The sequence below is a fragment of the Pristiophorus japonicus genome, chromosome 1, assembly GCF_044704955.1.
Source record: "Pristiophorus japonicus isolate sPriJap1 chromosome 1, sPriJap1.hap1, whole genome shotgun sequence".
In the NCBI taxonomy this organism is placed as follows: Eukaryota; Metazoa; Chordata; class Chondrichthyes; family Pristiophoridae; genus Pristiophorus; species Pristiophorus japonicus.
In genome coordinates, this window is record NC_091977.1 from 410,393,157 (window position 1) to 410,613,841 (window position 220,685).

At 46.0% G+C, this 220,685-nt stretch overlaps 2 protein-coding genes across 4 annotated transcripts; both read right to left on the reverse strand.

The window, feature by feature from the left end:
• Positions 1–13,265: 13,265 nt before the first annotated feature.
• Positions 13,266–46,244, reverse strand: sdcbp (syndecan binding protein (syntenin)). 3 transcript variants are annotated; one of them, XM_070891986.1, is made up of 10 exons: positions 46,122–46,244; positions 37,075–37,400; positions 34,352–34,422; positions 28,440–28,518; positions 26,183–26,283; positions 25,715–25,876; positions 23,441–23,616; positions 17,813–17,984; positions 16,369–16,460; positions 13,266–13,897 (listed from the first exon to the last, which is right to left on the reverse strand). In XM_070891986.1, exons 3-10 carry the CDS (start codon positions 34,400–34,402, stop codon positions 13,843–13,845), a joined length of 888 nt encoding a protein of 295 aa, XP_070748087.1. In that variant the 5' UTR covers positions 34,403–34,422; positions 37,075–37,400; positions 46,122–46,244; the 3' UTR covers positions 13,266–13,842. The 3 variants fall into 3 exon arrangements, with proteins under 3 accessions (XP_070748087.1, XP_070748078.1, XP_070748097.1); XM_070891977.1 differs by lacking the exon at positions 37,075–37,400; XM_070891996.1 differs by lacking the exons at positions 37,075–37,400; positions 46,122–46,244 and adding an exon at positions 45,546–46,016.
• An 11,100-nt stretch (positions 46,245–57,344) lies between these two features.
• LOC139267182 (cytochrome P450 7A1-like) lies at positions 57,345–142,224 on the reverse strand. The gene is made up of 6 exons (XM_070885148.1): positions 142,139–142,224; positions 141,215–141,455; positions 113,119–113,729; positions 64,613–64,743; positions 61,147–61,325; positions 57,345–57,638 (listed from the first exon to the last, which is right to left on the reverse strand). Exons 1-6 carry the CDS (start codon positions 142,222–142,224, stop codon positions 57,345–57,347), a joined length of 1,542 nt encoding a protein of 513 aa, XP_070741249.1.
• Between the last annotated feature and the right edge of the window lie 78,461 nt (positions 142,225–220,685).

Sequence of the window (220,685 nt, forward strand, 5' to 3'; positions counted from 1 at the left end):
TCAGCGTGCAACATCGAATTGAAGCACACTCATATTTGGACATCACCACTCCTCATATCGCCCTCTCCAAAGCATGCCTGTGAGTGCAGCTGTTAACGGTGTGTAGAGCTTGGAGAAAGCGGCAGAGATCTATAGATCTCTGCCAAAGTCTTCAATAACTGCAGAATATGTCCAGTCCAACCAGAGCAGGTCAGTGAGTTCTGGCATGTAATGTGTACAGAACAGCATATATTTACAAACAGTCTGGGGGATTTGTACTGCATCTAAAGGCCTGATTTATTGCTGTTGCTTCCAATTGTGTCAGTAAAATGGAAATGAAATGATATTTGGGCTTTGTAAATATTTACTGTTATTGTTCCAAACGTCCATATTGAATATGCATCCTGTTACTCTAAAGTAACAGGTGTGTGCTTACTACATTTTCAATTAAAGGAGACGTAAGGATTTTTTCCTGTTTCTGAAGAAATTTGTACATCTGCATTTACTCTTAATCGATATTCAGGTGTTCAAGGTATCCAGCAAACTTTTCACATCTCTTGATGTATTCAAGGATGAATCATGGATCACCTGTGCTGGCTCTGATATCTAGCATTGCAAACAAATCTCCCAGTTCTTGTACACCATTGGCCTTTTAAAATGTTTATCCAGAGCAGTGGATGGACAATTATTTGGGCTGGAGGGGCACTTAGCAAGTTTTGGTGAGCTGTTGAGGGCCGCACACCAATGTTCTCCCTAAGGTGCGCAGCTGCGCACCAATGGACCGGTCCCACGCAGGCTGCTTCTGCCGTGGGAAGAGAAACTGGGCATGCACGGTCCTGCAGCAACTTTAAAGGGAATGTGTACAAAAAAATTATAGGGGGTATTGCATAAACATAAACATTGCATAAACATAAATTCAGATAGTCATACTAAAATACACAATGTAGTGTAAAATAGTAAAATATTCTGTTATTAAATGAATGAAATGATAGATCGATCAATTGCATGTTGTACTGAAAGTCGTGGCTCGAGTCTGCGGGGCCTCCAACGTAAAGGGGTGTTCTCTTTTTAATATGCTGAACACAGGAGCCCGAGGCTTCACAAGGCCTGAACTACAATGGCATTACCTGGAACTCCAGGATCCACTCCAGTGTCTAAGAGAGTGATGAGAACTTCCCTGCCATCATACTCTGGGTACCGGGAGAGGAAAGCTATAGCGCCAGTCTTTTTTTTTTGTAAAACTGAGACGTCCAGCTTCAGTGTGGGGTGAGCTCGGAGTGAAGGGGTGAGCTTGGGCCTCGGAGTGAAGGGGTGAGCTCCCAGGGGGTGGGTTGAGCTTGGGGCTCGGAGGGTGGGGTGAGTTCCATTAGAGGAAAGGCGCAGCGCCAGTCTATGGTAAAACTAATAACCAACGAGATGAGCAGCCTTGACTCGACGGGGGAGGGACGTCCAGTGCACATGCACAGCAGTACTCCCGCCAGCCAGCGATGAGTGGCAGATTTAGACAAGTGGTTCATGGAGCCAGCGTGGGAGAGAGCCGCAAATAGATGTTGGGCCGACTCCAAGACACAAAAGGAAAGCAGATTGGCATCAGACATGCAGCAGCAGTCCTGGCAGCTTTTATTTTTAATTGTCCCAGTTCAGGGTCTGTGATATATTCACAGAGCACAAGACACACAGCTTCCTAACATGGCAGGCAGCTCTCTCGGAAGCCTCCAGAATCTGCCTGGTTCTGTTTATTATTAACTCTGCAGTTGCAGTACACAATATGTCCACATCCACAGTGTGGAGCTACAAACATTACAAGCTTACAGACATTACACTTCTCCCTCCTTAATGAAGAAGTTATAATAATAAACATCATACATAACTTTCATGTTTATACATAACACAAGATATAAACTTTATTTTTTTCCATATTTACAAATTTAACTTTACCACTTGTTTTCTGTTTCAAAAAGGATACCTTCGCTCTCGAACAGAACCTTCCAAACATGGTGTCGAATCTAAACTCATTCAAGGCCATCCTGAGGAACGTTTTCCTCCATGGAATTTCCTTGATTTTCATTTGAACTCACTCTAACTTCAGGCTCTTTGTTTTCCTGACTCGGACTCAGACTTTCATTCTGATTCTTTCCTGGATTTGTTTCCAGTACATTGGATTTAGGATTTGCTACTGGTGTATCAAAACTATCTGATGAGTCAGAAATAATTGAATCATTCCCACCTTCAACTCCTTCCATGGCTGTGGGTAAAATATGATCAATATTAACAAACCTAACCTGTCCATTATCAAACATCTTTAGCAAATATGTGCGAGGACCACATATCTTCATCATTCTTCCGAATAACCACTTTAACCATTTAGGGTGATGGTTCTTCACTCTCGCCTTCTGGTTTAACTTCACACTTCAGACTTCTCTCTTTTACTCTACCTCTATCATGATTCTCTTTCTGTCTTAATTGTGTCTCTTCTACGGATTGTGCCAAATTTGGCTTTAACAATGAGAATCTGGTTCGTGGCTGTCATTTGAGAAACAATTCTGCTGGTGTTCTACCAGTAGTTGTATGAGGAGTATTTCGATATGTAATCAAAAAATTAGCCAATTTGTGATCCAATGACAACTGTCGTTTCCTTGGATTTGGATCAAACATTTGTTTTATGAGGGCATGTTTTACAATTTGTACAGTGAGCTCTACTGCACCATTCGAAGCAGGATTGTATGGTGGAACCTTGGTATGTTTCACACCATTTTTGCTTGTGAATTGTGCAAATTCTTCTGAACGAAATTGTGGTGCATTATCCGAAACAATCTCTTCAGGGAGGCCAAATGAAGAAAATAATTTTCGTAAAATATCCAATGTTTTACTTGTTGTTTTCCGCATTGGAAACACCTCAACCCACTTCGAATGGCTACCAATCACAATCAACAATTGTTGTCCTTCTAACTCAGCAAAATCAATATGTAGCCTTTGCCACACCCTGGGAGGCCATTTCCATGGCTGTAATGGTACTGGTGGTGGTTGCTTGCTTACCGATTGACATGTCGTACACTGACTCACGATATACTCTATCTTTATCTTTATCTTTATCAAGACCTGGCCACCATAAATAACTGCGTGCAAAACTCTTGGTCAAGCACATTCCCAGGTGCTGGTCATGGAGGTCTCCTAATAATTTGGACCTGAATTTATTTGGTATAACCACTCTTGCACCCCACATGATACAATCTTTATCGACTGATAATTCATTCCTACGAATGAAGAATGGATGTGTATCTTTGTCTGTTACCTAGTTTGGCCATTCATTTGCAATATACTCATACACCTTTGACATCACTGGGTCACGTTTGGTTGTTCTACCAATCTCTTCAGCTGTGACTGGCAGTTCATCAATGTATGAAAAATAAAACACTTCTTCCCTATCGGGTGTAACTTGTGATGGGGAATGCAATCTAGAAATTCATCAGCATTACTGTGATCAGCTGATCGTCTGTATTCAATATCATATGTATATGCTGACAAAATCAAAGCCCATCTCTGCATTCGAGCTGCAGCTAATGTTGGAACTGGGGACTTTGGATGGAGGATTGCTGTTGGGGGCTTATGGTCCATAACGATGGTAAACTTACGATCATACAAGTATTTGTGAAACTTCTTGACCCCAAAAATTAATGCCAAAGTTTCCCTTTCAATTTGCGCATAATTACGCTCACTGGCACTGAGAGTGTGTGAAGCAAAAGCAATTGATCTCTCCTCCCCACTATGTGATACATGAGAGATCACTGTCCCAACTCCATACGGAGAGGCATCACATGCTAGCTTAATCTCCTTAGATATGTCAGAATGAACTAACATGGTGCTCTCTACCAATTTGCTTTTACATACCTTGAATGCTGAATCGCATTCTTTTGATCAGTTCCATGAGCCCTAATTTTGTTTAATAACCTCGTGTGGCACCTTATTAAATGCCTTCTGAAAATCCAAATACACTGGTTCCCCCTTATCTATTCTATTAGTTACAACCTCAAAAAACAGATTTATCAAACATGAATTCCCTTTCATAAATCCATGTTGACTCTGCCCAATCCTATCATTATTTTCTAAGTGCTATGTTACCACGTCCTTAACAATAGACTCTAGCATTTTCTCTACTGCTGATGTCAGGTTAAATGGCATGTAGTTCTAATCCGAGGGAACCGTTCTTGAATCTATGGAATTTTTGAAGATGGCAACCAATGTATCCACTATCTCTATATAGCCACCTCTTTCAAAACCCTAGGATGTAGGCCATCGGATCCAGGAGATTTATCAGCTTTCAGTCCCATTAATTTCCCCTGTATTATTTTTTTTACTAATACTAATTTCTTTCAGTTCCTGTCGCTAGACCCTTGGTTCCCCTCTATTTCCGGGAGGTTTTTTGCATCTTCATCCATGAAGACAGACACAGTATTTGTTTAATTTCTCTGTCATTTGCTTATTCCCCATTATAATTTATCCTGTCTCAGCCTGTAAGGGATCCACATTTACTTTTTCTTACCAATAGAAGCTTTTACAATTTGTTTTTATGTCTCACTAGTTTACTCTCAGATTCTATTTTTCCTTTCTTTATCGAATTCTAAAATCCTCCCAATCCTCAGGCTTACTGCTCTTTATAAGCCTGTTCCTTTGATCTAATACTATCTTTAACTTCTCTTGTTAGCCACGGTTGAACCACTTTTCCTGTGGGATTCTTGTGCCTTAAAGGAATGTATGTTTGTTGTTAATTATGTATTAATTCTTTAAATGTTAGCCATTGCTTGTCTACCTTTTTAATGTAGTTTCCCAAACTACCTTAGCCAACTCGCCCCTCATACCTACGTAGTTTGCTTTGTTTAGATTTAAGACCCTAGTTTTGGAATTAACTAAATAATTTTCAAACTCAATGTAAAATTCTTTCATATTATGGTCACTTTCCCTGAAGGCCCCTTTACTACAAGATTATTAATTAACCCTTTCTCATTGCACAATACTAGATCTAAAATAGTCTGTTCCCTAATTGGTTCCTCAACATACTGATCTAGAAAATCATTTTGTTATACATTCCATGAATTCGTCTTCCACACTATTACTGCAAATTTAGTTTGCACAGTCTATATGTAGATTAAAGTCCCCCATGATTATTGTATGACCCTTGTTACATGCATCTCTAATTTCCTGATTATACTGTGCCCTACTTTACAACTACTGTTTGGGGGCCTATAAAACAACTCCCACCAATGTTTTCTGCCCCTTGCTCCACCCAAACTGATTCTACTTCTTGATTTTCCAAGCTAAGATCCTTTCTCTCTACTGTCTTTATCCCATCCTTTATTGTCAGGGCTACCCTTCCTCCTTTTCCATTTTCCCTATCTCTTCTAAAAGTTAAGTATCCTGGAATATTTGGCATTAACATCGGTGATAGAGCCAATTGAGTTTCAAAGGATGACATTTCTAGACAAAGGAAATAGAAGTACCCAGCGCAAGATTTCAAAAGGGGCAATGGAGCTTGACAAACTTCATTGAATCATGTGAGGAGGTAACAGAAAATGGGGGAAACGCAAAGGATATAATGTATGCAGACTTGAAAGGATGTGGCGGACAATTGGTTTAGCCATTCAACGGCAGATCTGGCTGGAACACATAAAGAACTATTGGGTGCTGCTCTCATCTGCCAAAACTGCTGAGTATTCCAGAATCATCCTGGAATGCAAAGATAACCCCCGGCTTCTTTTCTCTACTGCAAACCATCTTCTTAAACCCCTCTCCCCTGTTTCCTCCACTCGCACCTCCAACAAGGGCGAGGAGCTCATGGACTTCTTTGGCATCAAGATTGAGATCATCCATTCAGCTACCTCTAAGACTTCCCTCACTTCCCTGAGCCCACCAGAACTACCTCTAAGTTCCCCCCCCCCCCCAGCACTGAACTCGCACCTTTCTCTAGTTTCTCTCCTATTTCGCCTCATACTCTCTCTCAGCTCATCTTGTCCATAAGACTCACAAACTGCTGCCTCATCCCTATTCCCATTAAATTGCTAACCACCAACCTTCCCTTGCTGGCTCCCATTCTTAGCTGATATTGTTAAATGTTCTCTCTCCACAGGTACTGTCCCCCTCCCTTTCAAATCTGTCATTCCTTAAAAAGCCAATCCTTGACTCCTCCGTCTTTACAAACTATTGCCCCATTTCAAACCTCCCTTCCTCTGCAAAGTCCTTGAACATGCTGTCGCCTCCCAAATTTGTGCCTATTGTTCTCAGAACTCCATGTTTTAATTACTTCAAACAGAGTTCTGCCTACCGAAACGGCTCTTATCAAAGTCACAAATTACACCTTATATGACTGTGACGGTAGTAAACTATTCCTCCTCATCCTTCTCGACCAGTCTGCAGCCCTTGACACTGTTGACCACATTATCCTCCTCCAACGCCTCTCCACCATTGTCCAGTTGGGTGGGACTGCACTTACCTGGTTGCATTCTTATCTATTAAGTCATAGCCAGAAAATCACCTGCAATGGCTTCTCTTCCTGCCCCCGCTTCGTTACCTCTGGTGTCGCCCAAGGATCTATCCTTGGCCCCCTCCTATTTCTCACTTACATGCTGCCCCTTGACGACATCATCTTAAAACACAATGTCAGTTTCCACATGTAAGCCAACGACACCTAGCTCTACATTACCACTACCACCCTTGAACGCTTCACTATCTATAAATTGACAGACTGCTTGTCCGATATCCAGTACTAGATGAGCAAAGATTTCCTCCAATTAAATATTGGGAAGAACGAAGCCAGTGTTTTCAGTCCCCAACGCATACTCCATTCCCTAACTACCGACTCCATCCCTCTCCTTGGCAGCAGTCTGAGGCTGAGCCAGACTGTTCACAATCTTGATGTCATACTTGACCCCAACCACATATCCACACCATCACTAAGACTGTCTACTTTCATCTCCGTAATATCGTCTGACTCCACCCTTGCCTCAGCTTATCTGCTGCTGAAATTCTCATCCATGCCTTTGTTACCTTTAGACTTAACTATTCCAATGCACTCCTGGCCAGCCTCCCACTTTATACCCTCCATAAACTTGAGGTAATCCAAAACTCGTGTCCTAACTTGCACCAAGTCCCGTTCACCCATCACCCCTGTGCTCGCTGGCCTACATTGGCTCCCGGTTAAGTAACGCCTCGATTTTAAAAATTCTCATCCTTGTTTTCAAATCTCTCCATGGCCTCGCCCCTCCCTAACTCTGTAATCTCCTCCAGCCTTACATCCCTCCGAGATCTCTACGCTGCTCCAAGTCTGGCCTATTGCGCATTCCCAATTTTAAACGCTCCAGTATTGGTGGCCGGGCCTTCAGCTGCCAAGGCTCTAACCTCTGGAATTCCCTCCCTTAACCTCTCCACCTCTCTTTCATCCTTTAAGAGGCTCCTTACAATCTATCTCTATGACCATCTGGCCTAATAGCACCTCATGTGGCTCGATGTCAAAATTTGTTTGATAATGCTCCTGTGAAGCGCCTGAGGATATTTTATAACGTTAAAGATGCTATATAAATACAGGTTGTTGTTGTTGTACATGGTCTTTAGGAAAGCTTTAGACACAGTACCACATCGGAAATTAATAGGGATTAAAATGTAATTAGAGAGAGGATAGCAAACTGGATTATAAATTTGTTAGAAGGGTAAAAACTGTCTGAGTTCAAGACATTTTTCCAGAGTGGTTGGATGTGGATAGTGGGGTCCCATAGCATTCTGGGGCCACTTCTGTTCACTGTGTATACCAATGATTCAAGTATAGGCCTACAGGGAGTGGTGTTGAAATTTGCAGATGATAAAATAGGAGGTATAGTTAATTCTTTGGAAGACCATAGTTCAACATTCTGGTGATCATTCACACTATTTGCTACTAGGACAACGCTTTCTGCGTTGAACTTAACAGTAGGGTTGCTAATTCTGGTTGAAGGCATTCCTGGAGGGTTACTCATGTGAGATCCTGACCATGCCATCTAACATATGAGATTTGATCACATGACATCTGTAAATGTTACTGCATTTACCTTAGAAGTTAGGTCCCCTGTAGTTGAGTATTTGTGCAATGCCTGGGAACGCTCCGCCCCCATAGGTCCTGCCGCATCCACTACCGCCTCCTCATTGGAGCAGAGTATAAAACATGAAATTAGAGATGATGTAACAAGGGTAATACAGTAATCATGGGGAACTCTAACTTTCATAGTCTGGGCAAACCAAATTTGCAGAAATACTGCAGAGGAAGAGTTCATGGAATGCATTCAAGTTAGTTTTCTAGCTCAGTATGTCAAGGAACCTACGAGGGAACTGGCTACTTTAGAACTAGTACTGTGCAATGAGAAAGGGTTAATTAATAGCCTTGTCGTAAAGGAGCCTCTGGGGAGCAGTGATCATAATATGATAGAATTTTATGTTGAGTTTGAGAGTGATTTAGTTAAATCTGAAACTAGGGTCCTAAAACTGAACAAAGCAAACTATGTATGTGTGAAGGCAAGATGGCTAAGGTAGGTTGATAAACTAGTTTAAAAGATATGACAGTAGCAAAGCAATGGCAAACATTTAAACAAATAATTCATAATTAACAACAAATATACATTCCCTTAAGCAATAAAAACACCAGGGGAAAAATAGTCCAAACGTGGCTAACGAGAAATTAAAGATGGTATTAGATTAAAAGAGGCGGTTGTTAATGTTGCCAAAAAGAGTAGTAAGCCTGAGGATTGGGAGGATTGAAGAATTCAGCAAAGGAGGACCAAGAAATTGATAAAGGGAAAATATGTGAGTAAACGTGTAAGAGACAACTAAACAGACTGTAAAAGCTTCTATAGATAAGTAAAAAGGAAAAGATTAGCGAAGGTTCACAAAGGAGAAATTATAATGGGGAACAAGGAAATGGTACAGAACGTAAACAAATACTTTGGCTGCAATTTCATCTGCTGAGGCGGATTCCGGTGCAGTTGCGGTCTGTAACAAGGTCCCAGCCAGCTGCCGGCTCCATCCCGCTCTGTTGAAGTGATCTTACCATGATTAGGCCTCCCCAGCAAGGTTCCTGGCCAATTAAAAGGAAGCAGGTCTGATGATGGCATTTGATGATGCGTCATCAACCGGTTTCCTTAAAGGGACCATGTCCAAATTTATTTTGACAGTTGTGCTGTCTGTTTTACAGCATTGAGGTGCTGCACACACTGACGAGCACTACACAAAGGTGTATGCCTGCACCCAGGCTCTCCTATGACTCCCACCATATGCTTCTGAAGAGAGTCATAGCACGTAGGGAGATCCTCTTCCCTTTCAATGGGCGGAAGAGACCTCCCCAGGAGACCAATGCAGCCTGGTTGCACATTGCACAGGAGGTCACATACGTCAGGAGGACCAGGCTGCAGTCACGCAAACCTTTCAGTGATCTCAGAAGATCACAATGTTACTGCAAAACTACATTCAACTTCATTCTCTATGCCACTCATCACTCTGCCATCCCTACTCTACGACTGCACATCCTTACTCATACCAACTTACCTTGCACCTCCCAGCCACCCCTCACACTCGCCTCTATCCTAGTGCAAGCATATCAACTAACAGCAGAAAAGGGTAGGCACTTGGGTGTTTTAGCCGACGTTCATGGAAAGTTTCTGTTAATGTGTTGTCAAACATTGAAACCTTTATTTTCAACACTGTCTTCTTGGACATATTGTGTATGCACCTTTGGAAGTGGCTTAGTGAGTTGCAGTGAATGGTGAGACATAATGGTATTCCCCTGCCCGGTGATGAATGTGAAAGGAATGGCTTGGGCATTGTACTTTATGGTGTTGGTGTGGGGTGGTGCGAACCTGGCACATCATGTGGCAGCCAGGGTGCACAGCACCAGGTGAAGTAAATCTGGCCATTAAGAGGCCAACTCTGGTCGGGTGCTGTGTAGCATCAGTTGATTGCGGAGAAGGTTCGTGTTGCTGATGTGCCTGGTGCTGCGATTCTGAGGACCAAGGTGAGATCTTTTTTCACGGGCAGCAAAGCTGATTGAATAGATGGCAGGTGAAGCTGTGATGACAAAATGATCTGTCAATGGTGAGAGAGGTTGTTCTAATGAGATGACACTGGAGTTTGCTCCAAACACATGCAAGGTGGATAAAGCTCAATCTGTCTTCCAAATGCAGTAAGCAACAGCTTCTAACCTTGGGAAGTGAACAACTATGGAATGAGAGCTTTCATAGACCATTTGCAGCTGTCAAATTAAGAAATCATCCCAGGCTGACAACACCCGACGCCCTTACCTGACGTGATCCTCGTTGCCATTGGTGAACTTTTAAAATCTAAAGGTGAGCTTTAAATAGTTTAAGTGCCTGTTAACAAACTCTTAATTATCTAAATTACCACTTGTTGTTGGGTCTGTTCAGCACTGTTCACTTGGGAGACTAGGGTGGAGGTGGGTTGACAGCAGGGTCCCAACCCGTTGTCAAACATGTCAAATTTCCACAGCTGACCCGCCTCCAATCCCATTTTCTCAGCGCCGGTAAAATTCCGGCCTTTGTTTTGGTCTTCATGGAAGATGCAAAAACCTCCTGAAAATAGTAGAGAACCAAGGGTCGAGCAAGAATGAGGAACTGAAAGAAATTAGTAGTAAAAGAAAATGTACTGCAGAAATTAATGAGACTGAAAGCCGATAAGTCCCCTGGACCTGATGGCCTACATCCCAGAGTTTTAAAAGAGGTTGCTATAGAGATAGTGGATGCATTGGTTATGATTTTCCAAAATTCCATAGATTCTAGGACAGTTCCTACAGATTGGAAGGTAGCAAATGTAACCCCACTATTTAAGAAAGGAGAGAAAACGCTGAACTACAGACCAGTTAACCTGACTGGTAGTAGGGAAAATGTCAGAATCTGTTATTAAGGACATGTTAACAGGCACCTAAAAATAATAGGATTGGGCAGAATCAACACTGATTTATAAAATGAAAATTATGTTTGACAAATCTGTTGGGAGTTTTATGAGGTTGTAACTAGCAGTGGATATGGTGTATTTGGATTTTCAGAAGGCATTCGATAAGGTGCCACACAAGAGGTTATTAAAGACAATTAGGGCTCATGGAATTAGAGATAAAATACTCGCATGGATTGAAGATTGGTTAACAAATAGAAAGCAGAGAGAGTAGGAATAAATGGGTAATTTTCAGGTCGGCAGGCTGTAACTAGCGGGGTACTGAAAGGATCAGTGCTTGGTCCTCAGCTATTAATCTATATCAATGATTTGGAGGAGGGGAGCAAATGTAATATATACAAGTTTGCTGATGATACAAAGCTCGGTGAGAATACAAGTTGTGGAAGATGTAAAGAGGCTATAGATGGGCTGAGTGGGCAAGAACATGGGAAATGGAATATAATGTGGAAAAATGTGAAGTTATCCACTTTGATAGGAAGAGTATTTTTTTTTTTAATGGTGAGATTAGAAAACGGTGTTTAAAGGGACCTAGGTGTCCTTGTACATGAATCACAACGTTAACATGCCTATACAGCAAGATTAGGAGAATAAATGGTATGTTGGCCTTATATACATCTTCTACTCAAATCCTAATGTAATAAAGAGCCCTGGTGAGACCACACCTGGAGTATTGTGTACAATTTTGGTTTTTTTACCCAAGGAAGGATATATTTGCCAGAGGTAGTGCAACAAGGGTTCACCAGACTAATTCCTGGGACAAGGGGATTATCCCACGAGGAGAGATTGAGAAGATTCGGCCTATATTGGAGTTTAGAAAAATGAGAGGTGATCTCATTGAAACATACAAAATTCTTACAGGGTAGATGCAGGGAGGATGTGTCCTCTGGCTGGGGAGTCTAGAATAAGGGGTTGGCCATTTAGGACAGATATGAGTAGGAATTGGCTTCACTCAGCAGGTGGTGAATCTTTTGGAATTCTATACCCCAGAGGGCTGAGGCTCAGTCCTTGAGTATATTCAAGACAGGGATTGATAGATTTTTGGATATTACGGGAATCAAGGGATATGGGGATAGTGCAGGAAAGTGTTGAGGTAGATCAGCATGATCTTGTTGAATGGTGGAGCAAGCTTGAGGGGCCGACTGGCCTACTCCTGCTCATATTTCTTTTTTGTATTACTGTTATACCTTTAAATTTAATTTCACAATCTACCTTAGCCCTTTTGCCCCTCATACCTATGTAATTGGCTTTAAGTTTAAAGACTAGTTTCAGACTTAAGTATTTCACTCTCAAACCCAATGTGAAATTCTGTATTATTTTCACTTTTCCCCAGAGGATACTTTACTAAGAGATTACTAACTAACCCTGTCTCATTACACAATACAAGATCTAAAATAGCCTGTTTCCTGGTTGGTTCTACGATGTCTTGTTCCAGGAAACTGTCGAATGCTTTCCATGAACTCATCCTCTAGACTACCTTTCGCCTCCAGTGCACCAATGCAGCCTTCGGCCGTCTGAGGAAAAGAGTGTTTGAAGACCAGGCCCTCAAATCTACCATCAAACTCATGGTCTACAGGGCTGTAGTAATACCCGCCCCCTCCTGTATGGATCTGAGGCATGGATGATTTATAGAAGACACCTCAAGTCACTGGAAATATATCACTAACGACGTCTCCGCAAGATCCTGCAAATCCCCTGGGAGGACAGGCGCACCAACATCAGTGTCCTCGACCAGGCTAACATCCTCAGTATTGAAGCACTGACCTCTCAATCAGCTTCGCTGGGCAGGCCACATAGTACGCATGCCAGATCGGAGACTCCCTAAGCAAATGCTTTATGCGGAGCTCCTTCATGGTAAATGAGCCAAGGGAGGACAGCGGAAACGTTATAAGGACACCCTCAAAGCCTCGCTGGTAAAGTGCGACATAATCACTGACACCTGGGAGACCCTGGCCGCAGACTGCCCGAGGTGGAGAAAGTCCATCCGGGAGGGCGTTGAGCAAGAAGAGGCCAAGCGCAGGCAGCAGAAGGAGCACACGGCAAACCAGCCCCACCGACCCCTTCCCTCGACGAATGGCTGTCCCATCTGTAACAGGGTCTGTGGCTCTCGTATCGGACTGTTCAGCCATCAAATAACTCACTTTGGGAGTGGAAGCAAGTCCTCCTCGATTCCGAGGGACTGCCGATGATGATGATGTATATCTTCAAATTTTGTGGTAACATTTTACCTTGCAGCGTAATGGAAGAAAATGGTGAGTGATGCCAAGGAGTGAAAGTGAAGCAAAACTTTTTAAAAAATGAATGAAAAACAATAAATGTTCAAGATTCTTTAATGTACGTAATCAAATTAACTGCATTCAGATGTCTTACACGACATTTTTACAGTGTACAAGGACAATGATAGTTTCAATACTTATTAGCAGGCTACACAGAATAAATGTACTAATATAATCAGAACCAAAAAAAACTACATGTCATCCTAGTCAAGAACATACATAGTTAATGATTAGCTAGAATATGGAAATCAAGATTCAAAATTTTACTGGAGTTAATGGCTGGGAATAGTGTCAAATCAAAATGCCACACCATGTGTAAATAATCAAAAGGATATAGAACAATGAAGTGTATAAAAGGAATGATCAGGGACAGAATACTAGTGCGCCATTTCTTTGCTTTGATAGCAGAGTAAATAAAACAGCCCATAATTTGTATATTATTTTAACAGTAAGTATGCAGTCAGGCAGCAACAGTTAATAGCCATATTACACTTAAAACTGCTTTGATGTGTAAGCCTGGTACTATACAAGCTGCTGTTTTAACTAGACTAAGGCCATTTGAAAGTCTAATAGGTTGAGTCACCATAAATCACTGCATTTATGGCGGGAGACTTTACACCTCAGGAATATTGTGATCCATAAGGGACTTAACGATGCTTGTAGCCATCCTAGAAAAAGACAAAAAGGGGGAAAAAAATTAACTTGCTTGGTTTACAATGACAAACAGAAGCTGAATAGCCATGAATGCTATTTGGCTTAAACGGTCAGCTATAAATCTTGTCACATTAGTCTTCCCAAATGGTGAGAGCTACATTCTAAATCCAAAACTTAAAACATGCATGAAAGTATAATCAATTTAGATAATTATCTACAGTTTTATACATTACCAGGCGTACAAGTCAGAAAGACGAGCACAACCTGTACCTGTTCAAAGTACAATGCTGAACTACTGTGGTCCGTCTCTAAAGCGGGCAGCCTTTACATCTGGATCAGATCATACAATTGACTGCTCCTGGTTGGTTTTATCATCACTGCTACGTTACTGTAATTTGCATTCCATCAGAACTCCACCAATACTCTCATGATTTTGATCACCTTCCACTCATTACCCAGTTACCCCTTGCATATAATTTTTTGGAGGATGCAAAATGTAAAAAAAAAATTACTGCAGGCCATCCCTATTCAGTAGGACAGAGAAAGTTAAATTCTGTTACATGATCAATAGTAAATTCCAAGATTGTGGTAGTTCAGTAAAACCAATAGACCATACCAGCTTCTGCATTACTTTAGAATCAGGTACAAGGACAAATACAATAGTGCTTTGTTATATACAACAGTAGAGTATTAAAAATTTAAGCTGGTTAAAACCTTAAGACACCAGCTTTCAAGCCCACTATTCTTAAGTGAACCTCCACTCAAGTTAATGGAATATCGGTTATATTTTTATATTGGAGCCATAATAAATATTTAATCTAGGAGAAAATTGCATCTAAAATTTGGCAATTGTCAGTGTGGATATGAAATGCCAAGTTTCCATAAGTAAATTTAACACTTTTCAAATCTACTTCCAGGGATATCCCAACTAATAATTTTACACATTAAAATTAATCACTCTTTCACCTAATTTTCCAGCATTAAGGAATCATTCTAGGGATACAGTTCCAGAATTGCCAGATACTGCACTGAAGTCTAGACAATAGTAGTAGATTATAGTTTTGATAAAGGGTACACCTGAAACATCCTAACCGGTCTTTTTAAAGAGATGATTGACATGCTGTGCATTTCTACCATCTATTTGTGAAATTTTCAGCATTTGACAATTTTCCTTTTCAATAATAGACTATTCAATTGTGGGGACCAGAGAAGAACAATCGCCTTCAAAAGTACAATTCCAACAGGGTTCATTGCTTATCATTGGCCAACAATCCCTTTCCTGGGGGCACTTTATACCCATGCTTCCATCTCAGCTGCCATTGGCAAACTCTCAGCATAAAAGCAGAACCTGCTTGGACTGTATCTCTCAATACTGTAAGTGATGCACTTGCCCACAAAGCTTCTGGGAGTGATTAAACATGGGACTTTTACAAACAATATTTTGCTCTATAATGTGCCACATTCCAGCCAAACCATCCACTGTGTAAAAGCCAAAGGGTACATTCCAGTTAAGATGTAAACAGTTTCCTGTGGATCAAGTAGGGTTACTAACCCTGGTTGGACATATTCCTGGAGGTTTCATCACATGACCTCCTGCCTCCAACCACCCCACTCCCACACTCTCGGCACTGGTCACCCAACATGTTCTTCTTCGTGGTCCACTGTCTTTCTACGCTAATCGGAAGGTAAATAGACTCATTATCCGCTTGGATCATTCTTGACTGTGTCAAACAGCCTCACTTTTCCCCCCCACCCCGTCCAATTCTTTTTATAACTAAGTGAACAAAAGTATTCAAAGAAAATTGCTTAAAACTCTTTTTTTTTTCAAATGCCCCTATGATCTTTTTCCAGAGTTGCTTGCAGCAGTGTTCTGGAAATTAGTTTTGAATACCTTGAGACTTCAGGGCAATCCTGGTGTGTTATCAATCCGAGGATCAAATCTTTCTAAGAGTATGGTATACTGTTAGGTTGGTGAAAAACTGAATTTAAAAAGGTTATAGGGACTAAAAAAAAAAATCATATCACGGGGGTTAGTGTCCAATGGTTAAAGAAAATATACTACCAACTAAAACAAATTGTATGTAATGTCTTATTTAAGGGCAACGGCTGCAGTTTTAAAAGTGAGATTTATTCATAGTGCAATATATAGTAATTGCAGCACAATATTAAAAGGGTTGTCAAAATATATTTAAAAAAGCTAATTGTTTTTGAACAGCAAAAATTAGATTTATAGAATTTCATGTTTATATTTTGATCCGTCAAAAGATTTTTTTAAATTTGTTCATAGGTGACACCTGCAAGGCCACATTTATTGCCAATCTCTAGTTGCCCTGCAGTAGTGATGTGTCTTGGCTTTGAACCATTGCAGTCCTTATGCTAAAAATTATTCACCTAGAAGTACACTATAACTGATTTTTTAAGGAGGTTCTATATGCAGTATTTGCTATAGACAAAAGGCTCCACTGAACATGCTTTAAACATTTACCTTTTCATCATATGTTCATGAATGTAAGAAGGCATGATGGTAATGGTTATTACATTCCCTGCTGTTGCCAGAATGTCAGCAATTTGTGTATCCTATTCAGACATCAAGAAAAAGCAAAATTACATTTGGTAAATTCATAATATATTACTTCAGTTATTTCATGTACTTCAAATAAAAACAGAATATGCTGAAAAAGGACCAAGGACCCTTGGTATTTCCAGCATTTGCAGTTTTAATTTCCCCCCTCAAGTACAGCTCTGTATACCCAATTGTGATTTGAAGACAGAGATGATAAAGCAACTGACCCCCACAGTAGGTTAACGCACCTACTGTGACAGTGGTAGGATAGATATGCCTCCATAATTTACCACAGAGCAAGTTTGGTCGAGTGGATGCCACTGAGTGTCCCAAGTAGAGGAAGAATCAAAAGGCCCAGTGAACTTAGTAGCTCATCAGAATGGCATTTGTAGAGAACCAGATTATTTGCATTAGGGAAAGTAGAGAAAAATTCTTTGGAAATCATTGCAGGGATATTTTGAGACAAAATAAACATTTTTAAAAGACTGCTCTTGGACTTGACTGCTAGAAAAATTGCTGAAATATGGAAAGTTAAAATAATTCTCCAAGCATTAAGATGCCAGCAGTGACTCAGTAGGTAGCACTCGCGCCTCAGAGAAGGTTTTGGGTTCAAGTCTCACTTCAGAGATTTGAGCACAAAAATCTAGGTCAACACTCCAGAGCAGTGCTATGGGAGTACTAAATGTCAGAGGTGCCGTCTTTCAGATGAGACATTAAACCGAGACCCCGTCTGCTCTCAGGTGGACGTTAAAGATCCCATGGCACTATTTTGAAGAAGAGCAGGAGATATCCCCGGTGTCCTGGTCAATATTTGTCCCTCAATCAACATAACAAACACAGGTTATCTGGTCATTATCACATTGCTGTTTGTACAAATTGGCTGCCGCATTTCCTAGATTACAACATTGACTACACTTCAAAAAAGATACTTCATTGGCTGTAAAGCGCTTTTGGGACAAATGCAAATCTTTCTTTATGTAAAGTGCAAAAATTCATTATTCAAACAAACCCCACTGAGCCGCACAATTCAATGTCAGTGGGTCTTGAAAATTGTTTAAGCACAGCATTATTGTAGATACATAGTAGGAGTTAATCCTAATTAAAAAAATAAGAGATACATGTGCACACGTAAAGAAATTTATCTTGCAACACAATGACTTTCTGACAAAAAAAGAGCTGGTCCCAAGCAGTGGTCCCCTAAGTAATGTGGCTGCGCACCAATTGGAAGGTCCCGCACGGGTCACTCACCAGCTGCTGCTATTGGAAGATACTGCGCACAAATAAAAATTAGTGGGAGCATTAGTCCCAAGTGCATTTCCTGCAAGGTTGCCCAATTTACAACAATTAAAATATCACCATTTCTCACCTTTAGTCCAATGACATTCTGCCCATTAACCTCACAGATATTATGTTCGGTTAAGAGTCCATTTCTGGCTGCTGAACTGTCTTTTACAATTGAGGTGATTTTTCCATTTTTGAAAATGAAGCCAACATGTCCTGTGCTGTCTTTGTGCATAGTGATGGTCCGTTCAAAAGGCCTGTGCAAAAAATGAAATCCTATGAGACAACTTGTACATACAATAAACTAATCAACTAACTCCAGTATGAAAGATCATTGCTGCTACAATTCCCAAATGAACATTTAATTTTCCTCTTATTCCTTCAATATTTCAAATATACTATCCTAAATGTCCCTGCTCCTCCTTACATTGCCATGTGGCTAAAATTGAGATTTCCTGCTTTTAAATTAAATGTTAAAATCAGAGGTCCCATCCACTTACTCAGGTCGATATTAAAAAATGCATGGCACTATTCGAAAAGCAGGAAGTTCTCCCAGTGTCCTGGATAACATTTCTCCTGCAACCAACACCACAAAAAGGAAATTCATTTGCTGTTTATGATCTTGCTGTGCATAATATGGCTGTCACACCTGAGTGCACAACAGTGGTAGTGCTTCAAAAGTAACCTTTGACTGTAAAGTACTTTAAGATGTGATATAAATACAAGCATGTCCTTTTCCTTTTTAAATTAATTCCTTTCCAGGGCCTCAAAACTGTGGAACTCATCTTCCTAATTCAATATTTAAGACTGTTAAAACCAAGCTTACTGTCACCCACCTCTCTTCATTTCAACTTTGGTGACTCTTCATATTGGATTCCTAAATGTTTAAGGATATTTTAAAGAGCTTCTATGCTCCTCAGCAATTTCTTTGGAGAAAATTCCACCCCAATATTCTTTAAATCCAGGCAAAGTTAGTTTGCATTTTCATTGCCTACAGAAGCTATCTTTACGTAGCTTCTCTGAACAGAAATTACTAAGTGGTGTAGTTCTGCTGTAGACATTGGGAACTAGAGTTCCGAAACAATTCACTTCAGCCTGTTTGGCTGATGAACCAAGCCTATCAAAACTGTATTTGAATAATATTAAAAGGCAAAAGGATGATATTTTAAACCATTTTAGCCCAATTTTCCCTAATTTGAAGTTACAATAAAAACATAAGCAGCTATAGTTCTCTTCTTTTGCCTCTTGCGGGGGGGAAAGAGAAAGAGAAAGAGGCCTTTCCTCATCTTGAGTAGCAGTTATACTCACCATCACTACCTCATCTGTATTAGATTATCAAAAATGTCAATATACACATTAAACTGAGAATGGAAATTCTCATTAGCTAAGGCCCTATATTTTTTGTGGGGATATGTCATCACATTTCATTTTAATCCCTAATCCCCTACAATTCATAGGAATATAGAACAGGAGTAGGCCATTTAGCTCCTCCCACCTGTTCCGTCATTTAATAAGATCATGGCTGATCTGTGACCCAACTCCATATACCCGCCTTTGCCCCATATCCCTTAATACCCCTGGATAACAGAAATTTATCAATCTCAGATTTACAAACAACAATTGACCCAGCATTAACTGCTGTTTACAGAGGAGAGTTCCAAACTTCTACCATCCTATGTGTAGAAGTGTTTCCTAACTTCACTCCTAAAAAGGACTGACTCTATTCTTTATTCTATGTCCTCAGTTGTAGTTTCCTCAACCAGTGGAATAGTTTCTCTCTATCTACATTATCAGTTCCCCATAATATCCTGAAAACTGCAATCAAATTACCCCTTAATCTTCTAAAATCCAGGTAATAAAACCTTAGTTTGGAAACTCCCTCCCCCTCCCCCTCCCCCTCCCCTTCCCTTCCTAGGTGCTGAAACTTGGGATGGGCCTTGTGTTGGCTATAATTTCGGCAATCAAAATGGAAACCTAGCCACCTGTATTTTGGGCTGAGTTTCCACTTTTTGCTCAAAATGGGCAATAGAGGTCTGTTTTGGGCCATATATGGGTGGTGAAGTCTAGCCCCTAGGTTCTCACAAGGATCCATGCTGGGACCAATGTTGTTCATAATTTATGTCAACGATTTAGACTATGGAATCAAAAACACAAGTTCTAAATTTGTGGAAGACACCAAATTGGTGGCTGGGGATAATCAATATTGATGAGGACTGCAGCAGATTACAAGACATTAATAAACTTGCAGAAAGGGCATATAATTAGCAAATAAATTTCAACAGTTAAATGTGAGGCATTATATTTTGGCAACTAAAATAAAGAGGTCACATATTTCTTGGAAAATAAGAATCTAAATGGGGTAGAAGAGCAAAGAGATCTCAGAGTACCAATACACAAATCACAAAGTAGCGACGCAGCTTAATAAAGTCATTAAAAAGAGCAAACCAAGCACTCTGGTTTACTTCTAGAGGAATAGAATTGAAAAGGAGAGAAGTTATGCTAAACTTGTATCGAACCTTGGTTAGACCACACTTGGAGTACTGTGTAAAATTCTGGTTGCCATATTATTAAAAAAAAAGGTGCACTGGAGAGGGTGCAAAAAACATTCACAAGGATGATACCAGAAATGCGAGGTTATACCCATCACGAAATGGGTCTCTTTTCTCTTGAAAAGACAAGGCTGAGGGGTAACCCAAAAATCTTTAAAATTATGAAAGATTTTGATAGAGTAAACACAGAGTGTTTCCTCTTGTGGGGAAGAACAAAACTAGAGGCCATCAATATAAAGTGGTCACCAAGAAATCAAATAGGGAATTCAGAAGAAACTTCTTTACCCAGAGAATGGTAAGCATGTGGAACTCGCTACCACAGGGAGTATAGTATAGATGCATTTAAGGGGAGGCTAGGTAAGCACAAGGGAGAAAGGAATAGAAGGTTATGCTGATAAGAGTTGGGTGAGGAGAGACAAGTGAGGCTCAAGTGGAGCATAAATGCCAGCATGCATTGTTTGAACAAAATGGACTGTTTCTGTGCTGTATATCCTATTTTATGTGCATGCCTTCTTAAATCAGGAACAGTGCTAGGAGAAGTAAACTTCTTTCGGTGGCGATCGGTATGCCGTTACAATATGTTGATGGTACGAAAACTCAGCCTGATTCGTGAAACTGTTCAGCAGTTTCACTGAACAAGAATCATTTAATTTCAAGCCTGCTCCTCTTTGGAATAGTTCTTGCAAATTATTCTCAACAACTGGGCCAGCCTCCTTAGAGGCCCATAGCTCTCACTCACTTTGCAACTAGCGCTCCCTGCTGGTTGAGCCGATTCCTCTCCCTGGCACAGAGACTCTGTGCCATCCTCCCAACATGTGGTCAGAGCACCTGCGGGGACCTTCAAACACATGCCTGAACGTGTTCACACAAACACGTACAATCCCACACTACAGCTGTTACAGAGCATGTCAGTGGGACAGTTATGTTGCCAGCAGCATCCCAGCATGCAGAAACCAAGTACAGACAGCGGAAGGAGCGTGCGGCAAACCAGACTCCCCACCCATCCTTTCCTTTAACGACTGTCTGTTCCACCTGTGACAGAGGCTGTAATTCCCATATTGGACTGTACAGTCACCTGAAAACTCAGAGTTGAAGCAAGTCTTCCTCGATTTCGAGGGACTGCCTATGATGATGATGATGATGATGATGACGACCCACTTAATATATTAATATCTCTTTGGAACTTTATGCTTCCATCTGCACTGCTTATAATGTCACCTATCTTTGTGACATTGGAAAATTTGGTTCTCTATCCAGTCATCCAAGTAAATCGTTAATAAATACAGTGAATAATTGAGACCACCATTACTGAACACAATATTCCAGGTGAGGCCTCACCAAGGCCCTGTACAACTGCAGTAAGACCTCCCTGCTCCTATACTCAAATCCCCTAGCTATGAAGGCCAACATGCCATTTGCTTTCTTCACCACCTGCTGTACCTGCATACCTACTTTCAATGACTGATGTACCATGACACCCAGGTCTCGTTGCACCTCCCCTTTTCCTAATCTGCCGCCATTCAAATAATATTCTGCCTTCGTGTTTTTGCCACCAAAGTGGATAACCTCACATTTATCCACATTATATTGCATCTGCCATGCATTTGCCCACTCACCTAACCTGTCCAAGTTACCCTGCAGCCTCTTAGCGTCCTCCTCACAGCTCACACCGCCAGCCAGCTTAGTGTTATCTGCAAACCTGGAGATATTACACTCAATTCCTTCATCTAAATCATTAATGTATATTGTAAATAGCTGGGGTCCCAGCACTGAGCCCTGCGGCACTCCACTAGTCACTGCCTGCCATTCTGAAAAGGACTAGTTTATCCTGACTCTCTGCTTCCTGTCTGCCAACCAGTTCTCTATGTCAGTACATTACCCCCAATACCATGTGCTTTAATTTTGCACACCGATCTCGTGTGGGACCTTGTCCAAAGCCTTTTGAAAATCCAAATACACCACATCCACTGGTTCTCCCTTGACAACACTACTAGTTACATCCTCAAATAATTCTAGAAGATTTGTCAAGCATAAATCCATGCTGACTTGGACCGATCCGGTCACTGCTTTCCAAATGCGCTGCTATTTCATCTTTAATAATTAATTCCAACATTTTCCCCACTACTGATATCAGGCTAACCAGTCTATAATTCAGTTTTCTCTCTCCCTCCTTTTTAAAAAAAAAAGTGTTACATTAGCTACCCTTCAGTCCATAAGAACTGATAGTGTCGATAGACTGTTGGAAAATGATCACCAATGCATCCACTATTCTAGGGCCACTTCCTTAAGTACTCTGGGATGCAGACTATTGGCCCTGGGGATTTATCGGCCTTCAATTTCCCCAACACAATTTCCCACCTAAAGGATTTCCTTCAGTTCCTCCTTCTCACTAGGCCCTCGGCCCACTAGTATTTCCGGAAGGTTATTTGTGTCTTCCTTCGTGAAGTATTTGTTCATCTGGTCTGCCATTTCTTTGTTCCCCATTATAAATTCATCTGAATCTGACTGCAAGGGACCTACATTTGTCTTCACTAATCTTTTTCTCTTCACTAATCTTTTTCTCTTCACATATTTAAAGAAGCTGTTGCAGTCAGTTTTTATGTTCCCAGCAAGCTTCCTCTTGTACTCTATTTTCCTCCTCTTAATTAAACCCTTTGTCCTCCTCTGCTGAATTCTAAATTTCTCCCAGTCCTCAGGTTTGCTGCTTTTTCTGGCCAATTTATAGGCCTCTTCCTTGGATTTAACACTATCCTTAATTTCCCTGTTAGCCACAGTTCAACTTTAGTTAACTGTCTCTTATGAGGGACTTTATTGTGTGTCATCTCTTCCAAAAATTTAATCAGATTTATCAGGCATGACGTACCTGTACAAATCCATGCTGGCTCGCTCTGATCAACTGAAATTTTTCAAGTATCACCCAACATTCCCCAGCCAGCTGGAGACCATTCTGGTTCTTTGCTTGCCCAAAATGGCCCTGCCAAGATACAAATCTCCCATATGGGATAACTAAATTCACACTCGTACTCAACAACCAACAAGTAGAAAAATGTTTACACTGTGGCAAAACACCAACCTTCTCCCAGCTTTGAGTTTGGAAACAAAATGAAAAGCAACTCCCATCAGAAATTAAAATAGTTACAGCAGAAAGAGGAACGCATTCTTACCTGTCACGAACTATGACACTAATCTTTTGATCAGAAGCTTGTTTTAGAACTTTATGACTCTTGTCACTGCTCCAGCCTGCACAATTCTCACCATTTATCTGTAGGACCTGGTCACCAAACCTTAAACCAGCTAGAGAAGCGGGAGAGTTTGCTTGTACGAGTTGAACAAAGATACCCTGCAAACAAAAAGTAAAGCAACATTATACAGAAAAATGTGTTTCTATGCTTTTTTTTTTCTTCCTCACTGCACCACTAAAAATGGAATGCGCTTGCACTATCACTGGCCATAGACCATACAACTTTTACTAATTTGTCTCTACATGTCCCCACTCAGTGCTTTGCTAATAAACAGTAATTAGTGCAAAAACACAACATAAATTAAATCTATGTAAGATTACAGTAATGAATGTGTGTGCAGCACAGCAGGTCTCCAGTCGTCCTGGTTAATCCTTGCCACTGGATAAAGGCCTAGCTCTGTCAAGAATGTCAAGTGGATAATGTGCAACGGTCACCACACGTTAAAAAAATCTATGCACAGGCATCTTCCATCCCTTCAATTGGAGTTCAGGACTGGAACAGCGGGTCCTTCATTGAAACATCTGTGAACTCATGTAGAAGCAAGTCATCCTCATTCAATGAACCGCCTATGATGATGATGCATCCAGAGTTATACACATTGATTAATGCTACCAACTTGTGTACACGGAATGCATGGGTCCCATGTTGGTTTAGTAGCACTCAGAGGTAGGATTTATGTTTTGGGAATTACAAGGTGGAAAAAAGTAAAAGAATAAAATGAAATATCGTTTACATTAAATGGGAAAATGTGACGTTATCCACTTTGGTAGGAAAAATAAAAAAGCAAAATTATTTAAATGGAGATTACAAAATGCTGCGGTAGAGGGATCTGGGGGTCCTTGTACATGAAACACAAAAGGTTAGCATGCAGGTACAGCAAGTAATTAGGAAGGCAAATGGAATGTTCGGCTTTATTGCAAGGTGGATGGAGTATAAAAGCAGGGAAGTTCTGCCACAACTGTACAGGGCATTGGTGAGACCAGACCTGGAGTACTGCATACAGTTTTGGTCTCCTTATTTAAGGAGGGATATACTTGCTTTGGAGGCAGCCCAGAGAAGGTTCACTAGGTTGATTCCTGATATGATGGGGTTGTCTTATTAAAGGTTGAGCAGGTTGGGCCTATACTCATTGGAGTTTAGAAAAATGAGGGGTGATCTTATTGACAGGGTAGATGCAGAGAGGATGTTTCCCTTCAGGGGGGGGGGGGGGGGGAAATAGTTTCAGAATAATCAGTCGCCCATTTAAAATGGAGATAAGGAGTAATTTCTTCTGAGATTTGTGAATCTGTGGAATTCTCTACCCAGACAGCTGTGGAGACTGGGTCATTGAATATATTTAAGGTGCAGATAGACAGATTTTTGAACGATAAGGGAGCGGGCAGGAAAGTGGAGTTGAGGACAAGATCAGATCAGCCATAATCTTATTGAATGGCGGAACAGGCTCAAGGGGCCAAATGGCCTACTCCTGCTCCTATTTCTTATGTTCTTATGTTCAACAAAGGCAGAGAAGAGAGAAAATTAGGTTTGCAGAGTCATGCATATGGATTGATTAGTTGGTCCAGCTACAAATTTTGGTATTGATAGAAACTAACAGTTTTTTCAGTGGATCGGTACTGATCCAGTTCATTTTCCAATTTGCACTGTTTACATCCAGGCAGTTTCCTCAGCTTGTTGGGTGGTAAGAAAAGAATCTAGGCTACAACCTTCTCCACGACCTCAGGTGAATAGTACACTGTGATTGGCTGATAAAGGACAAACTTGCAATAGTATGAGCGAACTACAAACATGCAGGTCAGCATTTCTTCAGCCTCATCGGTAGCAGCCCTTGAAATCAGCATTTTGTTATCTGAGGCAAGACAATGTATGCAAAGACTTTGCATTGGGTGGGTGATTAATAATAGCTGATTAAACTTTGTAGCATATAATTTCTGGAAAAAAAAAATCACACTTTTAAATTCCAAAAAGAAATTGTCTTGAAATAGTTGACCCAACTTTCCTAAAGTAAGAACATTCCCCCCCCCCCACCTTGTTATGCAATAACAAATATTGATAAAGCTACCTCTTTTTCAGTAATCACCTTAGTAACATTACTAATAAGAAGAAATATGAAGCATCTACTGGTACGTTTTGTTCACTATCATGGTCTCAACATTGTAAACCTTTCAACAGCTCAAAATTATAATAAATGACACTTACATTGTCAATCGATTTAAGGCGAATGCCAATCTTTCCATCCTGATCCTTGCAGAGAATTAATTCCCGGATACCTTGTTTGACTTCACCTCTCCGAAAACCCAAATCAGTTCCAGTTACTGGTGCCACCATATAGTTTATACTAGATGGTCTAGCAATCGCTTGCTGTTAGATATAAAAGTATATTGTATCAAAAAATGTTTAAATATATTTTAAAAACATTTTCCTGTTCTCATTATCATTTTGGATCTTTTCCATTGCCTAAATAGTTGTATGTATACACTAGAAGGGAAAAATACAGAGACGATTACTTTAATAGCACTTTTCTCTGTCATGATCTGGAGATTTCAACTTGGTCGGAGTATCCCAGTTGAGATTCAACTGCCACATCAGGTTAGCGGGGAACTGGAAAAATAAAATTTCACAACCATGCAGTATACTAAAAAGACTAAGAAATGTATCATCACATACCTCTGTTACTGCAACCACAGCCATGTTATTTTGTATCTCTTCATCATTCAGACTCAGCCCCATATACTGGGACAATTCAGGGTACAGGCGAGGATAAAGGCCTGTGAAAAATTGCAAAAAGGTTTTGAAAATAGTGCAGTTTATTCTATAAAAATGTAGTCCAGATTAAAACACACCAGCACTAAATCAAGAGATATAGGAAATAGTGTCAAATGACAAGATACCAAAATTAACCTCAAATCTAGCTTCACCAGAGCCTTCACTCCTATTACTAGCAGTTATGTAATGGACTAGAAATTATGATCGGAGGCATACCTCCAGAGTATGCCTCTAACCCACGAAACCTTTCCAAACCTACCTCCAGGCGCCCAGGCTCCGTAGACTTCCAGTCTTGGGCCTTCAGGCATACAGCAGTATAAAGGTCCAGGGATCCCAGGGACACAGGCGGTTTGGATGCGTCCTTGAGATCACGTGGGCCCGGGCCTCCAATGACAAAGGAGAATTCCATTGCATCATTTATGAAGGGAATCCCTTAATGATTTGCAATAGAATCCTCAAATAATTACACAATTTACATCATTCTAAAATATAACTGTCCTGAACTTCAATTTTATTCATGTCCCTTCATTGCACCAACCTGAATGAAAATTAAATGTTTTGATAAATAATTTTAAACATCTTAATCCCAGCCAATATTTGCATAAACTAATTTAAAGTATAGGTGCATCATTTTTGATTTTTAACTCTTTAATTAAGGCTACGCCTGCTTTTTACCAGCCGTAAGAGTTTAGTGGGCAACTGCTGGGCAGCTGTTGGACAAACAGCCCAACTCTGCGCTAGCAATACTGATTTTCCATACAGTTTGGATGATCTGTAAAGGCATACCTTGACAGTGTGCAAGTTCTGGATTTCGCGCATGCGCTTGTCCGGAAATTGTGAGACCTTTCAAATGGATTACGACAGCTTACTCAGAGAGTACGCCATCAGGGAGACTGCAATTTCAGGGCCAATAATTAACATAGAAAACGTCCCAAGGCACTTATTTCTGAAGAATGGGGAGAGGAAAAAGAAAGAAAAGACTTGGATTTATATAGTGCCTTTCACAACCACCAGACATCTCAAAGCTCTTTACAGCCAATGAAGTACTTTTGGAGTATAGTTACTGTTGTAATGTAGGACCAGAAAAAAAAAATGAAAATCGCTATCAATATATAGATATCTATCGATAGATATGGGATACATCTGACTATACACACACACACACAATTACTTATAATTATACACAACTATATTTCACTATATCTACAAATAAAACTAATCTATAACTCCCAAGTCCTGAATTAAATTCCTATATCATTTACTCTATTACCCATTAATTTCTTTATTTTAAAATCAACATTGCTTTTATATTTAAACACCAAAAGTATACCAGCATAATACATTCTCCATTACACCACCTAATCCTCTTAAATACATTACATACAAATACATACACAAACATGGAAATAGAGCCCGAAAAAAAATTCAATTTGACTTATTGAATCACCACAAAGCAGTGGCCCGTGTAAAATATTGTACATGACAAGGGATAAAACAGCACATCTTCGGATAACATGAGCTATGACCACCCCACACGCACACACACCCTGGAGATCCAGTGGCATTTCTTTCACGTCAAATATGCTGTTTTACAAGGACAGGAGTATTGTACCACATAGTACCTAATGTGCTCTTCTGCTGCTATGGTTCAACGGTCTCCAAAGCCACAAAGTCTAGTTAAGCAAATAAGAGTGTCAGATCAATCGAGTAGAAGACTCCGGTCTAAAACAGTCTATTTTCTGACTAATTATGATTAATGCCACAGGCTGGATAGTGGTGTCCCTATTACACAAATCCCGTCCATCACCATTAAAAGAAAAGAGCACAAAAAGGCAGTCATTTGGAATATAAAAAACCTCTTCAGGAACCAAAAAAATACTGGACTTCTGCAGCCTCTTAACCAACTTCACTTGAAAACTAGGGTTCTGACTACAGCATGAACAGCAATTAAACTATGAACTTCACAGCATTTGCTTAACAGCAATTAGACTTTGTGGCCTTAAAAGAATGTAGTTTTATTTTAGCAGCATACAACATTACACGTTATATGGCATAATGTTCTTGTTCTTATAAACAGTGCATCACCCGACTTATTATGAGCAGTGCCACATTACAAACCCTCTCTTCCTAACCCTCCCTCACAAAACCAGTAACTTACCACCATCTGACGGTGGAGAGGTTGCAGTTTCAGACAAGATTGCGGGAGTTCCAGAATTTGCCGCATATGAAGTTTGAGCCTGAAAAACATGAACATTTGACATACTGGCAATTAGCAATTAAAAATGTTTTTTTTAAATATTTTTGTTGGGTAGAAGAAAGAAAGGCAAAAAAAGGGGGGGGGGGGAAGAAATAGGGAAAAAAAATTGCATTTACACAGTGACATCCATGCCCTCCGTCCCAAAGTGTTTTACAGCCAATTAAATACTTTTGAAGTGCAGCGGCTGTTGTAATGTAAAGAAACCAGGGGAGGGGTGGGGTGATGTATGGTGGCCAGGACATCTTCAAGTAAATTCCAGTGACCTTTTACATCTGCTCAAACAGGTGTCAGAACCTCACTAACATCTTATCCAAAAGATGTGCACTGCACTGTGTGTCAACCTAAACTAGATTATATGCTGAAGTGAAGTTTGAACACACAACCTTCCACGGCAAGATGCTATCAACTGACATAGCACATTTGCATTCCCTGGTGAAATAGTGCGTGTGAACAGGATTTGAAATAGTTGCTCAATCACATTAAACCCACAAGATAGGAAGGCATGGCACAGCAAGCAAGATTTTGAGCAGGATTGAAAATTGGCAAACCCACAGAAAGAAAAATCATCATCATCATAGGCAGTCCCTCAGAATCGAGGAAGACTTGCTTCCACTCTTAGCATGAGTTCTTAGGTGGCTGTACAGTCCAATACAAGAACTACAGTCTCTGTCACAGGTGGAACAGATAGTCATTAAGGGAAAGGATAGGCAGGGAGCCTGGTTTGCCGCACGCTCCTTGCGCTTGATTTCTACATGCTCTCGGCGATGATACTCGAGGAGCTCAGCACCCTCCCGGATGCACTTCTTCCACTTACGGCGGTCTTTGGCCAGGGACTCCCAGGTGTCAGTGGGGATGTCGCACTTTATCAGGGAGGCTTTGAGGGTGTCCTTGTAACGTTTCCTCTGCCTACGGCTCGTTTGCCGTGGACGAGTTCTGAGTAGAGCGCTTGCTTTGGGAGTCTTGTGCCTGGCATGTGAACTATGAGGCCTGTCCAGCGGAGCTGATCAAGTGTGGTCAGTGCTTCAATGCTGGGGATGTTGGCCTGGACAAAGACGCTAATGTTTGTGCACCTGTCCTCCCAGGTGATTTGTAGGATCTTGGAGACATCATTGGTGGTATTTCTCCAGTGACTTGGTGTCTACTGTACATGGTCCACGTCTCAGCCATACAGGAGGGCGGGTATTACCACGGCCCTGCAGATCATGAGCTTGGTGACAGTTTTGAGGGCCTGGTCTTCAAACAGACCTCAGGCGGCCGAAGGCTGCACTGGCACACTGGAGGCGGTGTTGGATCTCATTGTCAATGCCTGCTCTTGTTGATAAGAGGCTCCCGAGATAAGGGAAGTGGTTCACGTTGTCCAGGGCCACCACCACCTCAGTGAGACCCTAACACTGCACACGGTAGAAAAAGTCATAAGACAGCTAAAAAACAAGGCTACGGGAGCGGATGGAATCCCTGCTGAGGCACTGAAGTATGGTGGAGAGGCACTGCTGGCGCAAATATACGATCTCATCTCTCTCATCTGAAGGGAGGAGAGCATGCCGGGAGATCTTAGAGATGCAGTGATCGTGACCATCTTTAAAAAATGGGACAAGTCCAACTGCAGCAACTACAGAGGAATCTCCCTCCTATCAACCACTGGGAAAGTCGTCGCTAGAGTCCTCCTCAACCGTCTTCTCCCCATGGTCGAGGAACTCCTCCCGGGGCACAACGGACATAATTTTTGCAGCGCACGACAGCTGCAGGAAAAATGCAGGGAACAGCGCCAGCCCTTATACATGGCCTTCTTCGACCTTACAAAGTCCTTTGAGAAAGAAAATAGTACAAAAGCAAAATACTGCGGGTGCTGGAATCTGAAATAAAAACAGAAAATGCTGGAAATCTTAGTGGGTCAGGCAGCATCTGTGGAGAGAAACAGAGTTAACGTTTCGGGTCTGTAACCCAACAGTCGTTGTGAATGGAAATTTGTTGATCTGGCCAGGGTTGGTTACACTCAAATTTTATGTATCCCAGCATGGTTTCATTTTCAGCAGCTACAGTTCCTTCCTCCTGCCCTACCCCCAACCCCGCCAAATGTTTTGTAAACACAAATGGATTTGGATAGGTTGGGCTCGTGAGTAGCAAATGGCATTTAACGTAAACAAGTACAAGGTCATGAGACTACAAAAGGAGTTAAAACTATGGGAATATAAACTATATGCCCCTAGGCTACAGACAATATCTGGGGATATTAATGGATAGCTCACTGAAATCAATAGTAGTGTGCAACAGCAGGAAAGAACATGAACCAAATGTTTCACTGGCAGGATAGAGCACAAATCTCAAAGAGATGAGTCTGTACAAGTTATTTGTGCGATTACACCTGGAGTATTGTGTACAATTCTAGTCATACTACGGTAAGGATATCCAGGCATTGAAGACGGGAGAAAAGGGCAACTAATCTGATATCTAACTAAAGACATCGGAGCTACAAGAAGAGATTGAACAGCCGGCATTGTTTACCGAGAAGAAAAAGCCCAGGAGATATATTATTCAATATTCTTAAGGGAGTAGATAATTTTAACTTCAATAATATGTTTGAACGCGCTACAAATTCTAGAGCCTGCGGATATGGGCCCGTGCTTAGAAAGGAAAGGTACAGACTTGATGAATTTATGCAGAGGATAGTGAATGTGTGAAACAAACTGCCCAGGGAGACATTGGAAACAGTCCAGAAACATTTAAAGGAAAAGACAATTGGAAGGACCAGATTGACTGCAGATTCTCCTCTGGGCCTGTACTTTACTATAGTTCTTGGGAAGGGAAACTGGGTGGCTCAGCACAGCAAATTAGCACCTTTGAGACCTGGGTTCAAATCCAGCACAGGTCGACAGAAAGAAGAGTCCTCTGCAAAATTAGTTTGAGCAGCCTCAATGCAACGCAGTGTTCTGCCGTGTGCATGAGTCCACAGCACACGAGCCTTAACTTACCACTGGCAACATCACTCAGGGAAGCCATAAGTATGCCTGCTGTAAGAAAGTGAATGTCACACTTATACAAGAGAGATTGGTGCTGAGTGCAGGACAGCATATAGGAAATTTACGATGCAACTGGCTGTGCTCCCCTTTCTTCCATTCATTCATTTACAAAAAATTTCACTTTTTACCTTCATAGTTCTACTATTTCCTTTTATTTCTCCACCTGCTTCTCAAGTTCCTCCCTTTCAGGTAATTTCCCCACTGTGCACTCTATCTTCCACGACCCAAGAAGTTAAAGATACGCGAAATAAAAACAAATCCTGGAATTGCATCTGCAAAGTTCTAATGGAGTGTACACATCCGAAATGTCAGTCTTTCATCCTTACAGATACTAACACGCCTGCTATATATTTCCAATATTCTGTTTTTCTTTGATTTCCAGCATTTCCAGTTTTATTCTTATTAGTAAAACAAGATGCAGACTTGCATAAACTGTGAACATTAGTTCACTTTGATTTCTGATCAAAAATAATTAAACTTGGCTTACTGACAATTTTCTATGAATGGAGTTGAATTAATGATGCAGTAGGAACCTAGACACAACTGAAAGCATTGGAACCAGTCATCGGTGTTCTTTTTAAAAAAAAATGCGTGTGTGTTGCTGGTCTCTGTAACCTCCTCCAGTGTATCATATCACTTCTATAGTTTCTCCATCCCTCAGATTCTGGCCTTGTGTGCACTACACCCAGTCTCCTAGGCCCCAAGCTTTGGAATGCCATCACTTTTTTTAAAAAGGGAGAGAGAAAACAGGGAATTATAGACAAGTTAGCCTGACATCGGTAGTGGGGAAAATGTTGGAATCAATTATTGAAAGGCTTTTGACAAGGTCCCACACAAGAGATTAGTGTGCAAAATTAAAGCACATGGTATTGGGGGTAATGTATTGACGTGGATAGAGAAATGGTTAGCAGACAAGAAGCAAAGAGTAGGAATAAACGGGTCCTTTTCAGAATGGCAGGCAATGACTAGTGGGGTACCGCAAGGTTCAGTGCTGGGACCCCAGTTATTTACAATATACATTCATGATTTAGACGAAGGAATTGAATGTAATATCTCCAAGTTTGCAGATGACACTAAGCTGGGTGGCAGTGTGAGCTGCGAGGAGGATGTTCGGAGGCTGCAGAGTGACTTGGACAGGTTAGGTGAGTGGGCAAATGCATGGCAGATGCAGTATAATGTAGATAAATGTGAGGTTATCCACTTTGGTGGCAAAAACAGGAAGGCAGGTTATCTGAATGGTGACAGATTAGGAAAAGGGGAGATGCAACGAGACCTGGGTGTCATGGTACATCAGTCATTGAAAGTTGGCATGCAGGTACAGCAGGCGGTGAAGGCAGCAAATGGCAGGTTGGCCTTCATAGGAGAGAGGAATCGAGTAGAGGAGCAGGGAAGTCTTACTGCAGTTGTACAGGGCCTTGGTGAGGCCACACCTTGAAAATGGTGTACAGTTTTGGTCTCCTAATCTGAGGAAGGACATTCTTGCTATTGAGAATGTGCAGCGAAGGTTCACCAGACCGATTTCCGGGATGGCAGGACTGACATTGGAAGACTGACTGGATCAACTAGGCTTATATTCACTGGAATTTAGAAGAATGAGAGGGGATCTCATAGAAACATATAAGATTCTGATGGAACTGGACAGGTTAGATGCAGGAAGAATGTTCCCGATGTTGGGGGTAGTCCAGAACCAGGGGTCACAGTCTGGAGATAAGGGGTAAGCCATTTAGGACCGAGATGAGGAGAAGCTTCTTCACTCAGAGTTGTGAGCCTGTGGAATTCTCTACCACAGAAAGTTGTTGAGGCCAGTCCGTTAGATATATTCAAAAGGGAGTTAGATGTGGCCCTTACGGCTAAAGGGATCAAGGGGTATGGAGAGAAAGCAGGAATGGGGTACTGAAGTTGCATGATCAGCCATGATCTTATTGAATGGTGGTGCAAGCTCGAATGGCCTACTCCTGCACCTATTTTCTATGTTTCTAAACCCCTCCGCTTCTTCACCTCCTTCAAGACCCTCCTTAAAATTCACCTATGATCAAGGTTTTGATCAACCCTCCTACAATATATTTTGGCTTGGTGTCCTTCTTTCCTTGACATCTCTAGGAGCCCAAACTTAGTGGAAGCCAAGATCCGCCCATGTGCTGCCCAAATGACAGCCGGTGGCCGTCGAGAGACCGGGCGGTACTTTGCCAGGAAGATCCCTCTAAAAGAGATGGCAGTACCGCCCAGCGGCTACATAACGGCTTATGCCATCAATTTGGGCAGCAGCGGATGAGCTCAGAATCTCGACGGCAAATGCGTTCCTCGCCAAAGTGCCGCCGAGGATTGAGTCGAGCCCAGGGAGGAGGGGGAAACACTGGAAAATAAAATTTTAAAAAACACCATAACACCTTCAGGGGATCCCCATACAGGTATAACCCTGAAAAGAAATAAAATTAAAAAATGTTCACTTTCCTTTTTTTGCAGGTCTTCTTACTTAACGTCAGGGTTAAACCTGCCTCCACACAGCGGTCCTTCCCCCTGCTGCCGTCCGACTCCCGCTTGCACCAGTATGGCAGCTCGACGGGCAGGTCACTTATGTGACTTGGTCGCCAGAGGCTGTCAGCGGGCAGTACTCCTCTCCCGCGCTTAAAAAAAAAACTCAGCGGCAGCCAGCGGTAAGGCAACCAATTTAGGGCCCTAGCTTTCTATTAAACTCTATGCGTTTCATATTTAGGCTCAAATCCAGCACTTATGTATTCCTATTTTCATTAACGGAACCTCAACTGACAAGTACCAAGTACTAACTTTTACACTTACCTGGATCACCTTGTCTACTTTAAGGTCTTCTAAGGATGGGTACAATGACATCTTTGGTCAAATATAAAAGCCTGGAGAGAAAAAAAAAATGTAGTATTTTATTCAGCGTACATTGTTATTTAAAATATTGCAAATCACCCCATTACACATGACGCACATAAATATATATTAAAATATTGCAGAAACAAATGCATGTCCTTTTCAATGGTGAAATGTTGTAGTGATGTCTATCCTTCACCTACTAACTTATCAGTCCTTATTCTCCAGATTCCTGTACATTAACGGGGAAATAAAAACACAATACAACCTTCCATACTTGAATTGGGTAATGAGGTTGAAATTGTCACAGACCTTTGTCCAGAACATCCTTATTTTCGGTTGATTTGCGCTCCATTTAACACCTCGGCAGAACGCAAAAATGATTTTTTTGGGCATGAAACAAGGCGCACAAGATTTTGTGCCCGGATGGAATGGTTTCGCTAAAACTTAGCGCCCCGCCGCTGTTTTGACCAGTTAGATGACGTAAATTGTCGTGCATCACTGCGCTAGTGCCCCAAGCGGAACTTTCGAGCATTTCACCCGATTTAGCGTCCGCCTGGGAACCCGCCAAGAGGCGCTAATGGGGCCATCTTGAAAATAGAGGATAAAGTCGCAGTTGAGAGTGAGTAATAGCATTGGGAGAAGAACGCTGCGTTACTGCATTCTTTTAATTATGACATTTATGTGAGTTTCTAGTTTGTTTTAAAGGACATTTAAAAAGATGGGGGCTCTGCTATGTCGGGAGCCAGTAATCCTGGCTGCTATATTCATACGGCGTCAAGCTGGAAGGCGGCTTATTGGTGATCATTTTCAACGTAATCGAAGAGGTCGCAGGCGTATGGGGAGGAGGCCTTACCACACCACACCCCCCCCCCCCAGAACTTACAGGGAACATCGCTCATACCTGCAGCTCTCTGACGCAGTGTGTTAGAAGGTTATGCGTCCGAAAAGAGGTGATCACTGAGATATGCAAGCTCATACAGGCAGACCAACAGCCTACCAGCAGCAACAGGACTGCACTGCCCATCGAGGTGAAGGTGACTGTGGCACTTGCCTTCTATGCCTCCCGTTCCTTTCAGGCATCAGCGGGGTACATATGCTCGATCTCGCAGCACGCTACACATTGCTGCATTCCAAAATGAGGGGGCTGTAAGTTTTGGATGATTTGCTGGCTTCCCCAAAGTTCAGGGTGCTCTTGACTGTACGCACATCGCCCTGCGAGCACCTTTACACAATCCAGGAGGTTTATCGAAACTGAAAGGGATTCCATTCCAAGAATGTACAGATCGTCTGCGACCATACTCAACGCATCATGGCAGTCAATAGCCAATATCCAGGGAGCATCCATGATGCTTTCATCTTGCGTGAGAGCAGTGTTTCACGCATGTTCCAGCGTCAACCACAAGGCCAGAGCTGGATGCTCTAGACAAAGGTTACGGCCTCGCCACCTGGCTCATAACCCCCCGCCCCGGAACCCTCAGACAGAAGCCGAGCATCGCTATAATGAGAGCCATGCAGTCACACGCAACATAGTCAAACAAACAGACAACTGGAGTACTCAAGCAGCACTTCCAATGCCTGGACCACTCTGGAGGCTGCCTGCAATACTCCCCTCATCAAGTCTCTGAGTTTATTGTGGTGTGGTGTGCTGCATGCTACACAACTTAGCCATCATGAGGGGACAGGAATTGCCAATGGGGAGTGCAGGACCACCTTGGAGGGGGCGGGGGGGGGGGGGGGGGGGGAGGAAGAGGAAAAGAAGCCTGGCGAGGAACCCATGCCACCACCCCCACCACAACCACAGGGGAGGCATCGTGGAAATTTAAGTCAGCACTTCATAATTGAAAGCATTGCTTGAAGAGTGAACGGCACATTTGAGCATTGCCTGGCCACTCTATCCCACCATGTTGACTATTCCTCCTCTTATTCTGCAAATGAGGCACTACACAGGAATGGTTATGGTGAACAAAATAATTTATTAAACATTGTAAACTTTATTGTGAAACTTTAACATAAATTAGCTGCATCCAGCAGTGTGATCATTCAACAACATAATCCAGATCATAATAATGCAGCATAAAACATAGGATGCATTCAGAATCAACACCATAATGCAGCAACCCCTGCCCCACTATTTTTTAACCACTGGCTTTTGACCCCCTTCCCTTGCTTGCTGCTCCTAACCCAAGTGGCATGCAGCAAGGTTGCCAGAGCGCTGCTGTGTTGAGGGCGGGGCAGGGCTGGGAGGAGGGGGGGGGTAGGGGGAAAGAGACAATGGAGACGTCACCTGGGGACACACTGGACCAGCTCGTGGCATGGAAGGCCCAGCTTCTGACTGGTGAGCCTCTTCATCAGCGTTGACAGTCACAGGTGGTTTTGGTTTGGGTGTGGGTGTGACAGTGGGGAATGCAGAGTATGGCAACAGGGTTCATGGACTGCATCACCTGCCCAAGCTGAATCAGAGTTTGTGCCTGTGATGCGCCATATTCCGCAAGGGTTTGCGCCACACTCTCCGGGACTCCAGTGTCACTGCTGGAGGCCACCAGCGTAGTGTGGGCACTGATGGCCTCGCTGGTATCACGGCTCGCACTGACAATCTGCAACCCTACCTCCATAATGGTTGCTATGAGACTCTCGATGCTCGTGGGAATCCTACCCAAGACATCAAGGAACTGACGACTGACCTGGATGCTCTACCTGAACATTTCCACCAAGTCCACTTCCATGTCTGCCTGTGTCAGCTGATCGACTTTGCTGACTCACCCATCGGCGAGATGGCATACGGGACTCGACCCCACCCCAGAACTGTGTTGCAGCACGCCACTCGTCCCAGGAACCTCGGAGTTGTCAAATCCCAAGAAAGTCACCTCGTCGTCCTCAGACGAGGCGATGCCGGTGGTAAGAACGGGGTGGATTGCAGCTGCGCCGGAGTCGGCATCCTCCTCCTCCACAAGACTATAGCCTGACGTGGAGTGTTGCCTTGAGGGATGCTGCGGCCGTGGCTGGTCACCTGGAAGTAGAAAGCAGCAGATGAATGATTAGCAGCAGGGGAGGGGCAAGGTGACATCAGGAAGTTTGCATAGCACAGACTCATTTGAAGGATTACCGCTACTCCATCATATCTAATCCAGAGACACTGCATGACATTGCCCCAACCTAGTCCAGAGGCACTGCATGACATTGCCCCAACCCAGCCCAGGGAGTGTGCAGGACTTAGCTCAATTTCCTAGCGGGGGTCAGTGCCCCCTAGTGGCAACTGCCCGACCCAAGACACCGATGAGGCCTGCCACGCGTTCTTCAATGTCGGCGAGTGGCAGGGTCTGAGGCGGACCGACACCTGTCCGCACTGCTCGCGCCGATTACGTGACTTCTTGGCCTGCAAAGATGAAAATGGGAATGGTTATAAGAGGGTCCATTTGCTCTTGCGGCACAGATAGTCACCAAAGCACTTATACCATACTGTCTGAAGGTAATACAGTCCTCTGTTTAATGGCCTTGGAAGTTGCACATGGTTCATCAGGACGACATTGAAGTGGGAGCCATTTTAATAATGTGTAAAGATCATTTATGGCAAATATAGAGTGCCAAACTAAGCCTAGCTATCTGTCATGCATTTGAGGAGGCAACCCAGAGAGTGCTGACAGGCACCAACAGCATGAGAACAAATAGTGTGTCAGATTTATAACTGAAATAATGAAAGTGCATGAATTAAAATTGTACTCACGAACGACGCTTGCAAGATCATTGAACTTCTTTCGGCACTGTGTGGCACTCCTGACCAGTGTCTGAGGCAGACACCTCCTCAGCGATTTCCCTCCAAATGCTCTTCAAAAATCAATGACAGTGGTCTAGATCCACCCCTACGATGCAACTCCTGCCATCTTCTCTCCACAGCCCCCACTAGAGCTTTGTTAGCCTCCTGGCTGAATCGTCTGCACGCTGTCTTGATTCCTCATCCTCAATCATGATAATTCAAATTTAAAAACGGCTGATTCAGCCCCAGGTGTACTGCGCATGCGCGCGGCCGCGCCCTGCATTAGCATTTACAATTGGACAGCAGACCAGAAGTGTGGGAAGAAAAAAATAAAATAAAATTTGCGCATGTGCAGAATGGCCGATTTTTTTTTAAGCTCCGGAACTTTCGGATCCGGTGCACAAATTGCGATGCAACACCGGAGTTAGCCCCAACTCTCCTCATGAACTTTCATTTGGCGAAAGTGCATGCTCTGGCGCTAACCCGGCGCTAAATTTTTGAATCCGCCACAAATTGCTCCCGGAAACAGGCAAAAACGCAAAAAGCCGAAAATCCAGCCCAGCATCGAAACAAATGAGCTAGAGTGAATTACAATGTTGCAGCAACTACCTTCTGTCACTGCAGAAGTGCTAATATTTAGTAAGGTCACCAGTCATGTCTAGTTCAGAAATAACTATCGCAGCACTGTGGTACTTGGCATATATGGATAGGTCAATGGTTCTGTTTTCCTACATATCATGGTACCTGAAGTTCATTGAAACATGTATTGTGATTACATATCTTCCTCCCGCCACCCCACTCTCCAACCCGAAGTGGAGGGAGGAGGATGAGAGAGGGAGAGAGAGGAAAGGTGGCACAAATACATTTTTCACCTTTACACTTTCAATCTGCTGAACATAGTGTTGTGAAAAATGCACAGGGTGAAAACCTGTTATATCTCTAACTTTTCCAGTTCTGACGAAAGGTCAGCGACCTGAAACATTGGCCCTGAAATCCCGGTTGGAGGCTCCCGCCTGAAAGCAAGAAGTATGATCTGCACCTACCTTCTGCTCCTGCGATTGTTTTTTTCTGGAAGGTTCCCGCGCATCGCAGCATGTCCCCGTTTCCAGGTACGCAAGTCTAAGATGGAGTCACGTGGGCTCGGACAACCAATCACGGAATAGTATTCTCATTGATAGTAATGGGAACTCCGTATCTCCGAGTTCCTATTGCTATCAATGATAATAACCCCCTAAAACACCCAAACAACATAATAAATTTTTTTAAAACCTCATTTAAAATGTAAAGTTAACGTTTTCGAAAAAAAAAATATTTTGGGGATTTTTTTTTTTTTTTTAAATGTTTTTTATTTTGGGTTTAAAATAAATTTACCTTAATGGACAGGTGTTTTACTCTAAAAATGTGTTTAAAACTTTAATTTGTGTGTGTTTTAAAACTCTTATGCTGGTAAAAGTAGGTTATGCGCCTGCTTTTACCAGGCGTAAAAGTTTCAAAGGACATTCGCTGGGCAAGAGATGGGCAAATAACCCAATCTCGCCCACGCAAATGACCTTGCTCCTGCAGGGACGTGGAAGATCTGTCAAGAGATATCTTGACAGATCGGAAGTGCCAGTTTTTGGCACATGAACATTGCGCGCCGAAAACCGGCTTTTGTGAGGCCTCTCTGGGTCCATACGTACAGACACGGCAAGGATGTCACGCCCATTAACTTTGTTTCTTTCTCCACAGATGTTGCCTGACCTGCTGCGTATTTCCAGCATTTTCTGATTTTATTTCAGATTTCCAGCATCCGCAGTATTTTGCATTTGTATTGCTAACTCAAGAGATGGATTTAAAACCTTATTGTAACCAATTAGAGAATGTGTGCTTACTTTAGAAAAAATTTTTTTTGGGAGGGTGGAGAAATAATATACAACTTTTATTGTAACTTGCATGGTACAAAATCAGAGATGTTTAAAGCCAAGTACTGAGACAGCTTTACCACCAGTAGTTGACCCAAGGTGGGGCTTGGAATTACTTGGAATTGTGTTACATGGGATAATAGGGCTCAGATTGAAAAAAGTGTATGCAAGGATACAGAAGATTTACAGATGAGGACAAGGATTTTGAATTAAATAGGTTGGGAAGAGTGTAGGTCAGTGAAAATGGCGAGCAGGACTTAGTTGGGGATAGGTTACCTGCTGCAGAGTGCTGGGAAAATTGTAGTTTATGAAGGGCTGAGGATGGTAGGCCAACAAGATAGCATTAAGAATAGTTGAGTCTGGAGTAGACAATGGCATATATAAGAGTTTCACTGAGAGACATGCAACACTACAGAAGTAGAAGTGGAAATAAGCCATCTTGGTGGTGGATTGAATATGGGTTTTAAAGTTGGGTCAAACAGGATGCCAAGATTACAACCAGCCTCATTCAATCTGACAGGGTAGCGGAGGAGGAGTGATAGATTCAGATCAGCCAAGATGATAGTTTTGGTTTCCCAATGATGAACTGGAGCAAGTTGCAACTCATCCAGAACCTGATATTTGACAAGCAGTCTGACAGCACAGGGACAGTCAATGGGATCAAAAGTGGCGGCAGAGAGGTAGAAACCCAAATGATCATACTACATGCGAAAGCTAACCTCATGCCTGCAGATGATGTTAATGAGGGGCAGCGCATAAATGAAGAGGATAGATCTTTGAGGGACAGCAATGGGGATAATGCAGGAAAGAGAGCAGGAGGCACTGCTAAAAAATAACTTGCATTTATACAATGCCAGTAATGTAGAAAAATGTCCCCAAAACCCTTCACAGAGGCATAATCATAAAATGGATGTCAAACCAAAGAAGGTGTGATCAGTAGCTTGGTCAGAGGTGGATTTTAAAAGGTGTGGGAAGTGGAGTGGTGTGAAGAGGGAATTTCAGTGAGTGGGGCCCAGGCATCTGAAGGCACAGTCACCAATGACAAGTGAGGCATGAGACCAGAGGAGCCAACAGTTCAGGTGGGAGGAGAGGACATGAGAGTTGTAGGGCTGGAGGAAGTTACAGAGATAGGGAGGGACAAGGCCACGAAGGAATTTAAACACAAGGATGAGAACTTTAAATTGAAATACTGAGAGACCGGAAACCAAAGTAGGTCAATGAAGACAGGGATAATGGGCAAGCAGAGCTTGACATGGCAAAAATACAGGCAGTAGCTGCCCTTGCAGCATTCAGATAGGTTGGAATAGAAGCATGCACTAATATTGCAATACTCCATATCTACATTATTAAAAAGGTAAATTAAGATTGAGCCTATGCATAACTAAATTCTCACAACACCTAGTATGTATACCCTGTAATGAACATTATTAGCCTCAGAACAGCTCATCTGCACCCTTACCCCCAGCTGATACATCACCCAGGTGCAAAAGAGTTTGCCAGACACAGCAAGAACTATTAAGGAACAGAAATAAAAATGACACCACACTATCAGGTTGTGCTATCAAATTTGCATTAAGCTTTTCTTGTGTGATGGTGGGAGGTAGAGTAGACATATTTACAGAATTATTTCATTTGAGGTTTTTGGGCAAGATCACTTCCTGAAAAAGCCACCTCAATAATTTGCCAAGTCACCATAACAACTTGCATATATGTAGCACCTTTAACAAAGAAAAACATCTCAAAACAGAGACCTATTCAAATAAAAGGAAAAACTTGCACCACACCAGACAATTTGCATCAAACTTTTACAATGATGTTTTCTAATTTTTATACAAATACCAGTAATATTACTTGTCATCAAATCTGAATTCAAACAAGCCCCAGATGTTTAGCATAACAATTATGTCCATTTAAGTCTACCTTACCTTCAAACCACCATGGTCTGTCATTTATTGCAAAATAACAGATTTAATACATTTCCTTAGCATCGCAGGATAGTACTATTAGTGCAATTCAAAAAGAACCTATGGTAAACGAACATGGAGGCGAGTCTCTTAATTTTTTTCCTTTTTTACCCGATACACTATATTAAATGAGGCTGCTTTTTTGAATACTTTGTACACAATTTTACAATATACATTTAGCAGCCCATGTTAGGGGACCGAGGGTCTAGTGAGAAGGAGAAACTGAAGGATATCCTTATAAAGCAGGAAATTGTGTTAGGGAAATTGATGGGATTGAAGGCCGATAAATCCCCGGGGCCTGAGATAGTCTGCATCCCAGAGTACTTAAGGAAGTGGCCCTAGAAATAGTGGATGCATTGGTGATCATTTTCCAACAGTCTATCGACTCTGGATCAGTTCCTATGGACTGGAGGGTAGCTAATGTAACACACTTTTTAAAAAAGGGAGAGAGAAAACTGGTAATTATAGACCAGTCAGCCCGACATCAGTAGTGGGGAAAATGCTGGAATCAATTATTAAAGATGAAATAGCAGTGCATTTGGAAAGCAGTGAGAGGATCGGTCCAAGTCAGCATGGATTTATGAAAGGGAAATCATGCTTGACAAATCTTCTGGAATTTTTTGAGGATGTAACTAGTAGAGTGGACAAGGGAAAACCAGTGGATATGATGTATTTGGACTTTCAAAAGGCTTTTGACAAGGTCCCACACAAGAGATCGGTGTGCAAAATCAAAGCACATGGTACTGGGGGTAATGTACTGACGTAGATAGAGAACTGGTTGGCAATCAGGAAGCAGAGAGTCGGAATAAACGGGTCCTTTTCAGAATGGCAGGCAGTGACTAGTGGAGTGCCGCAGGGCTCAGTGCTGGGATCCCAGCTCTTTACAATATACATTACACTCAATTTCTTCATCAAAATCATTGTCTCCAAGTTTGCAGACGACACTAAACTGGATGGCGATGTGAGCTGTGAGGAGGATGCTAAAAGGCTGCAGGGTGACTTGGACAGGTTAGGTGAGTGGGCAAATGCATGGCAGACACAGTATAATGTGAGGTTATCCAATTTGGTGGCAAAAACAGGAAGGCAGAATATTATCTGAATGGCAGCAGATTAGGAAAGGGGGAGGTGCAACGAGACCTGGGTCATTGAAAGTTGGCATGCAGGTACAGCAGGCGGTAAATGGTATGTTGGCCTTCATAGCTAGGGGATTTGAGTATAGCAGCAGGGAGGTCTTACTGCAGTTGTACAGGGCCTTGGTGAGGCCCCATCTGGAATATGGTGTTCAGTTTTGGTCTCCTAATCCGAGGAAGGACGTTCTTGCTATTGAAGGAGTGCAGCGAAGGTTCAACAGACTGATTCCCGGGATGGCAGGATGAGGAGACTGGATCAACTGGGCCTTTATACACTGGAGTTTAGAAGGATGAGAGGGGATCTCATAGAAACCTATAAGATTCTGACAGGACTGGACAGGTTAGATGCGGGAAGAATGTTCCCGATGATGGGGAAGTCCAGAACGAAGGGACGCAGTCTAAGGATAAGGGGTAGGACATTTAGAACTGAGATGAGGAGAAACTTCTTCACGCAGAGAGTTGTTAACCTGTGGAATTCTCTACTGCAGAGAGTTGTTGATGCCAGTTCATTGGATGTATTCAAGAGGGGGTTAGATATGGTCCTTACGGCTAAAGCGATCAAGGGATATGGAGAGAAAGCAGGAAAGGGGTACTGAGGGAATGATCAGCCATAATCTTATTGAATGGTGGTGCAGGCTCGAAGGGCCAAACGGCCTACTCCTGCACCTATTTTCTATGTTTCACCTCGAGCCTTAAACACAGATTTATTTTTCTTCTCCCTTCCCCCAACTGCTGTAGAGTTAAAAGAAAAATGTATCTAAATGGTCTGTGTGCGCCACACATTAGATCAATGTAATCATATACAGCAGGTCCCTTGTCCTGATCTCTTTCCATTACATAGATGACTGTGTTGGTTCTGTTTCTGGCTCTCACCCGGATCTAGAGAATGTAATTAATTTTGCTTCCTGGACTTCTCTTCTCTGACAATGAGCCTTCCACTGACATCAATTACAAGCCCACTGACTCTTACAACCACCTGGATTATACTACTCATCCAGTTTCATGCAAGGGCTCCAGTTTTTTCTCCCAGTTTCTCAGTCTCCATTGCATCTGTTCTGACAATGTCATCTTCCACACCAGCCCTTCCGAAAAGTCCTTTTTCTTCAGCTGAGGATTCCATGCCATCGTTATAGACCGGACTCTCAACCAAGTCTGTCCCAATTCCCGTGCTTCCACCCTCACTTTCTTTCCCTACGTCTCAGAATGGTGATAAGGACCCCACTTGTCCTCACCTTCCACACTACCAGCCTTTGCAGTCAACCGATCATCTTTCGCCATCTCCAATACAATCCCACCAAACGCATCTTCCCCTGCCAGCACGCCAAAGCGACCATTCCCTCTGTCACAACCTGGTTAACGATTCCATCACACCAACCATCTACTCTCCTTCCCTGCAAGCACAAAAGATGCAACACTTGCCCATTCACATTCTCCCACACCACTGCACCAAACAACTTTTCCAGGTAAGACAACAATTTAACCAAGTATGACATTGCTACTCACAGTGTAGTCTGCTCTATAATCGGGGAAACCAAACACAGATTAGTTAATCACTTTTCTGAACACATCCATTCTGTCTGCAAATGCGAGCTCGAGCTACCTGTCGCTTGCTACTTCAATTATTCATCCCTCTCCCACCTGTTGACTTTGGTCTTCTATACTGTTCGTGAAGCTCAAGGAACAGAACTTCGCTCTCCTCCTTAAGTTATTCACACGACTTTTTGATTTTTCTCATGCAAATATCACTACCATTTAACTATGTCTTGTAAATTTGTGGTAAGCAGCAAAGCAAAGCTGTCCCCGAAGAATGTTACCCACAAAGATCTTATGTTTTCTGTGGCAAAAAGTTTGCCTTTTTCAATGCACAACGCTGTGACGTCAACAATCGAAGCAGTCAATCACATCCAAAATTATTTTATCTCCACTTTTTAAAACGTTTGAGAACAAAACAAAGACTGGGACTCTCACATGGGGATAAAGTAAATCTGAAATAAATATGAACTTAAAAAATGTATATTTTTAACTTTGTTACAACTAATCCAACAAGGCCTAACATTTAATTCCATATTTAACAGCGATATTACCGCAGAAAAGCACAAGTTTATCAGTTTTACCAGCTATGAGGGGAGGGGCCAAGCACAGCCAATGTTGGTGCAATCAATGACTGACCAGAACTTCAGGATTTCTGTGTTTAGATGCACGTACGCTACATGCTGAAGTTGCGGTCAGTTTCAAAGAACATAAGAAATAGGAGCAGTAGGCTATACAGCCCCTCAAGCCTGCTCCGCCATTCAATTAGGATCATGGCTGATCTGATCTTGGCCTCAACTCCACTTTCCTGCCTGTTCCTCATAACCCTCGACTCCTTGGGTAAAAGCTGCGAACGGTTAGTTCACTATCACCCACCGCAAATTCCGAGCTAATTATGTTTCCCTTGTGTCTTGTCCTTTTTTTCTGCTTTCAGTGGCCCCGTTCCTTTGTAAATGTTACTCATCTGTAGTATCTTCCAGTTCGGAGGGAGTAGTTATGTTCCAAGCGTTTACTTTTGTTCTTTCAACAGACCGGAGGGTTGGAAGTGATTTTTGCTTTCGTTTCCGATTGCCAGCAGCTACAGTGCCTTGTTTTGTTGAAGACACGTACAGTGCCCGGTTCCATTACTCACCACTTGCGGTCAAGTCAATCACTCAATGACGTCAGCGCCAAGCGAGCGGGGGGTGGGGATTCGAGCTCGAGCTGCGCTCGGGACCTTCCCGTTTAATCAAAAATCACTAACCGCTGCTCCCCGACTGCCATACCCCGTTAGAGGGGGCCGCGAGTCGAGGGCCCGTAATTTAAACTAGCTAACTTCTTATCGAGGACGTCGCTATCTAATGTTCTCGATACGACTACAGACGGTTTCTTTAGATGGACGGACGGTACCTTCCGGGGACCGTAAAAATGTTAACAAAGAGGTGATGGTAGACTCAGAGCACCTCGCCTCACCTGAGCGGAGCGGGTCTGGCTGGCGGACGGACGTGCGTTGCTCTGACTTACTGAACAAACGCCGTGCCTTCCTGCTCTCACTTTGACTCTTGCACCGACTCGTGACGCGTCTCGAGACAGCGGAAGGAAGCGCGTCACGGAAACAGGCGGCAGCTGGCACGCTCACACCGCCCTTAGCAACGCCTGGGGGCGGGGGCCCCGAGCATCGGGAAGGCCAGGAGCTAGAGGGAGCCCGGCAGAGAGCGACTCGGGAGCTAAAACATGCAGAAGTTGCAGGGCCAGTAGCCAATATCTCAGTGAATGGCACGTCTTCATATCATAGAATCAGACATTTTACAGCACAGAAGGAGGCCATTCGGCCCATCGTGTCCGCGCTGGCTGATAAAGAGCTATCCAGCCTAGTCCCACTTTCCAGCTCATGGCCCCTAGCCTTGTAGGTTGCAGCACTTCAAATGTATATCCAAGTACTTTTTAAATGCTATGAGGGTTTCTGCCTCGACCACCCTTTCAGGCAGTGAGTTTCATACTTCCACCATCCTCTGGGTGAAGAAATGTTTCTTCATCTCCCCTCTAATCCTTCTACCAACTACTTTAAATCTATTCCCCCGGTTATTGACCCCTCCGCTAAGGGAAATAGGTCCTTCCTATCCACTCTATCTAGCCCCCTCATAATTTTATACCCTTCAATTAGGTCTCCCCTCAGTTCCAAATAAAACAACCCCAGCCTACTCCAATCTTTCCTCATAGCTCGTCAATTGTAAGGGGAATAGATAGGCGTTTCTGCGGCCGCAACCGAGACTCCAGGATGATATGTTGCCTCACTGGTGCAAGGGTCAAGGATGTCTCGGAGCGGGTGCAGGACATTCTAAAAAGGGAGGGAGAACAGCCAGTTGTCGTGGTGCACGTTGGTACCAACGACATAGGTAAAAAAAGGGATGAGGTCCTACGAAATGAATTTAAGGAGCTAGGAGCTAAATTAAAAAGTAGGACCTCAAAAGTAGTAATCTTGGGATTGCTACCAGTGCCACATGCTAGTCAGAGTAGGAATCGCTCAGATGAATACGTGGCTTAAGCAATGGTGCAGCAGGGAGGGATTCAAATTCCTGGGGCATTGGAACCGGTTCTGGGGGAGGTGGGACCAGTACAATCCGGACGGTCTGCACCTGTGCAGAATCAGAACCAATGTCCTCGGGGGAGTGTTTGCTAGTGCTGTTGGGGAGGAGTTAAACTAATATGGCAGGGGGATCTGAACCAATGCAGGGAGATAGAGGGAAACAAAAAGGAGGCAAAAGCAAAAGACAGAAAGGAGATGAGGAAAAGTGGAGGGCAGAGAAACCCAAGGCAAAGAACAAAAAGGGCCACTGTACAGCAAAATTCTAAAAGGACAGAGGGTGTTAAAAAAACAAGCCTAAAGGCTTTGTGTCTTAATGCAAGGAGTATCCGCAATAAGGTGGATGAATTAACTGTGCAAATAGATGTTAACAAATATGATGTGATTGGGATTACGGAGACGTGGCTCCAGGATGATCAGGGCTGGGAACTCAACATCCAGGGGTATTCAACATTCAGGAAGGATAGAATAAAAGGAAAAGGAGGTGGGGTAGCATTGCTGGTTAAGGAGGAGATTAAGGCAATAGTTAGGAAGGACATTAGCTTGGATGATGTGGAATCTATATGGGTAGAGCTACAGAACACCAAAGGGCAAAAAACGTTAGTGGGAGTTGTGTACAGACCTCCAAACAGTAGTAGTGATGTTCGGGAGGGCATCAAACAGGAAATTAGGGGTGCATGCAATAAAGGTGCAGCAGTTATAATGGGTGACTTTAATATGCACATAGATTGGGCTAACCAAACTGGAAGCAATACGGTGGAGGAGGATTTCCTGGAGTGCATAAGGGATGGTTTTTTAGACCAATATGTCGAGGAACCAACTAGGGGGGGAGGCCATCTTAGACTGGGTGTTATGTAATGAGAGAGGATTAATTAGCAATCTCGTTGTGCGAGGCCCCTTGGGGAAGAGTGACCATAATATGGTGGAATTCTGCATTAGGATGGAGAATGAAACAGTTAATTCAGAGACCATGGTCCAGAACTTAAAGAAGGCTAACTTTGAAGGTATGAGGCGTGAATTGGCTGGGATGGATTGGCGAATGATACTTAAGGGGTTGACTGTGGATGGGCAATGGCAGACATTTAGAGACCGCATGGATGAACTACAACAATTGTACATTCCTGTCTGGCATAAAAATAAAAAAGGGAAGGTGGCTCAACCGTGGCTATCAAGGGAAATCAGGGATAGTATTAAAGCCAAGGAAGTGGCATACAAATTGGCCAGAAATAGCAGCGAACCTGGGGACTGGGAGAAATTTAGAACTCAGCAGAGGAGGACAAAGGGTTTGATTAGGGCAGGGAAAATGGAGTATGAGAAGAAGCTTGCAGGGAACATTAAGACGGATTGCAAAACTTTCTAAGAGAAAAAGGTTAGTAAAGACAAACGTAGGTCCCCTGCAGTCAGAATCAGGGGAAGTCATAACGGGGAACAAAGAAATGGCGGACCAATTGAACAAGTACTTTGGTTCGGTATTCACGAAGGAGGACACAAACAACCTTCCGGTTATAAAAGGGGTCGGGGGGTCTAGTAAGGAGGAGGAACTGAGGGAAATCCTTATTAGCCGGGAAATTGTGTTGGGGAAATTGATGGGATTGAAGGCCGATAAATCCCCAGGGCCTGATGGATTGCATCCCAGAGTACTTAAGGAGGTGGCCTTGGAAATAGTGGATGCATTGACAGTCATTTTCCAACATTCCATTGACTCTGGATCAGTTCCTATAGAGTGGAGGGTAGCCAATGTAACCCCACTTTTTAAAAAAGGAGGGAGAGAGAAAACAGGGAATTATAGACCGATCAGCCTGACATCGGTAGTGGGTAAAATGATGGAATCAATTATTAAGGATGTCATAGCAGTGCATTTGGAAAGAGGTGACATGATAGGTCCAAGTCAGCATGGATTTGTGAAAGGGAAATCATGCTTGACAAATCTTCTGGAATTTTTTGAGGATGTTTCCAGTAGAGTGGACAAGGGAGAACCAGTTGATGTGGTATATTTGGACTTTCAGAAGGCGTTCGACAAGGTCCCACACAAGAGATTGATGTGCAAAGTTAGAGCACATGGGATTGGGGGTAGTGTGTTGACATGGATTGAGAACTGGTTGTCAGACAGGAAGCAAAGAGTAGGAGTAAATGGGTACTTTTCAGAATGGCAGGCAGTGACTAGTGGGGTACCGCAAGGTTCTGTGCTGGGGCCCCAGCTGTTTACACTGTACATTAATGATTTAGATGAGGGGATTAAATGTAGTATCTCCAAATTTGCGGATGACACTAAGTTGGGTGGCAGTGTGAGCTGCGAGGAGGATGCTGTGAGGCGGCAGAGCGACTTGGATAGGTTAGGTGAGTGGGCAAATGCATGGCAGATGAAGTATAATGTGGATAAATGTGAGGTTATCCACTTTGGTGGTAAAAACAGAGAGACAGACTATTATCTGAATGGTGACAGATTAGGAAAAGGGGAGGTGCAAAGAGACCTGGGTGTCGTGGTACATCAGTCATTGAAGGTTGGCATGCAGGTGCAGCAGGCGGTTAAGAAAGCAAATGGCATGTTAGCCTTCATAGCAAGGGGATTTGAGTACAGGGGCAGGGAGGTGTTGCTACAGTTGTACAGGGCATTGGTGAGGCCACACCTGGAGTATTGTGTACAGTTTTGGTCTCCTAACCTGAGGAAGGACATTCTTGCTATTGAGGGAGTGCAGCGAAGGTTCACCAGACTGATTCCCGGGATGGCGGGACTGACCTATCAAGAAAGACTGGATCAACTGGGCTTGTATTCACTGGAGTTCAGAAGAATGAGAGGGGACCTCATAGAAACATTTAAAATTCTGACGGGGTTAGACAGGTTAGATGCAGGAAGAATGTTCCCAATGTTGGGGAAGTCCAGAACCAGAGGTCACAGTCTAAGGATAAGGGGTAAGCCATTTAGGACCGAGATGCGGAGGAACTTCTTCACCCAGAGAGTGGTGAACCTGTGGAATTCTCTACCACAGAAAGTTGTTGAGGCCAATTCACTAAATATATTCAAAAAGGAGTTAGATGAGGTCCTCACTACTAGGGGGATCAAGGGGTATGGCGAGAAAGCAGGAATGGGGTACTGAAGTTGAATGTTCAGCCATGAACTCATTGAATGGCGGTGCAGGCTAGAAGGGCTGAATGGCCTACTCCTGCACCTATTTTCTATGTTTCTATGTTTCTATGTCCAGACAACATCCTGATAAATCTCCTCTACCCTCTCCAGTGCAATCACATTTTACCTGTAATGTGACCAGAACTGCATGCAGTCATCATCATCATAGGCAGTCCCTCGGAATCGAGGAAGACTTGCTTCCACTCTTAGCATGAGTTCTTAGGTGGCTGTGCAGTCCAATACGAGAACCACAGTCTGTCACAGGTCGGATAGGTAGTCTTTGAGGGAAAGGGTGGGCAGGGAGCCTGGTTTGCCGCACGGTCTTTCCGCTGCCTGCGCTTGATTTCTGCAAGCTCTCGGCGACGATACTCGAGCTCAGCGCCCTCCTGAATGCACTTCCTCCACTTAGGGCGGTCTATGGCCAAGGACTCCCAGGTGTCAGTGGGGATGTCACACTTTATCAGGGAGGCTTTGAGGGTGTCCTTGTAACGTTTCCTATGCCCGCCTTTGGCTCGTTTGCCGTGGACAAGTTCCGAGTAGAGCGCTTGCTTTGGGAGTCTTGTATCTGGCATGCGGACTATGTGGCCTGCCCAGCAGAGCTGATCAGTGTGGTCAGTGCTTCAATGCTGGGCCTGGATGAGGACGCTAATGTTTGCGCGTCTATCCTCCCAGGGGATTTGCAGGATCTTGCGGAGACATCGCTGGTGTTATTTCTCCAGCGACTTGAGGTGTCTACTATACATGGTCCACGTCTCTGAGCCATACAGGAGGGCGGGTATTACTACGGCCTTGTAAACCATGAGCTTGGTGACAGTTTTGAGGGCCTGATCTTCAAATACTCTTTTCCTCAGGCGGCCGAAGGCTGCACTGGCGCACTGGAGGCGGTGTTGGATCTCATCATCAATACCTGCTCTTGTTGATAGGAGGCTCCCGAGATAGGGGAAGTGGTCCACGTTGTCCAGGGCCACGCCGTGGATCTTGATGTACTCTAGCTGTAGCCTAACTAGTGTTTTATACAGTTCCAGCATAACCCTGCTTTTATATTCTATGCCTCAACTAATAAAGGCAAGTATCCCGTATGTCTTCTTAATCTCGTTTTCTACCCATCCTACCTTCAGGAACCTGTGGACACGCACTCCAAGGTCCCTCTGCTCCTTTACACTTCGCAGTGTCCCATCATTTATTGTGTATTCCCTTGCCTTGTTGGCTCTCCCCAAATGCAATTCTCCAGATTGAATTCCATTTGCCACTGTTCTTCATTATCAGCCACACGGCCAATTGTATCATCTGCAAACTTCTTAATCATACCACCATTATTCAGGTCTAAATCATTGATATATACCACAAAAAGCAAGAGACCTAGTACTGAGCCCAGTGGAAACACTTGCTGTCTTACTTTCTACATTCTCAGAAATGGCCTCACAAATAAGTAAAGGGGATTGTTTAATCCCGCTGCCTCAGAAGAATCCATTGCAGGGTCGTCACCTGGTTTTCTTGTGTAATGTTTTCAAGTCATCATTTGAGTCTCGAATTCACTTGTGAATAGGTCATCAGGCGCTTGTGAGTAATGTGCCCAACATCCACCAAAGTATGTGTATATATGTTACATAATGTGTATATATGTGCCCTTGCTACTCTCAGTGATTCTTCCAAGTGGTGTTTAACATGGAGGAGTACTGATTCATCAGCTGAGGGAGGGCAGTAGGTGGTAATCAGCAGGACGTTCCCTTGCCAATGCTTGACCTAAAGCCATGAGACCTCAATATTGAGGACTCCCAGGGCCACTCCCTTGTGACTGTATATTACTGTGCCGCCATCTTTGGTGGGTCTGTCCTGCTGGTGGGATGGTGATGGAGGGGTCTCACATGATTTCAACCTTAGCTGTCCCTACTTTATACAGCAGAACAATACTGCTGTCCAAGATTATTGTATGGAAATGAGAATTACATTTAAAGTCTACTTCACTGCATTGTTGGTAAGCTGCTAGCCTTGGATAATATTATCCTTTGGTTATTTATATATGACCTTGCCCTTCCGGGACTGGTTGTGATAAAGGTTGGGTGGTTCTGCCTCCTTCTCGTATTCACCTGCAGGAACACCTGGGGAGTTAATCTCAATCTATACACATGGTATTCCATCCCCCTTCAAAGATTATTTTCTTTTCCTGGGATAGTGAAACTTGCATGTATTATGCTATCTCACTGATTGGTTAATGGGTCACTTTATCCAAACAACTTTTTGGATTTTTCCCAACCTTTCTCAGAAGGACATCATTCTGGCTCCCACCACTGCCATTCCGCCTTTGCACCTGCTGCGATCTGCACCCCAGCCATCCAAGACTGGTGCCACCCATTCTCAGGTGGTGCTGTCAGCAGCCAGTCCTTCTAGGCCCACAGCTGGTCCAGGGCATCGTGCTAGGCCATCTGTCCTGTCTCCCTCAGATACATAGCAGCCCTCAAGCGGCCTTGATGAAGGAATTGAGGACCATTGACGAGGAGCAGTAGGCAAGGGAGGGGGGGTGAGGCAGAAGGGTGGGAAATGCCAGTGGAAGACTCACTGAGTAAATGTGTCCCCATGGGACCTATGTACATATGTTGGGAAGTTTCAGCACCTGTTGTGTTTTTTGAAGGGGCGGGTGCTCCATTTTGTTTTATTGGAGGGGCTGGGGTTTTGGAGGTTGTTTGAGGCATTTTTGCCAAATAAAATGTTAGTTGAACCGTTCCCTTCAGCCTCTGGTATCTGACTGTTCAGTTGTGATGGAAATGTGCACAATGTGCGGTCATTATTAACTGCTTCCCACAGCTACCTCCATTTAAGCAAAGCGCTTCCTTATGAGCCGCTGCCAAATAGCCGTGGTGCCGGCAACATTGGCTGGCTGCCTCGTCCATGGCTGCTGCTGGTCCTCGTTGTGTTGACATGGGCAACAGCCCTTTTCTGTTCATTGACGCCTTGCTAGAACATGTACAATGTGACGCTGGCGACATAGTAATGCACCCATCAAAGTTTAGCAAATTACTTTTCCTAACGCTGATCTGTTATGTGTGCCTGCCGCTGCAAACTCGAAGGCTCACGCACCGTGCTCTGTGTAAATGTTTCACTGTGACCACCGAGGGAAGCACTTCCTTTAACTAGCCACCATTTAATGCCTCTGGAAGGCTGTACCGTTGTTTTTTCAGACGTGAATATTGGCAGTCGCTAAATGAGGTGGCTGCACCTAATTTACCGAACTGGGCGCAGGCGTGCACGTTGCACCAGGATGACGTCATGATCGGAGTGATCATCAGCAGCCAGGCGCTAGCGGTTTGCGTCTCCGGTAAACCTACAACAAATTTTCTGTTGGGGAGCTAAAAGCTGCGCGCCCGGTCGCTGAGCTCTAATGCTTGCATTAACGCCCCCTCTGTCTGCTAACTGAGGTTATCGACAACCAAAAATCCAATAGACTTTCAGCAGGAGTTGTAGCAAAGCGATCAGGAGTAGAAACCTTGACCATTTTACCCCTTCTCTATTTCAGGGTCTCGGAGTTGAATTGTCATAGCCCCAGCTGAGGTCAGCAAACTCAGCAGAGCCAAGACTGAACCTGGAACTTTCAGGTCTAAACGGCTTGGGTACTTAGTGGATACATTTGCTGAGTATGATTTTCAATATGGTATTTCAATAAGCCCTTAAATCTTATACTTTGGTGCAGTTATCACATGTTTATGCCTAGTTTAGCCAACTTGCATTGTTATGTAATTATTTCTCTCTCATATTTAATTTTGAGAAAAGTTATATTTTCTTGATCTAAAGTGTTGATGGCAAAACCAAAATGATAAAAAAATATATTTTTTTAAAAAACTCTCTGAAATACTGGAAATAAATTGTTTAAAGTCCAGTGATTCATTCTAATATTGCATCTTATTACCATAATGCTAATTTTCAACTTTTCATGAGTTTGCTATGTCATTATTCATTAATGGAATTGAACATCACGAATTGGCTACACAATTCCAAGTTCTGCTTTTGAGCTGTCGGAAAGGGTTTTGCTGAGGCATCAAGCAATTCATGAAAGAAATGAAACGGAGACATTTTATATCTTAAGATGTACCTCATTTATTGATTACCATTTTGAATTACAATGACCTTATTGAACACAACATCCATAATAATTGATACATTTCAAAGTACAATGCACTTGCAATGTGACTGTACAGTAAAAATAATTAATATATATTACTGTAAATCAGAATACAAGTGCTTCAAAGCATTTTGAAGCTGGCAAAACAAATCTCACAATGCAACATTTTCATGCATTTCACATTTTAATCCCTATTGCCTTCCTACTTTTTCCACAACAGTTATGCATCACAATAGAACATCCTTCAGCCAGAAGAAAAGGATAGTCTGTGTTATGAAGTATTTTATGACTACCCTGGATGCCACCCTGCAGCTGGTTAACATTTCCATCATGGTGCGCTGACTATCGTTTCTTTCCCCAGATGGAGAAACTTGGCATTCTGGAATTCCATTAGCAACTACCAAGAACTGGTAAAACTCATTCCCAAAGAAGGTCAGCAACACCATTTACTTTAAAATCCAATGTACTAGTTTAATATCCTATATTTTGCAGTTGCCATTTCAATTAGGATCCAAAGTCGTACTAGTGTACAAGTCAATACCTTATTTTTAAGAGGACAGAAATCTAACTCTAACTCTTTTAGATATTTTTCTTTTTGTGTGAATTTTGTACTCGCCAAGTTGAGAAATGTTAGTGCTGGAGAATGAACCATTCTCCATTTCAGTCATCCAATATCACCATCACCAAGCATTCCCAGGTCAGCTATGAGATGCAATGTTTTCTTTGCTCTACCCCAGCAATATGTTTCATTGTCTACCTCAGAAAAGTGCATCTTTTATGTATTTTTTCCATTTCCCACACCAGCAATCTTGTGGACTCTGTGTGAGATAGCTAAGTGTGCCAATTAGTATTGAATTAGAGACAGTTTTGACCTCTGGACCATCCCCTCCGGGAATTGAAGAGATGAAGGAGGCAAGCTTGTAGCAGAGACTGAGGGAAGCATTTTGCCTCAGTTTTCAGAGGAGGTGGATGTTGGGATTGTAAAAGTACCAGGGATGGGTGCAGAACAGTTAGTGGAGGTTACTAAACAAAGGTAGGAAAAATGTTACTATAACTTAAAATAGACAAATCACCAGGATCTAATGATTTACCTATGCGGATTGTGAGGGAAGCTAGGGAAAAAATAGCAGACTGTGAGCATAATTTTCCAAAATTGTGCAAAGAAGAAAACTTGTGACTTTTCTCTAAAAGGAGAAGTGGATAAGCTGGAAATTACACAATAGTTAGTCTTACTTATGTTGTTGCTAAATTACTAGGGCGAGATTTTCCGGTCCTTTACGCTCCAGGTTTTGCCCCGGAGCGGCGTGAAAGGCGGCACTGAGGTCTTCTGCGCCCTGTCGCGATCCTCCGGTCGGGTTTTGTGGAAGAGCTGCGGCGGGTATGCAACGCTTCTGGTTGCGACACCGGCAGGAGTTTTGACTTTTGCCCGATCCGTCCGCCCAGAAGTGCACCTGCAATGACCGTTTGGGAAGTCAGAGTGGTGCAACATAGCCGGTGACGTGGAGGAAGGTAAAGTGCTACAGAAGTAAGTGCGAGTTTTCTTTTAATTCTTTTTGGCGATTTATGTTGTGGTGGCGTTGGCAATGTTTTGGGAATGTTTTTGTGGTTCTTTTGAAAGATTTTTTTCCCTCCCCGCCCCCAGGCCTCTCTCGGAGGGTACACGGCCCGACTTTTTAGTTTGCGAGTTTCCCATCCTTGCGTCATGAAAAGTGTACAACTTAGCACTGCGCCCCCTGACGCAGGGCCCAGATTCCCAAACGTACATACTAAAGTGCAAACTATTCCCGCCTGGTAACTTTCCCGCCCCGCCTCCGTTTTCACCCCGAAAACAGAAAAGCCTAAAATCCAACCCCGAGAGTCTATAATGTAGGATGAAATTATGAATCATTTGGAGAAATATGAAATAACAAGGGCTAATCAGCATGGCATTCTAAAATTCAGGTCATGCTTGACCAACCTTATAGAATTTAGTGCAGAAATAACAGAGAGGACAGATAACTGGAAATCAGTGGGTGTGATTCATATGTATTTTTGAACAGTATCTGATAACGTACCACTTAAGAGACTGGCAAAGGTAGAATTAAGACGTATAGTCACATGGATAAGGGAGATGGGTTAAAATAAATATCTTGTACAGGAAAGATGTTTTGAATGGTGTTCCACAGAGATCTGTTGGGGTTGTTTTTATTTACTAAACACATAAATTATTTAGATTTAAGAACTAAGCGGACAATATTCAAATTTACAGATGACAGCAAATTCAGGAGTATGGCAAACTGCGACGGGGCCTTTCTGTTGACATTACTGATTGACAGCATCCCAGAACAGCTCCGTATAAATGGTGGGGTCACAAATTCAGGCCAGTATCATAAGAATTGAATTTCAACTGGTAGTAGAAAAGTTTCCATGTAAAATGGAAATGAGGAGGAATTTCTTCTCTCATAGGGTCGTGAATCTTGGGAATTCTCTACCCCAGAGAGCTGTAGAGACTGGGTCATTGAATATATTTAAGGTGGAGATAGACAGATTTTTGAAAGATAAGGGTTATGGGGAGAGGGCGGGGAAGTGGAGTTGAGGCCAAGATCAGATCAGCCATGATCTTATTGAATGGCGGAGCAGGCTCAAGGGGCTAGATGGCCTAATCCTGCTCCTATTTATTATGTTCTTATGTGTTAAAAAGTATGATGGACCTAACTGCTAATTTTTAATTTTAATAGATTATTGCAATAAAAACTATTATATTCACATAAGTTTGTGTATGAATGCAAAACAGAAATTTATTCTTTTTGATTTTGACCTCGGTGGAGAAAAATTCAATTTCTATTCTTGATATTGTACCAAATTCCAGCTTTCTGTGAAGTCACTATGTCGTTATTATTTCAGCCGGTAGCGGAACTGAACATCATGAACTGGCTGCAGAATTCCTAATCCAGCTCTTGAGTTATCAAGAGGTGGAGTGGGTGCTGAGGCATCAATCAGTTCCATGTCATAATAACATAGTAATAAAGCCAGAAACTGTTTGATCTCATTGATTGCAAAATAGCGACCAGGACACATACTAACACCAGAACCAAAAGGCATGAGATAGTACTTAAGCTTTCTACCATTTTTGTAGAATGTGGTCTTCTCTTTTCCATTTTCATCCAAAAATCTGTCATACTTAAATTCCTGAAAGGACAGGGATTATACTTTGTTTTAGTACATTTAATAAACTATCAAATGAAAAATCAGCTATTTGCAATATACTAAAGGCACACACAATCCTTCTATATACCTACATTTTCTGTTGAACAAAATTTTTGACACTACTATACTAATGGAAAAAGTTTTATCATACTAAAGCAGGGTGGGATAAATGCATACGATTCTGTGGTTACATCACAGGTTTCCAGCACTCTCATTTTAAAAAATGGCAGCTGAAATGCAAGATAACATAAAATAATTATGTATTAGTTCTGATCATTTAATCTAAAAAATGGATGGTTTAAATTTAGGTCCCACATAATTTCATATTTAATTGTACATATTCTTCAGGAGAACAACTCTCTTTAGATCCAACCATAGAAGTGTAATCCTTACTACACCAGAGTGACATTTACATCCTTGCGCCTTCTTGAATGAAAACAGCAGGAATGCAGGAAGGAAGAGGGGTAGGAATGAGTTGGAGTAGAGATTGGTGGAGGGGGGCAATGTACCCAAGACAGGAGAAATAAAAGGCAGGAAAGGGAGGAGACAGGATGTTTGATGAACATCCTCAACCGTGGCGGAGCCTAACATGAGTGCAACAAACAATGCTGAGATGTTTGCAAAAGTCTTCAGCCAAAAGTACTAAGTGGACAAACCCACTCGGCCCACTCTTGAGGATCTTACAATCATCGATGCCAGTGTCTAAACAATTTAGTTCAGTCCACGTGACATTTAGAAGCATCAGTTTGCACTGGACACAGCAAAAGCTATGGGGCCTGCCAACATCCTAGCTATAGTACTTGCACACCAGAATTAACTGGTCCTCTAGCAAAGCTATTCTAGTGAAGGTATGACAATGGCATCTACCCAACAATGTGAAAAATTGCCCAGCTATGTCCTATCCACAAAAAGCAAGTCAAATATAACCCAGCCAAATGCCTCCCGTTTAGCCCCCTCCCAATCATTAGCATAGTGGGAAAGAGTCATCAACAGATGCCATCAAGCAACACCTACTCCTCAATAACCTGCTTTATGATGCTCAATTCATGTTCCATCAGAATCACTCAGCTCCAGACCTCACTGTCGTCTTGATCCAGGCACGGATGCAAGAGCAAGAGAAGAGGTCAAAGTAGCTGCCCTCTACATCAAGGTAACATTCAACCAAATATAGCACCAAGGAGCCATAGCAAAACTGAGATCAATGGGGGTCAAGGAGAAAACACTCTGGTAGCTGGATGCAAAGGAAGATGGTAGTGAGTGCTGGAGGCAATCCTCGCAACCCTAGGACATCCCTGCAGGTTTTGCTCAGAGAAGTATTCACGTCCCAACCATCTTTAGCTGCTTCATCAATGACCTTCGCTCTATCATAAGTTCTGGAGTGAGACTGTTTGCTGATGATTCTGTAGTATTCATCTGAGTTGAAACGACTCCAATAATGAAGCAGTCCATGCCAGTCTACAGCAGGACGTAGACAACATCTAAGCTTGGGTTCATAAGTGGCAGGTAACATTTGCACCGTGTAAGTGCCAGATAATGACCATCTCAAACAGCAAATAAAAAAGGCCAACCACCTCCCTATGATCTTCAATGGGATCACCATCAACAGTGTGGCTACAAGAGTAACTTAAAGGCTGGCCACTCTGCAGGATGCAGTGCAACAACTCACCAAGCTTTGTCAACAAAGCCCCAGGACCGCTACCACCAAAAAAAACGAACAGGAACATTATGGGAATACTATCATCTCAAAGTTCCCCTCCAAGTCACACACTAACTTGGACATATATTGCCATTCCTTCATCGTAGCTGGGTGAAAATCCTGACATTCCATACCTATCACTATCATGAGACCACCATCACAAGTGGTTCAAGGTGAATCCTTCTCCACATCAGGGTAACTAGATATGCAGAACTGTGAAGTGATAACTATCAGGAAAGATTGAACAGGCTGAGGCTATTTTCTTGAGAGAAGACTGAGAGGTGACCTGATAGAGGTCTTTCAAATTATGAAGGTTCAATAGGGTAGATCGTTCCACTTATGGGGAGTCCAAAACTAGGGGCCATAAATAAAAGATAGCCACCAATAAATCCAATAAGGAATTCAGGAGAAACTTTTTTATTCAGAGAGTGATTAAAATATGTAATCTACTACTACATGGAGTAGTTGAGCAGAATAGCAGAGATGCATTTAATGGGAATCTAGATAAGCATATGAAGGAGAAAGGAATATTAGGATATGTAGATAGGGCGAGATGAAGTAACGTGGGAGGAGGCTCATGTGGAGCATATAGACCTGTTGGGCCAAATGGCCTGTATCTGTGCTGTAAATTCTAAGAACATAAGAACATGAATTAAGGGCAAAAGTAGGCCATTCGGCCCCTCCAGCCTGCTCTGCCATTCAATAAGATCATGGCTGATCTTTGAACTCGGCTAAACTTTCCCTCCCTATCCCCACATCCCCTGATTCCCCTAGTGTCCAAAAATCTATTCATCTCAGCCTTGAGTGACTGAGCATCCACAGCCTTTTGGCATAGAGAATTCCAAAGATTAACAACCCTCTCAGTGAAGAAATTCCTCCTCATCTCAGTCTTAAATGGTCAACCCCTTATCCTGAGACTATGCCCCCTAGTTCTAGACTCTCCAGCAAGGGGAAACAATCCCTCAGCATCTACTGTGTCAATTCCCCACAGAATTTTACATATTTCAATGAGATCATCTCTCATTCTTCTAAACTCCAGAGTATAGGGCCAATCTACTCAATCACTCCTCATAGGACAACCCTCTCATTGTAGGAATCAATTTAGTGAACCTTCGTTGCACCGCTTCTAAGGCAAGTATATCCTTTCTTAGATAAGGAGACCTAAACTGTACACAGTAATCTAGGTGTGGTCTCACCAAAGCCATGTACAATTGTAGCAAGACTTCCTTACCTTTGAATTTCAACCCCCTTGCAATAAAGGCCAACGTGCCATTTGCCTTCCTAATTGCTTGCTGTACCTACTTGCTAACTCTCTGTGTTGCTTATACCTTCGAAAGTGTACAACCTCACATTTCCGCACATTATACTCCATCTGCCACCTTATTGCCCACTCAATTAACCTGTTTGTATCCCTTTGCAGGCTCTTTGTGTCCTCCTCACAGCTTACTTTCCCACCTAGCTTTGTATCGTCAGCATACTTGGATATATTGCTCGCAATCTTTTCATCTAAGTCATTATGTCATTATACAGTCTTAAATAGATTTTAGGTATTTTTCAACCTTTGCCAAGGTTGGAGGAGATGTCGAGAGGAAAAAAACATGCAAGACAAAAAGGATGCATAAGATAGAGAGGTTTGTAAAATCAGTCTAATATCTCCAATGCAGTTTTCAAAGACGAAATGAAGATCCTTAATAACATTTAAGTAAAGTGCTTTTTTGAAATATAATACTCCAGATTCCTAAAATTATTCACACTATAATTTAATGTGCACTATTTTGGTATTACTTTACCTACCAAAGGATCCTCATAAATCTCTGGATCAAAATGGAGTTGTTGAGGAAATAAACCAATTTGGTCTCCTTTTCGAACAGCCAGCTTTGCACCCAAATCTAGAGTTAGTACGAAGTTCTCAGTGGCAACACGCAGCATTATTGATGCACTGGATAAGCGTAGACCTTCATTTATTAGACTACCTGTTCAAATTTTTTCAAGAGATATTTTAGTAGAGATTCACAAAACATTGCATTAAACAAAGCCAGAAATTGTTTCTCTAAAGAACTATTTAGCCAGAAATTGCGGTGGTTTCGACAGCGTACACTCAGCATACATAAGAAATAGGAACAGGAGTCGGCCATACGGCCCCTCGAGTCTGCTCCGCCATTCAATAAGATCATGGCTGATCTGATCATGGACTCAGCTCCACTTCCCTGCCCGCTCCCCATAACCTCTTATCCGCTTATCGTTTAAGAAACTGTCTATTTCTGTCTTAAATTTATTCAATGTCCCAGCTTCCACAGCTCTCTGAGGCAGCAAATTCCACAGATTTACAACCCTCTGAGAGAAGAAATTTCTCCTCATCTCTGTTTTAAATGGGCGGCCCCTTATTCTAAGATCACGCCCTCTAGTTCTAGTCTCCCCCCCATCAGTGGAAACGTTCTCTCTGCATCCACCTTGTCAAGCCCCTTCATAATCTTATACATTTCGATAAGATCACCTCTCATTCTACTGAATTCCAATGAGTAGAGGCCCAACCTACTCAACCGTTCCTCATACGTCAACCCCTTCATCCCCAGAATCAACCTAGTGAACCTTCTCTGAACTGTCTCCAAAGCAAGTATATCCTTTCGTAAATATGGAAACCAAAACTACACGCAGTATTCCAGGTGTGGCCTCACCAATACCTTATATAGCTGTAGCAAAACTTCCCTGCTTTTATACTGCATCCCCTTTGCAATAAAGGCCAAGATACCATTGGCCTTCCTGATCACTTGCTGTACCTGCACACTATCAGAAGCTTTCTGAAAGGCCCTGCATGTTCTGGGTTTCCGCATGCGAAAACCCGGAATGTGCGACCTGTCAAAAAGACTTCCGCTGGTGCAGAATAGAGCTATTTGCCCAACTGCTACCCAGCAAATGCCCACAAAACCCTAACACCTTCTTTTACCAGTGTAAGGGTTAAAATAAAAATGATTAAAACAAACACATACATTTAAAATTAGTTTAGGTAAATTTTGGCCCATTTTAAAATGTTTAAATTTAATTTTAATTTTAAATGTTTAATTAAAGGGGGCTGGAAATTCCCCAACCTTGCGCCTGATTTTTCAGTGATATTTCGCCGTTTTTGGCGTGCAAGGCTCAAATAAGGGCTTTTGCCTAAAATTTGGCTCGCAGTGCACTCGTAGATAGGCGGAAAAAAAGCCTGGAAAAAACCTGCGTTGCAGCCCTTGGAACAGTATATGAAGACGTGCAAAAAAGGTAAGTTAAAGTTTTTATTTTTTAATTCTTTTGCAGCGATTCGATAGTTAAGTGTCTTGTGAATTTTTTGTGATTTTTTTTTATTTTGGGGAATTTTTTGGGGGTGTTTTCCCCCCTCCCTAGGCCCAACTCACAGCGGTATCGGCCTCGGAGAAAAGTTGCAGAAAATTTGCGGTTTGCGCCACGAATCATTGTGCAACACCGATTCGTACTGCTGGGCGCATTTCATCCCGAATGTTAGGCCTCGGAATCATAGCGGAGTCATAGTGGTATATTTGGTGGAAAAATTTAATTTCTAGCCCACAGTAACTGGGAACATTTATTTTTATTTATGTGGTGTGAATTCTTATTTATTTGGGGTTTTCTAATATGCTTAGGGGGTTTCGTACGTAAATGGAATCCCCATAAGTATCATAGGAATCCCACCTTTTTGATTGGTTGACTGGGTCCACGTGATCCCAGGGACGATTGCGAACCGCTTGCACCTCTGGGATCTGTGGGCCTTTACCTGCAGGCCGAGGATCCGAACTCTGCGTAGCTGTGCAGCCAGGAGGTAATTATGGAAATATTTTGCGAGTTAGAGGCATACTCCAGAGGTTCTGCCTCTGACCGCAAATTCAGGGCCATTATGTCCTGCGATACTAAAAAATGACAAAATAATGCCCAAGTTTATTTCTGTAAATAGCTACAATGACAAAGGATTGCAGATGGTGGGCAGTAAGATATAAAACAGCAATTTAACTGAATGGTTCTAATAACATTGTAAACCACAACAAAGTTTAGGCGTCTTATGAATGTCACTGGAACCACAAGATTAATTTGCTGCCTTAATCTTCTGGTTCTAATAACATTGTAAACCTCAACAAAGTATAGGCATCTTATGAATGTCACTGGAACCACAAGATTGATTTGCTGCCATAAACTTCTTGATTACTGATGACACTTTAAGTTAAGTGGCACAGTAAATAGTGTAGATGGGAGCAGGACGTTGCAACATGCGTTAATAGATTAAGTGAGTGGGCAAAACTGTAGCAGATGGCGTTCAATGTAGGAAAGTGTGAGGTCATCCGCTTTGGATCCAAGAAAGATAGATCAGAATATTTTCTAAACGGCGAGAAGCTAGGAACTATACAGGAGCAGAGATATAGGGGTTCAAGTACATAAATCACTAATAGCTTGTGTTCAGGTACACAAAATAATTAAGAAGGCTACTGAAATGTTGGCCTTTACCTCAAGAGAGCTGAATACAAAGGGATGGAAGTATGTTACAACTGTGCAGAGCTACATCTGGAGTACTACATTCAGTTCTGGGCACCGCACCTCAGGAAGGATACATTGGCCTTGGAGATGGCGCAATGCAGATTCACCGGAAAGAGACTGGGGCTAAAAGGGTTAAATTATGAGAACAGGTTGCATAGAGTAGACTTGTATTTCCTTGAATATAAAAGTTTAAGGGGGTGATTTAATTGAGGTGTTTAAGATGATCAAAGGAGTTGATAGGATAGATAGAAATAAACTATTTCCCCTGGTGGGGGAGTCCAGAACAAGGGGGCATAACCTTAAAATTAGAGCTATGCCAGTCACGGGTGCTGTCAGAAGAGCTTCTTCACACAAAGGGTAGTGGAAATCTTGAAGTCTCTCCTCAGAAAGCTGTTGAGGCTAGGTCAATTGAAAAGGTCAAAACTGAGATTGATAGATTTTTGTCAGGCAAGGTTATTAAGGATTGTGGAACCAAGGTGGATAGATGGAGTTAAGCCATGATTTAATTGGATGATGGAACAGGCTCAAGGGGCTGAATGGCCTACTCCTGTTCCTATGTTGTGAAAAGTTTGTTAAAGCTAATTCTTAGGTTGTCTTAGCAATAACATTGAGTTTTCATTAAAGAGAAATGAAAGAAACCTGCTATCCAACCCAGGTCATTTATATGATTTATAAAAGACTCAAGTCATGCAGATTACTATTGCAAAGATATATATTAGAATGACAGATTTGATTATGTTCTTACCCATAGCTGTCATGCTATCTAGTTGCTCTCTGGTGAAGATAATAGGATTATTAATGTCTCCAGCCTTCTGATTTGTCACATGAAGCATGTTTTCAATTTCACTTTTCACTGCTTTCAATGCTTCTGGAGACCTGCAGATTATGTAAAACCAAATAAATGATGGTGTGAATAATGTGTCATAGACAGCAAGTATGACAGTTTTCCATCTATATACCTGTATTAAAATACTTAGCTCTACGAGCATTTCTTCTCAACAAACCTCAGATTCTGTTAGTGGCCCAGAATTTGCTGAAAAAAATAATGACATGTGAACAATGCACACCGTTATTAATGTACAAATAGGCTAGCAACTTGTGGCGAGAAAGAGATACCCTGTGAGTTGCAAATCACCACAAGTGGCTGGATAAATTGTGCTACTCCATTGTTAGCATCGTGAAAATGCCATTTTGCCCTTAACCTCCTTGCAATTTTCATGAAGTTGCTGCATTTGCACATTAATTGACAATTAAACTCACCACAGAAAATTAAGTCTCGTAATTAATAGACTTTTATCGATGTGATAGTTGTTACTAAATGCCAATCAATCTCGCTGATCCAGAAAGTGAACAATTAAAAGTGTAGTCTAATTCCTTCAAGTAGTGAATTGTTGTTGGAGATTTAAAAATGTCATTCTAAATTTTAAATTGTTTTCTTACTTTTTCTTTCTGTCTTTTTTTTCTCTCTCTGTCAAATCTATTTCCCTCTCTCAATTTTTCGTTCTGTACCTGATTTGGCATTGTATTCACCCACTGTAATTCACCCTCCTTCTCAGTCCTCTCTTAATTTCTCAATTCTTAAATCTCATTGATTCATTGGTTCCATCGTTCATCAAGATCCCTGATTGTCTTCATTATCAGCTCACACTTCCAGCAACTTTGTGGGAATTTTTTTTTGAGATGGAGGGTGCAGGAAAAAGTTAAACTAACCAGGAATGCACCAGAAAATTTTGGCCCATCATCCTTTTTGGTCAATGCCAATCCATTGTACATTCCTATCTTCACTTTTTCCATTAAATTTTCCTGCGTCAACTTTCACCAATCAAATTAAATAATTCAAAATGTTTTTTCAAAAACGTTTTCAAAGTCTCTCTAAAAATTCAGATATTTCTGCACAGAGTGAGGGATAGGTCCTGCAATCTAATTTAAAAAAGGAGGCAGACAAAAAGCAGGAAACTAGAGACCAGTTAGCCTAACATCTGTCGTTGCGAAAATGCTGGAGTCCATTATTAAAGAAGCAGTAACGGGACATTTGGAAAAGCATGATTCAATCAAGCAGAGTCAGCATGGTTTTATGAAAGGAAAATCATGTTTGACAAATTTGCTGCAGTTCTTTGAGAATGTAACGAGCAGGGTGGATAAGGGGGAACCAGTGGATGTGGTGTTTTTGGATTTCCAGAAGGCATTCGATAAGGTGCACAAGATAAAAGCTCATGGGGTTGGGGGTAATATATTAGCATAGATAGAGGATTGGCTAACTAACAGAAAATAGAGAGTCAGGATAAATGGGTTATTTTCCGATTGGCAAACAGTAATTAGTGGGGTGCCGCAGGGATCGGTGCTGGGTCCTCAACTATTTACAATCTATATTAATGACTTGGATGAAGGGACCGAGTGTAATGTAGCCAAGTTTGCTGATGATACAAAGATGGTGGGAAAGCAAATTGTGAGGAGGACACAAAAACTCTGCAAAGGGATACAGAGAGGCTAAGTGAGTGGGCAAAAATTTGGCAGATGGATTATAATGTGGGAAAATGTGAGGTTATCCACTTTGGCAGAAATAATAGAAATTTAAATTATAATTTAAATGGAGAAAAACTGCAAAGTGCTGCAGTACAGAGAGATCTGGGGGTCCTTGTGCATGAAACACAAAAAGTTAGTATTCAGGTACAGCAAGTAATTTGGAAGGCAAATGGAATGTTGGCCTTTATTGCAAGGGGATGGAGTATAAAAGCAGAGAAGTCCTGCTACAACTGTACAGGGTATTGCTGAGGCCAAACCTGGAGTATTGCATGCAGTTTTGGTCTCCGTATTTAAGGAAGGATATACTTGCATTGGAGGCTGTTCAGAGAAGGTTCACTAGGTTGATTCCGGAGATGAGGAGGTTGACTTATGAGGATAGGTTGTGTAGATTGGGCCTATACACACTGGAATTCAGAAGAATGAGAGGTGATCTTATTGAAACTTATAAGATAATGAGGGGGCTCGACAAGGTGGATGCAGAGAGGATATTTTCATTCATAGGGGAAACTAAAACTAGGGGACATAGTCTTAGAATAAGGGATCGCCCATTTAAAACTGCTAGTCAGAGTAGAAATAGCAGGATAGTTAAGATGAATACGTGGCTTGAGGAATGGTGCAAGAGGGAGGGATTCAAATTCTTGGGACATTGGAACCAGTTCTGGGGGAGGTGGGACCAGTACAAACGGGACGGACTGCACCTGGGCAGGACTGGAACCAATGTAATGATGTAATTGGGTTTACGGAGACATGGCTCCAGGGTGACCAAGGCTGGGAACTGAACATCCCAGGGTATTCAATATTCAGGAAAGATAGACTGAAAGGAAAAGGAGATGGGGTAACGTTGCTGGTTAAAGAGGAGATTAACGCAATAGTAAGGAAGGACATTAGTGTGGATGAGATGGAATCTGTATAGGTAGAGCTGCGGGACACCAAAGGGCAGAAAACGCTAGTGGGAGTTGTGTATAGACCACCAAACAGTCATAGTGAGGTTGGGGATGGCATCAAACAGGAAATTAGGGATGCGTGCAATAAAGGTACAGCAGTCATCATGGGTGACTTTAATCTACATATAGATTGGGCTAAACCAACTGGTAGCAATATGGTGGAGGAGAATTTCCTGGAGTGTATAAGGGATGGTTTTCTAGACCAGTATGTCGAGGAACCAACTAGGGAGCTGGCCATCCTAGACTGGGTGTTGTGTAATGAGAGAGGATTAATTAACAATCTTGCTGTGCGAGGCCCCTTGGGGAAGAGTGACCATAATATGGTAGAATTCTTCATTAAGATGGAGAGTGACGCAGTTAATTCAGAGTTGAGAGTCCTGAACTTAAAAAAAAGTTAACTTCGATGGTATGAGACGTGATTTGGCTAGGATAGATTGGCGAATGATACTTAAAGGGTTGACGGCGGATAGGCAATGGCAAATATTTAAAGATCACATGGATGAACTTCAACAATTGTATATCCCTGTCTGAAGTAAAAAATAAAATGGGGAAGGTGGCTCAACCGTAGCTAAGAAGGGAAATTAAGGATAATGTTAAATCCAAGGAAGAGGCATATAAATTGGCCAGAAAAAGCAGCAAACCTGAGGACTGGGAGAAATTTAGAATTCAGCAGAGGAGGACAAAGGGTTTAATTCGGAGGGGGAAAAATAGAATATGAGAGTAAGCTTGCAGGGAACAAAAAATTGACAGCAAAAGCGTCTACAGATACGTGAAGAGAAAAAAAATATTGAAGACAAATGTAGGTCCCTTACAGTCAGAATCAGGTGAATTTATAATGGAGAACAAAAAAATGGCAGACCAATTGAACAAATACTTTGGTTCTGTCTTCACGGAGGAAGACACAAATAACCTTCTGGAAATACTAGGGGATCGAGCGTCTAGTGAGAAGGAGGAACTGAAGGAAATCCTTATTAGGCGGGAAAGTGTGTTAGGGAAATTGATGGGATTGAAGGCCGATAAATCCCTGGGGCCTGATAGTCTGCATCCCAGAGTACTTAAGGAAGTAGCCCTAGAAATAATGGATGCATTGGTGATCATTTTCCAACAGTCTATCAACTCTGGATCAGTTCCTATGGACTGGAGAGTAGCTAATGTAACCCCACTTTTTAAAAAAGGAGGGAGAGAAAACAGGAAATTATAGACTGGTCAACCTGACATTGGTGGTGGGGAAAATGTTGGAATCAATTATTAAAGAATGTAATAGCAGCGCATTTGGAAAGCAGTGACTGGATCGGTCCAAGTCAGCATGGATTTATGAAAGGGAAATCATGCTTGACAAATCTTCTAGAATTTTTTGAGGATGTAGAGTGGACAAGGGGGAGCCAGTAGATGTGTATTTAGACTTTCAAAAGGCTTTTGACAAGGTCCCACATAAGAGATTAGTGTGCAAAATCAAAGCACATGGTATTGGGGGTAATGTACTGACGTGGACAGAGAACTGGTTGGCAGACAGGAAGCAAAGAGTAGGAAAAACGGGTCCTTTTCAGAATGACAGGAAGTGACTAGTGGGGTACTGCAAAGTTCAGTGCTGGGACCCCAGCTATTTACAATATATATTAATGATTTAGAGGAAGGAATTGAATGTAATAGCTCCAACTTTGCAGATGACATTAAGCTAATTGGCAGTGTGAGCTGTGAGGAGGATGCTAAGAGGCTGCAGGGTGACTTGGACAGGTTAGGTGCGTGGACAAATACATTGCAGATGCAGTATAATGTAGATAAATGTGAGGTTATCCACTTTGGGGGCAAAATCAGGAAGGCAGAATATTATCTGAATGGTGACAGATTAGCAAAAGGGGAGGTGCAACGAGACCTGGGTGTCATGGTACGTCAGTCATTGAAAGTTGGTTTACAGGTCCAGCAGGCGGTGAAGAAGGCAAATGGCATGTTGGCCTTCATAGCGAGAGGATTTGCATTTAGGAGCAGGGAGGTCTTATTACAGTTGTACAGTGCCTTGGTGAGGTCACACCTGGAATATTGTGTTCAGTTTTGGTCTCCTAATCTGAGGAAGGACATTCTTGCTATTCAGGGAGTGCAGCGATGCCCGGGATGACAGGACTGACATATGAAGAAAGACTGGTTCAACTAGGCTTATATTCAATGGAATTTAGAAAAATGAGAGGGGATCTCATGGAAACATATAAAATTCTGACGGGATTGGACAGGTTAGATGCAGAAAGAATGTTCCTGATGTTGGGGAAGTCCAGAACCAGGGGTCACAGTCTAACGATAAGGTATAAGCCATTTAGGACCGAGATGAGGAGAAACTTCTTCACTCAGAGAGTTGTGAGCGTGTGGAATTCTCTACCACATAAAGTTGTTGAGGCCAGTTCGTTAGATATATTCAAAAGGGAGTTAGATGTGGCCCTTACGGCTAAAGGGATCAAGGGGTATGGAGAGAAAGCAGGAATGGGGTACTGAAGGGCATGATCAGCCATGATCATATCGAATGGTGGTGCAGGCTCAAAGGGCCGAATGACCTACGGCTGCACCTATTTTCTATGTTTCTATGAGGAGAAATTTCTTCTCTCAGAGGGTTGCAAATCTATGGAATTCTCTGCTCCAGAGAGCTGTGGCGGCTGGGTCATTGACTAGGTTTAAGGCGGAGATAGACAGATTTTTGAGCGATAGGGAGTAAAGAGTTATGGGGATCGGGCAGGGAAGTGGAGCTGAGTCCATGATCAGATCAGCCATGATCTTATTGAATGGTGGAGCAGGCTCAAGGGGCCAAATGGCCGACACCTGCTCCTATTTCTTATGTTCTTATCTGAGCCTGTGCAAGACATCCAATTTCCCACGTTGCATCAGTAGCATTTAGATAGCTGAACTGCTAAATATGCTTCTTTAATTCTAATAGCTTCTGATTGTTATTTTTCAAAATTATTTTAAAATCTAGAGGAAAATTTCAAAAGCTTATTCAGGTGCAATTAATTTCCGTGACTGTGTGTGTATCTTTACGTGTGTATGTGTGCACAATTGCGATGCGCAATTAACTGGCGCCCATTCCCTCCTACGTCGACAGCATGCAAACTTTGGGCTGTCTGCTAATTTATATAATAGTAGCGTGCAGCCTAGTGCTGAACACGCTACTGAGTGGCTGCACGCCTCAGCAGGGGTCCCAAGTTTGTGTGAGGCTAGCCACTTACAAGTAGCCTGGACTACTTAAAGACAGCCTGTACCTCTTAAAGGGAAGGTGCCTTCTGGCTGTAGCAGGTGCTGGAAGTGGCTGGGAAAGAGTGTGTGAGCAAGAAGACAACATACTGATGGTGCAACAGGGCAGAGTGCGGCCTCCAAGATTTTCTGATGCAGCACTGGGGGCCTTGGTGCAAGCGGTGGACAGGTGGAGAGAGGTCCTGTATTCACAGGAGGCCCAGGAAGTCCTTCAGACAAACTGTAAGAAGAAAATGGGAGCAGATAGCCATCGCGGTCAATGCCACCAGTGCAGCCCTGAGGACCTAGATGCAGTGCCACAAGAAGTTTAATGACTTCCCATGAGTGGTCAAGGTCAGTGAATTTATCTCCAAATTCCATATCCTTACAACTGAACCACTAGCCTCATACACTGCTCAATTCACCAATCCCCCTTCACTCACCTACCAACAATTGCTATCAAACATGACTCATACCTAACCATCAGAGCTTTACCTCACCCTCACACACTTAGCACTGCTGCAAACCTCACATCCACCTCAAACAACTTGCACACAGTGTGTTATGTATTTAACCCCTTGCAACCTGTATTACACTACCACCAGAGGGCCTACCTGTTGGAGTCCCAAGGGATCCCAGCATCCCTTGGGAGCATGGTATATAAAGAGGCCACCCACAAGGAGCTACGGTCACACTTACTCATTGTACACAGTACTCAGTTTCATCCTTTATTATGAATGCATCAATTGGCGACGAGGTAATGCGCGAAAATTCAAAGAACAGTTGGCATCCTGGAGAAGTTCTCAGAAGGGGACGATTGGGAGGCCTTCGTGAAGAGACTCGACCAATACTTCATGGCCAACGAGCTGGAAGGGGATGAGAACGCTGCCAAACGAAGGCCGATTTTCCTAACTGTCTGTGGGACAACAACCGCTGGCCTCATGAAGAACCTCCTAGCTCCGGTAAAAGCAACAGCTAAATCCTATGAAGAATTGTGTATGCTGGTCCGGGAGCACCTGAATCCTAAGGAAAGCGTTTTGATGGAGAAATATTGGTTCTACACGTGTCAACGGTCCGAGGGCCAGGAAGTGGTGAGCTATGTATCCAAACTAAGGCACCCACAGGACATTGCGAATTTGAGGGATTCCTAGAACAAATGCTTAGAGACTTTTTTGTACTGGGCATTGGCCATGAGGCAATCCTTCGCAAACTGTTGACTGTTGAAACTCCGAATCTAAGTAAAGCCATAATGATAGCCCAGGCATTTATGTCCACCAGCGACAACACCAAACAGATCTCGCAGAATAAAGAAGTTTCGGCCAGTACTATGCACAAAGTAAAGTCGTTTTCGAGCAGGAATATACATGGCAGAATGTACAGGCTGGCTGCTGGTGCTCGACCTCAGATGACCCAGAGTCCGCCATCAATTGTTAATGCGAGGCAGTTAACACCCTGTTGGCGTTGTGGAGATGATCATCGGCCCCATCAATGCCGCTTCAAGCACTATGCGTGCAACGGTTGCAGAACAATGGGACACCTCCAGCGAATGTGCAGGCGAGCTGCAAACCCTGCAAACCACCACGTTGCAGAGGAACATAGATCCACTGTGGATCAGGCTGAATTGGAGACTCGTACTAAGGAGGCAGAAGTGTACGGGGTACACATGTTCACCACGAAATGTCCACCAATAATGTTGAAAATTGAATTGAACAGAATTCCAGTATCTATGGAATTGGACACGGCTGTGAGTCAGTCCATAATGAGCAAAAAGGCCTTTGACAGGTTGTGGGGCAACAAGGCACACAGGCCCAAGCTCAGCCCCATTCATACCAAATCTAAGGATTTACACCAAGGAACTAATCCCTGTAATTGGCAGTGCAGAAGTCAAAGTCTCCTATGATGGAGCAGTACACGAACTCCTGCTGTGGATTGTGCCAGGGGATGGCCCCACATTGCTTGACAGAAGCTGGCTGGGAAAAATCTGCTGGAACTGGGACGACATCTGCGCGCTTTCGTCCGTCGGCGACGCCTCATGTGCCCAGGTTCTGAGCAGGTTTCCATTGTTGTTTGAGCCAGGCATTGGAAGCTTCTCGGGGGCGAAAGTGCAGATCCATTTGGTTCCCGGTACATGATCCATCCACCATAAGGCACGGGCGGTACCATACATGATGTGTGAGAAAGTGGAAATTGAGCTGGACAGGCTGCAGCTAGAAGGCATCATCGCACCGGTGGAATTCAATGAGTGGGCTAATCCGATTGTCCCGGTACTTAAAGAGGACGGCACGGTCAGAATTTGTGGGGACTATAAAGTAACGATTAACCATTTTTTGCTGCAGGACCAGTACCTGCTACCCAAGGCAGACGACGTATTTGCGACCCTGGCTGGAGGGAAGACGTTCACCAAGCTGGACCTGACCTCAGCCTACATGACTCAGGAGCTGGAGGAGTCTTCGAAAGACCTCACCTGCATCTATAACAGATGCCCGGTCGGGATTCGGTCGGCCGCGGCAATCTTCCAACGGAACATGGAGAGCCTGCTAAAATCAATGGTTTTCCAGGACGACATACTGCTTACAGGTCGGGACACCACTGAGCACTTGAAGAATCAGGAAGAGGTTCTGAGTCGGTTGGATCGCGTGGAACTCAGGTTGAAACGCTCGAAGTGTGTTTTCCTAGCAGAGGTCAAGTTCTTGGGAAGAAGAGTCGCAGCAGATGGCATCAGAACCACCGCTGCATGCGCCGAGACCACAGAACGTGACGGAACTGCGGTCGTTCCTGGGACTCCATAACTACTTCGGTAATTTCCTACCTGGGTTAAGCACCCTGCTAGAACCCCTGCAAGCGCTACTGCGCAAGGGAGATGACTGGGTATGGGGAAATTCACAAGAGGCTACCTTTAAGAAAGCCAGGAATCTATTGTGTTCTAACAAACTGCTTGTCCTGTGTAACCCATGTAAACGATTCGTGCTAGCTTGCAATGTGTCGTCATACGGGGTCGGGTGTGTATTACAACAGGCTAACAAATCGGGGATTTTGCAATCGCTTATGCATCCAGGAGTTTGTCTAAGGCCGAAAGGATCAACAGCATGATTGAAAAAGATGCTCTGGCATGCGTTTACGGGGTAAAGAAAATGCACCAGTACTTATTTGGCCTCAAGTTTGAGCTTGAAACTGACCTCAAGCCGCTCATATCGCTGTTCTCAGAGAGCAAAGGGATTAACACCAATGCCTCAGCCTGCATCCAAAGATGGGCGCTCACGCTGTCGGCATACAACTATATAATCCGCCACAGACCGGGCACAGAGAACTGCGCTGATGCTCTTAGTCGGCTGTCATTGCCCACCAACGGGGTGGAAATGGCACAGCCTGCAGACTTGCTCATGGTAATGGATGCATTCGCAAACGGAAAGTCCCCCATTATGGCCCGCCAGATCAGGACCTGGACCAGCCAGGATCCTTTACTATTCTTGGTAAAAAAACTGTGTCCTCCATGGGAGCTGGTCCAGCATCCCAGCGGATGCAGGGGGCAATTAAGCCGTTCCACAGGCGCAAAGACGAAATGTCCCTGCAGGCGGACTGTCTGTTGTGGGGCAATCGCGTGGTCTTGCCAAAGAAAGGCAGAGATACGTTCAATTGTGAACTGCACAGCACCCACCCAGGCATTGTAATGATGAAAGCCATAGCCAGGTCCCATGTGTGGTGGACCGGCATCGACTCAGATTTAGAGTCATGCGTGTGCCAGTGCAACACTTGCTCGCAGCTGAGCAATGCACCCAGAGAGGCACCACTAAGTTTGTGGTCGTGGCCCCTCCAAACTGTGGTCGAGGATTCACGTGGACTATGCGGGCCCATTTCTAGGCAAAATGTTCTTGATTGTCGTGGATGCTTACTCTAAATGGATTGAATGTGCAATAATGTCTGTAGCACGTCCATGGCCACTATTGAAAGCCTACGAGCCATGTTTGCCACGCATGGCCTGCCTGATGTCCTAGCCAGTGACAATGGGCCGTGTTTCACCGGTGCTGAATTCAAGGAATTCATGACCTGCAATGGTATCAAGCATGTCACATTTGCCCCGTTGAGGCCCGCATCCAATGGCCAGGCAGAACGGGCAGTTCAGACCATCAAGCAAAGCTTGAAACGCATATCGGAAGGCTCCCTGCAGACCCGACTACCCCGAGTGCTGCTCAGCTGCTGCACCAGACCCCACTCACTCACCGGGGTTCCCCCAGTTGAGCTGCTCATGAAAAGGGCGCTTAAAACAAAGCTCTCTCTTGTCCACCCTGATCTTCATGATCACGTGGAGGGCAGGCGACATCAACAAAGTGTGTACCATGACCGCGGAAATTTGTCAAGCGATCTTGAGGTCAAGGACCCTCTGTTTGTGATCAATTATGGACATGGTCCCAAATGGCTCACTGGCACGGTCATAGCCAAAGAGTTGTTTCAGGTCAAACTGGTCAATGGACAAATGTGCAGAAAACATTTAGACCAAATCAACTCGCTGTTCACCACCAGCCACAAACAACCTGAAGAAGACACCACCAACTTTGACCTTCCAACACACACACAAGTGGCAACTGATATCGTGGTTGACCACAAAGCCGAACTCACCATCCCCAGCAGCCCGGCAAGGTCGGCTGCCCAGCAGCTTAGTGAAGAACTAACCAACTCACCCACACCCACATGTGTACCGAGACGATCGACAAGGGAGCAAAAAGCCCCAGATCGTCTCACCTTGTAAATAAGTGTACTATTGACTTTACGGGGGAGTGATGTTATGTATTTAACCCCTTCCAACCTGTATTACACTACCACCAGAGGCCCTACCTTTTGGAGTCCCAAGGGATCCCAGCATCCCTTGAGAGCACGGTATATAAAGAGGCCACCCATGAGGTACCTGCACTCTGGAGTCTCATTAAAGGACCTAAGGTCACACTTGCTCATTGTACACAGTACTCAGTTTCATCCTTTATTATGAACGCATCACACTGCCAGCTAATCAATCATGACAGACCTATCACCCAAATACACTGCACCACACTCACTGACACACTTCCCTCCTTGCAGGACATCATTGTTATGTATGTATGTAGACCTTACCCAAATGTAAGACTTGCCACCAGGGGGCACACCTGTGGGAGACCTAAGAGTCACCTGTACATCCTAGGGCAAGCAGGTATAAAAGATGACTCACCATGCTGCTTCCTCACTCTAGAGTCTGAATAAAGAGACCAAGGTCACAACAGTTTGAGCTTGCGATATAGTCCTGTGGATTTATTCTGAACATAATAAATTGGCGACGAGTAACGGATCATGAACTTTCACGTGGTAATGGCTGCCATTGGTATTCTTGAGAAAAGTGTTGAGGGTGATGATTGGGAAGCCTTTGTTGAGCGCCTCGACCAGTAGTTTGTGGCCAATGAATTGGACAAGGCTGAGACGGAGGACAGCGCAGGGCGATTCTCCTCACTGCATGTGGGTCATCGGTATATGGCCTCCTAAAAAACTTGCTGGCACTGGTCAAAATAACTAACAAACCTTACGCAGAGCTGTGTACGCTGGCTAAGGAACATTTCAGGCCAAAGGAGAGAATCCTGATGGCCAGGTACCGTTTTTCCACGCACTGTCACTCCAAGGGCCAGAACATGGCGAGTTTTGTCGCCGACCTATGATGCCTTGCGGGGCAGTGCGACTTTGCAGGATCCTTGGGGGACATGTTGCGGAACATTTTCGTGCTTGGAATTGGCCACGAGGTCATCCTTCGCAAACTGCTGTCTGCCGAATCCCTAGATCTGAGCAAGGCCATCACGATAGCCTTCATATCCACGAGCGACAACACGAAACAGATATCTTCACAGAATCGAAACTCACCGGCGAGCACCATGCAAAAAATAATGTTTGCAGCAGGCAGAATTGCACAGGGCCGGGCCCACACGGTTGCAGAGGCCAGACCTAGGCCCAGAGTGACTCAGACTCCGCCGTGAGGCGTGAATGCATACCAATTAGCACCATGCTGGTACTGCGGGGGCAGCCATAGAGCTCATCATTGTCGATTCAAGCCCTATGTGTGAAAGGGCTGTGAAACAATGGGGCACCTCCAGCAAATGTGCAAATGATCTCTGACTCACCACGTGGCAGAGTCAGGAGAGGATGACCGATCCAGCGAGGATCACGATGAACGAGCAGAAGAGGTAATTGAACCCAAGGATGAAGAGGAAGTATATGGGATTCACACCTTCACCACCAAAAGCCCTCCGATAATGCTAAAAGTTGAACTTAACGGCACTCCAGCCTCCATGGAACTAGACACCGGGGCAAGCCAATCAGTCATGAGCCAGAAGGCTTGCGAGAGGCTGTGGAGCGACGAAGCCAAGCGACCCGAGCTGATCCCGATTCAGGCAAAGCTGCGCACCTACACCAAGGAACTGATACCAGTTATTGGTAGTGCGGACATAAGAGTATTCCATGAGGGAGCAGTGCACAAATTACTACTGTGGATTGTTTCAGGTGATGGGCCAACGCTGGTTGGCAGGAGGTGGATGGGGAAGATTCGATGGAACTGGGAAGACCTCTGCATACCTTCTCCGGCGAACGAGGCCTCCTTTTCCCAAATGCCGAGCAAACCCCCTCTTCCAGCTGAACCAGGCATCAAAGTACAGATCCCCGAGGCACAGGCCGCTCATCACAACCACAAGGAGGTAAAGTTCAACCGAGCAGAGGTACAGGCGCGGTACCCACCACCCGAAGCCGACAACCCCTTCGCGACGATGGAAGAGGCTCCAGGTTGACCATGCGGAGTGGGACTCCAGCCGAAACGATCTGAATGCGTCTTCCCGATGCCAGAGGCAAAATACCTGGGGTGGAAGATCACGGCGGTCGGCATCACAGACACGAATACGAGGACGTCCAGACCATGGGACGAGAAGGCATCTAGATCACGGGACGAAGGTGCGTCCAGACCATGGGACATAGAAACATAGAAAATAGGTGCAGGAACAGGCCATTCGGCTCTTCGAGCCTGCACCACCATTCAATAAGATCATGGCTGATCATTCACCTCAGTACCCGTTTCCTGCTTTCTCTCCATACCCCTTGATCCCTTTAGCTGTAAGGGCCATATCTAACTCCCTCTTGAACATATCCAACAAACTGAGATCAACAACTCTCTGCGTTAGGGAATTTCACAGGTTAACAACTCTCTGAGTGAAGAAGTTTCTCCTCATTCCAGTCCTAAATGGCTTACTCCTTATCCTTAGACTGTGTCCTCTGGTTCTGACTTCCCCAACATCGGGAACACTCTTCCTGCATCTAACCTGTCCAGTCCCGTCAGAATTTTATATGGTTCTATGAGATCCCCTCTCATCCTTCTAAACTCCAGTGAATACAGGCCCAGTTGATCCAATCTCTCCTCATATGTCAGTCCTGCCATCCCGGGAATCAGTCTGGTGAACCTTCGCTGCACTCCCTCAATAGCAAGAACGTCCTTCCTCAGATTAGGAGACCAAAACTGAACACAATATTCCAGGTGAGGCCTCACCAAGGCCCTGTACAACTGTAGTAAGACCTCCCTGCTCTTATACTCAAATCCCCTAGCTATGAAGGCCAACATACCATTTGCCTTCTTCACCGCCTGCTGTACCTGCATGAAAACTTTCAATGACTGATGCACCAGGACACCCAGGTCTCGTTGCACCTCCCCTTTTCCGAATCTGCCGCCATTCAGATAATATTCTGCCTTTGTGTTTTTGCCCCCAAAGTGGATAACCTCACATTTATCCACATTATACTGCATCTGCCATGCATTTGCCCACTCACCTAATCTGTCCAAGTCACCCTGCAGCTTCTTAGTGTCCTCCTCACAGCTCACACCGCCACCCAGCTTAGTGTCATCTGCAAACTTGGGAGATATTACTCTCAATTCCTTCATCTAAATCATTAATGTATATTGTAAATAGCTGGGATCCCAGCACTGAGCCCTGCGGCACTCCACTAGTCACTGCCTGCCATTCTGAAGAAGACCCGTATATCCCGACTCTCTGCTTCTTGTCTGCCAACCAGTTCTCTATCCACGTCAGTACATTACCCCCAATACCATGTGCTTTAATTTTGCACACTAATCTCTTGCGTGGGACCTTGTCAAAAGCCTTTTGAAAGTCCAAATACACCACATCCACTGGTTCTCCCTTGTCCACTCTACTAGTTATATCCTCAAAAAATTTTAGAAGATTTGTCAAGCATGATTTCCCTTTCATAAATCCATGCTGACTTGGACCGATCCTGTCACTGCTTTCCAAGTGCGCTGCTATTTCATCTTTAATAATTGATTCAAAAATTTTCCCCACTACTGATGTCAGGCTAACCGGTCTATAATTACCCGTTTTCTCTCCCTCCTTTTTTAAAAAGTGGTGTTACATTAGAACTGATCCAGAGTCGATAGACTGTTGGAAAATGATCAGCAATGCATCCATTATTTCTAGGGCTACTTCCTTAAGTACTCTGGGATGCAGACTATCAGGCCCCGGGGATTTATCGACCTTCAATCCCATCAATTTCCCTAACACAATTTCCCGCCTAATAAGGATTTCCTTCAGTTCCTCCTTCTCACTAGACCCTCAATCCCCTAGTATTTCCGGAAGGTTATTTGTGTCTTCCTCCGTGAAGACAGAACCAAAGTATTTGTTCAACTGGTCTGCCATTTCTTTGTTCCCCTTTATAAATTCACCTGAATCTGACTGCACGGGACCTGTTTGTCTTCACTAATCTTTTTCTCTTCACATATCTATAGAAGCTTTTGCAGTCAGTTTTTATGTTCCCAGCAAGCTTCCTCTCATACTCTATTTTCCCCCTCCTAATTAAACCCTTTGTCCTCCTCTGCTGAATTCTAACTTTCTCCCAGTCCTCAGGTTTGCTACTTTTTCTGGCCAATTTATATGCCTCTTCCTTGGATTTAACACTATCCTTAATTTCCCTTGTTAGCCACAGTTGAGCCACCTTCCCCGTTTTATTTTTTACTCCAGACAAGGATGTACAATTGTTGAAGTTCATCCATGTGATCTTTAAATATTTGCCATTGCCTATCCGCCGTCAACCCTTTAAGTATCATTCGCCAGTCTATACTAGTCACTACGAGAGTGCGTCCAGGCCACGGGACGAGAGAGTGTCTAGACTACGGGACAAGAGAGTGTGCAGACCACGGGACGAGAGAGCGTCTAGACCATGGAAGGTCGCCGCAACGGAACGGAGGAATGTGTCGCCCAGCAAGGAAGACGACTGGGTTTAGGGCAAAGGTAAAGGGGTGGCCGCGGTGAAGGCCAAGAATCCACCACACTCAAATAAATTTTGTGCACCATGTAACCTGTGCGAGCGGTCTTTCGCGGCCAATGATGTATCATTGTATGGGGTTGGGGGTACATTACAGCAAGCCAAAGTAGCGGGCGAACCCCAACCAGTTGTACATGTATCTAACAAAGCATTCGTAGCAAGTGAGATGTTACCGTACGGGGTCGGGAGTGTTGTGCAGCAAGCAAAAGTAGTGGGCGAGCCCCAAACGATTGAACATGTATCAAATAAGTTAAAGAGAGCAGCAGCCTATGTTCACAGGAGACGTACCAAAGAGTGTCCCAATATGTGTTCGAGTCAGACAAGCTGCTCATCCCACAAGCTTGGGAAAGCAGAGGCACCATTATCGATGCGTTGTTTCGAGAATGTCCAACACTATCTGTGCACTGTAACATGATCCGCCACGGGCCAGGCAGAGAGCGGCACCCATGCTCTCAGTTGGCCATCGTTGCCCATCCCCGGGATGGAAACAGCACAGCCTGCAGACCCACTCGCAGTTGTGGAAGTGCTAGAAAGCGAGGGGTCAACCGTAACGGCCCCGCAGCTTAGGACTTGGACCAGCCAGGATCCCATGTTACCTTCTGCTCAAGGTGAACTGCTAGATGGGACATGGCAACCTATCCGCCAAAAAGACGATAGACCCATCCCAACGTTGCAAAGCAAGACAGGACGGCTACACACAGTCGGTGGTCCGGGGCCCCCATACTACGGCCCAATGTCCACGGGGACCACTAGGTCTCCCGCTACTATCGGAAGTCTCAAGGCCATTGCCGCCATCCTGGGTTTGCCAGACCTCAGGGTCAGTGCCCAAATTACTAAACTTAGCACCACGCGTGCCACGGTAGGCTCCCTACAGACCCGGCCATCCTGAGTGTTACACAATCACCAGACAGAATCACTCAGAACCGAGTCTTCCGCATGCCATCAGCAGAGAATGCACCATAAGTGCACGGCCCCTCCACGCGACATCAGAATAAATGATGTAGACAATGTTCAGGGCCCCAGTCGGGCCACTAGCACTGCATTAGCCAAGGGGGTGGAATGGAATGTAGGTGATGAAAACGGAGTGTTTGATGTACCGGGCTAACGAGTAAAACAGTGGGACGAGACCAAACGGTGAACGACAGATAACCAGGAACCACACTGTAAGGACCTGGCCCCCTGCGACCCACCAACACGATCAACTTCGCCGTCAACCACAAGGACGAACTCACCATGTCAGGACTTCAACCCAGGCAATCGACCCGGGAGCGCGGGGCGCCAGATCACCTCAACTTGCAAATAACTTGCACAATAAGACTTTGGGGGGGAGTGATGTTATGTATGTATGTAGAGCTTACCCAAATATAAGACTTGCCACCAGGGGCGCACCTATTGGAGACCTAAGGGTCACCTGCGCACCCTGGGGCAATCAGGTATAAAAGGTGACTCACCATGCTGCTTCCTCACTCTAGAGTCTGAACTAAAGAGACCAAGGTCACAACAGTTTGAGCTTGCGATATAGTCCTGTGGATTTATTCTGAACATAACAATCATCATCATAGGCAGTCCCTCGGAATTAAGGAAGACTTGCTTCCACTCTAAAAGTGAGTTCTCAGGTGGCTGTACAGTCCAATGTAGGAATTACAGTCTCTGACACAGGTGGGGCAGACAGTGGTCGAAGGAAAGGGTGGGTGAGGAGTCTGGTTTGCCACACGCTCCTTCTGCTGTCTGCGCTTGATTTCTACAAGCTCTCGGCAATGAGACTCGAGGTGTTCTGCACCCTCCCGGATGCTCTTCCTCCATTTTAGGCGGTCTTAGGCCAGGGATTCCCAGGTGCCGGATGTGCACTTTTATCAAGGAGTCTTTGAGGGTGTCCTTGAAACATTTCCTCTGCCCACCTGGGGCTTGCTTGCCATGTAGGAGTTCCAAGTAGAGCGCTTGCTTAGGGAGTTTTGTGTCAGGCATGCGGACGATGTGGCCCGCCCAACAGAGCTGGTCGAGCATGGTCAGTGCTTCGATGCTGGGGATGTTGGCCTGAGCGAGAAGACTGATGTTGAAGCGTCTATCCTCCCTGTGGATTTGCAGGATCTTGTGGAGGCAGCGCTGGTGGTACTTCTCCAGCGCTTTGAGATGTCTGCTGTATATGATCCACATCACTGAGCCATTTGGAGGGCGAGTATCACTACTGCCCTGTAGACCATAAGCTTGATGCCAGATTTGAGGTCCTGGTCTTCAAACACTCTCTTCCTCAGGCGACTGAAGGCTGCACTGGCACACTGGAGGCGGTGTTGGACCACGTCATCGATGTCTGCCCTTGCTGATAGTAGTATCCCAAGGTATGGAAAATGGTCCATGTTGTCCAAGGCTTTTGATGATCGGGGGGCAGTGCTGTGAGGCAGGGTCAGGTTGGTGGAGGACCTTTGTCTAACGGATGTTTAGCGTAAGGCCTATGCTTTTGTAGGTGAAGGTGTTGATGATGGCTTAGAGTTCGACCTCTGAGTGTGCACAGACGCAAGCATCATCCGTGTACTGTAGTTCGATGACAGAGGAGGCGACGACCTTGGATCTAGCCTGGAGGTGGCAATGGTTGAACAGGTTCCCATTGGTTCTATAGTTTAGTTCCATTCTGCCATGTATCCTACATGGCTACTGTTGGTACTATCACAAGGTGTACCACCAGAGGCACAGCTGTGGGAGACTCGTAGGTTACCTGTACAGGTGTGCCTGGCATAGGAGAAAAGGCAGGTCACCGGGTGTGATCCTCATTCTGGAGTTAACGAATAAAGGACTAAGGTCACTGCAGTTCAAGTACAACACGCTGCCTCGTGGAGTCATTATTTGAGCATCTAAGGACACTACACACTCCAGCGGGGAGCTTGTTGAGAGTGAGATGGAACATTGCAGCGAGAAAGATCGAGAAAAGCGTTGGTGCGATGACACAGACCTGCTTGACCCTGGTCTGGATGTGAATTGGGTCTGTGGTAGATCCGTTGGTCAGGATCATGGCTTGCAAGTCATTGTGGAGGATGGTGACAAACCTTTGGGGGCAGCCGAAACAGAGGAGGACGCTCCATAGTCCCTTGCGGTTGACAGTGTCAAAGGTCTTTGTGAGGTCAAAGGCCATGTAGAAGGGTTGTTGCTGTTCCCTGCATTTCTCTTGTAGTTGATGCGCGGTGAAGATTATGGGCTAGAACCTCCACTTTTTTTGGCTGCTTAACGCCCACTTAACGCTCATTTTACTGCTGAAATGACGTCTCACGCCCGATATTGCCCATTTTGGCACAAAATGGAAACTGACGGGCTTTTTAGGAGACTTATCGCCGAGTGTTATTTTCCCAATGGGCTTAACGGCAAGAAAAAATATTACGGCCTGCCCTCTTTTTTTTGGCGGAATCAGCAGGATGCGCGAATTCAACGACCGTAATATCGCCCAGCGTTACTTTCCACGTGGAATTAACGACGAGATTCAATATTAGCGCCTGGCAACTGTTTTTTGTCGTAAAGAGCATTTTTACCAAACTAGCGGCCATGGAGATCGCCCATCGTCATTTTCACCACCTCACACACATATCGCCCACAATATCGCTCGCTCAAAAAACCACCCACAAAACGTGGAACTAACTGGGACGAATCACAGCATTACAGACGCCATGTTGTAGATCACATGTCGCATCCTTTAAAAGGCTGCTGTGCTTCAACCTCGGCGGAGTTCGGATGTACTCTGCAGGTTGTTGGAGTTAATGTGAACATTTCTGAAAGCATTTTGACCACATTGTGACCGATTGGAATTAAAGAGGTGTGCTCATCGGTACATTCCTTGTTTCTGTGCAATCGGTGGCAGAGAGCTACTGCAATGGGACCTGTCCTTTCTCACCCTCTCTTGGTGACCAAATACATGCAGCAGGGTCGACATCGCTGAAGGAACACTGCACTGCATTATGTGCCCAATGAACGAAGTGACAGACGAATGAGGAGGACCAGACGTTACACCCCCCGCAAGTACAAGGAGAAGCATTCTTACCTCGACTTGCCCGACCCCACCTGCCTTCGGAGAGTACACTTCCACAAAGAGGTTCTCACTGATAAGGGCAGACCTGCAGCCTGTCAGCACCATCAGAACTGCACTGTCCGTCAAGGTCAAAGTCACCACGGCACTGTCGTTCTATGCCTCGGGTTTTTTTCAGGCCACAGCTGGCGACATTTGCGAACTTTCTCAGCATGCCACACATCGTTGCATTAGACAGGTCATTGAAGCCCTGTATGCAGGCAGGAGGGACTTGATCAGCTTCCCTATGACCAGAAGGCACAGAATGAGAGGGCTCTAGGTTTATCCAGAATTGCAAACTTCTCCAAGGTGCAGGGAGCAATAGACTGTACTCACATCGCGATGCGGGCACCTTTTCAGGATGCTGAGGTTTTCAGGAACCATAACACTCCCTGAATATCCAGCTGGTTGTCGACCACCAGCAAATTATACTGGCGGTGAATGCTCAATTTCCGGGCAGCATCCATGATGCGCACATCCTGCGTGAGAGCACTGTATCTGACTTGTTTAACAATGAGCCACAAGGTCAATGCTGGATGCTTGGGGACAAAGGATATGGCCTTGCCACCTGGCTGATGACCCCCCTGCGTGACACCTCCACCGATGCCGAGAGGCAATACAACGAGAGCCACAGAGCAACTCGCAATATTGTGGAGAAAACCATTGGGAGTGCTGAAGCAGCGCTTCAGATGCCTGGACCACTCAGGAGGCGAGCTCCAATACCACCCTGAGCAGGTAGCTCAATTCGTGGTGGTGTGCTCCATGCTGCACAACTTGGCTATCAGGAGGGGACAAGAATTGCCTGATGAACCTGACAGTCCACCACACCAGAGAGGAAAAGGAGGACGAGGAGGCGGACGCTGACATCGGCCCAGACAATCAGGCTGATGCTGAAGCCATGCCCCCGCTCCCCTGCAGACCACATGAAAGGGCCCATGGTGGCATGATAGTGCAAGAGCCTTACATCAGGAGCTCATCAATGATCGTTTTGCCTGAAAGAACGTTGGTGTTATTTCCAAGGCTGACACACTGCTGGGTGTGCAGGTCATACATCAATGGTGGGCATCACCTTGGTGAGTTAAAGTTTAAGTTGATTGAAGTTAATTGTGATTATACTCTTTGATGTTAAGGAATTACCAGCATGTAATCTGAGCCAATGAGTTGCAAGGTTTTGTAAAATAAAAAACATTTAAACCGAACATTAGTCTGAAATCCAGTATTTTTGTACAAACCAGCCCTTCCCCCACCCTCCCCCTGCCCTTCTCCTCCCCACCTCTACCCCTTACCCTTACCCTCCTGACTCCAAGCTACCTGGACGAGGTGCTCCTCAGACGATGCTTCATTCAGGGGGTGGGGGGTGACGGCCAAAGCGCTGCTTGGATGGATACGGGAGAGGACAGTCCTGAGGTGGGAGCATGCTCCGAGCCATAAGCAAGATGTTGCTGCTGGCTCTCATATGTGGTTGGCAATGGGGGTACGTCACCCTTGGGGTGCATTACGGCGATCTGGGACCACTGGGAGCCCTCTGCCACCAGTGTTCCTGGCTACCAGCTCCAGGGTCTCCTCCATCCCTTCCATTTTATATGTTATTTGTTGGACAAAAACTCGGTGCCAACTATGTTCTTGGTGCTTAGTGACCTTTTTGCTGCTGGTGAATCTCCATCGTGCCGCCCACAACAGCCAAGCAAACACACACCACAGTCACACATGCTTTCAGTGCCTCTGAGCTCCCTCTCTCTCTGTCTCCTCTTCTGCGCATGTCATAATGACCCTTGACCTCCGCGGGAATTGAGCGTTGCCATGCCGTTGCTAAGGACGGCGACACTTTACGGCAGAAGGTCAGCAAAATTTAACGCTACTGCCCATTTGATATCGCTCGCGGTAACGGCCATTTTCGAAAATGTAAACTCGATGTTTTAAGAATGGGCGAGAAGCCAGCGATCTGAAAACCCTTTTTTACCGCCCACGCCGGAAATAACGCCCATTTTTGGCGATAACCACAGAAGTGGGGGTTCTAGCCCCATGTCTGTTGTACCCCTCAGTGGATGAAATCCCCACATGCGACTCTGGGAGGAGCATTTCTACCACGGGGAGAAGACAATTGAGGAGAATTCTTGCAATGACTTTCCCAGTGGCCAACAACAGGGAGATTCCACTGTCATTACCGCAGTCGGACTTGTCCCCTTTTTTGAAGCAGGACAAGAAAGCACAGCAGGACAAGGCGGCTCATAACCGGAGGCAGCAGGGAGACTGGCGTGCCTGCATGACCTAATCCCAATGGAGGAGACGGTGCTGGAGATTATTGGAGCGACTATCACTGAGCCCGTGACCAGCGGTGGGGCTGAATCAATACAAGATGACAGTATACTCATACCTAATCCTCCTTCTCATATCCCACTACCCCCTCATCCCAGAATTTCTTCTGATTTACAAGCATGCACCTCTTGCTTTCTGCCCCTTCCCTCATCACACCTTCCTCCAACAGTTCACTAGGATTATTGAGGTGCTGCTCCGGGGGTGTGGCAGTGGCTCCATGGAGCATGAATCTGCTATCCTCTTTCAGGATAACAGCATTCATCCTCCCACCGCTGCCTGTCAGCCAGCCAGCGCGGAAAGTTGCTGCCCATGCCAATGTATGCAGTCTGAAGCCGGGCCTTCTTGGTCAAGAGCTGCTCAAGGTCATCCTCCAAGTTCATTTGCAGTCTATAGGCACTGGGGTAGCGGTGCATAGGAGCACTAGGACAGGCAAAGGCACATGGAATACAGGCACTAAGGTAATGCATAAGGGTGATTAGTTGACTTTGGTATGTAAAATTGGATAGTTTGATTTATAAATTTGGTTTGGAATGTTTTTTTGTAGTGGCTTTTATTGTAGTATTGTGGACAAGAGGATGCTTGTGATGGTCAGTAACAGAGGGACGGTAAGGCGTGGGGACTGTTGGTGAATGGGAAATTGGACTTGCATTCACTATTACTGCAGTCAAATGTGTCAATCACGGACAACCTGGCCAGAAAGGGGGTATGTTGGTTGCCTCCTTCTTTTCTCCACCTCGGCTCTTTGCTGTGCCCTCATGTTGGCTAAGATAGTGAAGCACGCAGCTGAGTACGATGCATCTTGAAATGTGCTCTGGCACATACTGCAGGGCTCCTCCAGAGCAGTACAGGCAGCGGAAGCATTGTTTAAGCATGCCAATATTCTGCTCTGTTAGATTTTGTGTGGCAGCAAGGCTTTCGTTATATGCATACTGCCCTGGGTGCTTGGGCTGCGCACCAGAGTCATGAGCCAGGTGGTCAGTGGATAGCCCTTGTCACCCAGTAGCCACCCTCCGGTTTTTCATGGTGGTTCAAATGCAGATGATACAGCGGACTGCCACAGAAAGAAGGCATTATGACTGCTGCCGGCATACTGAGCATTGACCTGCATGATGTGCTGAGTATGACTGCACACCAGCTGGACATTGAGGGAGTACATCTCCTAATTCACATGTCGCACCCATAAAGCCATGTGTGTGCAATCAATGGCATCCTGTACCATGGGTAAGCCTGCTAGCCTGGCAAAGCCATGTGCCCGCTCCGCCTGCTTCTCTCTGAAAATTAAATGTATACACCTCTCTATACATAAAGCCTCAGTGATGTCTCTTATGCAAAAGTGCACGGCAAACTGGGAGATGTTGGTAATATTGCCTGCTTCAGCCTGGAAGGAGTCTGATGCATAAAAATTCAATGCCGTGTTCACCTTCATAGCCACTGGCACTGCTGTCCTCGCCCTGCTCTGAGGCTGCAGTTCTGACTGCAACAGGTGACAGGTTTCAGTGAGTACCTCCTTAAAGAAGCAGAGACATCTTATACACTGTTGTCACTGAGGTTGAGGATGGAGAATTGCTCCCTGAAGACCCTAGGTGGATACGACCTCCTACTGAGACCTCTTCACTCCCTCCCTCTTTGAGCAGTTTGTCCTCTTCTGTGTTGCCTCTGATCATTCTCTCTGTCATGCTGCAGGCCAAGTGGGATACAAACTACTGCACCTATGTCTGGGAGCAACTGGTCTAAGCAGAATCCTTGAAGTAACCTGCCACACCACTCCCTGGAGACTTCAGCAATTTCAAATAAGATAACAGACCACCAAATACTTCTACAAACTCACCAAAAGCCAGTAGGAATCAGTCAGCAACTTGCCTGAAAGCAGGTGATGATCTCTTTAAATAGGGGTGACAGGGGTCCATCTTGCTGCTGAACAATAGTTTGGGTATGGTTGTTAGCACAGGCGCTGGCAGCATGCGCCGTAAGTAAGGACACCCTCAAAGCCTCCTTGATAAAGTGTAATACCCCCACCGACACCTGGGAGTCCCTGATCAAAAACCACCCTAAGTAGAGGAGGAGCATCCGGGAAGGTGCTGAGCACCTCGTGTACTGCTGCCGGGATACTGAGCATTGACCTGCATGATGTGCTGAGTATGACTGCACACCAGCTGGACATTGAGGGAGCACATCTCCGAATTCACATGTCGCACCCATAAAGCCATGTGTGTGCAATCAATGGCATCCTGTACCATGGGTAAGCCTGCTAGCCTGGCAAAGCCATGTGCCCACTCCGCCTGCTTCTCTCTGAAAATGAAATGTATACACCTCTCTATACATAAAGCCTCAGTGATGTCTCTTATGCAAAAGTGATTGTACCATGATTTGCGTACTCTGCATATTTCATCATCATCATAGGCAGTCCCTCGAGATTGAGGAAGACTTGCTTCCACTCTAAAAGTGAGTTCTCACGTAGCTGTACAGTCCAATGCGGGAATTACAGTCTCTGTAACAAGTGTGGCAGACAGTGGTTGAAGGAAAGGGTGGGTGGGGAGCCTGGTTTGTCGCACGCTCCTTCCGCTGTCCGTGCTTAGTTTCTGCATGCTCTCAGCAACGATACGCGAGGTGCTCAGCACCTTCCCGGATGCTGCTCCTCTACTTAGGGTGGTTTTTGATCAGGGACTCCCAGGTGTCGGTGGGGGTATTACACTTTATCAAGGAGGCTTTGAGGGTGTCCTTACTTACGGTGCATGCTGCCAGCGCCTGTGCTAACAACCATACCCAAACTATTATGGCCCTCACCAGAAATATGTGCACGTGGCACAGACGCCATATTGGACTTAAAATGGCACCCACAATTCCAAAAAAACAAGCACTGCAGAGCTGAATTTAATGGTCTGTGTTTTTCCAAATCCTAATTTGAGTACGTTTTTCAAATTAAGCAAACATAAAGCAGTTAATTATTTTGTTGACAGTTCAAAATTTATAAATTCCAATTATTCACTCTCGTGTGACTGAGACAAATAGAAAGAAAGAGACCAAAACAGATGTGAGCAAGAAATATAGGCGCGGCCCTGGAAAACATGGACCACTTTCCATACCTCGGGAGCCTATTATCAGCAAGGGCAGACATCGACGACGAGGTTCAACACCACTTCCAGTGCACCAGCGCAGCTTTTGACTGCCTGAGGAAGAGATTTTTCAAAGATCAGGCCCTCAAATCTGGCACCAAGCTCGTGGTCTACAGGGCTCAGTGATACTCACCCTCCTGTATTGCTCTGACCATATACAGCTGACACCTCAAATCGCTGGAGAAATACCACCAACGATGTCTTCGCAAGATCCTGCAAATCCCCTGGGAGGACAGACGCACCAACGTCAGTGTTCTCGATCAGGCCAACATCCCCAGCATCGAAGCACTGACCACACTCGACCAGCTCCATTGGGTGGGCCACATTGTTCGCATGCCTGACACAAGACTCCCAAAGCAAGCGTTCTACTCGGAGCTCCTACACGGCAAGCGAGCCCCAGGTGGACAGAGGAAACGTTTCAAGGACACCCTCAAAGCCTCCTTGATAAAATGCAACATCCCCACCGACACCTGGGAGTCCCTGGTCAAAGATCGCCCTAAGTGGAGAAAGAGCATCCGGGAGGGCGCTGAGCACCTCGAGCCTTGTCGCCGAGAGCATGCAGAGAGCACCCTTTCCTTCAACGACTGTCAGTCCCACCTGTGGCAGAGACTGTAATTTCTGTATTGGACTGTTCAGTCAGCTAAGAACTCACTTTTAGAGTGGAAGCAAGTCTTCCTCGATTTCGAGGGACTGCCTATGATGATTACCACGTTGCCAGGGACATGCAAGCGCCAAATCTGCTGCAGCTTGCCTGTTCTGGGCCAGTGCAATATTGGGCTGACCGGAAGCTGAAACAGCCGGCAGCAAGGAAGATCTGGGGAAGTGAATCTGGTGAAACCTGGTAGCAAGCAGGAGTGGGGCCAGAAGAGACCCAGAAACTCTAGTAAAATTAATTTTTCTTCATTTCCTTGTGGGCCCACAAGGAAACCTGGAGGCTTCCCTGCCCTGGGTTCCATCCTGCCAGAAACTGTGATTGCCTCTGTACCTCCCCACACTACTTACCTTATGCCAGGGACCATTCCCTTGAGTCATTCTGCCACTTGAAATCCTGCTTCCAACCTGCCAAGTTCAGTTGGGAGACTCACGGACAACATTTAAACGAGTCCACGGAGTTAAAATCTCTTTAGGCCTCATATGGTGCCGTGATGCAAACTTGCTGTTCACCACAGATCCCGCACACTGCACTTACACCCCAAATTAAATTGGGCCTGACAAGTGAGATGAGGTGAAATTGGAAATTGGCACACAGGACTATAGATCAACAGTGGGATAGTTTTTAAAAGGAGATTGTGAAGTTACAGAATAAATATATACTGTTATTTCAAGTTTCAGGATGCCATGGGTAAATAAAGAGATTAAAAACAAACTAAAATTGAAGAAGAGTGGTTCCTGATAAGATAAAAATGATAAAAATAAGAAAATACAAGAAATTATGAAAAAAGGTTAAGAGAGGGATAAGGAAAGCAAAGAAAATATGCAGAGAAAATCTCAAAAATATTTTAAAAGGCCATTATTGTACAAATATATCAGTAAAAAGAGAATTGTTCAATGTGAGGTGAGACCTCAGAAAGGAGAGGCTAGTGAATTGGTAGAGTAAATCTAGTAAATCTTTGAGAGTTCTATGGAGAGTGGATGTGTATCAGAGGATGAGAGTGGGCAATGTACTACCCATTTTCATAAAGTGAGACAGAGCTAATTCAGGTAATTATAGGCCAGTTAGTTCAAGGTAGGGAAATTTTGGAATCCTTAGTGGAAAGAAAGATTTGGATTTATATAGCACCTTTCACGAACACCGAATGACTCAAAGCGCTTTACAGCCAATGAAGTACTTTTGGAGTGTAGTCACTGTTGTAATGTGGGAAACATGGCAGTCAACACACAGCAAGTCCCCACAAACAGTAATGTGATAAAGACCAGATAATCTGCTTTTTTGTTATGTTGATTGAAGAATAAATACTGGCCAGGACACCGGGGATAACTCCCCTGCTCTTCTTTGAAATAGTGCCATGGGATCTTTTACATCCACTTGAGAGAGCAGTTGGGATCTCGGTTTAACGTCTCATCCAGTAAAGGTGCAATTACTAAATATCTAGATAAAGAGAAAATAATTAAAAGCAGCCAATAAGATTTCAGAAACAAAGATGGTACTTGACCAACCTGATAGAGATCAGTGAGGAGGCTACAGATATGGTCAATTGACAAAATGCAATTGATGTGCTGAACATGGATTTTCAGAAAGCCTTTGACAAGGTAGCACACATTATTGGAGAAGATTAAGGGAAACTAGGGGAAGGGTAGTTAATTGGGGTAGGAAACCGAGTAAGAGTTAGGGCAACTTCTCCAAATCAATGGAAGTGTGTAGCAGTGTCCCACATGGTTCAGTATTAAGTTCAGAGAGAATGGTATTGAATTTTGCAGATGATATTAAAATAGTAGACATTGTAAATAATTCTGAGGACCAAAGGAAGCTGCAGCAAGGACATAGTGATAAGATGGTGGAAGCTGCAAAAATGTGGCATTCAACATAGTGCATGTGAGATGGTATATTGCAGTAAAATAAAATAAAATAATATATTGCTTCGGGGTAAGGCTGGGTAATGTGGAAAATCATAGGGATTTGGGTGTTCAGTTTCCTAAGATATTAAAAGCAGCACCTCAAGTGGATATAGCCATTCAAAAAAGTTAATGGAATACTGGGTTTTATAGCAAGAGGTATAGAATATAAAAGTTAAGATGTAATGGTGAATCTATATAAACCCTTAATAAGACCACAGTAGGAGTACATTATAACAGTAACTACACTCCAAAAGTACTTCATTGGCTGTAAAGTGCTTTGAGAGGTCCGGTGTTCGTGAAAGGCACGATATAAATGTAAGTCTTTCTTTTTACTGTGTGTAATTTTTGGATCCTCACTATAGGAAGCATTAAGGCAACAAACAGGGTACAGGCCAGATTTGCTAGCATGCTGCTTGGTATGAGGAAATACAAAGAAAGACTTGTAAAAACAAGACTACTTATGTTAGAACAGATGGTGATTTGAAAGAGATGTTGAGGTCTAAAGTAAAGTAAAGCGAAATAGATGTAAGATTAAATGAAGAGTTAGGACAGAGAGCAGGAGAAACATCTTCACATAAATGTTGTGAGGCTGTGGAATGCCAAACCAAAGTTTCTGATTACCATCGAATAAATTTTCATCCTCACCACTTGGGTAGTATTCTGGTTGAGCAGATAGCCAATCCGTTATAGAACCCGCTTGACTTTCATCCCATTTACAATGGACAGGCTATCTGCTGCACCAGATTATCGCCCACCACCCCATGATGTCAACATGAAAGCTGGTTGAAGGAAAGAGGGTAAAGGGATGTAGGAACAGGGCAGGCAGGTGGTATTAGGACTACTGCTTGTGTGCAGGATAAAAACCAATCTGGACTAGTTGTGCCAAAGTTTCTATGATATAATTTCTAATCAGTTACATAAGAACATAAGAAATAGAAGCAGGAGTAGACCATACGGCCCCTTGAGCCTGCTCTGCCATTTAATACTGTTGTGTATCTGTAAAGCATGCACTCCCATGTTCTGCCACCAGAGAGCGCATCCCCTGAAGTCCCAAGGGATCCCAGCATCCCTTGGGAGCACTATATATAAGCCGGCCCCTAAGGCCTGTTCCTCACTCTGGAGTGTCATAATAAAGACTGAGGTCACTGTTACTTTAACCTCCCTGTGTGCAGTCTCATCTGTGTTAGGAACACAGTAACTGGCGACGAGTATACGAATCCAACGCAACGATGCAGCAAACTGTGGGCATCTTGGAGAAGTTCTCGGAGGGTGAGGACTGGGAAGCCTATGTCGAATGGCTAGACCAGTACTTTGTAGCCAACGAGCTGGACGGAGAAGGAAGTGCTGCAAAAAGAAGAGCGGTCCTTCGCACAGTCTGCGGGGCACCGACCTACAACCTTATGAAGAATCTTCTGGTTCCGGTGAAAACCATAGGTAAGTTGTATGAGGAGCTGTGTACACTGGTTCGGGAGCATCTTAACCCGAGGGAGAGCGTGCTGATGGCCAAGGATCTGAAGGTCAGGAAGTGGCGAGCTACGTCGCCGAGCTAAGGCAACTTGTAGGACAATGTGAGTTTAATGGCTACCTGGAGCAAATGCTCAGAGACTTTTTTGTACTGGGCATTGGCCACGAGACCATCCTACGAAAACTTTTGACTGTAGTGACACCGACCCTAAGTAAGGCCATTGTGATAGCACAGGCGTTTATGTCCACCAGTGATAACACCAAACAAATCTCTCAGCACACAAGTGCTAACAATGTTCATAAATTAACTGGAACTGTGTTTGCGAACAGAAATGTATAGGGCAGAAACCACGAGTCTGCAACTGCCAGCAGGCCTCAGGTGACCCAGATGACTCAGAGTCCGCAACAAAGGATGAATGCAAGGCAATTCACATCTTGTTGGCGTTGTGGAGGCTTCCATTCAGCCTATTCATGCCGCTTCAAAGGGTATGTTTGCAAGAGTTGTGGAACAATGGGGCACATGCAACGAGCTTGCAGACGAGCTGCAAGCTCTACAAAACCTGCTAACCACCACGTGGCAGAGGAAGATTGGTCCATGGTGGATCAAAGCAATTTTGAGCCTCAGAGAGAGGAGGCAGATGCTGAAGTGCACGGGGTGCACACATTTTCGACGAAATGTCCACCTATAATGCTAAATGTAACATTGAATGGCTTACCCGTCGCCATGGAACTGGACACTGGCGCTAGCCAACACATCATGAGTAAAAAGATGTTTGAGAGACTGTGGTGCAACAAGGCACTCAGACCAGCCCTGAGCCCCATCCACACAAAACTGAGAATGTTCACCAAAGAGCTCATCACTGTCCTGGGCAGCGCCATGGTCAAGGTCATCTACGAGGGCACGGTGCATGAACTGTCGCTCTGGATTGTCCCGGGCGATGGCCCCACACTGCTTGGAAGGAACTGGCTGGGAAAAATCCGCTGGAACTGGGATGACATCCGAGCGCTATCACATGTCGATGAGGCCTCATGTACCCAGGTTCTTAACAAATTTCCTTCCCTTTTTGAGCCAGGCATTGGAAACTTTTCCGGAGCGCAGGTGAGGATCCACTTGGTCCCAGAGGCACGATCCATTCACCACAAGGTGTGAGCGGTATCTCACATGATGAGGGAGAGAGTGGAAATCGAGCTGGACAGGCTACAATGCGAGGGCATCATCTCCCCAGTGGAATTCAATGAGTGGGCCAGCCCGATTGTTCCAGTACTCAAAAGTGATGGCAAGGTCAGGATTTGCGGCGATTACACAATATCTATTAATCGTTTCTCGCTGCAGGACCAATACCCGCTATCTAAGGCAGACGACCTATTTGCGACGCTGGCAGGAGGCAAGACGTTCACCAAGCTCGACCTGACTTCGGCCTACATGACGCAGGAGCTGGAGGAGTCTTCGAAGGGCATCACCTGCATCAACACGCACAAGGGACTGTTCATCTACAACAGATGCCCGTTTGGAATTCGGTCGGCTGCAGCGATCTTCCAGAGAAACATGGAGAGCCTACTCAAGTCGGTATCACGCACGGTGGTTTTTCAGGACGACATATTGGTCACGGGTCGGGACAACGTCGAGCACCTACAAAATCTGGAGGAGGTCCTCCAGTGACTAGATCACGTAGGGCTGCGGCTGAAGAGGTCGAAATGCGTCTTCATGGCAACAGAAGTGGAGTTTTTGTGGAGAAAAATCGCGGCGGATGGCATTCGGCCCACAGACGCCAAGATAGAGGCTATCAGGAACGTGCCCAGGCCACAGTATGTCACGGAGCTGCGGTCGTTCCTGGGACTCCTCAACTATTTTGGTAACTTCCTACCGGGGTTAAGCCCTACATGTATTATTGTGTAAAGGTGAGAACTGGGTATGGGGAAAAAAACAAGTAATTGTTTTTGAGAAAGCCAGAAACATTTTATGCTCCAACAAGCTGCTTGCATTGTTTAACCCATGTAAAAGACTTGTGCGAGCATGTGATGCGTCGTCGTACGGAGTCGGGTGTGTATTACAACAAGCTACCGTTGCGGGGAAGTTTCAATCTGTCGCCTATGCCTCCAGGAGCTTGACTAAGGCCGAAAGGGCCTACAGCATGATTGAAAAAGAGGCATTGACGTGTGTGCTCGGGGTAAAGAAAATGCATCAGTACCTGTTTGGCTTCAAATTTGAGCTGGAAACCAATCACAAGCCACTTATATCCCTGTTCACTGAAAACAAGGGGATAAATACTAATGCCTAAGCTTGTAGACAAAGGTGGGCACTTGCGCTATCAGCGTATAACTATACCATCCACCACAGGCCAGGCACCGAGAACTGTGCAGATGCTCTCTGTCGGCTACCATTGCCCACCACGGGGGTGGAAATGGCGCAGCCTGCAAACTTGTTGATGGTGGCGCAGCCCGCAGACTTGTTGATGGTCATGGAAGCGTTTGAAAATGATAAATCACCTGATTAGGACTTGGACCAGCCAAGATCCTCTACTGTCCCGAGTAAAAAACTGTGTACTGCATGGGAGCTGGGCCAGCATCCCCATTGAAATGCAAGAGCTAATCAAGCTGTTCCAGTGGCGAAAGGACGAGCTGTCCATTCAGGCAGACTGCCTGATGTGGGGTAACCGCGTAGTGCTACCCAAAAAGGGCAGGGAGACATTCACCTCGGATCTCCACAACACACACCCGGGTATAGTAATAATGAAAGCGATAGCCAGATCCCATTTGTGGTAATTCCATATCGACTCGGACTTAGAGTCCTGTGTACGACAATGCAGCGTGTGTGCTCAGTTGAGCAACGCGCCCAGAGAGGCACCACTAAGTTTGTGGTCCTGGCCCTCCAGACTATGGTCGAGGATCCATGTCGACTATGTGGGGCCGTTTCTCGGTAAAATGTTCCTGGTGATGGTGGATGCTTTTTCAAAATGGATTGAATGTGAAATAATGTCAGGAAGCACCGCCACCACCACCATTGAAAGCCTGAGGGCCATGTTTGCCACCCACGGCTTGCCTGACTGGTCAGTGACAACGGGCCATGTTTCACCAGTGCCGAATTTAAAGAATTCATGACCCGCAGTGGGATCAAACATGTCACCTCGGCCCCGTTTAAACCAGCCTCCAATGGGCAAGCAGTTCGGGCAGTACAAACAAACAGAGCCTTAAACAAGTCACAAAAGACTCACTCCAAATCCGCCTGTCCCGAGTACTGCTCAGCTACCGCACGAGACCCCACTCGCTCACAGGGGTGCCCCCGGCTGAGCTACTCATGAAAAGGACATAGAAACATAGAAACATAGAAAATAGGTGCAGGAGTAGGCCATTCGGCCCTTCTAGCCTGCACCGCCATTCAATGAGTTCATGGCTGAACATTCAACTTCAGTACCCCATTCCTGCTTTCTCGCCATACCCCTTGATCCCCCTAGCAGTAAGGACCTCATCTAACTCCTTTTTGAATATATTTAGTGAATTGGCCTCAACAACTTTCTGTGGTAGAGAATTCCACAGGTTCACCACTCTCTGGGTGAAGAAGTTCCTCCGCATCTCGGTCCTAAATGGCTTACCCCTTATCCTTAGATACTTAAAACCAGACTCTCACTGATAGAGAGCAGGCGGCAGCAACAAAATGTAAACGATGGTCGCGCCACTGTGTCACAGGAAATTGATCTGAATGACCCTGTGTATGTGCTAAACTATGGACATAGTCCCAAGTGGATCGCGGGCACAGTGATAGCTAAAGAAGGGAATAGGGTGTTTGTAGTCAAACTAGACAATGGACAAATTTGCAGAAAGCACCTGGACCAAACGAGGCTGCGGTTCACAGACTGCCCTGAACAACCCACAGCAGACACCATCTTTTTCGAGCCCACAACACACACCCAAAGGATCAACGACACCACCCTGGGCCAGGAAATTGAACCCATCACGCCCAACAGCCCAGCAAGGCCAGGCTCACCCAGCATCCCTGCAGGACCAACAACACGCCAGCCCAGCGAGGGCACAGCCAACACACCAGAACAGACATTTGGACTGAGGCGGTCCACCAGGGAAAGAAAGGCTCCTGACCGCCTCACCTTGTAAATAGTTTTCACTTTGACTTTGTGGGGGAGTGATGTTGTGTATCCCGTGGGAGCACTATATATAAACCGGCCCCTAAGGTCTGTTCCTCACTCTGGAGTGTCTTCATAAAGACTGAGGTCATTGTTACTTTAACCTCCCTGTGTGCAGTCTCATCTGTGTTAGAAACAAAATAAATACGATCCTAGCTGATCTGATCATGGCCCGCATAACCCCTTATTCCCTTATTGGTTAAGTAACTGTCTATCTCTGTCTTAAATTTATTCAATGACCCAGTTTCGAGAGCTCTCTGAGGCCGCGAATTCCACAGATTTACAACCCTCTGAGAGAAGAAATTCCTCCTCATTTCAGTTTTAAATGGGCGGCCCCTTATTCTAAGATTATGCCACCTGTTCTAGTCTCCCCTATCAGTGGAAACATCCTCTCTGCATCCACCTTGTCAAGCCCCCTCATAATCTTTTACGTTTCGATAAAATCACCTCTCATTCTTCTGAATTCCAATGAGTAGAGGCCCAACCTACTCAACCTTTCCTCATAAGTCAACCCCCTCATCATCGGAATCAACCAAGTGAACCTTCTCTGAACTACCTCCGAAGCAAGAATATCCTTTCTTAAACATGGAAACATAAAAAATAGGTGCAGGAGTAGGCCATTCGGCCCTTCGAGCCTGCACCACCATTCATTACGATCATGGCTGATCATTCACCTCAGTACCCCTTTCCTGCTTTCTCTCCATACCCCTTGATCCCTTTAGCCATAAGGGCCATATCTAACACCCTCTTGAATATATCCAATGAACTGGCATCAACAACTCTCTGCAGTAGAAAATTCCACAGGTTAACAGCTTTCTGAGTGAAGAAGTTTCTCCTCATCTCAGTCCTAAATGGCCTACCCCTTATCCTTAGACTGTGTCCCCTGGTTCTGGACTTCCCCAACATCGGGAACCTTCTTCTTCCATCTAACCTGTCCAGTCCCATCACAGTTTTATATGTTTCTATGAGATCCCCTCTCATCCTTCTAAATTCCAGTGAATACAGGCCCAGTCAATCCAGTCTCTCCTCATATGTCAGTCCTGCCATCCCGGGAATCAGTCTGGTGAACCTTCGCTGCACTCCCTCAATAGCCAGAACGTTCTTCCTCAGATTAGGAGACCAAAACTGAACACAATATTCCAGGTGAGGCCTCACCAAGGCCCTGTACAACTGTAGTAAGACCTCCCTGCTCTTATACTCAAATCCCCTAGCTATGAAGGCCAACATACCATTTGCCTTCTTCATCGCCTGCTGTACCTGCATGCCAACTTTCAATGACTGATGCACCAGGACACCCAGGTCTCATTGCACCTCCCCTTTTCCGAATCTGCCGCCATTCAGATAATATTCTGCCTTTGTGTTTTTGCCACCAAAGTAAAAAAGCTCACATTTATCCACATTATACTGCATCTGACATGCATTTGCCCACTCACCTAACCTGTCCAAGTCACCCTGCAGCCTCTTAACATCCTCCTCACAGCTCACACTGCCACCCAGCTTAGTGTCGTCTGCAAACTTGGACATATTACACTCAATTCCTTCATCTAAATCATTAATGTATATTGTAAATAGTTGGGGTCCCAGCAATGAACCCTGTAGCACCCCACTAGTCACTGCCTGCCATTCTGAAAAGGACCTGTTAATCATGGCTTTCTGCTTCTTGTCTGCCAACCAGTTCTCTATCCACGTCAATACATTACCCCCAATACCATGTGCTTTAATTTTGCACACCAATCTCTTGTGTGGGACCTTGTCAAAAGCCTTTTGCAAGTCCAAATACACCAAATCCACTGGTTCTCCCTTGTTCACTCTACTAGTTACATCCTCAAAAAATTCTAGAAGATTTGTCAAACATGATTTCCCTTTCATAAATCCATGCTGACTTGGACTGATCCGGTCACTGCTTTCCAAATGCGCTGCTATTTCATTTTTATGATTGATTCCAACATTTTCCCCACTACTGATGTCAGACTAACCGGTCTATAATTACCCATTTTCTCTCTCCTTCCTTTTTTAAAAAAGTGTTGTTACATTAGCTACCCTCCAGTCCATAGGAACTGATCCAGAGTCGATAGACTGTTGGAAAATGATCACCAATGCATCCACTTTTTCTAGGGCCACTTCCTTATGTACTCTGGGATGCAGATTATCAGGCCCCAGGGATTTATCGACCTTCAATCCCATCAATTTCCCTAGCACAATTTCCCGCCTAATAAGGATTTCCTTCAGTTCCTCCTTCTCACTAGACCCTCGGTCCCCTAGTATTTCCGGAAGATTATTTGTTTCTTCCTTCGTGAAGACAGAACCAAAGTATTTGTTCAACTGGTCTGCCAGTTCTTTGTTCCCTATTATAAATTCACCTGAATCTGACTGCAAGGGACTTATGTTTGACTTCATTAATCTTTTTCTCTTCACATATCTATCGAAGCTTTTGCAGACAGTTTTTATGTTCCCAGCAAACTTCCTCTCATACTCTATTTTCCCCCTCCTAATTAAACCCTTTGTCCTCCTCTGCTGGATTCTAAATTTCTCCCAGTCCTCAGGTTTGCTGCTTTTTCTGGCCAATTTATATGCCTCTTCCTTGAATTTAACACTATCCTTAATTTCCCTTGTTAGCCACGGTTGAACCACCTTCCCCGTTTTATTTTTACTCCAGACGGGGATGTAGAATTGTTGAAGTTCATCCATGTGATCTTTAAATGTTTGCCATTGCTTATCCATCGTCAATCCTTTAAGTATCATTCGCCAGTCTATTCTAGCCAATTCACCAAAGCTGTACGCAGTATTCCAGGTTTGGCCTCACCAATACCCTGTATAACTATAACAAGACTTCCCTGCTTTTATACTCCATCCCCTTTGCAATAAAGGCCAAGATTCCATTGGTCTTCCTGATCACTTGCTGCACCTGCATACTAACCTTTTGTGTTTCATGCACCAGGACCCCCAGGTCCCGCTATAGTGCAGCACTTTGCAATTTTTCTCCATTTAAATAATAACTTGCTCTTCGATATTTTCTGCCAAACAACATCTCACACTTTCCAACATTATACTCCATCTGCCAAATTTTTGCCCACTCACTTAGCCTGTCTATGTCATTTTGCAGATTTTTTATGTCCTCCTCACACATTGCTTTTCCTCCCATCTTTGTATCGTCAGCAAACTTGGCTACGTTACACTCGGTTCCTTCATCCAAGTCATTAATATAGATTGTAAATCGTTGGAGTCCCAGCACTGATGTAATTTTATGTAACTACATTAGATAATGGCCGGAATTTTCTTGCATCCCATGCAGGCGGGATTGGAGGCAGGTCGGGAGTGAAAGTTGAAATAAATGGGAGCGGGTTGGGAACCTGCCGCCATCCTGCCATCTCGTGCCTTTCACTCGGGCACGTTTGCCAGCACAGCCACGACCCAAATGGCAGAGGCGGCCAAGCTAATATAGATCATTATTAGGTACTTGTTAGACCCTTAAGCATCTTGTTAACCCTACCTTTCCACTTTTACTGCATAAACATGGGAATCACGCAGCTCGGGAACCACATCTGTGAACGTGAGGTGGAAGGTCAATGGCCATTGATGAAACTTATTATTGCACAGCATGGAAAGCACAATAAATAGTTCCACCTGACATCTGGTTATTTTCCTAAGGCAGATGCTGTTGATGAGTGCATTGTCAGCACAGATTTAGCTTTCTAGAGATTGCATGTGTTTTTAGCAAATTCGGTAACCACTGTCATCTCATTGGTACAACCCTTCAGACCATTGACAAATTGCTTCTATCATTTCTAATTGACCTGCCTTCTAATGCATCAGCATGGGTGCCATTTATACTGTCTCATCTTGGTCCTCAGAATCAGACCACGATGAGCCCCAACACCAACAACACCAGGTACATCAGCAGCCCCAACAACAACACAACCAACCTTCTCCTCAATGGCCTAATGATGCACAGGACAGACGGCATGAGCGCAGGGCTGCACTGCGCCAGAGGCAATACCCCCAACACAGGATATGCAGGCAGAGGATGGGCTTCCTCAACCTGACTGAGTAGCAGTGCCAAAGGAGGCTCCGGCTAGTCGTCGTAGCGCCCTCAACTTCTTCGCCTCAGGCTCCTTCCAGGGATCTGCAGCAGACATTTGTGGCATCTCGCAGTCAGCCACCCACAGATGCATCACACAGGTCACCAATGCCATTTGACTAATCAGCCCATTATATCAACTTTGCCACTGATGAAGCCAGTGTTACTGAGCGTAAGCTGGGCTTTGCCACTTTGGCTGGCTTCCCATGGGTGCTAGGTGTCATCGACTGCACACATGTGGCCATCAGGGCACTCCCTCATCATCCAGGGCTTCCACTCCCTCAACGTGCAGCTGATCTGCAACCATGGGAAGATCATCATACATATATGTGCAAAATTCATTAGCAGCTGTCATGAGTCTTTTGTCCTGCACCACTCCACCCTTCCTCAGCTCTTTGCATGTCCAAACAGACTTACCAACTGGTTGCTTGGAGACATGGGCTATCCACTTAAGGTGTGGCTCATGACATCCTTTAGGCTAAGTACTGAGGCCCAGGAGAGATATAATGAAAGCCACATTTCCACCAGATATGTCACAGAGCAGACAATAGGCTTGCTCAAAATACGCTTCAGATGCCTTGACAGACCTGGAGGAGCCCTTCAGTATGCACCAATCAGGGTCTCCAGAATCGTCGTGGTCTGCTGCACCCTGCACAACATAGCGCAGCAGCGAGCGTTGGCGCTGCATGAGGAGCAAGGCTCTGAGCGCACAGCCTCTTCAGAGGAGGAGGAGGAGGAACCTGCGGACCAAATCTCACCAGCACCTGAGCACATTGCTGCTTGGGAGGCCAGGGATGGGCTCATCATGGTCAGATTTACTTAACTTCAGGCATTAGACCGATATGGCTGCCATATGCTGTGCCAGGTTCCCACCGCCCTACAGCAACATCATAAAGCATCCCTACAATAACCAACCCATTCCTTTCACACTGACCACCATTGCTGGAGGTAACGTTATGTCTCACCATACACTCCAACTTACTAGGCTACTTCCAAACAAAATTGCAGACAAAATTGGCCATGACAGGAAAGTGGTGAAAATAGTTTAATATGTGACATCAGAGTAATGGAAGCTTCACCCAGTTATTAAAACACCCATGTGCTTATCCTTGTGCATCTACTTGTGTACCGTCTTTCTTTTACGTGTTTTTCTACGAGGTGCAACCCCTGTGGTAGAGCCAGCCTGCTCACTTCGAAACATAGAAAATAGGAGCAGTAGCAGGCCATTCGGCCCTTCGAGTCTGCACCGCCATTCAATATGATCATGGCTGAACCTCTCTCAACACCATATTCCTGCTTTTTCCCATATTCCTTGATGCCTTTTGTTTCTAGAAATCTATCTATCTCCCTCTTAAATATATTCAGTGACTTGGCCTCCACAGCCTTTTATGGTAGAGAATTCCACAGGTTCACCACCCTCTAAGTGAAAAAATTTCTCCTCATCTCGGTCCTAAATTTCTTACCCGGTATCCTGAGACTGTAACCCCTTGTTCTAGACTTCCCAGCCAGGGGAAACGTCCTTCCCACATCCAGTCTATCCAACCCAGTCAGAATTTTATATGTTTCAATGAGATCCCCTCTCATTCTTCTAAACTCTAGTGAATACAGGCCTAGTCAACCCAATCTCTCCTCATACGACAGTCCTGCCATGCCAGGAATCAGTCTGGTGAACCTTCACTGCACTCCCTCTATGGCAAGTATATCCTTTCTTAGGTAAGGAGACCAAAACTGCACACAATACTCCAGGTGCAGTCTCACCAAGGCCCTGTATAACTGTAATAAGACATCCTTGCTCCTGTAGTCAAATCCTCTTGCAATGAAGACCAACATACCATTTGCCTTCCTAACTGCTTGCTGCACCTGCATGTTTGCTTTCAATGACTGGTGTACAAGGACACCCAAGTCCCTCTGTACATCGACACTTCCCAAGCCATCACTATTTAAATAATACTTTGTCCTTATGTTTTTCCTACCAAAGTAGATAACTTCACATTTGTCCAAGTTATACTGTATCTGCCATGTGTTTGCTCACTCACTCAACCTATCTCAATCGCCTTGCAGCGTCATTGCATTCTCCTCACAACTCACAATCCCACCTAGTTTTGCGTCATCAGCAAACTTGGAAATATTACATTTGGTTCCCTAATCTAAATAATTTATACATATATATATATATTGTGAATAGCTGGGGCCAAAGCACTGATCCCTGTGGTATCCCACTAGTCACTGCCCACCATCCCGAAAAAGACCCGTTTATTCCTACTCTCTGTTTTCTGTCAGTTAACCAATTTTCAATCCATGCCAATACATTACCCCCAATCCTATGTGCTTTAATTTTGCACACTAAGCTCTTATGTGGGACTTTATCAAAGGCCTTCTGAAAATCCAAATACACTACATCCACTGGTTCTCCCTTATCTATTCTATCAGTTACATCCTCAAAAAATGCCAGTAGGTTTGTCAAACATGATTTTCCTTTCATAAATCCATGTTGACTTTGTTTAATCCCCGCTGATATTATCTAAGTGTGCCGTTATCACATCCTTTATAATAGATTCCAGCATTTTCCCTAATACTGATGTCAGGCTAACCGGTCCATAGTTCCCCGTTTTCTCTCTCCCTCCTTTGCATAGACACTTTTGGCAGATGTCCTCTGGGTCTTGGAGCTTGTGATGGCCCCACCAAAGTCTGCTCTTCCTGCGACTGTGCTGGGGAATACCCGGCCATTGCAGTCCCAGGTGGTATGTGGGCTCTGACTGAGGGGAATGCAACCGGGGAGAAGTGTGAGTGCTTTGAGCGGAGCCATACTTCCATGCCTCCTCTCACCATCATCATCCCACTCATGGGCCACTAACACTTCCCTGCCAGCAAAGAGCTAGAGAGCACCTTGCTGCACAGCAGTGGGGTCACGTGGACATAAGTCTACATTGGCATCCCTCCGAGAGAGGAAGTCTATGAGCCTCTGCTATCTATTCTCCATAGTGTTATGTAGATAACCCTTGGTAACCTGTATCAGACCACCACCAGAGGGCCTACCTGTTGGGAGTCCGAAGGGATCCCAGCATTCCTTGGGAGCACTGTATATAAGCAGACCACCCACGAGGTACCTGCACTCTGGAGTCTTATTAAAGGAGCTAAGGTCACACTTACTCATTGCTCACAGTACTCAGTTTCATCCTTTATTATGAGCGTATCAATTGGCGACGAGATAATGAACAACCGCGCGGAAATGCAAAGAACAGTTGGTATCCTGGAGAAATTCTCAGAAGGGGACGATTGGGAGGCCTTCGTGGAGAGACTCGACCAATACTTCGTGGCCAATGAGCTGGAAGGGGACAAGAACGCTGCCAAACGAAGGGCGATCCTCCTTACCGCCTGTGGGGCAACAACCTATGGCCTCATGACGAATCTTCTAGCTCCGGTAAAACCAACAACTAAATTCTGGGCTGGGCCGAGAGCACCTAAATCCTAAAGAAATCATTTTGATGGCGAGGTATCGGTTCTACACGTGTCAACGGTCGGAGGGCCAGGAAGTGGTGAGCTTCGTCGCCGAACTAAGGCGCCTCGCAGGATATTGCGAATTTGATGGATTCCTAGAACAAATGCTGAGAGACTTTTTTGTACTTGGCATTGGCCATCAGATAATCCTTTGCAAACTATTGACTGTTAAAACTCCGAATCTGAGCAATGCCATAACGATAGCCCAGGCATTTATGTTCACCAGCGACAACATTAAACAAATTTTGCAGCATAAAGAGATTTTGGTCAGTACTGTACATAAAGTAACGTCGTTTTCGAGCAGGAATATACATGGCAGAATGTACTCGCCGGCTCCTGCACGACCTCAGATGACCCAGAGTCTGCCATCAATCGTTAATGCGAGGCAGTTAACACCTTGTTGGCGTCGTGGAGGTGATCATCGGGCCCATCAATGCCGCTTCAAGCACTATGTGTGCAACAGCTGCAGAACAATGGGACACCTCCAGCGACTGTGCAGGCGAGCTGCAAACCATGCAAACCACCACGTTGCAGAGGAACATTGATCTACTGTCGATCAGGCTGAATTGGAGACTCGAACCGAGGAAGCAGAAGTGTATGGGGTACACACCTTCACCACGAAATGTCCACCAATAATGTTGAAAGTTGAACTGAACTGAATTCCAGTATCCATGGAACTGGACACGGGTGCGAGTCAGCCCATAATGAGCAAAAAGGCCTTCGACAGGCTGTGGTGCAACAAGGCACAGAGGCCTAAGCTCAGCCCCATTCACACCAAGCTAAGAACTTACACCAAGGAACTGATCCCTGTAATTGGCAGCGCAGAAGTCAAAGTCTCCTATGATGGAGCAGTGCACAAGCTCCCACTGTGGATTGTGCCGGGGGATGGCCCCACACTGTTTGGCAAAAGCTGGCTGGGAAAAATCCGCTGGAACTGGGACGACATCCGAGTGCTTTCGTCCGTCGCATGTGCCCAGGTTCTGAGCAGATTTCCATCATTGTTCGAGCCAGGCATTGGAAGCTTCTCGGGGGCGAAAGTGCAGATCCATTTGGATCCTGCTACCCGACCCATCCACCACAAGGCACGGGCGATACCGTATATGATGCGTGCGAAAGTGGAAATTGAGCTGGACAGGCTGCAGCAAGAAAGCATCATCGCGCAGGTGGAATTCAATGGGCCCAAGTTTCCACAAGAAAAAAAACGGGCGCCCCTCCGAGCTGGGCGCCCGTTTTTCGCGCCTAAAACGGCGCCTAAAAAAATCCTCGGTATTCTCCACCTACTTACAGGTCCTCTGGCCCTCGGCGCAGCCAGCACGAGCTGTGGGGGGGGGGGGGGCGGAGCCAGGTCCCAGCGCTGAAAACAGTGCCGGGACCTCTGCACATGCGCGCTACAGACGGCACGCAAGTGCAGTAGCTCCAGGCGCCGAACTGTGTGGGAGGGGCCCGAAGCACGCAGCCCCTAGCCCTGGCTGAATGGCCTCACTGGGGCTGCGTGGATAAGGCTCCTCCCACGGCCAGCTCCTGCTCCCCGCTCCCAACAAGACCCGCACCCGCTCCCCCCCCCCCGACCAGACCCGACCCGACAGTCGCTCCCCCTCCCCCGCCGACCAGACCCGACACCCGCACCCCCCCCCCCACCGCCGACCAGACCCGACACCCGCTCCCCCCCCCACCCCCGCCGACCAGACACCCGTTTCCCCCCCCCCCCTCCGTCCCGACCCGAGACCCGAGACCCGCTCCCCTCCCGCCCCCCGACTGACCCGACCCGACCCGCGCTCCTGTTCCCCGACCTGACCCCCCCCCCCAACTGGACCCGACTCCCGGACTGGATCCGATCCAACCTAACCTCTCCCTTCCCCACCCCCCCCTCTCTCACCCCCCCCCCTCTCTCTCTCCCCCCCCCCGCTCTTTCTCTCTCTCTCTCCCCCCCCCCCGCTCTCTCTCTCTCTCTCCCTCCCCTCTCTCTCTCTCTTTTTCCCCCAAATCTCGCTCTCTCTCTCTCTCTTTCCCCCGCTCTCTCTCCCCCCCGCTCTCTCTCTCTCTCTCTCCCCCCCCTCTCTCTCCCCGCTCTCTCCCTCCCCCCTCTCCATCTCCCTCCCTCCCCCTCTCCCTCCCTCCCTCCCTCTCTCTCCCTCCCTCCCTCCTTCTCTCTCTCTCTCTCTCTCTCCCCCTCCCTCTCTCTCCCTCCCCTCCCTCTCTCCCCTCCCTCTCTCCCCTCTCCATCTCCCTCCCTCCCTCTCTCTCCCTCCCTCCCTCCCTCTCCCTCTCTCTCTCTCTCCCCCTCCCTCTCTCTCCCTCCCTCCCCTCCCTCTCTCTCCCTCCCTCCCCTCCCTCTCTCCCTCCCCTCCCTCTCTCTCCCTCCCTCCCCTCCCTCTCTCTCCCTCCCTCCCTCCCCTCTCCCTCCCTCCCCTCTCCCTCCCTCCCCTCTCTCCCTCCCTCCCCTCTCTCTCCCTCCCTCCCCTCTCTCTCTCTCCCTCCCTCCCCTCTCTCTCTCTCCCTCCCTCCCCTCTCTCTCCCTCCCTCCCCTCTCTCTCCCTCCCTCCCCTCTCTCTCTCTCGCTCCCCTCTCTCTCTCTCCCTCCCCCTCTCTCTCACTCTCTCCCTCCCCCTCTCTCTCTCTCCCTCCCTCCTCTCTCTCTCCCTCTCCCTCCCTCCCTCACTCTCTCTCCCTCCCTCTCTCTCTCTCTCTCTCCCTCCCTCTCTCTCTCTCCCCCCCTCCCCTCTCTCCCTCCCTCCCTCCCTCCCTCCCTCTCTCTCCCCCTCCCTCCCTCCCTCTCCCCCCTCTCTCTCTCTCCCTCCCCCCCTCTCTCTCCCTCCCCCCCTCTCTCTCCCTCCCTCCCTCCCCCTCTCTCTCTCTCCCTCCCTCTCTCTCTCTCTCTCTCCCCCTCCCGCTCAGCGACACGAACGGCTTTCTCCCCCCCCCTCCCGCTCAGCGGCACGAACGGCTGCAGAATTCTCCCTGGCTGAAGCACTTTCATACAGGTAGGAAGATGGTTTATTTAACCTTTTCTTGGCTTATAAATGTTTATTCAGGTTGGATTTATTTGTATAATATTTGTAGAAGTATAAATAAGGATTTATTGTCGAATTTAATGGGTTCTCTTCCCCCCCCTCCCCCCCACCTCGTTCTGGACGCCTAATTTGTAACCTGCGCCTGATTTTTTAATGTGTAGAGCAGGTTTTTTCAATTCTACAAAAATCTTCACTGGCGCCATTCTACTTTAGTTTGGAGTACATTTTCACTGTGGAAACTTTCAAATCAGGCGTCAGTGGCCGGACACGCCCCCTTTTGAAGAAAAAATTCTGTTCTAAACTAGAACTGTTCTACCTGACTAGAACTGCAGAAAAAAAAATGTGGAGAATTGCGATTTCTAAAATAGTCCGTTCTCCACCAGTTGCTCCTAAAAATCAGGCACGAATCATGTGGCAACTTGGGCCCAATGAGTGGGCCAGTCCAATAACTTAAAGGGGATGGCACGGTCAGAATTTGTGGGGACTATAAAGTAACGATGAACCGTTTTTCGCTACAGGACCAGTACCCACTACTCAAGGCAGACAACCTATTTGTGACCCTGGCTGAAGGGAAGATGTTCACCAAGTTGAACCTGACCTTGGTCTTCATGACACAGAAACTGGAGGAATCTTCAAAAGGCCTCACCTGCATCAACACGCACAAAGGTCTGTTCATCTATAACAGATGTCCATTTGGGATTCGGTCGGCTGCGGCAATCTTCCAACGGAACATGGAGAGTCTGCTAAAGTCAGTCTCTCGCACCGTGGTTTTCCAAGACAACATACTGGTTGCAGGTCGGGACAACATTGAGCACTTGAAGAATCTGGGAGAGATTCTTAGTTGGTTGGATCGTGAGGGACTCAGGTTGAAACACTCAAGGTGTGTTTTCCTGGCGCCGGATGTCGAGTTCTTGGGAATAATTATCGCAGCAGACGGCATCAGACCCACCGACGCCAAGATGGAGGCCATCAAAAACGCGCCGAGACTACAGAACATGACGGAACTGTGGTCATTCCTGGGACTCCTCAACTATTTCAGTAATTTCCGCCCCGGTTAAGCACCTTGGTAGAACCCCTACATATGTTACTGCGCAAGGGAGACGACTGGGTATGGGGGAAATCACAAGAGGCTGCCTTTAAGAAAGCCAGAAATTTGTTATGATCAAACAAACTGCTTGTCCTGTACAACCCATGTAAACGATTAGCGCTAGTTTGCAATGCGTCGTCATACGGGGTCGGGTGTGTGTTACAACAGGCTAATGAATCGGGGATTTTGCAACCGGTCGCTTATGCGTCCAGGAGTCTGTCCAAGGCCGAAAGGGGCTACAGCATGATTGAAAAATAGGCTCTGGCGTGTGTTTACGGGGTGAAAAAAATGCACCAATATTTGTTTGGCCTCAAGTTTGAGCTTGAAACTGACCACAAGCCGCTCATATTGCTATTCTCTAAGAGCAAAGGGATTAACAGCAATGCCTCTGCCCGGATCCAAAGATGGGTGCTCACGCTGTTGGCATACAACTATGTACTCTGCCACAGACCGGGCACAGAGAACTGCGCTGATGCTCTGTCGGCTACCATTGCCCACCACCGGGGTGGAAATGGCACAGCCTGCGGACTTGCTCATGGTAATGGTTGCATTCGAAAATGAAAAGTCACCCGTTACGGCCCGCCTGATCAGGACCTGGACCAGCCAGGATGCTTTACTGTGCTTGGTAAAAAAATGTGTCCTCTATGGGAGCTGGTCCAGCATCCCAGTGAAGATGCAGGAGGCGATTAAGCCGTTCCACAGGTGCAAAGACAAAATATCCTTGCAGGCGGACTGTCTGTTGTGGGGTAATCGCGTGGTCTTGCCCAAGAAGGGCAGAGAAACTTTTATTTGTGACCTACACAGCACCCACGCAGGCATTGCAATGATGAAAGTCATAGCCAGATCCCATGTGTGGTGGCCCGGCATCGACTCAGATTTAGAGTCATGTGTGCGCCAGTGCAACACTTGCTCTCAGCTGAGCAATGCACCCAGAGAGGCACCGCTCAGTTTGTGGTCGTGGCCCTCCAAACTGTGGTCGAGGATACATGTGGACTATGCGGGCCCATTTTTAGGCAAAATGTTCTTGGTTGTTGTGGATGCTTATTCAACATGGATTGAATGTGTAATAATGTCTGTAAGCACGTCCATGGCCACCATCAAAAGCCTACGAGCCATGTTCGCCACACACGGCCTGCCTGATGTCCTAGTCAGCGACAGTGGCCCGTGTTTCACCAGTACTGAATTCAAGGAATTCATGACCCGCAATGGGATCAAGCACATCACATCTGCCCCATTCAAGCCCGCATCCAACGGCCATGCAGAACGGACAGTTTAGACCATCAAGCAAAGCGTGAAACGCATGTCGGAAGGCTTCCTGCAGACCCGGCTGTCCCGAGTGCTGCTCAGCTGCCGCACCAGACCCCACTCCCTCACCGGGGTTCCCCCAGCCAAGCTACTCATGAAAAGAGTGCTCAAAACAAGGCTCTCTCTTATCCACCCTGATCTCCATGATCATGTGGAGGGCAGGCGGCATCAACAAAGTATGTACCATGACCGTGCAAACTTGCCACGCGATATTGAGATTAATGATCCTGTTTTTGTGCTCAATTATGGACATGGTCCTAAATGGCTCGCTGGCACGGTCATAGCCAAAGAAGGGAGTAGGGTGTTTCAGGTCAAAGTGGCCAATGGACTAACGTGCAGAAGACATTTGGAGCAAATCAAATTGCATGTCACCAACAGGTACGAACAATCCGAAGAAGATACCACCAACTTTGACCCTTCAACACACACACAAGTGGCAACCAACATCATGGTTGACCACGAAGCCGAACTCACCATCCCCAGCAGCCCGGCAAGGCCGGCTGTCCAGCAGTCCAGTGAAGAACTGACCAACTCACCCACACCCACATTTGTACCAAGACGATTAACAAGGGAGTGAAAAGGCCCAGATCGTCTCACCCTGTAAATAAGTGTACTATTAACTTTACGAGGGAGTGATGTTATGTATTTAACCCTTGGTAACCTGTATCACACCACTACAGAGGGCCTACCTTTTGGAGTCCCAAGGGATCCCAGCATCCCTTGGGAGCACTGTATATAAGCAAACCACCCACGAGGTAACTGCACTCTGGAGTCTTATTAAAGGAGTTAAGGTCACATTTACTCATTGTTCACAGTACTCTGTTCCATCCTTTATTATGAGCGTATCAGATAGCATTTGTTCATGTGAGTGGCGCATTGTTTCTCCATGCAGCTGGCCTCTTTTCCATGGAAGAGCCTACAGTCGCCAACACTTGTGACATAGTGTTGCTCATGTTGGAGAGGGACTCCTCCATTTTCTGCAAATTTGCTGACATCACGGTCGCACAATCTGTCAAAGCCTCCTGCACTTCTTGCACCTCTAGGATCACCCTCTTTCTGGTTGGCCCCCGAGGCTCAGCATCTACATGCAGCTGAGCAGAGCTGGGAGCATCCTGCACCCTCCGGCGAGGACTCTTCACTGCTGTCCCTGTCAACAACATCTGCTCTTGTTCACTTGTGAATTGTGACACACCAGATAATAACACTATGCAATCTCCTGTGGGATCCACCGAGGTGTGCTTATCTGCGCTGCTGCTGGATGCGCTTATGTCTGCTAACGGTGCACCCTCAGAGGCTGGAGGCTCCTTTGAGGAGTCACCTTCCTCTTCCTCCTGGACAGTGGTGGGCGAGGACTCTTGATGGACCTGTGGGAGAGTAAAGAGATGATTTTGTAATGTCATATCAAGAATGGGTAACAAGACCATTATGCATATGATGATCATTCAATGGCTGCTGATATCAGTCACCATATGAGTGACTCTTGTATGCCATATGGCTGTATGAGAAGTCATTCTGTTACCAGGGTGCTGAGATGTCCCCCTGTCTCTGTGTTCCACTGCCAGCTGCTCTGCGACTCCTGATACTTCCAGGACAACCTCCTCTGCTACAGTTAAGGTGGCCAATGAAGGAGGGCCACCTCCGGTTCTCCCTCTCCCTCTTATTGTGCGCTCTCTTCTCCTGCAAGGAGGGAAATAAAAGTTTGAGTGAGAGTGATGGAATGAGTGCAAGGAATCAATGGGTTACATCTTTAGAGGGAGACTATGATGGAATGGGGTGTTAATGCCAAATGGCCTCCTTGTGTGTTTTTAATTGGTATGATTGCATTAGGATGAGGTTAAGTGTTAGGGGTGATTAGTCAGATGGGGTTGTAATAATGTAGATAGAGAGGGATGGGTGGACGTACAAGGTATGTTGGTGTGAGTAATGATGTGCAGGAGTAGGGTTGGGAAGGCAGAGTGATGTGGATATGATGAGAGGCACAGCAGGATGAAGTTGAGTGTGGCTTTGCACTCACCTTTCCTGATTCTAATGAGATAATTGAAGCGTTTCCGGTACTGCACCCAGGTTCTCCTGACAACATCCCTGCTGTTCACTTCCTCTGAAATCTCCAATCAGGCTTGTTTGGTCGGCTGGGGAGGTCTCTTCCACCCATTAGAAGGAATGAGGATCTCCCTACGTACTCTCACTCCCTCCATAAGCATCGGAGAACCTGCGTGCAGCCCTCCACCTCTGTGCAGTCATGTTTCCAAGGCTTTGCAATACTCCAATGCTCCAATACAGTGTCTACATAATCCTAGATGATCCTTCAAATGCAATGTGGCTAAAGTTCCTTTAAAAATTCCGGCTGAAAATGAGTCATAAATGACATCATCAGACCTGCACCATTTTAAGGGCTGTGCGAAACCTTAATAGGAGCCATTAAGGGAAAGTCGCTCTGAGGAACGGCATGAAATGGGGAATGGGATACCGACCCGCCACGTCGACCACGCGCACCCGATCAGCCCAGCTTAAGAAATTTCAGGCCCATATCTCTTTCCCCCTCAAGATAAATGAATAGAATATTGTACAATGTTTAGAGTGTTCACGTTTAAAATCACTACAAATTGGGCAAACTTGTATGATGAATTTTGTAAGTCAGTACCTTATTAAATAATAAACACTCCAGAAGGTAGCAGGAAGGGTATTAGCCTGTGAAGCCCACAGCATTGCGACATGAGTCTTTCCCTTGTCGAGTTCATCAAGTATAGGCGAACGGTCAAAAAGGTTCATTCTTTCCTCTATGAGGAGAGACTTATTGTCATTCTGTCTTAAGTTTTTGGCCAATAATGCTTGTGCGAGAGCCATTCTTGATTCCTTGGCAGCTTTGAAAAACAACAATGGAATCCCGCCAGCTAAAACAGGAAATACATTGTCAAACATTTTAAAATTCTCCATGACAGACTGAATGGCAGCATGCTGTGCTTTTACCTTTTCAGTATTATTTTGTTTCATTGCTTTTTCATTTTTTCCAAAGAGTGTTAAATACCCAGCTTCAAACATTATCCTGTATGAAAATGCATAAAGGCTTTCTGTGGTCCAGCTGCTGGAGTCTGATGATGACTTGTCTTGTAACATTACAAACTGGAGATTTTCCATCATGGATGAGGTCAGAAGGTCCAAGGAGAATCCTTGTAGGGTCTTGTTGAAGATTTGATGTATCTCTTCATAGCTTATCCCATATTTGGCATCACTAAAGTCTGCATGATTAAATACCTATGACAGAATGGAATATTGTTGTATTTATTATACAGGATAATCAAGTGAAATCAATATTTACTAGCAGTATTCTTGCTTATGATAGCTCATAAAGAATTACATTTATCTCAAGATAAACAAAAAAAGAACTTTGCGGCCTTGCGGGTAATAAATGCAGACAGTTTTTTTCTAAACCCCAATTTTCAAATGAAAGCTGTCTTTAACACACAGATGGTTAGTATTTTGTGCTACATGTACCCAGGGAAGAATAGATAAAATCAGCTATTCTGAACCTCTTTATATGCTTAGCTCACAATGTTACCTCATCTCACAAATTTTAAACTGCTTTTGTTCTGTTTTCAATTAAAAGTTCACCAGATGTTAACTTCTAATGAAGAGATCAAAAGATGTCTTTGAACTTAAGAGCAGTTTGGTTCATTGATTTAAAATATTAATAGCTGCATTGATGGAAATCACAGGGGTTTCCGGTGAGTTGAATAAGCTAATAGTATATTCAGAAACAACTTACATGTATTTAAAAAGAACATGTGAAAGCGGTTTACAAGGCAAAGAGATGGCGGCAGGAAAAAGGAGCAATTTATAAGCTGTGGGAGACAAACGGTATGTTCAAAGACCTGGATTTGTAGGAGGATTTTGAAAGTGGGAAGAGGGTAGCAAGCCAAAGTATTTTTTGAAGAGAATTCCAGAAGGCAGTGGCATAATGACTGAAAGGTTGACCTCCAATGGTGGAGTGGAAGGAATGGGAATAAACAATAATCCAGAGTTAGAGAAATGGAGGATCTGGCTAGGAGACACAGACAGAAAAATTCACTGAGATGAGGTGCAATAAGTCCATGGAAAGATTTAAAGGTGCGTGTGCAAAATTCGGAGTTCTAGAGCCGGCTGTTAAGGCCGGTTTTGCTGAAAAATGGCAGCTGTCTCGCTTCCGGCGTGGAACACGGTGGCCACCATTTTGGGGAAGTCATCAGCACTGCTGTTGCCTGCATTCACCGCCCACACTTAAATATGCAGATTATGATGTCAGTCAGCATGCAACGCCTCAATTGAAGCAGGATTGTGATTTTGGACATCGCTGCTCTGGATAACGCCCTCTCCAAACCACGCACTGAAGAACATGTGCGCAGCAGTAATACAGAGACGCTGCCAGCGCCTCTTAAAGGGACATACAAAAATTTCAGGTAAGTTTATATTTTAGCTCCTGGACTTATTTTTACATTTTATTGGAGTAGTGGCTTTGTGCAATGCATTAAAAAAGTTGTTAAAGTGTGCAGGGAGTGCTGCTGGACGTTGGCAAGGTTTTGGATGTTAAAGGAAGGCCTCTGAGAAGACCACTTGCTCCCAGTCCTGGGGGCTCCAGTTGCAGTCCACCTGGGCTGCAACATCACATGGAGATGGAGCAGAAGCAGCAAAGGGCTAAAGCTGCTTGCAGAGGGAAGAGGAAGAAACAGAAGAGAAGGAAGCTGAAAAGGAAGAAGCAGAAGAGGAAAAAGCAGATGATGAGGAAGCAAACGAAGGAGGTAACCCAGACAGCCCCTTTCTGGCCAGGATATCCGGGATCGAATCATCCACCTGTGGCTCAGCCATGCCCCTTCCAAGAATGGTCAGCACCATCTTCTCCAAGGGGATGAGGTAAAGTAGGAATGTGAGACGTGCTTCATGTTTGGTAGAGATTGTTGGTAGGTGGGTGATGGTAAGCGGTCATGCATTGAGCAGTGTGTGAGGTTAGTGGTGCAGTTGGTAGGAGACGATACATTCACTGACTTTGACCACTGGTCTGAGGTCATGAAACTTCTTTGGGCACTGGAGCCAGGTTGTGGGGGCGACACTGCAAGCAATGGCAGTCTCGGCAATCTGGTCCCACATCCTTCTTTCTCGAGGGCCTCCTGGCCCCCTGTGGGTAGAGGACTTCTCTTCCAGTATTGACTCCCTGCACAAAGCTCAAGCGCTGCATCTGAGACTCTGGGTGCTCATTCCCTGGCCTGTTGAACAATTTGTGTTAGTGCTAAAGTACTTTTAGAATTTTTTATGTGTAGAAGGCAGTTCCGCTTTCATAGCTGCAGACTGTCTAGTTGTGAATTATTTTCTTTTTCAGAAAGCAGTTCAGCTTTAAAGGCTAGAGACTGCCTTGAAAACGAACATCCCAGCTTTAAGGAAAGACAACCTCACTCCAGCAACATTAACTCTTGCTGAGCACATAAGCTGTTATCAGCGTGACAGTTGCTGGGCTGTGCGCTACATTCACTTAAATCTGCGCTTTTTGAACAGGTGCAGGCATATCTTGCTTCGTGGTGCCCATGCCCGTTTTCTTGCGTTATTGAATTTTCCGGCCAAGGATTTTAAGAACATAAGAAATAGGAGCAGGAGTAGGCCATTTGACTCCTCGAGCCTGTTCCGCCATTCAATAAGATCAAGGCTGATCTGATCTTGGCCTCAACTCGCCCACTCCTCATATAAATATCAATTCTCTCATTGGGATAGGTTTTCATCTTCATTGCCTGGGCAATAATCTAACAGGACGAATGGCCCGCTCTTTAGAGAACTCGCTTGTTATTCATAAACAAAAATCTACCCCAAACTGCTTTAGAAATTAGATCCACATAACTTCAATAAATTACTGATCACATGCACTGTCCCTATTGTAAATCCTAATCAAAGTTGGGATGATTGAAATCCCCCATGATTACAGTTAGGTCTCGCACTCATTTGTTTTATGGCCTTCTACAACAGTCCACCTGTCTCCTTTGGATCATTTGGTAGAGTGTAGCACACTCTTCTCACTAAACCTTTCTTTTTACTGTCCTCTAAATGCAACTGTAATGTACACACCTGTGAGTATGCGCACAGGTTTGTAGAGCTATTGATTGAATTCCTCATCGGCGCCAAGCCCCGGAACCTCCCTTGGGAGCTGGCGCCTCGCAACCTGAGCCTCCTCGGGGAAATCCCCTCTGTGCCTTTCAGTTCTGCGCGGAGGGGTTTCCTGTACGGGCTGCTCTTGCACACTCTCAACTTTGCCATCCACATCTGCCGTCCGGACACGCCATGGCGCACCATCTTGCCGTCCAGAGAAGGCGGGGGTCCTCAATGGAGTGAACTCTACACGGGAGTTCTCCCATATTTATTGGGGACTTGGCCTGGAGGGTGGTGCACGGAGCAGTCCCATGCAATAAATTTTTAAGTCGGTTCACGGGCTCCCAGGCCGCCTGCAATTTCTGCGGTCTGGAGGAGTCCGTGTTCCATGTTTTCATGGAGTGTGCGAGGTTGCAGCCCCTGTTCCATTATTTAAAGGGGGTGCTCCTCAAATTCTGGTTGCACTTCAGTCCCACACACGTGATCTTTAGGCACCCTGTGCAGAGGGGAGCTGGCAGGTCGGAAGGCTTCCTCGTAGGACTGCTCCTGGGCATGGCCAAGGGGGCCATCAGCCGGTCCAGGTAGTGGGCGGTCGAGGGGGTTGTTCAGCCCGACTGCCTGCCTCTCTTCCACGCTTACATCCGAGCCAGGGTGTCCCTGGAGATAGAGCACGCGGTGTCCACCGGTACGCTCGCGGCCTTCTGCGAGAGGTGGCCGCCTGAGGGACTGGAGTGCATCGTTACCCCCAGCAACCAAATTTTAATTTGATTACTATTGGTTAAAGTTTAATTTGTCTGTGTTTGTCGGTTTTAGTGCCCCCCCCCCCCACTTTTAGCCAGGGGGCACTTGTATAATTTGTGTTTTGGTGCCCATGGAAAAAAATAAAATAAAAAATAAGAGGGCACCTGAAAAGTTTTTGGAGTGTGCCCCCTCCCCCCCACCTTTAATCAGGGGGCACTTGATTATTGTCTTCAACTAAAATAGTTGTAGAGCTGTTGATGCTCCATGTCACTATTCGCCTGGGGGACGTGCTGCTCCATTTAGTGAACGTGTACGCCCCTCAGCCCGGTCCGCAGCAAGTGCGCTTCTTCGAACAAGTGTCCACTCTTTTAGGCTCCATCGACGTCGGCGACTGCATTGTCCTCGGGGGGGATTTTAACTGCACTCTCGAGGCGAGGGACCGCTCCGGTGCCCCGCAGAGCATGACAGCGATGGAGAAGTTGAGGGACCTGGTCAGGTCCTTTGACTTGCTGGACGTCTGGTGAAATCTCCATCCCGACTCCAGAGCTTTCACTTGGGCGGAGCGGGCGGGTCGGAAGGCCTCCTCGTAGAACTGCTCCTGGGCATAGCCAAGGTGGCCATCAAACGGTCCAGGCAGCGAGCGGTTGAGAGGGTCGCTCAGCTCACCTGCCTGCCTCTGTTCCACAGTTACATCCGAGCCAGGGTGTCCCTGGAAATGGAGCACGTGGTGTCGCAGGTGGCGCATGTGGAGAATGCGACCGTCAAAATCCAAGTCACCAATATAATCGTTCTCCTCAATCAGCTGCCTCCTCCTCGTCGCCCTGCTGGAACTCCTGGCGTCACAGTCCTCGGGCCGGCGGCTCCTCCCCACAGCACTCTCTCCGGGGGGTTGGGTCGAATCCTCAAGGCCCACCGGGGCCGCCGACTCTTCAAGGCCCAATGACTCTTCAAGGCACGGCGACTCTTTGAGGCCCGCCAGGCTTTGCCGACTCTTCTGGGCCCACCGGGGCCCGCCGATGCTTCTGGGCCTGCCGACTCTTCGGGGCCCACCAGCTCTTCGGGGCCAGCCAGCTCTTCGAGGCCCGCCGATTCTTTGAGGCCACCTGCACACTGATTGGCTGACTGACTGACTGACAGTCAGTCCAGCCAATCAGTGCACACACATACTTACCTCAGCAACAGCACTTAAAGGCACAGTCCCCCAAACACGTGACCCCCCTCATCCGGCAAAATCTCTCGTTCGGAACAGGCCAGGTCCCAAGGGTGCTGGATAAGGGAGGTTCAACCTCCGTTCGGAGACATCACTTCTGACATGCCTCCAGTCTGAAAACATCCATTAACCACCGCTGTATACTTTCTGCCCTTTAACCAGCATGCTGTCCCATTCCCTTTAGCACCATCATATGCCTTAACTTTATCAACAAGCTTCCTACATATCACCACCTTTTGAAAATTGATATGCACAATAAGTCCTCTACCACAATATCTATATGCAAGGATGTTTGAATGATTTTTGTCAGTCTTTATTCCCGCTCTGATTTTGCTGAGTATTCTATTATGCATAGGATTACTGTTATGCTCATAATAAAGAATGAAACTGAGTACTGTATGCAATGAGTAAGTGTGACCTTAGCTCCTTCAATTGAACTCCAGAGTGCTGGTACGGCGTGGGTGGCCTGCTTATATACAGTGCTTCCAAGGGATGCTGAGATCCCTTCGGACTCCAACATGTAGGCCCTCTGGTGGTGGTGTGATACAGGTTACCAAGGGTTAAATACATAACATCACTCCCTCGTAAAGTCAATAGTACACTTATTTACAGGGTGAGACGATCTGGGCCTTTTCACTCTCTTGTCGATCGTCTCGGTACAAATGCAGGTGTGGGTGAGTTGGTTGGTTCTTCACTGGACTGCTGGGTAGCTGGACTTGCGGGGATGCTGGGGATGGTGAGTTCGGCTTCGTGGTCAACCGTGATGTCAGTTGCCACTTGTGTGTGTTGGAGGGTCGAAGTTGGTAGTGTCCTCTTCGGGTTGCTCGTAGCTGTTAGTGAACCGCAATTTGGTTTGGTCCAAATGCTTTCTGCACATTAGTCCATGGGCCAGTTTGACCTGAAATACCCTACTCCTTTCTTTTGCCAGCAAGCCATTTGGGACCATGTCCATAATTGAGTACAAACACAGGGTCATTGGCCTCAATATCGCGTGACAAGTTTGCGTGATCATGGTACATGCTTTGTTGATGCCGCCTGCCCTCCACGTGATCATGGAGATCAGGGTGGACAAGAGAGAGCCTTGTTTTGAGCGCCCTTTTCATGAGCAGCTCGGCTGGGGGAACCCCGGTGAGCGAGTGGGGTCTGGTGCGGTAGCTGAGCAGGACTCGGGACAGTCAGGTCTGCAGGGAGCCTTCCGACATGCGTTTCAAGCTTTGCTTGATGGTTTGAACTACCCGTTCTGCCTGGCCGTTGGATGCGGGCTTGAACGGGGCAGATAAGACGTGCTTGATCCCATTGCGGGTCATGAATATCTTGAATTCAGCACATGTGAAACACGGCCCATTGTCGCTGACAAGGGCATCAGGTATGCCGTGTATGGCAAACATGGCTCGTAGGCTTTCGATGGTGGCAGTGGACGTGCTTACAGACATTATTACACATTCAATCCATTTTGAATAAGCATCCACAACAACCAAGAACATTTTGCCTAGCAATGGACCCGTAACGTCAACGTGGATCCTAGACCTCGGTTTGGAGGGCTACGACCACAAACTTAGCTGTGCCTCTCTGGACGCATTGCTCAGTTGAGAGCAAGTGTTGCACTGGCACACGCATGACTCTAAATCTGAGTCGATGCCGGGCCACCACACATGGGACCTGGCTATGGCTTTCATCATTATTATGCCTGGTGGGTGCTGTGTAGGTCACGTATGAACGTTTCTCTGCCTTTCTTGGGCAACCACGTGATTACCCCACAGTCCGCCTGTAAGGACATTTCGCCTTTGCGCCTGTGGAACAGCTTAATCTCTTCCTGCATCTCCGCTGGGATGCAGGACCAGCTCCCATGGAGAATACAGCTTTTTACCAGGGACAGTAAGGATTGTGGCTGGTCCAGGTTCTGATCTGGCGGGCCGTAATGGGTGCCTTTTCATTTTCAAATGCATCCATCACCATGAGCAAGTCTGCAGGCTGTGCCATTTCCACCCCGGTGGTGGGCAATGGTATCCAACTGAGAGCATCAGCGCTGTTCTCTGTGCCCAGTTTGTGGTGGATTACATACTTGTATGCCAACAGCGTGAGCGCCCATCTTTGGATGCGGGCAGAGGCACTGGTATTAATCCCTTTGCTCTCTGAGAATAGCGATATGAGCAGCTGATAGTCAGTTTCTAGCTCAAACTTTAGACCAAACAAATACTGGTGCATTTTTTTCACCCCGTAAACGCACGCCAGAGCTTCTTTTTCAATCATGCTGTAAGCCCTTTCAGCCTTGGACAGACTCCTGGAAGCATAGGCGACCGGTTGCAAAATCCCCGATTCGTTAGCCTGTTGTAACACACACCCGACCCCGTATGACGACGCATCGCAAGCTAGCACTAATCGCTTACATGGATTATACAGAATAAGCAGTTTGTTTGAACATAACAGATTTCTGGCTTTCTTAAAGGCAGCCTCTTGTGAATTCCCCCATACCCAGTCATCTCCCTTGCGCAGTAGCATATGTAGGGGTTCTAGCAAGGTGTTTAACCCGGGTAGGAAACTACCAAAATAGTTGAGGAGTCCCAGGAACGACCGCAGCTCCGTCACGTTCTGTGGTCTCGGCACGTTCTTGATGGTCTCCATCTTGGCGTCGGTGGATCTGATGCCGTCTGATGCGATTCTTCTTCCCAAGGACTCGACCTCTGCCGCCAGGAAAACACACTTTGAGCATTTCAACCTGAGTCCCATGCGATCTAGCCGACTTAGAACCTCTTCCAGATTCTTCAAGTGTTCGATGGTGTCCCGACCTGTGACCAGTATGTGATCCTGGAAAACCACGGTCCGTGGAACCGACTTTAGCAGGCTCGCCATGTTCCGTTGGAAAATTGCCGCGGCTGAACGAATCCCAAACGGGCATCTGTTATAGATGAACAGACCTTTGTGCATGTTAATGCAGGTGAGGCCTTTCGAAGATTCCTCCAGCTCCTGTGTCATGTAGGCCGAGGTCAAGTCCAACTTGGTGAACGTCTTTCCTCCAGCCAGGGTCATAAATAGGTCGTCTGCCTTGGGTAGCGGGTACTGGTCCTGTAGTGAAAAAACGGTTAATCGTTACTTTATAGTCCCCACAAATTCTGACCGTGCCGTCACCTTTGAGTACCGGGACAATCGGACTGGCGCATTCGTTGAATTCCACCGGCGCGATGATACCTTCTTGCTGCAGCCTGTCCAGCTCAATTTCCACTTTCTCTCACATTATATATAGTACCGCCCGTGCCTTGTGGTGGATGGGTCATGTATCGGGAACTAAGTGGATCTGCACCTTCTGTGGTGTATGTAGCACACAAATCACTGACTCCACACGGTCTGGTGTTAATCTAACTGCTGTGACCTTCGTTCTTTATTGAACAGCCTCAGAGTGCCTCTCAGGTGTGGTGGTCAGCCTTTTATAGTGCTTGTTGCAGGTACTTCCAGGTTTCCCACCACAGCACCCTCTGTGGTGTACCATTGTGCTTATATTACATTTAAGGTACCAGGACGATACACACATCAATACATAACATCACACTTCCCGCCCCCCCCCGCCACCAGGACGCAGGACAACGATACACACATCAATACATAACATCACACTTGTCAACGGAAGGCAGGTAGACATAGACAGTGCGTTAGTATGGTACATGTTATCTGATACATTAACTAGTTATTGACTGGTAACGGATCCCTGATTTCCTTGTTAGCTCTTATCATTAATTGCACTTCATCCATTATTTTACACAAATACAGTGGCCAGTCAGCATTAAAATATTAATTCTTATTATAAATCCGCCATCTCACATTAACATAGCTCATTTTAGACTCGCTCTGCCTTACAGAAGTCCTTTGTGGGGACCACCACATGGTAAGGCCCTTTTAAGACTCCCGGGTGCATTCCCTTTTTAAGGCGCCATCTTTGATGCAGGAGGATTCCACGAGGCTTCTCCTTGGGCGCCGCCATCTTTGATGCTCTGCTGCTCTGGACACGAGGCCGCCGCCATCTTGCCCTCCGCCGCCGCAACCTCCGCTCCCCTCCGCTGCCACCTGACTTGCCGCCTCCCCTGCGGCCGTCGTCGTCGCTTCCCCAATGGCCACTGTAGCCGCCTCCCCTGCGGCTGTCGTGGCCTCTCCAGCCGCCGCACTTGCTGCCTCCCCCGCGGCCTCCGTAGCCGCCTCCCCTGCGGCCGCCGTGGCCGCCGACCTCCAGCTGCTGCCGCCACCCGACTCTCCCGCTGCGTGGGCCCCTCCGATCCGCCGGCCATCCTCGCACCCCGCCCGCAGTGCCCCGCCGGCTCACCCCCCCCCCCCCCCACCAACTAGGCCCGCCTCTGCTGGGCTGCTTGCCTGTGGGGGCTGAGGCTGCAGGATCTCTGTGTGAGGTCCGGGGCTGGAGCTTGCCGTTGGGTGGATTGAGGCTGCAGCTTCAGCTCGGTTGGCGCTGCTCTCTGGGAACCCGGGGGCATGGCAGCACCCCGGGGAGCAGCAGCCTGTGGAGGAATGAAGTCTTCCCAGCTCCCACGGACCGTCCCCATCCACCTCCGGCCGAGCAGTGTCGGCCCATCGCCTGCAATGACCCACAAAGGTAAACCGTGCGTCTTGTCCCCGTGGGATACCTGCACCATCGCTCTGCCAAGAACAGGTATCAGTTCCCTGGTGTAGGTACGCAGCTTCGCCGTGACCGGGACCAGCTTGGGTCGTGCAGCTGGGTTAATCCACCGTTTATCAAAAGTTCTCCAACTCATCAACGACGGACCCGAGCCCGTGTCCACTTCCATACTCACTGGGACTCCGTTGATTTTTACTTCCCTTATTACTGGGGGCGAATCGTCGGTACACGTGTACAGTCCCAACACCTCATCATCTTCTGCCTGCTCCTCACTGGATGGTGGATCATCCCTCATCTCCTCAGCCACATGGTGAGTCCGATTTCTTTTATACAAACGCTGAAGGTGGCCTTTAACGTGGCAGGTATTGCACGTGTACTCCGCAAACCTGCACTGGTGAGCCCCATGGCTTCCTCCACAGCGCCAGCATGGTGCTGCTTGATTGGCCCCCCTCAGCGGACTCTGAATTCCAGTACCCCGAGGTCTGTGCTCTCTGTCCCGGGCAGAGCCACGTTCTGCAGTTTTGTCCGTGGTGGGCACTATCCTGTGGACAGTGCCTGCCGGGTTCGAGACCGTGTGGATTATTTGCTTGGTGCTGCAAGTCGAGGTCATATGTGCCCGGCTGATGGTGATGGCCTTTGTCAGAGTGACTGTGGGTTCCGTGGCTAACAGCTTCTGAAGGAGGCCCTCGTGATCAATCCCCATAACGAAAACGTCCCGCAAAGCCTCATCAAGGTGTGCGCCAAAATCACATGGCACCGCGAGTGTCCTGAGGTGCACAGCATATTTGGTGACATCCTGGCCCTCAGGTCTGCAGTGATGGTAAAATTTGTAACTGGCCGTGAGGATGCTCTTCTTCGGTTTCAACTGGTTACGAATGAGTTCAGTCAGCTCCTCGTATGACTTGTCCCTGGCGCTCCCGGGTGCCAGCAAATCCCTGACGAGACAATACACCTCATCTCCACAACTGGAGAGCAATATCGTCTTACGCTTCTCTCTCAGTGCGTCCGTGTCCTCCGTCAGGTCGTTTGCTGTGAAGTAGTACTCGAGCCTTTCCGTAAAGGCCTCCCAATCATTGCCCACGGTAAAATCCTTTAGCGATCCCAGAGTAGCCATGGTTGCGTGGAGTTCGTCCGCTTCCTTGTCGCCAATGTGGTGTATGTAGCACACAAATCACTGACTCCACACAGTCTGGTGTTAATCTAACTGCTGTGACCTTCATCCTTTATTGAACAGCCTCAGAGTGTCTCTCAGGTGTGGTGGTCAGCCTTTTATATTGCCTGTTGCAGGTACTTCCAGGTTTCCCACCACAGCGCCCTCTGTGGTGTACCATTGTGCTTATATTGCATTTAAGGTACCAGGACGATACCCACATCAATACATAACACCTTCGCCCCCGAGAAACTTCCAATGCCTGGCTCGAACAACGATGGGAATCTGGGCACATGAGGCATCATCGATGGACGAAAGCGCTTGGATGTCGTTCCAGTTCCAGCGGATTTTTCCCAGCCAGCTTCTGCCGAACAGTGTGGGGCCATCCCCTGGCACGATCCATAGTGGGGGTTCGTGCACTGTTCCATCATCGGAAACTTTTACTTCTGCGCTGCCAATTACAGGGATCAGCTCTTTGGTGTAAGTTCTTAGCTTGGTGTGAATGGGGCTGAGCTTGGGCCTGTGTGCCTTGTTGCACCACAGCCTGTCGAAGGCCTTTTTGCTCATTATAGACTGACTCACACCCGTGTCCAGTTCCTTGGATACTGGAATTCCATTCAGTTCAACTTTTAACATAATCGGTGGACATTTCGTGGTGAAGGTGTGCACCCCATACACTTCTGCCTCCTCGGTTCGAGTCTCTAGTTCAGCCTGATCCACCATGGATCGATGTTCTTCTGCAACGTGGTGTTTGTAGGGTTTACAGGGTTTGCAGCTCGTCTGCACATTCGCTGGAGCTGTCCCATTGTTCTGCAGCCATTGCACGCATAGTGCTTGAAGTGGCACTGATGGGCCCGATGATCACCTCCACAACGCCAAGAAGGTGTTAACTGCCTCGCATTAACGATTGATGGTAGACTCTGGGCCATCTGAGGTCGTGCAGGAGCCGGCATGTACGTTTTGCCACGTATATTCCTGCTTGAAAACGACGTTACTTTGTGCACAGTAAGGGCTGAAACCTCTTTATGCTGCTAAATTTGTTTGGTGTTGTCGCTGGTGGACATAAATGCCTGGGCTATCATTATGGCTTTGCTCAGATTCGGTGTTTCAACAGTCAATAGTTTGCGAAGGATAACCTCATGGCCAATGTCAAGCACAAAACAGTCTCTTAGCATTTGTTCAAGGAATCCATCGACTTCGCAATGTCCTGCAAGGCGCCTTAGTTCGGCGACGTAGCTCGCCACTTCCTGGCTCTCCGACTGTTGACACGTGTAGAACCGATACCTCTCCATCAAAACGCTTTCCTTCGGATTTAGGTGCTCCCGGACCAGCTTACACAATTCTTTATAGGATTTAGTTGTTAGTTTCACCGGAGCTAGAAGATTCTTCATGAGGCTATAGGTTGTTGCTCCACAGACAGTTAGGAGGATCGCCCTTCGTTTGGCAGCGTTCTCGTCCCCTTCCAGCTTGTTGGCCACGAAGTATTGGTCGCGTCTCTCCACGAAAGCCTCCCAATCGTCCCCTTCTGAGAATTTCTCCAGAATACCAACAGTTCTTTTCATTTTCACGCAGTTGTTTGTTACCTCGTCATCAACTGTTATGCTCATAATAAAGGATGAAACTGAGTACGTATGCAATGAGTAAGTGTGATCTTAGCTCCTTTAATTGAACTCCAGAGTGCAGGTACAGTGTGGGAGGCCTGCTTATATACAGTGCTCTCAAGGGTTGCTGGGATCCCTTGGGACTCCAACAGGTAGGCCCTCTGGTGGTGGTGTGATACAGATTGCCAAGGGTTACATACATAACAATTACCATATGAAAATGATGTAAAACAGGCTCTGTGCAAAACTTCAGGTACAGTTCCACCCACATTGTTAGTCTCAGCCATATAAACTGGGTTCATGGCAGTCAAAGGAAGGTTTTGCTATCTGCATTTAATGTTTCAACCCTTGGACTGTGGTATTTTGGTACTTCTGCACTGAACATTTTGCAAAGTTTTTTTCATTTCCTAGTGTTGTCTCCTTTGCTCAAGCTTATTTTTGCTCTGTTACACTTAAATTTACTCTGTCGCAGTCCCGCTGCTATAGAATTAGCACAAGATTGGGATGACGAGGCTTTCTATGACAACTGTTACATGTTTTGAATAAGGAGGACCACTTCATGAAGGGACATCATCTGCAGATGGAAAGACACCTCAATCGCAACCTTCACAGTACTGCTGTGATGTCCAAGGTGCTCTGCTGCATACTCTTGGACAACTGTTGCATGATGTTCATGGCGGACAATGAGGATACAGCTAATGCCTTGTGCTCCTGCATCAAATCACATCTGAAGGCCATTCCAGTTGGATACCAATGCTCTGTTCCTGCACTGGAGATATGGCATGGGCTCACAGCCTGACCAGATCTTTCTTCCTCCTCTCCTGTCTCCATTTTGTAGAAAAGTAGCTCCTGGACCACAGCACTGAATTCTGGGAAAACCCAAAGGGTGAATGCTGGAATTCTGGGATGCTAAGGTTCACAGGAAACCAAGACAAATGGATTCCCATACACACAGGCAATGGATGGCTGGGTCATCTGGTGCCGTGAAAGTTACAAACTGGCCAATAATTAGCCTGAGATACAGATGAATGAGTCAAATTTGTTTGGGAATCTTGGCATGAGATAAGCAAAAAGGTTTTTGAGGAGAGATCAAAGTCTGGATTTTCAGACAGGCTCAGAGGTGTGAAAAAGGCCTGCTAGTCTGGCTTTCATTGAAAGCATTTGAAATTTGACTGTCGTGATTCTTATACATGCCTGTCAAATTGATTGACACATTGGAAGGGACTCATGATAAAATTAAGCCTTTTTAATTAACATTGAGATTTAATTCTAGAACGGAGTATTGTTTCAGTCAAATTTAAGATCTAAAAGTTGTGCATGTCGCTCTCCCCGAGCAGACAGATGGTCAGTCATCATCATCATCATAGACGGTCACGAGGATGACTTGCTTCCACGAGTTCACATGTGTTTCGATGAAGGGCCCGATGTTCTAGTCCTGAACTCCAATTGAGGGGGTGGAAGATGCCTGTGCGTGAATTTTTTTAACGTGTTGTGACTGTTGCACACCAGCCACCACATGGGCTTGACAGAGCTAGGTCTTGGTCCAGTGGCAAGGATTAACCAAGACAACTGGAGATCTGCTCTGCTGCACGGACCTAGCGCACACACATATCGCCGTATAGGCTGGCCCGTGCTGCCCCTGGGCCTTCGGCTCTTCTGGGCCCCATACCCTCATCTGTCGCCACAATCTCTCGCCGCTCTTCCGCCATAAACATTCACCGCATCTCGCCACAAACACTCGCCGCTCATCCGCCTCGTCCTTCCCATTCCTCTGTACCTGGGCCCTGCTGATGTTCCTGCCCACGCTCCAAAACGGCGACCAGGGTTTTGATGACGTCACCCAGTCGTCCATCTCAAAATCCTTAGTGCTGTTGAAGCAGAAGGCAGAGAATCTAGTTGAGTCAGAAAGGCAGAAGTTTGAGATCAGGAGAAAGTAAAAAAGACCAGAACCAGAAGATTTTGTAGGATTACAGAAGCTAAAGCGCTACAGGTCTACAGAAACAGAAGTAGGATTAACAGTGAAATGGTATGGTTAAGAGAAGTTAAGAAGGTGAACATTCATAGCGCTTTGTGCTATTTCCCAGTGTTTCCGTAGCTCTTCCTACAAAGTTACAGTCAATGATCAGGAGAACCCCTGCAGAAATTCACCCTCCAAGTCTTTAACCTAAAAGAAGTAAACTTGTAATTAGTATTGCTGCCATATTTAATTACTCATGTCTCTGAGCACAGTAAAAGCTTGTATGGTACAGTGACAGAGAGAAACATATTTGTGAAAAGTTAGTTAAGCTAGGGTGAGGAAAAGACAACTGAAGAACAAAGACAACAGCCACAAACAGCGATTCACGCAAGTTAAACAGACAGGACCATGAACCTGATCTACCTGAAGGATCAGGTATTGCTTATCCTACAAAATAAGGATAGCCTGCATATTCAAAGTTGTTAACATGTCTCTAACTTAATTATGAACTGTAATTTTAACCTTGCTAAGCCATGTGGCAACTCCAGGCTTTGAATGTATCTTTTTGATACTGTAATCAAGAGAGAAATTAGTTATGGATGAGTTAGTGCCAGCCAGAGCACTCCACACCTTCAGTGTGAGAAGCCCACGTATACTGCGCCACAAAAATTGTGTCCTATCAGCACTTGAGCGCTACACCTGCAGATGTCTGGTTTAGCACCTCCAGGCAAGTTCAAATTATGGTAATCAGCAATTTGGACCAAAATTGTGTGTTAAATCTGGATTTTCAAACAGGCATGTCTTATTAGGACAACACCTATTTAATGCCTGTTCTCACCCTTTGGCCAAAATAATCCCCTACTAGAAACCCAATCTGTATGTACATGTGAAGGAAAAGGGCAAACAGTCCGTTACCTTTAACATATTTAGACTGAATGGCAGAAATTCCAAGAGCATATTCTGTACACATGGGACACGTTCTAATATGTAAACTATTATCTTATAACTTGCTCCTCCTCATTGGTGAATAGAACTTCTTCCTCAAAATCGGCAATTGCCTGCACAAGGGTGCAAGGCTGATACTGGGTGAAGGGAAAGTGCCTGATGCATGGTGCTGTGATGTGCACGAGACTGTGGTGCCACCATGTCCTGAGATCTCCTCTTGGAATAAACCTACAGGAAAAATAAGGAGAGCCTGTTTCAATGCATCGCTAAGACAATGCCTTCAAAGAAAAGTAAGAACATAGGCTACTTCTGCTTGATACAGCAGTTTTACATGTATCGTCCCAGGAGAGGAGGAATGTGCGGGAAAGATGTGGAATAAATGGCTGGTGGCACTACTACTTCAGATGTTTATCGAGGGAATAGTGCAAGTGCCATTCTGTGTGCTATGAGGATTTTGACAATTGGAAGGCTTCTGCGTGTCCTGGTCTTCTAGTGATTATGCACAGCTTTGGTTGTAGTCTTAACACAGTGAAGAACAACAGAGGAACTCACAAAGCACCCCAAATTGTGGGCTGAATTTTAATAAGGAAAGTGAGTTGGGGGTGAAGATTGGGGGTCGGGCTGGAGAAGCATGGGAGAGGGAGACCTCATAGGAGAAATCGGAGGTCTGTGGGAGGGGAGGCCTCGTGGGGGGATCGGAAGCCTGGTGGGGGAGGGAATCGTGGAGTTGGGGTGGGGAGTGGGGGGAAGCAGAGGCCTGGGGCTGGGGGGGGGGGGGAGAAGGCCTCGTTGGGGGATCAGATGTCTGAGAGGGGGAATCGGAGGCCTAGGCGGGGTGGATTGGAGGCATCGTGGGGGAATCGGAGGCCTAGGGTGTTATCGGATGCCTGGGGCAGGGATGAGGGTCTGGAGGTCATGTGGGGGGTGGGGGTGGGCTCCGATCGCGGGGGGGGGGGGGGGGGGGGTGGGTTAGGCAGGGACCCTGGATCCAGGAGGTGAGTGTAAAGGCACTTACCTCGTGGAGCCAACAGTCCTCGCCTTCCATTAGCTGACAGGCTTCACGAGACCTGCAAAACCCGACCAGTTAAAGTTAAACACGAAATAGAGGTTAGAGCAGAGGCTTCCAGCCTCAGTATAATATTTAAATAGACACCTGGCCTCCTGGGAGCGGGTTGGTTGCTCGCTCCCCCGAACCGTGTCCATTAAAAACGGTCGTGGGCGGGTTCTGGTTGGGATTCAGATTTTTAACACTTTAACTTCCCACACGACAAACCCAACCATTTTTTAAGGTTAAAATTCCCCCCTGTATCTCTGCGATCATATAGCTCCCTCCCAAGGCCAACACACAAAAACGATAATATGATATTTGTAATATTCAAGAAAGCTGTGAAATAAGGAACATGTTCTCATTCTGTACCCCTGAGGGAGGAGGAGGAAAAAGTCAAGTGTGCCACATCTTCCATGTATAAAGAGGCATCAAGTATGCAAAGACTTACCTTGCCTTGGCACTTATGCAGCTCCCTAAAAAGCACTTCCTCATTTGCTGCCAGATGCTTTGGACCTGGGAAACTCATTAGACTTGTTATGCCGCCTTTTTCCAGACAATTTGCTCTGTTGCCTTTGATGAAAGGTCACTCCCTTCCCCGAAAAGAGCTACCCTCCTTTGTCGTTAAACCTCCAGTTCTTCATGGAAAGGGAAGTTTTACCATGTTGCTCCTTGCAGCATTCTTCTATTATGCAAGCAGTGGTTAGGTCTGAAAAAATGTGTATTCTCCTTTATTGGCCATCATTATTTCAATGCTGCTGGCTGGTTAGATTTTATGGCTGTTTCCATGCGCAACCTGGATTTTGTCAGAATTGCTAAATCGGGTCTAATAACTGATAGGGACGGATTATTGGCTCCTCTCCGCTCCGTTTTTCACCCCGGAGCGGCGGCAACGGCAGGCGGTCAGCCTTCAGCACACTGCAGCGATCCTCGGATCCAGTTTTGCGGTGGCGTGGAGCAGCACTGCCAGGAAGAGCTGCACCGGTGTGCAACGCCCCTGCGACATCGGCACAAGATTTGACTCTTGCCCAACCTGTATGCCCCAAAGCGCGCCCTGCAGTGAATGCCTGGGAAATCAGGTGGTGCAACGATACCAACAGCGGAGAGGTAAGTCATGGACTCCTAAGATAAGTGTGATTGTTTTTTCTTTTAATTTTCTTTGCGATTTGTGCTGTGGTGGCGTGAACAATGGTTTGGGAATGTTTTTGTGGCTTTTTTTTAAAGTTCTTTCCCTCCCCCCCAGGCGACTCTCTGAGTGCTCCCGGCCTGGCTCTTTAGCTCGGGAGCTTCCCATGCTAACGCCCTAAGAGAGGTGTACATCTCCTCTCTTAGTGTTGTGCCCCCAACTCAGGGCCCAGCTGCCCAATGTTACTTACTGAGGCGCAAATTGTTCCCGGGCGCAAACTTTACTGCCCTGCTGCCATTAGCGCCCCAAAATCATCAAAGCTGAAAATCCAGCCCTATAATGTGTTAACATCCGAGGTCAAAGAGAAACCCTTGTTACTGTACTTAGGTCAATGACTCGACTCAAGCCCTTTCTTGCGCTCCTAATCTTCAGATAGTGGAAGAATATCCGCGGCATAACTAAGACTGCCTATTTCCACCTCCATAACATCACCCGTCTCTGCCCTTGCCTCAGCTCATCCGTTGCTGAAACTCTCATCCATGCCTTTGTTACCTCTAGATTTCACCACACTCCTGACTGGCCTCCCACGTTCTATCCTACGTAAACATGAGAACATCCAAAACTCAGCTGCCCGTGTCCTAAATTGTGCCAAGTCCTGTTCACCCATCACCCCTGTGCTTGCTGACCTAGATTGGCTCCCGGTTAAGCAATGCCTTGATTTCAAGATTCTCATCATTGTTTTCAAATACCTCCATGGCCTCACCCCACCCTATCTCTGTAATCTCCTCCAGCTCCACAACCCCCCGCCCCCGAGATATCTACGCTTCTCCAATTCTGCCCTCTTGAGCATCCCTGATTATAATTGCTTAACCATTGGTGGCCGTGCCTTCTGTTACCTAGACCCTAAGCTCTGGAATTCCCTCCCTAAACCTCCTCGTCTCTCTACCTCTTTTGCCTCCTTTAAGACGCTCCTTAAAACCTACCTCTTTGATCAAGCTTTTGGTCATCTGCCCTAATTTCTCCTTACGTGGCTCGGTGTCAAATTTTTTGTTTTATAATAATCCTGTGAAGCACCTTGGAATGTTTTACTACGTTAAAGGCACTATATAAATACAAGTTGTTGTTGTTGAATAGGCACACTATCAGATCGCATGCCTTAGGCTATAAATTATGAATCAAATTTGTTAATAAGAAAGTTTAAGTTGTAGCACAGGCCTTGATTTTATTCCCTGCCCCCGCCCACCAATAGGCAGCAAAGTTTCAGGCAAGAGGTTAAAATCTTGAAAATAGAAATCCCGCCACCAATCTGCCATGTTCCCAGGCACCGTAATATCAACAGTGGTACTTCAGGCCCTGGATGAGGCACACACTAAAAGCTTGCAGGGGCCTGCGTAGGATGCAAAAGACATTGCCACCATACTAAATGGGATAGATTCAGAACAGATCTAGCAGCTCAAACCTGCGCATCCATGAGGCTCTGTAGGCCATCAGCAGCAGCAGAATTGTATTCCACCACAATCTGTAACCTCAGGGCCCGACATAGCCCTCATTCTATCATTAACATCAAGCCAGGGGACCAACCCTGGTTCAATGAGGGTGCAAAAGAGCAGCACCAGGCGTACCTAAAATGAGGTGCCAAACTGGGGAAGCTACAACAAGGACTACATGCATTCTAAGCAGCAGAAGCAGCATGCTATAAACAGAGCTAAGCGATCCCACAATCACCTGATCGGATCAAAGCTCTGAAGTCCTGCCACATCCTGTCATGAATGGTGGTGGGCAATTAAACAATTAATGGGGGGAGGAGGCTCCATGAATATCCCCATCCTTATTGATGGCAGAGCAAGTGCAAAAGACAAGGCTAAAGTGTTTGCAACCATCTTCAGCCAGAAGTGCCGAGTGGATGATTCATATTGGTTTCCTCCTGAGGATCCCACCATCACAGAAGCCAATTCAATTCACTCCCTGTGATATTAAGAAGCAGCTGAGTGCTCTGGATACAGCAAAGGCTATGGGCTCCAACAACATTCCGGCTATCGTGCTGAAGACTTGTGCTCCAGAACTAGCTGTGCCTCTAACCAAGCTGTTCCAGTACAGCTACAACACTGGCATCTAGCCAACAATGTGAAAAACTGCCCAGGTATTTCCTGTCCACAAAAAGCAGGACAAATCCAATCTGGACAATTACTACCCCATCATTCTATTCTAAATCTTCAGCAAAGTGATGGAAGGTGTGGTAGATTGTGTGATCAAGAGGCACTTACTCACCAATAACCTGCTCACCGATGCCCAGTTTGGGTTCCACCAGGACCACTCGGCTTCGGACGTCATTACAGCTTTGGTCCAAACATGTAAAAAAAATGCTGAATTCTGAAGGTGAGATGAGTGACTGACCTTGACATCAATGCAACATTTGACTGAGTGTGGCATCAAGGACCCCTAGTAAAATTGAAGTCAATGGGAATCAGGGGGAAAACTCTCCACTGGCTGGAGTCATATCTAGCACAAAGGAAGATGGTTGTGGTTGTTGGAAGTCAATCATCTCAGTCCCAGGACATTGCTGCAGTAGTTCCTCAGGGCAGTGTCCTAGGCCCAACCATCTTCTGCTGCTTCATCAATGACCTTCCCTCCATTATAATGTCAGAAGTGGGGATGTTCAGTGATGATTGCACAGTATTCAGTGCCATTCGCAACTCTTCAGAAAATGATGCAGTCCATACCCGCATGCTGTAAGATCTGAACAACATTCAGGCTTGGGCTGATAAGTAGCAAGTAATATTATTGGCACACAAATGCCAGGCAATGACCATCTCCAACAAGCGAGAGTCTAACCACCTCCACTTGATATTCAACAGCATTACCATCACTGAATCCCCACCATCAACATCCTGGGGGTCACCATTGACCAGAAACTTAACTGAACCAGCCACATCAATTCTGTGGCAACAAGAGCGGGTCTAAGGCTGGGTATTCTGCGGTGAGTGTCTCACCTCCTGACTCCCCAAAGCCTTACCATCATCTACAAGGCACAAGTCAGGCACGTGATGGAATACTCTCCATTTGCCTGGATGAGTGCAGCTCCAACAACACCATCCAGGACAAAGCAGCCCGCTTGATTGACACACCATTTACCATCTTCAATATTAACTCCCTCCACCACCGGCGTATCATGGCTGCAACGTGTACCATCTACAAGATGCACTGCAGCAACTCGCCAAGGCTTCTTTGGCAGTACTTCCCAAACCGTGACCTCTACCACTAGAAGGACAAGGGCATCAGGCACATGGGAACACCATCACCTGCAAGTTCCCCTCCAAGTTACACACCATCCTGACTTAGAAATATATCACCGTTCCTTCATCATTGCTGGGTCAAAATCCTAGAACTCCCTCCCTAACAGCACTGTGGGAATACCTTCACCACAAGGACTGCAGCAGTTCAAGAAGGCAGCTCACCACCATCTTCTCAAAAGCAATTAGAGATGGGCAATAAATACTGGCCTTTCCAGCGACGCCAACACCCAAACATTTTTAAAAGGTTCTCCTGAACCAATACTACACCACCTTCTATCTTTCCTTCCCTATCTTTCTTGAATACTTATAATAACCAGGAATATTTAATACCCAATCCTGCCCTTTTATGAGCCAGGTTTCAGTTATTACCACATCATATTCCCATGTGGCTATTTGTGCCTACAGCGCACTTATCTTGTTTACTACGCTTCGTGCGTTCACATGCATATACTATAAACCCATCTTCGACCATCTGTATTCCCTCTTAGTTTGAACTCATTTATTACGTTACTATTTCTTACTTTAGTGCTCTCTGCTGCTCCCAATCCTTTGAATACTTTATTTCCCCTGTCTAATGTTACATTCTGGTGCCTATCCCCCTGCCAAATTAGCTTAATCCCTCCCCAACAACACTAGCAAATCTCCCCACGAGGATATTGGTTCCGGCCCTGTTAAAGTGCAACCTGTCTGACCTGTACAGGTCCCACCTCCTCCAGAACGGGTTCCAATGCCCCAGGAATCTAAAGCCCTCCCTCCTGCACCATCTCTCCAGCCATGCATTCACCTGCTCTATCCTCCTATTTCTGTACTCACTATTGGATTGGATTGGATTGGAACCTGGAAGCTCTTGCATTTTGTATGAGAGTATTTCAGGCTGGTTTAAAAGGGCAGCCAGAAGATGTGCAGCGCAAAACAGTCAGGGCCATTAATTGATTTCCTGGACCCCACTTATTATTCCATGCCAGTATCACTGGTCACATGGAACAGAACATTTTCACTAATAATTGCTAGCTGCGGTGATACTTGAAAATCTTGTCATTCCTTTATATAACTGATGCTAGTTCTGATGTAAGTTCAGGCCCTGCTCTTTGTTTACATTAATGCGTGCACAATGTTGCAATTTTCTCTTCAATTACTTTTTTAAAAGCCTGAGCAGCCCGCGCGGCAGCCTTACGGGGTCTTACCGAATTTCGCTCCAGGACAAAAACAGGTCGCTGGGCACAGTGATGACGTTGTCATCGCCAGTGCAGCCAGCAGCCCAGGGAGCTACTGGCAGAAACTGGGCGCTACCGGTTAGCGCCTCCACTAACTCCTGCGGAATTTCGTGGGAGTTGATAGCGGCCCCGCTGGCCCTGGAAATACAAAATTGCAGAGCGTGACATCAGTCATCGTTCACTCTGCAAACTTGGACCTTTGCACTGACTTAAACGCTAGTCCTCATCATCATCATAGGCAGTCCCTCGGAATCGAGGAAGACTTGCTTCCACTCTAAAAATGAGTCCTTAGATGGCTGAACAGTCCAATGCGAGAACCACAGTCTCTGCCACAGGTGGGACAGATAGTAGTTGAGGGAAAGGGTGGGTGAGACTGGTTTGTTGCACGCTCTTTCCACTGCCTGCGCTTGATTTCTGCATACTCTAGGCAACGAGACTCAAGGTGCTCAGTGTCCTCCCGGATGCACTTCCTCCACATAGGGAAGTCTTTGGCCAGGGTTTCCCAGGTGTCAGTGAGGATATTGCACTTTATCAGGGAGGCTTTGAGGGTGTCCTTGTAACGTTTCCTCTGTCCACCTTTGGCTCGTTTGCTGTGAAGGAGTTCCGAGTAGACTGCTTGCTTTGGGAGTCTCGTGTCTGGCATGCGAACTATGTGGCCTGCCCAGTGAAGCTGATCAAGTGTGGTCAGTGCTTCAATGCTGGGGATGTTGGCCTGATTGAGGACGCTAACGTTGGTGCGTCTGTCCTTCCAGGGGATTTGTAGGATCTTGCGGAGACATCGTTGGTGGCATTTCTCCAGTGACTTGAGGTGTCTACTGTACATGATCCATGGCTCTGAGCCACACAGGAGGGCGGATATTACTACAGCCCTGTAGACCATGAGCTTGGTGGCAGATTTGAAGGCCTGGTCTTCGAACACTCTTTTCCTCAGGCGGACGAAGGCTGCACTGGAGGCAGTGTTGAATCTCGTCGTCAATGTCTGCTCTTATTGATAAGAGGCTCCCGAGGTATGGGAAGTGGTCCACGTTGTCCAGTGCTGTGCCGTGGATCTTGATGACTGGAGGGCAGTGCTGTGCGGTGGGGACAGGTTGGTGGAGGATCTTTGTCTTACGGATGTTTAGCGTAAGGCCCTTGCTTTCGTACGCCTCAGTAAATACGCTGACTATAACTTGGAGTTCAACCTCTGTATGTGCGCAGACGCAGGCGTCGTCCGCGTACTGTAGCTCGACGACAGAGGTTGGGGTGGTCTTGGACCTGGTCTTGGAGACGACGAAGGTTGAACAGGTTCCCGATGATGGTTCTGTAGTTTAGTTCCACTCCAGCGGGGAGCTTGTCGACTGTGAGGTGGAGCATGGCAGCGAGGAAGATTGAGAAGAGGGTTGGGGCGATGGCGGTCCGGACGTGGATTGGGTCAGTAATGGATCCGTTGGTAAGGATCACGGCCTGCATGTTGTCGTGGAGCAGGCGGAGGATGGTGACGAACTTTTGGGGGCATCCGAAATGGAGGAGGACGCTCCATAGATCCTCGCGGTTGACAGTGTCAAAGACCTTTGTAAGGTCGAAGAAGGCCATGTATAAGGGCTGGTGCTGTTCCCTGCATTTTTCTTGCAGCTGTCGTGCTGTAAAAATCATATCTGTTGTGCCCCGTAGGGGACGAAATCCGCACTGTGACTCTGGGAGGAACTCCTCAGCCACAGCGAGAAGACGGTTGAGGAAGACTCTAGCGACGACTTTCCCAGTGGTTGACAGCAGGGAGATTCCTCTGTAGACTTGTCCCCTTTTTTAAAGATGATCACAATCCTGCATCTCTGAGATCTCCCAGCATGCTCTCCTCCCTCCAGTTGAGAGATGAGGGCATGCATTCACGCCAACAGTGCCTCTCCGCCATACTTCAGTGCCTCAGCGGGGATTCCATCCACTCCCATAGCCTTGTTGTTCTTGAGCTGTCTTATAGCTTTTTCTACCTCATGCAGTGCTGGGGTTTTACTGAGGGGTGGCGGGTAGCATGCTGCGGGGTGGAGTTGAAAACACTCGAGTCAAAGGCAGAGTCTCGATTGAGGAGATCTTCGAATTGCTCCTTCCAGCGGGCCCTGACAGCTTCAGTGTCCTTGATGAGTGTTTCCCCGTTCTTGGCCAGCAGTGGAGTGGGGCCTTGGGTGTTTGGACCATAGGTTCCCTTGACTGCGATGAAGATTCCTCGCACATTATGGCTGTCGGCCAGCTGCTGTATCTCCTGTGCTTTCCTAAGCTCACTCTGAAAAGCAAGCATGCATCAGACCTACAGAGACGCTGTCAGCGCTACTTAAAGGACACACACACTTTCAAGTAAGTTTGTATTTAAGCTTTTGGACTGGATGCTTTAGATTTTTTATTGAAGTAGTGATTTGGTGCAAAGATGTTAAAAGTTTTTTAAGTGTGCAGGGAGTACAGGGACACTTGCAAGGCCTCGGATGATAAAGGAACGCCTCTGAGAAGACAGAAAATGCTGGAAATACTCAGCAGGTCAGGCAGCATACATGGAGAGAGAAACAGAGTTCATATCTTAGGTCGAGATGCTGCCTGTTGTGCATTTCCAGCATTTTCTGTTTTTATTTCAGATTTCCAGCATCCATTCACAGAGGGAAGAGGAAGACGCAGAAGAGGAAGGCGCAGAAGAGGAAGAAGCAGAGGAAGAGGAAGCAGAAGGAAAGATGCAACTCAGACAGCCCCTTTCTGGCTGGAATATCCGGGATGGAATCATCTGCTTGCGGTACCAGTAACCACAACCCCAATTCCCCTTTCAACATTTGTCCCACACCTTACCTTTTCTTTGTTACTGACCATCTTAATGCTTTGGGAGATTGGGCTCAAGACTGGAAAATGATGTATAACTTAGATAAATGCTGTGTTACGCATGTGGGCAGGGCAAATGCTCAACATTCATACATCCTCCAAGGAAAAACATTAAAGATGGTGGAGATAGAAAGAGGTTTGGGCATTCTAGTGCATACATCCTTAAAGGTACATGAGCACTCCAGGAACTTGAGAACAAAAATCTAGGCTAACACGCCAGTGCTCCACTGCCGAAAGTGCCATCTTTCGGCCCCATCTGCCCTCTCAGGTGGACGTAAAAGATCCCATGATACTATTTCAAAAAAGAGCAGGGGAGTTATCCCTGGTGTCCTGGCCAATATTTATCCCTCAGTCAACATAACAAAAACAGATTATCTGGTCATTATCACAATGCTGTTTGTGGGAGTTTGCTGTGTGCAAATTGGCTGCCTCATTTCCCACATTACTACACTCCAAAAGTACTTCATTGGCTGTAAAGCGCTTTGAGACATCTGGTGGTCGTGAAAGGTGCTACATAAATGCATGTCTTTCTTTCTTTCAATGCCGTGCAGTGATAGCTAGAGAAAATAGGGTGTTGGGGTGTATCCACAGGACAATTGAGTATAAGACAAGATGTACTGTTTTGTCTTTGTACATGACTTTAGTCAGGCCACACTTGGAATACTGTGTCCAGTTTTGGTCTCCTCACATGGTGGGTGATATTGAGGCTCTGGAAAGAGTGTAGATGAGGTCCACTAGATTGATTCCAAGTCTAAAGCATCTTAGTTATCAATATAGGCTAAAAGAGTTGGGACTCTATACCTTAGAGCAGCGTAGACTTAGGGGGAATCTGATTTAGGTTTATAAGATAATGAAGGGAATAGATGGTGTTCCAGCTGACAGTTTATTTTAATTAAATAGGTGAGGCAGGACCAGGGGTACAAATTTAAGTTGTATAGGGCTAGATCTAAGTTATACATCAGGAGGTGGTTCTTTTCCCAAAGAGTAGCAGACTTCTGGAACAAGCTGCCATTTCATGTGGTGGATGCAGACTCACTGAATTCCTTCAAGCGAAAGCTGGATTTGTTTCTGGCTTCGGCGGAAATCACCTCTTACAGAAGTTAAGTACTGCAGGAAATTTAAGGCCAGAATGATCTCCTGGACTAGTCTCGATCGTCTAGATGGGTCTGAGAGGAATTTCCCAGATTTTTTTTCCCCCCCAAATTGGCCTGGCTTTTTTAATCTGGTTTTTTACCTCTCCCATGAGATCACATGGTTTCGGGTGGGGTGGAGTGTATATGTTGTGATACACAAGTTATCTCAACTGTGTGGGACAGGCTCGATAGACCAGATGGTCTTTACCTGTCTGTCATTGTTCGTATGTTCGTATCACAGCATCCTCTTGGCCACAAAGCTGAAATAAAAACCAACACAAAGCAAACCTTCCAATGAGCAGTGTGCGAGGCTAGTGGTACAGTTGGTAGGAGACGGCTTTTGCAGATGCATTCACTGACCTTGACCACTGGGCTGAGGTCATGAGGCTTCTTTGGGGATCAAGCTAGGTGGTGGAGGCGACACTGCTGGTAGTGATGGCCTTGGCGATGTAGTTGCACATCCTTGTTTCTGGAGGGCCTCCTGGCCCCTGTGTGTAGAGGACCTCTCTTGCAGTGTTGACACCCTGCACAAAGCTGGAGTTCTACATGTGAGACCCTGGGTGCCCCTTCCCTGGTTTGTTGAGCCATTTGAGCTAGTGCTGAAGCACTTTTACCATTTTTTTTAGGTGCGGAAGGCAATTCAACTTTAAGAGCTGTAGACTGTCATTTGGGAATTATTTTTATTTTTTTCAGAAGACAGTTGAGCTGCAAGGACTTAAAACTGCCCATTTTAACATTATTTTTATTTTTTCATTTTAGATGGCAGTTCCCCTTTAAGGAACCGGCATTGCTTTCTAAAATGACAGGCTAGCTTAAAAAGAACAGTGTTCTTGCAGCCACGCTACATTGAGTAGTGCCCGAAAACCAACTTTACACAGGAAGTTTAGCGCTGCGCTGATTTTAAACAGCAGGCAGGACCAAAATACCGGTGCTGACTACGTGATTAATTCAGGTGGCCGTTAACTACGGCCCACGGTGGCACTGACAGCTTTTCAGTGCTCTGTATTTTTTTGCACTAGGTGTTCTTTACAGTTAGATCTTTTGATATTTTTAAGGTCTACAAGATGAATCATTAACTACAGAAACAGAAGTCTGGGCTAAGGCTAAAAATAGACATAAGGAAGTCACAAGGTAATGTCTGTGTCTGGACCTGTATGTACCTACCATATGATTGCGTAAAGTAGGGGAAGTCTTGGGAAAAACATGATTAGATGAACTTTGCCACAGTTCTGCTTTTTGGAGTATAACCTAGAATATTTGCATCTATGTCAGTGTAGAAGATTGGATGGGGAGCACCAGGCAAGTAAACGGTGATGGTACGGGGAACAGAATCATGACTCCTACCCAAAGGAAAAAAAGAGGTAATATAATTCTCAGTTGCGCTTTGTAAACCACTGCTTAAATATTGTAATGTATTAATTCTTGCTGTGGTATTGCTAAATGTCATTAATCTGTTTAAAACAATTTTGTAAGTCCTTTCTAAAAAAGGTTTGTAAGTCCCTTGTTTAAAGATTTGCTGTGTGCCTATAATGTATGTATTGTAATGAAGCAAATTACATAAATACATTTTCAACTATCTATTACAACTGTGTAACTATAATTGCAAACCAGTTTGCAGTCAATTAAGTTTCTTGATTAATGTGATACAACAGTTAAAACAGATAAAATAGAAGCTTGTGAATAAAATTATGTGGCAAATTATTCATTTAACCATTTTGCACTGTACTACTGAAAAAAACAATGCCTCAGAAAACAAGTAAGATCCCTCACCCTTCTTGAAATTTTTAGTGCAATGTCCTGAAAATTAAGATTCTTTCCATGCCGAATGACAGAGCTGTATGAGAAGGGGTCAGTGATGAAAGTGATGAAGTTCCCAGCTATTTTACATGTAAATGCATCTCCATATTTCTTCTGCCGAGTTTGTAGAAACTTGAGAGGATTTGCACCAAACTCTAAAGCACAGCCAATGTATGGAATCCAGCCATTTTCAACTGGAGGCTCCCCCGCTTGTCTGTGAAAAGAAAAACAATTAAATAAATGTCCTTTTAAAGTTTGGGAGGCCCAAAATTGCACACAATATTCTAGAGGTGATCTCACTAATATATTATATAGAGTTAAATTAAACTGTTTTTGTTTGTAAAACACGATATACTGAGTATTTGATTAGTCCTGTTAATAACAGCTTCAATTGACTGATACTTTCAGTGAGTGATCAATAAATCCTATTCTTTTTTCTTTTTCCATATTTACAAATGTACATCCATTCATTGCGTTTTATGAAGCCTGTTCCATTGACTATATATTTATCTGTAATTATGATGTCTCAGTTCATCAATTTAGCTGGCCTGCACCTCTTTGATTAGTATTAATTTCTTCTGCACCTGACCAAATAGTTTAACATCATCAGAAAAATTTACAGTATTGCTAGAAATATGCTTTTCAATGTTATCTACAAATATTGTGAACAGCAGAAGGCCCAGAAATACCATATCCTGAAAGAGTTTTTTCAATTTATCACCTTCCACTTTGCACTAATTAGTAAGTTCCCAATCCATTTAATTAATTTGCCGCTGATTTCATGAGATGTGGGGATACATTTTTATCTTCATTACCGAGGCAATAATCTGGTGAAGTGGATCATCCTCCTACTGTAGAACTCGCCTGATTTTCATCCCAATGGTCTTGCTGACCTACTTTGGATACAGGGCCTCCAATTTAAAATTCTGATCCTTGTATTTAAATCCTTCCATGGCCTTGCTCCTGCCCTTCTCTGTAGCCATTTCCAGCCGTACAGTCCAGCTGCAGAAGTCACCATTCCTCTGACTAAGGGCTCTTGTGCACCCCTCCCTCCCTTCGCTCCACCCAATGCAGTAAACTATTAGAAAAAGGTATGAGAGAAAATGAAATAGTAAGATACAAATGGTGAGACAAGTAATGATGGTGTTGTGCAGGCGCACTAAAGAGGATTACATAAGATACAAAATGACTTAATGGGTTAACGTGTTATGTATTAATTAAAAATAACCAGAACGCGTTGACATGTTATCATCATGCTAGCAAGACATTACTAGCACTATAAATGCTACAACACATGAAAGCTCAGGTGAGTTGAACTTCCAGCTTAAATGGATTAGAACTATGCATTTACACCTTTTCCCGATGAGTCCTCCCGTGTCCTGTCTATACCAGTAGTCTCCTAGTCACTGTATGCAGTGGGTAGTGTAATATGAATAGAAAGCATTAAGCTAACGTCTCATTGTTGGGGCCCCGAATTTAACTCCAGGTGGATTCCCCACTCAGGCCTGAGTTAAAATTAGAGTCGGGTCTCAATGATCTCATCGGGCTAAAACATGTATATGTAAAGGAGAACCCTGTAGGCTCTGAATGAGTGTCCTTGCTGTCTGCTCAGGAGAGCAGGCTAAAACTGCAGATGTTACTATCATAGCGGCTTTCGGACAGGTAAGAGCCAGGGCTATTTTAACTGCCAACCTGCCATGTTTCTGTTGAGCGAATAGGGTTAAAATCACCTCAGTTTTCAAGCTTGTTTAAAGGGGTATGGATACGGATTATCCTGTAACAACCCATTGGGCCAGATTTTGTTGTAGAAATAACATTGAAGCTAACAGCGCTCATCGTTATTAAAGTATAAATCAGATAGCAACTTTCATCAACTGCACATGCACAGTTAAATGCGGAAATCAGGAAGTTGCTAGCCAAATTGCCCTGCTCCTCCAGAAGCATGTAATACATGGAAAGGGTGAAGTTGCAATACTTATATGGCAGATACCCACTAAACTCGGCAGAAAAGGATAGGACTTGTTCATTCCAGTGTAAGTACATTTTTAGTGCTGCGATAAGTCTTAATTATAGCCAAACAATCTCTCTGGCACTGAAAAATTACTTTTACAAGTGTGGCGTCTCATTCCTTCAGATTTTAATTATTGTTGGAGATTTTAAAAAGGCAATGTGTATTTGCAACACCAAAGTTCTGATTGGTCCCCTTGGATGACAAAACCGGATTTCTGATTGGTCCCCATGGAGGACAAGACACACCCAGCAGTTAGTCTGGAATGTGTAATTCGATCCTGCCTGCCTGAGTAATGAAGTACTTTACAATGTTTAATTTGATCCATTCATTCTGACTTCCAGGCTCCAGAGAGAGCTCACGGTACTGCTTTCTGAGAATGGACAGGGCTCATCCTCGCGGGTTAGGACCTTCTCTCCCCTCCAACAAGTTCCTGCCCCCCCTCCTCCTCTCCCCCGCAACAAGTTGCTGACCTTCTCCTCCCCTCCCTCAGGTTCCTGCCCTTCTCCTCGCCTCCCCCCCCTCCAAAAAGCTTCTGACCTTCTCCCACCCACCGCCCTCCCCCTCAGCTTCCTGCCCTTCTCCTTCTCCCCCCCCCCACCCCCCACATGCTCCAGACCTTCTCTCCCCCCCCACCCCCCATAGATGGGGCATTGTGTGCGGGGTGCGGGTCATGGATTATTAACAGGTTTATTGGGTATGAAGTGAATAAGCAGTGTCATGACTTCCAAATTTCATCCAGACTAATGATGTCACTTGCTGCCTAGGGCTATGAGGAGGAGCGGGAGAACATGGTGCAGGTGTAAAGGGGGTAGGGTTGCAAGAATGTGATCCAAATCTACCAGAGGGGGGAGAACGTGATCTGTCTTCCCATCAGGATCACGTTCTCACTCACATTCCATCCCCCCTCCCACCCCGCCTTTGGACCAGGATCACGTTCGTCCCCCATCCCCACTGTTCTCTCTGAGTTCTTCCTCCCCCCTCACCCCAAGTTCCTGACCTTCTCTCCCCCGAACTCCTGAGCGCCTCTCCCCCTTTCAATCTCCTCTCCTCTCTCCCACCACTTCAAACCCCTCTCCTCTCTCCCCCTTTTGATTCTCTCTCCCTCCTTCAATCCCCTTTCCTCTGCCCTTCAATACGCTCTCCTCTCCCCCCTTCTATCTCCTCTCCTCTCCCCCTTTGATACATTCTTCGATCCTCTCTCTTCACCCCTTGATCCTCTCTCTTCGCCCCATCGACCCTCTCTCTTCCCCCTTCCCCATCGATCCTCTCTACCCCCACCCCTCCCACTGGGCACCAACGGATCCCCTGACCTTCTCTGCAGAGCTGAGAAAAGCATGGAGGTGTAGGGTGCAGCCGTGGCACCACTAGATACTGCGCTGCACAACCGGATCGAGTGCGCATTCGCAGTACCAAATGGGTGTGCATGCGTAGAGAGAGCCAAAAATGCGGTGCAGATAATCACTCCGTTTTAAAAGAGTTAAATAAAATGTTTTTCTTTACTTTTTCTTTCTGTTTCTTTTATCTCTCTCTCTCTTAATTCCATCTTTCCCTCTCTTTATTTCACTTTCTGTACATAATTTGACATTAAATTAAATATTATAACTAATACTTCCTGGTTCAGACTCTACGCCCCTCATTAATGACTCTTCAATCTGATTGGTTTAGGAGATGCACAGTTGCTTGCCCTATTCACACAGGTCCCAGATCACTTGTGCTGAAATGGCTCTCTGATCACATTAAGTTCCAGTGCAAAATCCCATAGAACGTCTGTGGGCAAGTGCAAGTGTAATGAACGGCTAGTGCTGTTTGTTCACCATAATGAACAAAATCTGGCTCAATGGAAGCGGAATTGAATAATTGCAAGCTTTAAGTGTAAAAAGTCAGTTACTTTGGACAAATACTCACAGCAGCACTCAAATTGATAGAAAAAAAGTGGAAGCAATCAAACACATGAAAACACCCAGCAACCAAAAGGACCTGATTAACAGCGCAACAGAGGTGTGACTGAATTTCCACCCCTGATCCTTTGCTTTATTCAGCAATTTTTTTTTGCATTTGGAACAGCTTTCCCAGCTTTTCCATTGGATTTTTGGGTTCTTTTGGAGAGCGGTCAATTTTGCGCCAGGAAATGGTTTGCATCTCCAGCCGCAAAATTCACCAGCTGGGCCCTGAGTGTGGAGCGGAACACTAAGGGAGACGTTCCACACCTCCTTTAGGGTGCTAAGCCGGGTGAGCAACTGAAAATCCAGAGCTAAACAGGAGCGCCCTAAGAGAGGATTCCGCGGAAAAAAAATCTGAAAATAAACCCACAAAACATTTTTAAGACATTATTGCCGCCAAATCAACATAAATCGCATATTACATTCAATTCCTTCGTCTAAATCATTAATATATATTGTAAATAGCTGGGGTTCCAGCACTGAACCTTGCGGTACACCACTAGTCACTGCCTGCCATTCTGTAAAGGACCCGTTTATTCCTACTCTTTGTTTCCTGTCTGGCAACCAGTTCTCTATCCACATCAATACATTATCCCCAATACCATATGCTTTAATTTTGCACACTAAACTCTTGTGTGGGACCTTGTCAAAAGCTTTTTGAAAGTCCAAATACATCACATCCACTGGTTCTCCCTTATCAACTCTACTAGTTACATCCTCAAAACATTCTAGAAGATTTGTCAAGCATGATTTCCCTTTCCTAAATCCATGCTGACTTGAATTGATCCTGTCACTGCTTTCCAAATGCGCTGCTATTTCATCTTTAATAATTGATTCCAACATTTTCCCCAACACCGATGTCAGGCTAACCGGTCTATAATTCCCTGTTTTCTCTCTCCCTCCTTTTTTAAAAAGTAGGGTTACATTAGCTGCCCTCCAATCCATAGGAACTGATCCAGAGTCTCTAGAATGTTGGAAAATGACCACCAATGCATCCACTATTTCTAGAGCCAGTTCCTTAAGTACTCTGGGATGCAGACTATCAGGCCCTGGGGATTTATCGGCCTTTAATTCCATCAATTTCCCTAACACAATTTCCTGACTACTAAGGATTTCCTTCAGTTCCTTCTTCTCGCTAGACCCTCGGTCCCCTAGTATTTCCGGAAGGTTATTTGTGTCTTCCTTCACCAGCGTAATTGTTGCTGGACTGCAGAACAAAATCAATACTTCCCACCTCAGAATGACTACTCAAACCAAAGATCAGCAAAATAGTCTCACAACAGTCAAGTAGAACAAAAGAAAAGATGTGCTAAAGATAAGGAACTCAACCTTTCAAACTAGTCGATATAGAAGTTGCAACTCAGAAACGGGTCTTTCGACCCTCATCATCATCATCATCATCATAGGCCATCCCTTGGGATCGAGGAAGACTTGCTCCAACTCTAAAAATGCGTCCTTAGGTGGCTGAACAGTCCAATGTGAGAACCACAGCCCCTGCCACGGGTGGGACAGATAGTAGTTGAGGGAAAAGGTGGGTGAGACTGGTTTGCCGCATGCTCTTTCCACTGCTTGCGCTTGATTTCTGCATGCTCTAGGTAACGAGACTCGAGGTGCTCAGCACCCTCCCGGATGCACTTCCTCCACTTAGGGAAGTCTTTGGCCAGGGAGTCCCAGGTGTCAGTGGGGATATTGCACTTTATCAGGGAGGCTTTGAGTGTGTCCTTGCAATGTTTCTTCTGCCTATCTTTGGCTCGTTTGCCGTGAAGAAGTTCCAAGTAGAACACTTGCTTTGGGAGTCTCGTGTCTGGCATGCGAATGATGTGGCCTGCCCAGCGGAGCTGATCAAGTGTGGTCAGTACTTTAATGCTGGGGATGTTGGCGCTAATGTCGATGCGTCTGTCCTCCCAGGGGATTTGTAGGATGCTGCGGAGACATCGTTGGCGGTATTTCTCCAGCGACTTGAGGTGTCTGCTGTACATGGTCCATGTCTCCGAGCCATACCGGAGGCCGGGTATTACTACAGCCCTGTAGACATGAGCTTGATGGCAGTTTTGAGGGCCTGGTCTTCAAACACTCTTTTCATCAGGAGGCCGAAGGCTGCACTGGCGCACTGGAGACAGTGTTGAATCTCGTCGTCAATATTTGCTCTTGTTGATAAGAAGCTCCTGAGGTATGGGAAATTGTCCAGGGCCACGCCATGGATCTTGATGACTGGGGGCCAGTGCTGTGCAGCGAGGACAGACTGGTGGAGGACCTTTGTCTTATGGATGTTTAGCGTAAGGCCCATGCTTTTGTATGCCTCAGTAAATATCAGTCCATATCAGCACTTATCTTCCATGCAAGCAAATAATTCTAATCACATTTACCCACCCTGTTAATATAGTTTCTACTTCAACCATTGACCTCGGATGTGAATTCCACATCCTCACAGATCTCCGTGAGAAGTTTCTCCTGCCCTCAGTTCTAAAATCTCTTGCATTTAATCTTGAATATATGGCTCCTCGTTCATGAGCCCTCAACTACTAGAAACAATCTGCTTCTATCTCCCCTGTCCAAGCCTTCCATAATTTCAAACACTTCTTTAAAATTATTCCATAAATTCCCCAGCTGCCATGGTGGGATTTCAACTCATGTCTCTAATTAGTCCGGGCCTCTGGATTACTAGACCAGTAACATAACCACTATGCTACCATACCTTTGCCTTTAAATCTGGAATCTCTCCTATTCTCTCCTCTCTATTCCCCATTTACTACCAGGATATATCTATCCTAATCTTGCTATGTAACCAGACCTACGTAACTTGAGTTTTCCCTGTGTTCATTCACGTGCACATTTTGGCTGCCGCTCCGGACCCGAGCTCATCACTTCTATTTGTCATGTATCCTACATGGCTACTGTTGGTACTATCACAAGGTGTGCCACCAGAGGGCACAGCAGTGGGAGACTTGTAGGTTACCTGTACAGGTGTACCTGGCCTAGTATAAAAGGTAGGCCACCAGGTGTGATCCTCATTCTGGAGTTAACAAATAAAGGACTAAGGTTACTACAGTTCAAGTACAACACATTGCCTCGTGGAGTCATTATTAGAGCATTCAAGGACACAACAATTGTCGACGAGATTACGGACTTTCATGCAAAAATGGCTACCCTTGGTACGATGCAGCAGTTCGCCAATGGTGATGATTGGGACGCCTTTGTGGAGAGGCTCGACCATTTCTTCACAGCAAATTACCTGGCAGGAGATGATCTGGCGACACTGACTGATAAGCGCAGAGCTATCCTGCTAACCAGTTGTGGGCCCACCGTCTATGGCCTCGTCAGGGATTTGCTGGCACCAGCGAAGACAACGACCAAGACGTACGAGGAGCTCGTAACCCTGATCCAAGAGAAACTCAAGCCCAAGGAGAGCATCCTCTCAGCCAGACACCGGTCCTACACCCACCAACGGCCCGAAGGCCAGGAAATCGTAAAATACGCTGCAGACCTGAGGAGGCTGGCGGCACCGTGTGATTTCGGCAACCACCTCAACGAAGCGCTGCAGGACATTTTTGTCATTGGAATCGGCCATGAGGGCCTTCTTCACAAGCTGCTGTCGACGGATACCACAGTCACACTGCAGAAGGCCATCTCTGTGAGCCAGGCATTCACAACTTCGACCTGCGGTTCTAGGCAGATGACTCACCCTCAGGACTCAAACCCGGCAGGCACTGTGCACCGAGTGGCGCCTTTTAGAAGCTGGACTGTACAACGCGAACCCTCTCAGGAGAGAGAGAACAGGCCCCCAAGTCCCTTAACTCAGAGTCCGCCAAGGCAGGCTAATCGAGTAGCTCCATGCTGGTGTTGTGGAGGGAATCACAGGGCTCACCAGTGCCATTTTAAAGACTATGTATGCAAGGGCTGCAGCACAAAGTGCCACCTCCAGCGAATGTGTAAGAGAAATATGACTCACTGTGTCGATGAAGAGTCTGCAGATGGCCATGAATTCAGCACGGATTATGAAACGATAGGCAAAGATGCAGCTCAGCCCCACGATGAGGTATATAGCATGTTTACCTGCACCACCGAGTGTTCCCCATTGAGGATGGAAGTCGAGATAGATGGCATTCCAGTCTTCATGGAAGTGGACACGGTGGCGAGCCAGTCAGTAATGAATCACGAAGCCTTTGAGAGGCTATGGGACAATCAAGCTGAACGACCCAAGTTGTTCCTGGATCAGGCAAAGCTGCGCACCGACACCGATGAACTTATCCCATTCATTGGTAGTGCGAATGTAAAGGTACTCCATGATGGTGTGGTGCACAAGTTATCTCTGGATTGTTGCAGATGATGGACCAACGCTACTCGGAAGAAGGTGGATGGAGAAGATCCATTAGAAGTGGGAAGACTTCACCCCTCCAGTGATCGACATCCTCCGCATTCGGAGGCACAGCAAGCCCTCACTTGAGGGTGAACCCGGCACCAGAGAGCAGACCAGCACGGCACCCGAGACACAGACCGCTCAGCATGACTGCGTGGAGATGATCCAGCTGAGACGACCCGAACGCACCTTCCAGGCTCCAGTGGCAGGACTCCGGAGGAAGAAAATCGGATCCAAAGGCGACTTCCCAGCTTCGGTGGCAGAACCCGGGAAGAAGAGGATCACCGCAGTCGACATTGGGGATGGAGGAAAGATGGCGCCCAAACCACGAGGTGAGGCGCTGAAGAAAAAGATGGCCGCAGCCAGACCACGAGGTGCAGCGCTGATGGAGCAACACGTGGCACCAAACGGAGAAGAGGATTGGGGTAAAGCAAACAAGGCTCTCTTAAAGGAGGCCTGCAACCCACTACAATTAAAGGGATATGTTCAAACACTCAAGCAATGTAATAGCAACTGTAAGTTAGAGATAAAATGTGTAACTGACAATCAAGAGTTGTGTACGTGCAATAAGCAAGAAAAAGTTGCGCGATCGCGATTGGAGCTACAGAGTATCCACAACAAGTAATGAAAAGTTGTGCAATGTAGGACTTCAAACGCACGCAGCCAATGCAGCGGGCAAACGCCCATCGGCCGCTCACAGGTCCAGCGAGCTACCCAATGCTGTAGCCTGTGTCTCTGGGACCAGAGTTGTGCACCATGGAGTGTGGCCACAAGCAGCCAACACACACGAGCTGCACAGCAAGCGATCTCAGGAGGGCAACGGCATCGATACCCTGCCCCTGATCGGCTCCACCTCTCAGGCACCCGATGGCACCAACTGCCACGAGCCTGAAAGAGCAAACTGTGCTAAGGCGCAGCCTCCAGACGCCATCGCCACCAAGGCCATAACCGGAAACGAAGGGTCGCCACTACAGACCCCCAAAGGGGACCGGGACCAGCCAGGATCCCAAACCAAACAACGCCTAGGCTAGTGAGTCAGCAGTTCTCTGCGCACTGCTACTCGACAGCTCCTCAGGGAGCAACAGCGCCCCAGGGCGCAAAGAAAGGACAGTGAGGTCACAGGCATCTGTGAACCTGCCCGACGCTAGGAGCCAAGGCAACAGCCCCAAGAGCAGGCAACGTGAGCCAACTGGGTTTTCACTGCCAGCACTGGGCACTGCGCTGCCACCAGACTGCAGGGACACCAACCAGCCATTCTGGAACTAGTTCGTCCTTACGTATCGGTCACCGTATCGATATTGTATCTCACCAGTCTAACGTACTTGTCTCACAACGGAACCACAAATATAATGCAAACTTGTTTTTCTGAACTTGAATGTATATGAGCCTCCGACATGATCTATATTTGGGGGGGAGGGAGAATGGAGTGGTCAAGGACACACACAAACAGCAACCACCAGCACTCTACAGCACCAACCACCCAAGATCGAAATGACCTGCCAAGGGTCAACCAGATAGAGCTAAGCCCAGAGCACAGTCAATGCAGAGGGGATCTGCACTAAAGGCTTAGGGGAGAGTGATGTCATGTATCCTACATGGCTACTGTTGATACAATCACAAGGTGTGCCACCAGAGGGCACAGCAGTGGGAGACTTGTAGGTTACCTGTACAGGTGTGCTGGCCTAGTATAAAAGGCAGGCCACCAGGTGTGATCCTCACTCTGGAGTTAACAAATAAAGGACTGAATTCACTCTGGAGCATCCACGATGCTGAGAATGACGTGAGTAGCACGTGTAGCGAGTTGGTCTTGCCGCAGGTGAAGGGTCCACAGCCAGCTCGGGAATGGAAGACCAGCAGGAAGAGCAGTGCAAGGAAGGTAGTGCAGGGGTCCCCTGCGGTCATCCCCCTGCAAAACAGATACACTGCTTTGAGTACTGTTGGGGGGGATGACTCATCAGGGGAGGGCAGCAGCAGCCAAGTTCATGGCACCGTGGCTGGCTCTGTTGCACAGGAGGGCAGGATAAAGACTGGGAGTGCGATAGTGATAGGGAATTCAATTGTAAGGAGAATAGATAGGCGTTTCTGCGGCCGCAACCGAGACTCCAGGATGGCGTGTTGCCTCCCTGGTGCAAGGGTCAAGGATGTCTCGGAGCGGGTGCAGGACATTCTAAAAAGGGAGGGAGAACAGCCAGTTGTCGTGGTGCACATTGGTACCAACGACATGGGTAAAAAAAGGGATGAGGCACTACGAGACGAATTTAAGGAGCTAGGAGCTAAATTAAAAAGTAGGACCTCAAAAGTAGTAATCTCGGGATTGCTACCAGTGCCACGTGCTAGTCAGAGTAGGAATCACAGGATAGCGCAGATGAATACGTGGCTTGAGCAGTGGTGCAGCAGGGAGGGATTCAAATTCGTGGGGCATTGGAACAGGTTCTGGGGGAGGTGGGACCAGTACAAACCGGACGGTCTGCACCTGGGCAGGACCGGAACCAATGTCCTAGGGGGAGTGTTTGCTAGTGCTGTTGGGGAGGAGTTAAACTAATATGGCAGGGGGATGGGAACCAATGCAGGGAGACAGAAGGAAACAAAAAGGAGACAAAAGCAAAAGACAGGAAGGAGATGAGTAAAAGTGGAGGGCAGAGAAACCCAAGGCAAAATCAAAAAAGGCCACTGAATATAAATGGGTAGCAGGAGGGGTCAAAACTAAAAATCATGGCTTAAAAACTAGGATTAAAACACTCTACCTAAATGTACGCAGCATTCGAAATAAAGTAAATGAGTTGACGGCACAAATCATTACAAATGGGTATGATTTGGTGGCCATTACAGAAACATGGTTGCAGGGTGGCCAAGACTGGGAATTAAACATACAGGGGTATCTGACGATTTGGAAAGATAGACAAGAAGGGAAAGGATGGGGGATGATATCAGGGCAGTTGTGAGAGACGATATTGGCTCCAATGAACAAAGTGTTGAATCATTGTGGGTGGAGATTAGAGATAGTAAGGGGAAAAAGTCACTGGTGGGCGTAGTTTATAGGCCCCCAAATAATAACTTCACGGTGGGGCGTGCAATAATCAAGGGAATAATGGAGGCATGTGAAAAAGGAACGGCAGTAGTCATGGGGGATTTTAACCTACATATCGATTGGTCAACTCAAATCGCACGGGGTAGCCTGGAGGAGGAATTCATAGAATGCATACGGGATTGTTTCTTAGAACAGTATGTAACAAAACCTACAAGGGAGCAAGCTATCTTAGATCTGGTCCTGTGTAATGAGACAGGAAAAATAAACGATCTCCTAGTAAAAGATCCTCTCGGAATGAGTGATCACAGTATGGTTGAATTTATAATACAGATTGAGGGTGAGGAAGTTGTGTCAGAAATGAGCGTACTATGCTTAAACAAAGGGGACTACAGTGGGTTGAGAGCAGAGTTGGCTAAAGTAGACTGGGAACACAGACTAAACGGTGGCACAATTGAGGAACAGTGGAGGACTTTTAAGGAGCTCTTTCATAGTGCGCAACAAAAATATATTCCAGTGAAAAAAAAGGGCGGTAAAAGAAGGGATAACCAGCCGTGGATAACCAAGGAAATAAAGGAGAGTATCAAATCAAAGACCAATGCGTATAAGGTGGCCAAGATTAGTGCGAAACTAGAGGATTGGGAAAATTTTAAACAACAGCAAAGAATGACTAAAAAAGCAATAAAGAAAGGAAAGATAGATTACGAAGGTAAACTTGCGCAAAACATAAAAACAAATAGTAAAAGCTTTTACCGATATATAAAACGGAAAAGAGTGACTAAAGTAAATGTTGGTCCCTTAGAAGATGAGAAGGGGGATTTAATAATGGGAAATGTGGAAATGGCTGAGACCTTAAACAATTATTTTGCTTCGGTCTTCACAGTGGAAGACACAAAAACCATGCCAAAAATTGCTGGTCGCAGGAATGTGGGAAGGGAGGACCTTGAGACAATCACTATCACTAGGGGGGTAGTGCTGGACAGGTTAATGGGACTCAAGGCAGACAAGTCCCCTGGTCCTGATAAAATGCATCCCAGGGTATTAAAAGAGATGGCGGAAGTTATAGCAGATGCATTCGTTATAATCTACCAAAATTCTCTGGACTCTGGGGAGGTACCAGCGGACTGGAAAGCAACTAATGTAACGCCTCTGTTTAAAAAAGGGGGCAGACAAAAGACAGGTAACTATAGGCCGGTTAGTTTAACATCTGTAGTGGGGAAAATGCTTGAAACTATCATTAAGGAAGAAATAGCGGGACATCTAGATAGGAATAGTGCAATCAAGCAGACGCAGCATGGATTCATGAAGGGGAAATCATGTTTAACTAATTTACTGGAATTCTTTGAGGATATAACGAGCATGGTGGATAGAGGTGTACCGATGGATGTGGTGTATATAGATTTCCAAAAGGCATTCGATAAGGTGCCACACAAAAGGTTACTGCAGAAGATAAAGGTACGCGGAGTCAGAGGAAATGTATTAGCATGGATAGAGAATTGGCTGGCGAACAGAAAGCAGAGTCGGGATAAATGGGTCCTTTTCGGGGTGGAAATCGGTGGTTAGTGGTGTGCCACAGGGATCGGTGCTGGGACCACAACTGTTTACAATATACATAGATGACCTGGAAGAGGGAACAGAGTGTAGTGTAACAAAATTTGCAGATACCATTAAGATTAGTGGGAAAGCGGGTTGTGTAGAGGACACAGAGAGGCTGCAAAGAGATTTGGATAGGTTAAGCGAATGGGCTAAGATTTGGCAGATGGAATACAATGTCGGAAAGTGTGAGGTCATCCACCTTGGGGAAAAAAACAGTAAAAGGGAATATTATTTGAATGGGGAGAAATTACAACATGCTGTGGTGCAGAGGGACCTGGGGGTCCTTGTGCATGAATCCCAAAAAGTTAGTTTGCAGGTGCAGCAGGTAATCAGGAAGGCGAATGGAATGTTGGCCTTCATTGCGAGAGGGATGGAGTACAAAAGCAGGGAGGTCCTGCTGCAACTGTATAGGGTATTGGTGAGGCCGCACCTGGAGTACTGCGTGCAGTTTTGATCACCTTACTTAAGGAAGGATATACTGGCTTTGGAGGGGGTACAGAGACGATTCACTAGGCTGATTCCGGAGATGAAGGGGTTACCTTATGATGATAGATTGACTAGACTGGGTCTTTACTCGTTGGAGTTCAGAAGGATAAGGGGTGATCTTATAGAAACATTTAAAATAATGAAAGGGAAAGACAAGATAGAGGCAGAGAGGTTGCTTCCACTGGTCGGGGAGACTAGAACTAGGGGGCACAGCCTCAAAATACGGGGTAGCCAATTTAAAACCGAGTTGAGAAGGAATTTCTTCTCCCAGAGGGTTGTGAATCTGTGGAATTCTCTGCCCAAGGAAGCAGTTGAGGCTAGCTCATTGAATATATTCAAGTCACAGATAGATAGACTTTTAACCAATAAGGGAATTAAGGGTTACGGGGAGAGGGCGGGTAAGTGGAGCTGAGTCCACGGCCAGATCAGCCATGATCTTATTGAATAGCGGAGCAGGCTCGAGGGGCTAGATGGCCTACTCCTGTTCCTAATTCTTATGTTCTTATGTTCTTATGATTAAGGTCACTACAGTTCAAGTACAACACATTGCGTCGTTGAGTCATTATTAGAGCATCCAAGGACACAACACTATTTACACATTTTTCTCCCCCTTTTTTACTTCTTTTCTCTTTATCCCTCCTAGACCCCTCTTTCCTGTCATCATGCTTCCTTTCATTTCTCCCCTCTCGGGTACTCTTCCCTCCCAAATCCCTACCCCAACCCGTCAGCACTCCTCGACCTTCCTCCTCTCCTGCTGCCATCCCAGGCTTGACTTCCTCTTCGATAAGTCTACAGCTTCCCTCTGTGTCTCTCTTGGCATCCTCCGAAGGGTCCATCAATGTACTCGTTACAAGCAGCAATCCCAACTGCCCCATCCTACTCTCTCGCTGACCTTCCCACCCAGCATGTCCGTTGGGGGCTAATTTTTCCTATCTCCTTCCTGTCCCACTCAGCCATCCCAATGCTGATGGACTCTGCCACTAGATCAGCTATCATCACCCTCTCCACTTCTCCCTCCAGAATGTCCATTCACTTGTGAATAAGGCCGCTACCATCTATGAGCTTATTGTGCGTGATGGCATCGACATCATGGACTTGACGGAAGCCTGGTTGAGGGGTAATGACACCTTCCCGATAAATAAAACCTCTCTGCCTGGCTATGCCTTCCACCACTTGCCCCGCCCAAACCGCGGTGGCGATGTGGCTCTTTTCAGCCAATTACAACTTGCTCTGCCCCCCCTACTCCACTAGCATCTTCTCATCCTTTAACCATCTCTCCTTGTGTCATGTATGTACCTTCTATTTGTAGCCACCAGATGGCGTCATTGTTGGAGGCCACTGAGCAGCACGCATGTGGTGCTGCTCAGGTATAAAAGCCCAGCCACTTTGAGAGTCAGGCACTTTGGGCCTAAATAAAGCAGAACCAAGGTTGTACCTTGCTTAGTTATACAGTCCTCAGTTTGAACCTTTATTGCATACATAACAATGAGAATACAAGAACCTTTGTTTGCAAAATGAGCACGATTGGATTTTTAGAGAGATTTGTGGAGGGAGAAGATTGGGAAGACTTTGTGAGCCGTTTGAACCACTACTTCGTGGCCAACAAAATGAAGGGGGTCGACGATGCAGTTCGGCGCCGGGCCGTGTTCCTCACTGTGTGCGGTTTAAAGATCTACAGTCTGATAAAGAATCTACTCATGCCTCGTGATCCAACAGAGAAAACGTACGAGGAGTTGTGTACATTGGTACGGGAGCACCTCAAGCCAGACGACAGCATCATCGTCTCGCGATACAGGTTTTATACACACGTTCGATTGGAGGGCCAGAGCACGGCAGAATTCGTTGCCATCCTGTGACGTCTAGCGGGAACGTGCAAGTTCGGGACGGTGTTGGCAGACATGCTGCGGGACTTCTTTGTTATCGGTATCAACCACGAGGTGATCCTGCGCAAACCTCTGGCGATGGAGGAGTTAGATTTAAAAAGGGCCATCCAGATCGCTCAATCATGTATAACAATGGACAGGAGTCTAAAGCAAATAGCGATGAAGAATCGAACCTCGGCAAGTACTGTAAATACGACTGATTCGGCGTTCGGCAGAGCGGCACATGGCAGGGCCTATCCGGCTGCGTTCGCAAAACCTGTGGCTGCCCAAAGTCCGCCAACGGGAATGTAACCGACTTCTCCATGTTGGCGTTGTAGGGGAAATCATCGGCACCAGCAGTGCCGATTTAAGCAATATAGTTGCAAAGGCTGTCTGAGAGTGGGGCATCTCCAGCGCAAGTGTCCACAGATGAGCAAGCGAGCTGTGACACACCACGTGGAGGATGAGATTCAGACTAGCACGGATCTGGATACGCAATTCGAGATGCCAGAGGAGGAAGTGTATGGACTGTACTCCTTCATAACCAAGAGTAAACCAATTTTGATTAATGTGAAGTTTAACGGGATACCGGTATCGATGGAACTGGACACAGGGGCGAGTCAATCAATCATGAACGAGAGGGCATTTAATAAGCTGTGGGATACTAAGACTGTGAGGCCCAGGCTGAGTCCAGTTAACGCCAAGCTGCGCACGTACTGCAAAGAACTGATAAAGGTGATTGGCAGTGCACAAATTAATGTGTCATATAATGGTGCGGTTTACAAGTTGCCGCTGTGGATTGTTCCAGGCAATGGCCCAACGCTGCTCGGCAGGAGCTGGTTGGAGAAAATCAGATGCGACTGGAACGACATAAAGGCGTTGTCATCGGAGGAAGATATATGTGCCCAAGTATTGAACAAGTTCCCCTCGCTGTTCGAACCAGGCATCAGCAACTTCATGGGAGCCAAGGTGCAGATACACGTGCACTCAAATGCAAGACCCGTCCATCATAAAGCTCGGGTAGTGCCATATATGATGAGGGAGAAGGTCGAAATTGAACTGGACAAGACTCCAGCGTAAAGTGATCATATCACCAGTCGAATTTAATGAATGAGCCAGTTCCTTTGTTCCTGTGCTGAAAAGTGATGGCACAGTCAGCACAGTCAGAATCTGTGGAGACTACAAGGCTACGATCAACAGGGTTTCGAAACAAGATCAGTACCTGTTACCGAAGGCTGATGACTTGTTTGCGACGCTAGCCTGAGGGCAGTTGTTCACAAAACTGAACTTGACGTCGGTCTATATGATGCAGGAGTTGGTCGCGACGTCGAAGAGACTTACATGCATTAACACGCACAAAGGACTGTTTATTTACCACAGGTGCCTTTTCGGCTGCAGCAATATTCCAGAGGAATATGGAAAGTCTACTGAAGTCCATTCCCAGAACCGTCGTGTTCCAAGATAACATCCTGATCACCGGTCGTGACTCCAAGGAACATCTGAACAACCTGGCTATCGCTTTCATCATTACAATGCCTGGGTGAGTAATGTGGAGATCACTAATGAAAGTGTCCCCGCCCTTCTTGGGGACCACTACCCGATTATTCCACAGAAGGCCTTTATAGACATTTCATCTTTGCGCCGCTGGTACGGCTTTATCTCTTCCTGCATTTTCAATGGGACACTGGAGCAGCTTCCGTGAAGCACACAATTTTTTACTAGGGACAGTAAGGGCTCCTGGCTCGTCCAGGTTCTAATCTGTCAGACTGTGATGTGATTGCTCACTCTCGAATGCTTCCAATACCATGACTAAATCTGCGGGCTGTACCATTTCCACCCCCGTGGTGGGCAATGGCAGCCGACTGAGAGCATCGGCACAGTTTTCTGTGCCTTGCCTGTGGCGGATGGTGTAGTTGTATGCGGACAATGTGAGTGCCCATCTCTGGATGCGGGCCGATGCATTTGTATTTATCCCCTTACTTTCGGAAAAAAGGGATATCAGTGGCTTATGGTCAGTTTCCAATTCAAATTTGAGCCCAAACAGATATTGATGCATTTTCTTTACCCCATAGACACAAGCTAATGCTTCTTTTTCAATCATGCTGTAGGCTCTCTCACCTTAGACAGACTTCTGGCTGCATAAGCAACCGGTTGCAATTTCCCAGATTCATTAGCTTGTTGCAATACACACCCGACCCCGTACGACGACGCACCACATGCTAGTACCAAATGCTTACATGGATCATACAACACAAGCAATTTGTTTGAGCACAACAATTTTCTAGCTTTTACAAAGGCATTTTCTTGGCTTTTACCCCATACCCATTCATCTCCTTTACGCAGTAAGGCATGCAGTGGTTCTAACAGTGTGCTGTGACCCGGTAAGAAGTTACCAAAGTAGTTCAGGAGTCCTAGAAACGACCGCAGCTCTGTCACGTTCTGTGGCCTCGGTGTGTTCTCGATTGCCTCCATCTTCGAATTAGTGGGCCTGATGCTGTCCGCCGCGATTCTTCTCCCCAGGAACTCCACTTCAGGTGCCAGGAAAACGAACTTCAACCATCTTAACCTGAGCCAAATGCGGTTCAGTCGACTAAGAATCTCCTCCAGATTCTGCAGGTGCTCGACTGTGTCCCAACCTGTAACCAAGATGTCGTCCTGGAAGACCACCGTGCGCGGGACCAACTTCAGTAAGCTTTCCATGTTTCTCTGGAATATCGCCGTGGCTGATTGAATCCCAAACGGGCATCTGTTATAAATGAAGAGACCTTTGTGCGTGTTGATGCAGGTGAGGCACTTCGATGATTCCTCCAGCTCCTGCGTCATGTAGGCTGAGGTCAAGTCCAGCTTCGTGAACGTCTTTCCTCCCGCCAGCGTCGCAAAAAGGTCGTCTGCCTTTGGTAGTGGGTATTTATCCTGCAGGGAGAAATGATTGATAGTTACTTTGTAATCACCACAGATTCTGATGGCGCCGTCGTCCTTGAGGACTGGGACAATTGGACTGGCCCACTCATTGAATTCGATCGGCGAAATGATGCCCTCTCGTTGCAGCCTGTCCAGCTCAATCTCCACCCTCTCTTTTATCATGTACAGTACTGCTCTCGCCTTGTGATGGATGGGTCACGCTCCCGGAATCAAATGGATCTGCACTTTTGCTCCTTGGAACTTCCCGATGCCTGGTTCGAACAGCACGGGGGGCTTGTTTAAGACCTGGGCACACGAAGTGTCATCAACCGAGGAGACCGCTCGGACGTCGTCCCAGTTCCAGCGTATCTTTCCCAGCCAGCTCCTGCCGAGCAGCGTGGGACCATTGCCCAGTACCACCCAGAGTGGTAGCTTGTGCACCGCTCCATCATAGGAGACCTTTACAGTAGCACTGCCCATTATGGGAATCAGTTCCTTTGTGTAAGTTGTCAGTTTAGTGCGAATGGGAGTCAGGGCTGGCCTTGAGGCCTTGCTGCACCACAATTTATCGAAAGATTTTCTGCTCATAATGGACTGGATCACGCCCGTGTCCAGCTCCATTGACACTGGGAGTCCATTTAATTCAACCTTCAGCATTATCGGGGGACACTTTGTGGTAAATGTGTGCACCCCATATACCTCTGCCTCCTCGGTCTGAGGCTCTGGTTCATCGTGATCCGCTGTGGATCTGTCCTCCTCTGCAACATGGTGGTTTGCAGGATTAGCAGGGTTTGCAGCTCGCCTGCACATACATTGGAGGTGTCCCATTGTTCCACAGCCCTTACAAACTTACCCTTTGAAGCAGCACGAATGGAAACGATGATCACCCCCGCAGCGCCAACAAGGTGTTAATGGCCTTGCATTCATCACCCTTGATAGTGGACTCTGAGACATCTGCGGATGTGCAGCTGCAGGTGCGTAAGTCCTGCCCTGTACGTTTAGATTTGAAAACAACATCACTTTGTTCACAGTACTTGTAGCAGCACTCGTGTGCTGAGAGATTTGCTTAGTATTGTCATTGGTGGCAATGAACGCCTGGGATATCGCTATGACTTTGCTCAAGGTTGGGGTCTCTACAGTCAAAAGTTTGCAAAGTATCACTTCATGGCCAATGCCAAGTACAAAGAAGTCCCTGAACATGTGCTCCAAATGTCCTTCAAATTCGCAATGTCCTATAAGGCGTCTCAGCTCGGTGACATAGCTCGCCACTTCCTGGCCTTCAGACTTTTTGTAGGTGTAGAACCGATACCTCACCATCAGAACGCTTGCCTTTGGGTTCAGATGCTCCCAGACCAGTGTGCACAAATCATCATACAATTTCTCTGTGGGTTTCGCTGGAGCAAGCAGATTTTTCATGAGGTCATACGTTGGTGCCCCGCAGACGGTGAGGAGAATCGCCCTTCGTTTGGCAGCGTTCGCTTCTCCTTCCAGCTCGTTGGCCATGAAGTATTGGTCGAATCGCTCCACGAAGGTTTCCCAATCATCTCCCTCCAAAAATTTCACTAGGATGCCCACTGTTCTCTGCATCATTGGGTTCATCATCTTTGTCTCGTCGCCAGTTGTTATGTATGAATAAAGAATCTGATTAGATACTGTGAGCTCAAAGTAAAATGTGACAGTCTTTTATTGCAGGTCTCCAGAATGCCTCTCCAGCCTGTGAGGTCTCCTTAAGTACAGGTGCTCCCAAGGGATTGTGGGATCCCTTGGGATTCCAGGGGATGAGCCCTTTGGTGACTACACAAGGTATTTACAGGTTTACATATATAACAAAGGGAATATACCAAATCTTTTAGGTTAGTTATCCAGAGAAGTGATATGGCTGAAATCCCATTTCCAGTACTCAATAAACCTCACTGTGTTTCAAGGTTTATGGGCACATTGGAATGTTATCTTATCTCTCTTGCTTGACCAGATGGAGTTTTCCATTGTCACTTTTGACCCCTTGCCCTGTTTACCTGCCCCTCTAGGTTTCCTGTGAAGGGACTCCTGTAATTAATCACTCAGATATGTTATTTCCTTTATACACCCTTTTAAATGGACCACTACAAAGGCCGAAGTTAGCTCGTTTAAATTCCGAGGTGAGGTCCAGTCCTAACCATGTAATTATAACAAAGTTCGATAGCCCCAATAACCAGAAGGCCGCCAGGTCAGCACATTCTAGCAAGATGAGATCACCCGAGGAAGGCCTGAACCTGGTCTGTCAATCCAAGGTATTACTGATAAGGTAATCAATCAGGAGATCGTGGGAGGTTGTATTGGGGAAGCAAATGGTCTTTTGAACAGTGTATAAAAGATGGCCGATTTTGCTGTTCAGTGAGCATTTCCACTCACAGGAGGCTGTGTTGAGAAATTGCTCCCGGACGGTTCGTGATTAAAAGATCGTTGAACCTTGCCTTCCGTCTCCGTCTATTAACTTTGAGGGTTGCTATACGGATTGGGAGAGTCAACCCCTTATATCAGGGGGTCCGCTCGTGGAAAGAGAAGTCTTTCCGCTATTCCCTTATAATTTGGCGCTGCGAGCAGAGTGCAGACTTCGCGAACGGAACAATGATCCAGCTGTTGGGGTGAGTATGTTTTGATTTACCACCTTCAAGTTAGAGCTGTGACATTGTAAACCAGGAGGGAAGAACACCTATACAAAAGAACCAACTGTAGCAGGCCCAGGAGGGATGGCGGCAAAGGACAAGGACGATCAGGGGGTGAGAGGAGGTTAAGGGTATGCTCTGAGACGCGTGCGTGTAGGAGGCGTGGCAGTGCGAGAGGGTACGATGCAAAGGGAAGGCTATACAGATGACGTCCTCATAGGGACAAGACATACTGACCCAGAAGCGGTACGGGTGTACGGTGCAAAGGGGAGACATATAGACAACGTCCTGGCAGAGACGAGACATATTGACCCAGAAGCGCAGCAGTACGAGTGTACAGCGTAAAGGGGAGACATATAGACGACATCCTGCATCCTGAACACGAAGTAAAGGGAATACCAGAAACCCCTATACTTACCCTAAAGCAAGATGAGTAAAAAGCTAATAAAAAGGCAAATAAAGCAGATGAAGAAACAGAACCCCAGGCCAGCCAAGAACAGGAGGAAGAATGTAGCTGGGGACCAGAAGGGTCTCAATTAGATTTGCTAGGCAAAAAATATGCAAACCTAATAGAGACAATGAAAAAGAAAGGATGGCAGCCCAAAATGCCCCCGATAGACTGATAAAACGGTTGAAATGTAGAGAGAAAGAGGCTCTTTGTAATGCAAGAAATGAGGGGTTAAAGTTAGTTGCTATGGTGACCAACTTAAAAAAAAGCAGGAAGCAATTTTAAATGAGATGTTTAGTGGGAATCCAAACTATGAAGTGTAGGCACATAGCAGCAAAAAATGCTAAAACCTACAGAGGAAACAAATTATGGTGCAGATTATAAAACAAACATTAAATAGTACGACACTGAAAAGTGTAGAGGAACAAAGGGACCTTGGGGTGTAGGTCCACAGACCCCAGATAGATAAGGTGATTAAGAAGGCATATGGAATACTTGCCTTTAATAGCCGAGGTATGGAATGCAGGAGTAGAGACATCATGCTTGAACTGTAGAAAACTCTAGTTGGGTCACCACATTACAGGGAAGATGTGATTGCACTGAAAAGGGTGCAGAGGAGATTTACAAGAATGTTGCCTGGACTGGAGAATTTTAGCTGTATGGAAAGATTCGAGATGCTGGGTCTCTTTTCTTTGGAACAGAGGAGGCCTGAGGGGAGACTTTATTGAGGTGTATAAAATTGAGTGGGGCCTAGATAGAGTGATAGGAAGGTCCTGTTTCCTTTGGTGGAGAGGTCAACAACCAGAGAGCATAGGTTTAAAGTAATTGAAGGGAGGTTTAGTGGAGATATAATAGAGATCAGAAATTAAAATTGATTTAAGGAATAATGGTTAAATAGTTATGACTGAATCAAAAGGAGAAAAGGGAAGATCATGTTTGTTTCTTACTGTTCTCGTGTTTTTCTTTGATGTTTCAGTAAAGTTTTAGGAAAACATGTGTGACTGTTTCTTTGTTTGGCTGTGGCTCCTCCCCCTTTTTCAAGTGGCAGTGGGAAGTTTAATATTGGAGTTATTGAGGTTAATTAACCTATTACGAACCAAACTTTTAAAATTCTCCGCTATCATGTGCAAAGTTGCTTTTCTAAATGTTTATTTTGAGAATAAAAACACGGAGGCTTTATGGGGTCAAGTTTCGGCCTGAGTTACTTCTATTTTTTTGGAGCAACTAGTTTAGAATGGAGTATCTTAGAAATTGCAATTCTCGGCATTTAGTTTGCTCCAGTTCTAGTCAGTTAGAACAGTTACATTTTAGAACAGATTTTTTTTTTCAAAAGAGGGCGTGTCCGGCCACTTACGCCTGTTTTGCAAGTTTAGGCAGCGAAAACCTACTCCAAACTAACTTAAAATGGAGAAGGTGTAGATTTTTGTACACTCAGAAAAACCTTGCCTACACTTAGTAATCAGGCGTAGGGAAGGGGAGAGGGGGGGGGGGGAAGGGAAGTTTACAAACATGAAACACGTCACTTTTACAAATAAAGAGCCATCATCAATAATAAATGATAAATAAATCAATAAATCAACCAATTAATCAATCAAAAATAAATAAATAAATAAATAATTATGTTTCTACTCAGCAACTGCAGCACCGGGAGCTCTCCAATAGCGTGCTGGGATGGGCCGCCCCCCACTCCCCCCCACCCCCCCAATATCTCTCTCTCTCTCTCTGTCAGTGTCTCTCTCTCTGTCAGTGTCTCTCTGTCTGTCAGTGTCTCTCTCTCTGTTAGTGTCTCTACGTGTTTCTGACAGCGAGGGGTGGGGGGGAGGAAGGGGGAGGGGGGAGGGAGTGGAGGGAGAGGGGAGGAAGAGGAGGGGGGAGGAAAGAGAGGGAGGGGGAGGAGAGAGAGGGAGGGAGGGGGAAGAGGAGGGAGGGAGGGAGGGAGGGGAGGAGAGCGAGGGAGCGGAGAGGAGAGGGGAGGAGAGGGAGGGAGGGGGGAGGAGAGGGAGGGAGGGGGGAGAGGAGAGGGAGGGAGGGGGGGAGAGGAGAGGGAGGGAGGCGGGGAGAGGAGAGGGAGGGAGGGGGGAGAGGAGAGGGAGGGAGGGGGTGGGAGAGGACAGGGAGGGAGGAGTGGGAGAGGAGAGGGAGGGAGGGGGTGAAGCTGAACGGGCTTGGCCGACGAGAAGAAGCCGGGCTGAAGACTTTGGGCGGGGCCCGCCCCCAGCAAGATGCCGGGCGGGCGGGTCCCGCCGAAGACGTGGAGGGAGCGGGAGCAGACCGGACTGGAAGGGGAGCTGAACAGGGGGGGGGGGGCGGGAGAGAGCCGGAGGGAGCGGGAGCTGAACGGGGGGAGGGGGCGGGAGCAGACCGGACCGGGAGCTGAACGGGAAGGGCGGAGCCGGAGCAGGAGCTCAAGAGAGGGAGGCCTGAGTCCAATTTTCGCCGCCCCAGTGAGCCCATTCGGCCAGGGCTAGGGGCAGCGTGCTTCGGGCCCCTCCCACACAACCTCGGGCGCCTGGAGCTACTGCACATGCACGCACACTCTAGCGCGCATGTGCAGAGGTCCCGGTACTGTTTTCAGCGCCGGGACCTGGCTCCGCCTCCCACAGCTTGTGCTGCACTGCGCCAAGGGCCTGGAACGTTCCAGCAGTGGGGAGAATACCGAGATAAGTTTTAGGCACGGTTTTGAGCGTGGAAATCAGGTGTGGCTCTCGGGCTGCACAGTTCTAGGCGTGGCCCGAAACTTGACCCCATAAAAAGTGACATTTTTAACTGGAGAGTTTAAACTGAAAAAGGCTGTAGGCTGAAGTCGACATTGATTGATGGTGTCTGTGTTTGTCAGCTTTTGAAACTAAGGAAGTTAACTCTTTCACAGACAGCTGTGAACCCTGTTTTGGGAAGCCGTACAAATAGATTTTACTGGACCACTGCCCAGTCAAAGGGGAAAAATAATGAAGCAGGCTTGCGCCCTGTTAGGGATTAAACAACAATTTTACATCCCATACCACCCGGAGTCCTCCGGATTGGTAGAGCAAATGAATAGGACCCTACAAGGACAAGATACAGAGGTTCATGATGGAACTCTGTAAACAATCACATGAGTTACAAGCGCAAGCCAGAGAGCAACAAGCTGTTAGGGATTTAGAAAGGGACACGAAGGAACAAAAGACTCGGGTATCACAAATAGGGAGCCGGGTCATGGTGAAGATAAATCCCGAAAGACCCGGGTTCTCACCAAAATGGACCGGATCCCACCAGGTGATCATGGTTAGCAATACATGCGCCTACATAGACATGGGAGGTATTGGCAAATGGAAACACTGGACACAGTTCAAAAGATATAGATCCTAACCAACCGGTGGCCACCGGGAAATGTTATGTATTACAAGATTTTATCCCTCCTTGGAGCAGGAACATCCACTGACGGAGGAAGTAACGGACCTCAAGGCCTGTATTACAGGGAATCGGAAAACATTAGTTGCGATCCGGATTCTGGAACTCTAATGGTGATAGTCGGCACAACGGTGGATTTAAATTGCAGCATTGGACTAACGGGCATAAAACAACTTAACAGAGAATCTAACCGACAGTGGGGGTGGACCACTAACGAGGGCATAACACTAGCAGTAAACAAGACCGTGGTGTGCTTTGTATTAGAGGAAGAACGAGGAAGTTGCACCCACAGGGAGGGGGTACAGATAAGGTGCACTCAATTTTCCGGAAAACCAGGGCAAAGGGATACCAGGTGGAAGATATGTCAGGTCTCCCCGTGCGTGGGTACCGAGCAGTGGTGTTGGGACATCCTTATCCAAGACAGAACCCCCACCACTGCCCCGACAACCACTCTAGTAACAGCGACTCTCCCCAGTACAACCACACACGCCCCTCCGACATGTCCAGTCATGAGAGCTGGAGCCAAAGGGGGGCTAGTAATAAAGGAAACTAAGGAAAAGATATATTTTGGGGTACATCAGCGAATACTTACAGTAGTCTTAAATCTAACAGATATCACCCTTCCTTGCTTTTGTGGGAATAAAACCATAAGTCTATACCAGAACCTGACCCAACGAGTCGTGGAAGGTCCGGGATCCACGATCATGAGATTTAATATCAGAAAGGGAACGGAACGAGGTCGGACGAAAAGGGGAATATTGGAACGCTAGGCATGGGTTATGCGGCGGGGGTTGCAACGGTAAATACTATAGACTTGTACGCAATAGACGACCGAGTTAACACTGTAACGCAAATCTTAAGGGGTTTATTGGGGAGAGAAATAGATAGCCAAGCCCGACAAGTGCGGTTGGGAGATGGCGTGGGAGGGGAACTATTACAAGTGGCCCACACATTACAGGAACATGCCAAGATCATAAATTTGATCCACGCAACGGAAAACGACCTAAGTAAACGATTGCAAGCCAAAATAGTTTGCTCCAGGTATGGGGCATGGATACTTAGTGAGGTACAACATAACCTGGAACAACTCCAAAATGGGTACATACCAGATTGGATCCCAAATGACATATTTAATATTTGGACTCCAGACAAAACATGAATAACACGTGCGTGGTACGGAAAAATAATCACACATGGGTGCCAAAATTTAAATATATTACTGGACACGTGAATATGATCGGATTCGTGTTATCAATACCACAGTATGATGTAACAAAGGGAGACCCCTTATACCAAACTGATAATATTGGAGAAGTAAGAAACCGAACACGATTGCATTACCAGACATGTGATTAAAAATAACAATAGTACCAAAGGCATTGACATCACCGAATGTTATAAAAATAACCAAGTGATTTTGTGTCGAGGTACGCCAAGAATGACGGAGGATGATTGCAGATTCCACCAAACTAATGAATGCACACTGAGTATTACCCCCCTGGGACGAGATTCCGAAACAATCATTGCTCCACAAGGGAAGGGAGACTGGTGCGTGAGCGCAGGAGCAACCAATCTGACGATTAAGACCAAAGGAGGTCACCCCCTGTGCCATCGTCAGACCTGACTTTTGTTTCAGTCCCATGGGGGAGATAGACATAAATGGATACCGCATACATCCCAAAACAACGGAAATTGTCCATGGGATGGTCACGGATACCATCCGAGAAGGATACGAGAAGGCGGTATGGGAACCGTAAGGAAGGTAAATGCCTGAACGAAGTGAGGAACAATTGCAACTGGTGCAAGGAATCCAAAACCAAAGACGACAGTATATCCGGCTAATGGAAGAAATACAAAGAGACACTAATGCAATATCACATGTATTTGTTGTACTTGATGTACTTGTTGTAATACAAGGTCTGGTCCTGATAATATTGGTGGGGTTAACCTGAGCACGAATCAATCGGGGCAGGCGACACGCTATGGCACGCACCGTGGTTATTGCACTGAGGGACAGAAATTCGAACAGTCCAGCAGAAAGGACTTACCTTATATAGCCCTGGGAGGAAAGTCACAGGAGGTCGTGCAGTTTGGGAAATGACCACCCAGACAGACAGACATACCTGGGACTCACCCACAGGGAAGTAGTTTTCGGGGAATATGGCCGACTTGGCGTATAGTCAAGGGCCAAAGGGGGGAATTGTAAGAGGAAAAATTTGGCATTGGGGGAATATACGAAATATTTTAAGTTAGTTATCCAGAGAAGCGGTATGGCTGAAATCCCATTTCCAGTACTCAATAAACCTCACTGTGTTTCAAGGTTTATGGGCACATTGGAATGTTATCTTATCTCTCTTGCTTGACCAGATGGAGTTTTCCATTGTCACTTTTGACCCCTTGCCCTGTTTACCTGCCCCTCTAGGTTTCCTGTGAAGGGACACCTGCAATTAATCACTCAGATATGTTATTTCCTTTATACACCCTTTTAAATGGACCAATACAAAGGCCGAGGTTAGCTCGTTTAAATTCCGAGGTGAGGTCCAGTCCGAACCATGTAATTATAACAAAGTTCGATAGCCCCAATAACCAGAAGGCCGCCAGGTCAGCACATTCTAGCAAGATGAGATCACCCTAGGAAGGCCTGAACCTGGTCTGTCAATCCAAGGTATTACTGATAAGGTAATCAATCAGGAGATCGTGGGAGGTTGTATTGGGGAAGCAAATGGTCTTTTGAACAGTGTATAAAAGATGGCCGATTTTGCTGTTCAGTGAGCATTTCCACTCACAGGAGGCTGTGTTGAGAAATTGCTCCCGGACGGTTCGTGATTAAAAGATCGTTGAACCTTGCCTTCCATCTCCGTCTATTAACTTCGAGGGTTGCTACATGGATTGGGAGAGTGTCGACCCCTTATATCAGGGGGTCCGCTCGTGGCAAGAGAAGCCTTTCCGCTATTCCCTTACAGCACTGTTAATAAAGGATGGGATCAGTGTTAGTGAGAAACGATATTGGCTCAGCGGATCAAGATGTTGAATCAGTTTGGGTGGAGATAAGGAATAATAAAGGGAAAAAGTCACTGGTGGGCATAGTCTATTGGCCACCTAACAGTAGCTACACTGTTGGACGGAGTATAAATCAAGAAATAATGGAGGCTTGTAATAAAGGAACAAACGGCAATAATCATGGGTGATTTTAACCTTCATATTGATTGGACAAAGCAAATTAGCCAGGGTAGCCTTGAGGAGGAGTTCATAGAGTTTCCTTGAACAGTACATTGCAGAACCAACCAGGGAGCAGGCTATCTTAGATCTAGTACTGTGTAATGAGGCAGGATTAATAAATGATCTCGTAGTAAAAGATCCTCTAGGAATGAGTGACCATAAAATGGTTGAATTTCAAATTCAGTTGAAGGGTGAGAAAGTTGGTTCTCAAACCAGGGTCCTAAGCTTAAATAAAGAAGAATACAAAGGTATGAGGGCAGAACTGGCTAATGTGGACTGGGAAAATAGACTAAAGAATGGGTCGGTTGATGAGCAGTGGCAGACATTTAAGGAGACATTTAGTAACTCGCAACAAAAATATATCCCAATGAGAAGGAAAGACTGTAAGAGAAGGGATAACCATTCGTGGCTAAGTAAATAAGGGAGGGTATCAAATTGAAAACAAGGGCATACAATGTGGCCAAGACTAGTGGGAGGCCAGAGGATTTGGAAATTTTTAAAAGCCAGCAGAGAACGACTGAAAAAATGATTAAGAGAGGGAAGATAGATTATGAAAGGAAACTAGCACAAAATACAAAAACAGATAGTAAGAGTTTCGACAGGTACATAAAAAGGAAAAGAGTGTCTAAAGTAAATATTGGTTCCCTGGAGGATGAGACTGAGGAATTAATAATAGTGAACAGGGAAATGGCAGAGACCTTGAACAAATATGATGTATCGGTCTTCACGGTAGAAGACACTAATAACATCCCAAAAGTGGATAATCAAGGGGCTATAGGATGCCTTACATCCTAGGGTCTTAAGAGAAGTGGCTTCAGAGATAGTGAATGCATGGTCCCAGCAGATTGGAAAATCTCAAATGTAACGCCCCTATTTAAAAAGGAGGCAGACAAAAAACAGGAAACTATAGACCAGTTAGCCTAACATCTGTCGTTGGGAAAATGCTGGAGTCTATTAAGGAAGCAGTAATGGGACATTTGGAAAAGCATAATTCAATCAAGCAGAGTCAGCATGGTTTTATGAAAGGAAAATCATGTTTGACAAATTTGCTTGAGTTACTTTGAGGATGTAACGAGCAGGGTGGATGAGGGGGAACCAGTGGATGTGGTGTATTGGGATATCCAGAAGGCATTTGATAAGGTGCCACATAAGAGGTTACTGTACATAAGATAAAATGCTCACGGGGGTGGGGGTAATATATTAGCATGGATAGAGGATTGACTATCTAACAGAAAACAGAGAGTCGGGATAAATGGGTCATTTTCCGGTTGACAAAGAGTGACTAGTAGGGTGCCGCAGGGATCAGTGTTGGGTCCTCAACTATTTACAATCTATATTAATGACTTGGATGAAGGGATTGAGTGTAATGTAGCCAAGTTTGCTGGTGATACAAAGATGGGAGGAAAAGCAATGTGTGAGGAGGACACAAAAAATCTGCAAAGGGGTATAGACAGGCTAAGTGAGTGGGCAAAAATTTGGCAGATGGGAGTATAATGTGGGAAAATGTGAGGTTATCCACTTTGGCAGAAATAATAGAAACGCAAATTATAATTTAAAGGGAGAAAAATTGCAAAGTGCTGCAATACAGAGAGACCTGAGGGTCCTTGTGCATAGAAACATAGAAACATAGAAAATAGGTGCAGGAGCAGGCCATTCAGCCCTTCTAGCCTGCACCGCCATTCAACGAGTTCATGGCTGAACATGAAACTTCAGTACCCACTTCCTGCTTTCACGCCATACCCCTTGATCCCCCGAGTAGTAAGGACTTCATCTAACTCCCTTTTGAATATATTTAGTGAATTGGCCTCAACTACTTCCTGTGGTAGAGAATTCCACAGGTTCACCACTCTCTGGGTGAAGAAGTTTCTCCTTATCTCGGTCCTAAATGGCTTACCCCTTATCCTTAGACTGTGACCCCTGGTTCTGGATTTCCCCAACATTGGGAACATTCTTCCTGCATCCAACCTGTCCAAACCCGTCAGAATCTTAAACGTTTCTATGAGGTCCCCTCTCACTCTTCTGAACTCCAGTGAATACAAGCCCAGTTGATTCAGTCTTTCTTGATAGGTCAGTCCCACCATCCCGGGAATCAGTCTGGTGAATCTTCGCTGCACTCCCTCAACAGCAAGTATGTCCTTCCTCAAGTTAGGAGACCAAAACTGTACACAATACTCCAGGTGTGGCCTCACCAAGGCCCTGGAGATAGTGAGGGTTCAGAGCAAGTATGTTCCCTTAAAGAAAAAGGGTAGAACTAACAAATCTAGAGCCCCTTGGATGTCAAGGGGCATACAGGGTAGGATAAAGAATAAAAGGAAGCTTATGACAGATACTGAGGGCTCAATACTGCAGAAACCCTAGAGGAGTATAGAAAATGCAGGGGTGAAATTTAAAATGAAATTAGGAAAGCAAAGAGAGGGCATGAAAAAATATTGCTAAGTAAAATCCAAATATGTTTTATAAATACATTAAGAGCAAGAAGATAACTAAGGAAAGAGTAGGGCCTAATAGAGACCATAAAGGTAACCTGTGTGTTGAGGCAGAAGACATGGGTATGGTTCCTCATAAATACTTTGCATCTGTTTTCACAAAAGAGAGGGACGATGCAGACATTGCAATCAGGGAGGAGTAGTGTGAAATATTAGATGACATAAACATAGTGACAGAATAAGTATTAAGTGGTTTAGCATCTTTGAAAGTGTATTAGTCCCTAGGCTTCGATTAAATGTATCCCAGGCTGTTAACAGAAGCAAGAGCGGTAATAGCAAAGGCTCTGACCATCATTTTCCAATCCTCTCTGGCTACAGGTGTGGTGCCGGAGGAATGGAAGACTGCTAATGTTGTACCTTTGTTTAAAAAGGGGGAAAAGGAAAGACCGAGTAATTACAGGTCAGTCAGCCTAACCTCAGTGGTGGGAAAATTATTGGAAAAAATTCTGAGGGACAGGATAAATCTTCATTTAGAAGGACACGATTAATCAAGGACAGTCAGTATGGATTGGTTAAGGGAAGGTCGTGTCTGACTAATTTGATTTAATTTTTTGAGGAGGTAACAAGGAGGGTCAATGAGGGTAGTGCGTTTGATGTAGTATATGGATTTTAGCAAGGCTTTTGATAAATCCCACATTGCAGACTGGTCACGAAAGTAAAAGCCCATGGGATCCAAGGCAAAGTGGCAAGTTGGATCCAAAATTGGCTCAGAGGCAGGAAGCAATGGGTAATGGTTGCTAGGTGTTGTTGTGACTGGAAGGCTGTTTCCAGTGGGGTTCCGTAGGCTCAGTACTAGGTCCCTTGCTTTTTGTGGTATATATCAATGATTTAGACTTGAATGTAGAGGGTATGATTAAGAAGTTTGCAGATGATACAAAAATTGGCCGCGTGGTTGATAATGAAGAAGAAAGCTGTGGACTGCAAGAAGATATCAATGGATCGGTCAGATTGGCAGAACATTGGCAAATAGAATTCAATCTGGAGAAGTGTGAGATAATACATTCTGGGACGGCTATCATCATCATCATAGGCAGTCCCTTGAAATCGAGGAAGACTTGCTTCCACTCTAAAAGTAAGTTCTTAGGTGGCTGAACAGTCCAATACGGGAATTAAAGTCTCTGTCACAGGTGGGACAGACAGTCGTTGAAGGGTAGGTGGGACTGGTTTGCCGCACGCTCCTTCCGCTGCCTGCGCTTGGTTTCTGCATGCTCTCGGCGATGAGACTCGAGGTGCTCAGCGCCCTCCCGAATGTACTTCCTCCACTTAGGGCAGTCTTTGGCCAGAGACTCCCAGGTGTCAGTGGGGATGTTGCATTTTATCAAGGAGGCTTTGAGGGTATCTTTGAAACGTTTCCTCTGCCCACCTTGGGCTCGCTTGCCATGTAGGAGTTCCGAATAGAGCGCTTGCTTTGGGAGTCTTGTGTCGGGCATGCGAACAATGTGGCCCGCCCAACGGAGCTGGTCGAGTGTGGTTAGTGCTTCGATGCTGGCCTGATCGAGGACGCTAACGTTGGTGCGTCTGTCCTCCAGGGGATTTGCAGGATCTTGTGGAGACATAATTGGTGGTATTTCTCCAGCGATTTGAGGTGTCTACTGTAGGGCTACGGGAGGGCTAACAAGACAAATGAATACACAATAAATGGTAGGACACTGAGATGTGCAGAGGACAGAGGGACCTTGGAGTGCATGTCCACAGATACCTGAAGGTAGCAGGTCAGGTAGTTAAGGTGGTTAAGAAGGCATATGGGATACGACGATACGGGATTAGCCCAGGCATAGAATATAAGAGCAGGCAGGTTTTATTTGAACTGTATAAAACACCAGTTAAGCCACAGCTAGAGTACTGCATGCAGTTCTGGTCACCACATTACAGGAAATATGTGATTGCACTAGAGAGGGTACAGAAGAGATTTAAGAGGATGTTGCCTGGACTGGAGAATGTTAGCTATGAGGAAAGATTGGTTAGGCTGGGGTTGTTTTCTTTGGAACAGAGGAGGCTGAGAGGAGACCTAATTGAGGTGTATAAAATTATGAGGGCCTAGATAGAGTGGATAGGAAGGAACTATTTCCCTTAGCAAAGGGGTCAATAACCAGGTGGCATAGATTTAAAGTAATTGGTAGGAGTTTTAGAGGGGACTTGCGGAGAAATGTTTAGGGTGGTCGAGGCAGAAACTCTCATAGCATTTAAAAAGTACTTGGACATGCACTTTAAGTTCCGTAACCTACAAGGCTACGGACCAAGAGCTGGAAAGTGCAATAAGGCTGGATAGCTTTTTGTCGGTCGGCATGGATATGGTGGGCCGAATGGCCTCCTTCTGTGCTTTCATTATCTATGGTTCTATAGTTTTACTGCGTTCAAGGTGCTATATAAATACAAGTTGTTGCTGTAGTCAATTATGCTGGTGAATGATTTTGTGGCTAAAAGATGTCCTCTAATATCTTGCCCAAGTAACAATTTTTTTTGTGGTCTTAGACACTGAGTAACAGCAGGCCACTTTAGCATGATACTGGAGCATGTCCATCATCCATCGAATAATATACCATCATGAATAAGCCGAAACTTTATGTCATGCAAGAACAAGCGGCCCCATCTATCATGGCCACTCCAGAGGAGGGCAAGGAAAGTGAGTGCATTTTCTGAAGCCCTGAGTAACTGATAGGCCTCACAGGCCATGGGCAACTTTTCATAAAAATCACAGGTGCACTAATGAGTGGAAAATCAGCCACAATGTATTCATGCTTTTTTAATAAGTCATCTGGTGTGTACAAAGCTCCACAAATGGCATAAGGTGTCAGAAAGTAAAATGGGTTCCTCAGATCACTCTTGCAGCTCATTAACTCCCCCACAGAAAACATAAGCTGGGAAAATAATGCTATGGCTTCAGTCACTAATCTTGGGCAAATCAGGCTATGCAAAGTAGTTTGTCCACAATTTAAAAACAGGAACTTTAAACTAGGTGCCGCAATACATATACCTAATGCCACATAGGTGAGGGGATATGTCGCTAGAAAAGTGCAGAAAATTCTGAGCCTGAGAGGAATGCAGTCACCCCAGAACACATGGCAGGGTAGGCAGCGTAGATCACTGACCACACGGTTCTGTGTAGATAGTCAGTAACTAAATAAGCCGACAGTGGTGGATGCTTGCTCTACGCCTCGCACAGAGAAGATCCTTTAGAAGTTAGCAGGTAGCTAGTATCTGATGACTCTATGACTAACAAAAGGTTATTAGCAGGAGCCAATAAGCATAGGGACTCAATTGGCTTTGCCACACAATCAGAGGTATATGGATTTATGGTCGTGTCTATCAAGATGCAGAATGCATCTGCCAAATTGTAGTGGCTGATAGATTCCATTTTGAGGGGTTGTACACCATTTTCAGTCAGATGAGATGAACAACTCACCCATTTCACCAACATACTAACCCAGTTAAGCAAAGCAGGGGTGGCTGCTAAGGATGAGAAGTACATCATTGACCATGGCTGAGGAATTAAGAAAAGGGAGGAAGAAAGTCAAAGGAGCCGAAATTGCCCCTTTCTATAAGGCTGCTGAGTCGCCTGAAAGCGGTGGCCACGTGCCGGTGCGGACAGGCCGCTGAATCACCGCGGAGGGCGTAGCGGACCACCCTGCCCATTCTCCCACCGCGATGTGCACGTGCCGACCCATTACCAACCAGCGGCGACTGCTCTCCGAAATTGCCCCACAGGGAATTGCCCTTTTGGAAAATTGCACAACGGGAGCACCACCGCCTCCAGCCAGTACCACTGACAGCTTTTGCTGTTGGTATCTTTTCTGTGGTTGGGTGGCACGGCCGCCCTTATAGGGGAGATAGCACTGCTGGCAATTGCATTTTATTTTTTATTGTTGGCCAACTGCCAGGTCGGACCGACAATTATGGCCGTGGGTTCGGCCAGGCCGCTGGCCCGCCGAAACCCTCCCTGGTGGCCCAGTGTTTGTCACTAAAATGGCTGCAGAGTTCGCAGCGGCCCTCCCCTTTAACTGAAGGGGAGGGACGTTGTGACGTGCCAGTGTGATGATGTCATCAGCATGGCGCTGATGACTTAACAGCGTTGGCCACTCCGACCCGACCCGATGATGAGACCACTTCTGTCCCACTCCAAAAAAAACCATCAAGACCTGAATTTCTCCGCATTGTCGGCCCCATGTATTGGGGCGGACGGAACCCTTCGAAATCGGTAGGTGTGCCCCATTTCACGCGGAGGGCAATTTCGGCCCCAAAAAGCCTCGGGAAAGCAGCTTGTCCAGAAGGAAATGCAGTGATAGTAAAAGAAAGGTGAGAAGGGTGGAAGGGGGTAGGCGGTGGGGGGGGGGGGGGGGGCGGTGGGGGTGGGGGGGGGGGCGGTGAGGTGGGGGGAAGAGGAAGAAAGGCAGAGAGACCGAAGGCTGGAAAATAGGAGTTGAGAAAAAAATAAGGAAGAACTGAGAAGACAGTTCCCCACATTCATTTCCAAATAGGCATGCCAGAGCCTGCAGAAATAGTTGGTGGCATCTTGCCAGGTACAGGCAATCTGGATACTCTAGCTGTTGATCATCCTGCCACATGCTGTTAGCAGGAGTGGGGGGGAAGGCCTGGGCCGGTGGAAGCAGCCGCGTTGTTCAGCACACCGCCGGGTCTCGGAGAGGAAGGACGAGGAGAATGAGCCGCCGACAGACACCGAGCATTGGCCCAGACAGCAGCTGCCAGCCCGTAAGCCGCAGGCTTCTGAGGCGATCCAGTTAAAAAAAAATCCGCTATGAGAGAAGCGAGGGAAGGAAGGAGCGAGAGAGGGAGTGGGGTAAACAGACCTGAAGCCTGGCCGCAGGGGCCATGCCGATCCGCGGCCGAGTGAGGGAGGCAGTCCGCCAGGCCGAGCGGCACCTCCGGGATCCGGCGCCGCACTGAGGGAAACACCGAGAGAGAGCATGTGCGAGCGGCGCACAACCGCCCGGGGTCATCGCGGGGTCAGCCCTGGAAGCTGCGCACGCGCACACCCAGCCCCTGCCGCCACTCGCCACCGAAAATTGGAGAGCGAGCACCGGAGTGCCACCTGCTCCCAGCACCGCCTCCAGCTCAGCCCATCTCTATTGCATATCGCAATTCCCAACACTTTCCCATTGATTGGGGTTTTTCTGCATCTTAAAGTCTTTTTTAGTGCTTTATAATTGCACTTTTCCCATTTTTCTGTTTTTTTTTTATTTTTGGCATTTTAAAATCTTGCCCTTTTTCTGTTGTTAAGTTTTGCATTTGAAAGTCTCCCTCTTTGTTTACCTTTTGCATTCTACAAATTGTTGTTTATCTTAAAAACTAAATTTGCAAGCTTCAAAAACATTTTCAGTTGCAATTTCGAAATGTTGCACTTCTTTTAAATAAAAGTTTGCAATAAATTAAAGCAACTTTATTCCCCCTCAATTTTTCCGCATCAATTTTGTTTTTGTTACATTTGCTATTTTGCTGCAGTGATTTTCTTTATTTTGCATTTGCAATTTTTTTCCATTAGTTTTCTCTTTTTGCATTTGCAATAATATATATATTTGCAACGATGGTGGTGTCGGCAGGGTACGGGGAGATGTTCAACTCTGCATCCAAGGAGAAGAAGTCTTTCAGCAAGAAACTTTTCCGGCGGAGCTTGGCGCGCTTGGTTGGTGGGTTCATGAAGTGCTGAAGACCATTTCGGCACTGAGGAGCCAGCCGACAACGAGAAGGACGACAACGGCTTAAGAAGCTTCCGAGCAGTCGGGGCGGGTGCGGCCATGGGTGTGGGGATCGGGCTGGGGGCTGGGGTTATGTCAGCCTCCTCCATCATCATCATGATGAGCGGCATCGGCCCGTCCGCTGCCGCCAATGGCCGCAGCCACCCGCCCGACACCAGCAGCAGCACCAGCGGCTGGCCAGCCCCCCGGCCTGTCCGGCCTCAAGAACCACGGCAACACCTGCTTCATGAACAATGCGCTGCAGTGCCTGAGCAACACCGAGCTCTTCGCCGAGTTCCTGGCCCTGGAGCAGTACCGGCAGCGGTCAAGCGGCGGGCCCGAGCCCCCCCCGGGGGACGGCGGAGGCTCAGGGGAGGCCCAGGCCCAGGAGGACAAGCCTTGCCCGTCCGACGGGTTTTATTCCCGGCCCAGTGTCAGGTGGGCACGGGATGAGAGGTGAACGAGCAGCTGGCTTCCCTGGTGTGGGAATTCTGGACTTCCAAATACACCCTACAGGTCAGCCGTAAGTTCAAGGCTTACTGCTGAGTAGCAGGTTGGGAGTATAAAGAGCTGGAGCACGGGCCCTTCAACATCGTGGGCCATCCCGACCTGCGAGAGGACACCACCGCAGGTTGGGAGGATAAAGAGCATGTCAGTACAGCTTCCAGCGCGAGTTGTCCCAAGTGTGCGACTGGGTGACATCATCAAGGCCCAGGTCGCCGGTTAGAGCGTGGGCAGGAACATCGGCGGAGCCCAGGCACAGCGAAGGAGCGGGAAGGTCGGGGCGAATGAGCAGCAAGAGATCGTGGCGGAGGTGCGGCGAATAACTGAGGCGCAGGAGCAGTCAGAGATGTGATAAGAGATGAGCGGTGAGAGATCATGGCAGAGGTGTGGCAAATGTTTGGTGCGAAGGTGCGGTGAGAGATCGTGGCGGAAGTGCGGCGAATGTTTTGTGGCGGAGCAGCGGCGAGAGATCGTGGCGGAGGAGCGGCGAGTCATCGTAGTGGAGGTGCGGCAAATGAGGGTGTAGGGCCCAGAAGAGCCGAGGGCCAGGGACAGCACAGGCCTGCCCACACTGCGATATGTGTGCGCACTAGGTCCGTGTAGCAGAGCAGGTCTCCAGTCGTCCTAGTTTACCCTTGCCACTGGATAAAGACCTAGCTCTGTCAAGCCCGTGTGATGGCTGATGTGCAACGGTCATCACACGTTAAAAACACCCATGCACAGGCATCTTCCACCCCTGGAGTTCAAGACTGGAACATCGGGTCCTCCACTGAAACATCTATGAACTCATCCCTTTTGGTGTGGAAGCAAGTCATCCTCGTTCGAGGAACCGCCTATGATGATGACCTGCTGTGCCTGTTGGCAGCCCGGCCGTACCCACGGCCATAATTGTCGGCCCGACCTGGCAGTTGGCCGACAATAAAAAATAAAATGGAATCGCTGGCAGTGCTATCTCCCCTATAAGGCCAGCCATGCCGCCCAGCCACAGATAAAATACCGACAGCAAAAGCTGTCAGTGGTGCTGAGGTTGGTGGAGGACCTTTGTCTTACGGATGTTTAATGTAAGGCCCATGCTTGTTGAAGATGTTGAAGATGGCTTGGAGTTCAGCCTCTGAATGTGCGCAGATGCAAGCGTCATCCGCGTACTGTAGTTCGACGACAGAGGATGGGACGGTCTTGGATCTGGCCTGGAGGTGACGAAGGTTGAACAGGTTCCCACTGGTTCTGTAGTTTAGTTCCACTCCAGCAGGGAGCTTGTTGACTGAGGTGGAGTATTGCAGCGAGGAAGATCGAGAAGAGGGTTGGTGCGATGACACAGCCCTGCTTGACCCTGGTTCGGACGTGGATTGGGTCTGTGGTGGATCCGTTGGTCAGGATCACGGCTTGCATGTCATCATGGAGCAAGCGGAGGATGGAGACACACTTTTGGGGGCAGCTGAAACGGAGAAGGATATTCCATAGTCCCTCGCGGTTGACAGTGTCAAAGGCCTTAGTAAGGTCAAAGAAGGCCATGTACAAGGGTTGGTGCTGTTCCATGCATTTCTCTTGCAATTGTCGCGCCATAAAGATCATGTCTGTTGTGCCCCTAGTGGACAGAATCTGCACTGTGACTCCGGGAGGAGCTCCTCAGCCACAGGGAGAAGACGGTTGAGGAGGATTCTAGCGATGACTTTCCCAGTGGCCGACAACAGGGAGATCCCTCTATAGTTGTTGCAGTCAGACTTGTCCCCTTTTTTAAAGGTGGTCACGATTACCGTATCTCTGTGATCTCCAAGCATGCTCTCCTCCTTCCAGATGAAAGAGATGAGGTCATGCATTCATGCCAATAGTGCCTCTCCGCCATACTTTAGTGCCTCTATACTATACAGAATCATTTACGAGTCAATTTCTTTGTAAACTAATTTTTGAAAATATATTATGCCTATTAGTGTCCTTGCACCCCCCTCCCCCTCCCCCCGCAAACAAAATTATTAATTTTAAGAACCACCTCGAAGAGCCACAAATGGGCACAATTAGTGAAAACTCGCCGTGGTGATTCATTAGATCTGGGGCGTGTCTAGTTTTCTGACCAGAGCCGGCTTCCAGCGCGATATTTTTTCAACAAGTGTGAAAAAACTCAATTTATGCTGGACGTAATTTGCACTTGAAATTTTTCAATCTTTTGTGCCGGTTTTGGGCGAACTGCGCAGGTAAAACCAGCCCAATCTAGCGAAAACTTGTATTGTTGTGACGGTCCTAACTTATCCTTTAAAGTTCCTCTAATCTGATGACGAATTGTAGAAACTCCAATACTTAAGTTTCCACACAGCTACCACACAGTCGTTTTCCTCGCATTAGCTTAAAACACAGACGGGATTGTGTCCCTGTGTTAGGGAAATTCTCCAGACAGCTTCCTGCCGCTGCCCATTTGGCCCACAAAATGCAGAATGCCAGGTTTTTGCCCACTTTCTTTTCTGCATCAAACTTTAAATTGGCATAAACAGGGCATTCTGGACAGGAGAATCAGCCCTGAAAAGCTCAATCAGAAACACTGATCGGAGCAGAATCCATAATAGCCTTTAAAAGGAAAGTGGATGCAACTTTGAAAAAGAAACAATAAATAAATGCTGTAGGGAAAGGGTATGGGAATGAGACTAAGTGAATAGTTCTTTCAGAAAGCCTGCTTGGGTGGCATGGGCTGTTTAGACTTCTTCTGTGAAGTAAAATTGTATGTGTTGTGTTCCTAACACAGATGTGACTGCACACAGGGAGGTTAAAGTAACAGTGACCTCAGTCTTTATTAAGACACTCCAGAGTGAGGAACAGGCCTTAGGGGCCGGTTTATATACAGTGCTCCCAAGGGATGCTGGGATCCCTTTGGACTTCAGAGGATGCGCTCCCTGGTGGCGGAACATGGGAGTGCATGCTTTACAGATACACAACATCACTCTCCCGCAAAGTCAAAGTGAAAACTATTTACAAGGTGAAGCGGTCAGGAGCCTTTCTTTCCCTGGTGGACCGCCTCGGTACAAATGTCTGTTCTGGTGTGTTGGCTGTGCCCTCGCTGGGCTGGCGTGTTGTTGGCCCTGCAGGGCTGCTGGGCTGTTGGCCGTGATGGGTTCAATTTCCTGGTCCGGGGTGGTGTCGTTGATCCTTTGGGTGTGTGCTGTGGGCTCGAAAAAGGTGGTGTCTGCTATGGGTTGTTCAGGGCAGTCTGTGAACCGCAGCCTCGTTTGGTCCAGGTGCTTTCTGCAAATTTGTCCATTGTCTAGTTTGACTACAAACACCATACTCCCTTCTTTAACTATCACCGTGCCCGCGATCCACTTGGGACCATGTCCATAGTTTAGCACATACACAGGGTCATTCAGATCAATTTCCCGTGACACAGTGGCGCAACCGTCGTTTTACATTTTGTTGCTGCCCCCTGCTCTCTACCTGATCATGCAGGTTGGGGTAAACCAGCGAGAGTCTGGTTTTAAGTGTCCTTTTTATGGGTAGGTCAGCCGGGGGCACCCCTGTGAGTGAGTGGGGTCTCGTGCGGTAGCTGAGCAGTACTCGGGACAGGCGGGTTTGGAGTGAGCCTTCTGTGACTCGTTTAAGGCTCTGTTTGATTGTTTGTACTGCCCGCTCTGCCTGCCCATTGGAGGCTGGCTTAAACGGGGCCGAGGTGACATGTTTGATCCCATTGCGGGTCATGAATTCTTTAAATACAGCACTGGTGAAACATGGTCCGTTGTCACTGACCAGTATGTCAGGCAGGCCGTGGGTGGCAAACAGGGCCCTCAGGCTTTCAATGGTGGCAGTGGCGGTGCTTCCCGACATTATTTCACGTTCAATCCAATTTTAAAAAAGCATCCACCACCACCAGGAACATTTTACCGAGAAACGGGCCCGCATAGTCGACATGGATCCTCGACCATGGTCTGGAGGGCCAGGACCACAAACTTAGTGGTGCCTCTCTGGGCACGTTGCTCAACTGAGCACACACGCTGCATTGCCGTACATAGGACTCTAAGTCAGAGTCGATACGGCGCCACCACACGTGGGATCTGGCTATCGCTTTCATCATTATTATACCCGGGTGTGTGCTGTGGAGATCCGAGATGAAAGTCTCCCTGCCCTTTTTGGGTAGCACTACACAGTTACCCCACAACAGACAGTCTGCCTGAATAGACAGCTCGACCTTTCGCCGCTGGAACGGCTTGATTAGCTCTTGCATTTCAAGGGGGATGCTGGCCCAGCTCCCATGCAGTACACAGTTTTTTACTAGGGACAGCAGAGGATCTTGGCTGGTCCAAGTCCTAATCTGGCGGGCCGCGACAGGTGATTTATCATTTTCAAACGCTTCCATGACCATCAACACGTCTGCGGGCTGCGCCATTTCCACCCCCGTGGTGGACAATGGTAGCCGACTGAGAGCATCCGCACAATTCTCAGTGCCTGGCCTGTGGCGGATGGTATAGTTATATGCTGATAGCGCGAGTGCCCACCTTTGTATGCGGGCTGAGGCATTAGTATTTATCCCCTTGTTTTCAGCGAACAGGGATGTGAGGGGCTTGTGATCGGTTTCCAGCTCAAATTTGCGGCCAAACAGGTACTGATGCATTTTCTTTACCCCGAACACACACGCTAAAGCCTCTTCCTCAATCATGTTGTAGGCCCTCTCGGCCTTAGACAAGCTCCTGGAGGCATAGGCGACAGGTTGCAACTTCCCCGCAACGTTAGCTTGTTGTAATACACACCCGACTCCGTACGATGACGCGTCACATGCTAGCACAAGTCTTTTACACGGGTTATACAATACAAGCAGCTTGTTGGAACATAAAATGTTTCTGGCTTTCTCAAAGGCAATTACTTGTTTTTTTTCCCCATACCCAGTTCTCACCTTTACGCAGTAACACATGTAGGGGCTCTAAGAAGGTGCTTAACGCCGGTAGGAAGTTACCAAAATTGTTGAGGAGTCCCAGGAACGACCGCAGCTCCATGACGTTCTGTGGCCTGGGCGCGTTCCTGATAGCCTCTATCTTGGCGTCTGTGGGCCAAATGCCACCTGCCGCGATCTTTCTCCCCAAAAACTCCATTTCTGTTGCCATGAAGATGCATTTTGACCTCTTCAGCCGCAGCCCTATGCGATCCAGTCGTTGGAGGACCTTCTCCAGGTTTCGTAGGTGCTCGACAGTGTCCTGACTCGTGACCAATATGTCGTCCTGAAAAACCACCATGCGTGGTACCGACCTGAGTAGGCTCTCCATGTTTCTCTGGAAGATCGCTGCAGCCGACTGAATTCCAAACGGGCATCTGTTGTAGATGAACAGTCCCTTGTGCGTGTTGATGCAGGTGAGGCCCTTTGAAGACTCCTCCAGCTTCTGCGTCATGTAGGCCGAAGTCAGGTCGAGATTGGTGAACGTCTTGCCTCCTGTCAGCGTCACAAATAGGTTGTCTGCAATAGGTAGCAGGTATTGGTCCTGTAGCGAGAAACGATTAATAGTTACTTTATAATCGCCGCAAATCCTGACCGTGCCATCATTTTTGAGTACTGGAACAATCGAGCTGGCCCACTCGCTGAATTCCACTGGGGAGATGATGCCCTCGCGTTGCACCCTGTCCAGCTCGATTTCCACTCTTTCCCTCATCATGTGAGGTACCGCGCGCACCTTATGGTGAATGGGTCGTGCCTCTGGGACCAAGTGGATCCGCACCTTCGCCCCGGAAAAGTTTTCAATGCCTGGCTCAAAAAGGGAAGGAAATTTGTTAAGAACCTGGGTACATGAGGCCTCATCGACATGTGATAGTGCTCGGATGTCATCCCTGTTCCAGCGGATTTTGCCTAGCCAGCTCCTTCCAAGCAGTGTGGGGCCAGCGCCTGGAACGATCCAGAGTGGTAGTTCGTGCACCGTGCCCTCGTAGGTGACCTTGACCATGGCGCTGCCCAGGACAATGATGAGCTCTTTGGCATACGTTCTCAGTTTCGTGTGGATGGGGCTCAGGGCTGGTCTGAGTGCCTTGTTGCGCCACAGTCTCTCAAACATCTTTTTACTCATGATGGATTGGCTAGCACCAGTGTCCAGTTCCATGGCTACGGGTAAGCCATTCAATTTTACATTTAGCATTACAAGTGGACACTTCGTCGAAAATGTGTGCACCCCATGTACTTCAGCATCTGCCTCCTCTCTCTGAGGCTCAAAATTGCTTTGATCCACCATGGACCGATCTTCCTCTGCCACGTGGTGGTTAGCAGGTTTTGCAGAGCTTGCAACTCATTTGCAAGCTGGTTGGAGATGCCCCATTGTTCCACAGCAAACATACCCTTTGAAGTGGCATGAATAGGCTGAATGGAAGCCTCCACAACGCCAACAAGATGTGAACTGCCTTGCATTCATTCTTTGTTGCGGACTCTGAGTAATCTGGTTCACCTGAGGCCTGCTGGCAGTTGCAGACTCGTGGTTTCTGCCCTGTACATTTCTGCTCGCAAACACAGTTCCAGTTAATTTATGAACATTGCTAGCACTTGTGTGCTGAGAGATTTGTTTGGTGTTATCACTGGTGGACATAAACGCCTGTACTATCACAATGGCCTTACTGAGGGTCGGTGTCTCTACAGTCAAAAGTTTTCGTAGGATGGTCTTGTGGCCAATGCCCAGTACAAAAAAGTCTCTGAGCATCTGCTCCAGGTAGCCATCAAACTCACATTGTCCTGCAAGTCGCCTTAGCTCGGTGATGTAGCTCACCACTTCCTGACCTTCAGATCGCTGGCACGTGTAGAACCGATACCTTGCCATCTGCATGCTCTCCCTTGGGTTCAGATGCTCCCGAACCAGTGTACACAGCTCCTCATACGACTTATCTGTGGGTTTCACCGGAGCCAGAAGAATCTTCATGAGGCTGTAGGTTGGTGCCCCGCAGACTGTGAGGAGGACCGCTCTCCTTTTTTGCAGCGCTTCCTTCTCCGTCCAGCTCGTTGGCTACAAAGTACTGGTCTAGTCGTTCGACGTAGGCTTCCCAATCCTCACCCTCCGAGAACTTTTCCAGGATGTCCACAGTTTGCTGCATCTTTGCATTGGATTTGTATACTTGTCGCCAGTTGTTGTGTTCCTAACACAGATGAGACTGCACACAGGGAGGTTAAAGTAACAGATACCTCAGTCTTTATTAAGACACTCCAGTGAGGAACAGGCCTTAGGGGCCGGTTTATATACAGTGCTCCCAAGGGATGCTGGGATCCCTTGGGACTTTTCAGGGGATGCACTCCCTGGTGGCGGAACATGGGAGTGCAAGCTTTACAGATACACAACAGTATGATTCTATTATTTACAAATCAATGTTTGTTTAACTGCAAAGGAACTGTTTCTACTGCTACAAAGATTATGTCAAGGGTCTGGAAAAGAGACAGCAACAAAAATCTGCACTTGCCTTCTCCTGTTCCTTAGCAGCAGGAACCAGCCGAGTGACACTCCGGCCAAGATACTCGCAATCCACACACTCAGATCTGCCATTGTTGGATAATTTGTCAGGAACAACGGGTGGTGACAGCAGCAGCGGTTGTTGCAGCCTTTGCTCTTCCCGACCGATCGTCCTGATCCGCCAAAGTTCCTGGATTCACTTCCCCGAATTTAAGTTGCAAAACATACGAAGCAGTTTGTGGCGATCGAACAAGGGTGAAGTCCTTTCGGGAATAGAAAGCAAATAAAAACCTACGTCGAGGTTTAAACTCACGGGTTTTGTGAACTTTACACAGCAAGTTACGCAGGAAGAGGAACAAATGTGCAGACCCAATGCCGCAGCATGTTTGTAACTGAATAATTTAAATTCATTTGAAAGGAACTGGGCGTGGAAGGAAGGAGGGTGCAGATTCGGGAACAGTTTTGTCAATACGTCAGCACCTTTTGGTTTAAATTTTCAGATTATAAAACAGATATGCTGGATTCAACAGACTTATCCAGAAATTTTTTGAATTTTATATTAAAAAATTATGTATTCTGGATAATTTTACATTTTTTTAAATTTCATATAGATGATAGATTTTTAATACGGAAGAAAGATCACTTCTGTTGATCTATATGAGGTTCTGCTCAATTGTACATTCAAGCCCCACCACAGCAGCTGGGGAATTTAAATTCAGCTAAATAATTAAATCAATCTGGAATAACCAGCTGGTATCAGTAATGGAGACCATGAAACTGCCGGATTGTCGTAAAAACCTATCTCCTTCACTAATGTCCTTTAGGAAAGGAAATCTGCCGTCCTTACCTGGTCAGGCCTATATGTGACTCCAGATCCAAACAATGTGGTTGACTCTTAACTGCCCTCTGAAATGGCCGAGCCAGCCACTCAATTGTATCAAGATCACTACGAAAATTATAATAAGAATAAAACTGGATGCACAACCCAGCATCGAACTAGACACTGGATTCAGATACAACAAAGGCACACAGAGCTCAGTTGACCCTGCAAAGTCCTTCTCACTAACATCTGGGGACTTATTTGTTATTTGATCCTGGGATGTGGGCATCACTGGCAAGGCCAACATTTATTGCCCATCCCTAATTGCCCTTTAGAAGGAGGCGATGAGCCGCTTTCCAGAGCCACTGCAGTCAGTGTGATGAAGGTACTCCCATAGTGCTGTTAGGGAGGGAGTTCCAGGATTTTGACCCAGTGACAATGAAGAAACGGCGATATATCAGGATGGAAGGGAACTTGGAGGTGATGGTGTTCCCATGCCTGTTGTCCTTGTCCTTCTAGGTGGTAGAGGTTGCAGGTTTGGGAGCAGCTGTCGAAGAAGCCTTGGCGAGTTGTGTGTTATGTATGCAATAAAGGTACAAACTGAGTACTGTTTAACTGAACAATGTACAACCTTTCTTCTGCTTTATTACTGCCCAAAGTGCCTGATTCACAAAATGGCTGGCCTTTTATACCAGAGCAGCCCCATGTGCATGCTGCTCAGTGGCCTCCAACCATGGCACCATCTGGTGACCACAGACTGCATGTACATACATGACAAGTTGCTACAATACATCTTGTAGATGGTACACATTGCAGCCACAGTGCGCCAGTGGGGAAGGAAATGAATGTTTAAGTTAGTGGATGGGGTGCCAATCAAGCAGGCGGCTTTGTCCTGGATGGTGTTGAGCTTCTTGAGTGTTGTTGGAGCTGCACTCATTCAGGCAAGTGGAGAGTATTCCATTACACTTTTGACTTGTGACTTGTAGATGGGTGGAAAGGCTTTGGGGAGTCAAAATTATGAAGAGTCTGAACAGAATAGATAGAGAGAAACTGTTCCAATTGGCAGAAGGGTCGCGAACCAGAGGACACAGATTTAAAGTGATTAGCAAAAGGACCAAAGGCAACATAAGAAAAACTTTTACACAGCGAGTAGTTAGGTTCTGGAAAGCACTACCAGAAAGGCTGGTGGAGGCAGACTCAATCATGGCTGTCAAAAGGGAGTTGGATAAGCACCTGGAGGAAAACATTTGCAGGGCTTTGGGAAAGGGCAGGGGAGTGGGTTGAGTTGAAGTGGCCAAATGGCCTTCTTCCGTACTGTAACCATTCTACGATTCTATGATATGAATCAGCAGGTCAGTCACTCACCGCAGAATACCTAGCCTCTGACCTGCTCTTGTGGCCACAGCATTTATGTGGCTGGTCCAGTTAAGATTCTGGTCAATCATGACCCCCAGGATGTTGATGGTGGGGGATTCAGTGATGATAATACCATTGAATGTCAAGGGGCAGTGGTTTGACTCTCTTGTTGGAGATGGTCATTGCCTTGCACTGCAATGCAAATATTACTTGCCACTCATCAGAATGTCGTCCAGGTCTTGCTACATGCGGGCACAGGCTGTTCAATTATCTGAGGAGTTGCGAAAGGAACTGAACACTGTGTAGTCATCAGCAAACATCCTCACTCCTGACCTTATGATGGAGGGAAGGTCATTGGTGAAGCAGCTGAAGATGTTTGGGCCGAGGACACTGCCCTGAGGACCTTCTCCAGTGATGTTCTGGGGCTGAGATAATTGGCCTCCAACAACTGAAACCATTTTCCTTTGTGCTCGGTATGACTCCACAGCTATTGTGGTGGGATTCGAACTCATGTCTCCAGATTATTAGCCCAGGCCTCTGTTCCAAAGTTGGGAGAGCTTTCCAACAGACTAGTCAAACAACAACCTGACATCGTCATACTCGCAGAATCATGCCTTTCAGCTAACATCCCAGAATCCTCCATCACCATCCTTGGGTATCCCACCGGTGTGACAGACCCACCAGAGGTGGCAGCACACTGATATACAGTTGGGAGGGAGTGACCCTGGGAAGTCCTTAACATGGGAAACATGGTCAAACATGGGAAAGGAAACATCCTGCATATATGTTGATGATTCTTGCTCAATTGTTCTTAATATTTCTTTGTTTTATATGAGGAGAATGATGCATCAGTTGTGTGAAAATGTGTATTACATGCTTGTTAGACAAACAATGGGACTACTCGGTTCCTAGTCTTTTTAGTATCCTAGTCTTTTTCTTTTTCCTCTTTTCAGGTGGACTAAGTATTCATTTAGTTTCCTCTACCAATGTATGTTACTTTACACTTATATTCACATTATATTCCCTTTGACACCTGTTGGAGAATATATTTGCATTTGCAACTTTGCTATGAAACCAAGGCAGAACGACTAATGTAAGCATTAAAAAAAGACGCATTTATATAGCAACTTTCATGACCTCAGGATGTCCCAAAGTGCTGTACAGCCAATAAAGTACTTTTGAAGTGTAGTTACTGTTGTAATGTAGGAATTATAGGTAGGACAAAGTGTAATAACATGGGTAAAGATAGCTAGCCTGTGAAAGCTGTGTGTACTTCTGCACATAATCTTTAAAACCCCCTAGCTTCAAGTTAAACCGAAAGGTATTTTGGCAGAGGCATGTGTAATGGAAAGAGGTTGACCACTGTCTAAAAAGATGATGGCCTAGAAATCCAGGCCTTCCCGGGTCCGTACGGAATGTTTACGGACCTGGGAAGGCATTGCAAAAGCCGGTTTTCAGCGCACAATGCACATGCGCTGAAAACCGGCTTTTCTGATCTGTCAAGCTTGACAGATCCTCCATAGCCCCACAGCCAGGACATTCGCATGGGCAAGATTGCAGTATTTATCCATCTTTTGCCCAGTGGATGTCCTGAAAACTCTTGCGCCTGGTAAAAGCAGGCGCATAGGCTACTTTTACAGGTATAAGAGTTTTAAAACATACAAAAACATAGTAAAATAAAATTTAAAAAAACATGTTTTATTGTTTAAAAACCCTGCCCACTAAGGCAAGTTTATTTTAAACCACAATTTAAAAACTTTTTTAAAAATTGGAAAAATATATATTTTTATAAGACATTTATTAACTTTAATTTAAATTAATCTTAAATATGTGGTGTATTTTTTCTATTTATTGTTTGTGTTTGGGTGTTTGGCGGGGGTGTTTCTCAATCATAATAATGGGAACTCCTACTTACAGAATTCCCATTATTATGAATGAGAAAATACTGTACCTGGATTGGCTGCCCAGTGCCATGTGACTCCAGCTCCCGTATACAGACGTCCCAATGAGCACGCGCTCCGATGCGGAGAGAGTGGAGGCCTCAGGACTGGGATCGCTGGTGGGTGCAGCAGGAACAGGTAGGTGCGCATCTTTTTTACCTTTCTCTGTCGAGTGCCCGCAGGAAGCAGAGGACCGGGATTTCTAGGCCGATAATTTTAGACAATGAAACAAGATATGATAACGATGAGGCTCCTATGGTTCAGCAATCTGTTCAATGACCTAATGAAGTTAAACTCAATGATCTAAAACTTGCAAGCTAAAACTTTATGTGTTCAGTGAATTGTAAAAGTGACAAATAGGGCCAAATAGGAACAATTAAATTACTACAGGTGCAGCGTCCAAATTCCGGAGTTCCAGAATCCAGAATGTTCTGGAATCCGGACTCTGGACCAATCGGTGGCAGGGTCATCCGGAATCTGTAAAATGTTCCGGAATCTGGACTCGCCAATCTCGGGGTCCCGCCGCTGCCCGACCTCGGGCCTCACCTCACTGCCCCTCGCTCGCCGCCGCTGCCCTTACCTCGGGGCCTCCTCACCAGCCACCCGAACAGCTTCTCCGCAACCGGGCCCGCCCGAACAGCTCCTCCTCAGCGTGGCCTGCCCGAACACCTCCTTGGCGGTGGTGCCTTGCCTGAACAGCTCCACTACGGCGGGACCCTGCCTAGTGACATCATCGATAGGGCCGGCGGCCCAAACAGCTCCTCGGCGGGGACACCCCCCCCCCTTTCTGGCGGCCCGAACAGCTTCTCGGCGGGGACCCCCCCCCCCCTTTCTGGCGGCCCGAACAGCTTCTCGGCGGGGACCCCCCACTTTCTGACGTTCCGAAATCCGTTAATACCCGAACCTGGGCTCGGATGTTTCTGGAGTTGTGACATCAGAGAGATGATCCAAAGTCTGGAAAAACGCGGAATCCGGAACGGCCAAGATCCCATAGGGAAAAAGGTCTTGATATATGTAATTTTGAGAAAATGGGAGACAGCATTCGAACCTAGCCAAGTGTTCAAAGTGTGAGTATGCAGTCAACTTTTTAATTATAGGTTGTATTAGAATCGGTCTGAAAGATTCTTGCTAACTGTGTATTAATGTTGTGTCAAGGGGTATGGCGAGAAAGCAGGAATGGGGTACTGAAGTTGCATGTTAAGCCATGAACTCATTGAATGGCGGTGCAGGCTAGAAGGGCCGAATGGCCTACTCCTGCACCTATTTTCTATGTTTCTATGTTTCTAACTGAGTTCTCAAGGACTTTGACTAATAAAGTAATGTGCTGAACTGAAGTTTCATGAGTTAATTAGAACTTAAGCGTATTAACACCACTTTGCATAGTGATTATGTTACTGGTCTAGTATTCCAGAGATCTGGACTTATTGATTGGGAGAGTTCAAATCCCATCACCACAGCAACTGGGGAATTTAGATAAATAAATCTGGTGACCTATCAGATTGTTGTAAAAACCCATGTGGTTCACTAATGAATAAAAAAAGCCTATCTGCCTGTTATTTGTCTACATTCCTTTATATACTCCCTTGCACTAGCCACATATCTTAGTTTCATCAGTAAACAAGGGTATAAGAGAGTGCCTCAATAAAAGGTTAATTTTCATGCCTAAACTGTGCAATAATATTATGGCAATTACCTTCCTTATATTGGTTATGAATGGTGTACAAATGTTTCTTAATCCCCTTCTGAACCAGTGCTAACTTCAATTTCTCACAGAAGCCAGACTGTGGCCTTTCTGAATAATAGCCATTTGGGTGAAGTACCAGAAGGTGTCACACCAACATGGCCATTATTTAAATGTGAGCCTTGACAGTGAGAACTAGCAAGCTATTCAACTATACGCAGCATCACAGTGAAACACAATACACGCACACACTTCCAGCACAGGTTGCTAGATAATGATTTAGATGGTCACCCTTGCGTGATTATCCTCTTCCTAATCTAGAAGCACCCAAGACCAATTTCAGTGCCTCAGCTATTATTATTACCTCAGCTAAGATCAGTTAACTCGTAGCAGACCAGAACTCTTTTGGTCTGCGTAGCAAAGGCACTCACAAAATAAGCCACTGAGGAACTGTCAAATAACCTAATTTCTAATAATGCTTAAATAGTAATCTTTTGCTTACAGCTGTAAAGTCCATAGGTTTAATTTAACTTAAAAATAAACTTTTCCCCCCACCACGCAGTTCATTATTAACCCAACTGAGAAGTTAAGTAAATTTGCAGCCATGCTGTGATGAATCTGGAAGTGAATAGTTCTCCGACTTTACTTTTTCCTTGTGGAGATGTGTGGTGTTTATTACTTGCCCCAGGCAGCACAATCAATATAGAAACTCATGTGGGAAATCAGAGTTATGACCTTGCTTTTTACTATTCCAGGCTGGTCGAACACATTTATGGATTGTCTGTCCTGCCTTCATCAAACACACAGCTTTCTCTCTTTCAGTTGTCCCATAGCTGGTTCTGCTTTGTTAAATTAAATTGAAATTAAATGTTATTAAATTTGCTCCTGAAACAAAACTCTGTGGGCAGTTAATTATAGAAAGGCGCTTGACTATCTTCAGCTCGTAGATTGGCCGAGATATGACAGATGGATTTTAATGTGGAAAAATGAAGGGTACACATATAGATAATAGTAAACAAATGTATTACATTAAATGGTTCAATTTCAACATGGGTGTTATGTATGCAACCCTACGTAACCAGCATTCTACCACCACCAGAGGGCGTATCTGTTGGAGTCCCAAGGGATCCCAGCATCCCTTGGGAGCACTGTATATAAGCAGGCCTCCCATGCTGTACCAGCACTCTGGAGTTAGAATAAAGGGACTAAGGTCACATTTACTCACATCTACAGTACTCAGTCACATTGCTTTATTTAAGACATAACAATGGGTCCATGGGAACTGTGGCATTCAAGTAAGCCCAACATTACCAGGATTTATTAAGTGCCTCCCCTATAAGATCTGGTGCATGAAAATTTCAGAAAGGGTGGTCCACCCAAAATAGTTTTGAAGAACAAAATAAACTAAAATAATAAAGATTTAATGAACAATAACATCAGGGAAAATCAAAACAAAAATTCTATGCAGTGGCTAATGGCACTGAAGAGATCCAGTGAACTGTAGACACAATATTTTGGTTCGCAAAGGTCATCCGGGTGTGAACTATGCCTGATAAGAACTTGAATGAATCCCATCTAGTGGTCCCACACATCCTGGTCCTCTGGATGGCACAATTTGCCAGGAGATCTACCAATTAGATCGCCCAGAATGCTCAATCATCAAAAATAAACATAATAAAGGTAATGGTTAAAAAAGATATGGGACTAGATTTTCACCTTCATTTTCAGCGGTTTTCTCAGCGGTACAGCTGTTTTTGTGAGAGAAACCGCCCGGCGAAAGTTTCCCCCTTACTTTTTGAATGGTACCGCCCAAATCTCGAAGTGCCCACCGGGAGCAAACCGCCAACGTGCACCGCCAAGAAAATCACCAGGGCATTAGTTTGGCCTCAACGGAAGCCCGTCCAGATCACCGACGGAACCGCCCTGTGAAAGCTGTTTAAACAGGTGGTAGGTGAGTACTCTGCAAAGAAAGGTAAGTTAAAGGTTCTTCATATTTTTTTCAATTGTAAAATGGCGATTAGCTTTAAAACTGTCTTGGGAATGTTTTGTAACTTTTAAATTTTTTTGTGAAATTTTTAAACAAGTTTTCCCCCCTCCCTAGGCCCAACCGCAGCCTCGGAATAAATTTTTTAAAAAATGTTAAGAACCGCCCATTTCACCTTTAACCGCCAAGAATACTGGTGCAAGATCCATTTTCCTGCCGGCGATTATTTTTAACCTAATTATGGAAATTCTCGCCAGCGTTAGTTGCAAAATGTTAGCGGTTTTTCTGGGCGGGCAATTGGGCATTGAGGGGCTCTCGGGAAAGTCTAGCCCATGGATTTTGAAGCAATCACTGATCATGCTCTGAAAGTGGGTGGTAGTTACATTAAGATAAATCAGTTAATGGGATGCGTGGGCCATCTGGAAGGCATTAGATTACAAGAGAAATTAAGCGATACTGAAATTTTATAGATTGGTGAGCCCAGTTTTGGAGTATGTCAAGCAATTCTGGTCACACTACCTCAAAGAGGAAAATGTGTATGAGAAAGGGTTCAGAAAAGAGAGGTTAGGATGACTTCAGATCTTCGGGAACTAACTTATGAAGAAAGTCTCAAATAACAACTTATTTTCAATGGAGAAAAAAGAAAGGAAATGTGACAAAGTTCTTTGATTCAATAGAGCAAGCTATCTTGGACAATGAGCATATGACTACAGGATATAAACAAAGCATTCACAGGCCTACAGCAAGGTTAGAAATGAGAAGAAATAACTTATTTCTGTGAAGTTAGTGGGCATATGGAACAGATTCCCAGATAATATAATTAATTCAACATGCTCGAAGGGCTGAATGGCCACCTCCTGTTCCTGTGTTCCTACATTTCCGAGCTAAATTATAGCTTAATTACTGTTACTGAGAGAAGATTGGATCAGAGAAAGAATTAGAAAAGGAAACCCAGAAACAGAGAAACAGAAGAGGACACTGAGGGCCCGAAATTCAGTACCGCTAGAAAGCTGGTGCTCCCCCCCACCTTTTTGTGGCCATTAGCGCCGACATTTCTTCATGGCTGGGCCACCCCATATTCAGCTCCAAAAGTGAACAAATGGGTTCCAGCGCTAATGAACCCTTCCAAAGTGCTTTTTTCAGTGGTGTGGCTGTCTTAATTTGAGCGTTATCACCACTGAGAAATTCAGCATGCAGGTAAGGGTTTCTAATGAGCCAACTGCTCCCTGGCCTTTTTAAAGACCAGAATTTGCAGCAAGGCCCTTGGGGGGAGGGGGGCGGGGGTGGAGGGGGGGAAGGAGTCTGGAAGGATGGGAAGTGCAAGGAAAGCCAACAGGTTCACTGATATAGAGCTGGAGACACTGTTGGATGGTGTGGAGGAGAGAAGAAGAATACTGTTTCCTGACGTGGGGAGACCTGGCAGACCGCCAGTACATAATACATGGAGGGAGATTGCAGGGGAGGTGTCAGGCACCTCCATATATGTGAGGATGCACCCTCCTGCTGGCCAGCCTGCACCCGGCCTTTCCAGGTTGGTGATGGATCGATGCCTCCTGGGGCGACGGGGATCCTCCTCCTCCTCCTCCTCCTGCACCTCCTCCTCCTCAGGTGGTACTACTGGCTCGACCTTCAGCGGCTGTCCCCTCATGATGACCAGGTTGTGCAGCATGCAGCAGACCACGACGATGACGGAGACTCGTTGAGGAGAATACTGCAAAGTGCCACCAGAGTGGTCCAGGCACCGGAATCTCTGCTTTGAGGATGCCTATGTACTGCTCGATGATACACCTGGTGGCACAATGAGTGTCATTGTATGCATGCTCTGGCGCTGTCCTGGGGTTCTGCAGTGGAGTGAGCAGCCCGCAGTAGACAGGGAATATCCCTTGTCCCCAAGTAGCCAACCTGATTCGGACCAGTGAAGACGGCAGGCACACTGGTCTGGCGCAGAATGAATGAATCATGGCTGCTGTCTCCCTTGGCCACTGCCTGTCTACACGGTGTTGACGGCGACACCTTCTTCTGCATGCTGCCCTGCTTCTGACCAAGTGTCGCCCTCCCAACACTCCTCCCATCCTCAGGATGAACCCTGCCAAGCAGGTCTCTGCAGCCCACAGGCCTCCGCTAAAGAGTCAGATCTGAAAGTTGTATAAAAGTATGTGCAAACCTCTGAGCAGCACTCAGCAGGTTGAATGGAGCCAAAACAATTAATAAAACTATATGAAAAGATAAATACAGTGGATGATGTAATCTGAAATAAAAATACTAAAAATTAATAAAACAGTATGAAAAGATAAATACAATGGATGATGAAATAAAAACACTAACATTAATAAAACTATTTCCCTACCAAAGGACCCCGATCGCGGCAACACTCTAGCGGTGTCCCATTCGAGCACCGCATCGAATACCTCGCGGGGGCGCTGCTGGGAAAAGTCTTACCTTTTTGCAGCTGAAAATCTCTGTCCTTGCTGCTTTTCAGCGGCCCGCACGCTGCAGAGCTCACCGCTGGAAAGTTACCTTTACAGCGGCTTCACCCCGCCATTTTCGGCGGAAGTGAGCACCACTCAAATTCCCTCCCCCCTCAAGTTGAATATGGCTCAGGGAGGGAAAATCATCCGACCACGGTGACTGATCGATTTTTTCGATCGGCCGCCCACACCTCGTAGTAGCCGTCCTTTTGGGGACGGTGAATTTCAGCCCCTGAGAGAATCAGAAAGGATAAGCAAAAAGAGTGTGAAAACTCTCCCTTAAATATAAGATAGTTACCAATAAATCTAATAAGGAATTCAAGAGTAACTTATTTACTCAGATAGCAGTTTGAATGTGAAATTTGCTTGAGGCGACTAACATAGATGCATTTAAGGCAAAGCTAGAAAAACACATGAGGGAGAAAGCAACAGAAGAATATGTTGATAGGGTTAGATGAAGTAAGGCGGGAGGAGGCTTGTGTTGAGCAAAAACAACGGCATAGATCAGTTGGCCCAAATGGCCCGTTTCTGTGCTGTAAATTCTATGTAATCCTATGCAATTCAGCGTCAACTGGCTCATTTAAAAGCAACTGAATCAATATCTGTTGAGAAGTGGGATTGAGATGATAGAAGCATTTAAGCGTTGCTTGATTCCTTTTTCCAGGGAGATAAGCAAAGGAATGCATTGCTTCCTGAAGAGGGTGATCAACAGGTAGGTAGGAGTGACATGCATGATAGATTAATCATAAATGGGCTCTGGATTTGATGTACTGAATCTTGTTCTTCACTTTGGATGGTCTGTTTACCTTATTTTATGTCTACATCTACTTTAATTTTCTCCTTCCCCATTCTTTTTGACCACTTAATAGTTCATTCCTCTTTGTTAATTATTGCATTTTAAAAAATTTGTTCCAGAATGTGGACGTCGCTGGCAAGGCCAGCGTTTATTGCCCATTGAGAAGGTGGTGGTGAGCCGCCTTCTTGAACCACTGCAGTCCTTGTGACGAAGGAACTCCCACAGTGCTGTTAGGGAGGGAGTTCCAGGATTTTGACCCAGCGACAATGAAGGAATGACGATATACTTCCAAGTCAGGATGGTGTGTAACTTGCAGGGGAGCTTGCAGGTGATGGTGCTCCCATGCGCCTGCTGCCCTTATCCTTCTAGGTGGTAGAGGTCATGGGTTTGAGAGGTGCTGCCGAAGAAGCCTTGGCGAGTTGCTGCAGTGCATCTTATAGATGGTACACACTGCAGCCACAGTGGTGGAGGGAATGAATTTATCTTGAACTTTATTGGAATTTTCTGTAAATTTAACTTACTCTCATGTTTTTCTTTTCCTGATTGTGTACACTTTTCAGCTCTCCCTTAACCCACATCTTGTGATTGTTTTGAATGCATAGCAGGTAATGCGAACACAGAAGCCATTTCCTATAGAGCAGAGTAGTTCATTACAGAAATAAGGCAGACCAGCCGTGGTAAGGTGATAGCTGTACCTGTCTTTGTGTTCTTACTGGTCTTTAACATTTCATGTAACAGCACATTGATACTCAATGTAGGCTTACTCTAATCCACCGAACAGCACAATATTTATTATTAAAATCACTACAAGTTACTGATTACTCTTACCTTGGGAAAGTTCAGGTAAATATGATTCGTAATGTTAAAATGTGCAGTGATTCTGCAGTGTTATTTATTATCTGTTCTTACTTAGTCCATATTGTGCTCCTAACATCATAGCTGACACACTGCAATTACTTCAGTACAAAGAATTAAATAGGTAATTGGTGCTGTGAGCAGGAACACATGTGACTACACAGTAGAAATGCAGTGAGAATTAATCATACTTCCATTTCCATCTTTTTGTAACTGTGCTGTGATGTCATAGATGGATAACTGACCTTCCATTGCCCTCCATAGACATTATAGCCCTGATTTGTGAGATGTCAAAATCATGACTTTCCCTGCCCACTGCATTGCTGCACCTTCACAAGGAGCAAGGAGGGCTAGCCTGGCTAAACGTTGCAAAACTATCGCCTTCCTAGTGAAGTAGGCTTGCTGTGCCAGAAAAACAAGCATAAGGAGCCTGGCCAGCAGTGAAGAGGGGGCATAAAATCAAGGCAAGGGAGATGTGGGGCGATCTCCCCCACTTACAGAAGATGTCATGGAGCTGTTGCTGCAGGAATCCAGCCTCCTATGAAAACTAAGCTGCAAGCTGCATGGATGAAGGTAGTACTACCACCAGAAACAGCAACAGTGCCTTTACACAAGGACGAAGGTGCACTAACTGTATAGGTATCATCTATATTGGCCTGGAGTCTTGGGAAGCCTGACCATAAAAAATTTCTGTGCCCTCTCCAGCTGCTGCCACGTTCTCAAAGGGAAAGTTATGAAGGTGTTTCCCATGGCAACCATGGCAACTTTAAGCATCTATGGACAACAATGTCTGATTTGGCAGATGTCCCCTGCAGTGGCCTGGAAAAATCTGTGGCATTATTTAGTGCAATAGTGACCTTCACAATTATAGGATAGGCCATCCCGTGAAGATGTCTGTAGGCCAGCCTGAAAGAGATGCTATAGTGACTTCGCATCCTCTTTAATGAAGCAGACAGTGAAGACAGGTCTCCTCAGACATGCTTAGGTCCGACCATTGAGGTCTATAAATTTGAATCTGGGGTAGTGATAGGTGTTCAAATACCTCCTCAAGTATTGTCACACCTGGGTGTGACACCTCCTCATGAATGCAATGGGGACATCAAAAGAGATTCCCATTCTCAGCACTTCATTAGCTGCAAGTTATAAAGCATTAGCAAGGGAAAGGACTGCAGGAAAGTCTTGGATGCAAAACAAAGACACAAGCAAAAAATAAATAATAAGTACAAATATTAATTACTGAAATATATCATGCAACTTTCAAACTCAATCATCTCTTTAAGAAGTCAACTAAAATACATCAGAGCTGTGGATTGGTTGGGTGTCAAATTCATTTGGGTGAGGAGAATGCTGGAAGTGCAGCTCAGACGAGCTTCATCACATTTGGAGTTTGACCTAGTTTGAATAATTCTTCCACAACAATGTGGCTTGTTGCCAGTAACGCAACTACCACTCACCCACCAAAAGTGTCAGTTGCAAAATCCAGCTTGCTGTGAATCAACTGTGCAAGGTTGTATCACTGACTTTATGAACTTTGCATTTCTCAGCAAGATTCCACAGAAAGCAGAGACTTGGAAAATCGACGCTCATAAACTGACCCCTGAAGGGGTTGACTGTTGATGGGTAATGGCAGACATTTAGAGACCGCATGGAGGAACTACAACAATTGTACATTCCTGTCTGGCGTAAAAATAAAAAAGGGAAGGTGGCTCAACCATGGCTATCAAGAGAAATCAGGGATAGTATTAAAGCCAAGGAAGTGGCATACAAATTGGCCAGAAATAGCAGCGAACCCGGGGACTGGGAGAAATTTAGAACTCAGCAGAGGAGGACAAAGGGTTTGATTAGGGCAGGGAAAATGGAGTACGAGCAGAAGCTTGCAGGGAACATTAAGATGGATTGCAAAAGTTTCGATAGATATGTAAAGAGAAAAAGGTTAGTAAAGACAAACGTAGGTCCTCTGCAGTCAGAATCAGGGGAAGTCATAACGGGGAACAAAGAAATGGCGGACCAATTGAACAAGTACTTTGGTTCGGTATTCACTGAGGAGGACACAAACAACCTTCCGGATATAAAAGGGGTCGGAGGGTCTAGTAAGGAGGAGGAACTGAGGGAAATCTTTATTAGTCTGGAAATTGTGTTGGGGAAATTGATGGGATTGAAGGCCGATAAATCCCCAGGGCCTGATGGACTGCATCCCAGAGTACTTAAGGAGGTGGCCTTGGAAATAGTGGATGCATTGACAGTCATTTTCCAACATTCCATTGACTCTGGATCAGTTCCTATGGAGTGGAGGGTAGCCAATGTAACCCCACTTTTTAAAAAAGGAGGGAGAGAGATAACAGGGAATTATAGACCGGTCAGCCTGACCTCAGTAGTGGGTAAAATGATGGAATCAATTATTAAGGATGTCATAGCAGTGCATTTGGAAAGAGGTGATATGATAGGTCCAAGTCAGCATGGATTTGTGAAAGGGAAATCATGCTTGACAAATCTTCTGGAATTTTTTGAGGATGTTTCCAGTAGAGTGGACAAGACGAGAACCAGTTGATGTGGTATATTTGAACTTTCAGAAGGCTTTCGACAAGGTCCCACACAAGAGATTAATGTGCAAAGTTAAAGCACATGGGATTGGGGGTAGTGTGCTGACATGGATTGAGAACTGGTTGTCAGACAGGAAGAAAAGAGTAGGAGTAAATGGGGACTTTTCAGAATGGCAGGCAGTGACTAGTGGGGTACCGCAAGGTTCTGTGCTGGGGCCCCAGCTGTTTACACTGTACATTAATGATTTAGACGAGGGGATTAAATGTAGTATCTCCAAATTTGCGGATGACACTAAGTTGGGTGGCAGTGTGAGCTGCGAGGAGGATGCTACGAGGCTGCAGAGCGACTTGGATAGGTTAGGTGAGTGGGCAAATGCATGGCAGATGAAGTATAATGTGGATAAATGTGAGGTTATCCACTTTGGTGGTAAAAACAGAGAGACAGACTATTATCTGAATGGTGACAGATTAGGAAAAGGGGAGGTGCAAAGAGACCTGGGTGTCATGGTAAATCAGTCATTGAAGGTTGGCATGCAGGTACAGCAGGCGGTTAAGAAAGCAAATGGCATGTTGGCCTTCATAGCGAGGGGATTTGAGTACAGGGGCAGGGAGGTGTTGCTACAGTTGTACAGGGCCTTGGTGAGGCCACACCTGGAGTATTGTGTACAGTTTTGGTCTCCTAACCTGAGGAAGGACATTCTTGCTATTGAGGGAGTTCAGCGAAGGTTCACCAGACTGATTCCCGGGATGGCGGGACTGATCTATCAAGAAAGACTGGATCAACTGGGCTTGTATTCACTGGAGTTCAGAAGAATGAGAGGGGACCTCATAGAAACGTTTAAAATTCTGACGGGGTTAGACAGGTTAGATGCAGGAAGAATGTTCCCAATGTTGGGGAAGTCCAGAACCAGGGGACACAGTCTAAGGATAAGGGGTAAGCCATTTAGGACCGAGATGAGGAGGAATTTCTTCACCCAGAGAGTGGTGAACCTGTGGAATTCTCTACCACAGAAAGTTGTTGAGGCCAATTCACTAAATATATTCAAAAAGGGGTTAGATGAAGTCCTTATACTAGAGGGATCAAGAGGTATGTTGAGAAAGCAGGAATGGGGTACTGAAGTTGCATGTTCAGCCATGAACTCATTGAATGGCGGTGCAGGCTAGAAGGGCCGAATGGCCTACTCCTGCACCTATTTTCTATGTTTCTATGTTTCTATTAAGAATTGTATTCTAAATGGTAAGAGATGCTCATATTCAAGGCATAAGTTTGTGACATACAGGCATTTATACTTTCTGGTATATCTAAAAGTTCCTAATTAACCTCCTTAAACCAGCTCAAATCAGGGCCTGTCAAAGAACAGATAATGTGTTGTGATCTTTGAGCACATAACCATATCCTTAATAAATCATTTGAGACCTTGGCAGAGAATCATTACCAGAAAATATGTCTCCTTTTCATGATTTAGGGAAGAGGAAGAGGTAAAAGAATAATTTGAAGTCTGTTTTTGTCAAACAAATTAAAATCCAGTAATTTATGGGCTAGAAATTTCATAAAATCTGCCACTGCCGGATTGCCGGTGAAAAATTGGTGAAAAAAAGGAAAAATTTCTGCCTGATGGTAAAAATGGGTCTTACACGCAGATTCTTGGCAGTAAACGCGATCCTGGGCAAATTGGGCGGTACTTACTCAAAGTTTCGTCCGAGGCTACAGGTTGGGCCTAGGGAGGGGGGAAAACACAAAAAATATTTTTCTAAAAAAAAGCAAAAAATCAAAAACATTCTCAGGACCTTTTTCCACATAATCACTATAAAAGAATTTTTAAAAAGTACTTTAACTTACCTTTTTTTGCAGGGCTTTATACCTACCATCCAGCTCCGGCTGCTTTCTCTTGGGCATTTTTTTTCTACTTAACTACGGGTCACCGCTGTGACCAAACTTGGGTGGTAGCGTTTTTTTCGGCGATACACGCCGGCGGTCCGCTCCCCAGCGGTATTTCGAGACTGCCGGCGGAACTCTTTGAGAAAATTCCCGCCGGATGATTTTCCACTGAAAACGAAGAATACTGCCGAGACACCAGGCAGAAATTGTGCTGAATTTCTAGCCCATAGTCTCTGACAAGTCTGCTCAGTTGATTGCCATCTTTCAAAGTGATCCACATAGTTGAATTGATCATTTTGATTGGTCATTCTTTGTAATTTTCCTTGATGATGATATTTTAAGTTTTTAAAAGTCAGACATTGTTCCCCTAAATCAAGTTTTAGGAATTTGTGAAGAGCTATCAAAAAAGGTTAGATGGTTCATGAAGATCTTTCAAAGTTGAGAGAGGTTTTAAGATTGTAAAGTTCAATGGTCTCAGAAAGATTAAGGGGCCGAAAGTTTACAATCCCACTCTGCCGCTATAACAGCAAGACTTATTTTGACCCCATAATAATTTCCAACATCAGATAATTTAAATAAAGTGGGGCGGCATTCACGCCAGCAGTACAGATGGGTGCCCACTAGGTATGGAGGTGTACAAATAGTAATACTGGATAGCCACTAGTGATCAGTGCTATAAGTTTGGCCTAAGAGTGAAGATTGTCACAAAAAGGGACTCTTTTCTAGGAAGCCCAAATTCCTTACAGCAGCCGATCACTTTACGACAGGAGACCGGCCTTTACGAATCTGGTGGACCCCACTTTCGCCTTCTTGAAAATACTGTACACCTGCTTCATGTAAGTATAAGTTATGATAGAACATCAGAGGGGGGACAGACAAGAGCTCAGCTTGGTGACATCCTTCTGCCTCCTTCCATGATGTTAGACTGAAAGAGGGTTGATTAGAGCCAGTCTTACAGGTGGGCGACGTGGGCAGGACGCCATGGTCAGGGAGGCACCATGGTCAAGAGGGTCTGACATTAATGGTATCGAGCACTGCAATGAACTTGGCAATCTCCAAAATCTGCTTCCGACGGACTGTAGTGATCCTCAAGAAGTGCATGGGGAACGACAGGCTATCTTCGCTGGCCATCCTGTCTATCGAGAATGATGTGGCTCAAAATATCTTGGCAAACAACATTTTTTATTTGTTATTCTTATTTATTAATTTAGTGTTTAATTTAATGTTTAGTTTATTTGTCACTTAGCTATAATTTAATTTTTTATGACTTGCGTCATTTATTATTTAAATTATAAAAAACTTTTGAGATTACAGGTTTATTTCTGAAACTTTTCGCTACTTAAACACAAAGAATACAAAATACAAGTTCGCCCAGGGCACCATTTTCCCTCAGGCCGGTCCTGGGGTTGATGCAGGAACAGTCTTTCCTCCCGCCAACGAAAAGAAAATCCCAGCATCACACAAATGGGGGAGAGAGCCGAGGAAATTGGGTCGTGCTCCAAAATCTAACACCGCCGCCCGCCCCCCCAGATTGCACCAAAAAGAGCACAGGTTTTAAGGCCCTGAATGTTTTGATCTGACTCAAAAGTATTACAACAGCTAATATAATAATTGCTGAGCAGAGAGAAAGTACAGTATTACACAAAAAAACCAAAACCTTAAGAAGCTAAAACAATGAAGGTTAGAAGACAACCAAAGAAAGAAGACAGTAGCCATGGACAACTAATCGCAGGCATTCCCAGAGGTGAAACCACAGCATTTCCAGGAAATCAGAACTGCCCAATTCCACAGTAATCTGCTATTCAAGGGGGTGTTGTATGATTTTTTTAATGCTCACGTAACAAAAGGACAGTCTCAAAACCAGAAACCTACCAGTGATGTGTTAAATACAGACTGAACTGAACTGTGCTAAATCTGTAATTTTGGATATCGAATGCAATTTGGTGATACTGGGGTCAAGTTTCGGGCCGCAGAATGGCGCAGCCCCGACATCGACGCCCGTTTTTCGCGCCCAAAAGCACGACAAAAACTTACCTAGGAATTCTCGGCCTCCCTGCAGATGCCTCGGAGCTCGGCACGGCGCGCAGAGATAAGCCATTTTTAAAGGAACTTGAAGAAAAGTGCTGATTTGTCTTGTGGACCTCTGGAAAGGCTTGGGATTGAATCTTGGTGATTTTTTGTGCATGAAGGAGTGCTTTTAGCAGCACTGTGGAAAAAATCACTTGCTGAAATCAGTGAGTGCTGTCTTTTGCTGCTAAACTTCCAGAACAAGTGCTGCATAGGTGCATGCAAAATAAGGAATGTGTGCTTTGAAAAATAAGAGTGTCAATTCAATACAGCAATGGAACAACGTCCACCAAGAACAAAGAATTTCTTGCATGAGGAAGTGGAGATATTAGTAAACGTCATTGAGCAGAGATGGCAGGAGCTGGATACCAGCAACAGAGGTCGCTTAAATGTGCCACCTAAAGAAATGAAGAAACCAAGTTGCAGAAGATTACTGCATAGTGGTGCATACCATGAGATCTGGAAGCCAGTGTAAAAAGAAATGGCATGACTTTGGTCAAGTAGTTAGTGTAAGTAATTATTTCATTTTTTAATGTAGTCGTAATTGTCATGTGACTATCTGTATGTCCCACCCAGCAGAAAGACGCACTCTGTAAAAAGTTATATTTTACTCTTTGTAGAAGAAATTGGCCCACAACAAAAGGGAGGCAACTCGGACAGGAGGAGGCACGCCCAATCTGCATCCACTGACACCCTTGGAACAGAGGGTAGCTGCTATGATGAGTCGTACATGGACAAAAGCAATCAGTACAGCACAAGCTGGGCCCACACACGAGGAAGAGGGTAAGTCCTGAAAATGCATCGTGGCTCTTCAAATCAACCTGCTGCCTGGCCTGCTATGTGTGAGAGTACTCATGCCACCCATCCTGCCCCCTCCCTTGCTGTTAAACATTTGACTGTTCTGATATATTTTGCGGAACATGATGATGATGATGATGCCAACTCTGAAGATCCTGAAGATCCAGAACAAGGACCAATAGAACCAGATGCGGACGATCCAGACTGGATGCTGGCGGCGATGACTGAAATGTCCACAGGGATGACTTTCCAAATTAATGTTTATGAGCCCACATTAAGGGGCATCAGAGTTTCAACCCCTTGCATAGATTCTGGTTCCATCTTCCATGGTTTTGATTCCGATGTTGCGGGTCCCAGTGGTGCTGCTGGTGTAATGCAGCAGTTTACAGCCAGTGCCCCACCATCAAAGCCTGCGCCTCCCACTCACATAGATTCTGGTTCCACCTTCCATGGTTTTGATTCTGACGCTGCGGGTTCCAGTGGTGCTGGTGATATAATGGAGCAGTTTACACCCATTCACCCACCATCCCAGCCCGCGCCTCCCACTCTAGTGCTGCCGTCTGGAACATCAAGCGTCCCACCATGCCAGCCCATGCCTCTCACTCTAGTGCTGCCGTCTGGAACACCGAGCATCCAAACGCCCCAGCCGGCGCCTCCCACTCTAGTACTGCCGTCGGGAACACCGAGCGTCCCACCATCCCAGCCCGCCCCTCTCACTCTAGTACTGCCGTCTGGAACACCTAGCATCCCAATGTCCCAGCCCGCGTCTCCCACTCTAGTACTGCCGTCTGGAACACCAAATGTCCCACCGTCCCAGCCTGTGCCTCCCAGTGTCGTGCTGCCTTTTGGAACACCGAGCGTCCCACTGTCCCAGCTCGCGCTTCCCAGTGTAGTGGTGCCGCGAGGCAGACCCAAGCAGAGGAGAAGGAGATTGGGGACATGCTCTCCTGAGATGCAGCGTTCAACAGATGCGGCTCAGGTTGTGGCATTGGGTATGGAGACCAATGAGCTTACCCGATCACTCATCGGTAGCGTCAGTGCAGTGGGTGAAGAGGTGACGGTCCTGACGGGAGAAATAGCAGTAATGACACGGGAAATTAGGGAGGGAATGTCTGAGTGAGTGCAAGTGAAGGCACAGGCCGTCATGGAGATAGCTGCTGCAATAAGGGCACACAGCCCCGCCAATCAAATGACACTCCCATGAAGAAGTGAACATTCACTGAGACATGGATGAGAATGGTTGCAGCCTTTCTTTGTTGCTTTTGTTCTTGTTCTTGATGTAGCTGCAGTAGCGTTTTTCAAATTGAAATTGTTTTGTAAGTTTTGTAACTTTACAACTTATAAGTGATCTTAGGGTTTTTAAGTGATCTTACAGTGTAAATGCTCTCACATTTTGTATCTTATTTAATTTTGCACCTAAAAAGTGATCCTGAAGTTTAAGTGATCTTAAGAGTGTAAAATTTTTCAAATTGAAATTGTTTTTTAACTTTTGTAACTTTATAAGTTTATAAGTGATCTTAAAGTTTTTAAGTGATCTTCAAGAGTCATATTAAAAAGTAAAGTTTGATACAACAAATATTTTATTACAGTGACGTTAACTTTTCAATAAACTCTTCATTAAAACTGAATCATGTTCCATTAACACAACACAACATAAGAACAACTCCAAAGAATAAACATGTCCATGCACAACAGTTGTCGCAGAGCCCTCAGACATCAGTAATCGAAGCGTTCACGGATGAGCTGCTGGCGCAGGGCTCGAGCAATCGTTAAAGGAGCACGATGGACGGTCCTTCTCCGACCTCGTGCTCCGGCATCAGGCACTTGCATGCTTTCCTGATCGTCGTCATCATCCTCCTCCTGCTCTTCCAAATTATTATCATCAGGCACTGGCCCCTCATGTGGGTCTTCTGGTTCCACTACCAGCTCCTGCTGCCTCATGATGGCTAAGTCATGCAGCATGCAGCACACAACAGTGAAGTGACCGACAATCTGAGGAGAGTATTGCAAGTGGCCTCCGAAATGGTCCAGGCATCGGAAATGCTGTTTCAGTATGCCAATGGTCCGCTCAATGATGCTGCGCGTCGCAATGTGCGCCATGTTGTATTGACGGTCAGCTTCTGTCCGTGTCACGCATAGGGGCGTCATGAGCCCGGTGGTCAGGCCGTACCCTTTGTCTCCCAGTAGACAGCTCTGCCCTTCTGGCTGCTGCTCAAATATGTCAGATATAATGCTGTTGCATAGGATGAACGCATCATGGGTGCAGCCAGGGTATCTCGCATCGACTGACATGATGCGCTGCTTGTCATCACACACGAGCTGCACATTGATGGAGTGGAAATCTTTTCGATTCCTGTACTGCTCAGAATCCTCCACAGGTGCTCGCAAGGCTATGTGGGTACAATCAATGCAGCCCTGTACCTTTGGGAAGGCGGCAATCCTGGAGAAGCCCACAGCCCTCTCATGGATCGCTTGTGCGGTCATTGGGAAATTGATGAAGTCATTCCTCCGCGCATACAGTGCAGCCATGACCTGGTAAACGCAGCCATGTATTGCACATTGAGAGATGGCACACTCATCTCCAGTTGTAGCCTGAAACGATCCCGAGGCATAGAAGGCAAATGCAGCTGTTACCTTCATTTCAACAGACAAGGCAGTTGGTGTTCTGCTTCTGGGCTGCAAATCTGCTCTCAGCATATCACAGATCTCAACGACAACTTCTCTGCAGAAACACAGCCTTTTGACACAATCAGCCTCACTCATGTCCAGGTATGAGCGCCTGGTTTGATATTGCTGAACGGCCTGCAGCCTATAAAAATAAATTCACAGCTGTGGAGGCTGCTGCGTTGACTGTGTGTGTGGCCCCAACCGTGTCCCTCCCCTGTCCCCTGGCCGAATGGCCTCAGCCTCCTCCGCAGTTCGAAGGCTGCTTCCTGTCTCTTCGGCTGCCGTCAAGCCACTGACACCGTCCCTGTCTCCTACATGAAAGGCCTGCCTAAAGCACCGCAGCTCGATGGCTGCTGCTACTTCACACAGGTAGCAATATTCACTATTTTTATTTGCTTTATTTATAATTTTTTATTCAGGATGGCTCTTTATTTGTATAAGTAAGACTGTTGAATGCTTGTAGAATTTAATTACTTCCCTCCCCTACGCCTGATTTGTAACCTATGCCTGATTTCTAAAGTGTAGGCAAGGTTTTTCTGAGCGTACAAAAATCAACACTTACTCCATTTTAAGTTAGTTTGGAGTAAGTTTTTACTGCCTAAACTTGCAAAACAGGCGTAAGTGGCTGGACACGCCCCCTTTTGTAAAAAAAATGTTCCAAAATGAAACTGTTTTAACTGACTAGAACTGAAGCAAACTAAATGCCGAGAATTGCAATTTCTAAGATACTCCATTCTAAACTAGTTGCTCCAAAAAAATAGGAGCAACTCAGGCTGAAACTTGACCCCACTGTTACTAAGTGAAACTCAGCGATGGCTGAACTATGGGGATATACTTAAGTTATTGTTACACTTACAATGATTTACATTCTGTTTATTGGTATTAAGCATCAATCTAATTTGGCTGTAATCATCAATTTGTAACTTTGTGAAAGTATGAATGGGGATATGTTGTTAAATAAAGCAATGTTAGTTAAAGCACTTCTGTGTCTCAGTCAGTCTTTGATGCCTCTGGCAAGTAGGAGTAAAGTCATGCTGAATCCCCAGACCTGGATGAAATGTATCCCAGGCTGTTAAGTGAAGCAAAGGAGGAAATAGCAGAGGCTCTGACCATCATTTTCCAATCCTCTCTGGCTACAGGTGTGGTGCCGGAGGACTGGAGGACTCCTAATGTTGTATCTTTGTTTGAAAAGGGAGAAAGGGATAGACTGAGTAATTACAGGTTAGTCAGCCTAACCTCGGTGGTGGGAAAATTATTGGAAAATATTCTGAGGGACAGGATAAATCTTCATTTAGAAAGACATGGATTAATCAAGTACAGTCAGCAAGGATTTGTTAAGGGAAGGTCATGTCTGACTAACTTGATTGAATGTTTTGAGGAGGTAACAAAGAGGGTCGATAAGGGTAGTACATTTGATGTAGTGTATGTGGATTTTAGCAAAGCTTTTGATAAGGTCCCACATGGCAGACTGGTCACGAAAGTAAAAGCCCATGGGATCCAAGGCAAAGTGGCAAGTTGGATCGAAAATTGGCTCGGAGGCAGGAAACAAAGGGTAATAGTTGATGGGTAATTTTTTGACTGGAAGGTTGTTTCGAGTGGGGTCCCGCAGGGCTCAGTACTAGATCCCTTGCTTTTTTCTGGTGTATATCAATGATTTGGAACTGAATGGAGGGGGTATGATTAAGAAGTTTGCAGGTGATACAAACATTGGCCTTGTGAAGAAGAAAGCTGTGGACTGCAGGAAGATATCAATCAACTGGTCAGGTAGGCAGAACAGTGGCAAATGGAATTCAATCCAGAGAAGTGCAAGGTACAGGTACAACGTGTTAAATCTGACAATCTCAGGACCGACACTGAGACAATTTTCGGATTTTTGCGGATTTCGGACAATAAAATCAAGAGCAGACGTATGCTACTGAGACAGACAATGATGGTGTGGGTCAGGTTGTGTTGGGTCGGGCTGGGTCGAGGGTCATTTGGCAAGGCTCGGACTGATTGCACGCCATCTAAAACATAGCGGCGAAGCTGATAACTAGTCTGGCCTGCTGGTTTTTGGACAATAATTCCAGATTTTATTTTCCTTCCGTGCTGTAGATTTCTATGATTCTATGCTTCACTCAATGCTGTATTGAGGTTCTGTTGTGCTCTTGCAAATATCTCTGTACTTTTGCAAAGTTTCTGTAATGTATAGGCCTCGGCTAGCATTCAATGGCACCAATATTCCTCTAATGTGGGAAATGCACTGCTATTTTGGGCATGAAGCTCAGGCAAAATACATGGAAAGCCTTAATGCCAGCTCTATTAGGAATATGTAGGAATATGTGTGTGTGTGTGTGAACTAGACCCATGCAGCAGAGCCTGGTCTCCAATTGTCTTGGATCCCCTTGCCGTTGGACCAAGACCTTGCTCTGCCAAGCCCGTGTGGTAGCTGTTGTGCAACGGCCACCCCACGTTAAAAGAAGTCACGCAGAGTGCCCGGAACCAGTGTGCTACGGTTGTCAGTGCATACGCCCCAATACTGGAAACTACAGATGAGACCAAAGAGGAATTCTACTCCAGCCTTGAACAATCCCTGACCCGAGTCCCAACGGGCAACAAGCTGATCCTCCTTGGCAACTTTAACGCCAGAGTTGGAAAGGACACAGACCTCTGAGGAGATGTGATTGGCAGAGAGGGGGTAGGGAAAGCCAACTCCAACAGTACCCTCTTCCTGATGAAATGCTTAGAACATGGTCTTGTCACAACCAACACCTTGTTCTGTCAGAGAGACAAGTAGAAGGCCTCATGGCAACACCCTTGCTCCAAGTACTGGCATCTGCTAGACTACGTCATCGTCCGAGCGAGGGACTGCAAGGACGTACGCATCACCCGCGCCATGACAGGAGCTGACGACTGCTGGACTGACCACCGCCTAATTCGTTCTGTCATTTCCATCAATGGAGCCCTAAAACAGCGGCAGCAACAGAAATGCTGCCGCAGGAAAATCAACGCTGGAGCACTCAAAGACCGTGCTAAGAAAGCTCTATTCAGCCAGCGCCTCAGAACCAACCTGACGACTTCCAATGAACCAGAGACGCAGAGTGTCCACAGTGCCTGGTCTGCCCTCAAAGCCTCCATAATTAGCACCTGTGAAGAGACGGTTGGTCACTCCACCAGGAATCATCAAGACTATTTCGATGAGAACGATCAGGAGATTCAGGAGCTAATAAACCGCAAGCGCGAGGATTCTTTAGCGCAGTCAGGACCACCTATGGCCCATGCACCCAACATCCTACCCCACTGAGGGCCAAGAACAGAGAAGTACTCATCAAGGAGAGAAACGCAGTCAGTGCCCGCTGGAAGGAGCACTTTGAAGATCTCCTTAACCAAAACTCTGTCTTTGATGAAGTGTCCTCGACCCCAACCCGCAGCTACCTGCCACCACCTCAGCACAACCCCAGCCCGGCATGAGGTTGAAAAGACCATCCGACAACTGAAGAACAACAAGGCCTCAGGAGCAGATGGAATCGCTGCCGAAGCACTAAAGCATGCCGGAGAAGCACTATTGGTTTGAATCCATGAACTCATTTCTCTTATTTGGAAGGAGGAGAGCATGCCAGGGGATCTCAGAGACGCTGTAGTCATGACCATCTTCAAGAAAGGTGACAAGTCCGATTGCGGTAATTACAGAGGAGTTTCCCTGCTGTCTGCCACAGGGAAAGTCATCACAAGAATCCTCCTCAATCCTCTTCTCCCAGTGGCTGAAGAGCTCCTCCCAGAGTCGTAATGCGGATTTCGCCCACTAAGGGGCACAATTGACATGATCCTCAACACGCGTCAAATTCAAGAAAAATACAGGGAGCAGCACCAGCCTCTGTACATGGCTTTCTTTGACCTCACAAAGGCCTTCGACGCTGTCAACTGGGAGGGATTATGGAGTGTCCTCCTCAAATTCGGCTGCCCTCAAAAGTTCGTCATGATCCTCCATCTGCTTCACGATGACATGCATTGATGACATGCGTGATCCTGACCAACGGATTCACCACAGACTCAATACATTTGTGGACCGGGGTCAAGCAAGACTGTGTCATCGCACCAATGCTCTTCTCGATCTTCCTTGCTGCAATGCTCCATCTCACCCTCAATAAGCACCCCACTGGAATGGAACTAATTCACAGAACAAACGGGAAACTGTTCAATCTCCGTCGCCTCCAGTCCAGATCCAAGGTCATCCCATCCTCTGTCATTGAATTACAATATACAGACGACGCATGCATTTGCGCACACTCGGAGGTTGAACATCAAATCATCGGCAACACTTTCACTGAAGCGTACAAGAGTATGGGCCTTACACTAAACGTCCGTGAGACAAAGGTTCTCTGCCAAACTGCCCCCGCCACACAGTACTGCCCTCTGATTATCAAAATCCACGACGCGGCCCTGGACAACGTGGACCATTTTCCATACCTCAGGAGCCTACTGTCAACAAGGGCAGATGTTGATGACGAAGTCCAACACCGCCTTCATTGTGCCAGTGCGGCCTTTAGTCGCCTGAAGAAGAGGGTGTTTGAAAACCAGGGCCTCAAACCCGGCACCAAGCTCATGGTCTACCCACCCTCCTATATGCTTCAGAGATATGGACTAAGTACAGCAGGCACCTCAAAGCAGTGGAGAAGTACCACCAACGCTGCCTCCACAAGATCCTGCAAATCCATTGGCAGGATAGGCACACCAAAGTCAGTGCTCTCGCTCAGGCTAACATTGAAGCATTGACCACGCTCAAGCAGCTCCGATGGATGGACTACATAGTCTGCATGCCCAATACTAGACTCCCAAAACAAGCGCTCTACTCAGAGCTCAGACATGGCAAGCGAGCCCCAGGTGGGCAGAGGAAACGCTTCAAAGGCACCCTCAAAGCCTCCTTGAAAAAGTGCAACATCCCCACCGACACCTGGCCCATGGCTCAAAGTGAACGAGAAGCATTCGGGAAGGCGCAGAACACCTTGAGTCTCTTCACCGGGAGCAAGCGGAAGCCAAGTGCAAAAATGCTGAAGGAGCGCAGGACAATCCAAGCACCCGACCCATTTGTCCCTCAGACCACCGTTTGCCCCACCTGTGACAGAGACTGTAGGTCCCGCATTGGACTTATCAGTCACCTGAGAACTCATGTTAGTGTGGAAGCAAGCCATCCTCAACTCCGAGGGACTGCCTAGAAAGAGGTTTGTTGCAAAGGTTTTGTTGTGTACAGGCCTTGGCTAGCATTCAATTGCACCAATATTCCTCTAATGTGTGAAATGCACTGATATTTTGGGCATGAAGCTCAAGCAAAATACGTGGAAAGCCTTAATGCCAGCTCTCCTCCTTCCTTGTGCTGCCCCAGTGCTTACTCTGGATCTTCACTGCTGTAGCACCTCAGAGGTGTTGCAATGGGAATAACATGCAAATAGGGGTCAATTGACAATGCTTGAATTGATTGCTGTCTAGCCCATTAAATGGAGCAGCCACTGCGAATACAACCATTGCAGTCCTTGTATACATGCACAGAATGAATCACCTTTATAATTTATACACTGCAAAATAACCATCAGAAATGTATATTACAAGTTACATAATAGATTACACAAAATATATAATTCCAATCTCTACAAAATATATCTAACCATATAAGTTAACAATCACCAACAATATATATCATTACACTACATAAAATATTAGACGAACATATATACAAAATAAAACATCCAACAGTTACCCTCTAAATAATTAATAACACAATCTTAAATATTAATGTCACTTTACCTTCCAGCTTTACCAGCATTCAACTTACAACCATTGTCCCCTCAGAGCATAGCCATAACATTATCAAGTTGTTTGGTTATAATTTGCTACTGTTTTGACTTTGATGTGGGGTCGGTTACCAGTTTCTTTTACCATATTGTAACTCACTATGACCAATGTTTAGGAGATATACTAGTACATTAGATTTGTCCACTACACTACACAGAATGATAATGTTGTTTACTGCTGTAAATCATGTATAGAATGTATTATGTGAAACATGAGTGTGACTGGGTGTCATTGAGAAAGATATTCAATTATTTCCTTCTCGTGTCTCTTGTACATTCTATACAGAATAATCATTGCAATTTTGCTTAATTGTAATACATAGGAAGAATGATTAAAATAAACATCAGTAAATCATTCATTTTTATTTGAAGCTATATTGATTAGTATATGCATCTGAGAAAAGCCAAAACATTTCTGGAAAATTGTGCATTTATTGTATTAACTAATGGGCTGCTGCAAATGTGCTGTAATGCATTTATGAATAAATAATTTACAATTTGTATGAATTTGATACATATATAAGATGTCAGGTGGGCTATGGTGTGATAGTACATTTAAACAACAAATGAAATTGTATAACAGAAGCAATGGATTAGTGATTGTTCAATTGGGTCTGGGAACTGTTTCATTGTTATCACACTGGGACTGTGTGATAGTCTTGTTTTACAATAGATAATTCAATTCCTCAATCATTCAATGATACATGTTTTTAATTGAAGATTAATGAAGCAATCTTAGCTCCAGTGTAAATTGATTGGACGTTGCACAGATTCTGCCCAAAGGAATCAGTGTGGGCCTGGCTGCAGTGCAGGAAAAAGTTTAATGATGTGATCAGTTCCAGCAAGATAACATTCTCCTTCACATCTCTCATATTCTCTACAAAGCCCTGCACCACTAGATTAGTCTCAGCACTATCATTCCTTCACTTTCCCACTTCTCATGGCTCTGCAAATCAGCAGAGAATACTTCACCGCACCTACCTTTTGCTTGCATGCACACCCTCAATACCTGATAAAGACCGCACAACTACTTTTCTCTCTAAGATACACTTGCTGTTTCTGTCTGTCATCAAGTACACAATGCTAAGCTGCTTCATATATCTTCAAAACCCTTTTCTCTTTCCATTTAAGTCTCTCACTGACATAGTTGCACACTCTAAGACAACCTGGTGGTGCATTGCATGACATGTTGGAGAGTATGAAGGAGTCACCACCAAATATCCCCGTAGGCTACATTATGTTCTGCGCGGCCTGCTTCTTTCAATGCGCCTTTAAATCTCTGCGCTTCCAAGGTATTTCCAATGTAAAAGCTTGCAAGTGGGCTGTGTGGGACCTTGCAGATTAATGCATGGCCGTGCACGCACGCAGCTTAGAGGGAACACTGGTCACCTCCCACTTATGTGGGGTTCTAGTGCATGGCACTAACACTGCACTCAACTATGAAGTGTGTGATCACCTCAGTGGCCACTGGTGCTGAGCCCTTCCCTGCAGGGGTCTGTAGCACCTGTAGTATCATCATTTATACTGGGGCAGTTAGTTGCAGGTGACAGAAACCTATGACAGTCTCCCTAGAGAAATGAAGCCTCCTTATACACTACTCCTCTGGGTATATTGTCCTGGACCTTTAAACACTGCTGGGGCGGGGGTAAGGATTCCTTGGTAACAACTCGTGATCATGATTTCCCAGATAAAAACGAGTGACTAGCACAGAGCTAAATCATAGTATGTTGAGATAGGCCATGTGGTCAGAGAACTCTATCGCAGGGTATGTTAATAAACTGAAAAAAACACAATTATGTACCAAGTCCTTGCCAGTAAAATACCAGGCTTCTTGAAGAGTTACAGGGCCAAATGAGATAAGGAGCAGGGCCAGGCAAACACTGGCCACAGGCAGATAGATTCCAGTCAGTTGAGTGGTAGAAGTGCTCTTAGGATAAGGGGTAGGCCATTTAGGACTGAGATGAGGAGAAACTTCTTCACAGAGAGTTGTTAACCTGTGGAATTCCCTGCCGCAGAGAGTTGTTGATGCCAGTTCACTGGATATATTCCAGAGGGAGTTAGATATGGCTATTACGATTAAGGGGATCAAGGGGTAGGGATAGAAAGCAGGAAAGGGGTACTGAAGGAATGATCAGCCATGATCTTATTGAATGGCGGTGCAGACTCGAAGGGCCGAATGGCCTACTCCTGCACCTATTTTTCTATGTTTTCTATGTTTCTATAGTCAGTTGCACAAGAGCAGCAGCTGGAGTCACTGCAATGCATCCACAAGGCTGAGAACTTCGTGGACAGCTCGTTTCAGGAGGTGGTCTCCCCGCAGCTTAAGAGTGTGCCAGCAGAGAGGGAATGGGTGACCACCAGACAGAAGAGGAACAACAAGCAGGTAGTGCAGGAGTCCCCTGAGTGCATCTTGCTCTCCAACCAGTATTTTGTTCTGAGCACTGGTGGGGGGGGATGGTTCCTCTGGGGAGTGCAGCCAGAGCCAAGTCCATAGCACCAACGGTGGCTCAGCTGTACAGGGTGGGAGGAAGAGGAGTGGAAGAGCAATAGTGGTAGGGGATTCAATAGTTAGGGGAGCAGACAGGTGTTTCTGCGGTCCCAGACATGACTCCAGGATGGTATGTTGCCTCCCTGGTGCCAGGGTCAAGGATGTCACTGAACAGTTGCAGGACATGTTGAGGGGGGACAGTGAACAGCCAGAGGTCATGGTCCATATGATATAGGTAGAAAGAGGGATGAGGTTCTACAGGCAGATTTTAGGGAGCTAGGAGAGAGATTAAAAAGCAGGACCTCAAAGGTAATAATCTCTGGATAACTCCCAGTGCCACGTGCTAGTGAGTACAGAAATAGGAGGATAGAGCAGATGATTACATGGCTGGTGAAATGATGCAGGAGGGAGACCTTTAGATTCCTGAGGCATTGGGACCGTTTCTGGTGGAGGTGGGACCTGTACAAGCCAGACGGGTCACACCTCAACAAAACCGGGACTAATATTCTCACGGTGGGGTTTGCTAGTGCTGTTGGGGAGGGTTTAAATTAGCTTGGCAGGAGGATGCGAACCTGAGAGTAGATTCAGAAGGGAGGGAAGCAAAGCTGGAATTGGAAAGCATAAAATTAGAAAGTGAATTTGGAAGGCAGAGGAAACAGAGAGAAAATAGACAACAAGGGAGTTTGGCAGTGCTAAATGGTATAGACTTCAATGTAAGGGGTCTAGGAAATAAGACAAATGAGCTGAGAGCACAGATAGACACTTGGGAGTAAGATATAGCTATTACTGAGACATGGCTGAAAGAAGGGCAGGTATGGCAACTCAACATTCCTGGTTACAGGGCTTTCAGACGGGATAGAGATGGCGATAAAAAAGGAGGGGGATCGCAGTATTAATTAAAGAAACAATTACAGCTGTGAGAAGGGGTGATATGTTAGAAGGATCATCAAATGAGGTCATATAGGTTGAATTGAAGAACAAAAAAGATTTAGGGCTACAAATTGGCAAGTCTTGCGCCCGTTTTACCGCCATTTTGTCGCGATAAAAGTGCTATTTTTGGCGCTAAAAAAACTTACTGTTATTTTTCAAAATTGGCCAGCAGTTTATCGCTGGTGGTAAAAAATATCGTCCGTCCTTTTTTTTGGACCATTTTTGTGACATCACTGGGCATTAAATGCTTCGATACCATCGTTTTGCAAAACTGGCCAATACCGCCAATTTTTAAATACCGCGAAAAAAAATGGCCGACAAAATGCAAGTCTTATCAGGTCGGATTCACGACAAAACCAGGGCTCATGGTGAATTCTTAAAAATGGAGCTACAGTTCAGTGAATGAGAGAAGGCTGCGTTTTACACTTTGAGCGTTTTGTTAGTTTATGCTTCATTTTTAAGGACATTTAAGGACATTAAAAAGAATGGGACCTATGCGACAGGCGACCCTGCAGTGTGGGACCTTGGATTTTAAGCATGCCTTGTTTAATGATTTGCACTGCTCTCTCCGCCTGGCCGTTGGAGGCCGGCTTGAACGGTGCCGTCTTGACGTGATTTATGCCGTGGTCAATTATAAAGTCTTGGAATTCTGCGCTGGTGAAGCACAGACCATTGTCACTGACCAATATATCAGGGATTCCGTGCATTGCAAATATGGTTGCGAGGCTCTCCACAGTGGTGGAGGTTGTGCTCGAGTTTAAAATGGTGCATTCGATCCACTTTGAAAATGCATCTACAACTACGAGGAACATTTTGCCCATGAATGGGCCCCCATAGTCTACGTGCACCCGCAACCACGGTTTGGTAGGCCCTCTCTCCTCTTCCTACCTCTATCCTCTCTCCCCCCCCTCAGCCCCCCCTCTCTGCCCCACATCTCCACCCCCCATCTCTCCCCTCCTCCACCCCCACCTCCTCTCCTCCCCCATTCCCCCTCCCCTCCCCCTCTCTCTCTCCCTCCCCCTCTCTCTCCCTCCTCCTCTCTCTCCCTCCCCCTCTCTCTGCCTCCCTCTTTCTCTCTCTTCCCCCCCTCTCTCTCTCCCTCCCCTTCTCTCACTCTCTCTCCCTCCCCCCTCTCTCTCCATCCCTCCCTCCCCGCTCTCTCTCCTGCCCTCCCTCCCCCTCTCCCTCCCCCCTCCCCCTCTCCCTCCCCCCTCTCTCTCCTGCCCTCGCCCCCCCTCTCTCTCTCGCCCTCGCCCCCTCTGTCTCTCCCTCCCTCTTTCTCCCTCTCTCTCTCTCTCCCTCGCCCCCTCTGTCTCTCCCTCCCTCTCCCCTCTCTCTCTCCCTCCCCCTCCCTCTGTCTCCCCCCCCTCTTTCTCCCTCTCTCCCCCGCCCTCTCTCTCTTCCTTCCTCTCTTCCCCCCCTCCCCCTCTCTTCCCCCCCTCCCTCTCACTCTCCCCTCCAACTCCCCCCCCTCTACCTCCCCCCCCTCTCTCTCTCTCTCCCCCCCTCCTTCTCTCTCTCCCCCCCCGTAGTGTCCTTACACACTACGAAAAATTCACACGAGGCACATTCTGCAGACAAGGTCACTCTGTGACCCGAACCTTTATTCATAGGACCAAGAAGTGATGACCTTGGGTGGGTCCTCCCTTTATATACCTGGATGTCCAGGTGAGGAGTGTCTCCCACAAGTTCACCCCCTGTGGTCAAGGAGTGCATTTCTTAGGTGTATACAGTATGCAGTGTTGTTACATGAAGGTTACAGTTACATGAAGGTTACATACATGACATCACCTCCCCCCCCAACGTCTTATGGGGTCAAAGATTAAGTCTTTCGGGCGGTCGACGCTCTCTCGTTGAGCGCCGTAGTTGGGGCTCTGGTTGTTGAGCCTTGACATGCGTCTCTGTCCTCTGTGGTGATTCCGGCTTGTCCGGGCTGGCCGCAGGGACTGTGCATGCTGCTGAAAGTTCTTGTTGCTCGTTCACGGGCAGTGATGTGGGCAGCATCTCATGATCTTCCTCAGGTTCCTCAGTGTCCATGCTGAATCTTTTTTTTTTTACTTGGTCCAGATGCTTGTGGCATTTCTGTCCATTGTTAAGTCTGACCACTATGACCCTATTCCCCTCTTTGCCAATTACAGTACTCTGAAGCCACTTGGGCCCCAAAGCGTGATTAAGAACAAATACAGGGTCATCGATTTCTATACATCTCCCCTTTGAGTTATGGTCATGGCACTCATTTTGGGACTGGCGCTTGCCCTCAACAATGTCTGACAGGACTGGATGAATGAGGGACAGCCGAGTTTTAAGTGTACATTTCATGAGTAGTTCCGCGGGCGGGACTCCCGTGAGCGAATGCGGTTGGGACCTATAGGCCAGCAGGAGGCGCGATAGGCGGCACTGAAGGGAGGGTCCTTGAATCCGGAGCATGCCTTGTTTTATGATTTGGACCGCGCGTTTCGCTTGGCCATTGGAGGCCGGCTTGAACGGTGCTGTCCTGACATGTTTGATGCCATCACCTGACATGAACTCCTGGAATTCATAGCTAGTGAAACACGGGCCGTTGTCGCTAACCAGGATGTCCGGCAAGCCGTGGGTCGCAAAGACCGCACGCAGACTCTCCACAGTGGTGGATGTCGGCACGAATTCACTCGATCCATTTCGAGTACGCATTGACAACAATGAGGAACATTTTTCCCATGAACGGGCCCGTGTAGTCTACGTGAATACGTGACCATGGTCTGATGGGCCAGGGCCACGGGCTGAGTGGGGCCTCCCTGGGGGCATTACCCAGCTGGGCACACGTCGTGCACCTGCGAACACAGTGTTCCAGATGCAAGTCAATTCATGGCCACCATACATGTGACCGGGCAATGGCCTTCATTAGCACGATGCCCGGGTGCTCGCTGTGGAGTTCCCTGATGAATGCTTCCCATCCCTTCTAGGGCATGACTACCCAGCTGCCCCATAGTAGGCAGTCGGCTTGGATGGAGAGCTCACCCATCTGTCTGTGAAACTGTCTGACCACCTCGGTGTATGCTCCGTGTGCGGGCGCCCAATCCCCAGTCAGGACACATTTCTTAATCAAGGATCGGAGGGGATCTTTGTTGGTCCAGAGCGGGGGGCGGAAGAGAAAGGGAGGACAGGGATGATGACTTTTGACATTGTTTTGGATTCAAGCATTGTACTGCATCTCGTCTATTATAAGTCTAAAAAACCAAGAACATATTACATTTCTTGCTATTAGTTATGATTTAAATCATCATTCAATATATTATTTGTCCAATAGTTTTTCAGGTTAAAAATTGGTAGACAAATGGAATTTAAAAATTGAGTTTTAAGTGAGGGTAGGCATACTTATATTCGTCTTCTCATTTCCACAGGCAATGCACCAACTGAAGTTAATATGATCAGCACCCAGGCTTCCACCAATGTTGTTTGGAACCAGCAACTTGGATGGGTTCCAGAGCTGCTCAGGAATGGCTTTTCTTCCCTTTCTCCTGCACAGGAGCTGGCTTCCATTCAGCGATTTGCTGTAGGAATGAGGCTGAAATTGGGAACACAAAGCTATGGGGGAATTATGAGTGAAAGGTCACACCTTTCCACTCAGTGGCATTGCACTGCTGTGCTACTGATAGTGGTGTTGAAATAAAAGCAGAGCTGGGAGAATGCAATCGGAATGGATACCAGGAATCAGTGGAAGGCGGTTGAGATGTCTAACTTAAAAGGAGGTATGGAGCCATAGAACCCAAGGACTCTAAGTTAATAAGCCCGAGAGTGGACCTGTGGGAGAATGGTACTAGGACCACTGCTTTTCTTGATATATATTAATGACTTGGACTTGGGATTGCAGGGCACAATTTCAAAATTTGTTGATGACAACACTTGGAAGTATAATGAAGTGAGGAGTATAGTGATAGACTTCAAGAGGGCAGGCTGGAGGAACGGGCAGACACATGGCAGATGAAATTTAACGCAGAAAAGTGTGAAGTGATGCATTTTGGTAGGAAGAACGAGGAGAGGCAATATAAGCTAAAGACTACAATTCTAAAGAGGGTGCAAGAACAGAGAGACCTGGGAGTATATGTGCACAATGGCAGGGCAGGTTGAGAAAGTGGTTAAAAAAGCATACGAGATCCTGGGTTTTATAAAGAGAGGTATAGAGTACAAAAGGAAGGAAGTTATGATGAACCTTTATAAAACACTAGTTCGGCCTCAACTGGAGTATTGTGTCCAATTCTGGGCACTGCACTTTAGGAAGGATGTGAAGACCTTGGAGAGGGTGCAGAAAAGATTTACAAGAATGATTCCAGGGATGAGGGACTTCAGTTACGTGGATAGACTGGAGAAGCTGGTGTTGTTCTCCTTAGAGCAGAGAAGGTTGAGAGGAGATACAGGTGTTCAAAATCACGAG

Coding starts and splice junctions, on each gene's coding strand:
- sdcbp (XM_070891977.1), bottom strand. CDS start 34,402: ATGTCATTGTACCCATCCTTAGAAGACCTTAAAGTAGACAAGGTGATC. Junction 26,284..28,439: donor CTCTCCACCGTCAGATGGTG/GTAAGTTACTGG, acceptor AATTTTTCACAG/GCCTTTATCCTCGCCTGTAC. Junction 17,985..23,440: donor AGTGTCATAGTTCGTGACAG/GTAAGAATGCGT, acceptor TTTTTTGCACAG/GCCTTTTGAACGGACCATCA.
- LOC139267182 (XM_070885148.1), bottom strand. CDS start 142,224: ATGGCTACAGAGAAGGGCAGGAGCAAGGCCATGGAAGGATTTAAATAC. Junction 61,326..64,612: donor AGATAGCATGACAGCTATGG/GTAAGAACATAA, acceptor AAATTTGAACAG/GTAGTCTAATAAATGAAGGT. Junction 57,639..61,146: donor AGATTTATGAGGATCCTTTG/GTAGGTAAAGTA, acceptor CTGTCCTTTCAG/GAATTTAAGTATGACAGATT.